General features: G+C 42.6%; 39 protein-coding genes, 1 long non-coding RNA gene and 1 pseudogene across 47 annotated transcripts; 20 read left to right on the top strand and 21 right to left on the bottom strand.

The window, feature by feature from the left end:
- Positions 1-220: 220 nt before the first annotated feature.
- On the bottom strand, positions 221-2,965 carry LOC127762687 (BAG family molecular chaperone regulator 7-like). Its single transcript, XM_052287156.1, has 3 exons — positions 2,116-2,965; positions 1,301-1,576; positions 221-676 (listed from the first exon to the last, which is right to left on the bottom strand). The coding sequence occupies exons 1-3, from the start codon at positions 2,881-2,883 to the stop codon at positions 542-544; spliced, it is 1,179 nt and encodes a 392-aa protein (XP_052143116.1). The 5' UTR covers positions 2,884-2,965; the 3' UTR covers positions 221-541.
- Positions 2,966-3,856: 891 nt separating this feature from the next.
- Positions 3,857-6,399, bottom strand: LOC127764527 (L-lactate dehydrogenase A-like). Its single transcript, XM_052289414.1, has 2 exons — positions 5,503-6,399; positions 3,857-4,546 (listed from the first exon to the last, which is right to left on the bottom strand). Exons 1-2 carry the CDS (start codon positions 6,244-6,246, stop codon positions 4,100-4,102), a joined length of 1,191 nt encoding a protein of 396 aa, XP_052145374.1. The 5' UTR covers positions 6,247-6,399; the 3' UTR covers positions 3,857-4,099.
- A 1,440-nt stretch (positions 6,400-7,839) lies between these two features.
- On the bottom strand, positions 7,840-14,186 carry LOC127763939 (dihydrolipoyllysine-residue acetyltransferase component 2 of pyruvate dehydrogenase complex, mitochondrial-like). Its single transcript, XM_052288747.1, has 19 exons — positions 13,984-14,186; positions 13,665-13,767; positions 12,862-12,935; positions 12,681-12,778; positions 12,363-12,403; positions 11,710-11,765; positions 11,501-11,575; positions 11,276-11,368; positions 10,895-11,143; positions 10,728-10,800; positions 9,963-10,048; positions 9,791-9,876; positions 9,587-9,662; positions 9,382-9,449; positions 9,233-9,299; positions 9,068-9,163; positions 8,890-8,992; positions 8,424-8,519; positions 7,840-8,337 (listed from the first exon to the last, which is right to left on the bottom strand). The coding sequence occupies exons 1-19, from the start codon at positions 14,017-14,019 to the stop codon at positions 8,267-8,269; spliced, it is 1,647 nt and encodes a 548-aa protein (XP_052144707.1). The 5' UTR covers positions 14,020-14,186; the 3' UTR covers positions 7,840-8,266.
- A 1,024-nt stretch (positions 14,187-15,210) lies between these two features.
- LOC127762127 (protein transport protein SEC16B homolog) lies at positions 15,211-22,370 on the bottom strand. The gene is made up of 13 exons (XM_052286498.1): positions 20,045-22,370; positions 19,620-19,943; positions 19,224-19,352; positions 19,019-19,141; positions 18,743-18,898; positions 18,315-18,440; positions 18,104-18,238; positions 17,722-17,849; positions 17,516-17,627; positions 17,117-17,431; positions 16,893-17,009; positions 16,498-16,793; positions 15,211-16,412 (listed from the first exon to the last, which is right to left on the bottom strand). The coding sequence occupies exons 1-13, from the start codon at positions 22,082-22,084 to the stop codon at positions 15,863-15,865; spliced, it is 4,551 nt and encodes a 1,516-aa protein (XP_052142458.1). The 5' UTR covers positions 22,085-22,370; the 3' UTR covers positions 15,211-15,862.
- Positions 22,371-24,391: 2,021 nt separating this feature from the next.
- LOC127761303 (uncharacterized) lies at positions 24,392-27,226 on the bottom strand. The gene is made up of 8 exons (XM_052285576.1): positions 26,890-27,226; positions 26,735-26,818; positions 26,582-26,662; positions 26,147-26,286; positions 25,904-25,997; positions 25,190-25,259; positions 24,807-24,869; positions 24,392-24,717 (listed from the first exon to the last, which is right to left on the bottom strand). Exons 1-8 carry the CDS (start codon positions 26,940-26,942, stop codon positions 24,640-24,642), a joined length of 663 nt encoding a protein of 220 aa, XP_052141536.1. The 5' UTR covers positions 26,943-27,226; the 3' UTR covers positions 24,392-24,639.
- A 5,608-nt stretch (positions 27,227-32,834) lies between these two features.
- LOC127763227 (uncharacterized) lies at positions 32,835-35,886 on the bottom strand. Its single transcript, XM_052287869.1, has 9 exons — positions 35,496-35,886; positions 35,326-35,392; positions 35,067-35,144; positions 34,440-34,492; positions 33,971-34,054; positions 33,819-33,871; positions 33,667-33,731; positions 33,502-33,560; positions 32,835-33,183 (listed from the first exon to the last, which is right to left on the bottom strand). Exons 1-9 carry the CDS (start codon positions 35,790-35,792, stop codon positions 33,094-33,096), a joined length of 846 nt encoding a protein of 281 aa, XP_052143829.1. The 5' UTR covers positions 35,793-35,886; the 3' UTR covers positions 32,835-33,093.
- A 408-nt stretch (positions 35,887-36,294) lies between these two features.
- Positions 36,295-40,317, bottom strand: LOC127763226 (putative nitric oxide synthase). The gene is made up of 13 exons (XM_052287868.1): positions 39,864-40,317; positions 39,578-39,763; positions 39,372-39,458; positions 39,223-39,302; positions 39,044-39,125; positions 38,829-38,849; positions 38,394-38,439; positions 38,160-38,278; positions 37,845-37,958; positions 37,684-37,758; positions 37,482-37,571; positions 36,926-37,035; positions 36,295-36,737 (listed from the first exon to the last, which is right to left on the bottom strand). Exons 1-13 carry the CDS (start codon positions 40,236-40,238, stop codon positions 36,479-36,481), a joined length of 1,644 nt encoding a protein of 547 aa, XP_052143828.1. The 5' UTR covers positions 40,239-40,317; the 3' UTR covers positions 36,295-36,478.
- Positions 40,318-55,076: 14,759 nt separating this feature from the next.
- Positions 55,077-58,628, top strand: LOC127763494 (trihelix transcription factor GTL1-like). Its single transcript, XM_052288219.1, has 2 exons — positions 55,077-56,307; positions 56,938-58,628. Exons 1-2 carry the CDS (start codon positions 55,556-55,558, stop codon positions 58,319-58,321), a joined length of 2,136 nt encoding a protein of 711 aa, XP_052144179.1. The 5' UTR covers positions 55,077-55,555; the 3' UTR covers positions 58,322-58,628.
- Positions 58,629-70,552: 11,924 nt separating this feature from the next.
- LOC127763024 (uncharacterized) lies at positions 70,553-72,582 on the bottom strand. The gene is made up of 2 exons (XM_052287595.1): positions 72,388-72,582; positions 70,553-71,830 (listed from the first exon to the last, which is right to left on the bottom strand). Exon 2 carries the CDS (start codon positions 71,457-71,459, stop codon positions 70,788-70,790), a length of 672 nt encoding a protein of 223 aa, XP_052143555.1. The 5' UTR covers positions 71,460-71,830; positions 72,388-72,582; the 3' UTR covers positions 70,553-70,787.
- Positions 72,583-73,129: 547 nt separating this feature from the next.
- Positions 73,130-78,999, bottom strand: LOC127763023 (MADS-box protein SOC1-like). 2 transcript variants are annotated; one of them, XM_052287593.1, is made up of 7 exons: positions 78,461-78,995; positions 75,112-75,193; positions 74,545-74,606; positions 74,338-74,437; positions 74,087-74,128; positions 73,696-73,737; positions 73,130-73,564 (listed from the first exon to the last, which is right to left on the bottom strand). In XM_052287593.1, the coding sequence occupies exons 1-7, from the start codon at positions 78,766-78,768 to the stop codon at positions 73,385-73,387; spliced, it is 816 nt and encodes a 271-aa protein (XP_052143553.1). In that variant the 5' UTR covers positions 78,769-78,995; the 3' UTR covers positions 73,130-73,384. The 2 variants fall into 2 exon arrangements, with proteins under 2 accessions (XP_052143553.1, XP_052143554.1); XM_052287594.1 differs by lacking the exon at positions 73,696-73,737 and having other exon boundaries at positions 78,461-78,999.
- Positions 79,000-85,198: 6,199 nt separating this feature from the next.
- Positions 85,199-89,814, top strand: LOC127764005 (uncharacterized). The gene is made up of 6 exons (XM_052288809.1): positions 85,199-85,765; positions 87,118-87,774; positions 87,929-88,411; positions 88,688-88,860; positions 89,149-89,332; positions 89,441-89,814. The coding sequence occupies exons 1-6, from the start codon at positions 85,292-85,294 to the stop codon at positions 89,528-89,530; spliced, it is 2,061 nt and encodes a 686-aa protein (XP_052144769.1). The 5' UTR covers positions 85,199-85,291; the 3' UTR covers positions 89,531-89,814.
- A 2,191-nt stretch (positions 89,815-92,005) lies between these two features.
- On the top strand, positions 92,006-93,654 carry LOC127762709 (ferredoxin--NADP reductase, leaf isozyme 2, chloroplastic). The gene is made up of 4 exons (XM_052287182.1): positions 92,006-92,617; positions 92,711-92,789; positions 92,862-93,329; positions 93,412-93,654. The coding sequence occupies exons 1-4, from the start codon at positions 92,132-92,134 to the stop codon at positions 93,477-93,479; spliced, it is 1,101 nt and encodes a 366-aa protein (XP_052143142.1). The 5' UTR covers positions 92,006-92,131; the 3' UTR covers positions 93,480-93,654.
- Positions 93,655-93,873: 219 nt separating this feature from the next.
- On the top strand, positions 93,874-97,019 carry LOC127762710 (60S ribosomal protein L9-like). Its single transcript, XM_052287183.1, has 3 exons — positions 93,874-94,342; positions 94,813-94,935; positions 96,645-97,019. The coding sequence occupies exons 1-3, from the start codon at positions 93,974-93,976 to the stop codon at positions 96,729-96,731; spliced, it is 579 nt and encodes a 192-aa protein (XP_052143143.1). The 5' UTR covers positions 93,874-93,973; the 3' UTR covers positions 96,732-97,019.
- A 112-nt stretch (positions 97,020-97,131) lies between these two features.
- LOC127762714 (WAT1-related protein At3g30340-like) lies at positions 97,132-105,654 on the top strand. The gene is made up of 10 exons (XM_052287187.1): positions 97,132-97,726; positions 97,848-98,368; positions 99,009-99,071; positions 99,206-99,322; positions 99,755-100,166; positions 100,684-100,835; positions 103,791-103,853; positions 103,994-104,534; positions 104,634-104,785; positions 104,896-105,654. The coding sequence occupies exons 2-10, from the start codon at positions 98,187-98,189 to the stop codon at positions 105,086-105,088; spliced, it is 1,875 nt and encodes a 624-aa protein (XP_052143147.1). The 5' UTR covers positions 97,132-97,726; positions 97,848-98,186; the 3' UTR covers positions 105,089-105,654.
- A 2,145-nt stretch (positions 105,655-107,799) lies between these two features.
- Positions 107,800-109,024, top strand: LOC127762711 (putative invertase inhibitor). The gene has a single exon (XM_052287184.1). The coding sequence runs from the start codon at positions 108,033-108,035 to the stop codon at positions 108,648-108,650; it is 618 nt and encodes a 205-aa protein (XP_052143144.1). The 5' UTR covers positions 107,800-108,032; the 3' UTR covers positions 108,651-109,024.
- A 2,084-nt stretch (positions 109,025-111,108) lies between these two features.
- Positions 111,109-111,861, top strand: LOC127762712 (putative invertase inhibitor). Its single transcript, XM_052287185.1, has one exon. It carries the CDS (start codon positions 111,167-111,169, stop codon positions 111,710-111,712), a length of 546 nt encoding a protein of 181 aa, XP_052143145.1. The 5' UTR covers positions 111,109-111,166; the 3' UTR covers positions 111,713-111,861.
- Positions 111,862-112,981: 1,120 nt separating this feature from the next.
- LOC127762713 (uncharacterized) lies at positions 112,982-113,841 on the top strand. Its single transcript, XM_052287186.1, has one exon. It carries the CDS (start codon positions 113,038-113,040, stop codon positions 113,506-113,508), a length of 471 nt encoding a protein of 156 aa, XP_052143146.1. The 5' UTR covers positions 112,982-113,037; the 3' UTR covers positions 113,509-113,841.
- Positions 113,842-113,982: 141 nt separating this feature from the next.
- Positions 113,983-118,750, bottom strand: LOC127762708 (ruBisCO large subunit-binding protein subunit beta, chloroplastic-like). Its single transcript, XM_052287181.1, has 15 exons — positions 118,604-118,750; positions 117,571-117,782; positions 117,355-117,480; positions 117,034-117,171; positions 116,846-116,941; positions 116,172-116,414; positions 115,835-116,069; positions 115,591-115,760; positions 115,320-115,397; positions 115,145-115,216; positions 114,923-115,027; positions 114,725-114,817; positions 114,543-114,635; positions 114,132-114,258; positions 113,983-114,050 (listed from the first exon to the last, which is right to left on the bottom strand). The coding sequence occupies exons 2-15, from the start codon at positions 117,775-117,777 to the stop codon at positions 114,037-114,039; spliced, it is 1,797 nt and encodes a 598-aa protein (XP_052143141.1). The 5' UTR covers positions 117,778-117,782; positions 118,604-118,750; the 3' UTR covers positions 113,983-114,036.
- Positions 118,751-121,260: 2,510 nt separating this feature from the next.
- LOC127761285 (uncharacterized) lies at positions 121,261-125,016 on the bottom strand. Of its 4 annotated transcripts, none has more exons than XR_008015232.1 (5): positions 124,288-125,016; positions 123,722-123,790; positions 123,273-123,379; positions 122,867-123,053; positions 121,261-122,663 (listed from the first exon to the last, which is right to left on the bottom strand). It is a non-coding gene; the product is annotated as an uncharacterized LOC127761285 (long non-coding RNA). The 4 variants fall into 4 exon arrangements; XR_008015231.1 differs by having other exon boundaries at positions 121,265-122,463; positions 122,539-123,053; XR_008015230.1 differs by having other exon boundaries at positions 121,282-121,647; positions 122,255-123,053.
- Positions 125,017-125,337: 321 nt separating this feature from the next.
- Positions 125,338-131,415, bottom strand: LOC127761691 (protein ENHANCED DISEASE RESISTANCE 2-like). Of its 2 annotated transcripts, none has more exons than XM_052286016.1 (20): positions 130,920-131,415; positions 129,845-129,919; positions 129,647-129,700; positions 129,493-129,558; positions 129,045-129,145; positions 128,889-128,944; positions 128,683-128,799; positions 128,554-128,594; positions 128,351-128,451; positions 128,154-128,249; positions 127,910-127,974; positions 127,760-127,831; positions 127,445-127,600; positions 127,107-127,342; positions 126,975-127,005; positions 126,715-126,860; positions 126,515-126,616; positions 126,367-126,411; positions 126,124-126,264; positions 125,338-126,041 (listed from the first exon to the last, which is right to left on the bottom strand). In XM_052286016.1, exons 1-20 carry the CDS (start codon positions 131,241-131,243, stop codon positions 125,664-125,666), a joined length of 2,403 nt encoding a protein of 800 aa, XP_052141976.1. In that variant the 5' UTR covers positions 131,244-131,415; the 3' UTR covers positions 125,338-125,663. The 2 variants fall into 2 exon arrangements, with proteins under 2 accessions (XP_052141976.1, XP_052141977.1); XM_052286017.1 differs by having other exon boundaries at positions 129,045-129,142; positions 130,920-131,414.
- A 1,944-nt stretch (positions 131,416-133,359) lies between these two features.
- On the top strand, positions 133,360-136,139 carry LOC127763251 (small nuclear ribonucleoprotein SmD3b-like). Its single transcript, XM_052287901.1, has 4 exons — positions 133,360-133,687; positions 133,771-133,890; positions 133,967-134,023; positions 135,733-136,139. Exons 1-4 carry the CDS (start codon positions 133,529-133,531, stop codon positions 135,793-135,795), a joined length of 399 nt encoding a protein of 132 aa, XP_052143861.1. The 5' UTR covers positions 133,360-133,528; the 3' UTR covers positions 135,796-136,139.
- A 182-nt stretch (positions 136,140-136,321) lies between these two features.
- On the bottom strand, positions 136,322-138,484 carry LOC127763250 (phytochrome-interacting ankyrin-repeat protein 2). Its single transcript, XM_052287899.1, has 3 exons — positions 137,864-138,484; positions 137,346-137,517; positions 136,322-136,791 (listed from the first exon to the last, which is right to left on the bottom strand). Exons 1-3 carry the CDS (start codon positions 137,978-137,980, stop codon positions 136,580-136,582), a joined length of 501 nt encoding a protein of 166 aa, XP_052143859.1. The 5' UTR covers positions 137,981-138,484; the 3' UTR covers positions 136,322-136,579.
- A 2,793-nt stretch (positions 138,485-141,277) lies between these two features.
- On the top strand, positions 141,278-144,280 carry LOC127763565 (uncharacterized). The gene is made up of 8 exons (XM_052288303.1): positions 141,278-141,828; positions 141,903-142,429; positions 142,548-142,598; positions 142,691-142,798; positions 143,251-143,346; positions 143,441-143,542; positions 143,626-143,685; positions 143,807-144,280. Exons 1-8 carry the CDS (start codon positions 141,333-141,335, stop codon positions 143,870-143,872), a joined length of 1,506 nt encoding a protein of 501 aa, XP_052144263.1. The 5' UTR covers positions 141,278-141,332; the 3' UTR covers positions 143,873-144,280.
- A 28-nt stretch (positions 144,281-144,308) lies between these two features.
- On the bottom strand, positions 144,309-146,798 carry LOC127763567 (thiosulfate sulfurtransferase 18-like). The gene is made up of 6 exons (XM_052288304.1): positions 146,580-146,798; positions 146,345-146,443; positions 146,017-146,094; positions 145,553-145,619; positions 145,382-145,435; positions 144,309-144,628 (listed from the first exon to the last, which is right to left on the bottom strand). The coding sequence occupies exons 1-6, from the start codon at positions 146,600-146,602 to the stop codon at positions 144,536-144,538; spliced, it is 414 nt and encodes a 137-aa protein (XP_052144264.1). The 5' UTR covers positions 146,603-146,798; the 3' UTR covers positions 144,309-144,535.
- Positions 146,799-149,964: 3,166 nt separating this feature from the next.
- LOC127761294 (amino acid permease 3-like) lies at positions 149,965-152,380 on the bottom strand. Its single transcript, XM_052285566.1, has 5 exons — positions 152,276-152,380; positions 151,988-152,092; positions 151,496-151,892; positions 151,296-151,389; positions 149,965-151,210 (listed from the first exon to the last, which is right to left on the bottom strand). Exons 2-5 carry the CDS (start codon positions 152,039-152,041, stop codon positions 150,199-150,201), a joined length of 1,557 nt encoding a protein of 518 aa, XP_052141526.1. The 5' UTR covers positions 152,042-152,092; positions 152,276-152,380; the 3' UTR covers positions 149,965-150,198.
- A 4,885-nt stretch (positions 152,381-157,265) lies between these two features.
- LOC127763998 (uncharacterized protein At3g28850-like) lies at positions 157,266-158,475 on the top strand. The gene has a single exon (XM_052288801.1). It carries the CDS (start codon positions 157,323-157,325, stop codon positions 158,199-158,201), a length of 879 nt encoding a protein of 292 aa, XP_052144761.1. The 5' UTR covers positions 157,266-157,322; the 3' UTR covers positions 158,202-158,475.
- A 141-nt stretch (positions 158,476-158,616) lies between these two features.
- Positions 158,617-160,258, bottom strand: LOC127763859 (uncharacterized). The gene is made up of 3 exons (XM_052288657.1): positions 159,984-160,258; positions 159,195-159,711; positions 158,617-159,116 (listed from the first exon to the last, which is right to left on the bottom strand). The coding sequence occupies exons 1-3, from the start codon at positions 160,165-160,167 to the stop codon at positions 158,750-158,752; spliced, it is 1,068 nt and encodes a 355-aa protein (XP_052144617.1). The 5' UTR covers positions 160,168-160,258; the 3' UTR covers positions 158,617-158,749.
- Positions 160,259-163,055: 2,797 nt separating this feature from the next.
- Positions 163,056-173,172, top strand: LOC127763502 (kinesin-like protein KIN-6). Its single transcript, XM_052288228.1, has 24 exons — positions 163,056-163,520; positions 163,614-163,816; positions 163,990-164,110; positions 164,363-164,457; positions 164,675-164,810; positions 164,944-165,009; positions 165,152-165,214; positions 165,722-165,772; positions 166,375-166,457; positions 167,437-167,536; positions 167,888-167,942; positions 168,177-168,298; positions 168,782-169,018; positions 169,635-169,710; positions 169,793-169,872; positions 170,018-170,083; positions 170,281-170,395; positions 170,621-170,767; positions 170,843-170,928; positions 171,504-171,573; positions 171,706-171,797; positions 172,015-172,106; positions 172,229-172,301; positions 172,524-173,172. The coding sequence occupies exons 1-24, from the start codon at positions 163,092-163,094 to the stop codon at positions 172,623-172,625; spliced, it is 2,760 nt and encodes a 919-aa protein (XP_052144188.1). The 5' UTR covers positions 163,056-163,091; the 3' UTR covers positions 172,626-173,172.
- An 890-nt stretch (positions 173,173-174,062) lies between these two features.
- LOC127761576 (E3 ubiquitin-protein ligase UPL3) lies at positions 174,063-184,184 on the top strand. The gene is made up of 18 exons (XM_052285887.1): positions 174,063-175,020; positions 175,560-175,670; positions 175,795-175,911; positions 175,999-176,166; positions 176,254-176,415; positions 177,218-177,457; positions 177,631-177,752; positions 178,049-179,459; positions 180,184-180,276; positions 180,739-182,271; positions 182,368-182,598; positions 182,699-182,803; positions 182,895-182,975; positions 183,070-183,138; positions 183,218-183,346; positions 183,444-183,563; positions 183,659-183,875; positions 183,963-184,184. The coding sequence occupies exons 1-17, from the start codon at positions 174,274-174,276 to the stop codon at positions 183,722-183,724; spliced, it is 5,505 nt and encodes a 1,834-aa protein (XP_052141847.1). The 5' UTR covers positions 174,063-174,273; the 3' UTR covers positions 183,725-183,875; positions 183,963-184,184.
- Positions 184,185-185,315: 1,131 nt separating this feature from the next.
- On the top strand, positions 185,316-187,961 carry LOC127763077 (SKP1-like protein 1; annotated as a pseudogene).
- An 86-nt stretch (positions 187,962-188,047) lies between these two features.
- On the top strand, positions 188,048-191,223 carry LOC127763075 (glycerate dehydrogenase). The gene is made up of 12 exons (XM_052287661.1): positions 188,048-188,280; positions 188,370-188,453; positions 188,551-188,691; positions 188,774-188,895; positions 188,977-189,058; positions 189,178-189,250; positions 189,679-189,770; positions 189,880-189,954; positions 190,070-190,255; positions 190,455-190,499; positions 190,671-190,785; positions 190,875-191,223. The coding sequence occupies exons 1-12, from the start codon at positions 188,158-188,160 to the stop codon at positions 190,895-190,897; spliced, it is 1,161 nt and encodes a 386-aa protein (XP_052143621.1). The 5' UTR covers positions 188,048-188,157; the 3' UTR covers positions 190,898-191,223.
- Positions 191,224-191,441: 218 nt separating this feature from the next.
- On the bottom strand, positions 191,442-192,861 carry LOC127763076 (GDSL esterase/lipase EXL3-like). Its single transcript, XM_052287662.1, has 2 exons — positions 192,495-192,861; positions 191,442-192,381 (listed from the first exon to the last, which is right to left on the bottom strand). Exons 1-2 carry the CDS (start codon positions 192,748-192,750, stop codon positions 191,558-191,560), a joined length of 1,080 nt encoding a protein of 359 aa, XP_052143622.1. The 5' UTR covers positions 192,751-192,861; the 3' UTR covers positions 191,442-191,557.
- Positions 192,862-201,554: 8,693 nt separating this feature from the next.
- Positions 201,555-206,723, bottom strand: LOC127764599 (translation initiation factor IF3-1, mitochondrial). The gene is made up of 8 exons (XM_052289495.1): positions 206,499-206,723; positions 206,297-206,390; positions 206,158-206,225; positions 205,779-205,877; positions 205,429-205,485; positions 205,012-205,080; positions 202,797-202,865; positions 201,555-202,654 (listed from the first exon to the last, which is right to left on the bottom strand). Exons 1-8 carry the CDS (start codon positions 206,649-206,651, stop codon positions 201,704-201,706), a joined length of 1,560 nt encoding a protein of 519 aa, XP_052145455.1. The 5' UTR covers positions 206,652-206,723; the 3' UTR covers positions 201,555-201,703.
- A 3,171-nt stretch (positions 206,724-209,894) lies between these two features.
- On the top strand, positions 209,895-215,470 carry LOC127763412 (amino acid transporter AVT1C-like). Of its 2 annotated transcripts, XM_052288103.1 has the most exons (13): positions 209,895-210,014; positions 210,101-210,379; positions 210,629-210,972; positions 211,979-212,193; positions 212,303-212,326; positions 212,818-212,998; positions 213,124-213,343; positions 213,438-213,573; positions 214,149-214,172; positions 214,592-214,730; positions 214,809-214,861; positions 214,950-215,012; positions 215,106-215,470. In XM_052288103.1, the coding sequence occupies exons 2-13, from the start codon at positions 210,150-210,152 to the stop codon at positions 215,199-215,201; spliced, it is 1,725 nt and encodes a 574-aa protein (XP_052144063.1). In that variant the 5' UTR covers positions 209,895-210,014; positions 210,101-210,149; the 3' UTR covers positions 215,202-215,470. The 2 variants fall into 2 exon arrangements, with proteins under 2 accessions (XP_052144063.1, XP_052144064.1); XM_052288104.1 differs by lacking the exon at positions 209,895-210,014 and having other exon boundaries at positions 210,023-210,379; positions 214,818-214,861.
- Positions 215,471-216,870: 1,400 nt separating this feature from the next.
- Positions 216,871-217,504, top strand: LOC127764651 (transcriptional regulator SUPERMAN-like). Its single transcript, XM_052289557.1, has one exon. It carries the CDS (start codon positions 216,900-216,902, stop codon positions 217,281-217,283), a length of 384 nt encoding a protein of 127 aa, XP_052145517.1. The 5' UTR covers positions 216,871-216,899; the 3' UTR covers positions 217,284-217,504.
- A 3,993-nt stretch (positions 217,505-221,497) lies between these two features.
- On the top strand, positions 221,498-223,356 carry LOC127762240 (uncharacterized). The gene has a single exon (XM_052286673.1). It carries the CDS (start codon positions 221,838-221,840, stop codon positions 222,942-222,944), a length of 1,107 nt encoding a protein of 368 aa, XP_052142633.1. The 5' UTR covers positions 221,498-221,837; the 3' UTR covers positions 222,945-223,356.
- A 1,316-nt stretch (positions 223,357-224,672) lies between these two features.
- LOC127762239 (uncharacterized) lies at positions 224,673-231,375 on the bottom strand. Its single transcript, XM_052286672.1, has 11 exons — positions 231,173-231,375; positions 230,551-231,093; positions 230,028-230,105; positions 229,756-229,848; positions 229,490-229,585; positions 228,908-228,961; positions 228,612-228,815; positions 226,980-227,111; positions 226,580-226,645; positions 225,503-225,802; positions 224,673-225,355 (listed from the first exon to the last, which is right to left on the bottom strand). Exons 1-11 carry the CDS (start codon positions 231,233-231,235, stop codon positions 224,879-224,881), a joined length of 2,106 nt encoding a protein of 701 aa, XP_052142632.1. The 5' UTR covers positions 231,236-231,375; the 3' UTR covers positions 224,673-224,878.
- Positions 231,376-231,590: 215 nt separating this feature from the next.
- Positions 231,591-232,711, bottom strand: LOC127761918 (NDR1/HIN1-like protein 26). The gene has a single exon (XM_052286249.1). The coding sequence runs from the start codon at positions 232,556-232,558 to the stop codon at positions 231,914-231,916; it is 645 nt and encodes a 214-aa protein (XP_052142209.1). The 5' UTR covers positions 232,559-232,711; the 3' UTR covers positions 231,591-231,913.
- Positions 232,712-254,358: 21,647 nt separating this feature from the next.
- On the bottom strand, positions 254,359-258,767 carry LOC127762380 (FAM10 family protein At4g22670). 2 transcript variants are annotated; one of them, XM_052286881.1, is made up of 10 exons: positions 258,516-258,767; positions 258,279-258,452; positions 258,121-258,208; positions 257,941-258,021; positions 257,784-257,848; positions 257,329-257,469; positions 257,132-257,248; positions 256,589-256,831; positions 256,443-256,500; positions 254,359-254,699 (listed from the first exon to the last, which is right to left on the bottom strand). In XM_052286881.1, exons 1-10 carry the CDS (start codon positions 258,678-258,680, stop codon positions 254,602-254,604), a joined length of 1,230 nt encoding a protein of 409 aa, XP_052142841.1. In that variant the 5' UTR covers positions 258,681-258,767; the 3' UTR covers positions 254,359-254,601. The 2 variants fall into 2 exon arrangements, with proteins under 2 accessions (XP_052142841.1, XP_052142842.1); XM_052286882.1 differs by having other exon boundaries at positions 258,279-258,449; positions 258,516-258,765.
- Positions 258,768-258,876: 109 nt separating this feature from the next.
- On the top strand, positions 258,877-263,518 carry LOC127762378 (uncharacterized). Its single transcript, XM_052286879.1, has 4 exons — positions 258,877-259,995; positions 260,076-261,497; positions 261,629-261,740; positions 263,063-263,518. Exons 1-4 carry the CDS (start codon positions 259,210-259,212, stop codon positions 263,281-263,283), a joined length of 2,541 nt encoding a protein of 846 aa, XP_052142839.1. The 5' UTR covers positions 258,877-259,209; the 3' UTR covers positions 263,284-263,518.
- Positions 263,519-264,506: 988 nt separating this feature from the next.
- LOC127762379 (protein disulfide isomerase-like 1-4) lies at positions 264,507-269,208 on the top strand. The gene is made up of 12 exons (XM_052286880.1): positions 264,507-265,087; positions 265,174-265,303; positions 265,411-265,579; positions 265,678-265,796; positions 265,888-265,968; positions 266,135-266,221; positions 266,347-266,421; positions 266,888-266,956; positions 267,034-267,114; positions 267,194-267,328; positions 267,925-267,981; positions 268,790-269,208. The coding sequence occupies exons 1-12, from the start codon at positions 264,594-264,596 to the stop codon at positions 268,973-268,975; spliced, it is 1,683 nt and encodes a 560-aa protein (XP_052142840.1). The 5' UTR covers positions 264,507-264,593; the 3' UTR covers positions 268,976-269,208.
- Positions 269,209-272,830: the final 3,622 nt, after the last annotated feature.

Raw genomic sequence — 272,830 nt, 5'->3', positions numbered from 1 at the left:
TGCCAGTTGAATTGGAACTTTCTTTGCCTGAGAGGAACGGGATGCTTCACATATTGAACACAACAACGACCCGGAATACCAAAAAATTCCATCATTGCCTCTCCCAATCGGTTAGCATTTTTTTTTTTTTGCAGTTATCCGTATTGGATGTGGCCGGTAACGCGGAGGTTTGGCAACACGCCGCACGGTTAGATGCATCGGTTGAAAAGCACCATGCCAATATGCATACCATATGGTAATGGTCTTATTTATTAGGGGGCACATGCCGCACATCATTTCATGACAAATTATGAAACAGTTTCTACAAGAAGCTTCCTCAAACACCAAGAGGTTATAAAGAAGCTCTAACTAGTCTAGCAACACATAAGTACTAGTTCAAGCAGAAGATAGATCATACAACTAGAGTTACAGACACAACATTCTGTCTAAACCGTAAACACATTCAGAAAGGTAGGTCCCCCATCAAGCATCTTCATACGCCGCACTACGAAATAGAACTGATGGTGCCTTTCACTTGCCCTTGACACCAGTCCTCATATCATTAGATATGGTTCTCAAACTTTCTGCGGCTCAGAGTCCTTGGCTTCCCTAGTGACTGAGGACCTACGATCTCTAGCATCCCCTCCAGCTCCTCGAGCATAGACCTCTTTGCATTGCGAACCATATAGTCTGGTCCCTGTAAGCACAAAACATTCACACATGGCAAAAGATCAAAGCATTTCATGGCACTTAATCTTCCAATTTATAGAGCCCATGATAAAACAATATATATGTACAGTATTCTTTGTTTTTTTATGGCTGTTAGATGCTTTTTCTTTTCTTTTTAAGAAACTACCCTTACGTAGCTATCAACAAATGTGTTATTGTTTAGAGTTTATTCTGATGAAGAATTGGGGGAAGAAGAAAGCTAGAAAATATTTTTCTGGTGTTTTCATCCTTCTTCACTTACACCTAGATTATCTTACATGGAAGTACTGTATGATAGCCATGTTGTTGCAGGTATTGATATCCATAAATTCAGTCAGGACCCTAAACTAGACTATCGGAAGAAAATTGGGTGTGGTTTACTGTCATGTCTACACTGATGATTTCATCAATCAAATAACGTTTGGTAGTAAACAACATTGCTGATAAACGCGTAAATAACAACACATGCATTGGCATGGTTACCAATCGTCACCCATAGTAATAAATAAAAATAACTATATAACAAGAAGAAATTGTCTGGAATGCAAAATTTTTATGGGGGCCACTTGTTAATGAAAAACGGCATGATCAGAAAGGGTGATGAGCTTAATACCTCAAGGGCATCAACAGTGGCGAGCAGGGTAATGATTTTGTCGGCAAACCTCTGACGCTCTTCAGAGTCATGCGAAATGCGGCAGCGGTAAGAGATGTTGTAGAACAAGGACCTAATGTCCTTGAGCTTGGCCTTGGCCACCGCCAGATGACGGAGGCAGCGCAGCACTTGCGAGCGGTTGGCTAGGTGAGCCCGGTAGTTCATCTGGATCAACAATGCAGCATCCTGCGGGGACAGCTGCTTTCTCTTGCCCTTGGCGTAGCTGCTTGCAAACGCCTTGAGAAAAGCAGTGTTGTGTTGTCAGTACAGCGCACACGAAAATTGACGATCTACTATCTGTTACTAGCAATTGCTAATCACATTTATGGGTATGGCTTCCCTTACAAAATGCCATCGAAAATACTCCTCCGTTTCAGTTTATAAGTTGTTTTGATTTTGGTAAAAGTCAAACTATTTAAATTTGATCTAGTTTGTAGAAAAAGGTAGTAACATTTTTAACCCAAAACAAAATTATTATGAAAATATATTCAATTATTGGTTTGATGGAACTAACTTAGTACTGTAAATATTATTATGTTTGTCCATAATCTTAAAGTCAAAACGACGGAGGGAGTAGTAGTTAAGTACTCCGTATATTAGATCTTTGCATATCAGAAACATGACGGATTTGTGCAAATCGGTGCGCAAACCTCACGTCGCAAGCTTGAGATAACAAGCTGCTACTCCTAGATCTGAAACTCTGAATAGGAAAAATCTAGGACCAAGTCCAATTGAATAAATAAATAATGAAATAAATGTAGAGGAGAAGATGTGACCTTGTTGATGGCGACGCATCCGGCAGTGTTGTCGTCGATCTCAACGATCTGAACATTACACTTGTTCGTCTTCTTCTTCTCCTCCTTGGCAGAAGTATCCTTGTTGTGCTGCTTGACCTTGTTTTCTGCTGTCTTGTCTGCCTTGTGGTGGTGGTCGTCGTCCCCGAAGACCTCCTCGACGGAGTAGGCGTGCGACCATGGGTGGAGGAAGCCCTTGCCCTTGACCTCCTTGGCCCACTTGAGCTTGGTGGCGCCGGCGGCGGAGGCCTTGGACTCCCACTTCCACTTGCGGTCGAAGCCATCGTCGTTGGGGGTGTCGATCTGGGCCTCCCACTTGAAGGTCCGGTCGCCGTCGGGCTTGTCGTGGGTGGTCCACTTGATCTTCCTGCCGGCGGATTCGGCCTCGTAGGTGTACTTGCTGCGTGGGGCGGCGAGCTCAAGCGCGGAGACGCGGTGGGCGAGGGAGTGGTGGAGAAGGAAGGGATCGCGGAGGGCGGGGCAGGAGGTGGTTACAGGTGGGGTCGGGGTTGGGAGGAAGAGGTCGAGATGGTGGTGGAAGGCGGCGTCGAGGTCGTAGGAGGAGGTGAAGCCGAGTGGGCAAGACGATGAAGGAGGAGAGGTGAAACCGAGTGGGCATGAGGAGGAGGGAGGGAAGAAAAATGGGTGGGTGTCGTCGAGGAGGAAGGAGGAGGAGGAGGTTGGGAAGGTGGGGAAGAAAGGGTGGTCGTCGGCGGCGAGGAAGCGGAAGAGGTGGTGGCTGCCCCCCATGGCTGATGGCGTTCGTGCAAGTCTTGGCAGTGTGGACTGTGAATGAGGAGGAGCGCAACTATCGCCGCATCTCCATCGATCGATCGATCGTGTGAAGCTGAAGCATGGAAGGGAGTGGGGAGGGCCCACATGTCTGTCTGCCACGTGTAGCACGTAATCAGTCAATGGTCGTTTCCAACCAGCACGCCACGAGCACTCACGCAGAGCACTGCTCCCTCCGTTCCAAAATAAATACTGTTTTAGCTCTATTCATGTTCAACGTTTCACCGTTCGTTTTACTTAAAAAAAGTTTATAATTAGTATTTTTGTTGTTATTAGATGATAAAATATGAATAATACTTTATGTATGACTAATTTTTTTAATATTTTTTAAATAAGATGGATGGTCAAACCACTAAACACAGATATTTATGGCTGTACTTATTTTAGAATGGAGATAGTATACATGAGGGAAAGGATGGAATCCCGATGCGGCGCGGATGTCTTGCGATCCGCCGTCTCCTGTCCTGTGGACTGCACACGATGCCATGCGCATACGCAGACGCAGAGAGCGCACCACGATTTGTTCCTTCCATGCCGCGGTTTCTTCTCTTGGGCGTGTATTGTTGCACGATTCTTCTCCTATGAAGAGTTGCTAGCCATTGGGAGGCCCAGCCCGCTCTATATCATCGCTGCCTTTTCCGGCCCAGCCCATCATAAATAATCCTACCGGCCTGGCCCAACTCCTTTCCTTCCACCGCACTGCACTTGTCATGAAATTTTGGGCCAAAAGATTGACGTCCGCCCCACCAAGTTCGTTCGCCCACTGACAGCCCATTAATTAAGCAAGGAATGCGCGGCTCGTTCGTCCGGATCAACAGCCCATTCAGCTTGCTTGCTTGCTCATCCGCCCCAACAAACTTTGTAAATTATTTACAGCTACCAAAAATTGGTAAGATTGATCAAGGCAATCAATCACAGTGTTGTTCACGAGTGCTCGACAATAAGTACTTGTTTTTTTCTTCTAATCATTAAAAAGTTCCCTGGTTCGAAAAAAATGACAATACTAGTAGTTGTTGATAGACAGCACATTATATTGCACACACATACTACAGTCGAGTCGATCACTCTTGTAGTGATCAATGAATCCTTATTATTGTAGCTAGCTAAGTACGGAGTAGGTACTTTAATTAATTCCGTGACGAGACGACGACGACGATGATAATAATAAGATTTATTAGAGGTCGAGCAGCTGGCAGTTCTCCCAGAGCGTCTTGGCGGAGCGGCGGAGGCGGCGGGCCTCCTCCTCGGTGAGCTCCATCTCGGCGACGCCGAGGACGCCGGCGCGGCCGAGGCGGGCGGGGAGGCTGAGGAAGACCTCGTGGTCTTGGGGGATGCCGTGGAAGCCGGAGGCGAGGACGGAGACGGGGTGGATGCGGTGCTGGTCGCGGAGGAGGGAGGCGGCGAGGCTGGCGACGGAGTAGCCGATGGCCCAGGAGGTGTAGCCCTTGAGGCTGATCACCTCGTACGCGCTGTCCACCACCGCTCGCCGGATTCCCTCCAGGGCCTCCTCGTCGAAGCTCTGGTGGCTCTCCCGCAGCGACTTGAGCACCGGCATCCCGGCCACGCTCATGCTCGACCATATCGCCACCGAGCTGTCCCCGTGCTCTCCCACCATGTACGCCTGCATTTTTTTATTTTTCATTCATTATTTTGTCAATTTCCTCAACTAACATGTCACTAATAATGTCTAGTCAATAATAATTAGCACTATGATTAATTGTTCAATAGAACCCTAATATCACCACTATTTAATTAATCGTGGAGCGATGAAATGTTAGGCCCAATTTAAAATGGACTTTTTCGCCCCGTAACTATTCAGTGTTAATCACTACTGATGCACCTTCACATCTTTCTCTCTGGTTGGTTCAATAATAAAAATGCCGTATTACATCATAATAGATTAGACTGTTCTTTCTGATAGTCATTCTAAGATTTATTCTCTCCATTTGTTTAATGCTGGAGCTGCGTTTCGTTTCTTAAAGAGGGACCAACTCATTTTTAGCTAGTAAATGGTGTATTTGATGCAAAAGTTTCCTATATACAAATTATTTTATATATAAAAAACTAATTTTAAAATTTGTAGTAACTAATATTCGATTAGTCATATGATAATAACTTTGTCTTGTTGGAAATTTTAGCCAAAACGTTCTCCCGTATGCGGATCCTAAGTTGTATTATTCCACATATAGTAGCTAGGAGTATCAACCCAAGGCATTCGATTCTATTCAGTTGAATCTTAATAATATCATATCAGCACTAACTAAGCATCTACTTGTACTACTAATATCTTTGGGCTTTTATCAAGTTGTCAGAAGCATGTGTTCGCTCTTGTCACATGTGTGCAGGAAGCTAGTCATCCATGGAAATAGGATAGAGGCTAAAGGCTGCCATGTCATCACATGTGGGTGGGCAGTGACACCACCACTCAGCCAACCATATGCTTTAGCTAGGCCCCACACCACATGTCACTTTGTCGCAGAGAGAGAGAGAGACAGCAACAATGGCCAATGGACAATGGGCAATGGCAATGGCAGTGGAGGAGAGAGAGAGAGAGAGAGAGAGGGGTAAGGTGTTGACCTGGACATCCTGGGCGTTGACCTGGAGGTGCTCGGCGAGGAGGAAGCGGAACCTGGAGGAGTCGAGGTTGGTGCCGGAGCCGATGACGCGGCTCGCCGGGAACCCCGACAGCTTCCACGCCACGTACGTCAGCACGTCGACGGGGTTGGAGACGATCAGCAGCAGCGCCTCCGGCGAGTGCTCCGCCAGCGCCGGCACGATCTTCCGGAACAGCGCCACGTTCCGCTGCAGCAGGTTCAGGCGGCTCTCCCCGGGGATCTGGCGCGCGCCGGCCGTGACGATGGCCAGGTCGGAGCCGCGCGTGACGGCCAGGTCGGTGTCGGAGACGAGGCGGACGCGGGGGAGGAACGCCGCCGCGTGCTGCAGGTCCAGCATCTCCCCGCGCAGCTTGTCCGGCACCGCGTCCACCAGCGCGATCTCGTCCGCCATGTCCCGGGTCAGGATGGTCTGCGCGATCGCCATCCCCACGTTGCCCGCGCCGATCACCGATATCTTCGTCAGCCGACGCCGGTGCGACGTCGGCGTCGATCCGCCGTCCGCCACCGGACGGAAGAACCCCGACGACGCGCCCTCCGCGTCGAACCCCAGCTCCGACAGAGACGAAGCCTTCTTCATGTCGCGAGACCGAGATCGAGATCGAGATCGAGATCTCCCTCCCTCACTCACTGGATGAAAGGCCAACGGCGATGTGGATCTCTCCTGAAAATGGAAATGGAAATGATCGATGGTGGTTTTGTGGCTCATTCCATGGAAGTTCTCCTCTTTATAGAGAAGAGGTCGCTCTGGAGACAAAACCGCTACACTACAGACGGCGGTTTTCCAAACCGCTCATGCTGATTTGACTCTCAAATATACTCACACAAGATCTAATGATGCTGACAACAATTTCTTCTTCAAAATCAAAAACTAAGGCGTTGATGGTTTTGTTCACCGGCCCTAATTTATAGGGGTGCAAGGTCTAATAATATCATCACATATTTTAAACTGGTATCGAGAATGTCGATACACGCTAACCATATAATTAATTAACTCATACACTGCGTTTGTACATGCTGACGTGTTTGCTCGTCTTGATCCTTTCCGTGTTGTTACACTGTTTAATCACAAACCCAAAAACAATATATAACTCAACACAGCATGAACTGTTGTACCCGCATTCTACTATATCTCTCCCTTGTAAAATTGACGACGGTCTACAAAGGTTGCTAAGTTGATTCCATCAATTTGTGCCCTACTACTACTGCTCTACTGTTCTGTACAGTATTTGTGAAGAAATCTCACTGCCTATCATCATATCGCGTGTTTCTCTATTTAAAAAGATGCCGGCCCGCTTATCGGTCAAAAGTGCGCAAATTAGTACAAACAGATAAAGAAAAACCACTCATCGTGGCACATTGGATATATCTAATGCAGTATACCATTCTGCTCTTTGGATCTCCTAGCTATCCTATCTACCACTAATATATTTTCTCGAAATAGGGTTACATTTCCTTTACCTATACTTAAGCGAAACAGTAGTAGATTAATAGTAGCAGTAAGTCATTAGTACTACTTTCCGCAACGAATGACCGATCCAAATCTGGCACGCTGTCAAAGAAACACTTAATTTGGTACGGATGTTGATGGAAAACTGTGCATCATGCATCTTTCCCGGAAGCAACCCTGTCCTGGAACCGGTGGCCGTTTGCTGGTTTTGCTCTTGCTTCCGGCGTTTCTTGGAGGATAATTATGCTATGCTATCGAAATTATCAAAAGCGGAGCTATGAAAAGCTCAGCTCCTTATGAAATCGGTTCCATTTTTCATCTCCTCCTTTTTCCAAGTTTTTGACCTTCTAGTCTCCCTTCGCTTTCTAGCATTCCGTTCCATTTGACGTTCAGAATTGCGTGTTGGATTTGGGATTACTAGAGCGATTCATTTCCTTTTGATTAGAAGCTTCTTCCATAAGAACGCTGAAATGCATACTGCGAGGGACAAGATTCGTCTTACCTTCTCGGTCCTGCAGCTTCAAAGAATGACAACCAATCAACGCACATAGGAGTAGCTCAAGAAATATGAGACGCACTTGTGCCAACTCACGTGGAAGAAAATAACAATGCACCGACCAAGCAGACAATACACGATCAAACTTCCCATGGGCAGCCAAAAAAGAAAATCAGTGACTTGGAGGAGAAGAACACACAGGCATATTCTTTCTTAACAAGCTTCCTTTGTTTTATTGTACTCCATTAAAGGCCCAAAATTAAACCAGCACATCAAACATGAAAGTGAAAGAAGCAAATGCATGATTTATTATGACCAATAATCTACCTCTCTACACAAAAGCTTAAGAAACAGTATAAGCCAAACTCCCCAAGATTGCCAATTTATTCCGACAGATCCTTCTGCGCCTCTTGGTTTTGCACTATGAAGGGGAAAAAGAAAAGGGACAAATCGTATACAGGCTATACTGCATTGTTTCCCGGGAATTTACTCTCTCCTATTATCACACTTGCCGAGGGTAAACCCACAAAAAGGTGCTAAAAATGCTTGTAAGTTGATCCTCCTAATTCCCAGTATAACTGGAACGAAACAAACAAACAAAAAAAAAAAAGATAAACAGAAAAAGCTTTTAATCCAAAAACCAGGTCATTCTGTCTATGGTTATGTGCTCTTGGTTTTCGGGTCCTCCTTGACAGAACACCGTGCCGGTATTATACAAAATGAGATAGCACCACTCTGCGTTATTCGAGCACATGAGAAGAATAGTTTTGCTGATCTTTAACTTCACAGTAACATTGAGTTTGGATTCTCGATATAGCCCTTGAATGCTTTCAGAAATTCTGCGCCGATAGCACCTAGAGAAAGCACACATGAACAAAGTTATTTTCTAGCCTATGGTCCGTGGAACTATCATGTATTCAGATAAGGCTTAAGAGTATACCATCAATAACCCTGTGATCACAGCTCATTGTTGCCGACATGAAGGAACCAAACTCATACTGGCCGTCTACGCTGCCAGGTATCACCCTCTTCTCAGCTGTCCAAACAAAAAAAAGGCCATTAAGTAAATAATGACACCCTATGTAAGCATCACAAGAACACTGCAACGTGAATGGACCTTCTTAGCAGAAGTTTATCTAGAATGTAGAAACGTAGAATACAGAAGCGAAAGGATACTACTCTACTACACCTTGAATTCTATGCTTAAGCCCTGTTTATAAAAGGCTAAATGCTACTAAGCAGTTGGCACTCTGTAACATCATGCCAAATTTCTGAGTAGAAGCCCGACTTAAAAATAATAGGATGGGGCAACAAAGATAATATGCTTCTCAAAAGATACTAGAAAGAAATGCAGATAATACAGGATGCTACCGTTATTATTACACAAACATATTAGCATGACTTACCAGTACCAATGGCCAAGATTGCTGACTGAGGAGGATTTATGATGGCACAGAATTGTTTGATTCCGAAAGGACCTCCTAGGTTTGATATGGTGAATGTGCCTCCCTGAAAAGCACCAGAATTTTCAAGGAAAAATGATGTTGTCTCATGCTTATATTAGCTACCATGCGATCCATATACCTCATAATCTTCAGGTTTTAAGCTGTTATCCCTTGCTCTTTGAGCCACCTGCTTCACCTCCTCAGCAATTGTACCAAGTCCCTTCTTGTCTGCATCCTGAAACACAGGTACAAGCTAGAAACCAATGTTTTTTTTTTCATAAATAGACAAGTTCAGATTACTAACCCTAATTACTGGAACAAACAACCCATGCTCAGTCTGTACAGCAACATTGATGTTCACGTTGTGGTATCTGCATGAGAAATAAATTTACCATAATCACCTTCTTGTCAACATAATTCTAATCCCAGGATACATGCTCCATGACAACTTACTGGCGGATAAAATCACTCATCCACGAGCTATTACACTGAGGGACCTTTCGAAGAGCCAGAGCTGCAGCCTGCACATCAAATTAAGATCAATTCAGATCTGGAGGTCAGGAGAAAATTAACAGTCTGTGAACTGATATACATCATACACCCAATCTGCGACAACTCAATGGTTGGTAGACATAAGAAACAAGACAACGGCAATTACCTTTATAACAAGATCGTTAATAGATATCTTCTTACCGCCAGATGACTCTTGCAACGGATTCAGTTCCCCTCGCAACCTGGATTAGATTGAAATAAAGAACTATTTTAAAAAGCTACAAAACCAGCAGTATGGAATTGAATCATTACATAGGTTTCCTACGTAATATAGGATTGCTTTAAATTACAAAGCTAGGCTTCAACATACTTGATAAGATTATCAACACGGGCGTCAACTGTCAAGTAATAATGAGGAATAGTTTGTTTAGAGCTTAGCAGGCGGTTTGCAGTAACCTGTGAAGAATAGAAGATAATACACTATCAGACCAATAGCATCGGCTAAAATCAACCTAACAAGATTCTGTATCATTGAAATTTACCTTTCTTATCTGAGTATTAGGAACATCAGTGTAACTTAACACTGGAGCCGCAAGAGCTTCCCTTTTGCCACCCTTTGCTACAGAAGCTTTGTTAATAAAAAATGATAGTTAGATGCTGATTGAATTCTCATACAGAATAAAAGCACAGCAAATCTGACATACATAACAGGCTACTGACAGCCACACATTTAACTTGAACCTTGGCAAGCTCAAGCAAATTACATTAATATTACTTTGGATCAAACTAGTGCTGCTACTAACACAGTGTACACAAATAAGCATAAGTGCAAAACTGAGTCAGATAAATAGCCTCTTTTTTCTTCTGAAAACTTGATATACTGGTCCAGTGGATATTTGAATTAAGTGATCAAATAGTATCTGAATATGGTTATCTTAGAATGGATATGATAGCCAACCACAAAGATATTGAGTGATACAGCTTGTTTTCTTGTGATTGAGCCTTAAAGATTGAACAAGAAGACAGCTGGCAAGGGGAGGACACCCCAATAAAATTCGACATTATGAGTCCACCATTCAGAATTAGCATGAGATGTCCAGGAGCACACATGACTAGCTACAAAATGAGGGCTTCCCCAGCGGTTTCTCTAAAAAAACTAGGAAGTGATATAGTTGAAAATAAATTAATCTATAGTCATTGGTAAATATATAAAACTAGTTAATTGCATTTTTCCACGCAGATTTCATCATTAAGGGAGGAGAAAGAGAGAGAGAAGGGGGGTGGAGGGGACAAGAGAAAGGGCATACCCAAGTAATCTTCAATGTCCGCCTTCAAAATTCGCCCATCAGGACCAGTTCCCATTACGCTTGACAGTGGAACCTGTTTTAGGCAGCAGAGTCTTGTGTTTATTAAGTATGATTCAATAAAATCTACCAATTAATAGCCTAGATAGCTAACACGAAAAAAAAACTACATTGTTATCTTCTGCCAATTTTCTTGCAAGAGGGCTGGAGAATATTCGACCCCCTGGTTGAGAAGCTTCTTCAGTCTTTGGGGCTTTCGGCTCAGGAGTCCTGGAAGGCTCTGTCTCCTTCACCTTTGGCTCTGCAGGCTCAGGCTGAGCCTTCGGTTCAGAAGGGGCTGCAGGTGCAGCTGAAGTTGAAGGTTTATAATCCTTAAACTTCTCGAGGTCACCCTCTTCTTCCACAGTTACAGCAATGATCTAAAAGGAACAGTGGGGCCATAAATCAACCAAGATTACGTCAGAAAAATTTATAGGCAGAGGCAATTGTAATAATCATATTAGTAAAATGAGAGTCATAAATTGGTTGTTCTTTGATCAGTAAATTTTTACCTCACCAACTTTGATCTCTTTGGCACCATCTCCATGAATGATCTTAGCGAGATAGCCCTCTTCCATGCACTCCATCTCTACAGTGGCTTTATCCTAGTCAGCAGGAATGCATTCAAAGGATATTTAGCTTCTACTGCAGCTTAATAGAAGTAACTGGCTAACTGCATAACTAAAAATAAATCTAAACAATATATGGCATGTAGCCTTACATATTAGAAAACTTACCGTCTCCACCTCACAGAGAACTTCACCAGGTGAGACCTTATCTCCTTCCTTCTTCAGCCACCTTGCAATGTTCCCCTACAGACAATACAAGTGTAAGGTGTAATACTTCTGGTGTTAAAGGTGTAACACCGATGGATGCAATTCAAGAAATACAGATAAGGAGCAACGGTTTTTTTTTTTTTTTTTTTTTTTTTTTGCATAACAGATACCTCAGTCATTGTAGGAGAGAGTGATGGCATCCCAATTTCCTGATGTGGTGGCAGGTCTGGAATAAGCAAATTGCGTCAAGAATTAAGAGAGCTAACAGAGGACCTTACTTTACATGCTCTGTAAGGAACCATTGATTGGAGTTACATAGAAAATTTTAACATAGTAACCAAAACAATGGGGAGATGTGGTGTGAGATTGGGATATACTTATTTTGTAGCAAATAACCTAAATGCTTATATAACACATACAAAAAAAAAGTTTTGAAAATTCAACAGAGATACAGATGTGGAGAAAAATATCCAAAAAAAAAGTAGCAGAATAGAGGATCACATGCATGAAACAATTGGTACATGGGAAGATGGGATAAAGTGAAGCAAATAATAGAACAAAAAGAAGGATGGCAAAAAAACAACATTGTAGATAAGTGCAAAAAAGATCAATAAAAAACTGAGGAGCTGCTATGCGATATCCTGTTTTTTTCCCCCAAAAAACGCAGGAGAACTGCGCTTCATTTCATTAAGAAGAGAGAAATATTTATAAAGAAAGGGTCAAGGAACCCCTCCCACCAAGAACACTTCCCAAAAAGCATCACACATAAGTGAGGCCCAACCAACAAACCCACTTAAGACTAACTAACTGCTGGGATAAGTACCTGCACTGCTTGAGAAAGATCTTGCTGAAGACACCTGTCCACTGGGAAAAGAAACAGGAAAAGAGGAATATTACCAAGATGCAATGGAAATTAGAACTGTCATGGGGTCATTTCTTCTGGTAAAAGAGCACTAAAGAGCAGAGAGGCATATCTCAGGGGCCTTACAGAAGATGTCAGTAATTTTTTTATGGTTTGTCTTAGCTCAATGTTCAAGTATTACTAGTTCATATTCTCTTGTTTCAAGGGTGGTTCTCTAATTCAATATATTCCTACACAGCCATATAAGCTAACAATAGCATAGCAGAAAACAAAACATACCATGACAATGAACCGTTGAGACCGGTAATAGTGGTTGGGATACAATTGTTAGGTGCTCTTCTACAAGCATATCTTCCATTTAGTCCTCCTAGTGACACCTGAAAAGATAAAATGACAAACTAGACAATCAGGATATGACAATAGGGATCTCAGAATGCGGATTATTTTTCATGAACATAACCTTGAAGGTCTCAAGCTCTTTCCCAGGCTGCTTGCACTGAGGGAATCTGGCGCCACCAATTCTTTTCTCAACACCTGCAGAAACCAAAAGCACGGGTGACAATGAACAACAGAAACTTCTCTCTGTAAAGATAAGCTGCCACGTGACAAAAATAGCTGCTGTCTGCACTGGAGGATATGAGCGTAGTTAAACTAAGTCAACGGCAAATGACACCTTAATAAATAAAAATGATGATATTGGCTCAGGAAGCCAAAACATGTTTGGTCGAAGGTACGGAAAATAACGGAGTGGAGAGGTAAAAAAGATGAGAAAGCATTGTGCTTGTGTTAAAATAGTTTGTTTGTACAGATTTTAGTGTAAACAATTGATAATTTGCCTATATTAATTAGATTACAGTCCAGAATACATAATTGATGAATGCCCCATATTCTTGTGAAACTGATAATATGTAGGTGCAAAAGAAGAAGCACCTCTGGAGGATCCAGGATAACTGATACAAGATACAAAAGTTGTATTCTGATTAAATTGAAGTGAGAGTGCAAAGCACCACATCAGTTTGAACGATGATGACAATGCAGGACTTATAAGCAGTGACCACAGCCGCAGCAGAATTACATAGATTACAAACAGAAGATACAATTAAACAAGAGAAATAAATAATGAGCACAGAAAATTAGTAATGTGAAAGGGCATCTCCAGATTGGTTGAACAAACAAACAAACAAACAAACAAACAGACTGCATGCATATACTCCAGTAAATCAATTGAGAAAAAGAGAAAAAGGCTACTAGTACAGCACATACCAGCAGCAGCACTTCCCTTTGTGGGAAAGGATGCAGAAGCAGCGGAGAAGTAGCGTACAAGAGCAGACCGATCATAATCTAGAGCATCACGTAGAGTCCGCAGCTGCAGTACAAAAGTGAGAGCAGTAGATTGGAATGTGAGCCATCTGCAGTAGGAATATTAGATTGGGAATCTGAAGGGAATCTGGTGATGTTCCGATCGACCTGGAATGGCACAAGCACGACAGATCGGAACAAGATGCGTTCGGTGTTGGGATGAGAGAATGCTGCGGAGAATTAAACAAGAGATGGAGGAGAGGGGAGAGGGAGAGGAAGGAACCTTGCGGGAGTGGCGGAGGAGGTGCGCCGCAGACATGGCTGGCTGGCGAAGGGGGCAATGGGAGTGGCGCCTGGGTGGCTAGGGTTTGGGTCTCTCCTCCTCGATCGATCGTCCCCACGATCCCCTGCGGCTCGGCGGCGGAGGGCAGCGGGAGAGAAGAGGAAGGTCGGGTCGTCAGGTCGCGACTTGTCTTGTCTTCTCTCGTCGAGGGAGGGGAGGGGACTACTTGTTGGGCCGAATTAGCAGTCGTCATCATCATGTTTTTCGACTTGACTTGCCTACCTCCTCACCTCACCATTTTTTTTCTAATTTTTAATTTCTTTCATTTAATATTTTAAAAATTCGTTTTGTAAATTTACAGATCTAGACGCCTCATGCTCTTTGAGAGGACTTTTTTTTATCTGGCAGATGAGTGTTGGCTCCGTCTAACAGCAGCCTAAAAAAGAGGGTGTTCATATCAGACGGAGCCCTTTTGCCCATTGAAAATGTGTTATTTTTTTTTTACTGAGGAAAGGCTACCCGCAAAATATTGGTATAAGGGTGGCCTAGATTTTTCTATCTTATCAAGCAGATTTACAAGCGTCCTCCTCCTATAAAAAAAAAACCCTTTGGGAGGGCGGGAAAGGAGTAACAACAGTTATATGCCACATCATTCTCTAACAGAATGTTTGATGTTTTTTAAAGCCCGTTTACACTCCCAAATGGCATGAGGCATCCAGATCTATAAATTTTTGAAACAAAAGATTATTTTTAAATATTTTAGTGAAAATAAATAAAAAAATGCCCTCAACTTTTGGTGATTCCTACCAATCTCTCTACTCTAGTAGCCTACTCCCTACATCCTAAAAACTCAACCTAGAATATATTGCAACTAAGATGGGATTGACCCATCCTAAGACTATGAACCTGTATGAACCTGGGCATCATAGTCTATCCTAGGTTGCAATATATTGAGACGGAGGAAGTATCTTAGAATAACCAATTAAAAAAACTTAAAACAATTATCCAGATTCTTTGCCCTCAATTTCTGTTATAGATTTTCTTTGGAATGAAGGAAATAGTGATCTATTCTTCCTCTCCGGCTTTAGAGAGAGCCTTTGGTTACCAACACACAGCACAAATTAAACTACCAGATGAATCACATCAAACCAAACCACCACATGATATTGACCTCTTTCATCACGCATGCTGGGAAACAAAACAAAAAGGATGCTACTTACTCCAGTATTGATTGATCCATCGGTCGACTCCAAAGAATAATATTATCATCATCATGGTATAGGAACATTACAGTAAGTATAACAACACTCTACGCAGTCAAAAGCTTTCTTCTTTCTTACACTAGAATATCCAGACACATCTTGACCTCTCCCTCTCTTCTATCCTTCTCCAAAATTATGAAGAAAAAAAATGATAATAATACAATGACAAAAAAGGATGTGGGGCGGATGAATTCCCAATTCTCTGCGTCTTCAATGAATTATAATATGGGGGCAGGGCTGGGGCTGGGCTGGGGTGGATTATCTGTACAATGGTGTCCACATGCTCTCTGCTTCTCACATGTAAAAAAGGACATCCGACTCTTTATCCCCTTCTCTCTAAACCCATAATAACCAACAATACCTACAAAATCTCCCAAAAAAACAACTGTTTGTACGAGTACAGGGCGGCACACCTTGCTTTACTTCCCCATCCCACAACTTTGTGCAAGACAGGAGATATCCATTTCACTTGTGGCATTCCCTTCATTTACTGTAAAACATTTCCTCTCTTTTTCCCTCCCTCCCTCCCTCCTCTAGGGGGTTTGCTGAGAGGATCAAGGTATTTTACCCAGGTTGTTTCTATAAAATCATGGGTCATACTGAGCAGTCGCAGCATATCAGAGCTCAACCTCATGAAGATCCTCTGTCAAACTGTTGAACTGAACAGATGAGTTGCTGTTGGAACGACTATGTGACTGCTTCCCAGGCATGAGGGGCGATGGCATGGTCTGCTGGTCAGGAGATCTAGCACCTGCCACAGCATTAATTTGTTCAGAGTAAGTTCCACTCCACGATGCTGCTCGTGATCTTGAGAATGAGCTGCTGTTACTTCCCGATGATAATCCGGATCCATTGTTCGGGGTAGTGATGTTATCCATGCTCGGATACCGCTGAATGGTAGGCACCATCAGTGGTGCTGAAAATTGTGTTGCTGGTGGGGGTGAAGAAAATGACGTTTCAGCTGGGGGTGAGGATGAACGCTCATCTGGACGGAAAGTTTCACCATGTGTTTCCGCTGTTTGGTTAGGCATCTGCTCTGCAGCAACAACAGCCGCAGTGGGCACAAAGAATTTGGCACCACTGGGTGGTGTCACAGATGCAACAGCTGGCTTGTTATAGGATGGGACTGCTCCTCCTCCTCCACCCTTGTTGAATGTGTCCACATATCTAAAAATAAACATAACTTTCCTCTGGTCAATATTTTATAGAATATAGAGAAAGACATGAGCAAGTGGCAGAATTATTAGATTACCTGGACCGGACACCCATCCGTCCACGGGCAGAAAACTGGTTCTGGCTTGGCGGAATTGGTGGCATTCCCGAACCATGCTCTGAAGAAGTTGAAGATTTCCCTTCCATGAATCCATTGGGAGTATGACTTGCACTCATGGGGCCATTTAATTTATAGTCTACCACACCATTCTGGAATGAGGGTTTTGATGGAGGTGGAGGGAGAGGAGGCTCCTCGGCAGGAATCTCAGCACCTTCCTCCACCCATCGCTTTAGCTTTTCGTCATAGTAAAACTTGTTTTGTTGCCCTAATTTAGCCTTCAAGACATAGGAAGGATCTCAGTATTAGCTTTACTATATGGAAGAGAAACTGAACAAAAGTGGAGTGGCTCCAATTCAATAGCTCAGTTAAAGTACCTGCCGGTGGGATTTTGAAACAAATCCCATTGTCTTCTGTAGTGTGGAGCCTAACCAACCAAAGCGTGAACTACCAGATCCTGGAGCAGTACTCTGTGTGCTGTCCGATCCAGCACCCTGTTATTTTTCAAACAAACGGAAGAATTAGAATTTTATCACTCGGCATTCACTAATCAGAACCTGCTGTCTTTATAAGTGTCTACCTCAGCCGAGGGCATAATTACCTGTTTCGGGGTTCTGCCGAAGTCCGGTTCAGAAACACTTCTGTTGTGTGCAATCTTCCTGCCACTATCTGACATCTCACTCATAGACTGCACTGATGCAGATGGCATTAACGATGACATGGTCATTACTGATTGGCTATTTGCAAACTTTGTAGCCCCAGGTGCAGTGTAACTCTCCCTATCACTAACAGCACCCTGTGGCAATGGCGGAAGTGGAGCAGAAGGTGTACCCATCATGCGCGATATAGATTTATCGAGTGAGGTGAAAATCTTTCCAACTAATTTTGCAGGGGCAAGGTTTGTGCCATATCCACCCTAAACAATAGCAATCAACACAAGTGCATTAATAGGGAGAGGGAGGAACTCAGCTACATTGCAAAACAAGCTGTAAGGATTTACCTGCTGGTGAGTGCGTATCCTGTCCTCCAGGGTGGAAAATAATTGCTTCCATGCTTCCAATTCTGGGGCACGGCCAGAGGCTTTCAGCACCTTCATAGATGCTTGACAGTACCTTTAAGGAGATTCAAATGGGTCATAATGTGAAAGCAGGAGTTTAGGTATAGCATTGAAATCATTTGCTGGCCATGCACAAATCAACAACATACCTCAAAGAATCAGCAACCCTTCCCACTTCCGCAAGCATGTATGCATATATCAGCTTATATGGCTGAAAGGGTAGCAGGATATATTGAGAATTACCAAGCACCTTCGCATATTCATAAATCTCTGTCCTCTGTTATCGCATTTCAAAATATTAGTTCAGAACAGTGGACAGCAGAGTAAAAAAAAATGAAGCAACAGGTTAGCGGTTACACACAATCTTGCATTTCCAGTCTATGTATCTATGCAATAATTGCTTATAAAACACTGAGACAGTATGCTTGCATTAACTAATCATTAAAAAGCAAAAGATAGAGCTTCGAGGGAAAATTGCACTAAGATTCAATATATTTACAGGTAATGGGTTAATGGCTAGCAGTAATATACCTGAATGGCTTCAGGGCTGGCAAAAGTTCGAGGGCACTTAAGGTGGTCTGCACCAAGGAGACATAACCTTGCACTTTCAGAGTAAGGGTCAATATTTAACTCAGCAACTAAATAGCACGAATGAGCAGCTGCAACCTGTATCAAAAGGCATATAAGGTACTTGACCACAAAAAAGAAAGGGTTTAATTCTGCAAATACATATCATACAGACCTCATTTTTCTCTTTCCAAAGGCAATCTCCAAGATGGGTAATAACTAGGTCGTCACCTTTTGTCCTATTTGCAGTTATGATAGCCAAATTCTCCTCCCAGTCATCCAACATGCCATTAGGACTAGGCTGTGTGACAAAACAATGAATTATAAAGTGAGCCACTATTTAAACAGAAAGCCAATAACGAGGTGGTAGAACAGTAGAATGCATTATCAATGAAGCAAAACATTTTCTTCAAGAAAAAAAAAAAACCAAAGCACCATGACACTGCAGTAACAAAGAAATGAAAAGCCATTATTGTACAACAATATGGGACAGGCAAGTGCTATGAAAAGTTAAGAACAATTATTACTATTACATCTAACTACAGAATAATCCTACGACCAAAGTATCGCGCATCTAGAAAGTGAAAAATAATTATGTATTACCTCCATAGGCTGTTGAGAACCATAATTGCTACTGATGTTGTTGTCTGCATTAAAAACATCTGCAGGTTGTCCAGCAATGAGAAGGCACAATGTTCGCAAAGGTGACCCAGATAGAAAATGGCAGTGGGCCATTTTCTTCACAGTATCGACGTAAAACTGCACCACCGGTGGGGAAAGAAAAGATAAATAAAAAAAAATTAAGGAAAAGAAAACCTCATTGAAAATCAAGCAAACTATTCAAATGCAAACAAGAGAAGGCTATTAAGTCGAACAAACCTTATCACCAAGTTGCAAAGCAAGTATAATTGCAGGCCCCCACAGTTGACCTTCTTGGGCACACTGAAGGGCCTCTTTTCTTCTCCCAGAAACTAGAAGATTTTGGACCTCTTGTGCAACAGCCTACAAGCAAAGTAGCTGCCTCAACTGGGGACATTTAGGATTTAGCTAAATTTCACATCCATATAATATAAATGGCAATCACCTGCATCTGATTTTCAGAGGGAATATTCTTCATGCAACGGACATGGGATCCGAAATCGCCCATTTGAAAGCTACTTCTCTTACAAGATGAAAAGAGCTTAGTTACTGCCATTTCTGGACCGTCTGTGTCCTATTATTGAGAATTCAAATGAGTCAGAGATACAAAGGTGAAAGGACAAACAATGAAACAAGTACCCAAATTATCACACACGATGAGCTAAAAGGTAAACTGCTAATTCAGACATGTTCATCACATTAAAAAGTATTAAAAGCTTGCCCTCTGCGCCGTTATTACAACACTAAGAGTTGATTAACTGGAGCATTCATTATATCAGCCTCTGTTTTGGTAAAATACACTATAGATGCAACAAAAAAGAGCATGAAAGGCAGAAAGTACCTCATGTGATGGGTCAGAAGCAAAAGGTGAACGCAGTTTCCCATAGTGGTGGCATAGTATCTTCAGCAAAGAAATAAGCAACTTGCGAGGATCACCCCTCTGGAATTCACTAGTCGATGATTCATACAGTGCAATCATGTCATCAAGCCATTTGTTCACATCCTTTGATGCAGCGCTTCCCCCAACAAGAGGGCCAGGAACAGGTTGACGACATAAAGCATGGAAATAACTAAGTGCGCTACCGTTACTGGCGCTTAAAGCATCAGCTTTGTCCGTGACCACCTCTGATAAATTAAGAACTGATACTGTGCCACTAGAATTCCCCTTGAATTGCAAAATTAAAATAGAATATTTTAGTTACTTTAACATATACCATAATTTTGTTTGATGACTAAAAATATATCACACAGGAACTCTTAGCATACCTGATTCCCAGAGTCATAGTTTGTGGCCATTGAGTTGGTTTCTTTCATAAGTATAAGCTTGCCTCCAAACCCAAAAGCAACCAAAGCATGTGGTGGACGTCCAGCTGATGACCTCTCTTCATGTGGGGACTGCCCAAATTGCAAGTGTGAAGCATTTGGACCAAGAAATTGTTGCTGAGAGAAATTCTTGGAGTTATCAGCACTGAGATAACTGTTTGACAAAGGCACTTGGGGGTTTGTATGAGCTTGATTATGGCTTCCGTACATGCTCTCCATCGGAGCAAAGCCTTGACTATTTGCAACATTGTTGGCATCACCATAACCCTGGTTTGAAGAAGTCTCAAACCCCATGTAACTAGACTGGTGGCCTGTAGAAGGTAGGGATCCCGTGTAACCAGCCTGTTGACCTGAGTAAGGTTCAAATCCCTTGAAATTAGTTTGAAGGCCTGTAGAAGCTTCAAATCCCTTGTAACCAGGCTGCTGAACTGTGGAAGGACTGAATCCCTTGTAACCATCCTGGTTATGTGTGGATGGCTCAAATGCCTTGTAATCACCCTGGTGATTTGTGGAAGGCTCAAACCCCTTGTGCTGGTGGTGACCAGTGGAAGGTTCAAATGGCTTGTAACTGTTTTGGTTACCTGCTGATGGATCAAATAACTTATGACTTGTCTGGTGGCCTGTAGAAGGTTCAAACCCCTTGTAACCAGCCTGATGACCTGTGAAAGGTTCGAAGCCCTTGTAACCAGTTTGTTGACCACCACTTGCGGTGTAGCCACCCTGAGTACTTGACGAATCTAAGTTCACGTTGCCATAATGGCTTGTAGCGGTTTCAGCGGTGTTAAAACTAACTTGACTATTTGTAGAGGAATTGAAAGATTCAGAAATAGCATGCTGACCAAGGCTCTGGAAACTATCTGGCAGACTAGCTGTTGCACTTTCAGGTTGCATAGAGTTACTAAATGAATTTGTCTGCCACTGGCTCTGATAACTATAGTTATTAGAGAAAGAGTTATGTTGGGCCACCTGATTGTGGGCAGGAAGATCTTCGGTTTGTTTGACGCTATAATTTGTCTCAGCAGAAGAGGCAACGACACCATTGTTTGCTCCATCCTGAACAGCACTAGCTGTCACTGCCTGCTGGTACGACTCAAGCGATTGCCACTGCTGTGTGTTGGTATCAAAGTACCAGCCTGGGTACTCGGCGTAAAATACCATGTTTGGTGGGTACTCCGAGGTGCCACCCTGTCCCCATGTCGATACACTCCCTGTCGTCGTACCCTCCTCCGCAATTGTCTCTAGCGATGACTGTGTCGGATTATGCATGTAAGAAGCGGCAAGCTGCTGCTGCTGGATATTCTCAGTGCTGGTGTCCACCTGGGTGGCGTTACCGTGCGTATCAGTATTGTCAACTTGGTACCACTGCTGTGTCACCTCATCGTATTTCCACCCAGGATAAATGCTCTCCAAATACTTGGGATCTGTGGAGTCGAAAGCACCGCTTCCGCTCTGCTCCAGCTGCTGCTGCTGGGTATCGGTGTTCTGATCGGAGGTACCACCGAAAAAATCCTGATCTGTCACCTCGGCAGTCAAGCTCTGGCTCCCGCCAAAGATCCCGTGAGCTGATGCCCCCACGCTCCCAATGACGGAGGTCTGGAAGCTCTGGTTCCCGGCCATGGTCCCGAGAAATCCGTCATCAGCGGCGCCTCCAGACAGATCACTGAACGGATCAGCCCCATCGTCGGCGGCGCCTCCAAATGAGGCCCACTGGACCTGCTTGACCGTTGTGTGGACGGCGCCCTTCCCCGACTCCGGTGAGGCACCCTCCGGCGGGGCCTCGACGGGAGGAGGAGCCGGGGAAGGGTCTGTGTCATCGTCGGCGAGGCTGAGGTCGGAAAGAGCTGGAAGCAAGGCCGCCTCCGCCGACTGTTGGGCGGGAACAGGGGCAGGGGCAGGGGCGGGGGAGAGGTCGTCGTCGTCGTCGACGAGCTTGTCGAAGAAGTCGGCGTCGGTCTGGTCGTCGGCGACGAAGGGGTCAGCCATGTCGGCGTGGAATCGCGGACGGGATCGAGGAGATCTCGGGGGCGGAGAGGAGGGTGTGGATCTAGGGTTTGGGTGGGGGGAGGAATGGGGGAGGTGGAGGCTTACCGGCGGCGGGGGAGGTGGATCGCGAGGGAGGGCTGCGCTCACGACGACACCCGACGTCGCATCGCCATCGCCATCCTTTTCTCTTCTTCTTCTCTTGTTGTCGGGGGAGATCCTACAGTTTTTTCCCCTCCCTTCCCTTGTTCCTAGCTTGCTTGATGTCTCTCTCTCCTCTCCCTCCCCCTCCCCCTGTTTTCTTTCTTTTCCTCGCTTTCTTTTTCTTTTACTCCTTGAGTTTCTCTTTTATTTACACTAAAAATGCCGGTGAAAGTTACTTTAATCTTGTTATTGTTATACAGTTTAGTTAAGATAAAATTCACTGTAGGAATTTGTTTGGATATATACTTTGGGTCTGTTTGGCACAGCTCCAGCTCCAGCTTCACCCCTCCTGGAGCTGGAGCTCAGCCAATCAGTTTCAGCTCCACCAAAATTGGGAGTGGAGTTGGGTGGAGCTCTCTCACAAAATGTACTAGAGTTGAGGAGCTGGGTTTTGGCAGCTCCACAACTCCACTCCAGACTCAACTCCTGGAGTTATATTTAGGAGTTGGAGCTGTACCAAACAAGCCCTTTTTTAGAAAATCATAAGCTTCAATTATGAATTTAGGATTCCGATCGCCTCAAGTTAGTAAGCGAGTTTTTTTAAGAGATTTCTTATACAACTCATTCTATATTTCCGAAAGCGAATAGACATAAAAACTGACTCAAATACGGATATGTATTTCCAAAATAAAACGAACTTAAAAACCAACTCATATACGGATGACTTACCAAAGCACCGGCAAAAACATCTTCAATTTTTATAATAGTAGAGGTAAAGATATATTTATGCTGGCATTTTATATTCAACTATTTGAAAATTCACCTAATATAAATATTGTCATGGTATGTCTATCACGAAGACTTAATAGTAACCACCTTTCTATTCATGTTAATATTGTGGTAACGGCTTTCCCACGCAAGAATTCCAGACCAGAAAGTTGCCACGTTTATGGTTGTCAGCAACTTTGTACATCGCGAGAGAGATTGTTTTCTATTACTTTGTGCTTTCCGGATTTAATTAATTTCTTTTTACAAGAAGTTGGGCAATGAGGTCGTCCGACTAAAAAAAATTCAGTTGTCATTTTTTTCCTTTATTATGCATTATTCATTTCCCCTTTCCATTTCGTCTCTTCCATCTCTATATATTTCTCCCTCATTTTCCCATTTTGATCTTCCCAGTTGTTTTTAGACCTTGAGAAACGACGCTTACATACTCTATATGTTATAAACTATAGTAACTTCTATCTATATAATTAGAAATTGTTATATTTTGGGACGAAGATAGTAGCATATACATAGGCATCGAAATGTACGGCTCATTATTATATCTATATTTAAATATAATAGCCTATCGAGATCTGATTGTTTGATGTTCAAGGTCCACACATAGAGCAGGTACAATAATAAAGCCAACAGCTAACTATAGTCTAAGTTAGTTTTTTTAGTAGCTAGCATGCACAATAGTTATTTGATACAAATTTATTAGGCCCATCACTATCTATGCTCCATAGCTAATAGAAGCGGACAAGTTATTGTATCTTCTCTTTTTACGTGCTATAGCCTGGTTATAATTCTACAGCCGACTGCACTATCTTTTGTTCTTAATGCTAGTACAACGAATCTGGACAGATCTATCTAGATTCGTTATACTATGTGTCACATTCAGTCCTAGATTTTTCTTTTATAAGATGGAGGGTGTATTGAGTCATCCCTATCGTACTTGCTCTTAGCATAGTACATAGGCATCGGGATCCGACTCGAACTTGAAGTTAGGAAAAGAAAAGGATACGGGTGGTTAGGGAATTTCAAAACTCCGACTAAATTTTGTCCGAGACGTCAACAATTTATGACCGAATAGAGTATATGTAAGCTATCTATTACTCTCTCCGTCCCATAAAAAACCTAGTATTGGATGTGACACATCCTTGTACAATGAATCTAGACATACATACTAAGATGTGCCACATCCAGTCCTAGATTCGTTTTTTTGGTACGGAGGGAGTACATCTGATCAGCAGAGGTCATCTTTTTCTCCTATATCAGACATCATGAAATTTTTCATGCCACAACACAGATGTCACAACCTCATAGGAACCATTTGAGATCCAAATAGAACATAACTGTAGAGATAAATCAGTATACCAACAGAACATGGTGTTTCATATATAAATTGTTCAAAAAAAAGGTGGACTTTTCACGAAGAGAAATGTGCTCATCAAACATGACATTAATCCACGTCAAAACATGATACTAACGTTACTTCCGCAGAAAACCTAAAAGGGGATACTTTTACAACTGAGGGAGAATATAGACAGCATTTAGCATTATAGTACACTATTTTCTGCCAATTATAAAACAAACTACAAGAAAGTAGATGAAGAAAAAAAATGCATGTTCTACTCCATCCCATGATATCAAATTCGTCTACGGTTATCGGTCCTTGGTTTCTTGGGTGCAACTATAGCACTGGAATTGTCGCTGCTGGATTGTATCTGAAATTTTGAAAATGGAACCTTTAACTTATCCACAAATGCACATATTGCAGTGAATATGATAATACACTTAACAAAGATACTCTTACCTTATCAAGCTTCTCCCTGACTAGGTTTACTGTTGCATTCATCGACTCGGATGGAAAATAATCCTACAGAGAAGTATTTTCTCCACAAATTGGTAAGAATACTAAGTTCAATAATATGGCAGGATATACAAAATTCCAAATTATTGCAGAATTTGCCTTTCCAGGTACTATGTATGACTCAATGCATTAATTCCCCTGTTTCTGTTTTTCTTTTTCTGAAAAGAAAGTTGGCTTACACCATTATATGCCCTGCTAATTTAATGCCATATTTTTTCTCAATGAATAACCTCTTGGTTTCTCACCTAGAGTCCAAATTCCAAACATTATATTACTTTGCAGTACCGCATACCTTATTAGAGGATACATACTGTTGTACTGCATACCTTATTGGAGGATACATGAGTGAAACGAGGATCTTCAAATTGAGAAGCATGAAGTGTTTTTGTGTATTCCCTGAAGATGGCAAAATGGAACTTCACTAGATAAGTCATATACAGTGTTTACACTTCTAATCAGAGAAGATCCAGATGGGCTTTTGGGTTACCATCTTAGTTCCACATCATTCAATATTACTTATAAAGTTTGAAAAGATTCCATAAAAGGCGAGTGTATGTAATTGTATCATAATTGAAGTCCATTCCTTAAAATGAACAAACCAAATCCTGGTTGATACTCCTACATGGTAGTGCTGAGTATGAAATATACAAACTGATGCATAAAATCTAAAGAGCAAACCAAACACAAAGCTAGAAGAAGTGTCTCAGTCTTTTGATTAAGGAATAAGGATTGCTGGTTTTTCTTTCAACTTTACTGTGCCAAAGATCTCAGTTTTGTTCGGTAAACCCACAGTAGCTTAGCTGCTAAGCTATTCATAAAGATTGGGTATCCATCTTCAAATATTCAGACCAGATGTCATATATCAATAAAGATGTGGATATGAGGGTAACTTCCAATTCCAAATGGCATGGTTAACAGGGATAGAATTTAGTTGAAGACTGGGACGATCAATGAGTAACTGATGACCAATGTTCTCCTTAGCAATGTTTGCACACACACACACACACACAAAAACTGATAGTAGTACGCAATATGTTAACCTTTTATTAGAGCTCATCTGACGGTGTGAGTTTGCAGCAGATGATCCCTGACCTGGAGAATGATGAGATAACCCTTCAGGTCTTCCAGAAGATGCTGGAGAAATGAAAGCAAACATTTATATATAACTATCCAAGCAAGATAAACTAGCAATGTGTAGTCGTAGAAAGAAAACGGTTACATATTGAAACAACGAAGGCTAAACAGCATAGAGTTAGGGGGAAAAGAAGAACATGGAAGCACACATTTCATTCGGCCAAGAACTTCCTTTCTCCTGACTTCCAGTTTCTCCTCAGTGTCCAGAAGACTCTCAAACTGAGGGGCGTATGACACCTGCAGCCGGTTGCCAAGAAATACAGACTCATCCAATTTCCTCTTTGCAAACCTGCAATTAATGCCGTTTCTTGCTTTCATTGAGAAAATAAACTTGCGATTTGGCAAATAGTAGGTCCAGATTTGTTCCCAATTGCTAACAAACTAAACTAAAGCTGTAATCCTAAGCACAGAGCTCAAAACAGGGATGAGAAGGAGACAAATTTGTCTTAGAAAAGACTACCAAACACAAATTTAATTGTTGGAATTAATGGTGGCTAGTAACATTTTTCACTCATTCTGTGAACGTCGGTTCTTCCTGAACAGGAAAAAGGACTGAAAGAAAAGGTACTATTTTGGTTACTCACCTGGCATTGCTCACCTGCGAGAACTTGATGAAGAAAACGTCGGTGTAGGGGTCACAGTCCTCGGCATCCATGGGCGTGCACCTGAATAAGCAAGCAAATCATTCACACAGGCAGGTGGTGGTATGGTATAGGTGGGAGGAGGAAGAGACAGACTCGTCTACTGGGCCGTAGGTGGCGAAGAGATTGGCGAGGTCATCGCCACAGCCGAGAGACGGGACGTTCCGCACGATGAGGTACCTGAATCATCAAGAGGGATTCAATGCATTGGAAGAGGAGAGGAGAGGTAGGGTTTGTGATGCGACACGCACTTGGACTCGTCGCAGACCGTGTAGACGCGCACGGCGGCCGGCTCCCGCGGCATCCCCCCCACCCCCGACTCCGGCGGCTAACCACGCGATGGCCCGCGGTGGCGCCGATGAAGGCTCGATTGCACTAGGTCTAGCCCCCCGCTCTCACTCTTCGCGGCGCCTTCTCCTTCTCGGCGGCCGCCTCCTGCTTTTAGGGGAGCACGGACGGAGGCTGGGGAGGCGAGCAGCGGAGCGGGGAAAAGGCGGACGTGGCGGCGGTGGCGGCGTGGGTCCCTAGCGCGGCCGAGAGGAAGTCGACCGCGCGTGGACGGGCGACGGCGGCGTTGCCATATTAAATTTCTCCAAACAAGGGAGGGGGAGAGGAGAAGAGCATGACAATTTTTTTAAAAATTTTTTTTCAACAAAATTCTAACTTTTTCGTCACATCGAACTTTCCTCAACACATAAAATTTCAACTTTTCTATCACATCGTTTTAATTTTTTCAAACTTTCAGTTTTAGCGTGGAACTAAACACAGCCGTCATTTGTTGGATCTGCTAACTATATATAGTACTATAATATATCAATTGATGATTAAAAATAGTCGATTGTTAATTTTCGGGAACATTTTTATCGTTTTTCCTGTGGATTTATTAGCACCCTTAAAATTTTATGGTTTTACTGTTTGAAACTGACTCATCTTTGTGCTACTGATGAAATTTACTCAATTCAAATTACAAAATTCTCTCCATCTAACCTGTGGATTCTTTGACTCCAGGTGTTCATGCAAATACAAAATCTGATTGCATACTGTATCTGTTATAGACCGGCGTTATGGAATCAAATACCATAGGAATAGGAATAGGAATAATCAGTAGATATATCTAATTCTAGTTGGTTTAGGATTTTGTTTCCTATTCCTAGTTTGTCTTAGATTTCCTAAATATTAGATTGGCACCTAGTATATAAAGGGGGCCTGCTATTGTATTAAGGACTAAGCAATAAAGATATTAAGGGCCCTGCCCACTAAGTCAATCAGATCAGAGACTCGGTCTTCCGGAGAAGCCGGCGACTTGAGGGCGATCTTCCCTATCAATCCTCTATTTCCAGCCATAATATTTGGTATCAGAGCCCTCATCTAGCGCTTGCTCTGTTGTTGGGTTCCGCTCGACGCAGCACGCCTCACATTCGCGCTGCCTGCGTCACTTCCGCCGCTGCATCTGTTGTGTTCCACCGCCAACCAACCCCAGCCACCACCTATACCTAGCTCTCCACCATGTCGGAAGACAGCACAACCATGGCTGATTTGGCCAAGACACTTGTTCTCTTGATGAAGAAACTTGATAACCTTGAGGCTCGGCAAGATTCATGGGAAAAAGGGAGCAGTGCTGCTAATCTGGATGATGACAAACGTGGTGTTCCCCATTATCACAAGCTGACCTTTCCAATATTTGATGGAGAAGAAGATCCCTTGACCTGGCTTAATCGGTGTGAGCAATTCTTTCAAGGCCAACAGACGCCTGAGGATGAGAAGGTCTGGCTTGCTTCCTATCACATGACGGGTGAGGCGCAACAATGGTATATTTAATTTTCCAGAGATAATGGACTCGTGAAGTGGTCAGTTTTTTAGCACTTTGTTAATATGCGCTTTGGTCCTCCCATCCGTAACAATATTCTTGGTGAATTGTCCGCACTTCGACGAACCAGGACAGTGGCAGAATACCAAAAACAGTTTTTGGCTCTTCTTTGTCATGTTAACCCATCTCTCAATCCGATGCATCAAGTCAATCTTTTCACTGCCGGCCTTGGCAAGCCTTTAAGTATTGATGTTGAGCTTCAAAATCCAGCTGATCTTCAGGCCGCCATGAGCTTGGCACGCTCTTATGAGCAGCGGTTGGGAGATGATGCAGTCGCTGCTCCACGTATCGTGGAGAATAAACAGCATTCTGCACTTTCTTTTCGTTCTGCTCCAGCACCAGTTCCAGCACCTTCCCGTGTGGGCAGTAGCACGTCTTCTTCTGCTGCGATTGTTGCTTCCAATTCACCTACAAGGCCAGGTACTACAGGCACAAGGTTTCGTCGCTTGTCAGCAGCTGAGATGGCTGAGCGTCGTGAAAAGGGGCTTTCCTTCAATTGTCCCGAGAAATTCTCTAAAGATCATCACCGTCAGTGCTCTATGAAAGGTATCTACCTCTTGGAGATGGACGAGGGGGAGGACGATGATAGTATCAATGATGGCACCGTTACCATCTCTCTTCATGCATTGACCGGCATCCGTACTAGCAAGACCATGCGCTTGGCTATTATTATTGGAGGTGTAACCATGTCTGCTTTGGTCGATTCCGGATCTACCCACACTTTTGTGGCTACTGAGGCAGCACGCCGTCTTGGCCTCTCGCCTACCACAAAATTTGGACTAAACGTTATGGTAGCAAATGGTGATCAAGTCACTAGCTCAGGCATCTGCTCAGGTATTCCTATAAAAATTGACTCGGAGGATTTCATCATCGATTGTTATGTTATTCCACTAGAAGGCTATGATGTGGTATTGGGTGTTCAGTGGCTCCATACATTGGGACCCATCTTGTGGGATTTTGATAAGCTCACCATGTCTTTCTGGAGGGACGATCATCAGGTAGCTTGGCATGGTCATGGTGGTGATTCTTTTCCGCCGCAGGCTCATGCTTTGACTGGACGTGACTTATTGCCTGAGTTGCTGCAAGAATTTGATGATCTTTTTAATGAGCCAAGTGGACTACCACCAGAAAGAAGTCATGATCATCGTATTCCTTTGATTTCTGACACAGCAGCGGTGGCTGTTCGTCCTTACCGTTATCCACAACTCCTGAAGGATGAGATTGAACGACAATGTGCTGCAATGTTGGCCCAAGGTATCATCCAGAAAAGTGATTCTGAATTTTCTTCTCCAGTATTACTTGTCAAGAAGCAAGATAAAACTTGGCGTTTTTGTGTGGATTACTGAGCCCTTAATAGCAAAACGATAAAGAACAAATATCCAATTCCGGTGGTGGATGATCTTCTTGATGAGCTCAAAGGGGCTCGCTTCTTCACCAAACTGGATTTGCGTAGTGGTTATCATCAAGTTCGCATGCATCCTGATGATGTCAAAAAAACGGCTTTCCGAACCCACCATGGCCATTATGAATTCTTGGTGATGACCTTTGGATTAACTAACGCTCCAGCAACGTTTCAGGCCTTAATGAATGACATATTGGCTCCCTTCCTACGACGGTTTGTCCTTGTATTTTTTGATGACATTTTGATATATAGTTCTTCTTGGGCAGAACATCTTTAACATGTTAGAGCAGTTTTGTTGGTGTTACAAGAACACCAAATGGTGCTTAAACGATCCAAGTGTCTCTTTGGTGAAGAAAAGGTGACTTATCTCGGACACATTGTTTCTGCAAGTGGGGTGGCCATGGATCCTAGCAAGGTAGAGGCTATTGCGGAGTGGCCTCAACCTCGCACTATGCGCGCTCTTCGTGGATTCTTAGGCCTCACTGGTTACTACCGAAAGTTCATTGATGGCTATGGTGCCATAGCATCTCCTCTTACCAAGCTTCTGAAGAAGGAAGGGTTCACATGGTCCTCTGAGGCCCATGGTGCTTTTCTAGCGCTAAAGAAGGCCTTAGTATCTGCTTCCTTGCTACAACTTCCGGATTTTACTAAACGATTTATTATTGATTGTGATGCCTCTGGTGTGGGTTTTGGTGCTGTTTTACACCAGGGAGCAGGACCAATTGCTTTCTTTAGTTGTGCAGTGGCTCCTCATCATGCGAAGCTTGCAGCTTATGAGAGAGAATTGATTGGACTTGTAAAAGCTGTTCGTCATTGGTGACCTTATGTTTGGGGATGATCCTTTACGATTCGCACAGATCATTATAGCTTGAAATTTCTTCTTGATCAGCGGTTGTCTACTATTCCACAGCATACTTGGGTCAGTAAGTTATTCGGGTATGACTTTGAAGTTGAGTTCCGGCCAGGAAAACACAATGGAGCTGCTGATGCTTTATCTCGTCGTGAAGAATCAGCAGAATTACACGCTATTTCTGGCCCATCTTTTGAAATATTTGATTTATTGCGACAAGAGACCAACACACTGCCAGAACTCATTACCAAAAGGGATCAGATTCAGGCTGGTTTACTTACGACAGCTTGGTCTTTAGTGGATGGTTTGGTCACCTTTGAGGGCAAGATTTATGTTCCTACAGCTTCTGCATGTTGGCCCTTGCTCTTGGCTGATGCGCACGGGATGGGACATGAGGGAATTCAGAAGACTCTCCATCGCCTACGTGCATCATTTTACAATCCTCATGCCAGTTCATTAGTGAAGGATTATGTTAAGAGCTGCTTGGTATGTCAATGAAACAAGACTGAACATCTACATCCTGCAGGCTTACTGCAACCTTTAGCAGTTCCTTCTGCTGTTTGGGAGGATATTTCAATGGATTTCATTGAGGGTCTTCCTTGTGTTCGAGGGAAGTCAGTCATTTTGATGGTGGTTGATTGTTTTTCTAAGTATGCCCACTTTATTGCTTTAGGACATCCATACACGGCTCTCTCAGTCGCAAAGGCATTTTATGATGATATCGTCCGCTTGCACGGTATTCCTTGTTCTATTGTGAGTGATAGAGATTCAGTTTTTACTAGCACATTTTGGAAGGAATTATTTCGCTTCACTAATACAAAGTTAAATATGAGCACAGCCTTCCATCCGCAAACTGATGGTCAATCTGAGGTGGTTAATCGCATCATCACTATGTATCTTCGTTGCCTTTCGGGAGATCATCCAAAGAATTGGTTACAGTGGCTTCCATGGGCTGAGTTTTGCTATAACTCTTCCTATCAAACTTCCCTTCGTGAGACACCTTTCAAGGTTGTGTATGGTCGAGATCCTCCTACTATTTCTGCTTACCAGCCAGGGTCTTCCTGTGTTGTGGCCGTGGACAAATAGATGAGGAGTCGAGATGAATTTTTGGTTGAAATTCGAGAGAGACTTCTTCAAGCTCAGGACTATATGAAGAGTTGGTATGATAAATCTCATCGCGACATTGAATTTGAGGTTGGTGAATGGGCATGGCTACGGTTACACCATCGCATGGCAGCTTGTATTACAGACCAAGCACACTCTAAACTTGCCCCAAGATTTTATGGCCCTTTTTTAATTGAGGAGAGAATTGGTCATGCTGCTTATCGCCTCAAGCTTCCTCCTCGAGCTCGTATTCACAATGTTTTTCATGTGGCTTTACTAAAAAAATTTGAAGGTGTGGCCCTAACAGATATTGTTCAGGTTCCTGACATTGTTCATGGCCGGGTTATCCCTGCACCAGCTGCTGCTATCAAAGCTAGGTGGAATCAAGGAATTCAAGAAGTTATCATACAGTGGGTAGGTTCATCTCCAGAGGAGGCTAGCTGGGAAACGCTGGACCATTTTCACGAAGCTTATCCCAGTTTCCAGCTCGAGGACGAGCTGTTTCATGAGGAGGAGGGAAATGTTATAGACCGGCGTTATGGAATCAAATACCATAGGAATAGGAATAATCAGTAGATATATCTAATTCTAGTTGGTTTAGGATTCTGTTTCCTATTCCTAGTTTGTCTTAGATTTCCTAAATATTAGATTGGCACCTAGTATATATAAAGGGGGCCTGCTATTGTATTAAGGACTAAGCAATAAAGATATTAAGGGCCTTGCCCACTAAGTCAATCAGATCAGAGCCTCGGTCTTCCGGAGAAGCCGGCGACTTGAGGGCGATCTTCCCTATCAATCCTCTATTTCCAGCCATAATAGTATCATAAGCATATCCGTTATACAGTACTGAAGAATTGTAACCACGTCATCAGATTTGATAAAGAAAAAAAGTTTTCTTGAATCTACTTTAACGCTCTGAAGCACATAAAGTCTCGCACCCATCACACTTAAAAAAAAAACATAATTTGATTAATTGCAGGGAAGGTCGACGCAGTATGTCCATTTCACTTCATGGACAATGCAACAGAGAATGCCCATATGATGCAAAACACTACAAAAATGTTATGTTGCTGCTGCAGCACCAGCGGCAAATTTACATCTCGCCAAGACTGATAAAACGTATTATTTCCTTTCCCCTCCGCGGACAAGTAGTATAAAGTAAAAGATTCACCCATGTCTTCAGAATCTCTTCATTGATAAAAACTACAGGAAATGAAGCTGCGTTTCGACAGTCAGATAGGGACACCATAGTTCACAATCTTCGTGAGGGTGTTGTTAAGTACTCTCTTCTCCTTCTTCACCTGAGAGGCTAGGCCAGATATCTGCAATTAAAAAAATAAGCTTGCTATAAATTAACATTACAGAACTCCCATCTTCAAAATACTATCTTATCTTTAGTGTAAAACTGGTTTGTGATAAAATAATGTAATGCTGCAATTATGAGATATGAAACCATGAAAAATAATTTCTGCACACTACTTATAAAATCGATGCCGACATTGACTGAAAAAAACTTGGCAAAGAAATTAGCCAACAGATTTGCACAACATGGGAAAAAAACAAATTGCAGTGACAGCTTCAACATCACCTAATCGTTTCAGTAAACATCATAGTGTTCAGATACCAGAAAATATACTGACCTCTGATCGAAACTCAGATGCATGTGCTCTAGGAAGCTGATTGAGAATGCTCTTGAGACCTATAGGACACAACTCATTATATGTCAAATTCAAGATGAGGCAATTTCCGCTCTAAAATTCAAATTGACATAGGAAAAGGCAATAGCGCAAGAAATTATTACACACCTACTGCTTGCTTCTCAATATCACTTATTTGGTTCAGCTCACTTTGAATGGCACGCCCTTCTTCCCTGAAACAAGTAGACAGCAAATCCAATGCTGTATTAGAGAAGGGAAGACAAAAATAAATGGTAAAAGGCTTTAAAAAATAGGCTTGCCTGAGTGTGTTCCATCCTTTCTGAAATCTTTTTTCAGCAGTTGCTGCTCTATCCTGGAATGCATACACAAAATCAGACATGAAGAATGTTTGAACTTAAATGGCCAATTTGACAACAGATGGTTCAGTTTTCAACAAAATAAAGAAATATACCAGCAACTTTTGGCTTTCATTGGACACAAGATTGACAGTTTGTCTCATGTGATTCACGTCAGCTTGGATGCCAGAAAGTAGGGTCTGCAATTTGGAAACTTATGAAATACAATCAACATAGGTTGTATTCATTCTAAAGAAAATCAACCCTGTATTTTTTTTTCATGAATGTAGGTAGCATGCATGAATTTCATTAAAAAAATGTATGCTAGTTTTAGACGAATTTGTGTTTCGCTCTGTTTCAGAACAAAGAATTGTATCACAACATGTCCATGACAGTAATAATGAGCACTAAAGCATTACATCTGATAGGTTCGAACTGTGAAGCTAGTCAGCAAGTAGTAAGGAGGTGACAATCTGTAAACAAGATGGTGTATGCAACTTTCGAGACATGGAGGTAGGCAGGTAGCAAGTAGCAATGTCAAGAATTCATAGAAATGTTATAGCTAGACAGGCAGTCAGTGCGTACCTCCTTGCTTACAAATATGCGTCGCACCCGTTGGATCAGGTAGCTCCTTGGCCCTGCAACGAATTTAGTCACACTAAAGTTAGTGATATATAAGAAAAGGCCGAACATTTTAGATTCTTGAAACAATCACAGACCAAACTTGCATCAACATCCTTGTCTCATCAGATGCTAGGCAACTAGCTCTGCATGTACAGGCTTATAATTTGAAAGTGAATTTCACAACACTCTTATAGAATTAATGAAATCCAATTAATCAGAATAATGTGATGATTATAATAAGACAGGTTGAACTGAATCTGCTTGTGATTTCTAAGTTGGATCTAATTAATTAGCTCAAGGAGGTCTCAGTACATTTCAATCAACTATAAGTAGCATGATAAGAAATCACTTCCAATAGCGTATCTTTGTTGTTACAAAAAATATTAAGGAACACTTTGCTCCAACATTCTAACTTGTGTTACATAAAAGGATTCAATGTATTTTTAACATATGGTACTGACAGGTACCCTCTTCATATCATCTAAAGTGTATCATGTGTAAAGCATTACAGAAGCAGGTATTCTTTTGTGAATGTAACAAACAAGAAGTAAGCCACCAAAGAAATGACTTTCAGGAGATGGTATTTACTTTTGAAGAGCACAATTCCAGCAATTGCTGTGGAGCCTGCAGCAATTCCCGGATGCTCGATGGCCATGATGGCACCCTCTGCAAACACGGTAACTGAAAGTCAATAATTGATCGAACATCAAAAGAACAGAACCATGTTAGACAACACGATCTATAAGCAATCGAAATTCAATTGTTATACATAATAAAACAGGCCAACAATACAAATCAATCTGTAAATTTCTGGATTTTGAGTTACGGAAGTAACAGGAAAATGCACCTTTGATCTTGCCGAACACCACCTGCTCGTGAACCGTGTACTCCTTCTTTATCCATTCGAACTCCTCCTAACATTAGAGATTAGAGGGGGGAAAAGGCCAAAAGAAATCGAGCTTTAGCAAATTTGCTGAGATCGGAGCGAGTGGGGAATGGGGGGCAAGAAGGTGGCACCTTTGCGATGAGCGTGAGGCTGGGGAAGGCGGCGAGGGCGTCGGCCTTGGCCGAGGAGGCAGCTTCTGCGGCGGCGATGGCGGTTGACTGAGAGTGGGCGATGGCGGTGTCCATGGCAGCCCTAGCTGCGGAGGCCATATCGGCGCCGAAGGCCTCGCCACGGCGAGTGAAATCCGCGGCCGCGGCCGCAGCGGAGGCGGCAGAGGAGGCAACCATGGAGGAGATGGAGCCGCCGCTCTCCGGCGGCGGCGGCGGCGGCGGCGGCGAATCGCCGGTGGTCGAGGGCCCGTCGGTCATGGTGGTGCGTGTGAGTCGGAAGATCCAATGGGCCGAACCAAAATCTACCAAGAACTTTTGCGTAGTGCTTTTAATGCGCTTTCTAACTTTGAAAACGTATTTTGGATACACGTTTTCTGGGTAGGGCTTTTTTCTTCCTTTTTCTTTTCTTTTGCTAAATAAATTCTATATATAGCTCCACAAAGTTGACAGTTGAGTATACACGTTGCGAATGCTAAGCTAGAACATATATAGAAGGCATTGGCCGAATATGAAGGCCCGTTTGGTAGGACTCCAAACTTTAACTCCGGTGGAAGATAGCTCTCGTTGGAGTTGAAGACGCGTTGAAAAGTGTTTGGCTGGTTTTAGATTCAGATCTGAAAAAAAAAATTGTTGCCTCTTAACAATATTCAAGTATTCATTACGGCATTCGCTTTAAGCGTCAGTGCGTCACACATACTGTTGCAAAGGAAAAATGATGTGATGGTATATGTGCTAGGACGAAGATCTTAGAAACAGAGAGTACCCGCAAAAGCTTCACTTGTCGATGTCTTTATCCGAAATTCCTTCCTGAATCATTATTGGAGTAATTTTAATCAGCTGATGCTAAAACTGTCATCCCTATCACATCATCTGAGAACATATATAATTACGTGCTCTATTTGGACTACACGATGCTGTCATCGTAACTAAAATAGCTATAAGCATCAGTAATGCCATTTAGGTCTCAACTCCTCTTCTTCCTCGGTCAACTCCTGGTATCTGTACCATTGCGATGCTGCTTTACCAACAGGCAATGGAGGTCGGACAAAGATCTCAACAGGCTTGGGAACATGTACTCTCAAATGCAGTTCACCACTCTCATTGTCTTCTTCCTCAGCACTCTCATCTGGGTTGCTTGATGGCACACCAAGTGGCTCAACCGCAACCCACCCGAGACCAGAAATTGCAATGTCACAAGCAGGTCTGCACAACAAACATATCCTCAAATGTCAGTAACATATGAAAGCAGATGCTTGGAGAGAACACACACCATATTCTTCATGAAACATGAGATCTGAATTACTCAACCACTAATTGTCTGATCCTAAAGCCCCCTGGTACTGCATGCTAGGTGAATAATTGAAGCCATCTTGCATCTTGCAAGGAGTTACCTATCAGACTCTTCGTATTTTATCTGCAACTCACGAACACCCTGCAGACCAACCCATCCTTCAGCCTTCTCTTTGCCAGCTGGGGGAGTCAATGTAACTCCAACTTCTCTCTGGAAAGGTGAAATAGACAACTCGTTAAATAAAAAAGCCATTTCGAACCCCACCCTGATCAGCAGAACACATACTATTATTATTTACCTGATTCACATAGCACATAGAACAGAAGCTGGTTTAATTAGCGGCTATTTTACATGTTATGGTCTTCAGTTTTCTTAGATGAACAGAAATATAGAAAGCATGAACTATGGCAAATAGATGCAGTTATTATACCATCCATAGAGATTTCAAGTGAGCATCGGTGTGGAAGGCATGGAAGTCATATGAGCATATATATTTAAAGGAAGAGGTATGTATGTGGGTTGCAAATACTAATCTAAATTTGATAGAACTTTGAGAACAAAACAGTATGCCAGTAGCTTGATGCTTTCTAAGTAGCTCAACCTAGCAACAAATGATTAGCTGCATACTGTTGTCTGATTAGCAAACACAGGTGTACCTCATAAAATTCATCTGCTTCTGTGGTTGGGACCATATTAATCTTTAGCTTCTTGGGTCCATAGAACGTCAGTCGTGTGCGTGGAAGAGCCTAGATTGATTGATTGATTGATTGATTAATAATCAGTGGTAAGTACTACAGAATGGAAAAAAATAGAAGTGGTAGAAAATTTTTGGAATTGAAATTGGGCTCAACTAGGCACCTTGACAACATCAATACGGACTAGTCCACCCCAGAATAATGAATTCCCACTCAATCCAACATCTGTATCATTAGCCTGAACACAACATTATATTCTGAAGAAAAGATTAGTGTGCATGTTTTGAGAAAGAAACATGTGTGCCACTGAATACAAATACATACAGGAAAACACCGCGCCCTTAGACGACTTTGTGGTGCAAGAGAAGGCAGATCATCAGCATGGATAACTGCTGCTTGCCGGTGGTGAAGATGGACTCCAGGTGTATCATATAATTTCTGCATGTATTCAAGATTATTATAGTCCTTCATGTGTCAGAGAAGTATAATAATTGGTTGGGCATGTTAGCAATATATAAGACAACATTTAAGTTCATTCTCTAGCTACATAGATAAAGTTGGTACAGCAGGTCAACAAGAAAATTTGGCATATTATATATCTTAAAACTAAAGTGTACAGAGTAAAAGATGGAACCGTACCCCGCCTCCTAAAAATGCTTCAATTTGAATAGGACCAAGGGTCGTTCCAGGAACAGCAGATTGTATCGGCTTGTATTTTTGAGCTGCAGCTGCCACTGGATCCTTATATGCCATCGTCCCTACAAATTATGGTCTCTAACTATTAGTGTAACAAAGAACAGAATGAGCGAACAAAACAAGTAATAGGTTGAAAAAGGGAGACAGCAATAGTAGTCAAGAATGGTAAGAACATACTTAGCATAGCACTTATAAATGCAGATTTCCCAACATTTGCTGAACCCTGTAATGGTGTACTAGATTCATTAGGCATAAATAAATTACTCATGTTATTTGAAGCATTATGAATTGCAAGGTTCAATCGTTCTGTGTAAATAATGAAAAATGAAGGAGAGAACCTGAAGATGGGTCTATGTATGTTAGTTAGTGGGTAACATCCAATTCTGAATCTTTCCATAATATTACTAACATAATGATCAGGTATCAATAGAACATTATAAGCATCAAGCTATCAACATTTGTCGATATATGAATGCAGCTTGTTAGGTTTGTACAAATGGCAGCAAGCTTAGTGTTTTGCCATACAAAAATACAATGGTATGCCTGTAAAATCTGTAGCACAAGAGTTCATAAATAATTGAAAAAAGGAAATGGAGAGTGCTTATTGCTTACCAGTATATATACATCTCGGCCCTAACAAGAAAGGAAGAACAACATTATGATCAGTATTATGAAATCTATAACAGCCAAGGAAGTGAAGAAATAAGTGTACATATGACACAATAAAAACTACCATTCAATTGTGCAAGGCAAGTGTGGGAAAAGGCTTACAGGGGGACAGGTTAGCACAATATAACTGGGAAAACAAATACAGATTGCATGCTGACCTTCTTTTCCTGCTGAATCTCTGATATAACCCCAGTGACGCCAACGAGTGACTTTGAGCTTGTCAAATGGACACTAAGTACGCTACAGATGCCAAGAAGCACGCTTAATTTCCAATTAATGAAATGGAAAACCTGATGCAATAGTTACTGGAACAGAAAGAGGGGCGAAGAAGTTTTACTTGAGCTTCTTCTTGACAACTGCCTCAACAACCCAGTCGCCAATGCAATTCAAATCTGTATCTCTAGGAAGGAGATCAACCTACAATTACAAAAGAATGAGCTTTTAATCCTGAAACACGAATATGCATGCAGTATGTAGAAGAATCACCTTTGTGATGACTAGTATAATAGGATTAGCACCAGCAAAATCGCGCACACGCGCCAGGAAGCTCCCATTGAAGTCAACTATGTCAACCTGCATGTAAACAGCGAGAATGAGCGGCAAGAGGCAGACGCATAGAAGATGTGAAGGATTTGCATCAGCCATTGCGTTTGATTACATTAGAGGGCAGGGCAGGGCATGTTGTGATTTACCAGCTTGATAATCAAAGCTTTCTCATGACGAAGGTAGGAGAGCTTGTCCCTGAGTTGGTCCGCGGAAACGAACTGCTTCCCTCCAGGATAGCCGCCATGGCCACCAACAGCAGTGATCATGTGGCCATGAGACAAGAGCTTGCATCTCCCACATAGCACGGTTCTCAGCTGATGGTGTCTCTTCTTCTGCTCGCATCGCATGCATTCATATGCATATTATTACTTACTACGTAGGAGTAGTAATCATGTCATGGGTGGGTGGAGAAGGAAGAATTAATAGTACTACCAGGTCGTAGGTGGCGGGGTGGACGTAGCCGGGCGCGGCCTCGTCGGCCGTCTGCAGCGGCGCGCCGCAGCCGTAGCAGGCGGCGGCGGAGGGCTTTCGCGCGAGGGCCTTGCGCTTCTCCCGGCGGCGGCGGCGCCTCTCGGCGTCCTCCGGAGCGAGGACGCGGGCGGCGGCCTCGGCCGCGAGCTGGGTGCCGAGGAAGCGGTCCCCGCGGGATGGCGCGGCGGGGCCCGCCCCTTCCGGAGGTGGCGGGGCGGTGGAGGCGGCGCGCGTGGGGGAGAAAGAGGAGGGGTTGGGGGCGAGCTGTGGCTTGGGGAGGGAGAGGGAGAGGAAGAGTAGCCGCTGGCTCAGGCTCAGCAGAGGAGGCGCCGCCATTGCCGCCGCTGCTCTACTAGTACTAGGAGCAGGAGGAGGAGGAGGGAGTTATTGTTTCTCCTCCCTTATCCAATCCACGCCACGCTTCACTCACGTCGTCACGGCTTGTGCATACCAGGTTTCCCAAACCACCGAGCTGGGGTTACCGCGCAGCACGTGATAATCGTGTAAAATTTATCAAAAATTTAAATTATTTTTAAAATTTATTTGAATTAAAGGAGATTACCGCGGTATTTTCTATTACCGTACCCCCATGGTAAGGACGGTAACCGCGCGGTTACCGACGGTAACGTAAACCCTGGTGCATACCCACTCTACATGTGCACTCCCTCCGTTAGCTTTTGTTTTTTTAAGAGGGAGTATAGTATAGGCATATGTATATATATGGTCCGCATAATACGGATTAAGTAGAGTAGTATTATGCGTCATGTTCCAATGGAGTACTCCTACTTACTGTGTTAACAAAATCGGAAAAATGCTTCACATCAGCCGTCCAGGTGGAAGGAAGAAATCGAATGTACACATCAATTGGTGTAAGTGCATCCGTGCATGCACTCAGATTTAGGAAAACTGTTCATAATGGTTGAGAATTCAAATATTTCTTTCCTCCAACTATTTATCCAAACTATGAATAAATTATGTAGTTGGATTCATTATAATCAAATCTTCGAAACAATATCCCACATCATTGTATTCTGATGACCTTTTTGACTCTTTTTAGTGTTGCACACGGTGTTATTGGAATGTTTCAATAAATATTGGTTGATGTTTCAGATAATTTGTAATGTTGCATGTGGTGTTTTTCTATGTTATAGGAAGATCACCGTAATAAGATCTCACATGATCCGATGAAAAAAATTGTGTGTGTGTGTTTTTCAGCAGGTGCAATTAGATTTTCACGTGTGAGAAATAAACGTTTCAAATGGAATTTCACTTTGTATTACAAATTTTAAGTTTACTGTTGCAACAAAATGTCGATCACAGTATTATTTAGATGTTTTAATAGATATTTTCTTATGTTTCACTAATTTTTTGTAACTGTTGCACACAATATACTTGATGAAACATTTAAATAATACGATATGCAACATCCACAAATAAGTAATGAAACATCATAATATATTTATTGATCCCGTGTGCAACAGTAAAACAACATCTATCAGATAAAAAACTTAAAATGTGCAACATAATCAAATTCTAGATGGAACATTTATTTCTAACACGTGAAACATTAAATCTTAATGATTAAAACATATATAATTTTTCAATCAAAATATAACGTTCTGAGATCTTGTTGTAAAGATTTAATTATAACGAATACAGCCATATAATCAAAATGACAATCAAATAAATAAAAATAATTCATCTCAAAGTTTACTAGTATGTGTTAATCAATGCATGTATGTAGTATCATCATGCATGTAGCAGTTATGTGATCAGCTTGCTAATATGGTACTCGGGTAGAGTTCGATATTTTGAGTTACATCGGACGTCCGGGCGGTAATCTCCTCCAGAAAATCGGTTTAAATAAACCATGCATGCATGAATGTTGGTTAATTCCGTCGTACTGAAATAAACAACGTTGGTGGTCGTCGTCGGCAGAGCAGAGGCTGCTAGCTGGTGGCGGTGGCCTTTACACGGACTCGCCGCCGACGGCCGGGATGACACGAAATATTGGATTGATCAGTTTCCAGCTAGCTATATTAATTTCATCTGACCTTATATTATTCAACACAAAATTGGTTTTGGAGCTATGCATGGTCGAATCGATCTACTGCTAACAGCAAGGTGTGTGTTTAATTGCGTCAGTGGGACACATCCGTGCAAACCGTTGCAGCAGTGCTATATAGCTCAAATCAAATTAAATCTATGAAATGGTCGTGGTCGGATTCATCTAGTAATTTAACACACGGGACGGCACTTCCTTCCCCTGTTCAAAATTCACAATTAAATTCAGACCACATTAATCCGAACATTATGCAAGATACTTTGTAGCTACAAACAAAGTACGTACAGGCAAATAAAATTAACAATGCATTTTGTGTGTACATGAAACGCTCAAGCAGTGTCTTGTATGATGCCTTCGCTGCTCACTGATATAATACTCCCTCCGTCCCTAAATATTTCACGCCGTTAACTTTTTTTTTAAATATGTGTGACCATTCGTCTTATTCAAAAACTTTTTTAAAATATGTAAAACTATATGTATATATAAAAATATATTTAACAATAAATCAAATGATAGGAAAAGAATTAATAATTACTTAAATTTTTTGAATAAGACGAACGGTCAAACATGTTTAAAAAAGTCAATGGCGTCAAATATTTAAGGACAAAGCGTACACACGTAATAGCAGACATCATTCGCCTAATTGTACTTTTTTTAAAGAATGCCTAATTGTACTAACTAACCTCGATGGACGCATGGGGCAGCATCATTTTTCTTTAAAACATCTTGCACCATTTAAAACTTTGTTATACGGTTTATACTATATCACAAATAAACTAGTAATCCGCTCCACATCATACCTGAGGGCGACAAACATCAACCTTCACCAGCGCCGCCGCGCCACCCCATCCATCCAGGGGGCCATGGCGTCCGGGTGGTATCTCGTCGTTGCCAGACTAGCTACCATGGCTGCATGGGCACGGGGCAACTTCGACGCGGTTGTGACGATGGGGTGTGTCGGGGATGGCCTCGACAGTGAGCTTCTGCTTCTACGACACCATTGGACCTATGCACCGTCTTCGCCACTGCAACCGCCGGCGGTAGTTGTGATGGGATTTAATTTCTTCTCTGCCCAACACCACGACGTGCCAGATCGACACCAGGTATGGTTTGCAACAAGTTCGGCTAGTTGTATGCCCGTGCTCGCTATGGCTGTCGGATCTTCTCTTCCAACTGGATAAGTGCTTTGTTTAGGTCAACAATTAAGTGAAGCGGAGGCTATCATGTCGATCCAAGCGAGATCAAACAAGGGAGATTTGACCTAGCTAATGAAGTGCGTTGTGGCACCCTCCCATCTAGTTGAGCCAACGAGTTCCATTCTCATAATATATCAGGCAAGACACTGTGATATATTCGTCCGTAGTTTTTCCTTTTTCCAAGATTTCGGCTTGACGATGACTTGACTTCTTCCATTAGCCCGGTGGTGGTGTGTAGAGGAGGCTTGCACTTTGTCCATATTGGCTGCACATCGTAGATCATGCTCATTTCATCCAGACGGTGGCACAAAGTAGTGACAATGACTCCGGGATGAAAACTCTTATCTAGTTTATCTATATTCAATGTCAATGCTTGTTTGTTATTTTCTTATTGAAGGTGTCATCTCGGGCTTTGGATGAAAATCTCGTCTTGTTCCGATGGCAATGGCACACAAATGTTAGGACCTTCTTAGAGGTGTTGTTTTTTTACTAGATGCTTAGGATTCTACCGGTATAAGATAACATAATATGTTTATGTTTGGCTTTGGTTTCTTTTGTCCTTGGTTGTGAGTTTCTCTGGTCGATGTAGAAGTTAGGTGTAATTTCATTTCTAACGAAATTCTTCTCATTATTAAAAAAATATGATGTTGATTTTTAAGGTATTTTTGATCATTAACCTTATTAAAAATATGTAATTGTTACTTATTTTGATACGACTTTACTAATGAATACTTATATATTTGTTCATGTCCGTGGAAAAAAAATAAAATGTTAAATATATGTCAAAAGGTTAACAAAATTATATATTAGAAAATGAAGGTAGAGGTAGTATATGGCACGAAGTACATATATTCGATAGGTGACGTAACTACCACAGTAACGTAATTTCGATAGGTACTGTGTGCACTGAAACTTTTCGAACGCATGTAGAGTAGCTAGTACTATACACTATGCGATGAAGATTTAAAAAACAGTAGATAAAATACTGTGCAAATGGATTTATTAACCTGTACATGTCGGGACGAATGGCAATTAATTAATTAATTAACGGCGTACATATACGAGTATGTAGCAGGGAATTAATCAAAACTAGTGTAAACGAAAAAGAAAAGAAAAACACTAGCTAGCTAGTGATCCAAATCTGCCAATGTACGTGCGTCCATGCGTGCGTAGGGGCCAGCTATGGTTTTTGTTTGGAGACATTTGGCGTACTTTGATTTAAAGGAAACACATAAAAATTTTAGAGAATTTTAATCATATAGAAAAATTTTATATAAATTTTATATGGAATGGACAATACTATAAAGATTTTGAAGAAAATTTAGCAATAGTTTCAACCTTTTGAGAATCTTTCCTTTGAGTCGATCTATCTATCTCATCCGATTCCTACAATTTTTCCCGCGGTCCAATCAAATTCCTATGTTCCCATGCTTTCCACTTACATTACTATTAAAAATCATGTGTTTTTATATTCCTTCCTTTTCTTATTCGTGCGATTCAAAGTAACCCTAAGCTGCAATAGCTAGCTAGCCAACATTGCCTATTGCACGCGACATACTCCTATTTCAAAATAAAAACATTCTTAGTATTCATACAATAATAAATCTCTCTTCGTTTAATTTCTTATCACATTCGATAAAAATCATCTCTTAACTTTTTCATCTACTTTGTTATCTCGAGTGTTTATTTTTCCATATCAGTTGGCTAAAACTTTAAATATATCTATATTTTAAAACGGGAGAAGTAGCTGGGACAGCTAGCAAGAGCATAGAGATAGAGGGGAGGAGGGGACAGCAGTGCAATGTGGCAATGTATTGCTACTGTCCAATGCAGGAGGACAATGGTCGGGGTGGAGCAGCATGTACTCCTACACTTGATTTTATTATTGTCCGGACTCCGGACGGTCCAGCAGGTCCATGCGTGAGCGTCCTCCTCCCCATAGCTTCCTCCGATCCCTTCCTCGCTCGATCGATCCTGAAATATCGGATCACGGGTATATTAATATATCTACTATTTTCATCCATGTATATATGTGTATCGATCCTGACACACATCACTACTACAAAATCGACATTCATTATATTAACTGTTGATATCACACATCACTACTACAAAATCGGTATTCATTAGAGGTAAAAATGGGTTTAAGTTAGCTGGCAATTTGCGGCGCCGTCAGCAACCGAAGACCAGTGAAAATCATTTTATAATTAAGTCGTGTACGTGTGTTACGTATGCATCATGTATCAATTTTTAATTGTCTAAGCTGGTATATATTTTACAAAGGTGCAATAATAAAATTGATGGTCACAAATATAACGCTTAAACTTAAATTAGGTAAACTATATGTGGACACGAGACGCGTCCATGAAAGTGCAGAAAGCAAACAACGTATTACGAAATCTGAATAGAGATAAATAGAACACATTCTACTAATATATGTTTCAAGACGGGGGGATGAGAGTACTGCCTAAGAAACCATCACATGGCTAAAATGTACTAGTGTGATAATTTGAGACGGGCTCCATATACAGTTATACGTAGACGGCTGTATAGCCCATAGTGTCGCGTAGATTAGTCTCGAAGGACAGTATATAACACTTTTTTGTATAATTAACTCTGTTATATGAAATGATAATTGAAAAATAAGCAAGGTCAACATGGGTAGACTTCAATTCAATATATAGCTATACTAATGCGGCTTTAGGATAAACTAATAATCCATCCGACAGCGTAGCTCCAAAAGAAAAAGGCCAGGTTGCCGGCGGGGCGACGTATGATTGTATTGAACGCAAGTTAACTTGCATGGTTTGTGTGATAGTACATAGGAGGGCACAGGCATATGTGAACGAATTACTGTTTTGAAACGAACTAGCTACGCCATTTTGTTTTGAAAACGTATGGAGTAATTATTAATAATTGAAATGGAGTCGAGGCGAAATTTGTATATGACCATCGACATCGATCGAAAATGGATCGAGATCGGGGGTATAGGAATGAGCAAACAAAATGACAATGAACAGTGAATTAGGCTAGCATGCAGTGCAGAGGAGGAGGGATGGGGTGACGTACAGTGGGCCCGGGTGGGGGATTGACAGTAACGGGTCAGGGCTGTCGGTGGGCCTGGGGTGGGCCAAACTCACCTTCAAGCCCACTGGGCCCCACCCACAATAGTATCGATCCTCCTCACTGTAGCAATTTTTGTCACTTGTGCATGCCGTCGTCCTCTCCATCTGCCCCCCACTCCTTCCTTTTCTTTTCCTTTCCATCCATTTCCCCCTCTCTTTTTTTCCAGATACATATACAACACGTATATACATTATTGATATAAATGTGTACGTACACATTTATCTGCATACGGTGCATTTGTACACATTACATACATCATACATGGTATTTGCACACTATACGCTAGCTGTTCGAGAAAACTATACTCATATATATGCATAAAAACTGACTTGCTAATTGTCGTAGCTAATACTTATATTGAATCAATTATGCATCAAGTCCATACATGTATATATATGCATGCATGCATATTTGGTCGGCTCAATTTGCATCATCAGGTGTACTTGCTGCGTACATGCATGTATATAATACTCTATATATAGAGATGACTGATCGACCTGCATTGATCATCAGGCATTTAATTAAATTGTCGAGACAAGCTAGCAAAATTAAGGCAGTGGTTACCAACTACAGTATACTTACGTACTACACGCACACAGAATGCATGCGATATATATATATATACTTATATGCACGACAATGTGCTTTGATTAATTTCTAGAGGCATTAATTACCCATGCATATATAGATGCATGATATATCGTCGAGGCTGCGCAGGCCAGAAAATATATAGTACTACTAAAGAAACAAACACAGATCTATCTAGCTAGATTGAACGCATGCAGCAGTACATGCCCCATCGTGTTCTATCCATGTATTTATATCTAGTACAGTGATATATATCCATCTAGCAACTATAATAGCGTTACATTAATATTCATTAATTAATTCATCCATGTGTTATATACCTGCATGACTTGCAGCTGAATCAACATTTTCCCACCAGTTATTACTTGCAGTTTGCACAATATATAATGAGCTAATTAATCCATCGATCATAGGACAGAGAAACAGAATACGCTGAGATGATATCACTAGCTAGTATGCACTCGCTAGCCAGCTACATACACGTACTGTAAGTCTGTATATGCATTGCTCTTCTTGGACAGTTTTTTTTTTCCACGATGACTGAGAGAGGTAATCCGAATGTTGTTAAGATATAAGATAAAATGTTTATAAAAAAGTTTTTCATCAAAAGTCCGATGTCAACACTGGTGGAGAAAGGGGCTTTACTCCCGGTTGGGAACCCCCCTATAGTCCCGGTAATACAACCGGGACTACGAATCCGGGACTAAAAATACCCATCTTTAGTCCCGGGTGAAATAGCCGGGACTAAAAATCCATTTTTAGTCCCGGTTGGTGTTACCAACCGGGACTAAAGATGGTTGAGCCACGTGACTGATGCAGGCATCTTTAGTCCCGGTTGATCTTACCAACCGGGACTAAAAACTTTTTTTTCCTCCTTCGGTTCTTTCTCTTTTATTTTTTTTTCAGTTTTTTCCTTCGTTCATATCGATTCATTCACAGTAAACATATTCATTCACAACATCACAAATACATTCACACAGATTCATTCACAACATATACATTCACATAAACATTCGCAAACACATTCACAAATCAACATTCAGAAATCAACATCCACAAATCATCAAAAAAGAAAAGAAAAAATCATCCACAGATCTGGGCCCGGGAGGGGAGTGCGAGGCCGGCCTCCATCCTACTGCCCCTTGCCCGGCCGGCCTCCCATCCCGCCGCCACCGGCCGGACTCCATTCCACCGCCCAGCGCCCGGCCGGTGCCGGCCGGCCTCTCATCCCGCCACCTCGCGCCGGGCCGCCACCGGCCGGCCTTCATCCCGCTGCTGCTTCCGTCGCCATCCGCCGGAGGAGAGGATGAGTGGGGGAAAGGAGAGAAGGAGAGGATCCTCGGCGCGTAAGATGGCGAGGAGAAGGGGATCAGAGGAGAGGAGAAGAATAGATAGAGTGTGAGGAGAGGAGGAGATATTTATCTCGATCCGAGTCACGCGTACGCCTCGATCTCTCCGTGCATGCCGATCTTTTTTCCCAGTTGGTGTTACCAACCGGGACTAAAGATATTAGAGGGGTCTGATATCACCTATCCTTTTTTGAACCGGGACTAAAGATCAAAAAGTAGCTCTAACCTTTTCAACTGGGACTAAAGATAATTTTTAGTCCTGGTTTTTATTGCAACCGGGACTATTGTGGAATTTGGTCGACCGACCAAAGATGGTTTCTCCACCAGTGCAAGGAAAGGATGTGCATCAGAGTGCACATCTCAAAACCACATGCCAACCATACACACACAAGCACTAAACCAGCCAATCATCGTCGAGCCTACTACAACAACACCACATAGAGAAGACTCAAAAAAACGATGCCTCCGTGAAGGATGCGATGCCAAAAGATGACATTGTTATCCATTAAAGAAACTGGAGGCCAAGGAGAGCTTGGACTTAGTTGTAAGATCAATGTGTGTTGTGATTCTTATTCTATGATGAACAATTGGCATATGTGATTATTAGTTTTGATATTTGGAATTTATTCACGAAGTAGTTTTGGAGATGATTGGATTTACTGTTATTTTATGTGACCGGTCCGACCGGGCTGTGTATGCCGGTCAGACTGGTGATGATCGAGCGGTCAGACCGGCCGGCCCGCGGTCTGACCGGCCGACGCTGTGTCGGTTTCGGTTTCGGGTTGTTTCTTTGGATATCCGTAATTGTTTCATGGTTATATGGCTTCTAGATGGATACTATACGTATGTAATACTGTTGTTTGCTACTAATGAGTCAAGTTGGGGATAGCTTGGTCTCGGAATATGGTTTCTTTGTTTGTTTCGTGGCTAGAGTTGATGCACGTGGTTGGTGAAGATTCCATATGGCATACGATGGAGGTATTGTGTGCGTATGGGATGCGGAGTCGAATTTGGAAGGAGTCCAAATTTGATATGATTGGTTATGTAAAGTTTGTGTCTTGTACTAGAGGGTTTCCTAAGGTGTTTAGGACTCTTAGTATGAGTTTGGTTCGTGGCTTTAGGCTGCCTACCTCATGTATAAATAGAGGGGGAGCGTGAGGCTTCCCGGTATTGCTTTTGAGAGCAATTGAGTTGCTAGTTTAGTTAGGGTTTCGAGTTTAGTCGAGATTTTTGTAAGGAGTATTGTTGGTGCACTTTGTAAACACAGAGAGAAGCAATAAAGTTGTCATCTAATTTGAGAGTTCTTCGATTTGTGTTTCACCGGGTTTCGGCGGTCAAACCGGCATCCCACCGGCGGTCAGACCGGCAACCAGCGGCGGTCAGACCGACGGCGCAAGGGCGGTTAGACCGGCGGCGCAGACAGGCGGCGGCAAGCAATTTCGGCGGTTCGACCGATCGATTTACATCGGTCAGACCGACGTTCATCAGGCGGTCAGACCAGCGCGTCCACTTCGGTCAGACCGTGATCCGTCGAATTGGAGGGTAACTTTTATTTCCGCTAAAAGTTTTCGGTTTTTGGGTATACCAACCATTCACCCCCTCTGATTAGCTTAGTTCTTGTGTTTCGATCCTACATTAGCATCCTAAGTATTTTCATTTTGTCTAGCCACCGTCTTCATCGTACCGATGAAGCTCCTCTCAAAAGGAGGGAAATCCAATATGCCCAGCCAACATCCACGAAGAAGGCCCACCGTCAAACTCCCAACCAACAGTACTCTTGACTGCTACCTCAGCAACGAGAGAGAGCTTGCTCCGCCTGACAGATCTTCTTCCACGGATCAATACATATCGATCTTGTAATCTTGAGGCAAGCACAAATGATTTTTTTAGGGTAAGAACACATATGAATTTAGATCTAAAAATTTAAAATATGAATGCTACAAACAGAGGTGGATTTAGCTTTAGCTTGGAGGGAGCCTCGTCGTCTTCCTCTCGATCTTCTTCCCCGGCCTCCCTTCTCTCCCCTCTAGATCTGTCTATGGAGGCTGCACGTACAGCTAGCTAGGGGGCCGCCTGATCTGCGTGCACACACACGCACATCCGGTGTGCTCTATGCTTGCGGCAGCTAGCATGCAGCTGGTAAATATGACAGATCATTGTATACTGTACACGTTCAGGACAAATTCTCTGCTCGAGCGCTGCAATATCTAGTATATATATGAAGTATGCTGTCATGCATAAGCACGATAAATATGGACAGAGATCGATCGATCGAGCAGCAAGCAGGCCGGCTACACACATTGACCATGGATGACAATACTGTCTCCAACTCTCGATTGGTAGGTCAGGTCTATACCTCAAATCAGTACCTACACATAGGATATCAATAGTTAATTAACATCGACCCTGCTTTCCATTGTTGCTTCTTTCCCTAATTAGTCCCCAAATGAACACTCCTATGTGTGTGCATGTGCCATATTTTCTTTAGGTGGGGCTAGTAGATGTGTAGGAAAATATAGAATTTTTTTAATAAAAACAAACATATTCAATATTACATCTCAACGATATTAATTTGGTGTTGTATATATGTTGGTAATAAGTTATGATTAAAAAAAATCAAAACGATTTATAATACGAAATGGAGTGAGTTGAATTTGCATGTTCGTAGAGAGATCTATCTCATACTAATTTATCTTACCACTTTTATAAAGAAAAATGCTATATTTATTTAAGTGATAGTACATAAGAAACCAATGCAATGATATTTAGTCGAGCGATTTTTTTCTTCTTGACGAAGATTGATACATGCAAGATTCAAACTTTTTTCTTCAAACTTTCAACTTTTTCGTCATATCAAATATTTGGATATATGCATAGAGCATTAAATGTGGACGAAAAAAACCAATTGCACAGTTTGCATGTAAATTGCGAGACGAATCTTTTGAGCCTAATTACGCCATGATCTGACAATGTGGTGCTACAATAAACATTTGCTAATGATGGATTAATTAGGCATAGTAGATTCATCTCGCAGTTTACATGCGGAATCCGTAATTTGTTTTGTTATTAGTCTACGTTCAATACTTCAAATGTGTGTCTGTATACTTAAAAAATTTAGCACACCAACTAAACACAGCCATGGTGGCACTTTGTCGAAGGATCTATTTTCTTGGATGTTTTTTTTTTTCGCGAACGCGCAGAAGAATTGCACGTCAATATATTAGGAAAAAAGAGTTTTAGTTACACCACGCAATCAGCCAGACTAGCTTATGCTAGGGGAGGGAAGAAATAGCAAAATAAGAAAAAACTTAAGCTTAGAGAAACTACGGCGGCTAAAACAGACTCCAAGCAACAGAATGGGGCTAAGCCACACTAAACTTATTTTCTTGGATGTTGGACCTTTAATTTTGAGCTGAATTTAATTAGCTTGGTAGAGGTTGACTGATGAGTCCTCCTTTCTTGATTTCTACAGGTACGTACGTATACGTAGCCCGTAGGTAGGCGTAGCTTACTTTGTGAGGCACGGAGGCCAAGAGCTCGATCGATCATCAGCTCGTTGTGGCAGCTAGCGTCTCTTGCGCATGCATATATAGCAGCTACTCCTATCTATATAGCCTTTAGTTTTTTTTCTTTTTCCTTTTCGTTGGACTCTAGCTAGCTTTCACTCTACTGTAGTGTGTGTAGAGCATAGATAGCGCCGTGCAGGCTTCTCATCCGTCTTCTTCCTCTATTCGAACGGTTTTGTTGGAGCTGATCATAATCGATCTTCTAGCTAGCTAGAACGTGGAGATACAAATGCAGCAATATGTTTTGAGAAATGGTGCAAATTGGAATTTTAACTTTAATTCCTAGCAGTCTCTAATCATACGTTTGGTTCAAGGGATGGGTTGAGTTGAACCCATTTTCTAGGATGGTTTGCTTTAAGGATATGTAGGAGATGATCCCTGAAAGAGAATATTATCCTAAAATCTGGGTTGAACTGTAATGTTTCACTGATATGTGAGTTATCCCCTGAAAAATAGGACCAATCCATCCCTCACGCCAAACGGATAGATGTGACGATCCCGTCCTAAAAACAAGGATGAGTCCAACCCATCCCGCCTCAGCTCCAAATCAAACACAAACTAAGGGCATTTACAACGTTCTACTCTGATGTGTATCTCACGTTTCGCGTTAACAACGAGCGGAGTATCTTAAAATGTATCAATGTTCCTTGCAAAGAAGATGGGTGGCTTGAGAGTAAAAGCAATGGTCCAGAAGAAATGGATGGTTCTGGAATTGGGGAGAAGGCAACGAATGTGCAAATTGATAAGTCGTCGATCTTTCGTTATAGACACTATTGACTAGGCCGCTATGTCACTAGTTCTCTATTATTAAAACCGTCGTTTCACCAATCCACTTTATCCCCTTTGCCATCGCACTAGTTGGATTTTTCACTTAGTCTATCGCCCAGAGCAAACCAACCATTAAGGTTGTCTAAGATCCGTAAATGGGTGGTGGTGACGATTGTGATGGTTGGAGGTATGGAGGATGATACCGATGGTAAGTGGGAACATTTTGGGTATAACGAGAATGGGCTTATGTAAGTCAAATCCATAGGGAAAGAAAATGGTAGTGCCCGAAGCTCGAGCTACGGGGACATAGGGGCAATGGTGGTCGGACGAGTGAAGGAAGAGCGTTGATTGTCATCCTCATCGGTATCGTCATTAATTAAATAGAGGACAATGAAAGAGAACAAATGTATAAGAAAGATATGCGATGAGATATAAATCCTGTGTGGTGGCTTTAATTTTGTGCCACAGGCACTTTCTATTAAGCATGCATGGACCCCCATATCTCCGACAAGACGCATGTATCCTGTATGTGATGCCACTCTCCCGTTTAATAAAGCCGCTTAGCTCCGATGTGAAAGTATGAGGTCATTCGTAATGCCATCATGTTATAAATATCATTATTAAGTAATAACATTTGTAAAAAAATAAAAGATGTTGGTTCTCCCATGGTATAGGAGAAGGTCGAGCTGTGCGTGGCGGCCAGATGTCATGTCGATTTGACCCACGTAATGTAGCATGTCATGCCACGTAATAGTGGAGGCAGATGACACCGTGTACTACGTACGGACCGGTAGTCAACTGTGTAGCCCAATCACCACTTGACGCCTGTCTTTATCTACTCCGTACTGTGTATCCCACAACGATAATGATCGATCGATTCATCGAGTCGTCATGCATGAGGCCTACCACCAATCTAATTAGTCCGTCACCATTTGGTTGATCTCCTCTAATCTCATGTGTCCGCTGCATCCTCAGTGACAGTGTCCTCCTCTCCAAACTGTTATGCGTAATTCGTTGAATCGTTGAGCCAAAAACCAATTATACGATGATGAAGAGGTGCGTGCATGCAGACAAGCAAGCAGATGATTCAAGAAGATCATTAGAGATGGAAAATCTGGGTTTGGCAGACAGGGATCATCAATTTCTAAGAAGCAGAGCGATTAGTACTAGTAATAAAACTGCAGTGCCCTAGGCATCTCATCATACTCATGCACCAATACATTACCAAATCGTCCTTTGTCTTCACACGTGCATGGCACGTGTGTGGTGCCGGTGGCGCTGACGTCACCTGCTTCCCCTCTGTAGCCTGTACTAAAACCCCCCTTTTTTTTTTCTTCCCTACTTTTATTTCCCTTTTTCCTTTTTATGGACAGGTCTTTTTCACTTTACTCCCCTTGTTCATGCATTATTTAAATATTGCAGTGTTCATAGGACGCTGCTGTTTTTATTTTTTGTGTGGAAATCATCATCTCGATTTGGAATAGTAGTGACACACTGACACTAACATTCAGTTTGAACAAACACAAGAATTACTAGAGGGTCTATTCGGATGGCAGGATTGTAGCAACAAGCAATATAGCCACAACCACACACAATATGCATCGCAGCTGTAGCGCTGCCACAGAAACAGCTACCGAACATACCCATAGTGTATATATTGTAAAGTTGTTAGATACTTACAACTGTATTTTCGTAGTACTATTGTTGTTTTTTTAGGTCGGTGTTCGACGTACAGTGAATGATGCATGAGAGAGTCAACAACATAGCGGCCGACGGGCTCATTGTCAAAGTTGGGCAGACGCAAAAGTCAGAGAGGAGGGGAAGAGCATGAAGGGGTCCTGGAGGAAGCTAGGCGGCGGAAGAAGCCGGACAGCACAATCGACAGCGTGGAGTTGGGCCACGTAGTTGTGGCGTGTTGGGCCACAGTCGGAGGCGATGGCAACGGGACAAAGGTGTGTTGCTCGTCAGCTAGAAAAAGAAGAGTTCGGGGAAAAGTAGAGTTAGATTACTTCTCATTTCCTTATAAATCTTCCTCTATTCTTATCTTCTATTCCAAGTGCTCCCATTATATATAATTCTCTGTTTTTCGATCCTCAATTTTACATTTGAATTCATTTTTTATTCCTATATCTTCCCTAAAGTATGGGGGTGTTTAGTTCGCGCTAAAATAGAAAGTTTGGTTGAAATTGGAACGATGTGATGAAAAAGTTGAAAGTTTGTGTGTGTAGAAAAAATTTAATGTGATGGAAAAGTTAAAAGTTTGAAGAAAAATTTTGGAACTAAACTCGGCCTATGTTTTTTCTATCGTGTGATTCGAATGAGCCCTTGGTACAAACAAATAAAGAAATACTAATAACTGGAGCAGCGTAAAAAATAAAAGAAAGAAGACGATAGTAATAGATAGGAACATAGGAATTGAAAGAGAGAGAGAGAAAAAAAGAGGAGTCGCCCCAAAACCCGGACAGGATTGTTAAAGAAAAAGCGAGGAGGGGTTTCCTGAAAGAGCAACAGTCCATTCAAACCGGGACAAGGACCTGAAGGAGAATAATAATGAGCACCCTGGGCTGGCCTGGATGGGTGGAGATACAAATATGGATATTAGCAGGGTCCCCTTTCGAAAAGAGGCAGGAGATAAAGCCGAGCACCCCACCAGAGATGCAAAATGGAAACCAAACCTGACTACCTTCCCTGTGCCTGTGCTACCCTCTCCCTTCTTCTTCATTCCTCCTCTCTTCCCCCCTGCACTCTGCACTGCCCTGCCTGATCCTCTTCTTCCACCTCCAGCTCCAGCTCCAGCTCAGACCGTTGTGAGGGGTGAGTGAGATTTTTGGCTGGCTGCATTTTCTTCCTTAGCTCAGGTCAAACCTCCTTAATTACCCGACCGGCATGTAAACCACTTGATGCAGCGAACTAGGTGAAGTGAAGGTGAGTGACACTCTCTACTCGGTAGCAAGCTAGGTGAAGATAGTGGAGTAGCAAGCTGCAGGCAGGCGCCATGCAGTCCGGCTACGGCGGCGTCTCCGAGTTCCAGCAGTACATCATGGACCCCGGCGCCTTCGCCATGTCCGCGCCGCCGCAGCCCGCCCAGGCGGCCGCTGCCGCTGCTGCTGCCGCGGCGGCGGCGGCCGGTGGCCAGGAGCTGGGCGCGCCGTTCAGGTACCAGCCGCTGCACCACCACGCCCTGCCTCAGCACCACCACCACCACCACCCGCCGCCTCAGATGCCTCCCCACTTGGCGCACTTCGGCGGCGCTGGTGGGATTCCCTTCACGCAGCAGCTGCTCCACCAGGCGGCCGCCGCAGGCCACCACCCCCACCTCCAGCTCTTCCACGAGCAGCACCACCACCAGAAGCACCAGCAGCAGCCACCGCCCCCGGCTAGGTGGGCCCCGCAGCACCACCACCACCACCACCCGCACCACCATCTCGGCCTCGACGTCGAGGCGGCCGTTCCGGAGAGCTCCGGTGCCGGCGCCGGGAGCGCTGCCTCCGGCGCCGGCGCCCCTCCGGGCGTCCCTCCGTTCCTGGCCGCCGCCATGAGCTTCAAGCTGGGGGTCGACGGCGGCGGCGGCAGCGGCGCCACCGGCGGAACGGACGACGCGCTGAACGACGGGGGCGGCGCGGGCAGCGGCATGATGCTTCATGGAGGAGGAGGAGGAGGTGGTGGCGGGGATGACGAGGCGGCCACGGAGAGCAGGCTCCGGCGGTGGCCGGGGGACGAGGAAACTTCCATCAAAGAACCGACCTGGTACGTACAAGTCATCCTTACTAAGCCTAAAATTGAGTTGAAATTGGAGTGAGTGAGTGCGTGCTTGGAGTGGATTCATGCATCCATCCATGGTGGAGAAGAGAAGAACAGAGAGGAAAAGGAGGAGAGCTTTTTTTGCTTAGGATGCTCTCTTTGCTCGGGAGAGGGGAGCAGAGGACGGCCAATAATAGTGTCATGATTGAGAAAGGGAGCCATCGCTCGCAAGCGCAGGGTCCTCCTCCCTCTCTGATTTATGCACAGCACACAGATGATGATGATGGATGCGTCGCGATTCCTCCTCTCATCTCATCTTCTTCTTCTCCATCAACAGAATTCACAGCCACATCCACAACAACGCAAAGCTATCACCTTTTCGTCTCCCCCTTTTTCGACTTGATGATTACCTCACTCACCAAAAAGCGCCAAGCCAACCCAACCGCCCCCTTCAATTCGCCATTGCATGCACTCATCATTTCTTCTTCTTCTTCCTCGCCGCCCCGCCCCGCCCGCTCGCCATATTCTTCTTGCAAATCAATTAGCAACAGAGCTGCAGCCAAATTGTGCAGATTAATTAGCTGTGGAGTGAGCTGTTGCTGACATTGATTTTGTTTTGTTGGATTTGCTGTGCAGGCGGCCACTCGACATCGACTACATACACAGCAGCAGCAGCAGCAAGAGGGCGCCGCCCAAGGACAAACCCGCCACTCCCGACTCCCCTGCGCCGCCGCCCCCAGCGAATTACTTCAAGAATAAGCCCGACGACAATGCCGCCGCCGCATCCGCCGCCTCCGCTGGCGCCGTCAACTACAAGCTCTTCAGCGAGCTGGAGGCCATCTACAAGCCCGGCAGCGGCGGCGCCCAGACGGGCTCCGGCTCCGGCCTCACCGGGGACGACAATGCCATGCTCGCGCCGCCCATGGCTGACCTCCCCGACGCCGCCGCCGCCGACCCGCCGCACCTCAACACGTCCGAGACGTCTGCCGGGGAGGACGCACACGCCGTGGTGCAGCCGCAGCCGCAGACGCAGCAGCCGTCGGGGGCGGACGCGGCGCGCCGCAAGCGCAAGCGGCGGCGCCAGGAGCAGCTCAGCGCGTCGGCCTCCTTCTTCGAGCGCCTGGTGCAGCGCCTCATGGAGCACCAGGAGAGCCTCCACCGTCAGTTCCTCGACACCATGGAGCGCCGGGAGCGGGAGCGCGCCGCCCGCGACGAGGCGTGGCGCCGCCAGGAGGCCGACAAGTTCGCGCGCGAGGCCGCCGCGCGCGCGCAGGACCGCGCCAGCGCCGCTGCACGCGAGTCCGCCATCATCGCCTACCTGGAAAAGATCTCCGGCGAGACCATCACGCTCCCACCCCCCGCCGCCAACCCCGCTCCGGGCGCCGACGAGCAGGACGGCGTGGGGAAGGAGGTGGTGGCGTACGACGGCGAGGGGTCGCTGCAGCTGAGCTCGTCGCGGTGGCCGAAGCACGAGGTGGAGGCGCTGATCCGGGTGCGGACGGGGCTGGAGGATAGGTTCCAGGAGCCAGGGCTGAAGGGCCCCCTGTGGGAGGAGGTGAGCGCGCGCATGGCGGCGGCGGGCTACCGGCGGAACGCGAAGCGGTGCAAGGAGAAGTGGGAGAACATCAACAAATACTTCCGCAAGGCCAAGGAGAGCGGCAAGAAGCGGCCGGCGCACGCCAAGACGTGCCCCTACTTCGACGAGCTCGACCGCCTCTACTCCCGCTCCGGCTCCGGCGGCGGTGGTGGGTCGTCCTCGGCGGGCGGCAATGGCGGGGAGGAGGCGAAGGGCAGCTCGGAGCTGCTGGACGCGGTGGTGAAGTACCCAGACGTGCGGTGCGCGCCGCCGGGTTTCCCGTTCGACGGGGAGCAGAACGAGGAAGGGAGGACGAAGGACGACGGCGACGAGGCGCACCATGATGGCGACGGCGACGGCGACGAGGAAGACGTTGGCGTTGGCGTTGGGAGGGCGACCGATGATCATGACGACCAAGTGGATGAGAGCCATGACGACCATTAATTAACTAGTTTAGTGCTTATTGCTCTCTCTCCTTCCTTCTCATCATTAGCCATGCAATTAAGCTTCTTCTGCTGCTTAATAGCTCTCTCTCTCGTCTCATCTCCTCTCATTCTCATCTGCACAAAGAGAGAGAGAGAGAGAGATAGTGATAGCTTGGCTGGGCTCACAAGTCACAGCATTTTTCTTCTTTTGTTGCTTCTGTTGGTCTCTCTTAGCTATATCCATTATTCCTTAATCCTTACATGTTAATTAGTGAGTACTGCTTTTTCGCTTATATATGATATGATCATCTACAACAGATTAGCTTATTAATCAGCTCCTACTCATCATCTCTCACTGTTCAAGGAGGAGGATTATTGTGGTTTATAATTTGTCCCTTCAATGCTAGATGTGAATGTGATCAGGAGGCCGTCCAATAGTCAAATGTCAGACGATGTGTCGGTAGATGCATGTTTTAATCATTTTCTTCTCTTTTTTAATTAAAACAAAACAGGTACTCCCTCGGCGTAAAATATAAGTAAAATATAAGTATTTTTAGTACAGTGGTAAGTGAAACATTTTTAACTTTAACTATTAGTATAAAAAAGATCAATCTTGCAAAATTGATATTACTAGATTTATTATTAAATAAACTATTATAATATACAGCTCTTTTTATTTAATGTATCTTATTTTTATAGATATTATTGACCAAAATAACATCTCATAAATCGTGTAAGGATAAAAAAAAAGCTTTTATCTTTTGGAACTTTTGGAATGGAAGGAGTACTAGCTAGTCGTCGTCTTTGACTGTCTGCCTGTGTGCGCGCTCCTCATGGTGGAATTATCACACTCCCTGCTTTGTTCATTATCATAATAATAATTGATACTATCAGCTGAGTTTCATTAACAACATATCATTGATGTTTCAACTGCATTTAACAGATACCCTCGAACAATTCAGCGAGTCAATTCGGTATAGCTATAAAATTCAAAGTAAATTTTCATAGACAAAAAAAAAATCCAACTTTAAAGTAGTAGTAACAATGCACAGAAGAGGGGTGGAAATCCGTGCAAGTTTGTAAGAGAAGAAGATTCAGACGGGGTATCAATGGACAAGGACAGGAGTATAAGCAAAGTTTATCACCATGAGATTATGGAAGTTAGTTAGTTATTTCTTCCGTTGGCCGTGTCAAGATTATGGAAGAAGAAGCCATTTTGGCAGCACAAAATTTAGGCACGTGTGTGGAGTGGAGAGTCTGGTACTTCGTAGAAAGGCTGTCAGTAAGACAGACACATCACTCTGAATGAATGAATGAATATGCAGAGAGTGAGCTCACAGTATCGCCAGCCAGCTGCTAGCCGGTTGTTCCATGGGTACGGTTGGTTTTTCCTAGCACCCACCAGCATACTCCAGGTCCAGGAGGAGAGTATCTTCCTACAGTATACTTCACTCCTACCATGGCAATCCACATCCACAATGCTCGCCTCCTACCTAGCTAGTAGTGGTCTCGGCTCACCACGTAGCTCCACCGTTGGTGCCCATCCCACAGAGCCACCCTTATCTTGCAGAAGGCACGGGTGTCTCAGCTCTACATGTGGTTATCACCAAATACAATAGCACTTGCCGTCCTCTCCCTCCTGCCGGCGGCCACTGTGCACGCGCTCGTCCTCCCGACACCATTGCCGATTGAGCTTACCCCAACATCGATCGTACTCAGGCTTGCCCTCTTATCGCTGTCGAGCTCACCATATATATATTGTTGCCTAATCTACATTAATTGTTACGGACGAGAGGGAGTTTGTGTGGCCGGCCAGATACAAATTTAACTCGTTGTGTCATCATCAACAAGCTAGGACTACTCGAGCTAGATCCGGCGAGCCGGCCGGCCAGAAGGAGGAGGGGCGATGTCCAGATCCGCATGATGCACGTCACGTGATGGTTTGCATTGAGAGGGATAAGCTGGTGGCATCAACTCAACTGACGAACAAGGAGAGGAGGCTTGCTATGCTGGCCAAGGGAGGAGGTGATCGACAGCAATGCCAAGCTGCACCGCCGCCGACAACACCAGCATCGGTTGCGAAGAAAACAAGATGACATTTGGCTGCGCCATCGCATTATTTATATTTAACTTAATTTGATCCTTCATTTTATTAAAAAAAACATCGTAAAGACTTGAAACGATATATACTTATATTATTGGATTGAGTAACATTTACTAGTATGCATCATACGCTAACTATTAAAAATTATTAGCAGTTAAGGTTTAAATGATACTCACTGGTCAATAGTGCCAACAATAAAGTAACGGAGGGAGTGTGCGGTGTTTACATTTTGTAGGAAACAAAATTACGAATAATGCATAAATATTTGTACACAATTAATTAAGCAAAATACGTGCTACGTGTAGCTAGCACTATAGTTTAATCCACCAGTCAGCTGTGGTGCAGTATATTTTAGTGGGGCGATTCCTTTTTGGGAACTTGTGAGTGATCGGAGTAACTAAAATCTTGCGAACAATATACAATTACGTGCATGCGAGCATGTGTAGAGGTACTATAAAATAAGTGTCAGGTGATGGGCCATGCTGATGCTGTCTGTCTCTAATCACACACCACAGGGGTCTGTTATATAAATAAAGGGACTAATTAATTCTGCACTCCGTATTAATCTAAACATATCATAATAATGTTGCCCTGCACACGTATTACTACAACTATTTCGTTTCGTCCCATATCTCGATGAATTTGATTAAGGGATTTGTGCCACATGTTCAGGGAGAGGTCAGCACAGCGTTTTTCCCCCCATTTTTGAGTTCATGCATGGAACTGGAAACTGCAGGTCAGCCAGGTCAGTCAGCGAGGTGGCTAGAGATGCATGCTGGTGCGTGTATTCTCCAGCCCAATTATGTGGGGTTTTTTTTTCAAATAGCTGGATATATATCTAAATTGATTGTGATGTTATACACTACTACTACTATAAAGTCAAAATATGGATTTAAAATGATATTCCAAAAAATATACTCTCTCTATCTTAAAAAAAATACGTTAGATACTTATTTAGGAACATAGTATATATAAAATGTTTTTTTAAAAAAATCACTTATTCTACAAGCACGGGAAGCATGCGCATATATGCATATGATGACAATGTATATAAGAGTATATGCGAGTGCTGGCCTGCTTGATCTCCTTGAGGCATTTCTTTTCATATCTTAAAACATTTCTAGGCGTGTTAAAATTAAAATTAAGGTGTAAACTAGTAGTAGGTGTACATACAAGTGTGTCATGGAATAACCTTGACATGGATGTCGATTTTAGAACGGATGTTGTAGTACCATTTCAGTTATTTCTTGTTCCCTACTGCTATATATATTCACAAAATTCTGCTCCAGGTAGTCCTGAATATGCCGATGTATGTATACGGTATACCGTATAGTACGAGGGTGGGGAGAGAGAGAGAGGGGTGACGTCAGCGAAAGGAAAGGACGGTAGGGGCCCCCAGCGTTGGACATGTCAGGACAGGTACGACAAGGAAGGACCGTCCGTCACCTATCCATCGTCTCCTCTCTCCCTCTGATGAGTCAGTCCGTTCGTCCTCTCCTTTTCTTTCTTTCTTTTATTTTATTTTTCCCTTTTTCTCTTCTTTTCTCCTTCTCTCTCTTCCCTGATGGAGTCACCTCCTGTGACAGTGAATGAATTATTGAAGGAAGCACAAATCAACGCTGGCCTTCTCCATTTTTGGCTCTTCTGTCTCTACTTTTTTTTTCTCTTTTACAATAGAAATATAGTACACTACCACCATTCACGCACATGGAAAAAGAAAAAGGGGAAATTTTATTATTTTTCCATTCTATTTATCCCAAAATATAAGAGATTTTAGTGTGCTACTTGTCGCATCCATCAACTTTAATTTAAATTTTTACTACCTACAGTATATATTTTAACACCAATCTACCCACTCAAGTACAACCAAATCTCATTTAATAGGGTATTCTAGTCTTTCTTGCTATCATTAATCTACTAAAAGGGAATAATCCCTTATATTAGGGTATATACAATGATGTTTAGTATCCGTTGCCATGAAGTAAATTTGATGACGTCGAAGAGAGAAGGGGAAAATGAAATATGGTTGCTCCGCATAACAACAACTCAGAGTTGATTCTTAGCATTTATTAAAGGAAATTTTATTGCATTAGAGATGGAGAAAAGAAAAGAAGGATACTAAAAAATATGTTGGTGCATTAATGGTTACTCATATATATTAGAGAGCTTGTTGTCTGAACAATAAGAGTATATTTCTCTAAGTGATGTGTACTGTATTAACTAAGAGCTCGTATGGGGTGGAGGGAGTACTATCTACTACTTCATACTTGATCCCTCCGTCCCAAATTAGATATCGCTTTCGCTTTTTTACTTGTAACGTTTGATCGTTCGTCTTATTTAAAAATTTAGTGCAAATATAAAAAATGATAAGTCATACTTAAAATATTTTTAGTAATAAAACAAGTCACAAACAAAATTAATTATAATTTCATAATCTTTTGAATAAGACGAATGGTCAAACGTTACAAACAAAAACTTGAAATATCAAATATTTTGGAACTGAGTTAGTATAAAGGATGGGCACACGACTATTGAAGTATATAGGATGCTCCTCTTGCGAAGAACTGTAGTATCCTATCATCAAATCGTGTAGTAATATTTAGAAATAATAAAATAGCACGACTTAATAATTTTGAAATTATAATTACTAATTATCGAGTTGCATTCAAGTTTGCAATTGTACCCTTTATCATGTTTCGATAATTTTAAATTTTGGAACCAGTAAAAACTGAGTTTTGTATTCTTTGTACGTACAGATTAAATGGGATACAGTAAATATTTCCTATAACGTGCAGATTAAATGGGATATTACATGGTCCACGATCATAATACGTTTCATCTCATCAACACCAGTTCTTTCCGATTGACACGAAGCTCTAAAAAAAAATGCTTAATTACTAGTAGAACTATAAATGGACAGTTAATATTGAATCTTGAATCGTCCTAGCTAGTCTACCGTCGTCCTTGTCCTCTCAAATGCACGTAGTACGTACTGTTGCCTGCCGAATATCATCATCGCATCTGTTAATTGCTGGCAATGGTCACCGGAAGCATATATATGCACGATCCAACGAGCACCATTGGAGCGACCCATCGATCGAGATGAATTGAAGAGACTAGAGATGTGATGATGTCTTAGGCGTTGGACCGAAATCCAACACAGCTGTATGTATTTTGGATTAATTTCTCTCGCTCACTTAATGAGAATAGCAAATTAAGCTGACAATCAATTAATTAATGGATTGAAAAACCGATTACTTTACACAAATATATATGCATGCATGGAAGTAGCTAGTACTACTTTATTAATCAAACTTGCTTTGATACGTACTGTACTGTGTACAGTATGTAGATAACGACGCTAGCTTCTAACACAACGTACGTATTGCGCACGATGAATACGTGATTCAATTGATTCATATAGTAGTACGTTCTTCATAGCATAGATAGGATTCGTTGATTGGATTCATTGATGGATGCATGCGTATACATATATGCTACTGTGCGCATGTCGGGATTTAAATTGGGCTTACATGTGCATATATGCATGGCTCGATTTTTTTTCAAACGCGCAAAAGAATTGCATGTCAATATATTAACAGAAAAAAAGCTTTTATTACACAAAGCAATCAGCCAGACTGGTTTATACCTAAAGGAGGAGAGGGGGAGGCAAAATAAAAAAACTTGAAGATAGGAACTACCACGACGGTTAAAAACACAACTCCAAACAGATGTTACGATCGGTGGCTAGGGTTTTAATTTGCTACTCCCTTTCGTTCCAATATATAAGTACAATCTAAAACAGATGTGACGATATATCCAGATTCATAGTTTTAAATATCACATTATACTCGGTTAAATTTATATTGGAATGAAAGGATACTGCACTAGTAGTAGCTATACTTAATTAGAGGTTAATTGTACTATGTATATATGGTTCCAAACTTTCAATCCTGTCCAGATTGACTCCTCCCTCTCTCAATCAGGCAGGACGATCAGCTAGTACTGCTCTCTCCATCCTAATCAAGGAACAGCATCTTACTAATGTTATAATACAATACGCGCATACATACATACATACGTAGATACAATTAGCTAACACATTTTTTTTTCTCTAAATTCGTTTCTTTAATAGAGTGAAGATCTTTAATTTTGTTGGATACTTATATACATTGTGTTTATTGGGATAAAAGAAATGATAAGATAATAATATTATTATTTTATTGATTTTTATGATAGTGGTAGTTGCGTCTTATATTTTATGATAGAGGGTGCAATGACATTTCTATCTTAATCTTCCTAGGGACATAGGATCTCGGGTAAATTATTCAATTCTAACTAATTGATATTAAAATAAATAAATATATCGGTTAATAGTTACTTCTCCCGTTTCACAATGTAAGTCATTCTAGCATTTTCTATATTTATATTGATATTAATGAATCTAGATAGATATATATATCTAGATTCATTAATATCAATATGAATATGAGAAATTATAGAATAACTTACATTATGAAACGGATGGAGTAGATAATAATAAGTACTATATTGAACTTGGATGTTTCTTTGATTGGTCACTGGGAGGAAGTAATATAGAGCTAGGAAGGAGAGAGATAGGCAGTAGTACTACACCTATATGCATATCGATCGGTATCATGGATGGATCGAGATGTGACAATAAGTGCAATGCATGCATTGAATATAATACTATATATAAATAAATGAATATATATGTTGGGGCCGGGATGGTCACGCACAAATTGCCAAAATATTAATGGCTAGCTTAGCTAGCATACAAACCCGGCCAGATTTAAACATGCATGCACGCTCCCTCTCTCTCTCTCTCTCTCTCTCTCTCCTTGCTTGCTTGCGTATATGCATGTATGGTCCATACAGTATGCATGAGAGAGAGCGAGAGCAGAGACACACATGTACACACAGAGGGAGAGGGATATATTGATGCATGTGGCTAAGCTATGCTAATCTCTGTCATATCGATCGATCGATGTACTGTTTATATATATGTTGGTCTAATGGTCTGGTGCTGGGCTCACACCGGCCGGCCGGACGACGCTGCCTGCTGGCCGGCTAGCTACAGTACTACTGGTACCCGACAACGACATATATGAAGTAGTAGACACCCATACTGCACCTATTGTTAGAGTTTGTGTCGAATATATGTATCTAGTCGGTTACAGTTTAGAACTTGGAGTTGTAATAGGTGTTTGGACTAAAGTAACAGTCGGATTCTATTATAGGCTCTCTCATAAATAGAGGAGCGTTCCTGTTGTAACCGCATGGCGACATAACATAACGAGAGGGAGCGGCTGCCAGCGGCGACCGACCGTGAGTCATTGTAACTCTAATATGCTGTAATATGCTGGATCGGGGAGGAGTGCCCTTTATCAATGCCCTGGAGATGTAGGCTACGACTTAACTCCGTTATCAAATATGGTGCCTCGGTGTCGTCATCGTGTTTGGATCTCCTATAGTGTTTTCTTCCGCGTTTTGGTTTCCAATGTGATTTCGAGGCCGGTCTTATAACAAGTGGTATCAGAGCACTTGTTAGAGTGCGCAGCCCGGCCCACACACTGTGGGCCACTCAGGTCTCATTGGGTTTACTCCACCACAGGCCCAACCGAAGTACAACTTTAGATTCTGAGTCTACACAACCTAAAAGATTAATCTGATGGTACGTACCCCATACAACAACGACATATATATGGAGTAGTAGACACCCACACTGCATCCATCCATCCATCCAGCTAGCTATTGTAGCTCCATCGATCAATCGGACGACACTACGCATTCAAAAGATCTCCATTCAAAAACCCGACATGTACGATACGATGCATGGAGTGCGTACATCCCAAACAAATGACATGTCCTTCTCAAACCCCGCCGGCCCCCATTATGTTAATTTCTCTCTTCCATGTCTCACCGCTAGATACATGTATAGATAACCTAGGACATAATACTTCCTCCCTCCCAAAATATAAATAACATTTGTATAGCTTTTTTTCCACGGGAATTAGATAATAGATTATTGTAATTAGTAAGGATGAGTAAGCATAAGTAGCTAGCTAGAGAAATTAAACGACACATGCAGGTCTGATTGCTCAAGATGACAAGAAGCTAGCGGGTGGACAAGTATATATGTTTCATAATAATTTTTGAATGCTGAAATAAAGCTTGTCATATTTTGGGTCCACGGAAAGAGTATATGATAAGTTTAGTCTCTAAACGTGGGCATTTCAGGGCTTTGGCTTATTTAAAAAAACATGTTATTAATGTAAAAAAAGAATAATTTTAGTAAAACTTTTGTACTTCTGTTTTTAACGGAACAAATGTTAAGGTTAAGTGACACAAAACGATTAAAAAAAAACCTAAATTATGTTTCTGAATTTCATAATTGGACATGCCCTTATAAGCTGCAGCTTAAAAATAGAAGAAGAAGCAATACTACATCTGAGAAGATGAATATTAATGGATAGTTTATAGACCACCATAGCGCTTGTTAATTAGAGGTGTGGTGGGTGTTTGCCTGCAGCTTTTATAAGATCAAGTAGCTAGTCGGTCGGAGTAGTAATAAGTTAGTTGTTCGGACAGACAAGAATAATGGATGTTTTCCTCTCTTTTTTCTTTAACTTCTAGGCATCCTATATCGACACTTGCTCTGTTTCTATTTAATCATCATATAATAAATAAATTCTTTCACTAAAGATCAAGGAAGGCTTAACGTCCTTATACACTTAATTTATTATGAGTATATTGTAAAAAAAATATCAAGAAATATATATGCTTAAACTCCTCCACATACACAAGAAACTGCATATCAAGCAAATTAAGGAGCTAGGGTTATGTAATATCAATTCGGAGATTCTAATTTTTGATTATGTGACGGGCTGAAGTAGTTTTAAGTGATAACCTATCCACCGGTAAGAATGTACTCTATCTGTCCTAAAATAACTTTATTTTTTATCCATCCACACATACCAATAAAAAAAAGACTAGAATATTTCTAGTTTATCAGATTTTAATGCAATTATTTTATCTGCTCCAAATGTATTTATCATCTGCTTTCACAAACTCTCATGCAATGATTATTTAAAAATAAAACTATTTTGTGATAAATTAATGGGAGGAGAAAAAAGAACTTATTTTGAATAGAAGGGAGTACTCATGTTCTTAAAGTTAAATATTAATTATTTGTAATTATAATTGAGGAGGCAAAACAAAACCTTGGTGTTACATCTATCTAATGGAGCAGAAGTAGATAGGTATAGGTGGACGGTGGTCCAGTTTGATGCGTGGAAAAGATACGGATGGAAATGAGTGGTTGCCGCCTACAATTGATGATATTTGTTTTGTTTGTTTGCAATTGAATTGAATTGGAAGGGCAGGGTTGGTGGTAATGATAATGACAGTGGCCGGCCGACATGTGGGCCCGTGTAGGATTAGGGTCCCCTATTAATATACTATTGTACGCTGCTGCATTGCGGTGCCCATTCTGGTCGACCGTCTCCTCCTCTTGTGCATATCTATTGTTTTCTTTCTGGTACTGTTGTATGCTAGCTAGGCTAGCTTCTTTCCTTAATCAATTGATTAATTAGATATAATTAATGGCTATCCCCCTAAATTACACAAGAATCCTGCTAAATTCATGAAAGAGCGATGATTGCTAATTCCTTCTAGGATATCCTTTATATTATGGGTACGGGAACGGGATACGGCAAAATTATACGAGCAACCTCCATTTTTTGATTCATTGTAGTACAACCCCTCTGCTTTAGTTCATATGTAAGAATTAGGAAAGTAATTTTGGTGCAAATTGTTTCGAATATAGCATTATAAAAGACTACACTAACTACGACTAACTTTGTGAGCGAGATGACATTTAGTATTTGACAATTTGAACAGTCGGAAAAAACTGGAGTACATTGAGATTGGAGGAGTATATACTTACTTGAGTGTAAATTAAAGCTCGGCCTCAGAGCATTAGACGCAAATGGAGCTGATGCGCGCAGTAATAAAAGGGATGATGCTGCAAAGAGAAAAGAGGCTACTCCAGTAAATGTAGAGTATAACTGAAAATAATTTCCAGGAGAATTGAAGGACAATATATAAAGGTACTTGTAGCTCCAAGAAATGAAGTCAAAATTAAGGGTGAGCAGTGCGTGTTATGCAAATGCATATGCTGCCGATTGATCCATCGATGCGTCTTTATCAGTCATGCACCTGGCTGTATGTAACGTACTACTACTGCTGTGCGTCGCGTCCTCTTTCACAGAGCTGCAACCCCTGCCCTGCCCTGGCCCTGGCAGCTTGCATCGCATTGCCACCACCAGCAAGCTCTCTGCTGCAAAAGGAAGAAGAAACTGCATCCAAAAGGAAGTCTAGACATAGAAAGATCTGGAGAGTAAAAAAGGAAGGAAATTTCTGTACCTTAGCTATTGCTTTGCTATTGTAGATAAAGTAAACCATGCAGCTCATTAAAAATTGAATTAGGAGCTGATAGGAATTGGGAAAAGTTTGTTTTACACTCTCTGAATACCGAACTATTAAAACCATTCACTTCAGTTTGAACCTTAGACCGGGTTTAGATCCCAACTTTTTTTTTTCAAACTTCCAACTTTTCCATTACATCAAAACTTTCCTACACACACAAACTTCCAACTTTTCCGTCACATCATTCCAATTTCAATTAAACTTTCAATTTTGGCGTGAACTAAACACACCCTTAATTTGAATCACATTGGGTAATCTATCAATGACTTGGCAAAGTAGCCAAAGGCAGAAGCCATTTTATTTTATTTTAAAAAAAGTAGTAGAAAGACTTAAAAGACCTACAAGAAATTCCATTTCCACTACCAAGTGCTTATAATGCACGACTGACATAAAACATAGATGGTCTAAAAAAAATATTTACTACTTAAAAAGACCGTAGTGGTGATGGTTGTTCCTACAACAAAAAAAAAAGTTAGAAATGAATACATAAAACTTATTTGTTGGGTAGCCCACTAAACTTTGTTCACTTCCCACAAAATTTATCAAGTTTGGAGTACTCCAACCTTGTGGAATGACAGAAACTTACTGTATCGATATTGCCAATTTCTTTATTTGAATCTTCTGCAACAATTTGTACTGCAGTTGAAGAGTGGAAGCATGCAGCCATGCAGGGGGCATCAGGTCTGTAGGCCAAAAAGGATTGACAACACATACATGTTATTACCGGGTTCCATTATTTGACAATACTGAACGGAACAACGGCCTATGCTGATGCCAGCGTTAAGCAGTGTTAGCAGACACGGTAATACTGTTTAGCTTCACTAAAGTGCTAGCGGAGGCACTGGAGTTAAACAGACTTGGGGTACATGTGTGCTATTCAACCAGGAAAAGCTAGCTAGCAAACAATATTGTTGCAACAGGAAAATTAATAATGCAGTTGAACCCCATAGTACAGCTAGGAGGTCAGCAATTTACTCATGCATGACACGCTTGGCAGACAAGAACTGCAGGTGTTGAGTTTTTTAAAGGGAGGAAAATGTACCTCACAACTCACCAGGGCAGGAGATATCATCATCTACTATGGGCTATGGTTACAAACTTACAATCACCCAAAGTGTCAGTAGGCAGCAACTCCCCTGCAAATCAAAAGGTTGAACAAAATTTGTGCAAGCCAATTATTACAAAACAACCAACTGTAGTAAACAACAATGAATTCCTCCTGCTAGTTAACAATGACGCAAGTTTAAGCTAGGTAAATCACTCCATCTTATGTAGCCCTTTGGCTCTTTGCACGTACCTTGGTGACATTACCATTAGTTGCGACGTTGCTTGGGTTCGCCATTTTGTTTGCTCACCCAAAAGAAGTTTATTTCCTGGCCTGACTATCCAGTTTTAATTACATTCTAGGCAGCTGCCCTTCTCTGTTAAACTGACATGTAACAGTAGCTTCTAACACGAGGCAAGGTTACAGCTGCTACTGTTCTCTGGGCCTTCAGGTCAGCACCTACAGTGCCAATCTGAATCAAAAGTTGATCAACTTTTTATCAAGATCGTACAACCATATAGACAGAAAGCAAAAAGAATGACAACTCAAATTAGATATAGTAATAGTTGTAAAAGAAAGCACAAGAGCACTGTACAGAACATCAAGTCGACACAGGATACATTCCAAGAAAATCAACAGGGAATCAAAACAATATGTTCATTACAATACCAATTTGACTGATATAAGATATCCTTTTAGACTCACAGAAACAGTAAACAAGGTGTTCTATCCAATTCTTCTTTGGTTATGAGATATACTGCAGGCAAAGTAGTCAACACAAGTTTGATGACTATATACAATAATAATATCGTGAAGTGTATGTTTTTATATCTCTCTGTAAAGGTTGAGCCTGTTGGTGGCACCAAGCATCCTATTAACGACAGTCGCTCCTTGGCTTGGAGAGGTAATATCTGACGAATCTCCTCCGATTTGCAAGGAGGAGACCGCTTGAGCTGCTATGAAACCTGGGCATGCAACTGACTGGTGGAACATTCCTTGGTAGCACGGTGCCTGCAACTGCAAGTCCTTCACCTCTCCCCAAGATGGCAATGGCTGGCCAATCCCCCAATCAATACACCTCCCTTTGGGAGCATAAACATGATCAGCGCACTGTATCAGTCCATCAGGAGGATAAATATCAGCGCCTTGTGCATCCACGGCGAAATCAAAACCAGCTGAGTGATCCCAATGGTTGCATCTTCTGTGCTTGTTTAGCATCAAATGGCAGGGTTCATCGGAGTCCTCACCAATGAGGACATGAAGAGCAACTGCTTCAGCTATCGCAGCACCTTCCTCATCCAGCCTTTGCTGTTCTTCCCTCTTCTTCTGCTTCTTCTTTTCCAGCTCAGATATAATGGCAGCGGAGTTTGCAAGCGCTTTCTCCAGCCGCCGTCTCTTCTTCTCAGCCTGCTTCTGGCGATCTAATTCATCCTTGGCTTGTTTCTTCTTACCTTTCTTCAAGACTTTGCCCGCCTGATTGGCCGCGGCCTTTTCCATGACAACTATGTACTATTTTCAGCTAAACTCCACTAGTGACTGTAATTGTAATTACGGGAAAGCAAAAGCTTCAAAGTTCATTGTTTGGAGTGATCCAGGCCAGAAAGCAAAGCACTGGCTAGCGCTAAAAAGAAACAGGCAGTGCAGGATGCTACACCCACTCAGGTCTGAATGAGTATCTTATCTTGCGGAAGATGCAGTCCCAAAAGGAGACGACAGGTGAGAGGAGGAGGGAGAAATGGTAGGCGGTTGCTATTTCATCCGTTGGTAAGAGGGTTGTGAGAGGCTTGTTTGTGGTGAGCTCCTGACCCATCTTAGTAGCACCAGAATTGAGGGAAAACCACAGCCGACCAGCTCATAAGAATCTTATACTGCATCAGGGGGAAATTAAAAGAAAAAGATCAATCAGCTTAGTAAAATTTACAGAGACCGCATGATATCATATCCCTAGTACTCCAGAGTTATGCAAAGCGGTGGTAAGTACGTATGATTTTGCAAATACTAGACATGAGGGTTATGCGAACAGCCTATTGTTGTGTTGACATGTAACAAGTAAAACTATCGTTGTTGCAATGGAAAGTAAACAAGCCCGGCGGTGACTTGGCTCCTAGGCGGTGATAATTTAAAGCAAATCAGGAAATAGAGGTATAATAATAATAACGGAATTGGTGATGACGGGCGGGCACAGAGAAGAATGAATTCGGGGAAATAGAGGCACAGAGATGAGTCAATTGGAGGGAACAACAACAAACTAAGAATTCAATTCATTGAGGTTGAGGGAGTAGGAGATGAGATTCATCAGATCCCTAAGTAACTAGCAGCGGGGGGTGATTAATTCCCGAAGCCTAAGCCGTAATCAAGTGATTTGGGGGTGGAGATGGAAGCAGGTGAGGTGAATTGGGGAAGACGGAAGGGTGAATTGAATTACCTGGCACTGGCCGGCAGGGTAGGATGAAGATCGAAGAGGAGGAGATCGAATTGGGGATCTGCGCCGCCGGCGTCCAACCAATCAATCCAAATCTCCTTCCACTTCGTTCCCCCTTCGCCCTCGCCTCGCCTCAACGGAGAAGCAAATTCCGATCGATTCGATTTGGGGATTTTTTTTTCCTTCTCTCTCTCTCTCTTTTCTCCTCTTCCTTAATTAACACGTAGGAGTACTCCACTAGTCCGCCTGATCTGAACGGAGCACGTGCGCACAACGTGTCGCGTGGGCCGTGGTGGGTTGGGCCGAATCCACTCTTGGCCCGGGATTGGATTCCTCTGCGCTCGCTATCGCGTGTTTTGCACCTTCATAATTTTCTCACAGAAATGCTATGTACTACACTTTGTTTTTCACTACTTTATATCTAAACCCTAGATCTATCCTGTGTTTATGCTCCAGTTTTTGGCAACATACGTACATACATACATACATACGTACGTACATGAATGATATGCATATCCACGACAAGCAAACAACGTACATCGATCACTCGCCTCTCATCTTGATTAATTTTAGCTTACTAATAGCTAGCTAGCTACTTTTCCAGGCGCCCAACATCCAGCTGATTCAGTTTAGTTAATCATATATCTGCACACATACGGATGCAAAGAATCAATAGGATAGGATTTAAAACACAATACAGATACGCATATCGAACGATCGATCGATTTCACTGCATCCATACATATGTATGTTGATACATATATATTCTTCAATCTCAAGATATCAAGTCTTTCAAAAATGCTTATAGAGATACAAAGTGTATGTATGAGTTTATAGAGATGGGTGATTGTTGTATTCTGAGTTCCTGCGTTTGTACTGTATTTCAAAAAAAAAACTATAATTGTTACGTTATTCAGTATTGTAGCTTAGCTGCCAGCCGGACTACATATACAGAGTTTTCTTGATTGGATAGATGAAGTTAGCCAGCGCTGCTCGTTCATCATATCGATCCCGGGCGTCCGATGACCAGATCTGTCTCCACGTCCTCCATCATGCGCCGATCATCGTCGTCGCGTACGCCGCCGCCGGAATAATCCTCATGACGATGAACATCATCATCCGCCTGCTTATTCTTCAGCTCTCCCACAGACGTCGACCATGGCGATGACAGAGCCTTGCACTGCATATATAATTACATATATAATTCATCGCGTGCGTGACTCCATCTGTGTGTACATATATATCTTCGCATTCAATTTGGAGTTTTTCAATCACATCAAAGCATGTAGCCATGTATATATATACGCACACCTGATCACGGAGTACCATATTCTCCTTCAAGAGGTTCATCTCCTGCGTGCATGTTTTGTGTATATGTTTGCAAACAAATTAAACACGCATTAATAAAACACACATGGACATATACAGTATTGATCGATCTGTTCCAAAAACTACAGTCTATATATAATGCGTATGGATGAGTACTACAGTTTCTAGATGAAATTCATGTTTCTTCTCCACTATTAATTCTACTATTCTAGTGTACTTAATTAGGATATATATCAGGTATATATATATATATTCAGATAGTAAAATATGTTTGTGTCAGCTGCTAGGTGGAGATTATCTAATCATTCGATGTAATTAGTAGATAGTAGGGATATATATACAGATTCAGACCGGAATGCATGTATATACGTACCTTCTCCCTGAGCTCCAAAATCTGATCCATCAGCATCTTTTGCTGCTCACAATAATTGTTCCCACATCAAAACAAAATGGATAAGAGATTTCAGAGATTTTTTTTTCTTGATGAAATATAGACTCGGAGATAGATCATGTCCTTATAATCATATATAGCTTGAATCGATACACACACGAGCCAAAAAAGGCAAACTATATGTAAGCAAATAAGCAATCGATCGAGATGAGATCCAACATATATATTTATACCTTCTTTTGCCTGATGCTACATAAGCTCTTCTCCAGCTGCACTTCAAGCTCTTGTAGCTCCTGCACTGAACACGACCCCAGGCCTTCCCCCAACAGCTTACTGTATGCGTTTATGTATGTGCATTAATTCTCAAACTACCCCAATATATAGTTAGATTGATAAATATCTAATATAATTAATCATTTGTACTATATATATTTAGTCACCTCTTGTAGCCCTCAATTGCTTCTATCTTCTTTCCCAGGGTTGTAGCCTCCGATCTCCACTTCTGTGAAAATAACGCGCATACCCAAACACAATTAATAAGTAATTCCAAGTGAAAACTATATATATTATATATGTAATATATACATTTCGTGCATTAACATACTCAGTCATGCATCTTGTGCTAATCGATCATGCATATATAGAATAAGCATGATGTTTCATGCATGATCTTCAGTCAAAAACAGTTCGATCCCATCATATGGTATCCCTCCTAATTAATACTCCGTTTCGAAATGTTTGACGCCGTTGACTTTTTAGCACATGTTTGACCGTTCGTTTTATTCAAAAAAATTAAGTAATTGTTAATTCTTTTCCTATCATTTGATTCATTATTAAATATATTTTCATGTAGGCATATAATTTTACATATTTCACAAAAGTTTTTGAATAAGACGAACGGTCAAACATGTGCTAAAAAGTCAACGGTGTCAAACATTTCGAAACGGAGGGAGTATATGTGCATGCGTGATATTTTAGTACTTAAATAGGACGAATAAAATTTGAACCTGGACGCATGATTCCTCTCCTTCTTCATGTGCAGATGAGTTTTTTGTGTGGTTCAGGTAGCGATCGATTGTCCTCTGCAAGCTGGCGATTGAAAATTATCAGTCAGTTTGGTGAAATGTGTAATAACAGAGACGCATGCATATATAATCTCCTAACATATTACAGCTGATGAAATCAATACCATCATGTAAAATGATGAAGATCACGTTTCAAATAGGAAGCAAATTAACTGCATAAGTACACAGATATAACTATAAGAGCATAAATATAACCCATTGATCATTTGCAAAAAAATAAAAAGCGTCACGTATGTCTTTGTTCAAAAATCCAAAATATGCATGATCTCACATGTTCTGTGATCAAATAATGCACCCAGCAGTTATATATAGCACATTTGTTTTCAATAGTGCATGGAAACAAATGAAGGGATTGCTTAATAAAAAATGTCTTTTATTCACAAACAAATCAGTTTAGAAAAAAAATGATGAAATTAATGACTTGTGCAACCTCAGGATATATATCGGTATATTTATTCATGTTGATCTTCATATATAAATTAGTAATACTCCCTCTAGTTTCAAATATAATTAATAATATTGACTTTCGTTGTTTCATCTTTGACCACTAATTACTCCTGAATATAGTTATTATATGATTAATGAAAGTTTTATGCTTATATTTAGGATATTATATCCTTCGATAATATGGCATATTTTTTAGTATTCGCAAATATGTTATTGGAAAGACGATCGAGTGGTCAAAGTACAAAAATGTATAGTGATTGGAGTATTTAAAAATGGATACATTACCAAGATCCTTAATTAGTTCAAATTGTTCGATCGCAAAAAAATGTTAATTATATATAATGCAAGAGTAAACAGCTCAGTTTTGAATGAATTCAAGAATAAAGAGAATTGATGCGTTATCGATTACACATTTAGTTATAAATAAATAGCATTTAAATTTGTTGATAAATCTTTTTAGGTGTTATACAGTGGTGGAGCCACAGCGGGCCCAGGCCGGCTTACTTGGCTCAATAAGATAAGCTAGGTGACCTTAATGAAGATATTATAAAATGCACTAGATATTTTATATGTTTATTTTATCTATATAATGTCAAGATTAAACCATTAGTATGTCGTTCAAGCTTAATTGATCAGTTTATGCAGATCTCTAGCTATCGATCGAGCGAGGCAAAACTATGAATATACTTTTACTGATTTAGATCGATCTATTTAAAATTATCAAGATTGATATATAAAATTACACTGTAGTATAATTATTAGTATATATATCTTAATGCAAGAATATATAATTAATAGAAGTAGTCGTCCACTGAAGACATGTCCCGTATATATATGGTCCAAGAGAAGTTAAAAGCCAGAAATTAATAAAAGAGGTAGCGTGAGATTATCAAATCACCCTCTAAAGTGAAGATAACTGGAATTTTCCCATCAGTTATTAGTCAAGCTCTCGAATATAGATAATCAAAGGAGAATTATAAATTATATATAGTTATTAGCAGGATATGCAAATCATGTCATCCTACATAGTACTATTCTGGACTAATATCATACACATTTTCTGAATATTAATTGTACACCCTCCGTTCCAAAAATAAACCAACCTAAACAATAATGTGACATATCCACTTCGAGGTTTGTTTATTTTGAGGCGAAGGAAGTATGAGGTAGCTAGTCAATGCAAAAGGGAACAACATAATCAGCATGTACTCCCAGCATACTCACTGTATTTCATGGATTTTTTACATATACTTATTTATGTATGTACTCTCTCTGTCCCTAAATAACTCAAACCCTAACTTTCCAATAAGCTTTTTAAGGAGGGAAACAAAAGACCACAATGCCCTTAATTAATGTGGATGTTGTATTGAATGATGGGTAGGTGAGGGATATTGAAGTAATAAAATTTCTCGTTTTGCGGATAGGTAGTAGGTAAGAAGGTAGAAATTGATTTATTTTGCGACAAATTTAAACTCTAGAAGAAGTTGATTTATTTTGGGATCATCTGCAAAGACAAGTCTCTTTTGTTACTTTCTCGGTTCCAAAATATAAGAAGTTCAATTTATAGGTTCAAATTTTGTATCGCAATTTAAGGATTTCCACACTGATTTTATAACTTCCATCATTTAATGATTACACAGACAGTCATATGGTTTTAAAGGGAATATCTATAAGCTGTTTAAAAATTGACAGCTTAAGTGAATGAAAGAGAATCTTTTGACCTAATATTATTATTTGTTAAACAACTATAAAATATTTATATTTTGGAACGGAATAAGTACTTTAATTTGTTTTTTTACAAAGACAATCGGACTTCTACTTCTAGTTCACTTACTCCCTTTAAACTAATAACAGAGTTCATCTATTATTTGTGTTGGGATGTTAAAACTAATTAATAACACGGAAGTTAAACTGTATGTCGTTTTAATTATGGTTGAGGGTTTGCAGACATTGCTAACAAGTAACCGCACGCCATATATATACGGTTGACACGCCGATGTACGTATAGTTCTACGTATAATACTCCTACATTAATTGGAACAAAATCGCACAGCACATTTTCTTAAAAAATCGTCGTACATGCACTAAGTGAGATTGGAGAGATTTTGAGGGTAGAGGATTTAAAGATAAACAAATTCAGGGGAGGGGATGTGTGCTAGTTAATTGCATGTATATATATATGTGTGTGTTTATATTATGAAATATCTAAGAAAAATATTTGTGATATGTTTGATCTATATATTAGGATCAATGGAGTTAAGGAGTATCAATGAGTGGATTTAAACCAAAATGGAAAGCTAACAGAAGGGACCATTATATACATAAACTTCAATTCATCTCTTTAATTAGTTATTATATATGTGATGGTAATTTCGACCATGACTTAGCCTTTAGTTCATTAGTCTGCATATACATAGATATATATATGTCCACTCCTACTAGTACTAGTTAAAATTAAGAAGTCGTAATACATCTACGTACATGTACGTATAAATAAGTACAATCGATAAGAAGTACATATGTACTGTTTTCCTCCTTTTTCAATATAGATAGAAGAGCTCAAGAAAAGAAAATAAATTTAGGCAGCGAGGGGGCGGCCATTATCGTCTACACAGTACACGAAGAAGTACACGTATGTGTTTGCTATATGAACATATGTACGGGTCAATAAAATCGAAAATACTCCGAATATATTTCATGCTCGCATGCATGCATGTATAGTACTGGAGTATTAATTAGGAGTAGTAATAACAAATTAATTAAGTGGAGTAAATAAAGTAAGTAAGTAATTAGATGGATGTGAAAGAAAGAAAAGGTTAATTACTCGGAGGAGGCAGAAGCGAACTGGTAGAGGCGGCCGCGAGGGGAGAAGACGATGAGAGCAACCTCGGCGTCGCAGAGCACCGACAGCTCGAACGCCTTCTTCAGCAGCCCACTCCGGCGCTTCGAGAACGTCACCTGCCTGCTCGTCGCGTCCTCGATCCGCCGCATCTCCCGCCGCCCGCGCCGCCCTGCAGATCTCACCTCCACCTTCTTCCGACTCGCCTCCGCCGCTACCTGCACCACTGTCGTCGTCGTCTCCTGCTGCTGCACCCCTCCTCCGCCGCCCACGCCTGCAGCCGCCGCCGCCATGAGCTACCTAGCCTCTTGTGCTTCTTCAACTCAACTCTCAGCTACCCAGCTGATGGATGGATCTAGCCTAGCTGCAGCTGGTAGTCCATAGATCGATGAATGGATTTGTGGCCGGGGCAGACAAATCACATCAGCTTAATTTCTCTTCTTATAATTATAATAAAAAAAGGGTACTCTAGATGAGAGCAAGAAAGAAAGAAAGAAAGAAAGAAAGAGGAGAGAGGTTAATTTGTTACTTAGAAAGGAAAGGCTCCAAGGATGACTCGGGACCACAATTATACTGCCAACACCTGGCTGCCATCATCACCCTTCACCCCATATGCCCCTTTCCCATTTTTCCCATTTTTATTTCACCATTTTTGGTTGCGCCTGTACGACCTTTCTTGTGGTACACCGTAAACCGCTAGTTTTTATCGTAAATAAGGCGCCGCAGTTTATGGTTTTCTCTCAAGAGACGCTGTCACAATTTTTATATAGTAGTGGATGATGGCTATAGTCATCCTAATTTTGTAGAGTCATTTTCTTTTTCTCTTAGTTCAGTAAATCCTAGCTTGTAAGGCTTAGAGACGGAAAGATGGTCTGGAAAATACCTTACACATGTATAGAGATAACACTTTGGTGATGAGTTAAAATCAAGTGGAGCGGCGCTACACCATACCAATATACAATACCAAGCAACCTTATTTTATATATGATAATCTTCAACTAATTCATTGTTATTTATTTTGTTTACCACAAAACAAATTTTAAAAGGTTAACTGTTGTGATAATTAATTAAGGCAACTAGACAAGACATGAAGGATGGTAAGTGTAGCGGTCAAGGAGTACATACTGTACGTATGCGCAAAATGAATCGTGTCCTATATAAATGAAATTAAATGCCCATACCATAATATATTTGCTCAGTTCAGGTACATATATGAAAGGTCAAAATAATTAAGTTAAACACTAGGTAAGTTGTAACCAGCCTTTTTAAACTTATTAGTTATTATAGTACGAATTCTTAAATACTAATTGAACTGCTCTATTTTGTTTTTCTTATTTTACATACAAGTTGCCGTGGGACGAGAGCTAGCTTACTTGCCACACCAACACCACTCTTAACTATAACTACTCAGCCGATAGTATTTGTCGACTTGTTGCAATCAAATTAAACAATCTAATTACTAAGATCGAGTGACATATGGAGCATGTATTTATGATAGTGCGCGGAGCCAATTAATCATGTGGTGGATCCCATATACTCCCTCCGTTTCAAAATATTTGACACCGTTGACTTTTTAAGTATATGTTTGACCATTCGTCTTATTCAAAAAATTTAAGCAATTATTTATTGTTATCATATCATTTGATTCATTGTTAAATATACTTTTATATACACATATAGTTTTACATATTTCATAAATTTTTTTTAAATAAGACGAACGGTCAAACATATGTTAAAAAGTCAACAGTGTCAAACATTTTGAAACAGATGGAGTAGCTAGCAAAATATTTATATATATTACTACCTCCATCCCAAAATGTTTGACGCCGTTGACTTTTTTAAAAATGTTTGACCGTTCGTCTTATTCAAAAAATTTAAGTAATTGTTAATTCTTTTTCTATCATTTGATTTATTGTTAAATATACTTTTATGTATACATATAGTTTTACCCATATCACAAAATTTTTTCAATAAAACGAATGGTAAAATATGTTTAAAAAAATTAACGGTGTCAAACATTTAGGGAAGGAGGGAGTAATTGTTTGGTGGATTTTACAGCGGTTTTCACCAACAAACAAGCGTTGGTTACTGTGAGGAAAGGGTTACCGGACCTAGCAGTGACACGGTCACCAGAGTGGTATCACCATTGACACCAACCATGCATGCATGGTAAAACCAAGCGGTACCATTACAAACACAAGCCAATATAATCGAGCTAGCTGTAGGGATCGATGTGTGACGCAACATTGGAAACTGCTCGTCTACTTGTCTGCTAATTGGCGTGTGCAAACCATAGAGACTATCAATGTATATAATGCACAGTAAAATTATAATTCAAGATGGATAACACCAAAAGCGACAATAGCCACCGGCCTTCACTACTACATGAAAGATTTTTCCGTGCGGATAGAATAGATTTTCGCGTGCGGAGCTTCCACCCGTCTGGAAGGGTGCATCTGCGAAAATCCCGATTTTTTCGTGCGGGTGACGCACCCGCACGTGAAAATCGATTTTCGCGTGCAGGCGCTTAGACCGCCCACACGGGAAAATAAAAAAACAAAACAAAACAAAAAAACAAAATCCACCCGCAAACCCTAACCTAGCTGCCGTCAACACCGCCACCGCCGACGCTGCTGCCTTGCTCGAGGCCCGTCGTCGTCGTCGCCGCCACCACCATCCGCGGTCGCCGGCGACGGATCCGGCCTCCCCACCGGCCACAGATCTAGAATGTGGAGGCGTAGGGGAGGAGAGAGTCATATCAGATGTCCGGGTATCGCGTGGTCGCGCAGTGGGCGCAGAGGAACGCCGTCGCCGACGAGGACGTCGTAGGCTGGCCACCGGCGTCGTCGAGTCGTTGTCCCAGCGGTGGTAGGCCGCCGATCCGGCCTCCCCGCGGCGGCCGGCGACGGATCCGCCTCCACGCGGCGGCCAGAGACAGATCCGCTCCGCCGCCACCGCCGCGCTCGCCGATGTCGCGGCTGCCGCGCCCGCCAATGCCGCCGCCGTGGCCACGCCCGCCGATGCCGCCATCTCCGCTGCCCTAACCGAGGGCGCCGCCGTCGCCGAGGAGGGGAGGAAGGATGGGGAGGAGGAGAGGGAGGATGGGAGGATGGACAGGAGGGAGGATGGGAGGAATAATGGTAGCGTACATGATGGGGAGGACGGGAAGGAGGATAAGAGGGAGATGGGAGGTTGGGCAGCGCGTGGGTTGGGCTATTTTCGTGAGTGGATCACTTAATTAGCAAGCCCGCACGCGGCTTATTTTCATGTGCGGGTCTGTTAAGTGACCCGCACGCAAAAATTGATTTTCCTGTGCAAGCGACGGCCCAGGGCTCGTTCCTCATTTTCCTGTACGGTTGCACTTATGGTCCGTTTGGAAACAAAATGGTTTGGTGTCTAGGAAAATCTTGCATGTACTGGTGCTTGAAGAAACAGTATGATCATGATGTGTAGAATTAACATATCATGTGTGACGTCTCAAAAGAAGTACTCCATATACGGTAATGCATGTTAGATGCAGAGATGTGCATCAATGATATATGTAGACAGCCCTGCATAGAAAATGCGTTTGTGCTACACTATAGTTGTACTTATACTAGTTTGGGGGCACCGATCAATGTGCAAGTGAGCTGCTTAATTTGAGTGAGAAATGAAGGGAGCACGACGCTTGTGTTTCTACCACTGGCTCCACGTGTCGACACACTACTTGCTTGCGCTTGCCCGTTCGTACGAGGACCAGGTGGCCTCGTACGGACACATCCACTCATGCGCCGACACGTGGAAGACCTGGGCCCACCGCCATCAAAAGCCGCGGGGGGACCTCCACGTGGACCATCTTGCAGACCGAGCCTCGTACTCCTTCCGTAAAAAAAAAAAAAGTAAACCCTGAATTTTCGTGTCCAACTTTGACTGTCCGTCTTATATAAAATTTTTTTATAATTCGTATTTTCGTTGTTGTTAAATGATAAAACATGATTAATATTTTATGCGTGACTTGTCTTTTTAATTTTTTTCATATTTTTTTCAAATAAGACGGACGGTCAAATATTGGACACGGAAACCAGGGTTTGCCTTTTTTTGGGACGGAGGGCGAGCCAACCAAAATCTGATTTTTCTTTCCCCCTCCTTTTTCATTATTTTTCAAAGAAAAAAGATCACACATCTGCCTGATTTGTCAGATTCCACACCTATCCTACTTCAAACTAGCAATAATATCCATCCTTGTTCTGCTTTCCTGCTTGCAAGTTGATCCTGTTTCAGTTTCCTAGCTTCATAAAAATATAGTGCAAACCAACTCTCATGGTTAGCTTTATCGTTGAATTAATCAAGTAAGGTCTAAACCGAGACTAATGGTTTTGATGAGCGCGCCGTGGCGTCTAAAAGAAGAAATGACGTGTTGAGTATATTAACCATTCATGCTTCCTTGTCCCTTTAGAGAAACAAGGGGCAAGAAGACTAGGGAGATGGGAAAGGGAGGTGTGGCCCTTATCATAAAAAAATCATATTGGAAACTCACCCACCCTAACTAACCTAAGGTAACACAAGTAGGTCTCTTTAAAAGCCGATCACGAGGTTAGAAACTATTTCTTTAAAAAGTAGGGAGGATCCACTTGGTCCAATTGGATCCCTTAACAAAACTATGCTACCAGACAATAAACTTTTGGAGATAAAATACTAGATATATGCACCCAATAACATTACTTCAAGCTTTCAAAGTGCAAGTTTCCTAGATCCCACAAAACCTATTTGATGAATATACAGTGTTTATCTCATACTAACAGTATCCTATAATATACTTCCTCCGTTTCATATTATAAGACTTTCTAGCATTGCTCACATTCATATATATGTTAATGAATATAGACATATATTGTGTCTAGATTCATTAATATCTATATGAATGTGGGCAATGCTAGAAAGTCTTATAACCTGAAACAGAGGTAGTAAGAGATTTTGACTAACAAATGCATCGCCAAATTTCTTATATTGTGGGACAAAAATGGAATGTAGCTAGCATGGATACATATTAGATGTTACACCTAGAGGACACGCATAGAGAGCACACAGATTTGTGGAGGAGTTTTGTAGGATCCAAATTATATAGGACTTTCCTTTTTGGTCATTTGAAACTAATGGATTAGAGCTTTCCAAATGCTATAAAATTCCTAAGAAAGGGCTAAATGCATGTAAGGTTTGGAGAAAAGTTAGAAAGAACTCAAACCCTTTGGAAAGCTTTCTTCGAGCATATCTCTCTCTCCTGGTTTCTTGTGTTTCTCATACGGTTTATTGAAATGACCATTCATGTATTTTTCCATGTTTTGCAATTACAATTCTATCAAGATTTTGTGTTTTTCTTATTCGTTTTGTTTTCTCAATCCAGTGTATAAAACGAGCTCTAAATGTTGTTATAACCATATAAAGTAAGTACCAACAGACTGCACTAATTCGATAAGATAAAATGATTGATTTGTGTGGAAATACCCTGTCCTTATGTATATTTATTTCCTAGACACTTGTAGGCTAGCAATCAATATTTTTTATTTTTCTCCTTATCACTTATATGTGGGCCTCAAGTCTATTTTTTAAAACTTTCTTTTTATACTGGGTTGTCATATGGACATCATGTAATTAAGCCAAAACCACCCTAAAACAGCCATGGATTTGTTTTGTATATAGTTTTTTAATACTTGGGAAAGCGAGCTATAGGGTATCTAGTTTTGCGGAATTGCTCAATCCCGGGCGACCGGCGCGGGGGGAGCCGGATCGGGCGCTCCCCCATGTTCGCTCTCCCCCCACGTGACCCTGTTGGGCCCCACCCACTTCTCCCTCCCCTTTCTCCACAAAAAGATGTTTCACCTAGTGTCCTCACAATGTTTCACTATGTATAGATCTAATGTTGCAGTGAACGAAACATTCCATTGCAACAAAAACCCACATATTTTGGAAACTCTCTATTAAGGGAATTTGGCTTATTTTTTGTTCTACCAAAAATGTTTCACCTAATGTACTCACAATGTTTCACTATGTATAAATCTAATGTTACAGTGAACTGAATTATTCCATTGCAACAAAAAACCCACATATTTTGGAAACCCCCTATTAAGGGAATTCGTTATATTTTTTTGTTCCACCGAAAAATGTTTCACCTAGTGTACTCACATTGTTTCACTATGTATAGATCTAATGTTGCAGTTAACTGAAACATTCTTTCGCTATTTGCTGAAACATTGTTTTTATATAAGGTGAAACAACACCCGATTTAAACGAGTGAAACATTTTCGATCTACTTTGTGAAACAATTCCGATATACCTGGTGGAACATCGTGCAACATTTAAAAATAATTCAATAATAAGCTAATTTTTTTTCGTCGGGATATACCCATGTGTGGTCTTGTTTTGAAGATTTAGTTGCAACGAATTTAATGGTGCAATCGGATCATGATTTGGATAAGTAATTTAAGAGAAAAATCAGTTTAAATTAGTTTTACACGTAAATCGGGCGTTGACGTCAATTTTAACCCGTTTGCATCGGGCGCCCGAGCCGGAGGCGTCACCCTAGTTTTGCGGTGGAGGGGTACGAATTAGACTGGGTCAATAGTTGAGGGAGTTGCAATGACTTCATTCTAACGGGCCTGCACGTACGCTACAGTAGTGCGTAAGGAAGCTACAGTCCAGTTCTGGCCCAGCCCAGCCCATGTAGAAGAATAAAAGGTGACATCTTTCCTTCCTCCCTCGCGGGCGGAGGCGCTCACACGCAAAAACCCTAAAACCCCAGTCTACCCTTCCTTCCCCGCCGCCGGCAGCCGGGACATCACCATGGCGGACGCCGTGCAGTACCGCCTCGAGCGGATGTCCGACGAGCTCGACGACCTCGAGCGCCGGGGCCTCTTCACCCGCGCCGAGCTCGCCGAGGTCGTCCGCCGCCGCCGCGACTTCGAGTTCCGCCTCCGACGCCGCTCCCCGCTCCGCTCCGACTTCCTCGACTACATCGCCTACGAGCTCCGCCTCGACGCCCTCCGCGACCTCCGCAAGCGCGCCATCATACGCGCCACCCCCGACACCACCGACCACGATGCTGACGCCACCGACAACGACAGCAGCAAGAAGAAGAAGAAGAAGAGGAACAAGGGCAAGGCCAAGAAGTGGAAGAAGTCCGTCTCCGACATCGCCGGAGTCCTCCGCGTCCTCGACATCTACAGGATGGCCACCGTCAGGTACAAGGGGGACCTCGACCTCTGGTTCCGTTACCTCGAGTTCTGTCGCGACAAGCGCCATGGTCGGATGAAGCAGGCAAGTCTCCCCCGAACCTTCCCACCTTCCTGTCTCATCCTGCCCATTCTTTCTCCATACTATGTATGATACTGCGGCATTGCCTTGTTCAATCAATTTTGTTAGCTTTTCTACATGCGGCTCTTGATTGATGTAGCAATGGTTTAGTACTGATTACTATATGTCGCCCTTTCATTTCTTGGCCACACCGTAGTGAGTGAGGGACACGGGCAACCAACTTTATTCACTTATTTATGAATGCATAGGTTCATTTCATCTCTTTGTCTCTGTTTGATCAATAAGAATTTTATTACGGTTGAAGCCTTCTTGTGCTCTGAATTTAAGTTTGGCATTGAGTGAAGTCGCATGACTCGCATTGTGATTATCGGGCAGCAAGTTAGGCCATACGTCTTGCTGATAGAAATTTATAGATTACGTTGACAATTTCACATGAACTTCTGGTTGTGCATCAGAAATAATACGCTATAAATAGTTGAATGCTGAAGATAATAAAGTCATGACCCCACTTATCGTTGAAATTTATTTTTTTTCCTGGGCTTTTTACACTGAATAACCATTGTCTGGTTCATGGTAGATTACCGCGCAATCCTGAATATGACATAGGCTGCACTGGTGTCACTGGCTATGCGTCGCGAAAACGGTATGAGATTACACTACAGTGCTGCCACTAAACAGACCCCGCATCCAGCTATCACTGGAGCTGTTGTGTTGTGCACTGTTTGTTAAGGTGGCGGTGGGGACATGGTAAGCCATAGAAAAAAGAAATCGTTCAATGCTCACCAGTCCAGATCCGGTAAACGTTAAATACCAGGCATTAACCTATTGAAGGGTAAGACAGAAAAGCTGTAGTGTAAGCGATTGGTTTTATGTTTCATATGGAATTAGTTGTTTAAGTTTTCACAACATTCGAGCTAAGAAAGAATAAGGACTTCCCCAGTCCAGTGTGTACTTGTTTGAGATCTGATTGTGTTCCGAAGGCTACTCAGTATGCATAGAAATATAGTCATAACTGGCAAAAGGTTGGAGCTTTTGAAGTTTTTGAAATTGTGTTTTTTTTCCTTTTGCAAATATATAATGTGGCCAGAGCTTGAAAGCTATTTAGAGATGAAACTTTTCTTTTCTTTTTTTTTGGTTCTTGGATGTAGATTTCATTTTAAATCTTAGTATGAGTTGATGCCTGTTTGTCCTTCTTTTGTTGTGTATTTATGTGCCCCATTTCATGCCTTTTTTGTTTGAACTTCTCCTCCGATGATATGTAAACATGCGTATATATATTTTTGGAAGGCTAACATTGAATTGATCTCACTATTTACTAAATTTACATATCTCATGTTCATTGTATTATTTTTCAGGCTCTGGCACAAGCTATTCGTTACCACCCCAAGGTTCCTGGGCTCTGGATCTATGCAGCAGCATGGGAATTTGATCAGAACTTAAATGTTGCTGCAGCACGTGCTCTTATGCAGACTGGTCTTAGATCTTGTCCAGAATCAGAGGATATGTGGATTGAGTATCTTCGCATGGAGCTTACCTATCTTAACAAGCTTAAGGCTCGAAAGGTTGCTCTTGGAGAGGATGTGAAGACACTGCAAAAGAAGAATAATGATGCAAGCACTTGGAAAGAGGAAAATAAAGAACTGTTCATGTCACTGAATGAACAAGATGAAGGTCCCGAGGAGTCTGGCTCACAGGGAGTTGCTTTGGAGGGGAAGGAAGACCTATTCTGGCAGCAAGGGCTGCTAATCATTCAAACCATATACCATGGTGCTACAAAAGCTCTTCCTTCAAGCTTAACCTTGCGGAAGAAATTCTTAGAGATATTGAATAGTGTTGACCTAGCACATTCTGACGAACTGAAGGTAGAGGTCATGGATGACCTGAAGAAAGAGTTCTCTGACAGTGAGGACTACTGGGATTGGCTTGCTAGGCTTCAGCTTAGTGACTCAACTAGTTCCAGTAATTTGAATAGAATGGAAGCTTTATCAAATAAACTGAATAAATCAATACAGGTAAAAACTCATTATTTGGTTATTTTTATCTGTCACTCAATCTTGCCTGCTTTCTTTGGGAGAAAAAAAAGGTTGATTAATGCAACCTGCCCTAGACTTACGAATAATCAAACTCAATATTTAAACATTTCAAACTACGTTTTTTGTATTGTAGGTGTATGATGAAGCTGTCAGGAGGTTGCCAACTTCCAGAATGTATTCCCTGTATGCAAAATTTTGGATGGGTGTTCTGTTTGCTGATACAGAAGATTCCATCTCATTGTTTCATGGCGGTGAATTTGATGCTTCAGGGTTCACTTCATGTATACTGAAAGTCTATCTAAATGCCGAATCAAGCGGTTGTCTTACTGAAGATCTTGCTTGCCAATATGTGTCTCTTTATTTGAGACTTGGAGGTTTGGAGGAGGCACCTGGAAGATTAGAGGAAGCTAGGAATCTTGCCAAAAAGCTCTGCAATGGTCCTCTTTCACATGCTGCGGATTTGTGGAACCTGAGAGCATCTATTGAGATGAAGTCACTTGCTACTTCTACTGGCATTTCTTCGTTCAGCAAGGAGAACTTGAGTTCTCTATTTGATCTATTTAATGTTGCACTTCCAAAGTTACCCATACCTGAGGCTGAGGAATTGTGGCACACGGTATAGACCCTTCTCGATCTCTTTTACTCTCATGTGTTATCTCTGAACTTGTTTCACAAAGTTTTATTCTGCTCCTCTATTTTCACTGTGATTATGGTTCATCTTTTCTTTTGTTGATTTGTTTCTTTTACCTTTAACGATGCAATGTATTTATATAATAGTTCCATGGATGTATTAATGTGTTTGACTGCTTGTACTAATTTCTAATATCTGTAATGGGCACAATGCATTACTTCGTTGCATATTTGTTCAAAAGCTTGCTGTAATTCATTTCAGGCCATGAAATTGTTTTCTCATGAGAAGGTTTATTTCGAAAAGCTGGTGAAATGTGCAATGTTATCATTAAGTTCTGCTGGTGGGAATGATTCTGGAGCTTCGGTTTCTTCTGCTATTGTTGGATGGATTTTACAAAGAGATGGTATCAAGCAAGCTAGAAAGATGTATAAGAGGTATGAACTTTATGGTCCTTGAATGAAATATCACTGTAATATTGTTCATTGCATGAATTGAATTTGCTTTGCTGCAAGATTTGGAGTTTTTGTCTATTAGGCAAGTAGTGTTGTCTTTGAAACTGAGCGAAGCGTGCTATGAATTTTCATTGCACATTCCATGTTTCAGATTCTGCCTTTTGTGTATGAACTATAAGTGCACATAGATTCTTCTAGAAACATGTGCGGGAATCAATTCATATGTATTGTTTGAGTAAGCATGTTTCTGACACCTCTGCATCGATGCAGATTTCTGGCTTTACCACGTCCAAGCTTCAAGTTCTTCCAGTACTGCATAGAGTTGGAAACAAACCTTGCATCAATCGGAAACCAAGACAGCCTTGTGAATGCTCGTAAGCTGTATGATGCAGCGCTCGATCTCTATCCCCAGGAAAGAGAACTTTGGAGGAACTACTACAACATGGAGCTGAAGGTGAGATCCATATCGCTTGTTTCCTCATCCGATTGTTCTTTTAATCGTGATTAAGTTCCTTATCTGTATTTTATTTGCTGACATTACATTGAAAATGCACATGGGCAGTTGGGAACATCAGAAACAGCAAATGCTATATACTGGCGCGCTCGTAAGGTGCTCGGTGATTCCAGTGCCCTGGACATTCCCCACAGCTAGCAATGTGTGACTTGTGTATCATGCAATATCATTTTTGATCTGATTTGATTACTTTGTTGTTTAAGCGTATCAAGTCAAGTAGCGCGGTGGAAGAAAATTTTGGCTAGTCTGTCTGTTGGATTTGTGTTATGAGCCCCTAACTAGGGTTAAAATTTGCATGCTCTGTATGATTGCCGATTAAAAGCTTGTACAGATACGGCGATAGTGGCCGATCCCCGAAACATACTACTAGCTATTGGTGTTTGTGTCAATTTAGTTTGTGCCAAGCTTGCCTTGACAAAGAATTTATCATCTACTAGTCCAGTTGAATGGTTAAGAGCTGACGTAGTGATGATGACGGAATGCATACTGCTGTGTTGGTCTGGAAATGCTCCAGCTTGTCAGGCAGAAAAGCAAAGTATCCAGCTGCACGGGGCGCCGCCACGTACGTGGGTGGCGAAGGGCACCCGTCCATGCCGCCGGGGGCCAGACACGACGGCGATGGCGGCTCCTAGTGTGCTCTGCAGCCACCCCACCATCACCGTGAAGCTCCTCCGGCGAGGACACAACATCGGATGAGTTTGTGCACAAGCGTCTACCATGCATGTTTAAACAATAATAATTCTGCACGATTATGATAATTCGATCCAACTAACCAATCGTCAAATCTTTCTAATTATTAACACGAGGTCAGCTTCTTTAGTTAGTAGACTTGTAGGTACATAAATGTTTACAAGTTGCTAAAACTAAAAAAGAAATCATACATGTAATGTAGAGTTGTTCTCTCAGTTAAAGTGAAATCTTAGTAATTTGGCGGTGCCGTAATAATGTAGTGTAGTTTTCAACAACCAAAAAAATCGTCTAACCAAATACATGTCATCCTCTTGTCTTCTAAAGGGCTGTATCTTTGATGCTTTCATACGAAAGGAGCATGATTTTATACGTAGTAGTGCTACACTCTTAAATTCATAGGAATTCTAAGGGCCCCTTTGAATCGTAGGAATAAAAAAACAGATGAATAGAAAAACACAATATTCTAACAGGAATACAATTGTAAAACAGAGGATTGCAAAACACAGGAAAAACACAGGAATGACCATTTGATTGGACCACAGGAAAAACGCAGGAATCAGATGAGAGAGATAGACTCAGAGGAAATGTTCCAAGCGGTTAGACCTCTTGCTAACTTTTCTCCAAAATGTGCATAGGATTACACATTCCATAGGAATTTTAAAGGATTAGATAGGATTCAATCCTTTGTTTCAAAGGCCTTCATAGGATTTTTTTTCCATAGGATTGAAATCCTCCAAAATTCCTACATTTTTCCTACAAATCAAAGGGGCCTTTAAAATCAGTAGCTAGAGATGTTATATTCTACTTTTGAATGGTGTAGTTCATATAGACATTAATTAATTACATACTAGTTCATATAGATGTTTGTATTTGATACGGAGTACTTTAGTTGGATATGGTTAAGAGGGAGATAGAGACTTGTCCTGTAACCGTGAGTCTTTCTCTGTTTAAATTTCAAAACTTATCGGTTGCTTGCCTATTGGTAGATGTTTTACTATTATACTCTCTCCGTACTTTAATATATGACGCCGTTGACTTTTTTGACAAATGTTTAACCTTTCGTCTTATTCAAAAAATTTATGTAATTATAATTTATTTTATTGTGATTTGATTTATCATCAAGTGAAGTTTAAGCATGACATAAGTATTTTTATATTTGCATAAAAAATTTGAATAAGACGAGTGGTCAAACGTTGGTTAAAAAGTCAACGGCGTCATACATTAAAATACGGAGGGTAGTATTTATTAACATTTTTTTAAAAAAAATAAAATCGTAATGGACTGAATATGTAACTTCATCTGCTTAGAATATTCATCAGAATGGAAGTAGACAGAATAAGAGAAAAGGCCCATAAACAAAAGGCCGGCCCTATCACCTATGCGCCGAGAGGTGGAGCTCGCCGCAGGCGGTGGCTGTCGTGTCGCCTGCCGCCACCGCCGGACCTCCCTGTGACCTCGTGAGCCGTGGCGCCTGGAGGCTGGAGAGAGGAGGGGAGAGAGATGGAGAGAGGGGAGATGGAAAGGGAGGAGGAAGAAGATGAGGGAGGGAGTGTGACATGTGGGGCCCACGTGGGTCCCACTTTTATTTTTTATTATTTGATGTGTGAAAATGACATGTGGGTCCCACGTGCTTTATTATTTTTCCGGATCGAATTGCCGCGTAAGCGCTACGTCAGATGAATACGAGTTAAATTAGCCACGTAGGTGCCACGTCAGCCAAAACCGCCGAGGGACCTTGTTTGCCCGGTTTTCGTAAGTTGGGGGACGGGTCGTATCCGGTTTTGCGGTCAAGGGACGAAAATCGGACTGTGCGACAAAAAGAGAGACCCAAAGTGAACTTATTGCTAGGCTAAAATTGGGTGGCCCATGATCGAAAAGTACTACTACTAAGTAGATGGAGGGAGGGAGGGAGGGAGGCGCGCACGGGCACCACAAGCTCGTCACCTGCTTTCTCTTCCACTCAATCCAATCCTCTCTCTCTCTTTTCCAATCTCAATTACTACAATCCTCTCCTCTCCTTCCTTTGTCGCGAGTCACAGGCACACAGACATGGCCGCCGTGAACACAGTGTCGTCGCTGCCCTGCAGCAAAGCTGGCGCCGCCGTAGCCGGAGGAGCTCCGAGGCCGTCGACCTGCTCCGTATTCTACCCTCCTCGTTGCTGGTCCAAGCGAAGCAGCGGTAATGGCGTGCGGGCGCAGGCGTCGACGACGGAGACGACCGCAGCGCCGGCTGCGGAGGTGACTACTAAGGTGGAGAAGGTGTCGAAGAAGCAGGTGGATGGCGTGGTTACGAACAAGTACAGGCCCAAGGAGCCGTACACGGGGCGGTGCCTCCTGAACACGAGGATCACCGGCGACGACGCCCCCGGTGAGACGTGGCACATGGTGTTCAGCACCGACGGCGAGATCCCCTACCGCGAGGGGCAGTCCATCGGCGTCATCCCCGACGGCATCGACAAGAACGGCAAGCCCCACAAGCTCCGCCTCTACTCCATCGCCAGCAGCGCCATCGGGGACTTCGCCGACTCCAAGACGGTAACTAGCTAGTAGTGTTTTTCTTGCTCCATCGATCTCAACCACAAGACATGAGCTAACTAACATCGACATCGTCCCTGATCGATCGATCAGGTATCGCTGTGCGTGAAGAGGCTGGTGTACACCAACGATCAGGGAGAGATCGTCAAAGGAGTCTGCTCCAACTTCCTCTGTAAGCTAGGAGTCTGATCATGTAATAGCAGTTAGATTGTACTTGTGTGCTAATTAATGGAGTATAATTTAGGTGACCTGAAGCCTGGTTCGGACGTGAAGATCACGGGGCCAGTGGGGAAGGAGATGCTGATGCCCAAGGACCCCAACGCCACCATCATCATGCTGGGCACCGGCACCGGCATCGCGCCCTTCAGGTCCTTCCTGTGGAAGATGTTCTTCGAGGAGCACGACGACTACAAGTTCAACGGCCTGGCGTGGCTCTTCCTCGGGGTGCCCACCAGCAGCACGCTGCTGTACAGGGAGGAGTTCGAGCGGATGAAGGAGATCGCGCCGGAGAGGTTCCGGCTGGACTTCGCGGTGAGCCGGGAGCAGACGAACGCGGCGGGGGAGAAGATGTACATCCAGACGCGGATGGCGGAGTACAAGGACGAGCTGTGGGAGCTGCTCAAGAAGGACAACACCTACGTCTACATGTGCGGCCTCAAGGGCATGGAGAAAGGCATCGACGACATCATGATCGACCTCGCTGCAAAAGACGGTACTGTACTAGTACTTCTTTTAATCTCCATCTCTATTCGATTCCTAATTACTTTCTTTCTTGCATTATATACTGTATGTAGGCATCGACTGGCTTGACTACAAGAAGCAGCTGAAGAAGTCGGAGCAATGGAATGTGGAAGTCTACTGATGGACGCGCGCTGTTAATAATTAATTAATCCCTTTTTATCTCGATTTTCATGCATGCATGCGCAACCTGCATACGCCATCTTGTTGTACTCGATCTGATCTCATCTGATGAGATGCATGTAGATATTATACTGACGATTCGTCGACTATAAAGTGGTTTCCCATTTTCTGCTGTATTTTGACAACTTTAGTGTCCCATTTATTTATTATATATGCGCATGTGAATTAAAATAACTGGGCTGCTGCATTACAATCTACAAGTCGCGAGCGTGTTGATTGGGCCCATCCATCATCATTGAACGGCCCACCAGAAAGCCTAGGCCCAATATGGCAAAAACCCTAAGGCCGTGTGCGTCACCCACCTATATAAAGCGGAAAACGCCACTCGTCTCCTTCTTCCTTCTTCTTCCACGCCCCGCATCGCCGCCGCCGCCGCCGCCGCCGGAGAGGGAGAGAGAGAGAGAGAGAGAGAGAGAGAGAGATCGAGAGCAAGAGATGAAGACGATCTTGGCTTCGGAGACGATGGAGATCCCGTCGGGGGTGACGGTGCACGTGGCGGCGAAGGTGGTGACGGTGGAGGGTCCCCGTGGGAAGCTGACGCGCAACTTCAAGCACCTGAACCTGGACTTCCAGCTGCTGGAGGTGGAGGGGGTGAGGAAGCTGCAGGTGGACGCGTGGTTCGGCACCCGCCGCACCATGGCCGCCATCCGCACCGCCATCTCCCACGTCCAGAACCTCATCACCGGCGTCACCAAGGGCTACCGCTACAAGATGCGCTTCGTCTATGCCCATTTCCCCATCAACGCCTCCATCACCAACTCCAACACCGCCATCGAGATCAGGAACTTCCTCGGCGAGAAGAAGGTCCCCCCCATTACCCCTTTCCCTTTCTTTCTATTACCATCTACCAGCACGTACATGATTTCATCCTACGCGCAATGTATTTTCTCCACTCCACGATTACACGCCTCTATTGATTCATCTCAACTAGTAGCTGCAAATATTTAATTTATGCCTCACAGATTGCCTGTTTAGCCTACATTCAGCTTCGGATTGCTGCTCTAGTTAGTCTTGCAACACAAAATGCTGATTCTTCTGTTAAAAACACATTATTAGGGATCACTTGCACATACATAATTTCTGCCATGCTTCAATATTTCTCATATTTGTTCTACACAACATAGACATGTGGTTTAGACTCTAGAAAAGCAAATCATTCTCTGGCCTTCAACATTGTTTTTTTCCCAATCTGCTGTCACATTCATTCAGTATATAGCTTGGAAACCACAGATAATAAAAAATGTTATGACATCCTTCGTTTCCTTCAATAATAGGTGAGGAAAGTGGACATGCTTGAGGGTGTGACAATTTTGCGTTCTGAGAAGGTCAAGGATGAGCTGGTCCTTGATGGCAATGATATCGAGCTTGTCTCCCGTTCTGCGGCACTGATCAACCAGGTTAGATTTCTTGCACCCCTGTCTCTCTTAGCTCTGTGATGTGTGCTATGATGATCCTGTAAATCACAATGCTTCGTTATGTCAGACTGTTACTACTTTAATTTGCTGCTGTATAATGGAGTAGGTGTTCTGTGTGCATATGCTTTAAGATTCTGTATATTTCTTAGAGTTTGTTCATGCTTCCCAAATCTATCTATTATATAATTAAAGGAATAGAAAAAGAAGCTTCCACGTGCGCTCTCATGGCTTAGAAATTCTCACATTAATCGGAGAAAAAGAAAAAGCAGAGTCCATATAGAAATACAATTTAGAAATAGCTGAAATTCGGAATTAAAAAATAAGGAATATTAGAAGAGGAGACTAGGGTCCATATAGAAATACAATTAGGAAATAACTGAAATTCGGAATTAAAAAATAAGGAATATTAGAAGAAGAGACTAGAGTCCATATAGAAATACAATTAGAAAATAACTGAAATTCGGAATTAAAAATAAGGAATATTAGAAGTAGAGTATAGAGTCCATATAGAAATACAATTAGGAAATAACTGAAATTCGGAATTAAAAATAAGAAATATTAGAAGTAGAGTATAGAGTCCATATAGAAATACAATTAGGAAATAATAGAAATTTGAAATTAAAAATAAGGAATATTAGAAGTAGAGGATAGAGTCCATATAGAAATACAATTAAGAAAAAAAATAGAAATTCGGAATTTAAAAAAGAAATACTAGAAGTAGAGTATAGAGTCCATATAGGAATTTAAAACTAACTAAAATTTGGAATAAACATAATAAAATTAAAAGTAGAGTCTAGAGTCTGTATAAAAATACAATTTACAAATAACTAAAATTCGAAATTAAGAAAAATATGGGAAGAAGAGTTTAAGGTCAATATAAGAATACAATTTATTAGTAACTGAAATTCGAAATTAAAAATTAAAGAATATTGAAAGATGAGTTTAGAGTCCACATAGAAATACAATTAGAAATAATAAAAATTCAGAAATAAAAATAAATAATATTGAAAAAAAAGCATAGTCTATATAGAAATACAATTTACAAAAAATTCGGAATTTAAAAAAGAAATATTAAAAGACGAGTCTAGAGTCCATATAGGAATATATATAATTTACAAATAACTAAAATTTGATATTAATAACTAACACATATAAAATATAATATGAAAATTCAGAAATAAAAATAAATAATATTGGAAGAAGAGCATAGAGTCTATATAGAAATACAATTTACAGAAAATTCGGAATTTAAAAAAGGAAATATTAAAAGACGAGTCTAGAGTCCATATAGGAATATATATAATTTACAAATAACTAAAATTTGATATTAAAAATAATTAATAACTAACATGTATATAAAATATAATATGAATATTACACATATTGCAAAATTTAAAATTATGTTGTCATTTTAATATATTTGAATAATATAATGAGAAAACATATATGCTATTATATGATAGAAAATATAATGATGCTAGCCGGCGCAATCTGCGCGGGCTACCATGCTAGTTGGATGTATAACAACAGTGTTAAGATTCTGCTCCTACTTGACTTAAATCACCAATAGGTGGGGTGATATCTTTGCTACTCTGTGCTGCACGAGTCTCATCTTGTTAGGTGTCTTTACTACCTGATGCTTCGTTGATCTCTGTCCTAAACCATGTCTATTTCCTTTTTGCTCCCAACAGAAATGCCACGTCAAGAACAAGGATATCAGGAAGTTCCTGGATGGCATCTATGTCAGTGACAAGGGCACCATCACTGAGGACCAGTGAGCTGCGTTTCCTTACTAGCTGTAGCAAAACCTGTCCTAGAGAGAGTGCACAAGAACCTTTTACTGCTCTGTTTTTGAGTCAAATTACAAGGTCATTCGAGAATGAAATTTTGTACTACTGGGTTAGGATGTTATTATGTAATTGGAGCACGTGCTCCTATGGTATCCGTATTGTTTGTGAGAATGTTTCTGTGCTTATTTCTCTTGAGGGATCTTATTTACACCGTTGAAAGAACCTCCAACTTGGGTTATTATTATCTCGCCCTCGTTGGTTCTGCTGCAGCCTGAATTCCTAATGTTCCATGGTTTGCCTTGCCAGTGCTGTGATCAAGTTAGCTGTAAAATCGTTTGTTTTAAATAGTATTCTCTCGGTCTAGATTCGTAGCTCTAAGATATATCGCATATGCATGTTGCATTTATATTGGATATTGGGATGGAGGTAGTAGCACTTTTAAGTGTGCAGCTTGAACAAGAGCAGCGCTTGCTGGGACTCTTGTGGTCGACACCTGGCAACATATTTGATACTTTGCCTGAGATATACTACTAGTGTACGTGCATGAGGAAGAAATATGCAAAGGAAATCCATGAGATCACATGTACTCCGTGATCGTCATGTCAAGACGCAAAATAAAGAGCAATTCGACAATCTCAACCTGAGATTGCGGAATCATCAGTGCTATATGTTGTGCAGAATTGGATGGACGAACGGAATGCTGCTGGTACATCAGTGTGAGAAAAGTACACGATACGTAGCAGCATAGGACAAAATATATAGGTAGATATATGGTCTGATACTGGCATGTATTCCCTTGTCTGGAAAACATATACAAAATCAAGTACTTATTCTTGACTAGATCGCTGGCATCTCTATCACTAACACTCTTCTTCTTCCCTTGGCGGCAGGACAAAAAGAGAGCGTACCTGACGATGTCAATGGACTGACTTGATTGAGTAGCTGCTATGCTAGGCCGTGTAATGCTTCAGCAATGGCTACAGGTTAGCATCTAATGCTCATGCTCTCAAGGAACAATTCATCGCCCTTTGTTCTTACCCCAACATCAGCTGAATGACACTAGAACCAGTCAGTATTCATGCACTTTGTACCAATATTCCTCAGGTCACGCAATCCGATCATGCATATATAGCTTGCTTGTTCGGTTGTTCCACTGTTCCGTGAGGAGGCTTCTGTTGCTGCATCAACAAAGCGGTGCTCTGCTTGCCAACCTATTGCATTGCTACCTCATCCATGTACAAATGTTTGTATATGAACTAGTTACCTAATGACCTGAGACCGAATCAAAATGTTCCATTCAAGATAGCTACATGTGTGGCATTGCCTTGTTCCACCTGCAGCCAAACTGTGTAATATAAGCAAGCTTGCTATAGGGGGACTAGGCACTCTAGGCTTACCTAATCCACCCCTTCAGGCTTCAGCTGTTCAGTGCAGACACAGAGAATGAATTGGGTGGAGTTTCTGAAGCCCGTAGTCGCAATGCTGGTGTTTGACACGCTCTTTGCGCTGATGACAGCATTGGTCAAGAAGGCTTTGGCTGATGGGTTAAACCACGTTGTCTTTATCACCCTACGCCAGTTTGTAGCGGCAGTCCTGCTCGCTCCGATTGCTTATTTCAAAGAAAGGTTTGTGACAGGTAGTCTGATCTCAAGTGTCTTATCAGGTTCTGAATTTCTTGTGCAAAGTTTGTTTATGATGATGTTTAGTACCTGGTAACAATGTGCATGCAAGCGCATGAAAGATGAGAGATACCTCTTGTTATATCATTCGCATTTCTAGTAGTTACTAGTCCAAAGTATTTGAAACTCCGATGGTGATACATCGTTCAATGATCTTTCAGTAACTCTTCAATTTTTATCGAGAGCTGTTGCCAATCCAATGTGGGGTTACGTGTGATATTTTCGAACTTCAAAACTATCTCTTTCTTCATGTTTCAAATGGCTTGTTATATAGGGTGTTACAGTAGTTCTTAAGGTATGAAGCTTGGAGGTTGTGTGATTGGTTGTTATGGAGCTGAGCTGCATCTCAGCTATTTTTTCCTGGTATACAGGTCTAGTTGGCTGGACCACTAGTGCGCTCGTAGTCTTCAAAATGTCTAGCCGGACCTTAGCTTTTAGTACGAATCCTTTGCATTTTTCTAAGTGAAAAATGTGAAATTGGAGCCCTCTGATGCCTTTTATATAAATGTAAGGAACTGTTCCAATACCTGCAAAGATGTCACTCTAAGTTCTCTTGCATAATTTTTTTTTCTATAAATGATTCCAGGAATACAAGACCAAGATTTACAACAGAGATCTTTGCCTACATGTTCATGAGCGCATTGCTTGGGTAAACTTGCTCTCTTTGTTTTTCCCCTGTAATATCGTGTTCTCTTGCCCAGTGCAATGAAAATAAAAAACTGAAAAAAAACGAGTTGAAAGGTTATATGATTATGCTCTTTTGTCTTATCATGTTGTATATAGGGGATTATGTGCTCAGTATCTGTTCTTTCTGGGGTTGAGCTACACTACAGCAACACTGACTGCAACATTCTCCAACATGACTCCGGTTTTCACCTTTTTGATTGCTATCCCTCTCCAGTAAGTTCTTCTATCCCCCACTTCTTTATTTCCTTCTTCCTTACAATCTATTAACAAGACTGAAACTATTGTCAGAGTACAGAGAACCACAACAGTTAAATAAAGATTTTATCAAAACAAAAGAAAGATTGTCAAAATAAGGGCAAGAAGTAAATACCCCTTTAGTAGGGGAAATAAGTTTACAAATGTGACTGTAGTTGTAAGGAAACTTGGTCAAACCAAACGCATAATAGATCATCAAACCAAACGTGGGGCTTAGTTTGTGAAGCCGTGCCCCCAAATCCAGTCAAATCAGTGTATGAAGCAGACTGACACCATTTTCAGAGCTTTGTTTACATTCTTTTTACCAATAAAGAGGAATTGCAATGCATTCACAGTGCAAAATTTTGTACTTAATCAAAACACTATCCAGAAAAATTTTCCACTATGCAGACTGGAAACAGTTGATGTGAGGAGCAAGGCGGGGCTGGCAAAAGTCATAGGAACGCTCATGTCTGTTGGTGGCGCGACGCTATTGGGCCTGTACAAGGGAGCTGCCTTGACTCACACAACATCGTCAGTCCAAGAGCACGGTGCAAAGGGTATTACCTCCAACAGCAGCAGCATCAGCAAGGAGCGATGGATGCTAGGCTCGGTCTTGCTGGTTTTAAACTGCATCAGCTTCTCGTTATGGATGCTTCTGCAGGGGAAGCTCACCAAGAAATACCCTGCAGTCTTCTCCAGCACTGCATTCATGACCTCGTTCAGCTCAATGCAAGCAGGAGTTGTTGCACTCACAACACAAAGGCGCCTTTCGGTGTGGTTGATTCGAGGAAACATACAGATCATTGCTGTTGTTTTTGCAGTAAGATAACTCTCCCTATCACCAATCTTTCCGTCTGTCTTTTATTAATCGCGGTTATAATGCCATGGACTTGCTGCAAAATTTTATTCTAAACATCAACCAAAATGTTTTGGCACAAACATGTTACCTGATTGTGCTAACTTAATCATGCTCACAATAAAAAACTAAATCCTATATATATCACTGAATTTGGGATGCAAAAGAATCTGATTCTGGTAAAAGAAAATGGTAAAGAGGGTATTCTTCGACACAGTAAAACAGTACATGCCATTGCTGGAGCACACGAATTAACTTTTGTGGAAATTAATTCAAAGATAGTTGTGACGCGCAAGTAACAGAGCAGACACTACACTAGTACAAGATAGGATTACTAGATATATGGGCCCGGGCAAAGAATTTCTGAATTCAGGAAGGGACAGGACAGTTCCCAAGTGGGAGTGATTCAGATTCAGTGCAAAGTGTCCTGGTGTTCCACTGAGAAAAAAACCTTGCACTTTTTATTGGTGTGCACTTGCAGGGAGTGGGGGTATCAGGGATAGGGTATGTGCTGATGACCTGGTGCATCGAGAAGAAGGGCCCAGTTTTCACTGCAGGCTTCATGCCTCTCATCCAGATCATGGCTGCACTCATTGATCTCTTCTTCCTTCATGAGCAGATTTTCCTTGGAAGGTACTACTCTCGGCCTTTTCCTTGATCTCTTCTTCCTTCATGAAAAGGATAAACCTTCACATGAATAAGCACAAGTACTAGGTATATAATTTTGGAACTTGACAACTGCACTCGGACTAGTTTATGATAGCACATGGTTTGAAAGCTCATGCTTGACGCTTGCAAATAAATTTAGTGATTACTAGTTCTTTGAAAGGATCTAGAATTGATATCATTGTGCTATCAACTAGCATCACTTAAACTATTGACGTGTTGCTAAAAAGTTACAAATTGAAGGAACTATCGGCCAAAAGACAACTTTATTACGCAGATGGACACATCAAAAGTCGCACTTTTGTTTTTCTTTTTGTCTTTGCAGTGCGATAGGTGCTGCTCTTGTGATTGGAGGCCTCTATCTTCTCCTCTGGGGTAAGAGCAAGGAAGCATCAGCTACTGCTTTATTGGCAAAAGCAGTGGAACAAGACGGGGAGAAAAAGGAAATTTTGGAAGCATAAAATGGGCAATTGTAGTAGTTAGTCTTTGTGGTGTAAAAGATCATCCTAAATAACTCATTGTAGTTTTTTTTTTCTTTTTTGGCAGTGCTCCCGTATGCACATGTGCAGTGATTTGCACCAAGCACTTTTCTTCTAGATTTTGTACAACCTAAACCGAAATGGTAAATAATCGTGATTTGCCACTGAAAATGACACTTGAGGAGCACATTAACTAGTCTGAAATCTTACTGCTGAAACGTGAAAAGAGGTCTTTTTACTTAGCTAGCAGCAGCAGAGACCCGTTCATCATGGATAGCGTCGATTGTGAGTTCTAGCTAGTTTCATAGGAACAGATGGATGCATATATATGGTTGCAATATAATGTACAATGAAGAATCGGTAGTGGTGGGTGAGGGTGAATATATAGAGCTGTCACACACAAAAGGTGAGCACTCCTTTCATAGCATTCCTCAACTCCAGCATTATGAACTAACTTCGAACATACCATATGTGCTCACATGCTCAACTTTCACTAAAAACAAAGTAGCATTGCCAAGCCAATAATAGAATAGCACACAACTTTCACACTTGAAACTCATGCAAGAGACATGTGGAGAGCATTAGAGCAATTAGCACGAAGGTTATGATCCAGATTAACTAGATGACATCCCGCGCTTTGCTATAGAATACATAGATAAAAATATCCTAAATGTTGTATAAACGATGGAGGGATATATGTGTTAAATGTTGAAAAAAAAATTGATAGATGGATTTAAGTTAAAATATTGTGAAAATGATATGAGAAATGATTATTTGGTATGTTTATATGTTGAGTTTTAGGATGTGACGTGCCTCTATATAAGCTTTATGATGTACTAATTACTATGCTTGCATATATAATTGCTATGTTTGAATGTAGAGTTTTAGGTGTTTAATTAGGTAGTAACTATATAGAAGCTTATAGAATACATAAATTGGTCCTCAATGAAAGGGTTAAAAAAGGACTTGGCAAAAAAGATTTACAATGCCAAGGATAACATTGCAGACTATTTCCCTCTCTAAGAAGAATTAACTTGATCTTGCAAATGACTGAATATATAGCAATCACTCAATCAGGTTGATTTCAGCAGTAAGACTTGTCTTTCAGATTTTCTACAACCTAAACCCAAATGGTAAATAATCGTGATTTGCCACTGTACATGTGCACATTTTACTAGTCTGAAATCTTACTGCTGAAACATGAAATATGTCTTTCCCTGTCCACGGTCAGTAGCGGGCTACAACTATAAGTAGAGACCTGTTCATCATGGACAGGCAGGCAGATCCAACTGGCTTTTGCCGGTTCTTTTGGCCCTTGCGCACTCCTGAACCGCAGATTTCTATATGGTCATGTCTAATCAAAGCGACGCATGCATGCATATATGCATACGCAGTGACCATCCATCGTGAACTCTATTTTCGTAGGCACGGATTGATGCATTAATTTGGTTGCAATGTAGATGTGAGACTTGGAGTTGAAGAACAGGTAGCGCTGCGTGAGGGTGAAGAGAGCTGTCACCCACGACCACAAGGTGAGAACTCCTTTTCCTTGGCTCGATCCTTTCATAGTATTCCTGACTCTGATAATAAGTTAATGTATTTAGTCCACGATTAATCCACGTACATACCAGGTGATTGTGCAAAAAGGAGGTGACTTTATCAAGAGTTTTGTAAGTAGAGTGCTCTCTCACCTTTTCTTCACTTTATGGGCATCATTTTCAGATCGATGTTTGGGCACCCAAAATTGAATCAGGATATTTTACTTTCGCCTTTGCTCTGAAAATTATATTCTGAGTGTCCCCCTCAGATGTCATTTGTCGGATAAAATATATACTCTAATTTTTCAGCAGTAACATTCCACTAGATCGAGGAGCAATTAGGTATGCAGATAGCATTAGCATTCCCCCCCGGGATGAACGAGAGCCATCGCTTTTTTCATTTTTTTTTTTGGAGGAATATCAATAAGTGGAGGGACAGGGCTATCTATGCAGCAGCATGCGTGTGTGTGGGTATATATAGTCCATGAGCAGAGTGTGTTTACTGTCTTACAGCAAGAAGCTAGCACATCACATACATACATATATTGTTGAGACTTGAGAGAATCACATATATCGTTAATTAGAGAAGTAGCTAGCTGCTAAACACTAACAGGCTAGCTAGGATGATGTTGCAGGCTGAGGAGTGTAGGACGGTGATGACAATGCTGGTGTTCGACCTCATCTCTGCGGTGATGACAGCGCTAGTGAAGAAGGCGCTGGAACAAGGTCTGAATCGCCTTGTCCTCATCACACTCCGGCAGCTGGTGGCCACTCTCTTCCTATCTCCGATTGCCTATTTCAAAGAACGGTATATATATATACATGAACAATTAATTGCATGTTTCTCTCTCAGAGAATTAATTCATTATTGTACTAATAGGAGTATGTTTAATTAATTGAGGCAGGAACACAAGGCCTAAGATGACATGGGAGATATTTGTGTACCTCTTCTTCAGTGCATTGCTTGGGTAATCATCTACTGTGTTTGTTCTTTCAATTCTAAGTTCAAATGCATGCAATAGTTTATTAATTTGTTGATGAAGTATGGTAATTAAATTAAAGTGATAATAATTCAGAGCTAGGGATGTATGGCTATATGTATATGCAGTGCTGGTCTGTCGCAGTACAGCTTCTTCTACGGGTTGCAGTACACGACGGCGACGTACGCGATAACATTCGCCAACTTGTCTCCTGTGCTCACCTTCCTCATCGCCATTGCGCTAGGGGTGGAATCCCTCAACATGAAGAGCATGGCAGGAGGTGCCAAGGTCCTTGGTACGCTCACGTCCATGGCAGGTGTGCTGTTGCTGAGCCTCTACAAGGGCGTGGCACTCACAAACCACCCATCAGCTGCTGCTGCCATGGATGCTTCTGCAGGAGGAGGACATGGTGGGTCAGTGATGGTGAAGAACAATAAGCAATGGACGCTGGGGACGGTGATGCTGCTGGGGAACTGCCTGTGCTTCTCGCTGTGGCTGCTGCTGCAGGGGAAGCTGACCAAGAAATACCCGGCGATCTACTCCTGCACGGCCATCATGTTCTTCATCAGCACGCTGCAGGGTGGGGCGCTCACACTGGCCACCGAGAGGCTCACAGCCTCCGCCTGGACTCTCACCAACAAAGTGGAGATCGTCACTGTCATCTACTCGGTAATTAATCAATTAATTATATATGCCTTGCTAATAGTACATCTATCACCATGCACATATATACAGATGAATTAATTGTGTGGGGGCGCATGCATGCAGGGGGTGATGGCGTCTGGAGTAGGGTACCTGATAATGACATGGTGTGTGGGGAAGAGGGGCCCTGTGTTCACGGCAGCCTTCATCCCGGTCATCCAGATCATGGTTGCCTTCATCGACTTCTTCTTCCTCCATGAGCAGCTCCACCTCGGCAGGTATATATGTATATAGTACTATGCATTGACGACGATATATATATATGTATATGCATGCATGATATATAATTAATTGATTTCATCCTTGCATATATGATGATATATGGCAGCGTGCTAGGATCAGTGTTGATGATCCTAGGTCTGTACCTTCTGCTGTGGGGGAAGAAGAAGGACGCTGCAGCTGCCTCCTCGGTGGTGGTGGTGGTTTGTTGTCCTGAACCCAAGCACCTGCCTGTTGATGATGAAGAGGCGCCCAACACCATCAAAGCCCAACAGCAACCACCTTCACCACTCAAATTATAATTGACCATAAATTAATATAAGTATATAGTTTGTTCTAACCAATACTATTATTATATTTTAGCAAAGACCAAGAGCAATTAGCTAAAATATCTATAGAATGTTTCCTTGTTTTCTTAGTGTCACCTAAACGGTTATAAAATATTTTGAGAAAAAGGCAAGATAAATTAGTATGTGATATATCACTCCGTAAATATGTAATTTTAAATTTAACCTATATAAATTAGAAAAAGAACAAATATGACCATAAATAGTACATGTACTAGTTAGAGTCAGATTTGTTCTTTTATTATAACTTATAGAGGTTGAATTAATTGCATGTTTATAGAGTAACGGTGATATACCTCATATTTATCTACTTTGTTAATTATTTTTTTCTACTTTTTTCATAGCTATTTAGACAACACGTAACGACATAGAAGAAATGAGGGGACATCTTTTGGGACAAAAATCTATCTCCGATCAATTAGTATATATATAGCATCCCAATGCATGGTTCATCTGCTGTACTGTAAGTGGACAATGAAAAGAAGATAAGAGTGATTATATACTATATTGGTCGTGGGATATATCACAACCAACCGATGATGGATGCTCGCATTTGCCAAAACTGCAACTAAAGTGAAGTGATTGAGAGTAAACATATATAGCTTTATTCCACGCCATTATCACGCAATTACTTTTTAAACTGTAAGATAGTAGTATAAGACAAGAACAATAATATTTGCACTCGCTCATGCATGCACTGAGATTCGCTTGATTAGTTCTCTTGGCGTCGTCTTAATTTATACTATCGTCTATGGACGTCACCACGAATCTGGACCAATTGATTTGTGCATCTGGCAGCTTAGCTTGCAATTATATACCTTATTAATCGCTGGCTCCGGCCATTCCTACTGGGCTTACCTCAAAACCATGTCGGCCCTCTTCTGGTCGGACTAGTGGATACATGGCCGCTCTGTGGCCTTTATGGCGCCGGACCTTCTCCTTGTAGTGCCCCCACGTCTCAGGGCATCGCGCAATGTGGCCTTCGCCCTCGCTGGCAACTCCTGGGTAAGGGATATCCGTGGCGTCCTCACTGTCCCGGTCATATCCCAATTCCTGATGGTCTGGAATGCAGTGTGTCCTATCCAACTCTCTCCGAGCACTGGAGACCGTCTGGTATGGCGTTGGACGGGGGACCAGTGCTACTCGGCCCGCTCGGCCTACCATGCCTTCTTCCTAGGGCAACTTCCCTTTCCTTGCACCGACTTACCGTGGCAGGCCAAGGGCCTTGCCAAGTGCAAGTAGTTCCTTTGGTTTGCACTCTAGCAATGTTGTTGGACTGCTGAGCTTTTGCAAAAGTACGACATTGACAACCACTCGGTCTATCCCTTTTGCGCGCAAGGAGCTTGAAATGGCAAACCACATCCTACTCGACTGTGTGTTCGCTCGCTAAATCTGGCACAACATCCTGTCCCCTCCTGGCTGGACTGGGCTTGTCCCTTCTCGTGGTGACACTTTTCAGGACTGGTGGCCGTTTGCGATCTGCTAGGGCCGTTTCCCAGAGCACCTTCACAAGGCCTTCGACTTTCTGGTCCTCCTTGTATCCTGGCAGCTTTGGAAGGAGCGGAGTGTTAGGGTTTTCAAGTCTTTCCTCTTGCCAGTCTTGGAGGTGTCAGTTTCCATCCTCCAAGAGGGTCGCCTCTGGTCCTTAGCTAGTGCCGCTTTGTTTGGGGATCTTTTGGGAGGATAGGGTTTTTCTTTCGCTTTTCTCCCTCTGTTTAGGAGCAACAATTTTAGTTTAATCTCCTTCTCTTTTAACCCCTCTCTTCCCCGTATCTTTGCAAGGGCTAGTCCATGCCGTTGTGTTGTGTAACTAAAACTCTATTTCTTCTAATATATTGACGTGCAATTTTTTGTGCGTTCGCGAAAAAAATATACCTTATTAATGTATTCGTTCCACATATATCCATAAATGATTTTTTTTCAATAACATAGTCAAGGATGAATTTTTAAAGACCAACCCTTCTTTAATTAAAGAAAGGAGGAAAGTAAGAAAGGATGAGTGTGCATGCCTAGCTTGCGTAATTGACTAATATGAAGGATAGTTTTCATTACTTAGGAGATATTGTTTTGTTTCTTGCATGTCTAAATAGTTAAAAGAATGATAAGATAGATTAACATAAAATATATTACTCTACAAATTAATATACACGTTCAAATTCAACCGCTATAAATTGTAAATAAAAACAATAAATAAATATAATTATGCAGGTATGTTAACTAGTTTTAGTTGTAGTTTTATTTGATCTTTTTGTTACAGCCTATACAAGTCGAATTAGTTAATATGATAAGATGATATATCTTATAGTAATTAATTTATCTTGTCAAATTTTTAAAATGTTTTTTTGTAAGTATTTAGATGATATATATGCAGGTGTAGATGTCAATTGAGAGATGAAAATCCATGTATGAGTAGTAAATCTGTACATATATACGTGACGGATGCATATTAATGGATGAACGGCAAGCAGGCATGCAGATAGAGAGTTGAAGTATTCAAGTCGATAAGCAATTAATGGACGTGAAGAAAGCGCGCGAATTGAACGAGCGAGCGCCCGTCCCGGACTCCCGTTGGTCCACCGTCTCCGGCAGCCCGCACTCTGCGCTAGCTGCCGCATGCATCTATCCATCGATCGATACATGCATCAATGTGTTTATAAATATATATTCCATCTAGCCTACCATAGCCAGCTAATTACATGATCCATCCATTTGCATCATCGTCGTCGTCTTCTTCGATCGATCGGCTGATCCAGTAATTCCTCGATCGGTGGACGTACGCCACGCTACTAGCATCATATCAATCCCCGATCGACAGGTTAACATCGATCGATCATCCAAGCCAGCCATCGATCCATCAGAATAAGCAGCTAGCTTGGAGACCGATCGATCGATCGATCATATGTCGATTCGATTCGATCCGATGGAGAGCAGAAGCAGCAGAAGCGTGGTGATGATGTGCTGCGTGCTGATGTTGATGATTGCGGCGGCGGCGCATGCGGGCGAGCAGGAGGCGGAGGAGTGCGCTAGCCCGATGAGCATCGAGGAGGCGTGCCGGGGGGCATCGGAGACGCACCACGCGGTGGCCTACGACCACTGCGTAGCGTCGCTGACGGCGGACCCGCGCAGCAGCAGCAGCGAGGCCCGCAGCCTGCACGGGCTCGCCATGCTCGCCACCCGGATGGCCATCGACCACGCCACCAGCACCGTCTGCAAGATGGACGACCTCGCGGAGCTGGAGCCCGAGGATTCTTCGTCGCCGTCGGACGCGCGCGCACGGTTCGAGCACTGCCTTGAGCAGTACGGCGGCGCCGCCGACCTCCTCCGCGACGCCCTGGACAACCTCAAGGTCCGCATCTACGGGACGGCCATGGAGCAGCTGTCCGCCGCGCTGGGCGCCGCCGAGAGCTGCGAGGACGCGTGGAAGGGCGACGAGGGCAACATCCCCATCGCCGCCCACGACAGGGAGTACGGCAGGATGGCCCACATCGCCATCGGCTTCACCCACGCCGCCGCCTAATCTTCCTCCATTTCTTCCTTACTTCCATCTATCGCCTGCCTGCCTCTGCCTAATTTTATTTCTACTACTCCTTATTAATTTGCATTGCTCATCGATCGATCATCCGCTGGAATTTCTTCTTCTTTTACTTAAATTGTTATTATTATTATTATTAATTGCTGATTGAATTGAATATGTACTGTAGGATTTAATTGTTCATCAGATGAAAGACGAATGAATAATAACACGATTAATTTACTGTGTACTTTTTATTTTCCTCAGTCCTGTTGATTTGGTACATATGTTCACATGTGCATGGTTTCGATCTCAATGATCAAATGTAAAAATATTGCTCATCGATCTAAGAAATTCAGATCAACAAGAAAAAGGAAATCGAACGATCTCTATGAGCCAATGCTACTACTAGCTAGTGCAAGGAAATTTTATAGATTACAAGCATGTCGTCATACTAAATGAAGTGAATAACCTGTTGTCATAATCTCTGGATTATCTTCTTTTTTTTGCTAAAGAAAACAATATCTGGATTTGAGATATACTGCAGGAGTCTGTTCGATCGGTTCCAAATGCAATATTTATTTGCCATGCAATTAATTGAGAAACTGAACTTGTATCAATGTCGACAAAACGCTGTCTAGTACTAGTACTGTACACATCATTACAATTAACTAATGCGAGAGTATAAGTGATCACATTGATCAAACACAAGCGGAGATTATCGTACATCCATGTCGAGGAATCCAAAATTTTGGACCCAATATATAAATATTCAAGGAAAGCATCCTTCCATTTTAAAAGTTAAAGGGGATGCATTTGGCTAAACAAGGACAATTAAGAGATCACAACTAAGAAGCTAGAGCTATAGATGGAATACTATTTAGTTGAGAGCAGAGCAAAGTTGTTCAGGTTTCGGTTGCAACATAACTGCTAACCACTTGCAGAACGAACGGCTTGAGTAGTGTATACTACTAGTCTTAGAATTAACACATGTGCTCATATTTACGATAAATAATTTTTTAATGTTAGGTGATGTACGCGTCAAAAGTGATGCGTTAATTTTTTAGATAATGATCAGTGATGCGTCAATGATGATTTTAGCAATATCAAGATATATCAGTGATAGGTGACGTACACATCGACAGTGATGTGACAATGATAACTTTGTCAATATCAAGGTAACATATATATGCTCATTGACAGTGAGATATTTATAATGACTTCGTCTCAGGATATATATATACCGGTTCAATCTATCAGAGATACTTATATAATAGGTGTACATGTGTGTTGATAAGAATAAGTGTAGCATGTGTACGGCGTCGCTCTCCCTAGGGGCGGCTCGGGAGGCGACGACCCGGCCGCCCCTCTCCCCCACCCCCACCCCCTTCTCCGCCTCGCCATCGTCCGAGCGACCGCCGGCGAAGCCACGCGGCCGCAAGGACGGTGGCGGCGGGGCGCTCCTCGTCTCCTCGCGCTCGGGCGGCCTGGGGAGCTGCCCGGAATGGCGACGGCGATGTCCGCCAGATCCGCGCCGTTCCGGCCGGATCTGGCGGGATGGGCTGGCGGTGGGAAAGGCGTCGGCGGCGGGGACGACGGCGGCGGCGGGGATGGGCGACGGTGGCGGTCGAGGTGAGTTGCGCCGGGTGGTGTTGTGGGTGACGGCGGCGGGGATGGCGATGGCGTTGGGGTGGCGATGGTGGAGACCGCGGATCCGGCGGTGGCGCACCCAGATCCGGCGGCGGCGCGGCGGCCGGCAGAGGCAAGAGCACGCAGGCACCCCACGGCTGCCACTGGCGTCGGCTGGCGTTGGTGGAGAGGAAGACGGCCGGATCTGGCTCCTTGCCCAGATCCAACGCGTCCTCGGGTGGGAACGGGGTGGTTGGAGTCCGGCGTCGTGCAGGTGGTGTGAATATCGCAGGTATCCTCGGTGTGCAGGTGACATTTGGTGGCTCCCGTCGTGGATGCTATGGTTGATGGGTGCTCCAAGGCGAAAGTCTTGCTCCGCTCTCGGTGCTAGCAACGGCGACGCCCTTGGGCGCCGTTCACCTTCTTGAAGGCGTTGCTACTGGAGCCCTCGTTCAACTCCACTTCAAGAGTTTTCTCCGGGTGAAAATCTAGATTCGTTAGGATCGGACGATGTCGCCGTGCTGTCGGCGTAACCTTTTTGAAGGCTTCGCTTTAGGAGTTTATCTCTTGTTGGACGGCTGTACTTAGGTTTAGTTTGTCGATGTCGGGGGTTTTGCCAGTTTTCCTTTAATTAACCGTGCTGTTGTAAGGTTTTTGGGTCCGGTTTCCCTTATAAACTGGATCAACTCTCTTCTTCTATAGTGAATCGCAGGAGCTCCCTGCCTGTCCCCTCGAAAAAAAAAAGTGTAGCATGTGTACTATTCGTACTGTGTACTATCTAGAAGACGTTGATTAGTAACTAATCCCACAAGCATGCATATATACACTAGCTAGCTTGTACGCAGTGGTAGTACGTCGACGTTGCTAACCATAAGGTCGGTCGGTCGATCGACATGGCCACTCTCTGCGGCAGCGTCTGCTTCTTGTTTGTAATAATGGTCATTGCGTCGTCGCCGGCGGCAGTGGCGGCGGCGGGCGAGGATATAGTGGAGGAGACGTGCGGGCAATGCAGCAGGAGCAACCCCAACGTGAACTACACCCTGTGCGTGTCGTCCCTGTCGGGGTACCCAGGCGCCGACCTCCATGGCCTCGCCCTCTTCTCCACCATGCCGCTCCGCTCCGCCCTGGCCACCATCGCCTCCGAGGCCAGGGTGCTCCGCGACAGGGCGCCGCCGGGGTCGCCGCCGAGGTCCTGCCTCGACTCGTGCCTGGAGGTGTTCCGCGACGCCGCCTACAACCTCGGCAACGCCGTGGCGGCGATCGAGTCGTGGAGGTACGGCGACGCCAAGACGGCGATGAGCGCCACCACCGACGCGCCGGTGACCTGCGAGGACGAGTTCAAGGGGCAGGGCATGGCCACGCCGCCGGCCATCAAGGCCAGGACCAAGCCCCTCTTCCAGCACGGCGTCATCTCCCTCGCCATCATCTCCTTGCTCTAGCCATATTGCTACCAGCTACTACTACCAATTAATTCGATATCCAAATATCACTAGCTAGTACAATCATGCATGCATGTCTGTGTAGTGTGTACGATCGATGATCCATTAATCAATGCATACTTACTGCATGATGATATATGCAGAACTAATATCTTTGCAGCAAGCCTGCACATGCATACATAAATGCAAAAGATGCCTAGAATCGGGCGCCCACGTGGGGAGTAAAATCGGGCGCCCCCATGTCGCGCCCTGCCCGCCACGTGTATGACTAAGGCTACGTTCGTTCCACGAGGTTCCCAACCTATCTCTCTTGTTCTCCGTGCGCATACTTTTCAAACTGCTAAATAGTGTATTTTTATAAAAAGTTTCTATATGAAAGTTGCTTTAAAAAAATCAAATTAATCTATTTTTTTTAAAAAAATAGCTAATACTTAATTAATCGCGCGCTAATGGACTGCTCCGTTTTCCGTACAGTAGAGTTGGGTTCCCAACCCCAAGTATCAAATTACAGCCTAAGTGTAAAATACCTTGAACATCCTAGTTTTGTACAACAAATGCAAAGATGAAACTAAGTCACAACAAATTCATCATAATTTCCGCCGCAAATGTCACACATGAATCACAATTCTCGCCAACAACCTCCGCATTCCCCTGCGTACTTTGGTGATCTTGGTATCCTAGAAAATATGGTGTGAGTGAAATGAATGAATTTTTCGAAACACTGCATCGCCACCGGCATCCATCCTCGCCAAGATAAAAGAGGAAGGTCAGGCATGAGTCAAAGCAGGAGCCTCTAAGCTTCAAGAGTTCGGAATCTTGAGAGATATCACTTAACCATCACCTTTTGCGGGCTTAGTTCTTTTTTAGACTAGCCATGTACATAATTCTATCGTCCTGTATTTTCTCCATCTCTATCAATATACGAGGCAAAGCTTTTGCCCTCCTTTCAAAAAAAACAAACACATGAATCACAATACAATTTTGAACAGAATGATTTTCTCAATTGTACATGAGAGTATAAAAAACATGTGGTTACTTGTGATAAAAAGAAAGAACAAGATGTGTATCTAGTGGACTACATGCGGATGCTCAAATTAGCTGGGCTAATATTATTAGTGTTTTGACGCATGCATGCCGTTGGTCATCAGTTAATCAGTTAATTAGCTAATTTGGGTGAATCCATCCATCCATCCAAAAATTAGCCGGGCGGCCGCTCAAAATTAGGACGGTGAGCGAGCTATAAAATTATATATATATAGCCTTGGGAAAAAGAGAGAGAGAGATTGTGATAGTAGATGATCAAGTGAGGAGCTATAGAGATCGAGATGAGCCTTTCGTCGTACCTGACGTGCAACCTGGTGACCCGGCAACGGCAACGAGGTGGCGTGGAAGAAGACGAGTACGATGGGCGGCGTCAGCCGCAGACGGCCACCTGCTGCACCGCCCTGCAACGAGGTGTCACCGCTGACGGACTCCTCGCGCAGCCGCGCTACGCCCCGGTCAGGACGCCCCAATCCGCATTGCTGCTGCTCGATCCACCACCACCGGCGCCCATGACGCCCACGTCGTCGTCCAGCAACAGCAACCACGACGACGACGACGAAAAGAAGAAGAAGCAGCCGATGCTGCAGCAGCAGAAGCAGGTGCGCAAGTGCAAATCGACGGTGGAGGAGGCGTCGGCGTCGCAGCTGATGGAATGTAAAGGCGGCGGCCCTCCTCCTCGTCTCCGTCGCAGCGGCGGCGTCCGCCGTGACTGGAGCTTCGAGGACCTCCGCGCCAACAACACCGCCGCCTAATAATAATAATAATTCAATCCCCCCACCCTCCTGCTGCCCTGCCTGTAACTAACAACCCACTGCTTGCTAAATACATATATATACTCCTCCTTAGGCCCTATATAAACACGATCACTGCTAACTCGATTATCATGTAAATAATTTATTTATTATTGTAATCTGCCAATGCCCCCTTAATTAATTAATTATATGTTTGTAACTCGATCTAACTAGCTAGTAAAATCATCATCTACTCCAACGACAACACAATCCTCTCCCGGTTATTACCAACTACTTCAGCTTGCATAATTCTCAACCTTAAAAACATTATGTTGCACTGTTTCAGCTCTTCTGTAAGGTCGAGCAACAATAAACTGTCATAATGCTGGCCATTCATAACCTACTACTCCTCTCATCTGCCACATTGACGTACGCAACAATTACACACAGGAAAAGAAAAAACGTCTCAGATGCAACTGTGAAATTCTGCCTGCCTCCAGTGTAAAAATGGTTGCCAACTGCCAAAAAGGGTACTCCTCTTCTTCTAAACTAAAATCCAAAACCTGAACAAAAAACAATTAGCAAACTCTGTTCAAGCATACAATATATACTACTGTTTGATCATGATGAGCAGGTCCGTGTACCTGATCCACCCATTGGGTTCCCAGCAGCAGCTGCTTTCTCAGGCTCCTTGATGTCTACCACAACAGCATCTGATGTGATGAATGTTTTCGCCACCGACGCAGCATGCTCCAAGCAACATCTCACCACCTGTTTCACACAACGTTAGCTTTATGGACTCAAAATACTAATATAAAAAATAGGGTGGAAAACATCCTTGTTTGATTGCAAGGTAAGGAAAGAAAATCCATATCCCAGAGGTTCATCTTCATGCAGCTGATCACTTCTATCGGTTCAACATGGTTAATCGGTTATATTAATTTTACAGCACAACACAAAGGCACACGTGCATTTCAATATATATTCTAATAATGAAAGAATTACTTCTGATGTGACTACGAATAAGAAAGCGCATTGATTCGGCAGAAAATTACCTTGGTGGGATCAATAATACCAGCAGCCATCAAATCCTCATATTTTCCTGTAGCGGCATTGTAACCATACCTGAAGTTATCATTGGCAAGGACCTGAAATCATACATGTTCAAAAATTCGTTACACACAAGCTGCAGAATTGCATATTCATCGTACTTAAGAACAAATGTCAGAGTACAAACCTTCTCAGTAACAACACTGCCGTTAACACCAGCATTTTTTGCTATTAATTTAAGTGGGTAGCTCAAGGACTTCCTTACGATTTCAGCCCCAACCTTGAAGCCAAAAGGAAATTTTAATTATTGACAATAGAAAACAAATGCCTTGAACCTAGGATGAAATGAAACAATAACCAAAGATTATTTCATTTGTTTTCCTACCTTCTGTTCATCATTCTCAAGTGTTTCTATAATGGCATCAACTTTTGATGCAAGCCGCAAAAGCGTACAGCCACCTCCAACAACAATACCTTCCTCAACAGCCGCCTGCCACAGAGCAAACTATTAAGTAACAAACAACAAACCCATATACTCTATGTGCATCAGAAGGCTCTCTGAATGCAATCCCAAAATTAAATTATATTAACAAAGAGAAGTATTCACCTTGGTTGCATTCAGTGCATCTTCAACCCTCAGTTTCTTTTCCTTAAGCTCAGTTTCTGTCTGTGCTCCTACCTACATAACAAGTAGCGTCATTTCACAACAATTATCTTCTGCAAATGCAGCCTAGTAGTACATTAACAAGTGCATTGGTTCAATTGCAGAACATCGAGATCACCTGGATGACAGCAACACCACCAGAGAGCTTAGCTATTCTCTCATTCAGTTTTTCTTTCTCATATTCCTGTTCAGCAGCCTGAAGAAAAAATAACTTGTATAAAAATCCACAAAAAAATACTGAGACATGTGAATCCAAAAGATCTGCCCTGTAAATTCATGTAAGCAAAGAAACCCCCAAAAAAGAGCAGGGTCAGGAGAAAATGAATACAGGAGTGGTTTGACGAGAAGTACAGGAACACATAGAATTTTTAATTTTAAATAATACAGACCTCAATCTGGTTCTTGATTTGTGTCACCCTTTTGTTTACTTCGTCCTGGGTAGTACCATCCCCAACTATTGTTGTTGAATCCTTGGTAACTACAACCTTGGCGGCCGTTCCTAGAACATCTCTATCAGCTTTGTCTAGGGACAAGCCAACTTCTTCCCTGATGACAGTACCTGAAAGAAGAACGATATATAAGCGCACATGTGGCTTAGAGTGTTGACAACTTATGTCAAAAGCTGAATATCACCTCCAGTAAGAGTAGCAATATCATCAAGGTATTGACTCTTGCGTTCTCCAAAACCAGGAGCTTTAATAGCAGCAATCTTCAATGCACCCCTAAGCCTGTTGACCACAAGAGTTGCAAGAGCTTCCTGCTCAATATCCTCCGTAACTATTAGGATTGGGTACCCACCCCTAATAGCATCCTCCAGAATTGTTATAAGATCTCTGGCATTGTTGATTTTCTTGTCCACAAGGAGCAGCTGGGTGATAGAATCAACATTAGCATCAAATGCATAGAGCCCACAAATGAGTATCTGGTTAATGCACAGTTTAAGTACACCGAATTCTAGAATGCATCAAACCTTGCAATTCTCATACTCCACTGACATTTTTTCACTGTCAGTTACAAAGTAGGGAGAAATATAGCCGCGATCAAATTGCATTCCCTCAACAACATAGAGATTATTTTCAGCACTCTTTCCTTCTTCAAGTGTGACCACCCCCTGTCGGCCAACCTTGTTCATAGCTTCAGCTATCATGTTGCCAATTTCGTAGTTATTTCCAGCACTTACCGCAGCAACATCAGCAAGTTCGCTGTCTTCAACCTGCAAAGTTGCATGCAATATGATAGATTCAAATTTCAAGCAAAAATAGTGCTGTAGCGGATGAGTACGATTCAAACTGGCAGCCAATGCTCCTGAATTCAAATGGGTGTTACTTAAATATCAGCACAGAAGATTCCCAGCACTCATGTTTAGTATTACCGAAAAAGAAACATGAAACATGGCACACTATACACCACTCATATCAAAATCATTAGACTTAGCTACGTATATACAAATCCAGTTGATTTACAAATTTACAAATGGGCAAGTGAGAACCACGTTAACTTTTTCATAGAGTTGTATATTGTATGTAGGACTATAGAAGTATCTCATGTATGGCACACCCTATTTTGGCTGCATTACATGACTAGCGGAGTATAGTGATTTGTTGCAGAAAAGAATAAGATCTTAAACAGAAGTCCATAACTTACCTCCTTGGACATTTTTTGGAGTTCACTCACAAGTGCTTTGGCCGTTTTCTCTATACCACGGGTAATCTGTACTGGATTAGCACCAGCAGCCACAACCTGGGAAAGTAAACAGATCCACGATTGTTCCCAGAACCAAGTAAAATATTTATGCTGTAAAATTAAGATACAAGGCTTTTATATTGGTGTACCTTAACACCCTCTGTGATCATCCCTTGAGCAAGGACAACAGAAGTCGTTGTCCCATCACCAGCCAAATCATTTGTCTTGGCTGCAGCTTGCCGGACTAATTTGGCTCCAATATTTTCAACAGGGTCCTCCAGCTCAACCTGGTGCATGCCAAATGTTCACTCATTTTTCAGAAAACTCTGAATTTAAGCTATGATAGGATTGCATCATAAGAAAACAAACAGTTTATGCCAAATGTTCAGTCATTTTTCAGAAAACTCTGAATTTAAGCAATGATAGGATTGCATCATAAGAACACGAACAGTTTACTATACGTGGCATACCTCCTTTGCAACGGTAACACCATCATTGACAATTTTAGGTGATCCATACTTGCTCTCAAGGACAACATTCCGTCCTTTTGGACCAAGGGTGACTCCAACGAGATCAGCAAGCTTATTGACTCCATTCTGTCATAGAAAATAGAAGTCACAACTCAGAAGTTGATGTTATAGATGATAGCATCATGCTAGTAGAAATGATTAGAATGTACAACTCACTTGCAGCTTCTTGATAGCCAACCCATCCTTGTTGAAATATAACTCTTTGGCAGCATTTACTCTGAAATTACACTTCCTCTGAGGCCTATTTTTCCGGGGAAGTGAAACGACTGGGGGTGGAACCAGGCAAAGATGTTTCTTGGTGGCAAAAGCGGTAGGAGTGATCTTGATGCCACATGCTGAGGTGCTCCCGAATGCTGAGGCCATATTGTCTGTTGCAGAGAAGTTGCCAGACTACATCAGCATGAGTGAACACAAGAAGGGAGAAAACAGAGGAAGAAGAAACTCTGATTTTTAAAAAAAAAAATGCTTGAAAGAGACCTTTGGCAAACTAAGCAGACAGAAAAGAAGTTTCTAGTTGCTAGAACAGGTTACAATTACTTTGCAAGGAAAAGCAGTTATACTAGTACAGGCATATATAGGGAAAAATAGATGGTTGAAAAGTTGAAGTAATTTGTTTCAAGTGTTGTGGCATATATATATGTAGTGATTAATTTGAGTTTGACCGAGACTGGTCAATAGCATTCGCATCCATCCATGATCTGTAAGATTGGCCCTAACAGAGTAGCACCAGGGCTCTACACTGCTTGTCTACAAGAAAATAAAAGGGAGATGATTTTTTTTTTTAAAAAAAAACAAGTTCTGCAAGGAGAGGAGAGGAGAGGGGAGGGGAATAGCGGCAAAAAGAGGAAGCAGGGAAAATCAGGGAGATGAGGAAGTAGGTAGGTAAAGGAGGATGTTTTAGAAGAGAAGTTGAGCGATCAAATCTGTGAGACAAGATGAAAAGTGCAAAACTTGGCCTTGAACGCCAGATCGAATGAAGATGACCACCAAAATACTCGAGGGGAAAAAATCGATGGATTGAATTTGATTGATCCATCGCGGTCAATCGCAGCTAATCTATATTCCTCTTATTCGATCCATCCATCATTGACATTGTTTTAACTAACATTCTTGATGGAATGTCGTCCAATCTAACCTGTATAAGAGAGAGAGGGAGAGAGGTGAGGGGAAGATGGATTGGATGGGATACCTGCACCCGCCGTAAGCGAAGAAGAAGATCTCCCCCCTCTCCTCTCTCAAAGGCAGCGTCTGAGATTAGGGTTTAAGCAAAGATCGCCGCCGCCGGCTGCTCAATCAATGGAGTAATAAACTGATGAACATGCTTTTATTATAATAAACCGGCGTGGCCGTGGCGAGGCGATCATCCTGACATGTAGGCCCCACCTCACTCCAAAGAAGCATCTAGAAGGAAGCTTTTCTTCTTCTTTTTTCTTTTTCTTTTTCTTTTTCTTTTTCTTTCTAGATTGAAACCGTCCGGCCTGCTTTACTTCCGAAACGAGCAAAGCTGCCAAAGCATCACCGCGTGATTTTTTTTTTTGGAACGGTTTTCTTCTCTTTTTTTTTTCTGTTTTTCTTTCCGTACGTAGTTTGTTTTCTTTCCGTAGTTCACGGTTTCCTTTTTTTTTTCTTTCCGTATCTTACGATTTCCTTTTTCTTATTTTCTGTTTTTTCTTTACGTATTATTTTTCGTTTTATAATATATATATATACATATATATATATATATGCACTTTATATATGTACAAATACAAACTTTGCATACACGTACGTATACAAACTTTGTATGCACATATACAAAGTTTGTATAAGTGTATTTTTGGGGTTTTTATACGTGTGTACACAAACTTGGTAAACATGTATACAAAGTTTATATATGTATATTTTTTTCGTTTCTTATACGTACACACAAACTTTTTATACGTGTGTATATTTTTTATACAATAAAGTGTATGCATATAAAAAATTATATATAAATTTTGTACATATACACACACGTATAAATTTTGTATACATAAATATAAAATTTATACATATGTATATATATAAGTATATAATACGTATATACTATGAGTAGAGACTAGAGAGACTAGAGGGGGGCGCTGATCATTAGAAAAACTAATTAAGATCACGAACTCGGACTAGCTATTTGCGCCAAATAAATTAGGAATAAGTCTGTTTCATGTCCCTCAGTTGTTCCTCTCGATTGAGTCTTCCCTATCTTAAAAACCAATGTAAATCAACTTCTTTTATGGTTTGGGAAGCAGTTTGTGCTGATGCTGACGGCAAGCTGACAAACTGAGTTATTAGGTGAGTTCTACATGCCAAGGCTTTTATTTTCTAGTACATCCATCCCATAATATAAAAACTTTTAAGGTTGGACACAAGTATAAAGAAAGTAGATAGAATCAACTAGGAGAATATTGTGATTGGTTGAGAAGTGAAGATATGTGAGGAAATTGAATGACGAAGGGTTGTGGTTGGTTGGGAGAGAGAATGTTGATGTGGTTATATTTTGGAACACATTCTAATGGCGAAAAGTTGTTATATCTTGAGATGGCGTGAGTACTAAGTAAATCGGGCACTCTTTGTTTAAGCTTATAAGGGAGCTTATCAGCCAAGAAAAATTTAAATCTAAACAAATAAATATTTTTTTTGTCTTTTAAAAGCTATAAGCCACCTTTACACTATTAAGCTAAAAGCTAAATAAGAGATTCTTTTTTTAAAAAATATGTGAGATAGATGTATGACTTCATTATTAAACTTAGGATTTTAAATGCATTGGCTTATAAAATAATACTACATTTGTTTTTTAACAAATAATGCTATTGACTTTTTGTCATACGTTTGATCATTTGTCTTATTTTAAAATTATGTAATTATAATTTATTTTGTTGTGAGTTGTTTCACCACTCAAAATACTTTAAGCATGATTTATAACTTATATATATATCTACTATTATAAAAATTTAAGATGTTTTTGTCGGTACTTTGGTACGTCATCCGTGTATGAATCGGTTTATAAATTTGTTCGCTTTTGAAAATATATATCCTTTGAGTTGGCTTTTAAGTTCGTCCGCTTTTAGAAATATAGGAGTCGTACCGCAGCTCATGATTTTCTAGAAATACTAGTAAGGTGCCCGTGCGTTGCAACGGGAAATGCTATATATCAATTTCAAATTATATTAAGTGAAAAGATATTAAATAATCATTGAGTGAAAATTTATTGAACATGGAAAAAAAAATCCGGCAATCCAAAAAAACTACAAATCATTATTGTTCTATAGATTACTTTCAAAGCAAGAAATATGTTATCATTATAGAAGTATAGTGCAAACTTTCTGCCACATATATAAAACAATGTAATGGCGTTTATTAAATTATAAAAAGACAACATAGATAGAAGACTTTCTTATTGATGATCACCTCAAAATTAAATTACTACATATAGGTAAATAACTATTCTAATGTTGTGCACTTGCGATACACTTAAAAAATCTCGTGCACCGCTAGGGTGTTGCTTTCACACTCATTTTGTTGGTACATCAGTAGATTTAGCAAAAAAAAATTGCCTTAGCTCGTCACCATCCTGGACATGTTAAATATTTATAATTATAAAATATAGTTACAAGCTCGCGCTAACGCTATGGTGACGATTTATATCGTAAATGAAACAATCATAAGATTGGCTATTAAGTATAGATTCAAGACATTAATTAAGACTTAAGTATCAGATAGTTCAAGCAGGCAGGTTTAATGAGCTGAGTACAGAAGCTCTTTGTCAAAATATAATATAATACGCAATTCTTTTAAAGAATAGACCACGCTAAACTTATTGCAATAAGTTTCGGTCCATTTTTGCAATAAGATTTTAGCACGATCTATTCTTCAAATAAAATTTTCAAAATGGTCAAATTGTCAAAATTTCAGAAAATACTCTTTGTCACAATATAATGCAATATGCAATTCTTTATACCATAAATACTGCTTAAACAGACAAAACGCTAATTTTAGCAAAGTTACATTAAGAAGGTTTTCACTTCACGTCAGACCAGCACAAATAGCCTATTACAAGGTCCTTAGTTTTACTATAGTGTAATAAACCAGCAGCCAAAGAAACTACATCCAGGACAAGGTCCATGATTCAGTCGACGATGTTTTATCAACTCCATGTTATGCTTGATGTCTTCAGCGTCTTTCTCCCACGTCTCACGCCAGTAACCAAAGAACGAAAGTCTGAACCGATTTCAGGACACATCCAATCAATTTGTTCGAATACATAATTCATGGCTTTTCAACGTTAATTAAAGCATCACATTCATATATCAGTACATGACATGGCAAACCACAAAGCCAAGGTTGCCATAATCTAAGCTACGACCAAATTACAGAAATCTTTGCATTTGCGAATAAATGCCTAAGAGAGAATAGATTAAATCGCATGCACTATTTCAGACACGTTTGGTATTCACTTCCAAATATGAGAGTATGTACTAAACCTTAGGAGATATATGATTGCGTCCATATTCTAATACAGAAGTATATGATACTTGCTTCAGATAAAATCTGACAAGGAGAACAAAAGTTCAAACTCGTTATAAAAAAACGTGTGCGTGTTGAGAAGTAAAATTATAAAGGTACCATTTTGCCATCGTTCTGAAGGAGCTAACTCTGTTATTGAATATCTGATCCTTTTTTTTTCATAAACTCACTAATACGTATGAGCTAGCTTTGATTGATCATCATCAGCTAGAAGTGAAATTGTAAGTCAATAGTGAAGATAAATGATGGTTTAAAGAGAGAGAGAGAGAGAGGGTGGGGTGGGGAAGGGGGATGAACTCACCAAAATATCCCAACTGCATACAACCATCAAAGGGTCACGCATTCGTGTGTGATAGAGAGCTAGCTAAAGGGCTGGCACAGGCAACAAAATCAAGGCAGCAAGTGCCAGAATAATGGGACATGATCACATTCAACGACAAGAAATATATAGTATTTTCCAAGAATTGCCCATCCTCTGCTAGAAAAATTCCCATGTTGAGCTATTGTGATCTGAATCCAAAGAAACTATTAATCAAAAGAGAAGGTGCAGATTTGCAGTTCACTGGGTACAAAAGTTAGATGCACCTCTTTAACATTTAGCAGATTGCTCTCGACATATGACAACAACTTCCCAGTCAATTGAGCTATTGTCCTTTAGACCCTCAAACAGCTCCTCCTTTTGTGTATATATGCCTTCATTACATATATGTCTGAAAAAAACCAAACAAAAGGGGGAAATTTATGAACATCCCTGCTAGTTGGTTATTTTACAAGGCATTGGAAAAAAATAAGAAAAAAAAAATGATCTACTCCATAGTAATGACACCCTGAAACAAAACAGATACAAGAACACCAATAGCCGAGCACATGGGAAATCCTAATAATTAAATTGACAACACAAAAAAGAAACTACCAAGACCACAGGCAGCAAGCATGACTTGGAGTGAAGAAAGCTGCTAACAACATAGGGCAGGCTCCCATCTGCCACCAGCCGGCTCAGATTGCACCAGCAGCAAGCATGTTGGAGTTTGCAACAACAATCATGAAGCAGGATAGGCTTAGTTGGTGATCTTGGGGTTGGTGTGGTTGTTCATCTTGAGCTGAAACAATACAACCATAAAATGTTAGTCCTACTGCTAGGTATGAAAACTCAGTTCAAATTTTTAAGAAGGTATCAGATCTATCACAACTGAGGGTTATTAATAGTAGAAAATGTAAGCAGTGTCAACTGTAGAGCAGATTTACAACATATTAATTCTTGGGCTAGCTTTAACATATGTTATGCAGATTTACAGAGATGTAGTTCACTAATTAATAACCTGCAAATTTTTGTATTTGTGCAATGGCCGAATTTCAGGATCGATATATCACGAACATTGCTTACATAATCTTCACTGCATCGTTCCATTTTTTATTTTCATCCGCTCTGAAACAATCAAGGACCAGATTAGTTTTGAGACTGCAAGATCCAAATTAGTTTGCTCCAACATATAATTTGAATCTTTCTGCTTGGTAGCAACACTCTCAACTTCCCAGCAGTTCATAGCTCTAGAGTCTATACATAGTAATTGGATATTTCATTACATTAGCATAAATAACAACAGAGAGAATCCTGCAATCATTAGTATAAATAACAACATAGGGGACATGACAATATGACATTCTCACTTACAGAGAAATCAATTTCTGGTAATACATTGGCTAAGCAGCATTTCGTTGAACACCTTTTGGGCAAAAAAGAGCATTAGTGGAATCTGAAGAAGCTTACCAGATTCAGAAGCCATGTCAAGGAACGCTTGAAGCTTCAAAGCTCTCCTATAGTACATCATGCCTCTAACTATTCACAGAAAAAGAAAACACATATAACAGGGAGTTAGCCAAATTATCCTTATTTGATAAGATAAGGCAGATGGTGCCATGTACAGAAGAGGAAGTCCAAGAACTTCTTCAACGATTTCAGAATACGGCCGCCAGTGACTTTCTTATTGCTAGGTATGGTATTGGCTCGAGTCAACTGCACAGCATAAATCTCTCTTTGATGACGAACGATACAACACAAGTTGCTAGCATTGAGTTTGTATACCTATCAACTCACTCTCCTACTCTTGTCAACGAACTCATTGAACTACTCCTTTCTCACTCCGCACTCTAAAACGGTTCACTCACTACTTCCTTGTTTGTTGGAAACGAACGCATTTCTCCACTAGCTGTCAGCTCTCCTACTGTTGGAAATTAACTCATTGATCAGATTGATCCTGTAATCTGTAATAACCCTCGGCACTCACAATGATGATTCTTGACAAATGAATGGATTGCAACGTAAAGAGAACGAACCAATTAACCATGCGTCCCTTCTCCGGCAGAAGTTCTGCCGGAGGGATCGTGCTCGGATGGTATCCGGGGGCATGGAGCGCTGGAGGCGGGCACAGGTGTCACCTCTCCCATGGAGCGGGCGAGGCGGCTGGGAAGCAGATTGGCGAACCTCGCCCTTGGCACCGACCTGGGCGAGGGGCGAGTGAGGGATCGGCGGCGGCGTTGATCTGGGCAAGGACGAACAACCCCGTCGCACCTCGCACTGCATTCTCTCCCTCAACGCCTGGTAGTGTCACCGCGCGCAGCCGTCGTTGGAGTGAGGTCTTCAACATCTCCCATCTGTCGGCTGTTGTGGCGTCGATGCAGGGTCAGCGTCCGGTCCCCAATCGGCGGGGTGTCGGGCGACGAGCGGCGGCGATGAGCGTGCGACCTTGAGAGGCGGAGGCGTGCGATGGCGATCTGCAGTGGATGGATGGAAGCGGGGGTGCGGCCGGCGGCGAGACGCGGCGGATGGATGGAGGCGGTGCCGGGGGGGGGGGGGTGTTGGGGCGATGGGGCGGGAGGGACCGGGAGAGCAGGCGGCGGAGGAGGAATGGATCGGTGATGCGACCGGCGGCGAGACTCGGCGGATGGATGGAGGCAGGGCCGGCGGGGAGGAGCGCGATAGGAGGAGCGGCGATGTCGACCCGCGACGGCGGCGGCGTCGATTCGGGCGAGCAGGAGTGGCGGTCGGTGAAGGCGTGGTGGGGGCGCGGCGAAGGATGAGGGGAGCGGCGTCAACGGTTGGATAGCGAGCGCGAAGTGTGATTCGCGGAGGGGAGGAGCGCGTGCGATGGGATCCTCAGCACCGTCCGATCTGCCAATCCCACGGTTAATAAGTCGCGTGTCTGAGTCACCGCCACCACTAAAGAATTTTATAGATCCAAGCGAATTCTCACAGTAAATTTCATTATAACTAAACCATATAACAATAATAAGATTAAAATAGTTGTCGCCCATTGCAATGCACGGGCCTTTCTACAATTTGTATAAAATTTTTGAATAAGGCGAATGGTCAAACATGTGTTCAAAAGTCAATGGCGTCATCAATTAAAAAAAAATAGAGGGAGTGTAAGTTAATTAAAAGTCTGACTTAAAGCCAAAGACAGCAAATCTAAGCCTAAACAAAATATCTCAGTCTATAATATTAGGTTCCAACGAAATACTGTCACTAGCTAGATTTATCTTTGTTCCTACGTAGAAGAAAACCAGCTGTACTTTGCAAACAACTTAACGAGATAAAAAAAAAGATGAAAAGAAAAAAAACAAAGCTTGCTATGAGCCTCGGAAATAATTAGAAATTACAAGAAGATAAATGATTGATAAGTTGCAGTGCGTGCGTTGAGAGAGGTGCTAGCTTAGTTGGTTTTCTTGGACAAATGATCATCCTCGGAGGAAGAAGCAGCGGCGTTGTCGTCGTCGGCAAGGGCAGGAGGAGGGGGAGTAAGGTCCTGGGGGACGATAGCGGCGGCGGGTTCGACGTGAGCGAGACGGGCGGCGCCGATGACCTGCTCGGGGAGCTCCTCGTAGGTGTTGGCCTGTATTAGGAACGCCATATCCACCACCAGCGTCGTCACCACACCAAACACCAAACCCAGCACCCCGTTGGCCACCGCCGACGACCCAATGTCGACGTCCACCTCCAGGTATCCGGCTCCACGCACGTAGCTGCAATCCACCGCCTTCCCCAGCAAGCACGGCGTGCTCCCTACACTCTGCCGCACTATCCATGATCCCTGCGGGCACACCCCACCCCACCACCTGAGACCAACAGTTCAGTTCAGTTCACTACCTGAGACCAACAGCTGGACTACCTACCTTGGGTACAGAGGGTATCAGCTTCAGCCTGCTATTGCGGAACTCATCATCCCCATCGAAGAATCGCTGCAGCAGTGATCCCTTCTTCAGCGACTTTGTCACGAAGTACATCACCAAGCTGTAATGAGTTGATCCAGGGATCTACAACACAATATATATATATACACACCCATAACTATAACTTTGATTGCCAATGTTTCCTCCTAGCTAGCTAGCTAGCTCTGAATCTGCAAACATACATACCTGTATGTTGGCAACAAATGTATGCATCCCTTTCTCAGCAGCTACCTACAAAACAAACATCGACCAAGCCGCCAAGTTCTGTGATGATACTACTTGATAACTTCAGATAGGATAAGCCATCATCGATCACAAGATTTATTATGTTTACCTGGGCTACACAGCCTTTCTGCCTGCCTACGTTATCCATACGCTTGCTGTCCTTAAACCAGTCAATGGCCGCAAGCTCCATCAGGTAACTCGCTGCAGGTATCTGTAATTTCAATGTGAGCAGTGTGCTCAGCTTCTTCATATAATCTCACTCACTGGATTCAATTCCAAAGAAACAAATTAAGCAATAAAAGCTTGGACCTTTGATTTATCATGCGGGAAGTTCTTGCTACGGACTTTAAACAGCTTGCTGTCAGGTACTGTCCAACAGTTTCGGCTTTTCTCATCCGCATCGCAACGAAGAATGCCCGAAAAGCATGATAGATCAATCTTTTCTGGTGGTTCGTCTGCCATAATCACAAGGCAAACCGTGTCATTGTTACAGGGGAAGAATATATGATTGCCTATGGAACTTACCAGATTAATACCAAAATAAATTGCAGAAAAAAAAAGAATCATACCTGCACGCTTAGCATCTTTGTTAGGATCTTCCTGCACATTAATTAATTTTGATCACAGTTTAGTTAGAATGAGGAAACACATAAAACTCATTCACTGTTCATATGTAATGTTATATATTGGCCATGAAGCACCTCTATGTTAGCTTCAGGAACCTGATAGTCCTCATCCTCGTCTGTTTCTTCATCAATGATTCCCATGTTTTTACTGTCCGCTTGTCCTCGATCTGGTGTTTTAGTCTTGGAGTCTACTTCTTCGGTACTCTTCTTGTCATCTTTCTGTACTGCAGATGTGTCAACCATGTTTTCCATCACAGGAATCCTTGGAGTTATATGTGTTTCGTCTGTTTGGGAGAAGTATTCTCGTAGGCCTTGAAGTAAGTAGAGTTAATTAGGATAACAGTGAAGTAGTAAGATGATGGCACTAATTCATTTGAGCAAACTAAGTTTCGAGCAGTGGCAGTAGTTAGTACCGGCTACACAGTTTTGTATCTGCAGCAAAGAATGATACTGAAAGGAAGGAGAGTAGTTGAGGAGCCATCCCCTGAGATCAATCTGCATTAGGTGTTGAACTTGAGTGCGGGGTCTTCCGTTGCGACACTTGAGAGGAGAAATCTTGAAACCTCCACCTGAACTAGTAGGAATTTCAGAAAAGAAAAGGAACTTCATTTGACATTTATTTCTGTCTGTTTTCTATGGAACTAGTATACTGTCTCTCCTCCTCCTGTCCTGATCGATCTCAGCAGGTAAATTAATGCAGGATTTCAGATGCTCAGAGAGAAGCTTACTTTCAATAAAAGCCCTCACATATCCTTTTTGACGTCCACAGTTTGGATGCTCTGTAGATCGAAACAGCACAACTGCGTCCAAACAAACAATCAGAAATTAATTGCTCTACAAAACAGCAAATTCCATGGAAAAGATTTGAATATTTTTACCGTAACTTCCATCGTCATTACGCCGCCAATAGCGAACATAACATAGGTCTCGAGGCCATACTAACCTGCATGTTCATGTAGAATGGAAGAATGTGTAAGTTTCAATCTGATAGATAATCCGAAATATTAGTACTACCATTTAGTTGTGCACTCAAAAATAAGAGGAAATTTCTCCAAAAAAAAAAGAAGAAGAGGAGGAGGAGGATGTTTGAAAATGCTACGGACAAGAAAGAAGACTAGTTACATTGGGCACCAGTGCAACTGCAACTTATGATACAGTATAGCGGTGTGGCCGTCAACCTCTTCAACTAAACTACCATAGCGAAAGCTGCAGTCCCACCTATACGTGATGATCAATAATTAAACATCAGTACGTAATCTCAAGATTAATATGTAACTGTAGTAGGAATATATATAGGTGATAGTAGTAAATATGCTTACTCATATCTTGTTACATCCATGCTCATCACCAGCCCAAAAATGGCTTCGCATGTGGCTTCCACAACACCAACAGCTCGCATAGCTCTGCTACAGCTTCTTGCCTACACAGGACAAGTGAAAAATCATCAAGAATTTCAGAAGATGCATAGTATCTAATCAATTAACTGTCTAGCAGTAGTCGAGAGTGAGTAGACTGGACATACAAGATAATCGAATTCCAGAAGTTCTTCAAAGATGCGTAGTCCTGCGAATGACAAGGAAGTAAGCAACAAGTAGACAAGTATTGACTGATAACCTAAGGAGGAGGAGGAGGAGGAGTCTTGTGTGCTTGCCATTTTGGCATCTAAGTAGGCGCCAATTCTTCTTGGAGCTAACTTGAATGGGGTCAATCTGATTGGGTGGACCGATATCATGCTCTTTGGTCCAGTCATGTATTGATTCAGGGGGACCTAGCACACCAGAAATGAGGTGGTGAATTTCTGTAGCATATCGATCCACAAACGGAAATTAAGAACAAAACTTGCAGATAACTTGTTACCATTCCCTATAGTTGTCCTGCGAATCAACATAGGTCGTTCCTCTTCATCTTCAGCTCTGCATATATTCGTAGTGAAATTATATTTCAGCTTATTTCAGATCTTGTTTGTTTGTCGTTTGTAAGATAATCTAAGAGAGAAGATGGGATGTCACTTACGCGCTGTCATGGTCTGAGAATATAAACTGCCCTCCTAGTTCCGTATCAAAGTCCATTGAAGCAAAGGCCTTGCGGTTTTTGGAGGTCATATTTTCTTGCTGCTGCAACAATGTGAAGATGTGATACTTCACAAAACAACATGGAGCATCCATATTGTTTTGCAGCTTAATTTACTACATATATCCGTAAAGAGTACACCTAAAGTTCTGCCAGCCCAAATTAACTACCCTTTAAACAGTACGTACAAAGGTCCTTGTTCGGTTTAATTCATTAGAAAATCCTGAATAAGGCAGCTGGACGGTCTAAGAGTCACATATTTTGGGTATTAGATGATTCGACATGAAAATGGATTTTCATTGAAATTTGAGAATTATCCAGTACTCCAAAATTACTTGTTGTGTTTACATATGCAAAGTCAAAACTGTAAGATGAAGAAAAATTACTGCACCTGATCGATAATGAGTTCTATATTCTTTTTCCAGGCCAGAGCATCCTCAATATCATACGCGCCCATCTGCGAATTAAATCTAGTCATATATATACTGATATAACGCTGAATGAAAGAGATCGAGAACATGCAGTCAGGTTTAGTTAGAACAAACCGTGATCTGATGCTCCTTTTCTTTCTTATTATAAACGCACAGGACATAGACCATCTGAAAATTAAGGATCATTATGATACATCGTCAATTGAGAAGGACGGGGGCAATGTCAGGTGTAAAAGCCAGCTGGTTGATACAGTATATCATGAGAAGAAGGATGGTACGGAAAGGAGATAAATTAGAAGAAATAATGGATACTTGTCCATGATGTGTTTTGAGTCCTCTATCCTCCACCCTGCAATTCCCGTCTATCAGCAGCGATTTTAGTGGCACCTGCATGGATATATGCATGTACAACATTATTATATATAACTAGTGCATATCCCGCGCATTGCAGCGGAAAATTTAAAAATACTTTATAGAAAATTAAAAGAAAGCAATATGTAAATCAAGTACTCATAATATGTAAATAGAGAATATTTGCTCAATAGTAGTTGATTATAAATTTCAATTTTACATGACAGCTGGGATAGTTATATACTCCCTCCATATCTAAATATTTGACAATGTTGACTTTTTTAAACATGTTTGACCGTTCGTCTTATTTAAAAAATTTAAGTAATTATTAATTCTTTTCCTATCATTTAATTTATTGTTAAATATACTTTTATGTATATATAGAGTTTTACATATTTCACAAAAGATTTTGAATAAGACGAACGGTTAGACATGTTTAAAAAGAAAAGTCAACGGCGTCAAATATTTAGGGATGGAGGGAGTATCAAATATGAGAGAGATCCAATGACTATTAGTTTTGTAGATGTTATGGTTTAATGCACATTGAATTTTATACTAAAAACTATGTATTTAGTGGGTTGTAAATGCATATGTAAATGGATGGTTGAGATCAAAGCATAAGAAGGATCCAAAGGCTACTATATTCTAGATGATGTGACTCAATTAATGCATATTTAATTTTTGGTGCCAAATATATATATATATATATATATATATATATATATATATATATATATATATATATATATATATATATATATATATATATATATATATAGTGTGTGTGTGTGTGTGTGTTTGAATTTACTATGAGTAGTAGTGCAAATGTGTAATAGTAAGAGTGTTTTTTTTCGCGAACGCATTAATTTATTAGAATGAAAAGAGTTTTTTTTTGTTACACAATGTAATTGGCCAGACAAGCGTATGCCAGGGGAAGGAAAATTAAAACAAGGCAGTGATAGTAAGAGTGTTTGAAATTAGTACGAGTAGTAATAATTGATTGATTAATGAATGATGATGGAGTTAGGGCGGGTACCATGTTGTCTTTGGGTTTCTTCTTGTAGTAGGCGAGGAGCCTGCTGTCGAGGACGAAGTAGCGGGTGTGGAAGAAGGACCTGCCGATCTTCCTGCGGCCGTAGCGCACCATCCATCCTTCGTGGTGTACCGCCGCCGCCGCCGCCATGGTTCCTGCCCTCGGCAGCAATTCGCTGCTCTTGGAAATCCCGCCCGAGCCCGAGCCCGACGACTCCCGTATGGCCACGCTGGCCACCTTGGACAGGGACAGCTCGCCGCTCTTGGTGCTGGAGGCGGCGCCGCCGCCGCCGGCCTCCCGCCTCGATGCCGACGAGCTCAGCATCATATATATTATTATATGATGATGGAATTAATTCGAATTGAATAATGTCGTTATGGGCCTGCAGGGTAGCTAGCTAGCATGCAAGATGGTGGATGGATGGCCACATGAATGAATGAATGAATGAATGGGAGATGGATGGATCCAAGTCCGTCCGCAGCTAGGGAGGAGAGAACATCGATCGATCAATGCATTTTGCAGAATTGGTTGGCTGAGGCTGAGAGTAGCATGCGTTGTGGTCGACCAAGAGCGCGCGGTTGGCGGACCGAAACTCACGCTTAATTGCCACACCTACAAACTATTCATTATATATTTAACTCTTAATTTCTTTTTCCCCTTCTCTTCTTAATTTCCTTCATTATATTGTTCCTTTTGCTCTATTTGCTAAATAAATAATTTCCCACGCAATTAATTATGAAAGGAAAAACATTCCTTTTTTTTATTATACTTACATGAAAGACAGAAACGACACTAATTCATTCAGTCTAACTATATGGAAGTTATAAATCTAGTTTTGCAAACACTCACTCTATACATAAAAGTTACATATATTACTTTTGTCACCAAGACTAAAGAGAAATTAAATTATCTTAGATGCTACAAAATTAAGGAGTGAATACAAGCATGCAACCAATGAGTATTTATTAGATGACTCTTTGGGTTCTAATCAAATATTTAATTTATCTATTTATTTAAGTCTTAAATGCATAAAGACTACAAATAGAAACAGCTTATTTGGAAAAACTCAAATGTGAAATATGTCTAACTTTTGTGGATGGAAGAAGTATTTTTTTTTACTCATAGCCTTTTCGGAAAAGTTAACACAGTACTATTCTCTAGTTGTTGTGTCTTTTTTTTTATTTTGAGGTTGTATTTTTCATCTCGCCTTATTTTCAACATTTGTGAAATTCTCAAATTGTACAAAACTTATTTGTCCAAATAAACAATACTCCATTGTTTTTACATATGTGAACTACAAACCAATATATATTTTTTATCTGGAGTGGAGATTAGAAAGAAGGCATTTTTTTAAGGAAATTTCGACTATGTAGTTTTATCTTCTGGACATGACAAAAGTCAAACTTTAGAGAAAACATTCCCAAAGTATAGATATTTTCTGCTCAGCTTATATGAACTATGAACCAAGACATTTTTTTATTTGGATTTGATATTAGAAAGAAATGAGCATAGTCCATTTTATATGTTAAATTATAAGAAAAAAAATTATGCATCATCTCTAGAGTGTGTGTTTGGATAATAGAAAATGGGGGTGGGATTGGGATTGAGAAATGGATGAAGGGTTATGATTAAATGAAAGAGAGAATGAATGGTTAGGATTTAAAATGTCTTTTGGTGGGTGGGAAATCATTTCACCATCCCATTAGCCAAACAAGTCTAGAGTGTAAATAAGCCACTCGTTCTTTTCGCAAAGCCCTTACAACGTACAGTCCTCCTCCTCTATCTCTACTGTATTCACCAGAGGTGAGCAGAAAGGGGACCCGTTTCTCATTGGTTTACATTAGGTATTTAAAGGGCTTTTCTAAAAAAGTCTTTAGAAGTTTAGATTGTTGTATGGGGTTTTGTCTTTCCATAACAATTAAGGAGTTAGATTTGTCTAGAGTCTTTTGCTTTTTCTATTTCGTTATGGGTGGCTTCTTGGTTCGAGAAGTTCTCGACGAAGAATTGTGAAGTTACAGTTGTCGGGTTATCAATTATCATATCGGCAGTACCAACTTTAGAGTGCAAGTGACAGGCTTGTTCACAGTTTATTGTTGTATATATATGAGGAACAAATATGGTGACCGATACTCTTTCACATGCTTTTGGAGTTAACTAGGCTTGTTTGCTTGTATATCTTATATGACACTTTAAGATACGAAGTCTCGGAGATTTGTCATTTCTATTCCTTTTAACAAGGGGGTTTAATCTTGTGTATTATTTAATACATTCTACATTGTTAACAAAAGGCATAAATAAGCCATATTACAACGTTAAATACGATTTTTTTTTATTGAAACGTGGAGAAGCTCTGTTGTGTTTAGGCCCAAATTCTGAAGGTTTGGCAGAGACAAGTTTGGGCCTTTCATATTGATGGTATTGGGCTTGGGCCCATCGAAGTCGCCCCCTCGCCTCCATCTCTCTCATCTGCCCTCCTCGACTCGACTCGACTCCCCTCCGCCGCCGCCGCCGCCATCTTCCTCCTCCACCAGACCACCACCACCACCAACAACAACTCATCTTCGCGACTGCCTAGCTAGGGTTTCCCTTCTCTACCCAACCCTAGGAGGAAGATGAGCCGCAGCCTTGGTATCCCAGTGAAGCTGCTGCACGAGGCGGCGGGGCACGTGGTGACCGTGGAGCTCAAGACCGGCGAGGTGTACCGCGGCTCCATGGTCGAGTGCGAGGACAACTGGAACTGCCAGCTCGACAACATCACCTTCACCGCCAAGGTACCCTTCCATCCTTCCTTCGAATCATGCGCCTCTTCTTCTTAGATTCTTGATTCTTTCTGTGCACATATATATATGTATAGGACGGCAAGGTCTCCCAGCTGGAGCACGTCTTCATCAGAGGAAGCAGGGTCAGGTTCATGATCATACCCGACATGCTCAAGAACGCCCCCATGTTCAAGCGCCTCGAGGCTAGGATTAGGGTATTTCTTTTCACCCACTCTCTTTTCTCCTCCTCCTCTTGGAATTGGATTGTGACATGCCTCTCGCCTCCTGCAGGGTAAAGGCTCAGCTATTGGTGTTGGCCGTGGCCGTGCCGTTGCTATGCGTGCTCGGGTAATCATCTGCTCTGCTTGCTTTCTCCATGATAGTTTCACTTCTAACCTCCTAGCGTTCGATTCATTACTACTGCTTGCTCTAAATTCGATTAGAGAAAACAAATAGCACTGGTATTTTCAGGGAGTTCATGCAAAAATTGATAATGGTCCTTATCCTTTGTTCTGATGAAAATCATCCTTTTTCAAAATCATCATATTGCCGTCTGACCATGTCATAGACAGATAAATCTTCAGATAGGACAGTTTGGACCTAGTTTTCGTGCAACTAATCTTGCACTAGCACCATAAGGCAAATTGAAACTGAGCCACGCATATCAATTTGTCAATGGGGTCTTTACCTCATCTTTTTGCATGACAATCAGCAGGTCCTCTTAGAAATAACCATTGGGTAATCAACTGCTTGCTTTCAACATGAAGATTTCACATCTAACCTCCTAGTGCTTGATTCATCAGTATTGCTTGGCCAAAATTCGATTAGAGAAAGCAAATAGCACTGGATTTCTATTTTCAGGGAGCTCATGCTGGTCAGTGTAGTACATGCAAATAATTTTAAGCCTTTGCATTTAAAACTGTTATGGTCCTTGTTTGTTGTTCTGATGAAAAGCATCTCACTCTTTTTTTTCTTTTTCTTTTTTTTTTCAAAATCACATTGCCGGCTGATGGCTAACCATGACATAGACAGATAAATCTTCAGATAGGAGAGTTATGAGCTAGTGTTTGTGCAACTAAATCTTGCCCTAGCACCATAATGCAAACCGAAACTGAGCCACACCTATCAATTCATCAATGGAGTCTTTGCCTCATCTTTTTGCATGACAATCTGCAGCTGCTCTAAGAAATAACCATTGTAGGCAGGAGTCATGTTACCTTTAAGGAAAGGAAGTTTCTATCCAGTCATTAGTATGCTTGGTATTATGTGGTTACTTTTCTTATTTTGCCACAATTCCCTAGTGCCATATTCAAAATTGCTCATGTCTCAGTGTTCCAAAAAATGGTTCTACTATATCATTCTTGCCTCATATACATGAAGTGGGTATCCGTATATTTTGGTGAATTGCCTGTTTGCTCACGTGGTTGGCTGTCCAGTGCCCAGTTAGACCATATAACCTACTAGATGGGTGACTCCATGACTGAATGAATCCATTTACCTTTTCCTATAACCATACTCTGCTTTTCATTCTTTCAGTAACATTTGCCCAACATATAATGCAGAATATTTAATTGTGAATGTGTTTACAACCATGTGATGGTCCATCATATTGCTATCAACTCAAGGACCATTAACTTTATGCACTCTGTTTTAACTCCATTAAGGAACAAGGACAGTATCCCATCGTGCAGTGATTCTGAAATGATATAGGCTGGTGAATCTTAACTACTACTATTATATAATCAGTGCTTGCAAATCCATTGATTTCATGCATTGAGTTTCAAACCTACTAAAGACAATATAAATTGCGGTTATGCCGTGATTCTGAAATTAAGCTGACAAATATTATGTCAACTGTTAACAAGTACAAAGTTAATCTTCTCTCTGTTAATACTTTCCCTTCATCTATCACCTTGAAGCATCTATATTTAAATTACACAAACCTTTAAGTATTTAGCGTAAGGTTATGCACATGTACTAACTGGCCTTCAAGGCTGTTTTTTGATGTGTGCTCTGTTTGTCGCAACATTTAATCTTTTGACCTCCAATTGATGCAGGCTGCTGCTGGTCGTGGTGGTGGTCCAGTTGGACGGGGTGGTGCACCTCCTGTGAGGCGGTAGATTTACGGGCAGCTCATTGTATGCTGTTATGATATGGAGGAAGTCCAGGGAGTCTTTGTGTTCATCATCCAAAACGTTGGTTCAGCAGCCAGAGTGCATGTGAGCTAAGCTTATGTACCTCCATCCAGTTTAGTTTGCCTGTGTGCAGAATGGATGGATGCATGCCGGTGGTGTTAACTCGTAAGCATGATGTATTGCAGCGAACTTTAGTAGCTCGGCTCAAGTTTTCATAGGTGGGGCAGCGTTTTCATGTATGTAGACTAGTGACTCTTGACTTGTTTCGTTATTAATCCACTGTACCCTGCTGCCCGTTGATATGAATGAATATTGCTGCTGCTGTGCTATTGCTGATTTTTTTTTTCTTTTTTAATGATGATGAATTGACGATGAGCGTAAATTCGTATCGTATGTGGCTCCATCGACCTTGCAGCCAAAGTAGTAGAACCTCCGGTGATAAGCGTCAACACATCCTATTTCTTAGTAAGAGCAACAACATCAAAAAAGAAACACATTGCATACTGTCATAGGACGCAAACCGGATATTGATTCTGATATTAAGAATGTGTAGCAGAATACATGCTACCAGTGTAGTAAGAACACAATGCAATTATCGAAAACACAAGTAACCCCACAACAACATCGCAATGCATGCTAGTACCATGTCGCATGTAGGATTCACATGGTAATTCGTTCCAATTTCACAAAGTAAACGTGACCCTTGATGTTTACAAACTCTGTTGATCCAAGATTGACCTCTTTGCCAGACTGAGGAGATTGCTTTCCTCTAGCTCTCCGAGCTCAGAGAAGTTTCACCGGTCGAATCACTTTCGTCTTGCATGCGCTTCATCTCATATGCCCATTCCAATCCAGAGCAGTAATGGAGAGGAGGATTGAACCTGTGGTCATTCATGTCAGGTGGCAAGAATGCACCATTCTCAATCAGAAACCTGACAGCTCTTTTGTTCCTTTCCTTAGCAGCAATATGTAGAGGGGTCCCTGATTCCACCAAACGAGGAAAATGTAAGATTCCGGAGGTAAAGTGACCTCCTCTTTGAGTGTACAAGGTGTTTTAATAAATTTAAAACCACTGGAGAAGTTGGGAACAGAATACTGAGCAAATAAATAATTTCATCCAGAACATTACGGTATTTGCAATTTGCATAGTACAACATTGCAGGTATTAAATGAAGACATACACCATTCATGAAAAAGTTACTTGTACGTTTAGATCTAATGAGCAAGACATCAGAAACTTCTGAGTATATGAAACATGGAGTAGCTTTCATTCAAGGATATGGTCTCCTATAATGATTGAATAAAAACAAGTCAATCCACTAAACTAGATGGGGTGTGCAATCAAGCAGCAGTAGTGAATATAGAAGTAATCTGCTCAACAGAGGACTGAAAACAAAGGGGGGCATGAAACCTTCTTTATATGTAATAATAATAAATAGAAACTGCTCTCAGACCAATCGTAAATAAAAGAGAATATGCAAGCTCTAGAAGCATGAAAATGCATGCAATGACTGGGAAGAAACATTTGAGCTTACATCCACAAGCTCCTTTTGTGCGAGCATCAATATTTGCACCCCGCTCCAGTAGCTCGTCCATGATTTTAACATGTCCACCCTGAGCAGCCAAATGCAGGGGAGTAGCGCCAGGTGATTTTGGCCCCCATGCAGGTGCATTGACATCCATGCCATCATCCAGGAGACGCCTCACCTTAGGAAGAAAAAAAAGAAAAATCAAATTTATTGTTTCAATGGTGATGACATGAAGGCTAATTTATTTGGCGACTAATGGTAATTTACTACTCGTAGTATTTATCCTTTATTACTATTTGCAGAGATGGTTACATTCCTTGTTGTTTGATTCAAATTATGAGTTGTTGTTAACCCTCCTCTATAATCATTCAGTACTGTTATAATCTATGTAGTAGAAGAGTATGCGTTATCTTTAAAGAAGCATTACGATGGTGGTGCTGCTGCGTGGAGAAAATAAGCCAATGCATAATATAATTATAATAGAGCAGTTAGTAAAACGTAAGAGATGACAACGTGAGGATTACCTGGTTGAGGTCGCCCTTGCGGGAGGCGACGTGGAGCTGGTTCCAGCCGCGGTCGTCGCCATCGCCGTGGCGGGTCCGTGCCCGGCTCATGCTGAGAGAGCTGCGGAATTGCACCATCCGGAGGCAGGCAATCGAGCGGAGGGGAGGGGGCGGCTAGAATAAGGCCGCGACGACGGAGGGAGAATCGAAATTGAAACCGAGTCCGAAAGCGAACCGAACCGAATCGAATCGAATCGGGAAGGGGATTAATTGTTTGAGAAGGGGGGAGGTGGGGGAAGATGGATCGAGCGAGGAGAAATATATTAGCGAGAGGAGGAATAGTAGTTACCCATGCCGAAGGGAGCAAAGGGATTCAAGCCTGGACCGAGCGCGCGGAGCTTCTTGGGGAGCATCGGCGGTGGAGACGGCGATGGGGTGAGCACCATAGTATGTGCGGAGCGATCTATCTATCTATCTTCCTTCTCCTCTCGCGCGCGGCTGGGTGAAAGTGTTGGAGAATTCGCTCGAAATACTAGAGGGAGGAGGAGTTGGGGATCATCGCAAACCCTAGAACTTACGAACCCTAGCTAGAAGACGACGAGACGAGACGATCCTCTTTCTCTTTCCTCTCCGCCTCCCCTTCCTTCCTTCTCTTTTGTAGACACTAATCTCCTCCTCCTCCTCGCTATCTGTCGGACTCTCTTAGGCTGGGCCCCAATCATATTCTATATGTGATACATAGATGAAATAAGTTCATTATAGGTCCCTTAACTTGACAACGAGTCTGATGTCATCCTTTAACAGAAAAAAAAACAGATATAACGGATCCCTCAACCGTCAGAACCGGTGTAATATTGTTGACGAAAAAATCGAACACACCGGCCTGGGAGATCTGCTTAGCTCTTGTGCAGGTCCAAAGATTGGTGAGATGCGAGCGTGCCAGTCAGTTTGATCCTGCAACTGACAAGATATGCAAATAGTAGATCAAAACAGCCGATCGGCTGACAAGCCGATGGAGTAGTTCCAGCCGATAGACGATAATAGCCGATGCCTATACCAGCCGATAGAGATAGGGTTTAAGCAATCGGCTATATGTCCAATGTAGATGATGATATAAAGGCAATCGGCTGATGATGATGTAATAAAATAACAATATAATCTAGTATAAACCAATCGGCAAATAATGATATGATAAATAGGCATCGATCCGAAGGTTAAAGCACACATCGGCTGGAGGTCCGATGTCATGAAATCCACAATATTAGATTAAACAGTGAAACATTTGTTGTCATCAGCTAAATCCAACTTATATGTATATGCAATCCTTATGAGTCGATGCAACGCCTAGATAACTCATCGGCTGAAACCCCGATGAAATCCTTATTGGCAGTCAAAGGCATGCTAGAGATTATGGTTCTAAGCACGACTTAGTAGATCAAACTTAACTGATGCAGCACTAAGTATGAAAAGAAACACAATATCTAGACAATCAAACCGTCGACTGAATTTTCAGGGTGGTAGATGTCTAAGTTAATCTAATCTAGCAACGCGATTTAGCCGATACCGGCAGAAACCCTAAAACGAGAAGCAGCCGATAGAGCTAAATTGATATGCTAAGACTAGATTAACAGAGACATATGATAAATAGGTAGGCAAATATATCATCCAAACCAGAGCAATCCAAGAGGTCGAATGTACTAATGCAGCCTTGAACGACGCCGATGTAGATGAGACAATTGCCTGGGCCGACGGAACATTGGACTTACCCCTTCGCCGGAGATCGAACACCGATGCAGCCCAGAGTCAGGTGCCAAGTCCCGCCGGACGATAAAATAAAGTAGAAAAGGTAAAAGGTAGCGATGCGCCGAATTGTATTGATCGTGAAGATAAATTACATAGACCCCGGGTGTACATATTTATACCCATGGGTTGATACAAGTCCTTGTCGGATAAGAAAGAAACTTTCCTAAAGATAAAAGGAAAAGATAAAGTCCTTATAGGACACTAAACACACTTTCCTAAAGATAAAAGGAAACTAACAAACTATTCCTAATTAATAGATAACTTGTCATACCGTATTCTCTTTGAACTCGGTCTCTTCTGGATAAGCTTCCTTTAGTAGATCAATTTCCTTAACCGAATATAGCAAGAATTCGACAACTGACGACTTGGCAACTCTCATCGGCTAATCTCAGGACTTCGAAGCCGATGCCGACTCTAAGCCGATGATTACTCCGGGCTTACCAAATTTCACTGTTAACAAATATACATCCCACGACAGTATAATTGATGGTTTTGTCTGACGTGACAATTTAACCTGAGTCAACAGCGTGTGAGTCAGTGTGGGACCCGCATTCAGGGCTCTCTTCACCTCTCTCTCTCTCTTCCTCCCCTTGTTCACATCTCATTGGCCAGCACGGTCCAGTTGTTGGGGGGACTTGGAGCTGGAGGAGGCCGACTATGACGTCAAGGGTGGTGATGGTAGGCTCACATGTGACGGGCAGAGGGGGTGGCATGTTCATCGGTAGAGGTGGGGATGGCAGCACCAGCGTTAGGGTTAGCATCGGTGGAGGTGGTGAAAGCGTCACTAGAGAAGACCAATGGTGAGGAGGACGATGATTGACATCCATGGACCGTTGCGCCCTGTCCCGACGCCCGCTGCCACCACTGCTTGCCTACTAGGTCACCTCGCTCCAGGCCTCCAGCAGCTCCTCCTTCGCCCGTCCTCATTCTCGCTGCTCCTCATCGCTGGTGAGCTCCCTTCATCCTCCTCCTTCGTGTGGCTAACGTAACGGCGATGCGAATATGGGGTTGCACCATTGCGTCGGAGGGAGATGGTGACAAGACGAGCCAACGACGACAATGTCAGTTGCAAGAAAGATGTCGACACCACTGTCGCGGGCCTTGGTCTCCCTTTGCTCCTCATCGGCTATCACTACTACCACCTCGTCGTGTCCCGCCTCTACCACCGCTAGCTACCTCTATCCTACAGCCGTTGGAAACGAAAGATAGGGAAGAGGGGCTGTGCCAATGCCGATGTTCATCCCCCACCCTCCCAACAGGTATCCTTAACCCTGCTCCATCATTGATGGTATTGGAGTATTGGACTAGGAAAAGGAAGGGGGAAAGGGTAGAGAGAAAGAGAGAATAACGGGTGAGGAGAGCCCTGATATGTTGGGCGCACGCTAACTTAGATTGCAACGGTGGACAAAACCACCCGATATACTGTCGTGGGACCTATATTGTACTGATTTTGATAATTGAGGGACCCGTTGTATCTGATTTTTTTTTTGTTCAAGGATAAAATCGAACGCGCTGTCAAGTTAAAGGATCTTAAATGAACTTATTCGTAGATAGATAGATAGATAGATAGATGGGCCGCTAAGAAATGTAGATGGGGGCAGGCCGACACACAAGTCAGTATAGTCCGGAAGGTCCAGTAGTCACTTGGCTACCAAAACCCTTCTCCTCCTCCGCCGCCGGGAGGTTCATGGCCTCCTCCGCCGCCGCCCGGTCCCGCGCCGCCGCCTCCGCCGCGTGGGCGCGCCTCCTCTCCCTGCGCCCCAGCCCTCCCGTATCCTCCACCCACCATCTAACCCTGCGGATCGCCTCCCCTCGCCGCCACTTCGCCTTCTCCGCCAACGCCTCCTCCGGCAGCTCTAGGCTCAAGCAGATCCAGAGCGAGCGGGTCATCCACGACCTCTTCGCCGAGCTCCAGCGAGAGCGCCAGCGGGACCGCCAGGAGGAGGATGAGGATGAGGGTGAGGATGAGGACTACCTGGGCGTCAAGCCGCTCATCGAGAAGCTCGAGCGCCGCAGGGCCAAGGAGGAGGCCGCGCCGGACGATTCCTTCTGGGAGCCCACCGACTCCGACAGTGACGAGGAGGACGAGCGCTACACCCCTGACGCCATCAAGCGCCGCGTCGACGAGTTCGAGCGCAAGTGCAACCGCCACTCCGAACTCCTACGCTCCTTCGCCGAAGCCGGTAAAGCCCATTCCCCTCTTCCTTCCTTCCTTCCTTCGCCAATGCCCACTTCAAACACCTCCCGCTGTTGCCAGAAACCCTTGACGATGCCCACAAATGGATGACCAAGATCGACAGATTCGAGGAGCGCCATTTGAAGCTTCCACTGGAGTACAGAGTCATCGGCGACATGATGAACCGCCTCAAAGATGCCACCGGCAAGGACCGCTTTCTTCTCCTCCAGAAGCTTAACCGAGCTGTTAGAATCATGGAATGCAGGGAAGCATACGATCCCAGCAACCCCTCCAATTTCGGGGTCATCCAACACCAGCAGGTCGGCTCTCCGGAGGATCTTGTGCTCAATGCTGGCTTTGACAGGGAGAAGCAGATGATCCAAGGGGCTGGTGACGACGACGACGACGAGGAATTCAATGAAGACAAGGAGAAGGATGATCTGCTCATAGAGAAGTTGAATTCTATCGAAAAGAAGATCGAGGAGAAATTAGCTGAGTTAGATCATACGTTTGGTAAGAAGGGCAGAGTTCTAGAGGAGGAAATTAAGAATCTTGTTGAAGAGCGCAACTCCCTCACGGAGCATAAGAGGAGACCTATGTACAGGAAAGTAAGTGATGTTCATCTCCGAGCTTTCATTGGATTGGCCAGCACCCTATCCTGTGGTTGCATTGCTTTCACTTGTTGTTATTGGTATTACCTAGTTACAAATCTTGTGCACTTTACAGGGTTTTGACGTCAAGGTCATTGATGTTAATCGGACGTGTAAAGTCACAAAGGTGAATTCTCTTAGTTCGAATTCAAATGATCACGCCTACTAGTAATACCCTTTTGTCTGACCCATTACCTAATTATGCATTTCACGTCTCAGGGAGGCCAAATAGCAAAATTCACAGCATTGTTAGCGACTGGAAACTACCATGGTGTTGTAGGATTTGCAAAAGCTAGAGGTCCGACAGCCAAGATTGCAATTCAAAGGGTATGGATCTTTCTTATTCAACTTACGTTTCAGTGCCACGTCTACAACTTGTTTGGTAGAGCCTTTTCTTGTAGTCGGTGCGACTTTATGATTGCCTTCTCATTCAGCGCGCAAAGAATAGTCGCTGATGTGTTATCCATTTCATTGTTGGCTTGTTCACCTTTTCTTTTGGGATGTTTGTGCAGTGATTGTGGTGCTAACCTATGTGCACTGCATATGCCTTTTTTCTCATTTCAGAACCTTTTTCATTTATATCCTTGTTAATGCAGGATTTATTACTAGATGCAGTAGAGTTTTTTTTTCTTATGGCCCTATACCAGTAGCTTCCTCTTATATATTGTCGTCGAGGATCCTCAATTGCGGGTTTGGACATCTGATTAGACTAATACCTGAGCTAATTTATGCCTCTTGCTGGCATCCAATACCTTTATTGATTTTTTTTTCGTTTGCAGGCTTATGAGAAATGCTTCCAGGACCTCCATTACATGGAGCGATATGAGGACCACACAATTGCTCATGCAATTCAGGCCAAATATGAGAAGACAAAGGTAAAAACACATCTGTGTATCTTAGCGCTCTTCTTATTTATCTGTGGTTTTGCTGCAACTTATGTGGACATGGTTGCTGCTTGTGTATGTTAAGATATACCTCTGGCCTGGACCAATGAGAAGTGGAATGTCTGCTGCTGGTAGGACGGTTGAAACAGTACTGTATTTAGCTGGTTTCAGCAACGTCAAGTCAAAGGTGCACTTCTTCTAGATAGGCAACCAGTTATCACTCCATCCGTGCTTGAAAGATAGTAGTAATTTTCTGTCTTTTACTTGCAGATTATTGGTTCAAGGAACCCCCTGAATGTTATCAAAGCTCTCTTCATAGCATTAAACGCCGTGAGTGCCCGTTACTCGAAATATATTTAGCTTCTCATTGCAACATTTGGGCAATATTTATTTCTTCCTTTATTTTTTTTTTCAAGTAGAGAAATGATTTGTCATGTTGCTTTGTTTGCAGATTGAAACGCCAAAGGATGTTGAGCAGAAGTTTGGGCGGACCGTGGTTGAGTCATACTTATTGTAGTCATCAATTTGTTTGTCCTGTGGAGCTCGTCATCTGGCTGTGGCGATGGACGTCCAAAGAAAGAGCTAATTGCACATCTAACCGTGTGATGTGTGGTCTTCATTTGTTTGGATGTTGGTTTCTCTACACTTTGCCCTGCAACCGGCAGTCTGAGATGTGAGACTGTAATTTTTGAGGTGATCGATCAATCAATGCTTTAGTGCCAACGGCGCAGCACATAGCAGATGGCAAGAGAAGCGAACGTTTGATTGATGATTCTTGCATAAGGTGGCCTGCCCCTTTGGTATGAGTCGTTCGTTTGGATTTGTAACCAGAGGCTCTGCCTCACGCCTACTGTTATGGTGGATTGGCAAACCGGCCACAATATGCTGATTTAGAGATAATAAAGTCCTTGAACATGTGTAGCTACTTGGTTGATTGATGTCATCCCGGAGAGTTGCAGACGCATCGTGCATTGCATGCATGATGATCAATTTTATTCAATTGGCTGCCTCCATAATACCAGTAGTAACAAACAGGAAAACAGGACGCACATACATATACATGGCAGGGCACACGAAGCAGCGGCTAGCAGGCAGATGAGAAGAGGGGTTGGAATGAGATACAGTAGATACAGTAGAGTCCGTGTTTATCACTCGCTCATCTCATCGGTGCTGCAAAGCGTTAATACATTGTATGAGGAGGAGTGTTTATGGGGAATCCATTGTCGAGCCACGCTGCGTAGCCTCCTCCCATGTTCTTCACGTTCTTGAACCCCTGTTGCAGATACATATATACTGTATGTCAGTCATGTTACAACTCACTTGTACTCCCTCCGTTCCATAAAAAACCAATCTATTCCATAAAAAACCAATCTAGAACTAGATGTGAAACATTTTAATATTATAATCTAGAACTGGATGTGAAACATTTTAATATTATGAATCTGAATATATCGTTGTTCAGATTCGTTATACTACAATATTACATCCAGTTATATATTCGTTTTTTTAGACGTGGAGTATGAATCATGACCTGTCCCGTCTTCCTTTACTTTCTTTATTTCACTGTATGTATATTAAGGGAGTGTTTAGATTTAGATGTATAAAGTTTTGGCGTGTCACATCGGGTATTATAAAAGGTATCACATAGGTGTTTGGGCACTAATAAAAAAACTAATTATAGAATCCGTCAGTAAACCGCTAGACGAATTTAGCCTATTTAATTCGTCATTAGCAAATGTTTATTGTAGTACACATTGTGAAATCATGGAGCAATTAAGCTTAAAAGATTTGTCTCGCAAATTAGTCGCAATCTGTGTAATTAGTTTTTTTTAAGTCTATATTTAATCATGTATGTATGTGTTCAAATGTTCTATGTGACATGGTGTAATTTTTTTTTGTGTGTGGGAAGTAAACAGGGAACAAGAGACAGAGCCATCAACAAGGCAATGAGAAACGTAGAGAGAGATGATGATCGATCAAGTACAAGTGCAACTAGTACGTGTTTGATTAAAAACATCAAACTTACTGCTTCAAGGAGATCAACGCATGCTAGCTCCGACCTCTTCCCGCTTTGGCACCCCTAATAGTTGGATTGTTTATTTTTATTACAAGGTTCGTCAATTAGATCGAGCACATATATTATTTCTTGTCAAATAAATATTTTTTTGGGGAATTTTAATTTTAATTCGTATCGTACCACAACCACATGCTCCTCTTTGCTCACCAGCGACGAGAACTGCTCCACAAACAGAGGATTCTTTTCCCTCCCTGCAACATGGATGATAATAACGCTCATAAATATAATCACGCTTGTTAATTACTCCCCCCGTATGTACCTGGACGAGTACACGTCCACGTTCATAAATCAGATGCTCAACATGCCCAGGTACAGACACAACCCAACAACCAGAAGCATCATGCATATAGTAGTATATCGTTTTGTAGTGGGAAATTACTATTCATGAAAATGATAGGAGTGGATGGATATGTTTGAGCGAGAACGAGATCGATATGTGTAGACAGAATTTCTTGTTCCAAATTCTTAAAGTACTAGTATTGAATCATAAGAGTATATATATTGATTACGCTAGTTATTTGGACGACGAGGAAAAATGGTGTAAAAATCTGGACAGATTAAAGTGAATTAATCGGCTGGCTGACTTGCCTTGCGGCGTGACGAACATGAAGGGCACGTTGAGGGAGTTGCGTAGATGGCCCTTGTTCATTTCCTCCTCTGTCCTGCATAATCATGTTTAATTGCTCTATCAATCAGACGAAGATACCAGCACACATAGTCATGCATGTGCTGTAATTTCATTTCTCCAACAAATTAATTAGGAGGTATATATATATACTCTCGTTGCTCATGCATGAAGAAATTAATTAAGGATGGATCATATATATCCTGATATTCATATACTCCTACATGATATCGATAGATATAGCTAGGGGAGGATGCAAAGACAGACAGACAGATAGGTAGTAGTACCTGACGTCGACGTAACGGTGGCCGGCCGAGGTGATAAGGTCGCTCGCCGCCGCCACATCCACCGTTACCACCGGCACCGGCGATTCAGAGCCGGCGGCGCTGCATGCATTAAGGCAGATACATATATACCGAGATTTCAATTTCTTCATATATATAGATTATAACTCTTTTACTATCTAGTTGCTAGCAGGTCATGAATTAGTACATAAATATATATAATTCTGATCTGACTGACCTGGTTTCATAGGGAGGCGCCATTGCAATTGCTAGCCTAGCCCTGCTCTCTACTAGTAGATTATGTATGCACACACAACTTAGAGGAAGAAGGAGGAGGAGGAGGTGTATATATGATGAATGTATGTGTTAGTTGGGCACGTGCAGTGCTAGCCTAGAAGAAGAAGAAGAAGAAGAGAGGAGGTTAGCTAGGTTAGGTAGCGAGATGCACGGAGATGAGGCCTTCCCCCTCCTTCGATTTATAAGCTATCAATCGCGCGCCTATCAGTTCCAGCTGCACTAATTAAGCTAAGCTGCCAGGTCATCAATTATTTTATTGATAGATAGCTCATTGCTCTTCTCATCTCTTATCCTTGTCTTCTCCACTTGTTCTTACCTCCTGATTAACCCGCCCCTCTATGTTTGGCTCTCTCCCTCTGTCCATCTGATCCTTTTAATTATCTGATTATATTATCGTGGATTATTTGTTTCGTCCTTCAATATATGATCAATTTTATAGCGTTCTCTTAAAAAGAAAAAAAAAGGCAGCTACTTGAGATCGTCCCCTCCTGATAAAGATCCTTTATTGAGGAAGTCACTCTAATTTAATTAAAGTTTAATAGAAATGGATTACATCTCTGGTTCTACCAATGGGTACATAGTAAAAAAATCTTAAAGTAAGAAGAAAGACATAAAAAAAATAAGGTGATGGGGCATATCCCCAACTCCCGCTAATAAATAGATGAATTGAAATGTCATTTCTAAAATCACATAGATTTTAGCATAAATTATGTAGGTACTACGCCACCCAAACCGGTATAAAAGACATGTTGTTTATGTGATAGCATCATACATTAAGAGTTGGAACACATGAAAATATTGATAATTTTTACTGTCCAGCAGGTACCTTGGTACCTACCGGTACATGCAATTTGAGCCATCGATTTCGTTTGATCCAACGGGTGAAAAAGAGTTGTACCTAGTAGTACTGTTCACGTGATTTTACAGAGCATAGAGAGGTACTAAAGAAGCAAGGGTAATTAAGTAATTTCGCATGTATCTTCTTCATCTTCCTCCTGTCTTTTCTCTCTCCAAAAGATGCTGCATGCCTGCATTGATCGATGGCTCCAGGGATGGACAGGCTAACCGGAGTGGAGGTGGAGGGGGCCGACGAGCCTCCGTGCATCACTTCCCCCAAGCTCACCGGTGACATACGCCAACCGCGGCCCTTCCCCTATCGCTACTGGATTCGAGCACATCGACAACTGACGCAGGTCCTCGTCGCCTCCGCCGCCACGTAGCAGCCTCTGACGCAGGCGCCGCCGTCCAACACCACCGGCGCCGACCACCCCTCCTGCTCCTCGTTACCTCGCCACCGTGCAGACACCGCCGGCGCCCAACGCGCCGCCGTCCAACACCCCGCCGCCGACGCCTCCGGCACCACCGGCGCCGACCACCCCTCGTCCCGCTCCCACCACGCCCTTGCTCTTGGTTTGGACTTGCTCAGTTGCTCTTGGAGTCTTCGTTGACACAATCACTCAGTCAGAGAGAAGGAGCATCATGAGCTGCTTAGCGTGTGATATTTTTTATCTTACCCTCCGTGAATGAACGGCCAGATTTAAATTGGTACCTCGAGGTATAATATGCTGGACTGGAGCAATGCTCGAAAATATTATGTATAATGTTAGACAATTTAATCAAACTTGTTTCCTGGATTATGTAGTTGAAAGGATAGTTTATGCTGTAAATGTATCAGGAAATAACCTTTGATTGCAAGGAACATTACTTTTGTCTGTCCTTCCAGTATCATGTATAAACTATATCAAAGTGCACCTTAATTAAGGGTTGTCATGAGGGGGACAAGCAAAGTCTTAATTTTCTTTTTTGGCAATTTGTCTTAATTGGCTTAAGCAACATGCATGGATCGATTGACACATCAACAGAGAACGTTTTGTTCTCTGTTAGTAGTTGACACACAAGGGATAATATTTTCCTTATTGGTGCTTGTCTTACCTTTAGGCGTGCTCAATTAGGCATCGATCGACGGACGACGTACGTACGGAGACCGATTTTTAATTTAAAATTGCGTCTCTAGAAAGAAAGAGATGAGGGCACTAATTAAGTGTGATTGAAGATGAATGCATGATGCAATGGATGATATCATCCACGTATAGCTAGCTAATTAAGCTAGCGCTGATTTTCTGTGCTGGCTGCGGGCAAGCTAGGAGCACTCGATCGATCGATCATCTCTGTTGAGAGATGTGACTTCATTATCTCATATCATGGCAGGCAGGAAGTTCATCGTCTTTTATTTTCTAATAACGGAGAATTTCCACGCATTTAATTATGTGTAAAATTAAAGAACCTGATCTTGTATTACGTACAGCATACTTTTCTTGCATATCCATGGCATTTCGGAAGATATTTGACAACATATTGTCGACAATTAGAATTGGCAATAGGACAAATTTATTTATTTATGTCAAAATTTCTATCTCTAGCTACTATTACCTCCATATTTTAATGTATAACGATGTTGACCTTTTATCTAACGTTTGAACAATCGTCTTATTCAAAAAATTTATGTAATTATTATTTATTTTATTGTGATTTGATTCGTCATCAAATGTTCTTTAAGCATGACATAAATATTTTCATATTTGCACAAAATTTTTGAATAAAACGAGTGATTAAATGTTGGTCGAGTCATACATTAAAATACGGAGGGAGGGAGTAGTTAAGTTTCCTCGTCCGCCAATCCTAGCACGCGTCAATCAGTCTTCATGATCCTATATATATATATATATATATATATATATATATATATATATATATATATATATATATATATATATATATATATATATATATATATATATATATATATATATATATATATATATATATATATATATATATGTATGTATGTATGTATGTTTCGCGTCGTGCATTGCATCATCCCGCGTCCCGCCGCTCGATCGTGTAGCCGGAAGTGTATGTGCCTTCTCCGATCGAGTTTGGGCCACCGTACCTTTCATTATGTACTCCATGTCCCACGCACTCCCATGGGCCATGGCCTGATCCCGAACGTACGGGATGTGTGCATACTACTGGCGTGGAGCCATAGACTAATATATGCCGCGCCCCGCGAACCCATCGATCTTCCCAAGTCAAACACTTGATCGATCTGTTTTTGACTTTTCATGTAGTCCAATTCTACATTTTAACCTAGTTTCTACTTATATAAATCGTATGTCCTTATTGTGAATCCCTTTTAGGTTTGTTCTATAAATCTTCTCATAAGACGACGAGTGTTCACCTCAAATTCATCGTATAAGTCGTAATCATCCGATCCACGTATTCCGCAGTAAAATATGAGGTTTCAAATAGTAGTATGTTTTGTTGATGTGATGCATTGTCGTGTAAAAAAAGCAAGCGACTTTCAATAAGAAAATAAGAATACTTAGTAATTGAAAGCTAGTATATGTGGATGAACCGTGTCTAGCCCAACCTTATAATTGAAACCATCGTTGCATCTTGTGGGTTGAGGCCTTATTAATATTGCATTGTTATGGCCAGCCCAAGCTCATGATACATTGGATACCTATTTCCTTTCTAGTAGCACAACCATCGATCGTTAATTAGTAGGTGGAGCGGAATGGACGGTAGGACTTGAGGTCGAGCAGGACGCCGGCGATGGAGCCGACGGCGGCGGCGAGCGAGACGAGAAGGCAGGCGAGGCTGAGCGCCTGCAGGCCGACCCAGGTGGTTGTCCACCTCCGGATGCGGCGGTGGGCGATGTACATCTCGACGGGGAAGTAGACGGTGAGCGGCCAGAAGCCGAGCGCCCCCAGGATGCCCACCACGTCGTTGAAGAAGGGCAGCAGCATCGCCACCACCGTCGTCACCGCCACGAAGCACGTCCGCCACGCCAACCTGAACACGCTCACCTTTATCCACCCCAGGTCGTAGTCGCCGCCGGGGAGGCCGTTGGGCCACCGCCGCTCCGCCCTCCTCTCCACGAAGGCGAAGAGCGGCTGGCAGTACACCTGGTACGCCCCCACCAGGTGTACCACGATCGCCATGTTGGCCACGTCCAGCAGCCAGTAGGGCTTGTAGAAGCCGAAGCCGGTGAGGAGGTTCCCCGGCGCGTCATCGCCGAACGCCGCGTACCCCATGCATCCGCACAGCAGGTAGAACACGCTCGTCACCACCACGCTGATCCCCGTCGCCTTCCGCATCGTCCTCGCCTCCGCCGGCGGCGACCGCAGCGTGTCCTGGATCTCGATGAGGATGATGGAGTAGGAGTAGGCGAAGGCGATGTCCCCCAGCGCCTGCAGGTTGCGCCACACCTTCTGCGCGGGGGTGACGACGTCGCCGGTCTTGGTGACGAAGCCCACGGCGACGCCCATGGCGCTGCCGGCGAACGTGCGGTTCTGGGCGACCTGGGCGGCGCCGAGGGCGAGGCCGACAGCGGAGTAGGTGAAGGACATGACGGCGGCGAGGATGGAGAGCCACCAGACTTGGTCGAAGTCGGGGATCTGGGAGAAGAACACCTGGACGATGCCGAACATGATCATGTACACGTTGCTGGAGGCGTGGCAAGGATCCTGCTCTCCTCTCGCGTGGAAGCAGTTGGAACGCTGGATCGCCCTGCATATTTATACCATGCATTTCTTCCATTAATTATTATTACTCTCTCTCTCTTTCTCCCAAAATATAACAACTACGCACATACATCATGCTAATGGAGGCGGCGATGGTGTAACCGATGGCCACTCCCAAAAGGTTGAGGTACTGAATGCATCCGCAAACCTTCACCTTGGCACCGCCTGCACATCGATATATATATATATATATATTGATGGATCAGATATCTCGATCTGTGTAGTGTATATACTAGCACTATGCAAGATCCAAGGAGCTAGATCGACCGACCGAGGTTGGCCTTGACGGCGTCCATGTAGGTGTAGTTCCTTCTGCCGGTGGCGGGGTCGCCGGTGCGGTAGCAGTCGGCGAGGAGGTTGGAGGTGAAGTAGATGACGGCAGCAAAGAGGAGCATGACGGTGGGGCCCACCACCCAGCCCAGCTGCGCGATCGCCCACGCCAGCGACAGCACACCTGACCCGATCACCGCCGTGATGATGTGCGACGCCGCCGTCCACACCGTCCCCCTCCGCTTCGCCCGACCGTCGTCGTCCACCTCTTCATCTTCTTCATCAATCTTCTTCGTCGTCATCGTCTCCACCTGATGATCCTGCTGCCTCTTGGTCGTCGTCATCTCCATCTCCACCTGCTGCGGCAGCTGCTGGTACCTCCTCACATCGCGTTCTACCTGCAGCATCCATCATATCATATATCGATCACCCATGCAGCTAGCATCTATCAATATGCTCCATTACCAACACTGCAACATCTGTGCTTGCTTACCACCACGACGCCATCATGAATCCTTGGCGGGAGCGTTCGGCTTCTCGGCAACATCGTCTCCACTCGATCGATCGATCTATCTATTATTAATTTGCTATATATACCCTGCAACACAATCTCTTCTATATATTACTATTATGCATATACCAGCCAGAAAAAATATTTAACCCGCTTAATTCTTCTCCTATTTATTTTAATTACATATACTACATAAGAAAAACATATATAGCATATACAACGGGGATGAAACAAATTAGTAATATAAAGACGTACGTTTCAATAACTAACCTTGAGACGACCAACACACACGTACGCGCGTGTGGAAGAAGATCGATAGATAGATAGTACTCCCCCACTAGGATGATACTTATTTAAGAGGCTAGCTACTTGCTCTCTCCGTCCCATATATAAACACAATATTATATATATTATATATATAGCACCGTTTTTGCTTTTTCTCACTATGTTTCTTAAATTTCTTGTAATGGACTCAACTAAATATCTCATATATGCCTTAGATATAATTATTCGCTATTACCTCATTTGGCTGGTTTATAAATATTTTAACGTTTAACACAAGATTCTGTCAAAAATTTATAATTAATTCCAACTAACAAATTTTTATATTACTATTATACAAATTTAACACAAGTTTATCTTGTTTATTTTTAAATTAGACATTTGATAATTTATTGACGGTTAAGGATAATTTTATCTTACAGTAAAAACATAAAATGTTTTGAGGATGTAATTATTGAACTTACCACTTACATATCTAACCATTCACCATGTACATGCATATACTCTATGCAGTAGTTATTTTTCAAAAAAAAAAAATCTTACAAATAATACAAACACACATATACATTTTTGCGGTCATATATACTCCCTCCGTTTCTAAATATTTGACACCGTTTACTTTTTAGCACATGTTTGACCGTTTGTCTTATTCAAAAACTTTTGTGAAATATATAAAACTATATGTATACATATAAGTATATTTAACAATGAATCAAATGATAGGAGAAGAATTAATAATTACTTAAATCAAATGATATGAGAAGAATTAATAATTACTTAATTTTTTTGAATAAGACGAACGGTCAAACATATTTTAAAAAATCGAAGGCATCAAATATTTAGAAACGGAGGGAGTATATATAGAACATTTGCAGTAGTAGGGAAGATTGTACATGTACATGTACAGTTAATTGTGATCCTAAAAAAGCATGATTTACTCCTCAACTACTACATTAACACCAGACATTTAACACTTGTGAATTTTTGAAACCGTATGAACTACTCTCATATCTTAACTCTTAATAAGTACATGGCGGTTTCGGTCTGAAGTGGCACATACATGAAAACAAAATGGACAACAGGCGGTTATGGTCTGAAGTGGCACATACATGAAAACAAAATGGACAACATGGTGTTAGGCCCCACATGCGGCAATCCCTTCTTCCTCCCCCACCCCCACCCCCGAAAACAATACCCTCCTGTTTCAGGTTGTACGACGTTTTGACTTTGGTCAAAGTCAAACTGTTTTAAGTTTGACTAAGTTTATAAACAAATATAGTAATATTTATAATACTAAATTAGTTTCATCAAATCAGTAATTGAATATATTTTCATAATAAATTTGTCTTCGGTTGTAAATGTTACTATTCTACAAATTTGTTAAACTTAAAGCAATTTGACTTTGACCAAAATCAAAAATATTTTATAACCTGAAATACCAAATACTACTCATATTTGCAACGTTGTGCCATGCATCGATCATGCATGTCCAGGCCTGGTCGTAGGCTAGTTATGCAGCTCATCGAGACTAATGATAATTACCTTGCAATTGGCTATTAATGGAACCTGTGAGAGCAGGTACAATAGCAGACTATTAGCCAGCTATAAACATATTTTAATAAGATAAAAGATGAGAGAGAAGAGCAGCAGGCTACAGATCTGTAGCCAGCTGCAGCACGAACTCCAAAACGCAGTGTGTGTATAATAGGTGGGACCATATATTTATAGTATAGTAATCAAATATTGTATAAATTAGCTATAGATGGATTGAAGTTAGTAGTGGACTATACTATTAACCTTGCTCTGAAACACTGCACCTGTAGCCTTAGTAGCTAGAGGCCGGGGGATTAATTTGATCCATTTCACCCTACTATATAGACATTTCATAGTATCCACTTAGAGATTCCATCTTTACTTGTAATCACTTTAGACGACATGCACGAAAGAGACATGCATCTCATCAGCATCTATCTGTTGCATATATAGTTACAAATAATTAATGATCGTACATTATATTGTGTGGTAATAGTAGTGCACACATACATACCGGTAGGGAGAAAGGTAGTGAGACCGGCAAAATCCACCAATTTAAGACTTAGTGATGTCGTTGTCGCACTAAATTAATTAAAGAGAAAAGCAAAATAAACTTTAAGTTGGATATGATGGCTATATCGTCGTATCCAGCATGTGCATTATTGACTGTAGTCCGGGGCAGATCCAGGGTCCCATGCATACCCACACTGAATATCACCATATATAGAGAACAAGGAGAGAGAGAGGAAAGAGGAAGATGAGGGAGAGAAAGAAGAATAGGCCAGGGACCGGAGGAGGAAGGCAAGCCCAAAGTAAGATATCGCCCTGCATATCTGTTAAAAAAACGATTGTTTTTACGGGAATATCAGTTAACTAACAAATAATCTAAAAAATGTGAAGTGTTCCATTGATATATCGATATTTTTTTATGGGAGTTGCATATATCTTCTTTTTTTCAATTACGTGGCGGATGTTGCGCACACACCACTATACACACAATACCACATTCACACACCCACGAGTATACCCTCTAACACATGTTTAAAAGAAACAAAAATTAGCGGCACATCACTGATCTCACTAAATTTTCATTGAAAACCCACTTGCGTATAAGCAATATTCGTGGGCATCAGAATATCGATTTTTTTTTAACTTGCATGTATGATTGGTTGGAGTGTGATATGTGTTACACGATGAAGCTATAGCAGTTCATTTGTGTTAATGCAAGTATAGTTATTACTCCACTTAGGCTGAACATGGATGGATGGATGATGTGAACAAGGGAAAGTAGTAGGAGTAGCTGCCTGCATGGTGCGCTTCTCGTCAGATAGGTAGCACACCTGAACCTGAACGGAGTCATAACCTCCTGGTGGGGGTTGGGTTTGGTGCGTACTGTGGATAGATCGCTTTCTTGGGCTGCAATCATGGATCAATTTACTACTCGATCATGGAAGGCCGGGTGAGCCAATCAGCAAATCACTCAATGGGATGATGCAAAAATTAAAGGTAAGGCAGGCATGCATCCATCCATCCATCGTTTCATCGTATCAATAATAAGGCAGGCAGGCATGCGCCGTTGATATTTTTATTATTCAATTTTTTTTCAAATATGAAAATATTATGTCATGCTTAAAGAATATTTGATGATAAATTAAGTCGCAATAATTACATAAAATTTTTAAATAAGACGAATGATCAAACGTTGATAAAAAAGTCAACAACGTCATACATTAAAATACGGATGGATTACTTTACCTCTTCCTATCTCTCTATCTTAAAAAAAACCAATCTAATATTAGATAAAATATTTTCTAATATACAATGTATTTAGATATGCTTATATCTAAATTTGTTATACTATAAAATATTAATCATATCTAATAATTAAGTCGATTTATTTTGGGATGGGGAGTAGTAATCATCACTTTGCCTTAATGGGAAGGAAATTAATGGGCCGGATGGAGCTACCGGATGGATGGATCGTGAATAAATTGATAGGAAAAAGTCCATTTGACCCCTAGCAATTGAATAGCTGGATTTGGGACCCTCTTTATTGGACTCAAATAAGTTGCTTTTTTTGTTTTTTAAAAGTCATAAGACATTTTTACACTATTAAGTAAACAAAATAAGCTGCTTTTTTGTTGTTTTTTGAAAAGTCATAAGACACTTTTACACTGTTAAGTAAAAAAACTAGCTTGGACCAGTTCTTTTTTCCCCTTACGTGTAATGAGGCAAGGGACTACTACTCCGTATTAGATTATGGCTTAGATAATCCACTACTCCAATATCTATATACCTAATTAAAAGATTCGTATTTTTCCTTTAGTCACACTTTTTTCCATCCATACGGTCCCGATTCCCTCCTATCTCAGCGCGTGAGTGCGTGGTTTTTGAAGAGAAACGGAATCGGACTACAAAACTATGGTTTCTCTTCCGACATCTATACGACATTGGTTTTGCTTTGATTATTGGAAAAACGGAAAGAAGAGAAGATAAGGATCAAAACCCTCAGTCAATTTTGAATTATCTCCAAAGATACGAACGGATTTTACGGAGGCGGCGGCTTCTGATGGTGTCGGGCAATTGCAGGCTAGGACGGAGGTAGGAGACGACACTGTGCACTGGGATCCACGCGACAGTGAGAGGAAGAGCAAGGGGACGCCGATTAGACTTTTGGTTGTTAGATGGGTCGGATGCGCTTGCAGGCCAAGGTGGAAGGAAGGAAAAAGGGCCGGCTCGGCTGCAGGCTAAGGAAATAAATGGGCTAAAAATGGCCCAGAGAGAAAGTATGGTTTTCATTTAGATTTTCATTTAAATAAAAACTAAAATGATGTTTGTATTGTTAAAATTAGTAATGGAGCTCAGAAAATTCCGAAAAATAAAATCAGATAATGTAATTAATCATGGAGAATTTAATAAAAATTAGTTCCAATATTTGGGAAATTTTATTACCCACATTTACCTTGATTTTCATGATCCTTTATTTTCTTCAACATCGTATACATGTATAATTGTGATTTCATATGTAACGGGAATGAAATAAAAATAGGAATAGAAATATATATTCTTTATATGAAGGATGGTGAAATTTGTATTTTAATTAATTACATAATGTAAATCTTTCTCGACTTTTTCTTAATTTTATCGTGTTTTATTCCTGTTGCAACGCACGGGCATTTTTTCCAGTAAGCTAAAAGATCGGTTTAAAAGCTTAAAATAAAGAGGATTTAAATGATTACTTCTGGTAACTTAACTGGTGGTACAATCTTAAAGCATGGTAAGTTAGGCCCATACATGGTCATGCAGGAGTAGCCCAAGCCCAACGACCAGAGAGGCAGGCCCAATAGAGTAATGTAGGAGTAGTACAGTACAGTGCCATCCAATGGCATGGCGGTTTCAAGTTTTGAAATTTGAATGCATTCCTTTCTTCTTCACTTCTCTCCTTTCTCCTTAATCATCCTCGAATCGAATCCTTCCTTCCTACCATACCAATACCAATACCATGGGTTGCGCTGCCTCCGCGTTCGTGGACGACGACGACGACGATGACCGCCGCCGGCGCATCATCGGCGTCTCCGCCTCCCACATCGTCTCCCTCACCTCCTCCACTTACGGCATCCTCGACAACATTCTAGTATCATCAGCTCAATCCCAATCCCAATCCCCTACTAGGATTCCTCCTCCGCCCACGCCGCCTCCCCGACCCACCACCACCACCAACCCACCATGTGCAGCCCCGCCGGAGAAGCATCTGAAGAAGCAGGGCGAGGCGGAGGTCATCAACTCGTGGGAGCTCATGGCCGGTCTCCTCGACCCCGCCACCCCACAGAAACCACGGAGGCCCACGCACCACTCTCCTCCTCCTGCTCCTCCTGCTGGGGTTCTGCTCTACACCACCACGCTTCGCGGCGTGCGCGCCACCTTCGAGGCCTGCAACGCCGTCCGCGCCGCGCTCCACTCGCACGGCGTCGCCTTCCGGGAGCGCGACATCTCCATGGACCGCGGCTTCCGGGAGGAGTTGCGCCACCGCATCTCCCTCGACCACCACGACCGCGGGCCCCTGGTGCCACGGCTGTTCGTCCGGGGCAACCACGTCGGCGGCGCCGCGGAGGTGGCGCGCCTGGAGGAGGAGGGCAAGCTTGCGGCGCTGCTGGAGGGCCTGCCGAGGGCGCGCCCAGGTGGTGGCTGCTGCGACGGATGCGGCGGCATGCGATTCCTGCCCTGCTTCGACTGCAACGGCAGCCGCAAGCTCTGCTTCTCCCTCCCCACGCCGGTGCCGGCGGCGGCGGCTGCAAGGAGCAACAAGACGCGGGCGGTGGTGGTGGTGCGCTGCGGCGAGTGTAACGAGAACGGCCTCGTGCTTTGCCCAATCTGCTCCTAATTCTTTCTTTTCTTTTCGTTTTTTTTCTTCTTTTACTTACTACTCCACCTACCTCTAATTAATGATGAATTTGGATGTCTAGTTTTTGAATCCAACCCTTGATGGAATGAATAATCCAAGGATCTACTCAAGTAATTGGAATTGGAATGTACTACTCTACTACTAGTGGTAATTCCTCTACTTCTAGTGGAGTAGTCTGTAGTAGTAGCTCCCTGTTTAAATTAGTTTGAACAGCAAACGTTTTCTCTGCTCTGCTCTGCTTTTGTCGTATTGACTTGGTTTGACCGCGCGAGTGGAGTATAATAAATTGGCTGGTCAAGGGATGATGCTTCCAGTACATACGGTATGCATGTTCTGCTACTATTAGTTAATTAAGTAATAATAAAATTGAATCGATTGTAGTATAGTAGTAGTGTAGTATTAAAATCCATCCACCAATTAAGTATTGAGTCGAGACACTAGTAATACATTAGCGTAGCGAGTAATAAAATGAAAAACGAGTGCATTAGCGATCGAGTAAGCAAGCAGGTACTATATAGGAGTAGTAATTAGTTGCAGGGGGTGAGGTGGCAGGGCAGGTTGGAGTCGGAGTTGGCGCGGCGGAAGCGCGCACCCTCGAGGAGAAGCTTGTGGAGCGTGGGGGTGAGGAGGGCGGCGTTGATGTGGTCGATGACGCTGGCGGTGGTGGGGTACAGGAAGCCGGAGCCACTGGGGTTGTAGTAGGCATTGAGGAGCGCCGCCGTGGCCTCCCGCAGCAGCGTCCGGTACATGTCTCCCCTCCCGTCCAGCGCCTCCCGCAGCGTCATGTCGGGGCCGTACCTCTGCGCCGCGGCGGGGCCGAACGCCATGGCCACCGTCGTGTTGGGCGTCACCACCTTCCAGTTGCACCCGTGCAATCCAACGTCCGCCCACTTGCTGACGATCCATTTCATTTCATTAATCATCTATATGTTGTTCAAATTATTAAGGAAGGACTAGTAGATAGATACGTACTCGAAGGTGCAGGCGGAGCCCTGCGGCTGCGGTGGCGGTGGCGGCGGCGGCGGCGGCATGGTGTCAACGGGTAGCGAGGGTGGGGTCGGGCGCCAGATGGGCGGCAGGCGGCGAGGCCTGCGGCGCCAGAGGGGCGGGAGAGGGGGAGCCGGCGAGGACACGGGGGGCGGCGCGATGATTGGAGTCGGAATCGGAGAGGGGGCGAGCGCGAGGGCGGGAGGAGATGGAGATGTTAATGGAGATGGGCAGAAGTCCATGGGACGGAGCGGCTGGGAGAGGAGTGGGGGGACGGTGTAGAGGGCGAGGCCGAGCATGCGGAAGGCGAGGGTGAGGTCGCGAGGGGCGGTGGGGATGGCGGCGCCGCAGTGGCCGGTGGCCTGGACGACGCGCGCTGTGCAGCGGTTCATCTCGGGCGTGCCCTCCATGCGGACGGAGAATCCCCCGAACCAGTTGGTGTTGCACTCCCGCACCGTCACCGGGCTCTCCCCTCCGCCGCACTCGATCGCCACCCGCGCACCTGCACCCACCACAAATGCATTCCTTCCATTTTACAGCATATCCAAATTAACCACAAATTTCTGAAGGAAAGAATAATAAAGGAAGTAAAGTACTAATTGATCAGGTTAGGTAGGCAAGGACAATAGCATGCACTGCACACAGTAGAGTAGATGACAGACAGGTAGCTTGCTCAAGCCTCAAGCACGCCGCCGCCCCCATGATCATCGATCATCATGGATTATTGCAATCAAATTGTAGTATCTTTATATGCAAATGCAAAAGCAATCCAACCGTAGAGCGGGTAGTCGAAGAGGCCTCTGGCGCCGTCCTTGCACTGGTCGCAGAACACCATCCCGGCCACCACCGTGCTGCTGCTCCTGCTCCTCGTCGTCGTCGGCGGCGCCGCAGACCCTGCCGCCGCCTTCAGCACCACCAGCAGCGCCACCGCCTGCACATACCACCGATGCCTCGCCATCGTCCACGCTAGATATGATCTATCCGCGCGCGCTACCTGATGATGATGGAATACAACACACGCATCATCCTATATATGCTATGCGTCTGTGTGCGCGCCAGCTTTGTGTGAAGCCTGCCGCCCCCCCTTCCTTTTTATTTACTTACACTCCATTATTTAACACCAAAATGGCCTTTGCATGTCCTCCTTTTAACTATATACTACTACTACTAGTATTAACCTCTACTAGCTTTTTTTTCTTCTTCTCTACTCGATCTTCAGCCATAATACCAGTGCTATATATACATACAAATTATAAACTGCGGATATCACTTCCATTCATACAAAGGCCAGGTCACACAAACACACACACATAAGTGATGTCCGCAGTTTACGGGAGCGTATCCTATGCACACAGGCCCTCGTGTGTGCCTACCGTGTACACCAACTAAAAATTATCATAAAAAATTCTTAAAAAAATCACACATGTACTTCCAATAGTATTACATTTACGTGCAAAGTTGCATTTTAAAATTCATTATACATAGAGTAAAAAAAAGATAAAATTCTGACAGAATTACAATCTTAAAACTATCAGATATTTTTTTGTTACGGCTAAAATATAATAAATTAGTGGTTAAGATTTTATCTTTAAGTATAATACTATAAAATAGACCAAGAAACTCTGCTTCCTCACGAGTCCAAAGATCCTCGCTTCCGCATGATTTTCAAATTGATTGGTACAACTTCATGTTTATGGCAAGATCGAATCTTATGAAGTGGGTTGACTTTTTTCGCGAACGCGCAAAATGATTGCACGTAAATATATTAAAAGAAATTAAGTATGAAGTGGGACTGGGAGTATATGAACAAGGAGCAAACTTATGCCTCCAATGATGTTATTTAAGCTAGTTTGTATCAACAAGGATCTTGACCACAGTTTAAGTCTTGGGTGTATTTTGGTGTGAGGACGTGATGGGGCAGTTCGATGCGCACTATATACTTTGGGCAGGCTGGAAGTGGAGAACTTCAATTGAAGTGGATGACTCAAGGACAACAATACAAAGTCACTGTATCTCGCTTTGCTGGCCTTGATCCAGATGATCTCAACCGTACCAACATTCACAATGAGAAGCCCATATCCATTAACGGCACCATGTTCATGTATGCATTAGGCTTACCAATATTTGACAATTTATTAACAGTGAAATTTGGTAAGTCCGGAGTAGTCATCGGCTTAGAGTCAGCATCGGCTTTGAAGTCCTGAGATTAGTCGATGAGAGTTGTTAAGTCGTCAGTTGTCGGATTCTTGCTATATTCGGTTAAGGAAATTGATCTACTAAAGGAAGCTTATCCAGAAGAGACCGAGTTCAAAGAGAATGCGGCATGACAAGTTATCTATTAATTAGAAATAGTTTGTTAGTTTCCTTTAGGAAAGTGTGTTTAGTGTCCTATAAGGACTTTATCTTTTCCTTTTATCTTTAGGAAAGTTTCTTTCTTGTCCGACAAGGACTTGTATCAACACATGGGTATAAATATGTACACCCAGGGCCTATGTAATCTATACACACGTTCAATACAATTTCGGCGCATCGCCACCCTTTTGCTTTACTTTTGTTTTTACGTTCCGGCGGAACTTGGCACCCGACGCGGGGCTGCATCGTCTTCGATCTCCGGCGAAGGGATAAGTCCAATGTTCCACCGGTCCAGGCAATTGTATCGTCTACGTCGGCGTCGTTCAAGGCTGCATCATTACATTCGACCTCTTGGATTACTCTGGTTTGGATAATATATTTGCCTGGCTATTTATCATATGTCTATGTTAATCTAGTCTTAGCATCTCAATTTAGCTCTATCGGCTGCTTCTCGCTTTAGGGTTTATGCCGGTATCGGCTAAATCGTCATGCTAGATTAGATTAGCTTATACATCTACCACCCTGAAAACTCAGTCAACGGCTTGATTGTCTAGATATTATGTTTCTTTTTCATACTTAGTGCTGCATCAGTTAAGTTTGATCTACTAAGTCGTGCTTAGAACCATAATCTCTAGCCTGCTTCTTGAATGCCAATAAGGGTTTCATCGGGGTTTCAGCCGGTGAGTTATCTGGACGTTGCATCGGCTCATAAGGATTGCATATATATATATATATATATATAAGTTGGATTTAGCAGATGACAACAAAGGTTTCACTGTTTAATCTAATCTTTGTGGATTTCATGACATCGTACCTCCAGCCGATGTGTGCTTTAACTTTCGGATCGATGCTTATTTATCATATCATTTTTTACCGATTGGTTTATACTGGATTATATTGTTATTTTATTACATCATCATCAGCTGATTGCCTTTATATCATCATTTACATTGGACATATAGCCGATTGCTTAAACCGTATCGCTATCGGCTGGTATCGGCATCGGCTATTATCGGCTATCGGTTGGAACTACTCCATCGGCTTGTCAGCCGATCGCCTGTTTTGATCTACTATTTGCATATCTTGTCAGTTGCAGGATCAAACTAACTAGCACGCCCTCATATCACCAACCTTTGGACCTGCACAGGAGCTAAGCAGATCTCCCAGTCCTCGTGTTTTACGTCAACACAATTTTAATAGTGTTTAGTGTCTATTTGGTTTGAAACCAAATTTTAGCATGTCTAAGAAAATGGGCATTCCAATAGTGAACTTATGCTATTTTGGCTTCAATCCAAACACAACTTTGCCTTACTAAAATTAGTCATACCAAAACTTACAAAAATTTGGCATTAAAAAAAATTTAGTAATGCCTATATAGAACACCAACCAAACCAACCCTAATTCTCAAATCCTCCAATCAAACCGAGATAAAAAATGTTCAAATATTTTAAACTTTCATTTCTTCCCTCAGACTCCCCCGAAACAAAAGAAAAGTGTAGTTTGAGCGGAGGGAGTTGGCTTCAAAATGGAATGGTGAGGCTGAGCACCAAACCCCCAAACCCCAAAGTCGAGATGAATTTGAAGGAGCCCCCCATCACCGGCGCCGGCGCTGGCGCGGCGGCTTCTCCGCCTGCTCCGAGCACCCTCCGGCGGAACCCTCCACGCAGCGCGAGGCCTCCCCCCACCCCTCTCCCCAATTCCAAACCCTCCCAAATCTCTCGCTTGCTCGAGGAGGCGGCGGAGCGGCTCAAGGTGTTCCTCCGCATCCGCCCCCTCCCGCTCCCGGAGCGCAAGGGCAAGGCCAAGTCCCCAACTAATCCCAAGCAAGTGTGCCTCGTCGCCAACTCCCCCAACTCCGTCGCGCTCACCGTCCCGCATTCCAAGCTCCTCGACCCCAAGCGCGGCCGCACCGAGGTCTTCGACGGCTTCTCCTCCGTCTTCTCACCCGATTCCTCACAGGTGAGGTTTTCGTTGCGTTCTGACTGCATCCATCCATCGTGTTAAGTTTGTAGATGATCTTCTACTATATATCTAGTACTCCAATATATGCAGCATGATGTATTTAGTCAAGTGATGAATCCGCTGGTGGATGACTTCTTGTTGGGAGGAAAGAGTGGCCTTCTGGTTGCAATGGGTCCCACTGGCTCTGGAAAGACCCATACTGTCTTTGGCTCCCCAAGGAATCCTGGACTTGTACCACTCACGCTACGCCGCATCTTCTCTCCAACAACACATGAACCCTTCAGCAAACTACGGTATTACACTCTTTTTAAGCCAAAACCTACATTGTCATTCAACATAATTCCAATAACAAATGCTTTCATCATTTTAATATTTCTCTTAACCATGTTCATATCTAAATTCTAACACTACCATGGAGGACGGAAGCCTTTTAAATTCCATATCACATCTCTTCTCATAACTACAGATCATTTTGCTTCTCAATGTTCGAGATACTTTCTGAGGGAAAAGGAGAGCGGATTCTTGACCTACTGTCTGATGCGACCGACCTTGTTCTCCAGCAGTCAACAATTAAAGGTCTTAAAGAGGTATGTTGGAAACATTAACCTAGGATGTGCACCTCATCTTTTCGGTCATTTCAAATGGTCTGGCTGTGACTTCCTGTTAATTATTCCGATTGGATGAAAACTTCCTAATCCAACTCATGTCAGGAGTTTACTCTGCTTTCTGTGATTCCGGAGCACAAACCATAGTCAGGGGGAAGGCCCATTCCATTTGAACTACATTAGTGCTGATACCAATGTGCTTGGTACCATGCAATAAGTTCATTTGTTCTGCAGGTATCCGTTGAAAATTTTGCGGATGCTGAGGCCTTACTTTTATCTGGGATGCTGAAGCGTACCACAGCTGCAACAAATGCTAACAGCAAGTCAAGGCATGTTTTCCTTATAAATTTCTTCATATGATCTTCACTAACCAAAAAACTTTATCCTGGATATATCTATTTTACTTTCAAGGTTTTCTTTTCCTAATGATGGTAGAGATGCTGTGTTTTCTTTCCTTTTTCTTTCTACCATATAGTTCTTTGCTTTCTATTTTGAGCATTTGTTCTAATTTTTGATCTACTAATTTACGCTTATGTTGTCTTGCAGTCGATCGCAGTGCATTATCACTATACGTGCTGTTCATAAAAGCTCTGATGCAGAAAGTGAGAATTCGCTTAATAATGCTGTCCTGACCATAGCAGACCTTGCGGGGGCAGAGCGGGAAAGGAGAACTGGAAATCAAGTTTGTTTCTTGATCAATGGTCCCTCCCCCTATAATATAGATTAGTAGATAGAACATATGAAGCATGCACAACACCTTTTCTTTTATGGGATGCCATCTTTTGTGTACATTTCTCTTACTCTTTCATTTACAGGGTACACGATTGCTAGAGAGTAATTTCATCAACAATACATCCATGGTTTTTGGTCTCTGTTTGAGGGTATGGCCAAATGGATTTTCTTTAGTAGCTCCTTTTTCCATCTGGAGGTGGTTGCAGAAATACTAAGTTATGTTTTGCATACTCAGATCAGTAAGTCATGCTTGCTAATGCATGCTTTTTTAAATATCTTTTGGAACTGCAGTCTTTGTTAGAGCATCAGAAAAACAAGAAGAAACCCTTGGAGAAGCACTTCAAGAACTCAATGGTATGTCTGCTGACACAACATATTCTTTTGAGACAAGCAAAACATGGATTTGAATCTTGCCTCTTTCTATCCTTTTTTGCCCTTTGGTGTGTAATCACCATTTCTTTCCCTAATTATGGTCATCAAATGATGTTTTACATAGATCCTCTATTTGTAGTGAGGAATCTGAAGAACAGATCTAAAGGTCAACAAGGCAATTTACAATTGATAAATCTTGCTTAGCACTTTTTTCGGTGGTCTCACATCAATTGATTTTCTATATTTTGTTATATAACTAATGACATTGGTTCCATGTATAGTGAGCTAGTTTGTTGATGAAATGCAAAAACTAATTTTCACATTCTATTCCTGATGACTTATTTTTCTGCTCTCAAAACTTTTTTATGCAATAAGTTTAAAGTTCAAACAACATTTTATGATTCACCAGTTGTAGCAATTGAAGATTAATTTGAAACGGAATTTTATTTTTATTTCTTCTAAATCTTTTGTAATTTTGATTTTTGATAGTTGACAAGGTACTTGAGAGACTACCTGGAAGGAAGGAAGAAAATGACTCTGGTATGTTATTTGCACCTAAATTAATTGTCCATTCTTATTGAAATCTCCTGAAATGATGCGCTTCACCTTCACTTATAGGCTACATTTTTTAAAAAATGTTTTGATGTGCTTTATACTTTATCCGTCACAAATTAAGCAATGCATTGGACCTGACACAGTTCCCAAAGCTCTTTGATCCCAAATTTTGTAGCGATATATTTATCAAATCAAGGAAATGTTGGTTTACTGACATCTAAAAAATTCGAGTTTACCCTCCTTTTTTTTGTGGTGGTGGTGGTTGGGGTTATGGTTAGTGAAAGTACAAAAGTTTGATCCTAGAACACCACTTATTTTTGTGTAGAGGAAGTACTATCTTTGAAGGAACAAGTTCATCACTCAAAAGATAACATAATAAGATAGATCCAAATTGAAGCGAGCACTTATTTGTGATTATTCGTAGTGCCTCCTAATGTAAGGATGGTTGGCTGCATCCATAACAGTGCCTATGCTCATTTATGTGCTGCAATGACATTTGCAGCCTGCTATGTTATTTATTTATCACTTTTGCTGTGTGGTCTATGTGTCGAGTTTTTTTTTTAATCGTGATTTTTCTTATTTTTCAGATTTTGAATGTGAAACCAGGAGATGATGATTATTTGGATACATCTTTTTTGCTAAGACAAGCATCTCCGTACATGAAAATAAAGTACTCCCCTTACAATCATTGACAGAATTGTCTTATGAGAGTAAAAAATATTTTGTAAGCTGCATCTTATTTAACCAGATAGGATTCTAGTGCAGTTGATTCTTTTTAAAAAACCGCTCTAAGCCTATTCTCTATTTGTTATGTTGGTCATAACAGCAGTTACTCATTATTTTGAGGAATTAGACACATGAAGGGAGATAAACTTGAATACATACATAATCTTGACTTTAGGGAAGTAGGAAACAATTTTACATTTGCTCTACATATGACCTATGGTATGAATGCTGGAAAATGCAAAAGGAATTGCAAGTGAAATACTGAAATTATATGGTGCATGTAAAAATTGCCTAATAAATTACACAAAGCTTCTTGGTGGTGTTTCCTCTGTTTGTTTTCCAATACTGTTAGGGTGAGCATTTCTAGTTGAAAGGGTCATATTTTAAGATATCAGCAGTTAGGAACTTTAGATCATGGGACGTAACCCTAGAATGGAGGAAATGCATTGAGGGAAGCGATATATGACTAATTTAATCCACATCTTTTCAATAATGTGTTTGTACTAAAACAAAATCTCAGTAGCAAGTACTTCATTTATACATGTTCTTTTGAAGGTATTCATTATTTATTTTCTATTTGATATCCAACATCAGAAAATATTGCCAGGTTTCAATTTCCTAAGGAATTTTTCCTATGGAGCCCTTTGATTCGTAGGAAAGGATAGGACATTTTCCATAGGATTGCATTCCTATGGTTCAATTTCATAGGAAAATAAGCAAGAGGTCCAACCTCTTGGAAACTTTCCTTTGCTTTGTTAGTTTCCTGTGATGCTATCAAAGGGCTCCATCTTCATCTTTCCTGTGTTTTCCATTCCTGTAGGATTGGAGAAACATGCAACTTCAATTCTTGCGTTTTTCCTATTCCTGTGTTATTCCTATCCTGTGTTTCAAAGGGGCCCTGGTTTTATTTTGCTATCTTTCAGGTATACCAACCTTGAGGACTCTTCTGAATTGGTTTCCCAAAAGAGAAGCAGTGCTTCCCTGATTTGCCAAGAGAACACGAAAAAGAGGAAGATTCATAAGGTTGAAGTTTTTGCAGTATGGATGTAATTTTTACTAAGCTTTCCACTTGTTCATTTTGGCCCATCTAACTTATTAATTCTCCATAGTGCTTCAAACAAGCTGATCAATTTAAAACCTTGAAGTCCTGATTTATCATTGACCCAATTTTTAGTGTTTAATTACAATCCTGTACCATAAGTACTAAAGGACCACATAGTCTTGAGTCTTGACTGCCCTCACATCACTCAAACCTCATCATGTTCTGATCCATATTTCCCTCAAACAAGTTCTTATATAATTATGTCTGCTATAGTTATTTCATATCTTAGTCAGAACTCAGAAGGCACTATAATCTATGCTATATTTATGCAGGTCGCAGGAAAGGATGACATTGATAAGGATGATGGTGTTACAATTTCTGAAAAAGGTTCTATTCACCTATATTAATATTTCATTTGTTTCAATATCACATGTTTTTTTTGGCACAGTTCATTTTCGGTCTCAGTAGTCAGTACTATTATTGACTCTTACTTGTCTGTAGTCATAGTTCTGACCCTTTGCTTTGCATAACTCGTAATAAATATTTCTCTTATCTTCAGTGTAATAAAGTAAGAGAATAACAACATTCACCTCATACTGTTTATTTCATATATTTGCGCAGATGAGTCACAGTACAAGCTTCTTAATTCAGAATTGCGAAGAGTTTCGAGAAATGAAGAAATAATGACAAACTTTGCCAGGGCTTTATGGACTGTTTTAAAGCAGTATAAACAAAAACTTTTGGTAATTTCCTGCCTTTATATTGCTTATCTCTGTTTAATTGACCAGAATGTGGAATATTGATGTCTGTCTTCAATGTGGTAAGTTCTAAGGATGGGTAGTGAAGTCAAGTAAGGAACATAACATGCTTGAAGTGGGATTTATTGTTGTATATCTAGTGCTCTTGAAATTTCACTGTTTTTAGTTGTTAATGAAACTAGATATAAACCTTGTGTGTCGCCATGTGAAATTAGCGTGACAAAATGGTTAACATGAGGTCCGAGGTGGATTTGAATTATAGCTAGACGGCTTGGCTTTGTGGTACAATCTACACCCTACTACCCTAGATCAATTATCAAAATGCTAGAAAATTATGATGATGTGCTTTTGTGAGAAAAGTAGAAATGCCATAATTTCACTTAGTAGGTTTATATTGTATGGGATATATAGATCAATAAATTCACCATATATTTTTTTTCCTTTTTTAATTCACATGTTTGCCTGTAGGAGTCTGAGAATGCTGTTGAGAGCACAAGAGAATTGCTTAGATCTAAAGACATCAAAATTATGGAGCTGGAGAAGAAGTTGAAGGTTCTAAGTTGTTCATGCAAGAAATTTCCAGCTGTTGAAAATACCTTTGTTGAGCAAAACAATGATGTGTCTTCTGGTCAAGTGGCTCAAAGTTTTGTTTCTCTATCAAGTCAAACTGATCTTGTATCTATTGACTCTGCTCTAAACAAATCTGTAAGTTAAAGAAACTTCAAACAGGAAAACCTCACATTTGGTTTTTTACTTAGATTTTCATTGAGTGCCTTTTAACTAAAGTAATGTTTGAATAAGTATGTCTTGGATCTAAAGCTCTACAAGCAAACAGAGTGCTTAACACTCCTTGTATCTTTTATTCCATCAAACTCTGTAGATATGCTGTTAGGCTTTAGAAGGGCTGTCACAATGTTTACGTCAGATTAAACTTACTGTAATGAGTTGATACCTGGTGCAGTTGAGCATGCTTAAAACTTCAATGTCATAAAATCTCATGCTCTGGTTGCATCGAACAGCAGCCTGTTCCTAACCCTTCATTTCCTTTGATAGTTACGATCTTCTGCCCTTTGGATTGTTTTTTACATAGCGCACCATTTTTTTTCTTTATGTACTACTTGTGCCTAATGGGAAGCATAATATCTCCCCTTTTATGCCTGCACGCCAATAGTCTATATTCAATAAGATGCAGTTTCTTAATTTTTAGGGCATGTTATATGCAAAGTTCAAATGCAGATATAAATGAGGTTGGAGCTTTCTTGATAATATTCTTTTGCATGTTATACAGCATAGCACTAAGCGAACTTCTTTTTTCCTACAGTTAGCAGTAGAAGAGGTCTCAGAAGAATCTACAGGTCATGGCCCTGAAAGGTCTTCAGATTATGATGACAAGACAGGTTACATTTCCATGGTGTACATGTTCAGGACAATATCATCATATGGTTCTCATAGGCCTGAGAATCCATTTTTCTATAACAGGGACAGGGGGATCTGATGTTTGTGATACTTCTATTATTAAGCTGATAGCGGAAGAAGAATTGTGCTCCGGAGATTGTAAGGTATGATACTTACTGGTTTGGACCTTTGGACCCTCATGGAGAAATGCTCATGTAGTTCTTTTTCAAAAAGATGTCATGATGTTGATACTCGAGGAACATTGCTGCATCTTTTACTGACATATGGACCATCATCCTGTTCTTTTAGCCAGAGAAAGCAAGTAGTTCCGATGCTTTTATTCCTGAGCATGATGTGGAAAAAGAAAACATTGGGGTAATATGTACTCTATCTCTCTCCCTCTTTCTCACACATGCGTAGAAGAATCTTGTTTTACCTTGGATTTTCAAGTACCACTCAGTCTCTTATTAAGGTTTTTTAGAGATGTTTACTGGAACACTTGAAAAAAGAGAGTATAATCTATCTTGACTGTACAAGTGGATAAACCATATCTTACTTTTCTCTTTTTTTAGATAGTGGTACAGGTGCTTGATAAGAAGTTGGATAGGTCTGAAAGTTGCTCTGATGGTGGTGGTGTCACACATTCATCCAGTAGTTTGGATCATCCATCTGATCAAAGCTTTACAGGTTCTTAAAGTTTCTATGTTTTTCTTCCTGCTGAATAATTTAACATGGTAACACTCACACAATAGAATAAAATTAGGAAACATATTTCTTCTGATGTGGAAATTAGAGTTCCATTTAAAGATCGTGGTACCATTTTTGCAAGGGAAGTCCTTTCTGTGTGACTTCTAAAAATAAAAATATTGTGTAGACAATAAGGTCAACTGACACAAAAGGTCACTTGTGCAGATACATGCCTACAGAATGAAAGCGCAAACCTGTCTCCACAATTTATTGGTGCTAGCAAGAAATCTCCCATAGAGCAAAGTGAAGAAGAAAGGGAAGAGATACACAATATAACAACGGAGGGGATTCAACAGAATGTTCACACAAGAGGTTAACAAGTTCCATGTTGCAATATTTTGCTCATGATGCACCATTTTATCACAATTTTGTTGGATCTTTTGACAGGGGTGAAACATCATAGTACTCCAAGTTGTTCCCAAGAAGTGAACTCTGGCTCATTACATGTTAGCTCCAGTCAGTTGCAAGGGATGGTATGGAACAATTTAATATTTTAATTCTTTTTGTATCTTTGTACGTATCTTTGTATTGTTCTTAGCACAATCAAGCAGTTTGTTGCATCAAACAGTTATCCATTTGTACATTTGAGTTTTCCACCTTTGATTTGTTCGTTGGGTTTTTCTATTATGGGAGTTTGGGGAGGGTAGTGAACTGGTGATGGCTGCCATTGGGGGTTTAGAAGGGGATGTTTCTTGCTAGGCTGGGAAGAGAGCTCTTGGGAAGAAAGAAGAGATTGATTCTTTAGAGCTATGGAAGTATGGGGATGTGGAGCGTAATGCATATTCTATTTTCACTGTGGTACTGAGCTCCTTCAAAGTTCCAAAAATAACACAATAATATCCTAGTCAAGTTGTAGAACACTGTCCATAATCCCTTTGTGCACTGAAAATATTTCCTTACATAATCAAGGTTAGCTGCTATTCTTATTCTTTTAATCTATTTCTCAGGATGAAATATGATTGCATGCAAGTGGCGCTTCTTCTTTCTATGCTAAATCGTTGTTGCCTTGTTGGAAAGTCTAAGACATATGTTTGTGCCTTTTCTTTAGGGTGCTCTTCAGCAGGATCCTCAGTCAGAAAGATGCAAGCCAACAGTAGAAATAACCATTGTGGAATATGGTATGTAATGTGTAATATCTCATAAAACAAAAGCATTGGTCGTGCTTAATTTGGTGTGGGCATGTTGTATATGATTGTCTATATCCTTCTGAAATGTTGTATTACATTATCAATGGAACACAATTTTTGTAGGCTGTGCTCAACCTCCACATGTAGTGGATGATCATGGAGGCATGTATCCATGTACTCTAAATGGAAAATCTTCCCCAAGGAAAGCTCCAATAGTAAGATCATTACTGTCTAGTCTGGGGCGGATGGCACTTCTTTGCTTGTTGCATTATGATGAAAAATATAATGCCAAGTCTATAAACACTTGGAGATATTCTACTGGAATATTGTTAGTTAAGAAGTAAAAAGAAAAACGACATGCTCTGTTAGGCTAGTTTCTTTTTATTGTCGCCCTTTCTAATAGTCATATTTTGTTATGGTTATCGTTCGAAGTCTCCAACCAAGGACAATCAGGCTGAAAAACTGACAGATAAAATAGAGGATCTCTCTGCTTCTAAGCCTTGCAATAGAAAGAACACTAGAAGGTGAGTACTTCAGAAATGTTTTTTCTTGCATAATTACTGCTTAAGAGTCTTGCTTTTTGTGTCCCGCAAAAAAAAGCATGCTTGTCATGGAATTAAAGTTTACCTTTCATTCCCTCGACCAGGAGATTGCAGCCTGTGTCAGCTATGATGCTCAAAGAATTCACAGGTCCTGATATATTTGTGGATACCAGAAAGGTACGTCTCTTTGAAACCTCAGCAACAATTGGAACCACATCCAAGTGTTTCACAATAATGGGGCGGCTAAATCTAAGCTCTGGTTGATCGCTGATGCAGATGGCTTGTTAAGCGCTGATTCATGACATTATTTATAGCTAGCGGCAAAACCACTGTCTGTTTGATGCACAATTGGTTTGATTTGGATTAGCTGCTGACAAAGTGTAGGCGTGGTTGGTGCAGGAAGAAAAAGTGAAATCGTCAAGAGATGCAATGGGGAGATCCGACAAGCTTATTCGACTGTTGACAGACCACCCACCCCGTGCCCGTGGACGAGCCCAGTAGTAGCTTCTTTCTTCTCTTTTGGTCGTGGAGGTGTCCTGAGCTGCCTCTCTACTTTCTTTCTTTCTTGTTTACAAGGTCGATCGGAAGATGTTATTTCGTAGGATGTTCACTCATTTTGCGGTACCAATCACGTACTACTACTTCCACGGTTGTCTTTTGCAGTACCTGCTTGTTCATCTTTTATCGACCTTTTGACGTGTGGGTACATGCGCCTGTGCTCATGCGAATATACATTTCTATGTAAATATGCACTCGTTGCGTATGCGCAATGCAGTTCAAATGTAAATAGGGAGGCAATTCTCGTCATTGTACATCTGTTTAATCCTTACTTCGCTTTATAAACTGCTATACCTTGCTTATAGTGCTCCTAACCTTAATAACCCAGGGAAGATAAGTTAGACAGTGGAATCCCTTGGTTGGTTTTATACTTCAGAATGGTAATAATAATATAGGTCAACAAAGATTTTAAGGGGATGGGTAACCGTTTTCATGTTATGAAAACATTCGTAAATAATAACCAAAGACTCGAGCTGGTAGGGGTTGCAAGTTAACCTTGCAAGTTATCCCAAGTATACATGTTGTCATAATACTGTACAGATGGTAAGATTTTACAAATTGTTGCTGTGGAATATTGAGGCTAAGTTATATTTTCAAGACATTTGTAATGGAATAACAAGTATTTGATATCAAAGTTTTAAACGTCTTACTAAATATTGTCCTCAACTTTCAATAAAAAAAATATTGTCCTCAACGCTAGGAGGACCCTATAAGTATAGATATAGATGGCAACAGTGAATTATCTTTGTTACAATACTAGCAAAATACCCATGCTTTGCTATGGGTAAAATGTCCATACTTATACCTATGCTTTGATATGGTAAAATGTCCATACTTATTCGAATGTACCTAGAAACGCTTTCTAAGATCATGAACATAGATATTTACCGCTAAAAATAAAACTCTTCTTACGTGGGATACATATAAATATGTAAGACCTAGTTTATTAGATATTGTTGTATATGGGACTGAAACATTATTTGCAATCTTGATTGGCTAGTGCAAGTTTTGAGCCATGTCTGGACGTTGATTTTTAATTAGTTATGAAAACGGATTTTGATATATGTTGAATGATATTCTACAATTTTTGAAGAAATCCGTTTGAGATGCACCGTTTGAGCTAGCTCAAGATGTTTGAATTTTGTTAAGATTGTGATCCCTCCCATAACCTAAAACTTATAGTTTTGTGATAACTCAAGCATAAAATTGGAAGTTTTCCAATATATAAACTTATTATATCTACAGTTTGTGATAATTTAGTTAAAAAAATATGTAGTCTTGTTATAATAAAATTAAGTAAAATAAAAATAAAATGGGAGGTTGATTTTAGGAGAAGCATTCCATTCCGTTTGGTTGAAGAGCGGCTATAGGAGGGGGGGAACCAAAGCCAAGCCACGTCCACCGCACCGTCTTAAGCCCCAAAATCCCCAAATCCCTCGCCCCCCTCGATCCATCCTCTCCTCTCCGGCGAGCGAATCCGATCCGCCGCAGATCGAGTCGAGCTCCGATCGATCGATCGATGCGCCCGCCGCCGGTCGCCGCCTAGGCACGGCTGCGAGCCACCCCCTCCCCCCCGCCCGTCACCGCTTGTATGGAAACGCGCAGCCGCAAGCGCGCCGCCGCCGCAGCCGCAGCAGCAGCCGCCTCCTCCTCCTCCTCAGCCTCTGCTCCCAAGCGCACCCGCCGCTCCTCCGCTGCCTCCTCCTCCTCCGCCGCCGCTCCCCCTCCTGCGCCTGCGCCTGCACCTGCGATGGACCCCTCCCCTTCCTCCCGCCGCCGGGCTCGCGCCTCCGCCTCCGACAAGGGCAAGGACCCCGACCCCTCCTCCGATCCCTCCCCTCCCTCCGCCCCCGACGACGACGACGCCGTCGCCCCCTTCCCGCACTCCTTCACCTCCGCCAGCACCGCCCTCCAGGGCCTCCTCCGCAGGCTCGGCGCCGGCCTCGACGACCTCCTCCCCTCCTCCGCCGCCGCCGCCTCCTCCTCCTCCACCTCCGCCCAGCTCAAGCGGATCCTCTCCGGCCTCCAGTCCGATGGCGACGAGTCGCGCCAGCTCCAGTCTCTCATGCAGCTCTGCGAGATGCTCTCCATCGGCACCGAGGAGTCGCTCGCTGCCTTCCCCGTCGATGCCTTCGTGCCCATCCTCGTTGGCCTTCTCGGCCCCGGGGAGGATGGTGCAGGCGGCGCCAGCCCCGATGTCATGCTGCTCGCCGCCCGTGCCCTCGCCAATCTCGTCGACGTCCTCCCCTCCTCTTGCTCTGCCGTCGTGCACTATGGGGCTATACCCTGTTTCTGTGCTCGCCTGCTCACCATCGAGTACATGGACCTCGCCGAGCAGGTATACTCACCCCGCCCCTTGTCTCATTACTCATTACTCTCATCTCATTCTTCATATTATTATTATTGCTTTGTTATGCTTTCTGCTACCATCGATTCATTCATCTACTCGTGTATGTACACCACTGAATTAATAAAATTGTTCATATGACCTAGTTGAATATTTTTACCTGAATACTCTCATCTTGCTCTGCTGTTGTTAAGCCACCACAACGACGACTCAGTAGCCATTGTCTTTGATAGGTCCAGTATAGCTATACGCTCTAGTACCATTGATGCATGAACTCTACTCATGTGGTTATTAGGTCGTCTCGTTATATTCCATACCCAACTGAATAACTACACCACTGATGAATAAATAAAATTATTCATATGATTAGTAAAGTGCATAACTATAAGCTGTGGTGTCATAAATAAATGATGAATCTAACCATTTGCCGTCATGAGGTAGGCTAGCTAGATTCACTCGGAACACCTGTTCTTTGCCCCTTCAAGCATGTGTTTACTGAGATGCTAACATCCACTTCTTGATGTTCTTAGTCGCTACAAGCCCTCAAGAAGATCTCCCAGGAGCATCCAACTGCCTGTTTACGAGCTGGTGCGCTAATGGCTGTCCTGTCATATCTGGACTTCTTCTCTACTGGTGTTCAGGTATGCTATTAATCAATTCACCACTCCGGATATCTCAAATCTTCAAACCCACTTAAATTTAATTTCCTCTGGTTCTGCGTGCTCTATTAACTTACTATCTGTTTCCTCTTGGACATGCTTCTAGAGAGTTGCGTTGTCTACTGCTGCTAATATATGCAGGAAGCTGCCATCTGATGCGTCCGAGTTTGTCATGGAAGCTGTTCCGTTGCTCACGAATCTCTTGAACCACCATGATTCTAAGGTATTTTTCATTTCCAAACATCGCATTGGTGATCTGGCTTCACCTTTATAACATGCGGTTTTAACTTTCTGTTTATGCTCATTCCAGGTGCTCGAACATGCTTCTGTTTGTTTGACACGCGTTGCAGAGGCTTTTGCTTCTTATCCAGAGAAATTGGATGATTTGTGCAATCATGGGTTGGTTGCTCAGGCTGCTAGCCTGGTATCAATCAGCAACTCCGCAGGCCAGGCCTCGTTGAGTACATCAACATATACGGTACATGCAAATATGTTCTGTCATTCTTTCGAGTTGTTTCCTATCTTTTCTGTACTCTTGCTAAGGATAGACTGGAACTTTTTTCAGGGATTAATTCGTCTTCTCTCAACATGTGCGAGTGGGTCGCTTTTAGCAGCCAAAACACTTCTTCTTCTTGGAATCAGTGGTACTCTTAAAGATATTCTTTCAGGTTCTGGTTTGGTTGCTGGAGCATCAGTCTCCCCAGCTTTGTCAAGGCCTGCTGAACAGGTGATTGCCTGTGTCACTGAATTTACTTAATCTGAAGCTTTATGGCATTTTTATCATCTATCTCAGATGAAGTGACATGCGGGTAGCTGAGACTCAGTTCTTATGTATTTCTGAAACTTGCTTTAGCAGACCATGTTTTCTAAACTTGTGTCTTCTGCGCCTATCTCCATGGCTTACCACAACTTCCTAAAAGTTAAGGCTATGCGCCTATGCCACATGTACAATTTTCCATACCAGTGGGCAGTTCCCTATGGTAATATTCTTGAGGATTGAAGGTAGGACTGTTATTTAGTAAACAAAAACTAGTCCGTTGACGTTTTAATGAACCACGCAGAAAGGGAACATGTTATCGGTGGATCTCTGTTCATGTTCAGTGCCATTGTTTCAAATGCTGTACAACAGTCCTTGAGACACTATTCTCAAATAACGCGTCCTGCATTAAGTTAATTTCTTTGGGATAGTGTTTTAAGGAGACATAAAGGAACACAATATTCAGTATCTAATTTGAAGTGTGATTGATCCAAAGCTACCAACGCTTACCAGTAGTAACTAATTGCTGAGTTACATTTTTTTGGTCTTATTTCTTATATCATACATATGCCAATAAACATATTTGCTGAGATTCAAAATATCTGACATTTGTGAGCATTGTTAACGCATGATGTTATCAGTAGCTGCTGCTTGTTATCTCACTTACGCACCCTTATGTTGATTGTTGGCACCTATGTTTGATTGAGGGGGTGATACATGCTTGTTAATTTCTTTATGTGTGATGTTTACATATTTACTCTTACCTCTGCAGATGTTTGAGATAGTGAGCCTTGCTGATGATTTGCTTCCACATTTGCCTTCGGGAATCATTTCTTTACCAGCATACTTCCATGTGCTTGTTAAAGGCTCTTCTTCAAAGAAATCAGCTTCCACCAAACAAGATGGGACAAGTTCAACAGAAAATGAAAGGTCAGGACATGAGAGACTATTACGTGAGCACCCTGAGCTTCTAAAGCAGTTCGGTATGGACTTATTACCCATAATGACGCAGGTTTGTGCCCAGATCCTCTTTCTTGTCAGTGCACATAACTACTACCTTCCAAAATAGAGCAACTTTGTCCAGGTGCATAGCCAGATGTTGCTATATTTTGGGGCAGATGGAGTACTACTACTTTTGGGAATATGTCAGGGTTTCTGTACTTAATGGCATCTGTTCTTGGACAGGTGTATGGCTCAAGTGTAAATGCACCGATACGCCACAAATGCTTATCAATCATTGGAAAACTAATGTACTACAGCTCTGCTGAAATGATCCAGTCCCTCCTTGGCACAACAAACATATCCAGGTGCTAATACAAGATTCTGCTTCAGTCTTATTCTTTTCTTGTATTTATGTTGGAAGTTTTTATTGATAAGCATATTTATGTTGGAAGAATAAGACTGCTGAAAACTAATGCTTATCAATCACTGGAAAACTGGAAAACTAATGTGCTACAGCCCTGCTGAAATGATCCAGTCACTCCTTGGCACAACCTAATGATTTACTGGCATATGTATATTGGAAGCTTTTATTTCTTGTATTGTGCAAGTAGACACACCTTCATTTCTGATCCTTGCTAAGCTACATAATTTCCATTTGCAGCTTCCTAGCAGGCATTCTTGCGTGGAAAGATCCGCAAGTGTTGATTCCTGCTCTTCAAATAGCAGAAATTATGATGGAAAAACTTCCTGAGACATTCTCTAAGTTGTTTGTGAGGGAAGGTGTCGTTCATGCTGTGGAGTCGCTTATATGTCCAGAATCCTCTGATATGGTGCCTTCTCAGGTATTGCCACATGATAAAGACAATGAATCTGTGATGCCCTCGCGTTCTAGACGCCAGCGCCGGCGTGGTGCTGCTGCACCAACAGAAAACAGCTCATTAGATGAATCAAACACTTCCAATCCTGGGATTGCCAGCTCAACACCATGCTCTACAGAAGTTCAAAACACCAGTCTTCGATTTGCAGTTAGTGATCGTGCAAAGTTGTTCAAAGATAAATACTTCCCTTCTGACCATGAATCAAGAGATCTTGGAGTTACTGACGATCTTCTTAAACTGAGAACACTCTGTGCAAAGTTAAATTCTGCAAGTGAGAATGTCGTGACAAAAGCCAAAGGGAAATCAAAAGCGTTAAGTTCCACTCATTTTGACATCTCACATGATGTGGAGGCACAATTTGAGCTGATAATAACACAAATACTTACTGAGCTTAGCAAAACTAACGGCGTATCAACATTTGAGTTCATTAGAAGCGGAGTTGTTGCAGCATTGCTTGACTATTTGTCCTGTGGGACATTTGGAAAGGAGAGGGTATCTGAGGCAAACCTGCCAAAGCTTCGTCAGCAGGCGCTTAGGCGATACAAGTCTTTTATATCTGTTGCCCTTTCTATTGACCATGAAAGGAATGAGACTCCTATGGCTTTTTTGGTCCAAAAACTGCAAAGTGCTTTGTGTTCATTGGAGCGCTTCCCTGTTGTGCTCAGCCAGTCCAGCAGAATAGGTATTGGAGGCTCCCGTTTGACTTCAGGTTTGAGTGCTCTAGCTCAGCCCTTCAAGTTGCGCCTTTGTCGAGCTCAGGGTGAAAAATCACTTCGGGATTATTCGTCAAATATTGTGCTTATTGATCCCTTTGCGAGTCTAGCAGCTGTTGAAGAGTTTCTTTGGCCCAGAGTTCAGCGTAGTGAGGCTGCTTCGAAGCCTACAGTTCCATCAGGAAATAATTCTGAATCTGGCATACCTGGCACCGCAGCTGGTGCGTCATCCACAGCTGCACCAGCTCCATCTGGCAGGCGTCCAACAACAAGATCAAAATCATCTGCTGCAAGTAGTGGTGCATCTAAGAAGGATTCTCAGGAGGAAAGCACAAACACTGCCAAGGGAAAGGGGAAGGCTGTTGCAAAACCAAACTCAGAAGAACCAAAAGGACCTAATACACGGAATGCTACTCGCAGAAAAGCTGCTTCAGAGAAAGATCTGGAAATGAAGCGAGCACATGGTGACAGCAGCTCTGAGGTATTTCTTTCATTTCTCTAAATGAACATGAAAAATTCTAATAGAGATTACGAATGCAGTTGTCAGTTTTATTTAGCTCTGTACAAGATTCTAGTGCATGTTAATTCTATGTTGAGAGGCATATAGACATAATAATTGTCCAACAAGTATTAAATTAAAAATAATGTACAATCTCCTTTTTGTATACCAAGATTTGACCTCAGCGCCTTATAAACTACTTCCTCCGTTTCACAATGTAAGACTTTCTAGCATTGCCCACATTCATATAGATGTTAATGAATCTAGACATATCTATATGAATGTGAACAATGCTAGAAAGTCTTACAATATGAAACGGAGGGAGTACATTTTCATTTTTCTTTTATAATATTTCATGTTGGTTTCATAGCAAACCTATGTGGTTTTCCACCTAGCTATTAGTTTGCGCTAGATGTGGCCATTTAATTTATAGAGTAAACAAATCATAACAATTCTGTATCTGATACCCATGTTCGACATAGAGTTCAGTCTCCGATTGCCATTCCCAACAGAGTTGTATGTGAAACAAGGTATATTATATTTTACTGATGAGGACAATTATTGTTAAAAAGGATGACTTGAAGTTCCAATGCATTTTTATATGAGAAACTAGCTGTGTGTATGCATACTATCTGCTAAGTATTGGATATGACTTGCATGGACTGGGAGCAATGCAAGTAGTAAATTTGTGTTTTTGTGCATGCAGGATGAGGAGCTTGACACATCTCCTATTGAAATTGATGACGCTTTAATGATTGATGATGATGACATGTCAGAGGATGAAGAAGATGATCATGAGGTAATGTTTACCACTTTCCAAAAATTATTGTGCTTCTAATTTTGTATTGTTGCAACCTGCACTAATTTGTAGGTTTATATATAAGTTTGTTCACATGGCATTTTAGAGCTAGCTTGACCTTATTTAAGTTTCGGCATACACCAATGATAAGCATAAGTTTGGTCTAACCAGCTATCGAGTCTTTTCGGCTTGATATTCAAATATAAGCTTTTCTTCCACAGAGAAGATGTATTATAAATGAAGTGGGGTGGTGCGCTTATGCTAGGGCTCACAAGTCACAATGGGATTTTATGCAAACAACATGTTGTGCTTGTTGATATATAAGCTGTAAGCTTTTATTTGATAGGCCTGCCTGTAAGATCAGCATATTATATCATATGCCAATAAAGCTCTTAGTTTTTCATTATTACAGATATTATTTGCTCTGGTCTGTAAATAAATAACTGTACTACTATTTATCAGGTTCTCCAAGATGGCTCTCTTCCTATTTGTGTTCAAGATGGGGTGCATGACGTGAAATTGGGTGACACTGATGACTCTAACATTGGTTCAGCAAGTGATAGCCAAGTGCAGCCCTCATCTGGTTCCAGCACTAGGAACATCATGAGCAGGGGAGTAGATCCAAATACCTTTGGTTCACGAGGTGCAATGTCATTTGTTGCTGCGACAATGGCTGGGCTGGCTTCTGTTGGTGGTCGGGGGGTTAGAGGTAGTCGCGATCGACGTGGCCTGTCACTTGGAGGTAGCATAAATGAGCACAATAAACTGATATTTATGGCTGGGGGGAAGCAGCTCAGCAAACATCTGACTGTGTATCAAGCTCTCCAACGTCAGCTGATGTTTGAAGAGGATGATGATGAGAAGTTTAATGGATCTGATTTGTCAAATGATGGAAATCGATTTTGGGGTGATGTGTTCACGATAACATACCAGAAGGCTGATAGCCAGGCTGAGAAGGTATCCCAAGGTGGTTCCACCTCGTTGAACTCAAAATCAGATCCTTCAAGATCTATATCTGAATTGAAAGGTGTTTCTCTCCTTGATAGCATCTTACAGGCAGAACTCCCATGTGATCTAGAGAGAACAAACTCAACTTACAACATTTTAGCACTATTGCGTGTATTAGAGGGGCTCAATCAGTTGTCCCCTCGTTTAAGAGTACATGCTGCTTCTGATGATTTTGCTGAGGGAAAAATCACCATACTGGATGAGCTATATAGAACTGGAGCCAAGGTACCGTCAGAAGAGTTTGTTAATAGTAAGTTGACACCAAAGCTTGCTCGGCAAATGCAGGATGTTCTTGCCCTCTGTAGTGGCAGTTTACCTTCTTGGTGTTACCAGATGACCAAAGCCTGCCCTTTCTTGTTTCCCTTTGAAACAAGGAGACAGTACTTTTACTCCACAGCATTTGGGTTGTCCCGTGCTTTGAATCGACTTCAGCAACAACAGGGTGACAACCAAAATGCTGGTGGCGAAAGGGAGATCCGATTTGGAAGGCTACAACGTCAAAAAGTTCGTGTTTCCCGTAACCGTATTCTGGATTCTGCTGCTAAAGTTATGGAGATGTTCTCCAGTCAGAGAGCTGTTCTTGAGGTAGAATACTTTGGTGAAGTTGGAACAGGGCTTGGGCCCACTTTGGAGTTCTATACTCTCTTAAGCCATGAACTCCAGAGTGTTCGCCTTGGATTATGGAGATCTAGTTCTCCATCTGATACGGGAATGCAAATTGATAGGAGCGCAAGTCCCGACGATGACTTGGCAGCCAAAGAACTCAGCTCAGATTTACCTGACAATGGCAGCCACTTGATACAAGCTCCCTTTGGATTGTTTCCTCGGCCTTGGCCACTTACCGTTGATGCTTCAGAAGGCAGTAGATTTTCTAAGGTCATCGAACATTTCCGCTTGGTTGGGCGAGTGATGGCAAAAGTTTTGCAAGATGGAAGACTTTTAGATTTGCCTCTATCAACAGCACTTTATAAGCTTATACTTGGACAAGTAAGTGATATACTCTTACTGGATTAATATCAGTTTTTCCTTTTGTTACATTTGTTTTATTGAAGTTAGTCTGAACAAATGAACTGTATGTGCCAGGAGCTGGACTTATTTGACATAATCTCATTTGATGCTGAATTCGGAAAGACATTGCAAGAACTGCAAATTCTTGTTGAACGGAAGAGGTTCCTTGAATCCACTTATGGCATGAATCAGCTAGAAGTCACGGACTTGCGTTTCCGTGGCACTCCTATCGAAGATTTGTGTTTAGATTTTACTCTTCCAGGTTATCCTGATTATATTCTTAAAGAAGGCGAGGAAAACACAATTGTAAGTGATGAAACCCATCTTAGTTTTGTGTTTGTCCCAGTGACTAGTGTCTGCATTTGCTCCTTTTTGTGGTAATAAATAGTATTACTCTGTTTTGCAGGTAAATATTTACAACTTGGAAGAGTATGTTACTTTGGTAGTGGATGCTACAGTTAAATCAGGGATAATGAGGCAAGTCGAAGCATTTAGATCAGGATTTAACCAGGTGCAACGTCATTTTCTCTCTCTTGTAATCATTTTATTAGCTGTTTTTTTTTGTTTTACTGTAATTGTTCATGTTTACCTTTCTGTTTTAGGTCTTTGACATCTCATCCCTGAAAATATTTTCACCTGAAGAGCTTGACTATCTAATATGTGGTCGCCGAGAAATTTGGGAGGTAATGCTCTCTCTCTCTCTCTCTCTCTCACACACACACACACACGCACACAGTTTTAGTTTGTTACATTTCACTGAATAAACCTGTGCTGCAGCCTGATTCATTGGTGGATAATATAAAATTTGATCATGGGTATACTGCTAAAAGTCCTGCAATTGTAAATGTAAGTGCGCTATATGCATTTCAATACCTGAATTGGCCTTCTGTAAGTTTAGTTACTTAATTGCTCTACATGTTTGTAGCTACTCGAGATCATGGCTGAATTCACCCCAGAGCAACAACATGCATTCTGCCAGTTTGTAACTGGTGCTCCTCGGCTTCCGCCTGGTGGTTTAGCTGCCCTTAATCCCAAGCTTACTATAGTTAGGAAGGTAACATTCTTGGTATATCTTATTAGCATGTTATAACGTATGAATATTGTCGCCTCATTTTGGGTGATATAACTTTGTTGTTGCTTTTGATCATTAGCACCCCTCAAGTGCGGTGAATACTTCAAATATCGCTGGAGTTACAGAGTCTGCAGATGATGATCTGCCAAGTGTTATGACATGTGCTAATTATCTTAAATTGCCTCCATACTCCACAAAAGTACGGTTTCTTTCTCTGGTACATGGTGAATTTTTCGTTTTCTCTTGTACATGTGCTAATTATCTTAACTGGCTTTATGCTTTTGCTTTTTGCAGGAAGTGATGCGCAAGAAATTGCTTTATGCGATCCTAGAAGGCCGTGGATCATTTGATCTATCATGAGTTGATGATAACTAACATACAGGGCTCACCATTGAATGCCCTATCAATTTTATCCAGAATTAGTTTCTTTGTTGCCCGTGTGACATAATAGGTTGAGGCTACCAGCCGCTGTGGACAAAGCTTGAAGGACAGAGTCTCCCTTCAGACACAGGTGCTGAACTGGAGTATTTCTCATGTTAAATACTCCCATATATATAAGCTGATACATAAATAGATAATGTAGTATTGGTTTTTGCAGTGAAATCAAGTTCCATATATGTGGCGTGGGCAGCCTCGCGAGCACCGAGAAGAGGAGCTCTATCCTTTGCCGTACATGTAAATAAAGAAAAAAAAAGAAGGGGCAATAGTAGTTTACATATTTGTCGAAAGAAGGATTGATTCGTTGGTGAAACCCTTTGCTGTGTATCTGGAATGTTATTACTTTGCTATTATTATGTTGTTAACCATCATGTGTACATGTGTGATTGATAATATCGTACTGTTTTTGTACTAATAAATGTGGTGTAGTGCTAGTACATAGACGGTATTGTCTTGCCTCCCCCCCCCCCCCCCCCCCCCCCCAAGGAGCGAAAAGCAAAGATTTTGCTCAAAGACGACATCAGTTAGCTCCAAATCATTCATATAGCTCCGAATCATTTAGCCAAATCATTTATATGGCTCCGAATCATTTATAGTAAATCTAATAGACAATTCATATGTATATGTATAATAGTTAACTTATGTACTACATCATTAATAATTAGTTCTATTATACACATATAATGGGCTTGTTTGGTTTAATACCATCTTATTGCCTTATCCAATAGTACCCAATGTTAGTCACTACTAAAATTTTGGTAGGGCAAAAATTGGTTCCGAACCAAACAAGCCCAATGTTTCCTTTCTTATCTACACAAATTTGTAGATCGTTCTCTTCTCTCTTATCTACTTCTCAAAAGCCATAATTTACTTTGCAAGAACTACCTCCCCAGTATGTGGCATGTGAAATGTTTAAATCAGTTTCAACTCTATTTGCTACTACAGTAGTATCTTGCAACACATTCCTACTAGTGTATTTATTTTCGTTTATAGTTTCCAGAAGCTATGTCCTCTTTGATTCAAAGGAAAGTTAAAGTAATTTTTGGAGGAATTCATTCCTATGAGATTTTCCCCCCTAGATGATCCTTTTTCAAAGGAATGAATAAAATTGAATCCTATGAAATCTTATGGAATACTCATGCCATACAAGTTTTTGAGGAAATTTAACATGAGGTAAAACCTCATGTAAACTTTCCTTTGAATCTTTTTCTCTTCTGTAATTCTTGTATTTTTTTCTACGGTCGAAACAAACGGTCGTTCCTATGTTTTGTAATCCTACGATTTAAAGAGGTCCTAAAAAGAAAGTTATCTAAAAAAAAGTTAAAAAGCAAGTCGTGTTGGTGTGTGTGAGAGAGAGAGAGAAGCCAACCAAATGTAAGCCCACCATCTAGATAGAGGGAAGACCAACCAAAGAGAATAATAATAAATAAATAAATAGTCTCAGTCCACCGTCGTCGTCGTCTAGGGTTTCCTCCTCCTTCCCAGCGGAGATCAAGAATCAGAAGCAACAGCTATGGCGGCGGCGGCGGAGGGTGAAAAGAAGATGATAACGCTGAAGAGCTCGGATGGAGAGGAATTCGAGGTGGAGGCGGTGGGCATGGAGTCTCAGACCATCCGGCACATGATCGAGGATAAATGCGCCGACAATGGGATCCCCCTCCCCAACGTGAATTCCAAGATCCTCTCCAAGGTTATCGAGTACTGCAACAAGCACGTTCACGCCTCCGCCGACGACTCAACCTCCTCTGCCGACCTCAAGAACTGGACGCCGACTTCGTCAAGGTCGACCAGGCCACCCTCTTCGACCTCATCTTGGTAACCCATTCCCTCTCCACTCCCCGCTCTCCTCTCCTCTCCTCTCCGATTATTTTTTTTATTTACATACAACGCGTGAGTTCGTCCAGATCTATCTAGGTTGCACTCTTCTCCCTACCCTAGGTCTTGGCTTTACCAATATACTCCAGTAGTAGTATATTTCTAGATTGGTACTACTCCACTACGTCTTAAATAAGTACTACTCCCTCCGTCCCAAAATAAGTGCAGCCATGGTTTTCCGCGCCGAACTTTGACCGTTCGTCTTATTTGATTTTTTTAAAAAAAATTAAAAACATAAGTCACGAGTAAAGTACTATTCATGTTTTATCATCTCATAGCAATAAAAATGCTAATTATAAAAAAAATTTAAATAAGACGGACGACCAAAGTTGGGCGCGGAAACTCATGACTGCGCTTATTTTGGGACGGAGGTAGTAGATGATTTATTATGCCTATGTGAATCTGGTTGCGTGTTGTTAGCACAGCTTATCTGATGATTATTGCGTGTCCTTGTTTTATCTCCCAAATCAAACCCATTGTGTACAACTCTAGGGGCTGCCATGCTTTTTATTTCCATTTATTTCAACTAGTGCTCTTCTTTTCTTGTGCTTGGGGACAATGTTGATGGGTGGTGGGTTTATTACTCTTCTACCAGTAACGCTGTCAGTTTGTGTCAATTGATACTGTCTTCACTTTTAACATCCATAAATGCATTGGCTTGCGAAGCCTTAGGTTGTGTTTAGTTCCTTTCAAAGTTGGAAGTTTGGGTTGAAATTGGTACGATGTGACTGAAAAGTTGTGTATGTATGACAGGTTGATGTGATGGAAAAAATTAGAAGTTCGGATCTACAGTCTTTGTGGCTCAAATCTATTGTATGCTTCCTTGTCTCTCTCCCCCCCCCCCTCCCAAAATGAACCCTTCTAGGTTTTCCTAATGCATTATATGTTTTTGTTACTGTTGCAACATACTTGGCAGTACAATTGATGCTCGGACTTATATTTATTGTGCTAGCCTTTAAATTTATAATCATGGTACCCTTTTTAAACATGTGGATATATTGATGTTCAATTCATTTAGGCAATGTGGTTAAGTGATCCTTCTGTCATTAATTGTCTACTTGTCTGTTGTGACAGCTTAGTGCTTTTTTAGAAACCAACAATTAACTGTGACTAGTGGGCTAACGTTACCTAATAATTGGTTCCATACTTGTTACTTTCCTCTTACCTCCTATTTACCTGTATTTTCTCTAGGGATAGTGCACATGTATCCATGTTTAATTGGTGGATTTGCTGCTCTTTAAAAGGACAATAGATGTTTGATAGTATTTAACTACCGAGTCCCTTGACATGTTAGTGGCTTCCTGTATTAGTCTGTCTCAATGGATTTTCCACATATATACATAATAAATAGTGGAAAAATATGTTGCCCTTGAAGAAGCAAAGAGCTGTTTGGTATGTAATTGTGAAGCATGTGTTGATAAAATGTTTAGTTTTATTGTTGTTAACCTGAGATATATAGATCTGACTTGTGAAGTACTTGCCTAACACACGGATGAATTGGTCCACCTGATTTGCTCTTTGGAAACATAATGTATGCCTGCTTACCTGCCTTTGTTATTCTGTTCCAGTTTTAACTCAAGTGTGCCTAGATGTGTTGATTATTTTCTGTATGTAGAAAGGAAGAAAGAAATTGATTGTCCACCTCTTGCAGGCTGCAAACTATCTCAACATCAAGGGATGGGATTGCTGGATCTGACTTGCGCAGACCGTTGCAGACATGATCAAGGGCAAGACTCCGGAGGAAATCCGCAAGACCTTCAACATCAAGAAGGACTTGGCCCCTGAGGAGGAAGAGGAGATCCGCAGGGAGAACCAGTGGGCGTTTGAGTAGAGATGCAGCAGCTGCTACATGTGGTCGGTCGGTTGCAATGGTTGTAATTATTTTGGAGTGAGAATGAATGGTGGGGTGGGGGGTGTGTGGTTAGTGAAGGAAGGATGAAATGAAATGGGGGTTAGGTTAGCTAGCTGGTTTATGAAGTATGGGTATGGAAGGGAAAACAAAAACTGAAGATTGTTACTATAAGGATGTTATGTGCGGCTGCCTAGACTGCAGTTGATATCGTCTGGTGGATGGATGATTTATTACTGGGATTATAAAGTCATCTGATTGTCGTCCATTGTCTCAGTGTCTGTCTGTCTATCTATCTAATCTGTGCCGCAGTAGTGTTGGAGGACGTGCCAGGTGGTGAGGCAGCAGCGAGTCCAAGCCAAGCCTTGGCCTGGAGGAAAGAAAGAAAGAAAGATGATAAGGCGGCTGGGTGTGTCTGGTCTCTCCTGGTGTTGGTTGCCACACGTATATTTGGGCCCCTTATCCATCCATGATTTTGTTTTGTTTTGCGAATAATTTTGGCGCCTCAAGTTAGCCGATAAAGTTGGGAGTAGTACACTAGTAGTATACTAGTAGTAGAGTGAGCTCAAGACAAGAAGCAGTAGCGAGTCCAAGGCAAGGCAAGGCAAGGCAGGCGAAAGCAAAACAAGAAATGGCGAAGCCGATATCGATCGAGGTGTGGAATCCGAGCGGAAAGTATCGCGTGGTGAGCACCAAGTCCATGCCCGGCACCCGCTGGATCCGCCTCCTCGCCGACAACGACTGCCGCCTCGAGGTAATCCTTTCCTTTCCTTCTTAGGCAGCGATTACTTATTGCATTACAATTACACTAGTAGTGGAGAGTCAATTCATTCCTTGCTTCAGATCTGCACGGAGACGAAGACCATCCTCTCTGTCGACGACATCCTCGCCCTCATTGGCGATCGCTGCGATGGTGTCATCGGCCAGGCAAGCAAAGCAATTGCAATCCATTTGACCGACTTTTATTACTAGCTAGTTAATAATTTTGATTGATTTCTTCTTGTTGATAACAAACTAAGTGCAGCTGACGGAGGAGTGGGGAGAGGTGCTGTTCTCGGCGCTGAAGCGCGCCGGCGGGACAGCCTTCAGCAACATGGCCGTCGGGTACAACAACGTCGACGTGGAGGCCGCCAATAGGAACGGCATCGCCGTCGGCAACACGCCTGTCAGTTCTGCCGCCCTCTGCTTCTTGATTTCTAGACTATATTACTGGATGGTAATTTACTTACATACGTACACATGTACAGGGCGTTCTGACGGAGACGACGGCGGAGCTGGCCGCGTCTCTGTCGCTGGCGGCGGCGCGGAGGATCGTGGAGGCAGATCAGTTCATGAGGGCTGGCCTCTACGACGGATGGCTCCCGCACCTGTCTCTCTCTCTCTCTCTCTCTCTACTTTTACTACTGCTGCTAGTTGATAGATACTCATATATGTATATATGTGCATGCAGGTTCGTGGGGAACTTGCTCAAGGGTCAGACTGTGGGAGTCATCGGAGCTGGTCGAATCGGCTCAGCTTACGCAAGAATGATGGTTAGTTCAGTTGGTACCTTACTACCTAGGACTATTATTATTATAGTAGGAGTAATTATTTGTTCAATTTCGCAATTGCACCACAAAATTACTCATGTAAACATTTCCTTTTACCACAGATCGAGGGCTTCAAGATGAACTTGATCTACTACGACCTGTATCAGTCCACGCGCCTTGAGAAATTCGTCACAGGTATGCATGCATCCAATTTTATAGTACTGGCTAGTTAATTTGTACTCCCTCCATTCTAAATTGATGTATATCTTTCATAGGTACACCAAGACCAATAAAAGCTAATAACTTTCTTATACTATATTTACTCTAGCAACAAACTCAATACATGCACCATCCCCAATATTTCCTAGCCAATAGCAAATTAAAATATTGCATGTGGGTTATAAATACTTATGTGCATGGATGCATGCATCAATGTCCATTTACTTCAATGTACAAATAACGAATAGACTTTAATAAATGAATACAAATGTGTAGATCATTTAGGAATAACTAAAAAACTATATGTAGATTAATTTGGAATGGAGGAGTACTACATTAAGATAGATAGATTAGATTAGATTAATTAATGACCTGCACATTGATTTGAATGCATATGCATGTAGCTTACGGGCAGTTCCTGAAAGCAAACGGAGAGCAGCCTGTGACATGGAAGAGAGCCGCCACCATGGAGGATGTCCTCAGGGAGGCCGACGTGGTCAGCCATCTCTCTCATCGTCTCTTCTTTCTTTCTTCATTCTAATTATTAAGATGTTGATTAATTATGCAAATAAATGCTTGTGCATATATATATATGTATGTGGCAGATTAGTCTGCACCCTGTGTTGGACAAGACCACTTACCATCTGATAAACCCGGAAAGGCTGGCCATCATGAAGAAGGTGCCTGCCTCTCTGCCTCTGTTAATTTCTTCTCTCGGTCCTCTTGATACTGTAGTACTATGCAGTGGGTAATTAACAGAGCATGTATACAAATAATCTAAATATAAAAATACAGGAAGCGGTTCTTGTGAATGCAAGTCGAGGACCGGTGATTGATGAGGTAGCACTGGTGGAGCACCTCAAGGCCAACCCCATGTTCCGCGTCGGTCTTGATGTGTTTGAGGATGAGCCTTACATGAAGCCCGGCCTCGCTGACATGAAGAATGCCGTCGTCGTACCTCACATCGCATCTGCCTCCAAGGTCCACTACCTGCCTGCTGCATCTGCTTATATATATATATGCCTAGCTAGCTTGTTTTATTTTCTTTCTTTCTTTCTTTCTTCCCATAAAAATATCCATCCATCTTTACGTACTACTACTCCTACAACTACTAGTAATATGAATCAAAAAGGTACTGACTAATATAGTATATAATTTGCATCATTCTCCAATTCTCCAGTGGACGCGCGAAGGAATGGCAACACTTGCTGCTCTAAACGTTCTTGTAAGTACTCCTTCCATATGCATGCTTAATTAGCCTCAGCCCAAATATTATACTATTGATGATGAATGGAACACACACTGTGTGAGTGGGTCTGTCTGTCTGTGCATGTTTGTATTTGCACTAGATCGATTATATAAACCTGCTGATACAGTAATAATAATAATAATGCAGGGCAAGATCAAGGGTTATCCGGTTTGGGGGAACCCGAATCTAGTGGAGCCATTTCTCAAGGAGGATGCAACGCCGCCAGCTGCTTGCCCCAGCATTGTTAATGCCAAACAACTCGGTCGGTACTACTACGTACCGTTAGTTAATTCCTATTCATTGCCTAGTTAAAATTAACTTTAACTGCATGCGAATATATATGCGATGCAGGCCTGCCATCGTCAAAGCTCTAAGAACTGGAGCTCGGTCCATCATATTATATCTGTCGGTTCAAGATCATACTCCACTACATGAAGTCTAGATCGAGGTGCATATGCTTGCTGTTCTAGCGGAGCGGGCAACAAGCTGTCAGCCAGACTTTTGATATCTAATTTCACACACACACACACACACACACACACACACATATATATAATATATATACTAGCTAGCTTCAATTCCTTGTTATTATACCACTAGTACGACTGTAATTTTGTGAGTCTTAAAACATGCGAGCTACATGTATGTTATTACACCCGTACTAGCTACTACTGTAGATTAATTACTGTTACGAAATGAAGATACCCTAGCTGCCTGTTTGGGAAACGTACGATTAATCATCAATGACAAAGATTTACAGGGCCCTAGCTAGCTAGCACTAGCAGCCTGCGGAGAGAGAGAGGAATTAATTGATATTAGTAATAACTAGCACATACATATGCATCCTTGCGTATAGTAAGTGGAGTAAGTTTATAAGGGAAGAAATAATTAAGGGAAAACCTGGCTTAGCTGAAGAAGAGCAAGCAATACTATTATATTATATAATCCAATAAAAGTTGAAACAAAAAAGAGGGAGCAAATTAAAGCAGAAGCTAGATATATATAATATAATAATGATGGATAGAGATATATAGTTAGTCGAGGAGGAGTTTCTTGACGTAATTATCGTAGACGAAGTCGGTGAGGATGCTGTAAGCTTTCTCGGTGGGGTGGTAGCTGTCCCAGAAGAGGTAGTCGGAGACGGGGGTGCAGACGGAGGAGGTGAGGGCGTTGCAGAGGACGGAAACCTCCAGGAGGCCAGTGCCGCAGCAACCCATTGTGGAGTCGCTGAAGCCGTACGCCCGTGGACGCATCATCATGTCCATCAGGAAGCCGTAGATGTCCATGAAAACAAGCTTGGTCTTGGTGCTCTTCTTCTTGGCCTGCATCTCCTCCATCCTCCTCTTCATCCCGGCGTTGTACGCCACCGCGATCTGGTTGTGCCCCTCCGAGCAGCGCCTCTCCATGCCCCCCGACATGGTCCTCTGCGACGGCACGCACCCGATGGGCGGCATCCCGATGATGGCCACCTTCCTCGCCCCGGCCTTCACCAGCTCGTCCACGAACGCCGCCGCGTGGTGCACCAGCAGCGCCGCGTACGAGGCGTGGTCGTAGCCGGGCCTCGCCCGCATGGTGAAGTAGGTGTTGGCCACGTCGTCGCTGCCGGCGCAGATGGCGAAGATGCCCCTGGTCATCATGTCCGCCACCCGCGCGTCCCCGGCGGCGCCGCGCACCCGCTCCTTGTACTGCTGGAACAGCAGCAGCTGGTCGGGCATGGAGATGACGGAGGCCAGGCGAGGCGTCAGCGGGTCGAAGCCGGTGCCCCCCGACGCGAAGCTGACGCCGGTGAGGAGCTCCTCAGTCGACAGCTCCGGCGACAGGTACGGCGGGAGAAGCTCCTTCAGACCAAGACGGGAAGCTGCATATGCATTCCGATCGATCCGTTGTTAGTTGTTAGTTGTTGTTGTGCATGCATGTACTCCTATGAGAAATGAGAATTGACAAGAGAAAGAAAAGCATGTTGCTAGTTACCGATGAAGTCGGTTGGTATGCGTCCGTTGCAGAATCTGCCGGTGGGGGTGTGGTTGTGGAAGTCATGGCCGTAGGGAGGGAAGTTGGCCTTGATGATGGTGTTGATGCCGTTGTTGTTCCCCGGGTCCACGATCGAGTCCCCAAACACGATCAGCGCCGGCGATGACGCCGCCTGCACCACCACCACCGGCACCGCCGCCCACAACACCATCACCACCAATGCCGCCGCCGCGCTACTGCCTCCTCCCATTCTCATTCTATCTCTACACGCACTACGTACTGCCAGCGAATTGAATCTAAGCACAGCACCGCGCACTCTCAGTAAAATTAAAGTAGCACCAGGCAGCTAGCTATGTTTGTCTAGTATTTATAGACCACCAAATTCAAGCATGATTTATCGTTGGCGTGCACTGCACTTAACACCGCCGCTCGCAACATATATTTGCAATTTGCATCAACCTAGCTACTATTATTACGTACCCCGTACTAGATAGAGTTGGCAACCTACGTACGTACTGTACCAGTACAACCCATACTAGATACTCCATCCGTTTCAAAAATATTTGACACCGTTGACTTTTTAGCACATGTTTGACCGTTCGTCTTATTAAAAAAATTTATGAAATATATAAAACTATATGTGTACATGAAAGTATATTTTAAATGAATCAAATGATATAAAAAGAATAAATAATTACTTAAATTTTTTGAATAAGACGAATGGTCAAACACGTACTAAAAAGTTAACGGTGTCAAATATTTTGAAACGGAGAGAGTATATAGTACTATTATCACTAGGAGTTGTTTTCTTGCACATCATCTAAATAGTTATTATTTTTTATATACACGACTTCAGATATAATTGTAAACGTGCGTTGACTAGTTTCAGTTAACTTTGTTTTTAAAAGGCCGAACTTTATTTTATATGTTTGTGAAGTGACATGGAGTATCTTTTATTATTCTATCTTACTATTTTTTTTCCTCAAAAAAGATCTTGATAGTCATTTAAGACATTTAAGAAATAAGAGTATATCCCTAAAGGATGAAAACATTTTTCCGATTAGTATATCCACTCCACTCCAGGACCAGACCAGCTAGGTCTAGGATGGATATGCCCACCATTCGTTGGCACCGCAACATTACGCACTGACTTTCTAGCCTTGGAATCGAACACGGCTTGCATATATAGATACCGGCCGGTGATTAGCTCAAACCAACCAGGCAACAGAAAGTCAATATTTAGGAAAACATATAATATAACACTATACGAGATTATGTTTAAAACGTCAATAATTTTAAACTGGAGGGAGGATTACTCACAGAATATCACAAATTGCTACTACGACTAACGAGCTAATTAGTGGATACTTAGTACCCCTGGTATCTAGATTCGACAACACATAGTAGCGGATAGGGAATGAATTCTAATGAGAATGTTCTGTTATGTATTTTTTTAAAAAAACTCAATAATAATACAAATAGTTGTTAAAAGTTCCAAAAAAAATAATGTAGAGTACGGTGACATCTATCAGGAAAAAAAAATTAGTCCAATCTACACATCTCTACTATTATAAAAATTGAAGATGTTTTTTTCCGATACTTTGGTACGTCACCTATGTATGAGTCGGTTTTTTTACGTTCGTTCACTTTTGGAAATACAAATCCGTATGTGAGTCGGTTTTTAAATTCGTTCGCTTTTGGAAATATAGAAGAAATCGTATAAGAAATAATGATCGGGCTCCTAATTGCAGCTTATAATTTTCTAACAATATATATATCCAAGTGAATTTCACCTTAACTAACCCATATAACAATAATAAATAAAATAGCTTTCACCAGTTGCAACTCACGGGTATTTATAAAAATTGAAGATGTTTTTGCCGGTAGTTTGGTACGTCATCCATGTATGAGTTAGTTTTTAAGTTCGTTCGCTTTTGGAAATACAAAATGAATTGTATATGAAATTTGTTTAAAAAAATTGGCATGCTAACTTGAGATGATCGGACTCCTAATTACAGCTCATGATTTTCTAATAAAATATATATCCGAGCAAATTTAACAGTGAATTTCATCTTAAATAAACCATATAACAATAATAAGATTAAAATAGCCTTCACCCATTGCAACACACGAGCATTTTTTCTAGTTGAAATAAAAATTCAGATACGAACAATGCGCTATTATTCATACATTTCGATGTGTGAGTTGACTTTGGATCTCAGACTTTATAATGTGGTATACGTGTGTATGTCATGGAGTGTTATCAAGTGTTATGAGATTTTTTTTTCCATAACTATTTAAATAAATTTTAAACAAACAAGGAGACATCCTCTCCTGGATAAAAGTAGTTGCCCTAGTACATACTACTTGATGGATAGAAACCAGCAAATAAACAGTGCACATGGGCGAGTAAATGGCTGCCTGTCTGCCGTTGATCCAGTACCGCATTCAATTCAATCGTCTGCTCTCCTCTTCTCCCATTGGCATTCAATTCATCTTCACTAGTGGGTGTGGGTGTGTGTGTTGGGGGGGGGGGGGGGGGGGGGGGGAGTATAGCAGGACAATTTCTTTTGGACCAGGCCAGCAAGTTTAATAGTATAGCTAACTACGGGCTCCAATTCTTCTATAGCCAATCTAATAGCTTATTTATACAATAAGAATACTACACTACTAATATATGGTCCTACCTTTTATATACACACAACGTATTAGAGTCCGTGCTACAGCTGACTATAAATCTGTAGCCCGCTTTACTTCTCTCTCTTCTTTTCTCTCCTCTACATGTGTATACAGCTGACTTGTAACCTGCTACTGTACTCGCTCTAAAGTAAACTGTGACTGAGCCAGTATGCCATTGATAGATCTGCCATAGATTTGCATGCATATTTGAGCAAATACTCGTAGAAATCACTGGGTCTGGGTGACTGGGCCTGTGGGCTCCCACACCAGCTATCCAAGCATTCCAAGTACTAGTGTTACTGTACTCCTACATACTACGCCGGCGTCCGGACGGACAGTATAGCTGTGTTTAGATGGTGGAAAAGGTGGGAAATTAGAAGAAAGTTGATAGTTTGAAGCAAAAGTTGTTAGTTTATGTGTGTAGAAAAGTTTTCGATATGATGTGATATGATGGAAAGTTGGGAATACGTACCAACTCGATCGATCAATCGATAGACGTGTATTAAGTACTACGAACAATACGTACCTCCAACACAGGGTGGGTCTGCATAAAGTACTACGTACCTCTCCATCACATTTTAGTGTAACTGTGGATTTCTGTGTTCAATATTTGACCATTTATCTTATTTAAAAATTAATAATTTTTTTAAAATAATAATCACACATAAAATAGTATTCATATTTTATCATCTAATAATAAAAAATACTAATCATAGAACTTTTTTAAATAAGACAAACGATTAAATATTTGACATAAACAATGTAAAACCATGATGTTTCTGCTACGGAGATAGTAGTACTACGGTATGCATTGACACACAGACCCCATCGACCACCACGAACGGTATTGATAGTAGATGCACCAATGTAGCAAACACGGCAGCTAATTCACCTTGGGATACTGTCCTGGTGATTGGAGTAGTCGTTGGTTTGACCCATCGTTGCTGCATATGCCTGCGTAATTGGGTCCACAACAACTGCTCGCTTCTACGTACTTCTACGTACTCGCTCTGCCAAAAAAAAACATAAAGGATTTTAGATAGATGTGATATATCATATACTCCCTTCGTCTCACAAAAAGTCAACCTAATATTTGATGGGATGTTTTTTAGACTAATGAATATTCTGGATATGAGTCTGTCTAGATTCGTTGGACTAGAAAACATCACATCCAATACTAGGTTAGCTTTTTATGGGATGGAGGGAGTACGTTTATCGAAATTTATTATACTAAGATATGTCACATCCACCCAAAATCTCTTATATTATAGGACGGAGGGAGTAGTAGGGCCTGCTGCTGTGATATTCAGCTTAGTGGCCGAGGGATCTAGTTGGTAGAGAAGATGAACAGGAGAGACAGAGAAAAAAAGGAAGAAGGATAATTTGGTGTAAAAATTCTAGAAATTATATTGAAGAGGTAAGTAGTGGCATATTTCAAATAACAGTAAAATTGTAATGGTATTACTTCAGATAAATGAATAGTAATGATATATTTTAAAACCGTAAAAGTTACACTGACATACTCCCTCCGTAAAAAAAAAAGCCAATCTTAGCATCTCAAGACAAAAATAGTGGAGATGAAGAATGACTAAAATGTTAGGTAAATGGTATTGAAGTGATAAAATTTAAACTCTAGAAGTTAAAGCTTTTTTTTAAGATAGAGGGAGTAGATCTAATTAAGCCTATAATATACTGGTCATTGTTGTTAATCTTCCGACCATAATAACAATATAAAAGGTCGTTCCAGCTAGCTAGCCAGCCAGCGATCAGTCAGATCGACTCCAGAGCAGAGCCATTGGACGATATCGATGGACCTGACCTGCAGGCTGCAGCATCTGCGTGCATGTGTTGCATCTATCTACATCTGCACGCATCACATAAATTGATCATAAATTCCATCTATGGACCTTAATTGCTTTCACCCTCACCAAGCTTCTGTATGATATGACTACTGATCTATACTCGCTCCGTAAGGGTATCTCCAACAGAATGGCCAAATAGCTATTTAAGTCAAAATTTAGCTAACTTAGACAAAAAAAAAAATATATGCTCCAACAGACTTACTAATTGGATGGCTAAATTATTTGGTTGGCTAAATTCCTCACTACCCTAGCCAAAGTTGGCCAGCCAGGAGGGCTTGCCATCGGTGTGGGTCCCACACCCTCTCTCCTTTCTCTCTCCCTCTTTCCCCATCCCGTCTGCTGCTCCCTCCCTGCTCGCCGCGCCATCCGCCCGGTGCCGCCGTCGCCGTCCTCCCGGCGCCGCAGTCGTCGTCCTCCCGGCGCCGCCGCCGTCATCCTCCGGCGCTGCCGTCGTCCATGGAGCCGAGTGAGAGGCGGCGCAGGGAGAAGATGCCCGTGGGGTCGAGCTGCACGGTTTGGTGGACCATGATGTAGCGCAGCTCCTCATCGAGAAGCACCATGGCGAGCTGCACGGCGACCCCGGTGGAGGAGGAGGACTCCGCGCCGCCGCCGCCGCCGCTGCCGCGCGCGAGGAGCTCGACGGCCGGTGCTTTCTCTGAGCTAAGCCATGGCAAGAAAGGCACGAGAGGAAGAGGAAGAAGAAAAAGAAGAGGAAGGAGAAGAGCAGTCAGGGCACGGGGATCAGTGGCAAGCCAATGGGGGCAGCTTCTTCTTCGATGCAGCATCTGTTCTTGCTCTGCCGCCTCCTCGGCTTCTGCTTTGCGTTCACGGCGAGCCAGCAGCAGCAGTCGGACTCGTGTAGCAGCGCCGGCGTCGCGGTCGCGCATCTCGCCTTCTGCTGCCTGACCGTCTGGAAGCAGGAGGACTTCGTCCTGCGGGTGTGTATGCTACTGAATTTTGCAGTCCTACCAGTTATTGGAATTTTACTGCGTACCAATTTCATCTCGGTGATTTTTTTTTTATTTTGGATGTCATTGCCAATGCACGCCTGCAGAGTGCAAATTAACAGGCTTGGTAGTTAAATTGATTAGAGTTGAGTAATTAACAGGCTCGCGCGAGGTACCGCGCCGTCGACTCGCGCGGGAGAAAGAGGAGGTAGGGGAGAGGAGGAAGAAGAAGAAGCAATTGACGTGTGGGGACCCAGCGTCATAGAATTAAAATAGAATGGGTAGATAGGGAGGCTGTTAGAGCGAGTAACTAGTTTGACTAGTCAAATCAGATAAAGAGTTGGCTATATAGGTGTTTGAGTTGGCTATATAGGTGTTTGGAGAGTCCGATTTGGATAGGCTGTTGGTGATGCTTAAAAAAGAAAAAACCAACCTAAAGGAAGATGTGACCCTTCCTTACAAGGAATCTGAACATATTCCTTTTAGTACAGCCGTTTTAGTAGGAGAGGTCACATCCTCTCTTAGATTTATTTTTTTTAACGAAGGAAGTACTCCGCATTAGTATTAACCCAAGTGAAGTGTAGCTAACAAAAGAAAAAAGTACATTAAATTAATCAGAAAAGCTGTTGAAAGTTGTCATTATGTACTACTGTCGAACGATTTTTTTTCTGAGATTACCCAGCAAACACACATCCACACACCACTATACACGCAACACCAATCACTGTTAATGAAAAGACACGACGGCCTGAGAGATCTGCTTAGCTCCAGTGCAGATCCAAAATACTGACAAGATACAGGCATGCTAGTCAATTTAATCCTGTAACTGACAAGATGTACAAATTGGAGATCAATGAGTCGATTGTCCAATAAGCCGATATAGCATGCTAGCTGATGCTTATACCAGGCGATGTCAATAAAGTTTTGAGCAATCGGCTATATTTCTAATGTAAATTCTGACACTTGAGTAAATAATCTATCGATGAAACAATTTAACTGACACCAATAAAACCCTAAAAAAGATCTAGTCGATACATGTAAATTGAGACTTCGACTTAGATTAACTAAGATATATGATAAATAGGTGTTTACATCAACAATATTAGAGTGTCGAGGCTCTAGCCCTTCCGATACAAATAGCTATAACAAGTCTTACCCCTCGTTGGAGATCGAAGCCGATGCAGCCCAACTCAAAACAAGACCTCGTCGAGAAAGACGAAAATAAAAAGGATGGCGATGCGCCGAAGTTGTATTGACCGATAGATAGATTACAAGGATCTCGGGTGTACATATTTATACCCATGAGCGGATACTAATCCTGAGCGGACACTAAACAAACTTTCCTAAAGATAAAAGAAAAAACATAAAATACTCATCAGACATGACTCATACTTTCCTAAATACAAAACTTGCCTAACTAATAGATAAACTAAACTGCCATGACATGGTTTCCATGGTTTCTTCTTAAACTCGGACTCTTCTAGATAAGCTTTCCATAGGCTCATTGTGCTCTTTCCTTAACCGAATCCATTAAAAAATCTTACCAAATTTTGGCGTTAACACACACTTACACCCCCCGCGAATGCGCCCTTAACACCAATTGCATATTCCTGATCTCACTAAAGTCATGTTGAAATTTCATTTGCTTGTACATAATATTTATAGGCACCAGGATTTGAACCCAGTGAAGTCATGCACCCACAACTTCACCATCACACCACTTGTATTTCCAGAACGAGCGATTTGGTATCACAGCACAGCGATAATATTTTGTGTGCGAGTGTGTGTACTCCCTCCGTGAAAAAAAAAGCTCAACCTTGGTGAGGATGAGATAACCTAAGACAACGAATCTTGACAGTTCTCTGTTCAGATTCGTTGTACTAGGTGATGTCCAACCTTAATATCATCCTTACTTAAAGTTAGGTGATGTCCAACCTTAATATCATCCTTACTTAAAGTTGGGGACGGAGGGAGTAAGATCCATCGGGCTGGTCTGTTGTCTTACATGGCGTTGGCGATCAATCATGGCCATGGAATGAAATGGCACAGATGGCGTCTCGAGCTCGTGCCGTAGGCGTAGGGTTTACACCTACAAGATATATATCACTATCATATTTTGTCACACATAAAGTACTATTCATACTTTATCATCTAATAACAATAAAAATACAAATTATAAAAATATTTAAATAATACGAACGGTTAAACGTTGGATACAATCAATGCAAAACTACCCTTATTTTAAGATGGATAGAAAGTTATGTATATATATACAGTACGACGACACGTACGCATTCCTGAGTCAGAACTGTATATGATGATGATGATCAGTCAGCGGTCATATATCATATTTCTATTATTCATATATACATATTATTAATCATGTATATATTATTATATTTAAAGACGGCGTCGTCGAATTATTATGGGTTAATTTGATCTATACCACTACAAATTTTGCTATTTAAAAAAATACTATTACAATTCGTTTATTCGTAACCATGCCACTGCCGTTAGGTTTCCACCCATTTCCTTCCTTCTCTGTCTTCTTCCTTCTCTCTTCCGTCTTCTTCCCGGTGATGGTGGCGGCGAGGCCTTGTCCCGGCGGCGAGCCGTCTCCCACGCGGGAGAGACGGTGCGGCGGCGCCCGCGCGCCACGAGGTGAAGCAACACGGCGGTGCTCGCGCGAGTCTGTCGTGGCGGCATGGTGGTTCTGGCGCGGAGGCGGCGAGGCGGCTGCTCCCAAATGAGACAGATCGTGAGCGCATTATAACAAAGACCAAGCGTCCATGCTGCATCCTACTGTACTGTATCACTCCCTCCATTTTGATTGAATGGGACCTATTATATTACCAATCTAAGGAGGTGTTTATCAGGGGGTGTAAAGTTTTAGTGTGTCATATCAGGTATTATATAGGGTGTTGTATGGGGTGTTTACGCACTAATAAAAAAAATAAGTAGCCAAATTAATATGTCATTAGCTCATGTTTATTGTAGCACTACATTGCCAAATCATGGAGCAATTAGGCTTAAAAATTCGTCTCGCAAAGTAGTCACAATTTGTGCAGTTAGTATTTTTTAAGCATATATTTAATACTTCATACATGTGCTCAAACGTTCCATGTGACATGGTGTAAAATTTTTGGGTGGGATCTAAACAGGCCCTAAACAAAAAAAACTAGGATACATTGTATTTAACTAAAATCTATTATATTTTAAAACGGAAGATATAGAGGCTATTTAGATTGTAACCAAAATAAATCTTACTAGCGTCCAAATTTCGATAAACTGACAATATTATCGTTTATCAAAATTTTTATAAGATTTTTTATCTATTTACCTAAATTTGACGAGAAACTAAATACATACACATCTTTGATAATTTTAGTAAAAAGTAATATGGTTTAAATTTTAAAATGATATCAATCTGAATAGCGCATAGTATTCACTGTTGAGGGTACGAGCTGAATTGAATGGCTCCATTGTACTAGTACTGAAACGACTGATCCAGTAGTCATTGTAGCAACAGTACTGTAGAAGGTAGGACTGACGGACTGTGGTGGAAGTGAGGCTGAATGAATAATAGTCAATGATCAACAAAAACTGAAACATGAGACCCACATGCTGATCCTTACATTTCGAGGCTTATTGTGCCAATTCCAAATACGACAAACTTTGATGTAGAACTGCTGTTTATAGGCTTATCTGCTGATAGTTTCATTCATGAGCTTTTATCACCAGATTCCCTTCTAGGAGAACTAAAGATTCCATAGCTTTTAGGTACATCAGAATTAGCAGTCCTACTAGCACCATTTGTTTTCCCCAACTCAGACGTGGCAGGTTTTCTGGTACTGAAAACTCCAAAACTCTTGGCCGTTGGAGTAGGATAGCCTGCACCATTACCCGCTGATTCAGCAGGATGATTCATTTGCTGAAATTGGCCTTGTTTGTTATTCAACGGAATATGGCCTCCCCTTTCATTTCTTCTTGGTTCTTGTGGTAATCTACCATCGTTGAACCTTGGTGATTGTCGGTTGTTCTGCTGCAGAGGTCTTTGGTAGTCATTGACCGGATAGCGAACTTCATTTTCATTCCTTCTATGACCTTGCGGGGATCTATCTTGGCTCAAACCCTGGTTATCTCCTCTTATCTGCTGTCTTCGGCTGGCGTATCTGTTGGTTTCTGCAGGTACCACATCTTCATTAGCCTTTTCTTGCTTTTCCATACCAGATTTTACATTATTGGAACCAAACCCACCCTCTGAGGTTTGTGCTGCCCGCTGACTAGAGCTAATTCTGTGTGCCCCAGCATCAACATTTTGCATGTTTTCACCGTAGTTGCCCGGGTTCGATTTCGACCAACTCAACTCCCTTCTAGAGCCTCTATCATGTGCATCTTTCTGCATGGAAAATTCATTGGAGACGTAAGCAGGAGCGTTGTCCATTTGATCTGAGATGGCCCCATTTCCACAATCAGTTGTCTCATCTCCACTATCGGCAGTAACAGTTGACAATTCAGAGGCATTCTTGCGGGCACCTTTGCCTACATCTTCTATGGCCTTGCTAGCTTTCTTTCCAGCTTTCTTTGTTGCAAACTTCACATGCCTAACAATAACGTATGCATGCTTCGAGTCCAAATGTGGGCCACTTTCCACTATGCAGACATCTTGTATCTGTTCAATTTACGACATCATATAAAAAGATCATTTTACGGACAGCTCCGAAAATGTAACCAGGACATCAAACAGTTGTCAAACAGAATTTGCTGACATTGGTTGCAAGCAACATGAAAATAATAAGGAGCAGAGCACTCACAAGTCCTAACAACCGAGATAGTGGCCCTCCTAAATCTTCTTCTTCATTACCTGAGGGCATCGCCATGCACTGCCAAATAGGAACACATTTAAAATAATTTTAGAGTTTGTATTCAAGACCTTATAACAAATAAATGCATATGCATATGAACATTCACAAAAATTACAATAAAAGACAGCTGAAATTAACTGATTCAGAACTGAAGTTCAAGTTAAAATTGGATATATGAATGTTGGTGACAGTTGCACAGAATGCGCTAATATAGTAAATCAGGCAAAAATTAGACCAAAATCCTTCAGGTTCTCATTGCTTGAAATAGAGACCAAAGAAAAAAACTTTCTTATAATTCTCCATGTTCAGTTCAATTCCAACTGCTATTGTTCTTGATCAAACTAGACAAGAGACAGCAGGGCCTTTTCCTAAGAAGAGGAAGAAAGTTCTCCTGAATTTGTAGTTCTTGTGCCTGTTACTGGTTTATACAAGAAAAAGAAAGAACATACAGAAAATACTGTTACATGCAAACACAGTATCATCCAAATAGAAAAGTAAATAAAATTTATATCTGGATTCCTAGAACCATTGCATAACATGAATACATGACCATCACACCATCAATAACAGTCCGGTTAGGAATTTGATCTACACTCAACAAAGACATAAGTTCTACTCCAAAACAAATCATGCATCTATTACTGAAACAGGTAAAAGTCTGCAAACGACATAACTTCTACAGCTGCCATCTTCTCAACCTGGATGATCTCTACCACCTGGTACGACCTCTTCACCCAAACCCAAACCATTGATTTTTCATGTGAGATTTACAGCTTGTGCATTTTGCACCACCTACCACATTCCTGGTGGCAATATCTAAGCAAACATGACCAGTGGAGCAACTCTCTAGTGTCAAAATGCAATAGTGTGACATATTAGATGGAGAACAATGTACTTAAGAATCGCTACTCTTCAGCAAAGCTCCCTCATCATTTCCCATCATTTGGCATATTTTTCTCAGATAATCGTCTACTGAAAATTACAAAGCAATATTTGACTAGAAAACCAACGGCTGTTGCCTCTGATGACAAAAAGTAATTATATACTCCCTCCTTCCCAAAATGATCATCATACTCCCTCCATCCCATAATATAAGGTGTGCACGTATTTCAAGATTCAACCTTTAAAACATTTGACCAACATTTAATATAATATGAAATGAATTTTATTTGTTAAAAATTATATCATTAGATTGACATTTAAATTTACTTTCATATGATTATAATTTTGTTGCTACAAACCTTATAGCATATGAGAAATTATAAGTTAAAGATTAGTTTTGGAGACCGTGTAACTTTTACCATGCGTTATATTATGGGATGGAGGGAGTATATGTTTATGCACCAAGACCAAAGATAATTTAAATCACATCAATCAAGACAACCATGCACACATTCTCCCACAATGCATGCATCGATCAAAACACCATGCCAATTACACCTTAGCATGCACACATTCTCTCATGCTGCATTAATTGTATTATGATGAAATCCATGTCCATGCGGTTATATGATGATCAATTTGAGAAATTTTGAAGTCCATTAGATGATGATCAATTTGGGAAGGAGGGAGTAAATGATAGTAAAAAAAGACAAAGCAAAGCATAAGATGATGCTAACAGAAACTGCATGAATTGTCACTAAATATTGGCAGAGCTGTACAAACCAGTGTTGTATAAGTCTGGATACGCGTATCGGATGGACAAGGTACCATCAAGTGATAAGTCGGAATACAGATGACTATTCAGAATTATATGGATAATTTAATGTTCATGCTAATGAATCTATATACTTGGTGCTTGTTTGCTCTTAGAGACATTTGAACACATTCAATTGTAATTATTAAAAAGCATATTTGTACTACTCATGTGGTTACCCTCATAAGATGATGGAAGCAGTGTAGATATTATATACGGATTATCCTAGTTGGGCTGCTAGGCTCAATATGAGAATTAAGCATCTTAACTCTGTGATTATATGGCAATCGGCCACTTGATCAGGCTAGCAGGCCATTTCAACATTTCACACACCTAAAATCCGTCATGATTCACTTATTCGGGTTGCTTTACTACTCACATACGTGCAACCAGTCGGTTACGTGCCTGTACAAAGTGACCTTTTCTACAGTGGTACAAGCAAGAAAGGGAAATGGAATGTAAGCTGACCTTCACCCTGTAACCTCGCTCCATTAATCTGGTGATTCCATCTGCTTTCACCTTCAAGTCTTTTAGTTCCTACATGTAACAATTTATGTTCATCAGCAACCTTCCAAGTTAGGCCTTCATACCAACAATTTCTCAACCGTAACTGCAAAAGAAACTTTGAAATAATTTGGACTCTTTGATACTTCCATAGAAAGGTTCAATAATTTAAACAGAAAGACTAGAGAAGTCCAAACAAACTAGGCACTGTTCATATGGATCCAAACAAACTGAAAAAAAAATGCCTTGGACAAAACCAAGTATGATAGGCCAACTAGATACTCCATACGACCATATCATACCAGTTACCAGATCAGCAATCTATTGCAGCCAAGATGATAGGCTGCAATAAACAAACTAAAGCAAGAAAAAACCACTTACTGTTTTACCCTTAAACCGCACTTCTTTGTTCTCCCCACCGCGTAAGACAATAGCAGACTGCACAAAACCAGAACAACACAAGGAGATATATGTTATAGCCTGTCAGATCCAAACACAAGCAGGGAGATATGGTTAACAGTCTTTCCCAATGGTCGGATGATTAAATTAACCAGGAGCATCAATATTGAGCAGTATGTTGGGCATTTGATCCATACAGCTACATAACATAACACAGGTCTTTTAAACCACCATCACCTTCTCACAAGAAGGCAAACCTTGTACGTTGATCGCCTTGGTCGAATGAGTGATCAATGGATAGTTAAGAAAACTGAGCCAGGAAGTAAGTATACCTTAGTTTTTAGGCGTTCTTTCTCCTTAACGTCTTTCTTATACTTCTCTTTGTGAAAATCCATGATTTTACAGACAGGAGGGTCTGATTTTCTGTGGACCTGAATAAAAGAGAAACGGTAATGAACATTGGGCAAATCTCAAGAAATGTGGCAAATGGTCAGATATGTTGTAGAGGGAAATACAAGTGAATCGGTTTGGTTGTTTATATCCACTGTCAGTATCATCCATGAACATCTTAAATCGTGTAAAAAGGAATGATGAAAGAGTCACAGATAGATAAACAAAGAAATGGATTTGACATGGTGATGGCAATTGAAATACTAGTATGTTTAGGTTGGTTTGGTTACAAGAAGAAAGCAGATAGAGGGCAGTAAGTACCTCGACCAAGTCCAAGTCCATCCTGGCCGCAAGCTGAAGAGCTTCGTGCCTGGGGACAACACTATGGCCTGCAAAAATGAGCAAAAAGTGAGAGAGCATGCGGTGAGGACAAGGGTAGACGGGAGAGGGGGTACCGTACCTTGGTCAGTGACGAGTCGAACAAAGGGAGAGGTGATGTCGTTGTTGATCCGAGGGCCATCGTCGTCGTCGTCCTTGGTGCTCCTCTTCATCACCTTGTAATACAACAAGAAGATACTTAGTAGTTAGGGAGTATAGTAGTACACTACACTAGACTAGACTAGTTAAGATTCGAGGGTGAAGGGGATCCATTGATACGATACCTGGGGCGGGGCGGCGAAGGTTCGGGCGGCAGGCGGTGGAGGGACGAGGGGATGGGGCCGCGCCGGCGAGGGGGAGGCGCGGCGGAGGTAGGCGGCAGAGCGGAGGGCGGCGGCGGAGCCAATTCCGACGGCGCGGCGGAGAGCCATCATCATTCTCCACTCTCACCCGCCGCCGCCGACCCAACAAAACAATACTGGAGTACATTCCAGATCCAGGTTGTGGGCTTTCATTTGGGCTTTGCGCGCTCTGACCTGACCACATCACTCAAATTTCTAGGGGACACTGCTCTTTTCTTTCTTAAGAAAGTTGTTTTCGAAATAGATCTCGATAAAAACAAACTCTAACAAAAACAAAATGGACATATACCTCAACACAGAAAGATCTGGCATTGACATCCAATACCTCATTGCCAATGTTATCGCGTTGTTTCGTATTCCTGACCACGAAGCACCAAGAATGCCAGTCAATGTTATTTGAGTAAATTGTACTTTGGACTATAACTAAAATCTTATCGTGTACCAAGTCATACGTAATATTTTCACTTTAAACTATGATCTTTTACCTTATGTTGAACATTGGGCGACCTTCTGCCCTTCCTCTTGACCTACTCGTTTGATACCCACTCCCCATATTAAACCTTTGTACGCAGTGGCCATCAGTGCTTCCTTGCCATCCTTCCTTAGTTCCTTCTCATTGTTGGTGTCCATTCCTACCATGTAGACAAGGCGCCAAAGGCGGCACCACAGTAATGTCGTAGCATCTTCAAGCAGGAGCACCCGATGCCTAGTAGACCAGTACACGAGATATTTAATTGTGTTGCTTAGATCCGATCTCGTCCCAGCTAAAGGCCGAGGATACAAAAGGGTTACACACACGTGCCCCTGAAGCCGAGGAAAGTAGCTTTCAACGCGTCGATGTTGTCGAAGCCAGAGGTAGGTGCGGCCAGCCAACAGTGGTGTTAACGGTGAAATTTGGCCATTTTCGTTAGCCAATACTGAATCAAAATAGAGAATTAACACCATGATTTTCGTAGATTTGGTTGGTAAATTTATCTCGTTCCGTTATAAGGAACGTTTATTTTGGTTTCTATTTTCTATGGACAGAGTTATGAGCTGATGGACTCGTGTTGGATTCGGACTTAGCTAGTTTGCCGATCAGAGTCGTGTCTGAGTCGGAGTTGTATCATGTAGTTTCCTTATTTGGGATAGAGTCCTAAGCTGATCTAACTGTAGTAGAATTGGACTTGATCTAACCTATGGGTATAAATATGTACACCTAAGGTCCTTTTAATTTAACAACGGTTCAATATACAACTTTCTAGTTTCGATGAGTTCTTGTTTTCAAGTTTGGGCTGCATTAGTTTTGATCTCCAGCGAGAAAGTAAGTATCATCAACTTCGCTTGTATTGGCGGAATTAGTACTTTCTCGGTTAAGTGCGATATACTAGTTAAGCTTTTACTTGTGTTGCCTATCTGATCTATCGATTCTTTCTTAGATTGCTTTGTTGTCTTAGTTAGATTCAATATATCAATCACACTGAGTATTACCAATTGGTTGGTTTAAATCTATCAAGCTCACCATTAATTTTGAACTGCCTTGGTTAAGTTCAATCTTCTAGGTTATAATTTGCTGGTTAGATTTGCTCAAGCCAATAGATTTTTAATCATTTTTCCATCGGAGTTTTAGCTGATGAATTATCAGCTTATCATAATTTAATCTGCCATAATGGTTGATCCACAAGATTTAGTATAATTGGCTAGCTGATGTTTTATTATCTTCAATCTTATATTGTCACAGTTGGGTACGATCTATCTAGATTTTGGTTAATAACCCTAAATTGTTGGTGATTATATTTTAACTTGTCATATCCGATGTTAGTTTATTTTCTTTAGATAGAGCAATGATAAGTCTTAATTGATTATTGGCACATCGGCATGCATCTCGAAGATATATATATTTTTTAGATTCAATTTTGTTACTTTCAATCTTATATTGTGTCGGTTTGGTCCGGTCTATTAAGATTGGCTATAATAAAGTTAGATGATTTACAAATATATTATATCTAAGTTTCGGTCGATGTTGTTATAGCGATCGATCCAAAATTCCATCGGCATCGGTTGGGCTTACGATAATATATTGGCCCTATGGTCAATTGGCCCCACGATCTAATCTTTTATTTTCTATCTTATTAGTTATAGGATCAAATTAACTAGCATGCCCTAAACCCGATTTGATAGGACTTGTACTAAATCTAAGCATACATCTCAGGCCTTCGTGTGTGTGGTGAGTTTTGGTCAACAGATGGGTGAAGAGAAGGGTAGCCCAGTAAGCAATAGAATCATGGTAAAAAAAAAGAAAACATTAAGTGTAGATTGGTTTAGGATAAAACTTGATAATAATAGCTCGTCCAATGTGCAATTTAATCTTAATATTTTAATTAATAGGCCTAAAACATAAGAAAGTGAATGTAGTGCTGTGTATCCTCCCCCCAGGAGATAAAAAAACGAATGAAAAAGAAAGGGGACGAGGGCTTGAACACAAATCTTGCAGAGTCGCTGAATCTCTTGATATTCTTTTTGTTAGATGTAGGCCCATCAAAAACTTATAAACACGCATTTCCTTCATCCTAAAATAAATAAATCTACTTAGTACGCGACGTGACATATTCTAATATTACGAATCTAGAATGTGTCACATCCCGTATTACATTAGTTTGTTTTGGGACAAAGGGTCCTGGCAATGAGGTGAGGGTTAGTTTTCGTCAAATATGAAATTAGTTTTGTATGAAAGAGTGAGAGTGTCAAATTTGAGTCCTCATCAGTGCTCATCAATAAGTTATTCTCTCTCTCTCAAACAGAAAAAGAGAACCAGGCCGTGTTTAGTTTTCCAAACTTTTTCTTGGAATTTCCAACTTTTCCATCACATTAAAACTTTCCTACACACAAACTTTTAACTTTTCCGTCACATCGTTCTAATTTCAACCAAACTTTTAATTTTAGCGTGAACTAAACACACCCCTAGTATAGTACTACAGTTTTGAATCTTTGGTTGAAAACGGCATCAGATCCGATCCGGATCCGATGGTGATGTGATCCCGGGAACATGGCGCATCCAATGATATGGTTTTGGAATTAGGAGAAAAGCAGCAGTAAAAATTGCTTGTTGCGGCAACCATATGCAGCAAAATTTGACATGTAAGCTGCTAGGACTAGTAGTAATGTCTTGTGTTTATTTAAAGTTGAATTGGAGAATGAAGGGGAATATGGTTATGAATAATAGAAAGGGAATCATCGTCATAGAGGCGAAGGAGAGTAATGTGTGAGGGAATCATGACGTTGATGACGGACGGCATCAATTTATTTAATCATGCACTTGTTGTCTACTCCAATCGTATAGTATGCATGTGTGGAGTCATCCAATGGTTCCTTCTCCCTTGCATCAGCTGGGGCTAAAAGTGTGTGCGCGACAGTGAGAGAGAGAGAGAGAGAGAGGAGAACTAATTTAATCCTAATCAGGTCTTGGCATTATCTCTAACATTGATCAGTACACACAGCTCTTGTTCTTGTACTACTACTAATCTTGTATAGGAGGAGGACTGCAGTTGCAGACTTGCAGAGCCCAAGAGAGGAGAGGAGATTCCAAGAGAAGAGATGAGATCCCACGAGATGAACAACTCTTCTTCTCGTTATGCGTCAGAGGAGGAGCGCGGCAGCAACAGCTTCCTCATCGAGAGCGAGGAGGAGGACGAGGAAGCCCACCCCCACTCCTCCATCCTCCTCAAGGATGCCGACTCCGACTCCGACTCCGACTCCGACGACTCCTCCTGCGCTACCCCGCGCCCAAGCTCCTACGCCACCCACCAATGGCCGCAAAGCTACAGGTCCCTTCCCCTCCCTTCCTGCCAAAATTCAGATTTGTTTCTTCTCTTTTTATCCTCCCATCAATTAATCTGTATCTGTTTCTGTATCCTCATTCTTCCAATTTAAATAAGTTCATCTAAAAGAGAAACAGTCCACATACTATAGGACTACTAGATGCCAACCTCCCTTGCTCATCTCATCTTATTCAAACTAAACTAAACTAAAAATAAAAATGGAGTAACTCTTCTCTCTTACTTCTATGTTAACAGGCAATCAATCGACATTTATAGTAGCGTGCAGTCTCCCAACCTGAGCTTTTTGGGAACTCCAACTCTAAGCAGGCTCTCCAACTCATTCCTCACCAACTCTTTTCGTGGCAAAACCCCTGAAATTCTCTCTAATCTTGTCAAGCCACTTCTACGCCCATCATCTTCAAGCGACGACCAGCAGCAGCAGCAGCAGCATGACGATGATACCCGTAAGAGTTCCCAGTACCTGCTTCCCTCAAGAAAACCGTCTTTGCAACAGATCCCGGAGGATCAAAAACCATTGGTGCCGGCTCATGAGGTGCCGGCTTATCAACAATGCTCCTACACCCAGGCAGTGATGAATGGTACGCATGTCTACCAATTTTAATTAATGATGATATCATTTCTTTTTTTTTTCCTTTATGGAAGGGAAATACTAGAATGTTATTTATCCTGCAATGATTGATACTAGATATATATGTTGCTTCTCGTAAACCAATTTATAGATCCAACCATAATTTGCTTGCATATGACCTTCTGGAAGTCGTTTTGCTTCTACTGTGAAGTAGAACATGAGAAATAGGACCCCCTCACTTATTGGCACCACAGAATATCCTTGTCATATGGAGTACGTAGCATTGATGAATACACAATCAGATTTGGTGAACCTGGACACGCTCCCACAGACCAGCATGTCCAAGTTCAGTGTATTGATGCTCAGACCAGTCCAAACAATCAGAGCATGAATTTCTAAGGATCTGGATTGAGAATTTGAGATCACACTGTTTTGAACTAGTAGTTATACTAGCTTTACATGCTGTTTCATTTTATTTGATATACCAGCATTGATAGAAGACCCAAACCTTTAGTTTTTTTTTAGCGAAATGCAAAACATTAGTTAGTTCAGCAAACATCTGGAGCCCAGATTAGCCCAGCGGTTATCAGTTTAAGTGCAAACATCAAGTACATCAAATGGTCAATCATGTTGTCCTGAAAATGGTCTATTCTCTTTGTTGATACGCCGCATCACAGGTCCACCAGTTCAACTTTTCTTCTTGTTCTTGGCATCAATAGGGACATCACATGGTTGAGTCACCCCACCATGTGACAGTTGTCACAAACAGCAAGTAGATAGATCTGCAGGCTGTACTTTTGCTTCAAGACAAACCCATATAATTATTATCAAATTATATGCAGAAATACTTCATCCAAAATAAAATGTACAAGTACCAATCTCTCTATTTTTATCTAATTCTTCTTAACCCAAGAAATTGATCTGTTTGCTTTACTCAGGACAAATAACTTAACTTTTTTTTTTCCAAATACCTACGTATTATTACTTAGTCTAGGGGATTTTTTCCTATTATGCAGGAATAAATGTTCTGTGTGGTGTGGGGATCCTATCGACTCCATATGCCATTAAACAGGGAGGCTGGCTTGGACTGGTGATACTTTGCTTATTTGCTGTGCTCGCTTGGTACACCGGAGTGCTCCTTCGACGTTGTCTGGACAGCAAGGAGGGTCTTGAGACATACCCTGATATTGGTCATGCCGCCTTTGGCACCACTGGACGTATAGCAATCTCGGTAAAATCTCTTGTAGATGATGATATTTCAACTGTATGCTTCAGGTTATGCAAAAATGACTGCTCTTGTGCTAACCCTTTTTCCTTGTATGTGGCTCCACTATCTACAGATAATCCTGTACGTCGAACTGTATGTAAGTACTTATTACTAATAAGCCATTTTCAATCGAAATTGCTACGTGCTAGTCCCCAGGGAATGAATTCATACAATTGACACACATCAACTTCATATCCGGGACAAAACACATAGTCACACACGTGCCTCTGATAAGTACAAGGCCACCAGCCCACCACACTATTAGATTATTTGCAACTCTGATATGACCTCTCATGCATTCAAGCTCATTGATAATAGTGTCACATGCTTCAATAATAATTTATTTCAGTTGAAATTTCTATGCTTTAAAACAGAACCAAAATAATACCTACCTTTAGTTACTTAGATCTTGAGATTATAATGCAATACATTTACCTAACTTAACCATGCAATACGTATGAGTTAGCTCAGTTTAGGTTGTGAAGAGTTGCCACGGAAACATAATATATTTTTTTATTTCCTTCTGAATAGTAATACTATTTAAAGCATTTTCACAACATGTTAATTGACCCTGATGTACTGTTTCAGGCCTGTTGCATTGAGTATTTGATATTGGAGAGCGACAATTTGTCAAAGTTATTCCCCAATGCACATCTAACCATTGGGAGCATGACACTAAACTCTCATGTGTTCTTCGCAATCTTGACCACCCTCATAGTCATGCCAACCACTTGGCTCCGCGACCTTAGCTGTCTGAGTTATCTTTCAGGTCTGCATTTCCTTGCTTCTTCTGTTCATCTTACTGGGTCTAGAGTTGTTTAAATAACATGCACGTTATTTGTTGTGCCTTATGTATGTACTGCACATCGTCTCATGATGTTGTTGTGTTTGTAGCTGGGGGTGTCATTGCATCAATCCTTGTAGTTGTCTGCCTATGCTGGGTTGGGGTTGTTGACCATGTTGGTTTTGAGAACAAAGGGACTGCACTGAATCTCCCAGGAATTCCCATCGCAATTGGACTGTATGGTTATTGCTACTCAGGACATGGTGTGTTCCCGAACATCTATTCTTCTCTGAAGAATCGCAACCAGTTTCCTTCTATTCTTTTCACTTGGTAATTAACTAACTTGGAACAATCGATACAGTCCATATTCCATAATTTCGATTACAAATGCAGTACTCAAGATTTGGCTTCTGTTTCTTATCAGTATTGGGTTGTCCTCAATTTTGTTTGCCGGTGCTGCTGTGATGGGATATAAGATGTTTGGTGAGTCCACTGAATCTCAGTTCACGCTGAACTTACCAGAGAATTTGGTGGTTTCAAAGGTTGCTGTCTGGACCACGGTAATGCCAAAACTCTTTCAAACATTTCCTTTAATTACTATGCTATAACCATACAAATGGGTCAGAAACTTATGTTTGCTTATTACCTGGGATAATCATGCCATGAATAAATGGAGCACGGTTCTGTTCCTGTCTATGTAAACAATCACGATACTGTGCATATACAATACTATATAGTTATATCACCATAATGATTAGCTAAAAAGATATTTTTTCTATCTTTCATCTAATTGAAACAGTTACTACCTCCGCTCTTCTCTAGATCCCATTCAGGACATTGAAACATTCTCCAATGCACATGTTTGGTCATTACTTCTTGCACTCACATATTCGTAAAAGTTAATAAAAAATATAACTACATGGAAGTATTTTTCATGACAGATATACTAAAGTCATTTTCACATATAAAGTCTTAATATTTTTTTCACTATTTGGTGAGTTAAGATTTCAAGGGTTGACTGTACGCATATCTAGAACATCATCTACTTGAAAACAGATGGAGTATCTTTTATAGATAGATACCTGCCTTTATGCTCAATCCTGTTGCTAATAGTAAGTTCTTGACTTTGTTGCAGGTGGCGAATCCAATAACCAAATATCCTTGGTGCATCAGATTTCTTTAATGAGATCTAATATCAAAACAAATTAACCTAGAATAGTTATATTTCTGTAGCTATTTGTGCAAATGAAATACACACTTTATAGCAGCTATAATTTTCAGGATACTAGAAATTGGCCTAATTACTAAGCACCCTCTAGCTTGCAATATGCATGGTTTCAGTTAAATATTTGATGACAAGAGGTATTATGCTGCATCTAAACAATATCAATGTTGGTGTGTTACTATAATTAAATTGATCACCGTCGAATAAGTTAGGATCCTGCTTGACCTCTATGGTCTTATATCGTGCTTTACGAAATTCTCAAACTACAATTATTCATATCATACTTTACATGACTGAAACTATTGTGGATATGGCTCTTCGATCTGGGATACCCTTAACAAATAATCACATATGCATTGACCATAACCCCATTGGCTATGAGTTTGGAAGAATTGCTGCCTCCAAATCAGCAGAAGTATGCGAACATAATCATGCTTAGATCCTCCCTGGTGGTCTCAACCCTCCTCATTGCTCTATCTGTCCCCTTCTTTGGTATGTTCATTCTTTTTTTTTTCCTGTTGGTTACCAGTCGTTGACAAATTGAATAGCGGCATAACATCTGTTCTTAAGCTTTGACAGGGCTAGTTATGGCGTTGGTTGGTTCTTTACTCACCATGCTTGTGGTAAGTTTTTACGGTTTACCACAGATGATATACGAGAGTTTGTTTTTACGGTTTAATTGGTGAGGCTAAAACATGTTTTCGGTTGTAGACCTACATCCTTCCATGCGCCTGTTTCTTGGCCATCCTTAAGAGAAAAGTGACTTGGCATCAGGTACAAAAATATGGAAATGAAAATGTGTAATAATAGGGAGAAATGAGCGATGTATTAATTCACTGTACATTATATTGTGGCTTTGATTTACAGATTGCAGCTTGCTCATTCATCATCGTGGTAGGGGTTTGCTGCGCTTGCGTGGGGACATACTCATCCCTCTCCAAGATTATCCATAACTACACCTGACCTGAGTGGCCAGCTGAGGAACGGAGCACTAGCTGCTTATGTAGTAATAAGAAAATAATTAATCATCCTTCTATAGCCCTGCACATACCAGAACAAAGTTTTGCCCGGGAACTGGAGTCGACTTGATCAATTATATATGTATAATATAATTAGTTTGGATCGTTTGTTTAATTTGTGGCAACTCCAGGCATGTTAATGTATAATTAACGATAAAAACACCACAGTACCACATAGTGGAGTTTTGTTAATGATAAAAATAAATAATGCTATACATGGTGTATGATCGATATTACAGACCAATATAAATCGAGTTGTTGCCATTCGTGTGTATGCAGAAATCTATCCATTGATGAAACAAGTCATAGGTGCCAAGGAGCAAGGGAAAATTAGTCTTTCTCCTCCATCCCAACTCACGGAACTGAACGTGGCTGTGACGGGAGCACTACAGATCGAGGAAAAACAACTCTCTTATTAGTGTAAAAATTAGTATTTCTTCAACCCTACTCTCTTTTCCGTGCCACCGGTTTTTCTTCAAGAATTAATACAAATTAAACTAATTTTGGCTAACTCTTTTTTCTCGGCTAAAATTAGGTGGTGATGAATGGCCACTCGAGCGAGCGTCACTTCCCCTCTAGTGGACGACGGCGGCAGTGCTCCGTCGCTTCTCTCCTTGGAGACTCGTCTAGACAACCCCTTGTCAAAACCTCCCAAACAACTAAAGCAAGCTTGCTCTAGATTCACGTCATCTTGTGTCAGCGTCCTAGTTTCGACAAGTTGGCCACATCGGAGGGCCTAGGAGGAGAGCGGTTCCATTCTTCTCTCTTACCCCCCTCTCTCTCTCTCAATCCCAAAGATGTGGATAGAGCAGGGTTTCATGTCGGTTTTAAGGATTGAGTTTTGGGCGATCTCGACTGTAGTTCCTTTGTTGGCCTAGCGGCGGTTGGTCACGTTTAGCGGCGGCCGGTCCGGTGCTAGCCTTCTCATGGGTCTGTATGTCAGAGCTGTCGGTGTGTGGGTGGTGGTATTATTTTTTTCCTTTTCCCTGGTTACGACATTCCAGGATTATAATTTTGTTCCTTTTTATTGCTCTATATATCAATATAAACTTCACACTGCCTAGTGCGAGTAGTTCAAGAAAAAAAAAGATGGTCATGGACGGGAAGCCTGCAGTTTGTTGGAGTATACAAGGAAAGATTTCACTGCACAAGGTTTGACAAAGTAAAGTGCGTGCATGCATGGCGATCGAGACGCACATTACCGAGGCGATCCATGGTGGATCGGAAGAATTGAAGCGAGCAAGAGCGAACCAGTAGTAGCACAAGAATGGGCCGGTCAAGGCATGCATATCCAGCACAAAAACAGTGCAATTCAACTACTAGTAGTAGCACCTGTTCTGTTAGCTACAGTAGTTAGGGCATGATGTACAGTGGTGCGTGCTGTTCATCTGTGTCAGTCAGCTCAGCTGTGTGCATTTCCGTGCTAGAGCTATACGAATACGAGAGAGAGAGAGAGAGAGAGAGAGAGAGAGAGCTAGTTAGTCATAGAGAAGGAATTAGGAGATCGATCGATCGACCGATGGTGTTGTCTGCCTGACTGCATATATATATAAGCTAGCTAGCAGCAGCGAGTTGTAGGCCTCTACGTAGTAGCTATTGATATCCAGAGCGAGAGCGAGAGAGAGAGAGAGAGAGAGAGGGGATGAATAACAGCAGCGGCAGTAGTAGGAGGGAGGAGGCATGGAGGCAGCAGCAGCTGATCCTGCAGGCGAAGAAGGCGAGGTCGTACCCTTGCGGCTTCTGCAGGAGGGAGTTCCGGTCGGCGCAGGCCCTCGGCGGCCACATGAACGTCCATCGGAGGGACAGAGCCAGGCTCAGGCTCACCCATCAGCCTGATGCAGCTCTGATCGCCTCCCCCTCCACCAAGTCGACGCCGCCTCTTCTTCCCAACCTCAACTACCCTCCTCCTCCTCCACACGACGGTGCCAGCAGCAGCTCACCACCGCACTTGCCCCGCCCTCCAGCTGACGCCGACGCCGACGCCGACGCCGGTCTCGACCTTGAGCTTAGGCTCGCCTTCTGCTAATTAATTAATCTAGCTGCTACTACTGTCTACTTGCATTGCTATCTCCCACCTATAGCTTAATTATATACTACCAATTTAGCTAGCATTACCAATTTAGCATGCTAGTAATTCCCTATGTATATATATGTGTATGTGTTCAATTCAGTCGCAAGACCGACCTCTGCTTGCTACCTACTATACTTCATTCCATCGATGACTATATGTATATAGCTCAAGCTTAATTGGGCGGGCCTCTAATTAATTTGTTGCTCTCTAGGAGTAGCTAAGTACCGTACCCACATCCATCGGTACGGTACATGCATGTATGCATGTGTTGTGTATCAAATGGTGTTCGGTTTTGCTAAATTTATGTCGACATATATTTGCCCTGGTTACAGTCGATTTTTAAGCCACTTGATTCTCTGTGAGATCCGTATAGGAGCAGCGCAAATACGAACCGATTGTGCTGGAACACTGGCAATTAAAACCAACGACGCTAGCCAACTAGTCACCCGTGTTTTTCTGTTTGCAACCAATGCGTTTGTATATGTATCTTGTCTATTTGGCCTCCAATTCATGGAGCGCGCGATCCAACAATTTATCCCCCGGATCGGAGGAAGGGGCTAATTAATTAATTATTACCATAAACATTCATTAATCTTTGCAGTTTGTTCTCTTGTATAATTATAAGCTATTCCCGCCGTCCCAAAATATAATCATTTTTAGAATAGTAGCAAGTCAAACTATCTAAATTTTAACTATTAATAGTAAAAATTTTAAAAATATTAATCATGTAAATTTGATGTCACTATATCTATCATTAAACGAACTATCATAATATGTAACTCTTTTTATTTAAAATTTCCTACATTTATAGATATTGTTGGTCAAAGTAGCATTTCGAAAACCGTATCAAGACCTAAAAATGCTTATATTTTGAGACGGAGGGGTTTTCATCCCCTGCATTTTTTTAAAAGAAAAAATCATGGAGTGAGCAATGCAAAATATACATGTTGGGTTTTGTTCTCTCATGAGTTCAATTAACTCCATATCCATCTATCTCTGCAGATATATCTGACATGCATGTGTAATAGCATCAACCATACATACATATCAACCTATATTTTCATCGGTAGGGCAATGAACTATTTTTGAAAGTCACGGCGGTTTTGCCTTGCAATAAATTAGATATTTGAATAAGGCCACATAAGCAACACGTACGGTCGACACTAATTAGATTGACTATTAATTACTCACAAAAAACCAATAAAAATATAACAAAGTTGTAATATAATGAAACTTGTTTTTAAGACAAATCTAAACATTCACTTACAAAAGTGAATCGAAATATTTAAAAGAGAAATCGATTGTTAGTGTTTCAATATATATATGATTGCATGTATATATCTTCAAACATTACTTAATTATTTGTGATTGGGAGTACATTAATTATGAAAAAAAATTAAAAACCTAAACACAACGAGTTCGCAACCTAAATAACAACATTAACCACTAGCTACCGCAATATTTTGTTTTCTAAAGAAAGTTGCTTTAAAAAACCAAATAAATTTATTTTAAAAAATTTAATAATTAGTGCTTAATTAATGGACACTAACAACGCGTGCTAGCGCAATAGCGCTAACCAGCTATACACTTCTTTTCAAAAAAAAAAAAAAACAGGTGTGGTCCTTCCCTCAAGTGAGTGTGTCTTGCTTAAAAAAAGAAATGTGCAAATACACTTATTAGTACTAAGCAAAACCCATGTTATTTACCAAAAATAGGATCGTCACTACCAGAAACTAGATTACTTATGACGGCTAAAAACCGTCAGGATAAAACAAAAACACGTTAGGAAAATTGTTCGTGACGTGTCAACGTCAGGAAAATTCCGTCAGGACTAGCTTGTCAGAGAAAAATAAATTTGGGTGACGGAGGCGCGTCAGGATTAATTTTCCTGACGTGTACTCACGTCAGGGATAGTTTTCCCGATGTTGATGTGAGCAGTCAGTGATATTCATCTATCGCTGATGGTCTCCCCTATCACAGTTTTGCTGTGGTTTTTTTCTGATGGTTATGACCGTCAGGAAAATATATTTCCCTGACAATTAGACAACTAGCCACAAATCATCAGGAGAAAACCTACCAGAACATAGGCATGAATCAAATATACACACCACATTAGCAAAAATACTCATTTCCAGTATTCATCATGGATCACATACACACCTCCAGTTCAAGTTCAATATTTCATTAACTTATGGATCAAGTGCTACACATAGATCCCTCGTAACAGTATAATGTAGTTCCAGTTCACTATTTGAACATAACACAAAAGTATTAATTTGTGGAGTTTGCATGGCCAAGAGACTAGGTAAGAAACTTAGTACTAATTTTGGAGTCTCGCACTCAATCGAGGTCAAGAAAATTAGTTTTTTCACGATAGAAACCATTGTACACGTCAGTAAAATAATTGGCCGTCAGGCCTAATCCGATTTCTGGTAGTGGTATGTACCCCCCTCTCTCTCCCACGTACATCCTTCTAAATTCTAATAGAAGGCATTCATGCACCATTGCATTATAATACAAGAAACTAATTAGTATTCTTTTTATAAAACCACTTATTTTTTTAAAACCATATATTATTTTAAAGATCCATTTGAACCATCGTACTTTACTCGAAATATGTGACAAAACAAGTCAAATATTTAATATATTCAAAATTATTTTGAATTTCTATTTTTGTTCTTAACTTATGTAACAACATAGTTATTTCAAATACCGTGAAGAATTATTTTTCTATAGCAATATAGTTACTTCCCTATAACAATATACTTTTAATATACCGTAAAGAGTTATTTACATGTAGCAAAGTAGTTACTTCTAATATCACGAAGAAATTACTTCTATATATTTTTATGAGTTACTTTTCTAGTAGTCTAGTCGTCTCTTACACCGTTAAGAGTTACTTCTATTTTTTCATAGGTATTTCCCTAAAACAGTTTAGTTACTTCTAATATCGTGAAGAATTACTTCTTATATGAAACAAAAATAACATAACGATTACCGCAAAAAAAAGAAAACAATATATTGTATTCCGTAGGTTTGTTTCCTGTAGTATCTCCACGTCTGTACTTATCCGGTTGCAGGCTTTATCTTTACCTGTGTCCATATCCATATGTGTAATAATCACACGATTTGTGACGGCCCACCAACACGTCACTAGTTAACTCTGTTAGATTTTGCGTTAATTAATTATACGATAATCATATTATTTTTTTTGTTTTGTGCGCGGCTAATACTAGTAAGTTGTTTTTTCAACCGAACGTGGGGCTCCTTAGTATTTTCGGGCTTGAAGCTGAGTTTTATTATAAAAAAGAAAAAGTACGAATTACCCGTCTGAAGTATAGCGGTCATTCGAATTACATCCCTGAACCACAAAACCGAACATTCTTTACCCCCAACCATGCAAACCGGACGAATTACCCCTCTCAACCCAATCCGCGGTGGTTTTGGTCTACGTGGCAGTCCAATCAGCAATTTATTTATTAAAAAAATAGGTGGGCCCCACCTGTCAGTTTCTCTCTCTCTTCTATCTCTCTCTCTCCTCCTTTAGACGGCGACAGCGGAGGTAGTGAGCGTGGCGAGGCGAGGCGGCGGCGGCGGCGGAGGAGGAGGCTAGTGCGGCACGGCAGCGGAGAGGCGAGCGTGGTGGATAGGCGAGCGGCGGGGGCAGAGGAGGCGAGGCGGCGGCGGAGAGGGGAGCGCGGCGGCGAGGTGAGTGGTGGGGGCGGAGGAGGCGAGGCGGCGACGAAGGAGGAGGCAGGGTGGCGCAGGGGCAGGCACGAGTGGCGGCGAGGCAGGGCGGCGCAGGGACGGGTGCAAGCGGCGGCGGCTTCTCTCCCCTCTCCCACCCGGGTGCCGAGGAGGCCATCCTCCTCCACCGCTGCTCTGCTCCTGTCTTACGACCATGTTGTCTGCAACGTTGTCAACACGTGCTTCCGGGTGTTGCGGCATGCCGCCAGCGGCCGTGGCAGCGAGCTCCTCCAGCGCACGGCATGGCACTACATGCACAAGATCCTCCAATTGGAGCACCAGCCTGACGGGGACGGAGACCTTGGGAATGGCGAAGTCCGCGACGGTGATGGCGTAGTTGGCGCCGGTGAGGAAACCTTCGGAGGCGGCGGGGAAGCGAAGGGGGATGTGGGCACAAAAGGTCGTGGGCACCCAGCCGCTACCGCCTCGCCTCCTCCGCCCCCGCCGCCACCGCTCGGCACCCAGCCGCCGCTCGTGCCTGCCCCTGCGCCGCCCTGCCTCCTCCTCCGCCCCCGCCGCTCACCTCGCCGCGCTTGCTGCCTCCGCTGTCGCCGTCTGAAGGAGGAGAGAGAGAGTGAGAGAGATAGAAGAGAGAGAGAAACTGATAGATGGGACCTACCTATTTTTCAATAAAAAAAATTGCTGACTACACTGCCACGTAGATCAAAACCACCACGGATTGGGTTGAGGGGGATAATTCATCCGGTTTACATAGTTGGGGGTGAAGAATGTCCGGTTTTATGATTTAGGGGTGTAATTCGGATGACCACTATACTTCGGGGGGTAATTCGTAATTTTTCCTTAAAAAAATGGGAGGGAGAAAGAAAAAGAGAGGTGGGGTCCAGGTGGCGGTGTCTTGTAGGAGTACTCAATCAAAGGCAGAAAAGACAAAGAGACCCACGAAGGCAGGCAACGGCTCTCTGGGTGGGGTGGGGTCGTCTTCCTCCTCCTCTTCCTCTAGTCTTCCCCAAATCAAGAGAAGTTGGTCAAAACCCTAGTCAAACCTCACCGCAGATCCCCCACCCTACCTACGCCTACGGCTTGGAGTCGATGAATCACAATGGCGATGTGCCGTCGAGCCGGTGCCCGAAGCACCCGTCGCAGCCCCCCTTCACGGGATTCTGCTCCGCCTGCCTGCTCGAGAGGCTCTCCACTGCGCCTGCGCGCTGCTTCCCCTCCCCGTCCCCAGTAGCCGCAGCCGCAGAGATCTCCACCGAAATCCCTCAGCCCAGGGTTCGGACTACGCTCCTCTACCTCTTCCAGCTCGACGACGACCAGGAAGACCAAGGGCAGCAAGTCCGGGTGGACCAGGAAGACGAGCAAGGTCGCCAGCTGCAGCGCAAGCGCTCCCTCCGTCAATCCTGCGAGTGGATCGTCTGCTGCGACGCCACTGCCGACTCCCGCCAGTCATGGGACGGCTCAGCCGATGCCCCCCCGCCCAATTCCAACCCCATCATCAGGGCCAGGGGCTTCGTCACCAGGCCTGCCCAGATGCTCAGGAGATCCCTATCCGAGTCTTGGAGGCACGCCCGCTCTCGCCCCGCCGTCCCAACCAACGCCGCCTCCGTCTCTTCTGCCGGAATGGACTCCGAGATATCCTTGGGGGGGGATTCTTCTTCTATCCATGCTGCTGCTGCTGCCCCACGTCAGTCCTCTTTGTTCAAGAGACTCTACCGCCTCGGCCGCAGTCGCAGTGTTCACTGCTCCTCGCCTCAGATTAGGAGCCTCGATACAGGCACGCTCCGATTCCATCTCACTCCTCTCACAAGAAACAGCAGCACCAGCACCAGGCTGAGCATTGCAAACAAGATCCAAGGGAGGCGCCTCAACCTCTTCGACTTCTTTGCTAACCAAAGACAACAACTATAGTACGTCTTACTCCATATATTCTACACCCATCGAGCTCTGCCTACTTGCTGGAGGACATACGTTTCAGTATGTCCCAACCCTGTACATGGTTCACACAGCCTCACTTCTCATGCGCGCTACCTGGATCTGTCAATCACCCTGTACTAAGTTGCTAAAAGCCGCTGGACATGTTTATATCATCGTCGTCGTCATCGTCAACTGTGAGTCCCTGTCCCTCTATATTTCACCGTTGATGACAATGTTCGAGTTACCATGTTTGACAACACCAGCTACACAGTTTGCATTCGGTTCAGTAATTATTGGAAATTGTAAAGTAGCATGTTCCTTGATAACTGATAGCGCTAATGATTTGTCTCATTTTTTTTGTACTATGTATGCTATTATTATTGTTATTACAGAATAAGTTCCTCAACTTCGATATCAAAATTACTAAAATAGCAGCTATGACTAGCTGACTATGTTCATTCTTCTCTGTGACAACTCAAAATAAACTCAGTTATGTGGTTGGAATGTACCAAGTGATTATCCCTTCTCGTCTATCAGTTGATTATGGATGGTGTTTCCAAGCTGCCTGACATTCATGCTATCTGTGCCAGCTTTATCTTGGAGTTCACTCTCCTGAGATTTCAGCTAACTTTCCGTTGAAAAATATCAAACCTTGATGCATTCGAATCACGCATGATCTTTGGAGTTACGACTTGTAACCAACAATTCTAGAACGGCTTTTCCATTTTAATTATGTTTACTTTGGTTAGAATTGATGATTTAGAAATTTGGTCGAGTTTCAGTTCATTATGAACTTCAGTGTCTCCGAACAATTCACTGTGATTAATTTTATGGCTGTGAGCAGATTCCATAGTAACCCAGTGAATATTTTTGTTCCTTCATGCTGTTGCTCATATATCTTTGGTTTCGTGTGATTATACTATGAGGTATTAAATTTGTTAGTTTGATATTCCCTGAGACTAGTTCATCAGCATGAGCCCAATTTGCAAAAGCTATTCTTGTTCCAGTCGATCATGGTCCTCTTGAACAGGCATGTGCTGGAATTTTTTTTTACCTTATTATGCTTTTATTGGCACTGGATACATAGCTACTCCCTCCATTACATAATATAAGGCACAACCACTTTTTTTAGATGTTCCATAATAGTATAAGGCATGCATGTATGTAGGCAATTAACTATGACCCCTTTCTCCATTAAATTATTACCTTTTTAAATCATCCACTCTCATGTTCTCTAATTCTTCTCTAATTCTATTGGATGTATGCATTGTATTTATTAGGATGATCCAAACTACAAGATGATAATTATTTCTTGGTCTTTGGGTTATGGGTGGTTATGCATTGTATTTTGGAATTGAGGGAGTACTTCGTAGTACGTATTATGTAGCTGACTTGCCATAGCCATGATTCATTCATGTTGATGGAGCCAGCATCAACATAGTCACAAAACGGAATTGATGAACGCAGCTAATGGAACCTTCATGGATCAAATTAACCCTTCTTTTTTCATGGTTAGCGTTCTCACGTGTATCCAGCACACGAGTGATGGGAAGAATTAATGAATAAAAAGCTCATAGCTTCCATTAGAAAAATCTTAACTCGTTCCATCTGCTACTTGGTTTCAGGATAACTACAACCACACTAATAATATAACCACCAAACATAGTATCCAAAACCACACGAAAAATCACTGATTATTGTCCTAGGGATCAGAGCACGATATGTCATGGTGGCAAGTGCCTATTCCTCTTTAAATATGAGCTAAGCCAGAAATACATCCCAAATCATACAACATGTTACGCCAAAAATGCATTCGCCGCACAAGTTTACATAACCCAGTTGGCAGTTGATTATATGAAAAATCTAAATCAAATGCTATAACAACACCTCAATATTGACAAGGAATTCTGTCGACTGACATAATGTCGTCACCTATAGTCGGTTGAAGCCCTAGGTTTACCGCTGTTCGAGGAGTTGAGGTGCAGTGAAACAAATATCACTCCGATAACAACTATCAAGCAACCCACAAGCGTGCTGAAGAAAAGAGCCCCAGGATGTCTTGTCTGCACAAACCCATAGACTCCCCCCGATGTTACCAGAATAATATCAGTTAAACCATCACCATTGAAATCTTCAAGTACCAGCGCATGGGTTGGAGGTGCAGGGAGTTCAATGGATGCCAATAAACCACCAGAAGGAGAAATCACCACAGCCTCCAGATCACCACCCGCGATGATTACCTGTTTTGGGTCATAGGCTCGCAGAGAGAAAGCCTTCAAAGTTGGAACTACAATGTTTTCCATCATCCCTGATGGAGACGGAAGGTTGGACCATGTTGCACCTGTTGACAGTTGCCATCTCCATATTGCATCATGACCAAGTAGACCTGGAGAGTACGAGGTCACCTACGATAATAAAGAAAGTCAATGTATTGCAGATTACAAGAGGGAGGTATGGAAAGTTGAAAAGAAATGCACATGTGGAACAAGGACAACAATGTATAATTATCATTAATGATAGGAATTTCCAAGGAAAAACAGTGATGTGCTGACCTCCCCACGACTCGTAAGAAAGATGATATCCCCGTGGCTTCCTCTCCTGTGTTTATGACCATCATCTCTCTGGAGCAGAATAGGAGTCGCCACCTCTAAGCCAGTTGTATCAAATGTCCTCCCAAAACTTCTTGAAAAGTCACCATGATGAAACAAATTGAAATTGTTGTAATGGCAGATAGAAACATTAAAAAGTTGCTCCCGCACTGGCACACCAGATGTAGCTACTGCCCAACAAGGTTTCAGCACTTCCATTGAACCACTAACAACTGTTTGCTCGATGCCATTTGCACCAACAACCTACAGAAGACATTATCACTCAGTTTTACACTGGAAGATAACAATAACAAGTAGGGCACAAGTGAAGCTACTAAAGAAAACAACTACAATAAATTTGAATGCACATTGAAAGCAAAGAAATATGATTATGGACTTGGGTACCTGTATATCTAATTCAGTACACATCCTGTGGTAAACATGAAAATAGATTATTTATTGCAAAGTGACAAGGGGGTGTTCTTGTTCACATTTTTGTTTGGACATTGCATACCTTTTTTTTTGCAGTCATTTATGAGAAAAGGCATACATATAACATAACTAACACTTTATTAAAAAGTATATACTAGTGTGAAAAGATAGCAAAACTAGTGAGAGAAAAAAAGAACATTTCAGTGTCACTAAAGGTCATATTGATTAATTGAACTAAGTGAAAATCCTGAAACATTTATTTTTTGGGGCATTTGCAAATTTGCCACCAGTTTTTTCAATTTTGTAAGGATGCCACTTGAATGACAGTTCTAGTGGCATTTTTGCAATTTTCTAGTGGCAGCCTTGCAATAATGATTCAAAGCAGTGGTAAATTTGCAATTGCCCCTTATTTTTTTCATTGACTTTATAAGATGTAAAGTACACCATAACACCTCATGACTCAAGCAGCTAACTCGCTTAATGGACTAATCCACACTTCCACAGTTCTCCTTGAAGTTGCAGACAAAATATAGTGGCATGAAGACTTGTATTCTAAAAAAATGCAAATGAAAAGTGTAAATTGCTCTCTAATCTCAACGCTCAACACACCTGAACATGGTCTAGAACCCCATCTCCATTAATATCTGCATGAAGGCCTCCTTCTGTTAAATGAAGCTGGAAATGGAAAATAAAAATCAGAAAACAAAGACAGAAAAGTTGTATGATGGGATTACAGACATGTAAATTATGCGCACACGTGAATTATGATTTCCTTAGAAGGAAAATGATTGCTAAAAAATATATGCATAATGTGTACATATGCAAGTGCAAACATAGATTGATTTTAGTGACCATTCAGGTAGTATTCAACACTATTTGTAGCTTGATGTCAGCCAGTGGACCAGGCAATGCAAATTCTATAAACAAATAAATAATTTACAATGAACTAATTAGACAAGCTTTGGCAGGGACGTGAAAACACAAATATCACTGAGATATATCTTGCAACCTTGCAGATTGTACGTCCAGAAGCTAGATGAACAGCCTCTATCCCTTCTTTTTCGTGGGCAACAACAACATTAGGAACCCACCAAACTTGAGTATAGTTGGTGATTGTCGGAACATAAAGCGTCCTTTGTGACTGCAGTAGAGGAAAGATGTTACATTTCATGATAAAGTAACACGATATATGTAAATAAAATTTTGGTGTGAGACCACTGTGATTGTATTGGGGGAAAAAGAATTATGATGCAGCAAAGAAACAACATGCAATTTATGTAAGAATCGCCTGAATAATTGAAGGAGGACTGCACTATGCACATAAAAGATATCAGATGTATCTTAATGAATTACCGAGTGAGTCTTTAGATTGTTATGCATTAGATCACTAATCAGAGGCAACGATTTTAATAGTAAGGGCCAAACTCACATAGGCATGAAGTACACTAACATGGAATGCCATAAACAAAGTACATCCAACATCAAGCTATTAACATCACCTACCTACCTTACACCTCTGAACCAGGAAAGACATACACTAATCAAAAAATGAACCAGGAAAGACGTACCAATCAAAAAAAGCTAGAGATACTACTTAAGTACTAGAGATCACAGATCATTGATGAAAGTAAATCCAATCACCAATCTAATCTTATCTTATATCTTATACACTTCAAAATAGGGAATTGGGGGCGATGGCATATTCTCCACCCACTCCCACTCACGATATTTTGAGTGCAAATACATGGACACGTGTGTTAGTCGTTGATTTCTATAGAAAAATAATGCATCTGTTCTCATGAGTATATATAGTGTGCGTCCTAAACAGCTAATGTGAGGTATGGATTATTCATACCAGGCTTCCAGCAAAGTATGATTTCTCCCAAAACTTTCTACATCAGCATTGCTTAGGTAACTTTTTCTAAGCTACTTCCAAAAATGAGCATTTTTTTCTATCCGTAATCTATACAATCAACCAGTTAGGACGTGCCCATAGTCTCATAATCATGCAGATAAGTAGATCTGAGGACGAGCCATGAACTTGTTAGGTAAGTATGTTTGGTTCAAAGTTTGACTGTTCTTACTTATTTAGAATATAGTTCCAGGGATACAATTTAACACTAATTTTGAGAGTACAGTAAATGGATCGGAAAGTATACAGTATCTTCAAGACGAACACACTTGCAGATAAATTGAGAGGATACATTTTGAAATGAGAGTAAGGGAGGCCCTACTGGGCAAATCTTCACCCATTTCCTACTGGGTGAACACCAAATCCACTCTTAAGAACCCTCGACTGCCCCTGCCATCTTCTCTTTTTCCTTCTACCCGACCACCTACAATGTCATCTTGGCCCAGTAACTGCCAGCACCACTGCCTCCACTGATCTGCCTCATTTCAAATCCTATCCTCTCCCCTCCCCACGCCACTATCCTCTCCATCTTGAGTAGCTCTGTGCGCCGTGCAATCACGAGTGCTCCTGCTCCTGGTGCCTACGTTGGCCCATGCACGTTACCACTACTGCGTCCATGCAACTCCCCCTCCCCCCTCCCCCCTCCCCAAAACACCAAACACAAAAAGAACAACACAGTCAACATGCTAGTGCGTAAGAACTATGTGTTTGTGTCTGCATGCATTATACCTTCTTGATTTTATTTGAATTAGCCATATCTGCAGCTTTCCCAATCACATTTGCTAACCTATTGGAAACATCCTTTCCAGGTGGATTATGTTCACTGGGCTTGTGCACGTTATTTACAACAGCTTTTCCAGGTGTTTTCTTCAGTGCTTTCCTTTTATGCCTCCTAAAATGGGCAAGTTGCAGAAAAGTATCCTCTCTCCTATCCTGAAAAGGAAAAAAAATCAATCTGAGTTGATCATCACAAAAAATTAAATTAGAGAAATATGATATAGTAGTTATCTAATATCTATTCTTACCCAATGATGAGGCATGACCCCAAGAACTGATTCTCTAAATTCCCGACATTCGAACTGAAACCATATATGCCATGTTAGCTTGTAATGAGATCATATTTACTACAAGAACCAACTGTGTAGCATCTTGTGGTAAAATAACAGCACATTTGACATTGAAATCCAAATCAAAAGCAACATGGCAGCAGAATTTGATATTTACCAATCCACTAAATTTTGTTCAAAGATGTTCAGGCTATTGGTTCATCAATCAGAAAAAATTAGCAGCAGCAACATGCAGAGAATGAGTAAGGAATTGAAGGAAACGTGGCTAAAGATGCTAATAAAGAACAAATGGATTTGAAAGTACATTCCTGTAGAACACACGCAAATCATTCTGGTGTACATAAGTGGAAATGCTGAATATGCTAAAGAGTCAAGACAGCCACCTATACTGGCTGAAGATGATCGACATCATGATAATTAAACCAAGCTAACAAAGAACAAATATCAACAGCAACATAACACTTGCTCAGATTTAAGTATGTAACTGTGACTTCTGTTGGCAAATATACCATTATCAAGAGTGCTAGGCACAATTCTCACCTGACCAGGATGACGACTATTAAGGGCATGAGCATCAAGCTTGTAATTGTGTTGTGGTATCAGCACTGAAGCATCGGATGGTTGCGATGGGATATTCTGTTTTGTCAAAACAGAAACACATGAATAATGTATGGCAAGCTTTCCAAGCTATTCATGTCCTGTGCATGCTAACGCATGACACAAAATGCACAGAAGTGGCAACATCCTTGAAATAAATAGTAGTATAAACTATAAAGTAAAAGTCATGGACTACAGGATGGGTGCACCTCATTCTTTCGGCTCCATCTTAATTCACCAGTGCGGCCAGCAAAAGCATAAAGGGCAAAATGACGCAGGTCTGTGTTGCCTGTCTCAGAAGCCTGCATGACATCAAAGCGCAATACCAGCACAGGTTAGGCCTTCATCAGGTGAAGGAGCAAGGATACAACAACGTACTCTGGTTGTTGTTTCCTCGATATAAAATATTGCCCACAGTTTTATTTTTTCATGGGGCACACAGAATATAAACTAACTGATAAGCTTACAAATACAAGATAACCTGCTTCTCACTGGCGCTTCTACGGTGCTCTTCCCTGTTGTGTTCTGACACCATAAATTCATCGAAAAGCTCTGCTGACTGACAAACAAGTAACTACCGTAAGTTAACATATTCAAGCCAAAAGAGAAAGTTTGAAAATAAGATGTTATTATCAGTAAGGATTCAACAAGATGGTCAAGCATTATATGATAGAATTAGAACTTTGAAGTATCTAAAATTAATTTTGTAGAAATGTAGCAAAAAAAATAAAGGCATCCACACATAACAGCAAATTCTATAAAAGAATAAATCCTACTGCAAAGGAGGAAAACGATTTTTGCGTAGCCTTGCCTGAATTACAAACGAGGGATGGTTCTATGCTGGTGGCCCTGAGTTATTCTGGAATGCAACTTGAATTACAAACTAGTAATATGGTTATTATTTTCGAATCATTTGGGCACATGTAAAAAAAGAAGTATGATGTGTGTTTTACAACATGTAGATGAGCAGCAGTGGTATAAAGAGGAAAAGTAAGCATAATTACATGATGTTGCATTTCCATCCTTCCTCCGACGATGACCAAACCTGCATCCCCATGCTTGAGAGTGTAGTTGGTAATGGAAATGGCAACCTCGCGATGGTGGGCGGCGTGGGGGAAATCGTCCTGGAGATTAGCCTCCCAGAGCTTTTTGAGGTTGTGGTCGAAGCACATGACGGACCATCCGGAGGTGACGACGACGAGGAGCTGCTTGGAGGGGGAGGGGGCGTGGGCGTAGTGGCGGTCGACGGTGCCAACGGCCATGGCGACGGGGCGCCTCCCGGAGGAGAGGCGAACGTTGGAGGGGAGGAGGGAGACATCAGCCATGAGGCGGGCGTCGTGGAAGGAGGCATCGTCGGGGGAGGGCCTGGGGTGGGGCTGGAGGACCTGGATCTTGGCGTCGTGGGTGGGGATGAGGACCTCGGGTTTGCCGTCGCCGTTGAGGTCGGCGACTAGGGGAGAGGGGAGGCGGTCGGCGTCGTGCTTGATGGGGTAGTCGGCATCGGAGAGGTGGTACCAGGCCTCGCGGAAGGAGAGGTCGCCGTCGTGCTGTGGCCATGGATCAATTCAAGCGGGTTAGGGTTAGGGTTAGGGTTTGGTACCAAGGAAGGAAGAAGCTAGGACTGACCTGGAGCGAGAAGAAGACGGCGAAGGCGGCGAGGAGGAGGATGCCTAGATCCCGCTTCCGCATCTCGCCGCTCTCTCTCTCTCTTTCTCTTTCTCTCTCAAAGCCGGCGGAGACGGTGGTCTCCCTCCCTCGTTGGAGCCTGGAGCGGAGGAGGAAGCTACACGCGCCGGCGCTCTACGGGACCGGACTGGACCGTCCTGGACTGGACTGGACTGGACTGGCCTAGACACTGATATGGCCTATGGATGGGCCATATGTATGGGCCGAAATTTCCTTTGCGCCGTTCCTTATGACGACGAAAATCGGCCGCCCTTAAGTGTACTCCAGGAAATTTCATAAGCACATAGTCACATACACAACACAGGCAGATTCACATTCACACACCGAATGAACTGGAGTAATAATAAAAAATCGATTTAATTAGAGTGAGTGAGAGTGACCAGACCAGACCTGTGGTGAACAAAAGAAATTAAAACCAAAATGCAAGTACGGCACTCCTACTTTTGGGACACAGAGCACCACGGCTGAAAGCCAAAAAAATCAAAGCAAACACATGAAATACGTTGTACGATTCAGATTGCTTTGATTTATTACTTGTTTACCGCGCGCGGTACAGGACAATATACATACATAACGCGAGAGAGAATACATGTACATGTACAAGAACTAGGACTGTTCCTCCATGCATCCATCGATCAGTTTGCATGGTTTGTGGTGTTGGTTTTGATGGATATTATATTATTAGGCGACGGTGGTGGAGCAGCGGGAGCCGGCCTGATCTTGGGGCTGGAGGACGCCGACGATCGCGCTCGGCGACGGCGTCGGCGTCGGCTGCAGCTCCACAACGGCGATGCAGTCGACGGTGAGCGCGTGGCGTCCGGTGACCCACGCCGCCACCTTCCAGCGGAGCTGCCCCTCCACGCGCAGCCTCAGCAGCGCCCGCCCTCCCGCCACAGCAGCCGCTGCCGGTGGCGACGTGAGCGACGCGGAGAGCATGGCGTCGCCCTGGCCCTGCTGCGGCAAGAAGGGCGGGATCAGCGGCGAGGGGGCGGTGAGAGGGAGCCCGGCGTAGGAGGCGCTAGCCTGGAGGCGGTCGTAGAGAACGGCGGCGTGGGAGTTGGGGTTGCGGGCGGCGAAGGCGGCGTTGATGGCGACGACAGAGGCAGAGTCGTTGGCGGTGGTGGTGGCGGCGAGCAGCGAGAAGCGCGGGGGGGATGGGCGGAGGACGAGCCACAGGATGAGCGACAGCGACGCCAGAGACACCACCGCTGAGGACGCCACCACCAGAGCGCGGCGGCTAATTCGGCGACCATGGATGGCGCGATGATGATGCTGATGCTTGTAGGAGGAGCAATCCCTAGGAGACTCATCCGTGATGAGAGACATTGGATCGGATCGAGTAGCTACACTCTCTTGCTTGCAGGCTAGCTAGGTTGGATATTCTGAGAGCAGATCCAAGCACGATAAGAATATAGGAGGATATCCAACCACCTTAAATAAGTAATTATTGCTTTCTTGCTGCTGCACCAAGCTAGCTTGCTTAGCCATGCCATATTGCCAATTTGCCATCCATCCGTTTCGATTTCGAGCAGGCAGACAGGCACCATCATAAGATGCTAAAGTTAATTACGACGTTGCCAACAATAGGAGACGCAGACAGTATATGCAAAAAGATGCAGCTAGCTTAGCTTAGCTTAGCTTTAGCGGGAGTTATTAGCACTCAGTAGTGGGAATTAATTAGCTAGAGCCACTAACACTCTCAAGAGACACGGGTAATAAAACGTCTTGAACGAAGCAATCATTCATACTTGAATGGAACTAACAGAAAGAAAGAAAGAAAGGAAGGAAAAAATGAAAGCAAGAAAGCGATCGATCCCCTCTTCCTTTTTCATAAAGCAGTAACAGCTGATCGATCATGCTTCTGGATTCTTTGCATTGGTTGTCAAATGGAGGGAGCATCAGTAGTGACTGTGACGCAGACAGCCACTGATCGATCATCATGAACAAACACAACAACAACAACAAAAAAAGAGGCAAGCCGCCAACATGCATATCGTCCACCATCGCATGCAGGAGATCATCTAGCTAAGTGATCAAACTGCACATCGATTTTTCTTTTTCTTTATTTCTTTTATATGAATCAGCTGCACGCACTGTTGTGCTAGTACGTCAATTACTGTTAGGATGAGATGAACTAGCTAGCTAGCTAGTAGCAGTACATAAACCAAAATTCCAAAGCATCATATCCACGGTAAGTCTAGAAAATTTATGCTGGCTGCATCCACGGAAAGGGGTGGATTAATGGTTGCAAAAAAACTGGAAATTTGGTCTTCACTTTCTGTCCAAATTAAGCTGGTATTGTATAAATATACATATACTAGTAGAAGATGATGGTCAACTTGTGAATCTTCATTGCCAACTTTATCTCAGGGGTTGCTGAAAAGTTCTGCCAAACTCTATGGTGGGCTCAGAAAGTTTTGGCAAAAGGAGCACAGGTAGTCCTTTCTATAGGAAAACTAGATGGAACACGATTCCCTCACATTGGGTCGCGGTACGTGTTAAATAGGGTAGAAACAGCCTCTACCGTGGCGATTACAAAGGGATAACAACATATGGTTACAAGAGATAAGAATAAAGAGATAACAACACAAACGGGATAACTAAACTTATCTATATTTCAACACCCCACCTCAATCACAACTTAGCCCAAGTTGAGATTGTGTCTAAACTGTGCTAAACTCGGCGCCGGCAGGGATTTAGTGAAACCATCAGCTAGCTGATCTATTGTAGATATAAATCGTATATCAAGTAGCTTCTTCGCAACTTGCTCTCTCACAAAATGATAATCAATCTCAATGTGCTTTGTCCTTGCATGAAAGACTGGATTAGCTGATAAATAAGTAGCTCCCAAATTATCACACCACAATTGTGCTACCGAAGGTCTTGCAATTCTCAATTCATCCAAAATTTTCCTTACCCACATAACTTCTGCCGTAGCATTAGCTAAGGCCTTATACTCTGCTTCAGTACTAGATCTAGAAACCGTAGCCTGTTTTCTAGCACTCCAAGAAATTAACTTAGGACCCAAGAAAACTGCAAAACATCCTGTAGATCTTCTATCATCAGAACAACCAGCCCAGTCAGCATCAGGAAAAGCACTAATAAGCATAGAATCAGACTTACCAAATCTAAGTCCAAATTCCACAGTCCCTTTTATATACCTTAAAATTCGTTTTACTGCTAACCAATGCACTGTAGTAGGACTATGTAGAAATTGACAGACCTTGTTTACTGAGAATGATAAATCTGGTCTAGTCAGAGTGAGATACTGCAAAGCCCCTACAATGCTTCTATAATGACTAGCATCATTTTGTCCCAAGAAATCTCCATCTTCAATAGACAATTTTTCAGTAGTAGATAAAGGTGTACTAGCTGGTTTGCAAATAGACATTCCAGCTCTCTTGAGAATATCAGAAGCGTACCTGGCTTGTGATAGCACAAGTCCCTGACTCACTTTCTTGACCTCAATTCCAAGAAAGTAGTGTAGATCTCCAAGATCTTTCAATAGATTTCTTGACCTACATAGAGAGACCAGTAAAAATCCTGGACACCATGGAGCACAGGACCAGGAACCGGGTAATCCGTTTTTGTAAGGTCCAATGGAGCAACCACGCCGAGGAAGAAGCTACTTGGGAGCGTGAAGACGAGCTGAAGGCAGCCCATCCTGATCTCTTCGCCAGTTCTTCCGAATCTCGGGGTCGAGATTCCGTTTAAGGGGGTAGGTTTGTCACGTCCCAAAACGACTATAAAATACATCCCCTAAATTATGCCTAGAATAATTAAAATCCGTGTGAAAGCCTCCAACAATTAAAATGTGCAAAGTTAAAAGTCAAATAAGGCTTAGAGGATTTTTGTATATTTCCTAAAAGCCTAAAATGTGTAAATAAATTTTAGTGGAATTTTCAGAGCACAAATAATAATTATTAAGAAATGAACAAAGTTAAAATGATTTTATAAAAAGAAAACCCTAAAATCCCTCCTTCTCTCTAATGGGCCGAATTCGGCCCATCTCCCTCCCCCTCTCTCTCCTCTCCCCGCGGCCCACTTGGCCTCTCCCCGCGCGCGCCGCTGATGGGCGGGCCCGCCCGCCACCCTCGCTGACGGGTGGGGCCCACCCGTCATCGCCTTCCTCCCGCCGCTCCCGCCGCCTCCCCCGCGCCCTAGCGCCGCCGCCGCCGCGAATCCCGCCGCCTCCCGCCGTCCCCGCGTGCAATAAAGTGGGGGGAATCACTCCCCGTGATCCCCTCTCCCTTTCCCCCCATTTAGAGTAAAAGCCTTTTCTTTTCCGTTGGTCGTGTAGACGCTGCAGCTTCGGAAGATCCGCTCTTCGTGGAGGTTGAAGCCGACGTTTGGGAAAGCGAGCAAGGCAAGTCACATCATCCTTGAACATATTGAATCCTAGTTTATAAAATTATTTTGATTTAAATTATTGCATTATCGTTTTATTTAAATTCCCGCGTTATCACTGTTTTATCTAGCCATGCCTATTTACCTTTGTTATGACCTTATTATTATTGTTATTGTTATTATTACTTTGTTCACCCTAGAATAAACAAAACCTCAACTAGTGGGCACTTTATTCATGGTTCCACTAGTATGAATTTAGGTAGATGCTTCGCTGATTAATAGGACAACATTAGGTCTAGACTTTGGGAATATTCATATCACTTGGACACTATGGAATGGTTGGATTATTGTGGAATTGGATTCACACCCCCCCCTCTATTCAAAACCCTCAAAATGGTTTTAGGCTGGGCTCGGGGTGCATGGTTTTGATAGTAGCACCTCGGCCATATAAGGACCGGTCTTCGGGCCTCTGTTGCAAAGCACTACCGTACTTCCACATGTCTAGTGGGTAAGGCTTAGTTTGTGGCTCAGTCTGGTTATAAACAAAAGTACACGGATGGAGATGGACGAAGTCGGGGGGTCGATGGACATCTCTAGGGCAAATGAAGGCTACACGAGCTGCGGCCCGGTAGTCGAGATGTCATGGCACAGGGCCGGTGTCCTGCTACTAGGGGCTCAGTCCTGCCTACCTGTCCCGGGGGTTCCGGCCGTAGGTGGGGTTGGGTCGGTACTTTTGTCTATGGCTAGGATGGGTTGGAAACTATGTCACGTCTTCCGTCCGTATACCGTGGTGGTATGTGGCACGTGGTTACACGTGAGGAAGATATGTCTTGTGGGTAAAGATGTACACCTCTGATCAGAGTATAATCTATTCGAATAGCCGCGCCCTTAGTTATGGGCAAGCCGAGCAATGTACCCAAGTTAGTGTTTTAATTCTTAAAACCTGCTTAACAACTAAAATGTGGAATGATTGGCCTGGGTTGGCTTGGGACGAGCTGGGACCCAGGGTCGGGTTGCCAGTTTGGTCTGAATCATCGTAGGCCTTGGGTTAAGGCAGGTTCGTGTGGGTTCACGGCCTTGATTAATAATATTGTACAGCTCTAGAATCGTGTTTACAAAATAGCTTTGAACAACTAAGTGTCTTTTAATGCTGTTTACTGCAAACCCTAACCCTTTATATTATAAACCCCTTGTACTCCCTTGCATTTATTCTGCACTTATGGGTGTGTCTTGTTGAGTACGGTGGTTGTACTCAGTCTTGCTCAATTTTTCCCAAACCCAGAAGAGGAGCCCCTGGAAGATGAAGGCTTTGGTGTCTAGCTCGTGCCTGTCGTCAAGCGCCTGGGGTCGTCGCCCTAGTCTTCCGCTGTTTTTCGTTTGTCTTCTTGTGTGCTGGGTCTTCGCCGCCCATGTAATAAATTAATTAATTACGCTTCCGCTTTTTAAACTCTGAATTGTATCAACTTTTGGTGTACCTTGCCTCCTGGGACAAAGAATAATGCACGCACGTAAGGAACGCCCGTTGGGTTATTTCCGGTCGTGACAAGTTGGTATCAGAGCCCCCTTGACCCTAGGACGAGCCTTAGATCCCAAGCCTTAGCAATATTTTCGAAATAAAAATCCTTTCTTATTTGTGAAAATCCTCTAGTCTCTCGCTCTGTCCTGCTGCTTCATTTATCGTCAAAATCTGACCTTTAAAATGTTGCTTTTCTCTTTTGTTTTTGTTTGTAGATGGCCGGCAGCATCAACCGTCGTGGTCTGGACCTGACTGGTTTCGTTTTGGAGCTGCGGGGCATGTGCGTTGTCCTGGGGTATCCGCATGGAGTGGACTACCAGGGCAAGCAGCTCCCGGAGCAGGAGGGTGACGATGCAGAGCCCCACGCTGGCTCACTGCAGTGATCCTCACTGGCTCACCCGAGAGGACTTCGTTGACAGTCACCGTGGGTGGAGATTCCTTCTCCGCCGCTTGCCAGAACGCCGCACTCCTCGCCATCGGCACTCTTCACCAGCGCTACCCGGACGAGTTGCAGCACTCGCCCTACCGCTACCACCCTCGTCGCGGAGGAGCCCGCGACTACGCCACCTTCCGGGATGCTAGCTTGGAGGATGACGCTACCATCATGCACCTGGCGCGCATGGTGGAGGCGTACGACGCGGCCCGTATCGACTTCCACCAGATGGTGCGCCGTGGGTTGGTCGAGAACAACATGAAGATTCTGGAGCTGCGTCAGGAGAATCTGCAGCTGAAAAAGGACCTAGACGCAGTGGAGGCACAGCTGTGTCAGCTCAAGATCGCCCAGGGAGAGGTCTGTCGCCCCAAGCGCCGCCGCGTCTGCCGCAGCCTGAAGATCACCGCCCGCAAGAGCACCTCCAGGCCTGAGCTTGTTCGTCAGTCCCTGGCGTGGACCTGCTTCGTCGAGACCCCTCGTGCCGAGCCCACGCCCGTGGTTCCTCACGAGGAGGGAGCCTCTGGCGTTGGTAGCACGGAGAATGCGCCGCTGCTCACCTTCCGCCCTGGCCCGTCGCAGAAGTAGACGAGCAGTTAGTAGGCTTGCGCGTGTGTTCTTCTCGTTTGTTTTTCTGCTAGAGTCGTGTGGGGCATGGTTATACCGGTGTGTGGTATGACTGTGTCAGAGCCTATCTTTATTTTATTTGCTTAAGCAACTTGAACCTTAATGAACCCATTTTATATCAGTAATAAGTTCAATAATTTTGGTAGTCGTGGGTGGTTAGCTTTAATAGTCTGTTATCTCTCTTGGCTGGTTCTGTATGGGATATTTCAGATGGTGACAACCAGGAGAAGTGCTGCTACCGGTGATGGCAACCAACCCGAAGGTAGCAACCCCAACATCCAAGGCGGCCCACCTCCACCTCCTCCCCTGCCTCCACCACCACCACCAGACACCAACTCCATCCTCACCCAAATCCTCGCCCCAGCAGGCCAACATGATGGCTGCTTTCCTCCACCACATCCAAAATCCGCCACAGCATAATGCTGCACCTCCACCACCACCCCCACAACACTCTAAACTCGCCGAGTTCCTATGCATCCGTCCGCCTACCTTCTCTAGCTCCAATAACCCCGTGGATGCTTTGGATTGGTTGCATGCCGTGGAGAAAAAGTTAGACACCGTGCAGTGCAACGATGAGGAGAAAGTCATATTTGCCGCTCATCAACTGCAGGGGCCCGCATCTCTATGGTGGGACCACTTCCAGGCTACGCAGCCAGAGGGGCAGCCTATTACTTGGGCCCGCTTCACCGCCGCTTTCCGGAGGACCCATGTGCCCGCCGGAGTCATGGCCCTTAAGAAGAGGGAATTCCGAGAGTTGAAGCAAGGCAACCGCTCTGTGATGGAGTATTTGCATGAGTTTAACAACCTGCCCCGGTACGCCCCGGAGGATGTTCGTGAAGATGAGGAGAAGCAAGAGAAGTTCTTGGCAGGAATGGACCCTGAGCTGTCCGTGCGTCTGGTCTCCGGGGATTATCCAGATTTCCAGCGTTTGGTGGACAAGAGCATCCACTTGGAAGCCAAGCACAAGGAACTGGAGTCGCACAAGCGTCGCTTGGCGAATTTCCGCAATCAACAGGGGGCTAACCAAAGGGTCCGCTACACCAATCCCTACCCAGGGGGATCCTCCTCGCAGCCGCAGCAGCAGCAGCAACCTCGCTCCGCGCCCCGACCTCAATTCGTGGTGCGTGTCCCACAGCCGCAACAACAGCAGAATCAGCAAGGGACCCGTGCACCCCGTCCTCCTACGCCAGCTGTGCAGCCTGGTCAAGGCCGCAGGGACGCTCAAGGTAAGCAGCGTCTGTGCTTCAACTGCTTCGAGCCCGGGCACTTTGCGGATAAATGCCCAAAGCCGAGGCGCCAGCAAGGCCAAGCGCCTCCCCGCCCCAACAACGGTGGTAAGGATGTCATTCGGGGTCGTGTGAACCACGTGACTGCCGAGGATGTGCTGACGACTCCGGACGTCATCGTTAGTACGTTCCTCATTCATTCCATCCCTGCTACCATTTTGTTCGACTCTGGAGCTTCCCACTCGTTTATATCTGTGCCATTCGTGGGGAGAAATCAGTTGGGGGTAGAAAGGCTTAGGAACCCTCTGCTCATCACCACCCCTGGAGGGGTTATGACAGCAAAGTATTATAGCCCTGCCGTTCCTATAGAAATCTAGGGAATTCCTTTTCCCTCGGATCTGATTCTTCTAGACACCAAGAACTTGGATGTGATCCTTGGGATGAATTGGTTGGCTCAATTCCAAGGAGTAGTGGATTGCGCAAGACGCACTGTCACTCTGTACCGAGGGCCGGAACAACCGGTTGTTTTCTTTGCACCCCCAACCTCTGTCGGCAGTTCCGAACTTCATCAGATAGGACTGTCGGAAACCCCCATCGTCAGAGAGTTCGGAGATGTGTTTCCGGAAGAACTACCCGGTATGCCGCCCAAGCGAGAGATTGAGTTCCGGATAGATCTTGCTCCAGGAACCACTCCTCTGTACAAGCGACCCTACCGTATGGCAGCAAATGAACTGGCCGAAGTCAAGAAGCAGTTGGAAGAGTTGAAAGAAAAAGGGTATATACGGCCGAGCACTTCCCCCTGGGGTGCTCCCGTGATTTTTGTGGAGAAGAAAGACAAGACAAAGAGGATGTGCGTTGACTACAGAGCTCGCAATGAAGTTACTATAAAAAACAAGTACCCTCTTCCCCGGATCGACGATCTGTTCGATCAGCTTAAAGGTGCCACTGTATTCTCCAAGATTGATCTTCGCTCCGGATATCACCAATTGCGTATCCGTGAAGAAGATATCCCGAAGACCGCATTCACCACGCGATATGGGCTGTATGAATTCACAGTGATGTCGTTCGGTCTGACCAATGCTCCTGCCTTCTTCATGAACTTAATGAACAAAGTGTTCATGGAATACTTGGATAAGTTTGTTGTGGTCTTCATCGACGACATCCTGGTGTACTCACAATCAGAGGAAGACCATCAACAGCATCTCCGTTTGGTGTTGGGAAAGTTGCGGGAACATCAATTGTATGCCAAGCTTAGCAAGTGTGAGTTCTGGTTGCCCGAAGTCAAATTCTTAGGGCACGTGATATCTGCTAAAGGAGTTGCTGTGGACCCCGAAACAGTGACCGCCGTCACTGATTGGAAGCAACCCAAGACGGTCACCCAAGTCCGCAGCTTTTTGGGGTTGGCAGGATACTACCGGAGGTTCATCGAGAACTTCTCCAAAATCGCTCGACCCATGACACAGTTGTTGAAGAAAGAAGAAAAATTTGTGTGGAGCCCGCAATGCGAGAAGGCGTTCCAAACTCTCAAGGAAAAGCTGGTTTCCTCGCCAGTTTTAATCTTACCAGATACTCGCAAGGACTTCATGGTGTACTGTGACGCTTCGCGCCAAGGATTGGGGTGCGTGCTCATGCAGGAAGGTCATGTGGTAGCCTATGCCTCACGCCAGCTACGGCCCCATGAAGGCAACTACCCTACCCATGATTTGGAGTTAGCCGCTGTGGTTCATGCTCTAAAGATCTGACGGCACTATCTCATTGGGAATCGTTGTGAAATATATACTGATCATAAGAGTTTGAAATACATCTTCACCCAGTCGGATCTGAATCTTCGGCAGAGAAGATGGTTAGAGCTCATCAAGGATTATGATGTAGGAATCCACTATCACCCTGGTAAGGCCAACGTGGTCGCAGACGCGCTGAGTCGAAAAAGCCGTTGCAACACTCTTGGCGTTCGTGGCATTCCGCCGGAACTTCATCAACAGATGGAAGCCCTGAACCTAAGCATAGTTGGTCGTGGATTCTTGCCTACGCTGGAAGCCAAGCCTACCTTGCTCGATCAAATCCGCGAGGCTCAAAAGAATGACCCGGATATGCATGGGCTCCTCAAGAATATGAAACAGGGTAAAGCCGCTGATTTCACAGAAGATGAACATGGAACCCTATGGAACGGAAATCGTGTATGCGTTCCGGATGACAAGGAACTTAAACAGCTGATACTTCAGGAAGCTCACGAAAGTCCTTATTCCATCCACCCTGGCAGTACGAAGATGTACTTAGACTTGAAAGAGAAATACTGGTGGGTTAGTATGAAGCGGGAAATTGCAGAGTTCGTGGCCCTTTGTGATGTGTGCCAGCGTGTCAAAGCCGAGCACCAACGACCGGCCGGACTTCTCCAACCTCTACAAGTACCAGAATGGAAATGGGATGAAATTGGGATGGATTTTATCACTGGACTTCCAAAAACCCAAGGCGGATATGATTCTATATGGGTAGTCGTGGATCGACTAACCAAGGTAGCACGGTTCGTTCCCGTAAAAACCACCTATGGAGGGAACAAACTAGCTGAGCTCTACTTCGCTAGGATCGTAAGTCTTCATGGCGTTCCTAAGAAAATTGTATCTGATCGGGGAAGCCAGTTCACCTCTCATTTCTGGAAGAAACTCCAAGAAGAGTTGGGTACCCGGTTAAATTTCAGCACCGCGTACCACCCGCAGACAGATGGACAGACCGAGCGTCTGAACCAGATCCTAGAAGATATGCTCCGTGCCTGTGTTCTAGATTTTGGGAAGACCTGGGATAAGAGTCTCCCCTATGCCGAGTTCTCCTACAATAACAGCTACCAAGCCAGCATACAAATGGCACTGTACGAAGCGTTGTATGGCCGCAAATGCCGGACACCACTATTGTGGGACCAAGTTGGGGAAAGCCAAGAGTTCGGGACCGATATCTTGAGAGAAGCTGAAGCGAAGGTCAGGACCATTCGGGAGAATCTAAAGGTGGCCGAGTCTCGGCAGAAGAGTTATGCAGACAACCGACGCCGTGACCTGGAATTCGCTGTGGATGACTTTGTGTATCTCCGGGTCACGCCGTTGCGGGGCGTACACCGGTTTCAGACGAAAGGGAAGCTCGCACCTCGGTTTGTGGGTCCTTTCCGTATCATTGCTCGACGCGGAGAAGTCGCTTACCAGTTGGAGCTACCCGCCTCCTTGGGCAACGTGCATGATGTGTTCCATGTGTCGCAACTCAAGAAATGCCTTCGAGTGCCGTCCGAGCAGGCCGACTCAGAGCAGATTGAAGTTCGCGAAGACTTGACCTACGTAGAGAGACCAGTGAAAATCCTGGACACCATGGAGCGCAGGACCAGGAACCGGGTAATCCGTTTTTGTAAGGTCCAATGGAGCAACCACGCCGAGGAAGAAGCTACTTAGGAGCGTGAAGACGAGCTGAAGGCAGCCCATCCCGATCTCTTCGCTAGTTCTTCCGAATCTCGGGGTCGAGATTCCGTTTAAGAGGGGTAGATTTGTCACGTCCCAAAACGATTATAAAATACATCCCCTAAATTATGCCTAGAATAATTAAAATCCGTGTGAAAGCCTCCAACAATTAAAATGTGCAAAGTTAAAAGTCAAATAAGGCTTAGAGGATTTTTGTATATTTCCTAAAAGCCTAAAATGTGTAAATAAATTTTAGTGGAATTTTCAGAGCACAAATAATAATTATTAAGAAATGAACAAAGTTAAAATGATTTTATAAAAAGAAAAACCCTAAAATCCCTCCTTCTCTCTAATGGGCCGAATTCGGCCCATCTCCCTCCTCCTCTCTCTCCTCTCCCCGCGGCCCACTCGGCCTCTCCCCGCGCGCGCGCCGCTGACGGGCGGGCCCGCCCGCCACCCTCGCTGACGGGTGGGGCCCACCCGTCATCGCCTTCCTCCCGCCGCTCCCGCCGCCTCCCCCGCGCCCTAGCGCTGCCGCCGCCGCGAATCCCGCCGCCTCCCGCCGTCCCCGCGTGCAATAAAGTGGGGGGGAATCACTCCCCGTGATCCCCTCTCCATTTGCCCCCATTTTTCCCTGTCTCTCTCGCGTTCAAACGGGCGGATTTGCCCCCGAAAATCTCGCTGGCGCCATTGATGGCGGCCGGACCTCCCGCGCCGGTTTCCTTCCCCTCCGGCCGCTTTCTCCCCCTTCCAACCCTATTTAAACCCTCCCCGCGCCTCCCTCGCCCGTTTCCGCCCCTTGCCGCACCGTCTCACTGCCGGAATCGAGCTCGCGCCGACGCCCTCTCTCTCCTCCGTCGCCGACGACCTCTGGCCGGCCTTCTCCGCTCGCCGGGATCGTCTCCCGCCCCGGCGTCGCCTCCTCCGGCTTCGCCGCACTGCCGTCGACCCCGTCCACCCCCTCGCCGAGTCCGCCGACCGCCGGAACACCGTCGACCCCGTCGACCCGAGCCGCGCCGCCGCCTTCCTCCGCTCCGGCCGCCTTTTTCGTCGTCGCCGGCGACCATAGGGGCACGGGCGCCGCCTCCCGCCGGCCGTGCCGAGTGGCCACCCTCGGGCGCGCCGAGTGGCTGCCGCGTGGGGCTCGGCCGTCAGCCGCCCGCGCCTTTGGGTGCGGCTGACGCGTGGGACCCACGGCGCCGGCCGGTGCGAGCCCGGGTGCGCCCGGTCCACCGTGGACCGTGAGGCTGCCGCGTGGGCCCCACTCCCGTGGACCCGGTCCGCGCCCCCCCTCCCCTCGGCTGACGCAATAAACCCTTTTTAAATTAAATTTTAAATGAAGAAATTCATAAATATTCATTTAAAGAGCATATAAACTTCAAATGGCCATAACTTGGCCATTTGAACTCGAAATTGGACCGTTCAAGTCTCTAGTTTTTCCTTAAGAAGTCAAGAACCCATTTTTGTGCTTTGTTCCTGCTTGTTATATGGAGTTTATTAGAGTAAAAGCCTTTTCTTTTCCGTTGGTCATGTAGACGCTGCAGCTTCGGAAGATCCGCTCTTCGTGGAGGTTGAAGCCGACGTTTGGGAAAGCGAGCAAGGCAAGTCACATCATCCTTGAACATATTGAATCCCAGTTTATAAAATTATTTTGATTTAAATTATTGCATTATCGTTTTATTTAAATTCCCGCGTTATCACTGTTTTATCTAGCCATGCCTATTTACCTTTGTTATGACCTTATTATTATTGTTATTGTTATTATTACTTTGTTCACCCTAGAATAAACAAAACCTCAACTAGTGGGCACTTTATTCATGGTTCCACTAGTATGAATTTAGGTAGATGCTTCGCTGATTAATAGGACAACATTAGGTCTAGACTTTGGGAATATTCATATCACTTGGACACTATGGAATGGTTGGATTATTGTGGAATTGGATTCACACCCCCCCTCTATTCAAAACCCTCAAAATGGTTTTAGGCTGGGCTCGGGGTGCATGGTTTTGATAGTAGCACCTCGGCCATATAAGGACCGGTCTTCGGGCCTCTGTTGCAAAGTACTACCGTACTTCCACATGTCTAGTGGGTAAGGCTTAGTTTGTGGCTCAGTCTGGTTATAAACAAAAGTACACGGATGGAGATGGACGAAGTCGGGGGTCGATGGACATCTCTAGGGCAAATGAAGGCTACACGAGCTGCGGCCCGGTAGTCGAGATGTCATGGCACAGGGCCGGTGTCCTGCTGCTAGGGGCTCAGTCCTGCCTACCTGTCCCGGGGGTTCCGGCCGTAGGTGGGGTTGGGTCGGTATTTTTGTCTATTGTACAGCTCTAGAATCGTGTTTACAAAATAGCTTTGAACAACTAAGTGTCTTTTAATGCTGTTTACTGCAAACCCTAACCCTTTATATTATAACCCCCTTGTACTCCCTTGCATTTATTCTGCACTTATGGGTGTGTCTTGTTGAGTACGGTGGTTGTACTCAGTCTTGCTCAATTTTTCCCAAACCCAAAAGAGGAGCCCCTGGAAGATGAAGGCTTTGGTGTCTAGCTCGTGCCTGCCGTCAAGCGCTTGTGGTCGTCGCCCTAGTCTTCCGCTGTTTTTCGTTTGTCTTCTTGTGTGCTGGGTCTTCGCCGCCCATGCAATAAATTAATTAATTACGCTTCCGCTTGTTAAACTCTGAATTGTATCAACTTTTGGTGTACCTTGCCTCCTGGGACAAGGAATAATGCACGCACGTAAGGAACGCCCGTTGGGTTATTTCCGGTCGTGACACTTTTCCAGCAGATGCCATCTCGTCTGCAAGCCCTTTTATCTTTCCAACATACTCGGCAATACTACGGTTACCTTTCACAGTAGATGACAGAGCCATGCGCGTGTTGATGATACGCGCACGGGGCTGCGAGTTGAAGATCTCCTCGATGGCATCCCAAACGTCTGCTGCGTTGGTGAAGGTTGGCACCTGAGCGAGGATGTCCCTTGACAGAGACGTCAGCAAGTAGCTGAGAACTTGCTGTTCTTGCGCCTGCCATTGGAGAAGCGCCGGATTTGCCACCTTCTCGGTGGTCTCCTTCCCGTCCTTGTCCTTGGTGGCAAGGATGATTATTGTTGGTGGTGGTTGGATCGAGCGATCCAGGAACCCCGCCATCTGCGCTCCTCGCAGGGTGGCGAGAACTTGCGCCTTCCAAAGAACATGGTTGGCCTTGGTCAGCTTCTCAGTCACTGCCTGACCATGGAGAGAGGGAGCCGCCAAGGACGACGTCGCCATGATGAGATGAGCTAGATTGATCTGGAGGGAGAGGGCTCTGATACCATATAGGAAAACTAGATGGAACGCGATTCCCTCACGCTGGGTCACGGTACGTGTTAAATAGGGTAGAAACAGCCTCTACCGTGGCGATTACAAAAGGATAACAACATATGGTTACAAGAGATAAGGATAAAGAGATAACAACAGAAACATGATAACTAAACTTATCTATATTTCAACACTATCTATCTCCTTGTCTGCAAGTTGATGGGGGCAGGTAACTTGGAATTCTAGTGCCAAAGACTTTATTTGCTTCTGTAATTATCCCTGTAACTGTGAATGATAGTGTTCTCCTCTCATTGAAATATCATAGCATATTTTCTTACACAAACATACAACTATATATATATCTTTGTTCGAATGACCCGATCAGCCTTCGTGAGTGCTGCCTCTGTTCGCTGCTTGCACTGATCCGGCTACCACTAGAGAGTGTGCCTATAGATGGCCATATGGCCCGCAACCCAACGGCCCGGCCCAAGGCACGGGCGTTTGGCCCGGCCCAAGCACGGCCCGGCCCGTCAATGTTCGTGCCCGTGCCGGCCCGGCCCGACAGCCGGGCCGTGCCTAGGCTCCCTCAGCAGCACGCTGGGCCGGCATGGCACGACGGGGCCGGCACGGCCCAGGCCTATATAACGGTAGGCACGGCCCGACGAGGCCCATCGGGAGCCGCCGCCACGCCGCATATATAAAGGCCGCTGCGTCCTCTCACCTCCGTCAGTCCGCCTCCCTCCAACGCCACAACCCTAACCCTAACCCTAGCCGCCTCCGCTTCTTCTCGCCTCCGCCGATCCACATATGCCTCAACCTCCGCCTCCACCTTGACCGCTCCGCCTCCACTTCCGCCTCCGTCGATCCGTGCCTCCACCTCCACGCGACCATGCCTCTATCTCTCCATCCCTCTCCGTTGCCGTCTCCGATGAACGCCTCGCCGGATCTACCACCGAGGGTCGCCGCCTCGCTGGATCCGTGACCTTGTCTCGTCTCCGCCTCTCCGGTCTTCGGATCGTCGGCCATGCTCTCGATTTCCTCTTTCTTTTTCATTTTTTTTGCCACTCTCGCCCGCTCGCCATTTCTCCATGAGCTCTTTGTCAGATCACTCCCCAAACCCAGTCTCTGCTCTCTTCTTCTCATAGATCTGCCGATCTCTATCATCAACGGCAACTCTGGTGCTCCGGATGCGCAGGTACACCGTACACACCTATCTCTGCTCCTCTCTCCTCTCTTGGTTTTCTACTTCTCTCCAGTCCCTAACTGCTCTCTTCTCTCATTTTGTGTCTTGTAGGTCGCTGAGCGGTAGCCGCCGTTGAGGAACCGGAGTGCCGACGATGGACGATCCATCCTCTTGCAACCACGAGTTGAGGTTGATGGGGATGCGGGGTGATGACGAAGATGACTTGGAGGAGGAACACGTGCATGTGTTCGGCAAAACTTCGTCACCTCCTCATTTCGATGGGTCGCAGCCAGAGACGGAGCCGGACGTGGACGATACCGGTGACGGTGATGGTGGCACTGGCACGTCGTCCGGCACCGACTCCAGTGCTACCAACAAGCGGCCAAGATCATCCAAGGTAATGGGATGACTTCGAAGAACTCTTTGAATCATGCAATGGCATGCAGGTTCGCGTTTCTGCTAAATGCAATCACTGCAAAAAAAAAACTTTGTCTGCTCGTTCATCTGGTGGCACTGGTCATTTGCTTAGGCATCTTAAGTCATGCAAACCTAGAACTATTAATAATTTGTCTCAGTCTATGCTTAAGTTCAATGCTGATGGTACTGTTCGTCCATGGGAATATGATCCTGATTATGCTAGAACTGAGTTGGTTAATTTGATTGCTGTAGAGTATCTGCCACTTAATTTTGGTCAATCTCCTGCTTTTGAGGAGTACATTCAGAATGCTCATAACCCTAGATTCCATGCTGTCTCTAGGCAAACTATTAGTAGAGATGTTTTTAAGTACTTTGACAAGATTCGTGCTATGCTTATTTAGAGGTTCAAGTATGTTAACTATGTTGCTTTGACATCTGATATATGGTCTGGTAATGCTAAGGAGGATTATTTAAGTGTTGTTGCTCATTTCGTTAATTCTGATTAGCAATTAGAGAAAAGGATTTTGGGTCTGGTGCTGATTGATGTGAAGCACACTGCTGAGAATATTTCTGAACGTGTGCTTTCTGTTGTTGAAGAATATGGTTTGACTGATAAGGTTTTTTCTATTACTCTAGACAATGCCTCTTCTAATACTAAGGCAATGGATTTTCTAAAACCTAAGCAGTCTACTTATGTTGGTGATTTATATTTGCACCAGCGCTGTGCATGTCATATAATCAACTTGATTGTTAAGGCTGGTCTAGAAGTTTTCAAACCCATGCTTCAAGATTTTAGAACAGCCATCTCATTTGTGAATGCATCTAATCAGCGCATTGCTTTATACAAAAACTGGTGTATTGCTAAGGGTGTTCGACCTCATAAGTTTGGTTTGGACATGGATGTTAGATGGAATGCAACTTATCTAATGCTTAAGCATCTCTTCCCACATAAGGAGCTTTTTTCATTGTTTATTGCAACTCATTATCCTAGGGAAAATGGTAGACAATTGCTTACTGATTTGCACTGGACAATTGCTGAAACTGTGCTTTTATTCCTTGAACAATTTTATGATTCAACTGTTATTTTGTCTGGTGTTTATTATCCAACATCTCCATTAATTATGCATCACATTCTTGAGATTGCTGGACATCTTAACACTTATGAGAATGATATTGACCTTAGAAATGTTGTTGTTCCCATGAAAAGTAAGTTCTTGGCATACTAGTTTGAGATTTCATTTCTATATTCATTTGCTTTTATCTTGGATCCTAGGGCTAAGATCAGAGGTTTTAGCAATGTTCTACAAATTATGTCACAAATTATGACCTTTGATTACTCTACTTATTTAACTGAGGTTAGGGCTGCATTGTCTGACATTTTTTCTAAGTATGAAAGTAAGTTTGGTGCTGTGAGATTACAAAGAACAACCCCAGGCAGTACTACTAGTAAGAAAAAGACAGCTTGGGGAAAGATTTTTGGTGCCAGTGATGCACTTGGACTTGGTGCTGGTGCCAGTCCAGGTTCTGGACTTGGTACTGGTTCATTTTCCATGAGAACTTTTGCTACTACTTTGATTCAGGCTGTTTCTTTTAATGCTAACTTGAATGTCTCTGAGTTGTCTGCCTATCTTGATAGTGACACTGTCAACCAATTCGACGATGACTTCAATATCCTAAACTGGTGACATGAGCACAAACACACATATCCTATTCTGTCCATATTAGCTAGAGATGTCTTGACTGTTCCTGTTTCTACTATATCGTCGGAGTCTGCTTTTAGCTTAACTGGCAGGATCATTGAGGAGCGACGACGGCGTCTAGGTCCTGACATGGTGCAAGCTTTGGCATTGATCAAGAACTGGGTGCAGGCAGACAAGAAGTTGCAGCATACCATGGAGAATGTAGAGCTTATAAAATCATTTGAGGAACTGGATGACTATACTGGACTTGGACTTTAATATGATAATTAGATGAAAGTTGTGGGCTACACTCTTTTTTCCTTTCTAGGGTTTTCTCACGAGGTGTGAGTTTTTACCTAGAAAGGTTTTTAATGAGGCAGCCATTGCACTACATAGTTACTATTATTTTTGAAAGTGTTTGTGACTTGAATTGTGAACTGTGATTTGTAATCTGTGAGATTTGTGATATTGTGATCTGTTAACTTGTGATGCACTGATTTTGTGCATGGTTTTTGTGATGGACTTTGTATTTGATTTGTGATATTGTGATATGTTAACTTGTGATGCACTGATTTTGTGCATGGTTTTTGTGATGGACTTTGTATTTTCAAACTGTACGTGCAAAATTGAAGTGTACAAGTGGCAAATGTCTTAGGCGTGCCTGGGCTGGCCCGGGCACGGTGGGCTCGTCGTGCCGTCAGGCCGGCACGGCACGACTGCTGTAGGGCCGTGCCTGGGCCTGAGGTCCAGCCCGTGGGTAGGCACGGCCGTGCTGGCCCGATCGCCTCGGGCCGTGCCTGGGCCGGGCCGTGCCGGGCGGGCCATATGGCCATCTATAAGTGTGCCAGCGTGCGCGATTCTTACCGACGAGCAAACATTGAACAATGGATAGCATCTGAAGAGTCTGGCGTGGATGAAAGAACCTGGGCCGCTCCATAGCCTTCATCGGAAATTCAGCATCGATTCATCACGGTTGCGTGGCTGCAAGTCCCGTGCCTCTGCAGCTACTACGGCAACGCTGGGCGTACACATGCCTACACAATATTTTTTTCTGATCTATTTTGGGTTTTGATGTGAAGAAAGATGTTGATTGCGTACCAGTCTCTACACTAGGACAAGAGGAGATAATCGGAGAGGTCGTCTAATCCATATGATCCTCTAATTTCCTAAGTAATCTTTGGTGTATACCAGTTTCCAAGTTAGTGTAAGCATGGGGTGCACTATTCATCATCGAGGTTTAGTTCCATTTGCTTCCATATTCATCTGCTGGTGAGATATTTTTACAACCTCTGTAGCTAAGTAGGAGGCAAGAATAATTCGTTACGTCTAGAATTATATCAACAAGTAAAGGTTATTGGCTGAGAATCAGAGATGATTTATCTCTCCCTTTCAATAATGTATATGCAGTTCCACAAGAATGAATTGTTCTCTCTTCGAGCTATTTGGTTACTGCAAGAATCTGTTTGAGGTATGATCCAATAATCTCAGTCAGTCTTTCTTTGATTACATATGTTCAACTGTATGTAGTAAAAAAAAATCAAACATCAAGAGAATATTTTGTTTTTTTAGAATGATTTTGTTTTGTTCATTCATTGAATATCAACTAGGAGAATTTTTTCAAGACATTGAACTCAAAGAAACACATTCACACTGCCTCTCTTCTAAATTGATAAATATAATATTAATAAACTACCCTGTTTCACGATAGCAATAAAGTTCCATGTATTCTTAATATTTTTCTAATAATTTTCATACCACTTCACTTTACCAAATGCAACTACCAATCTCAACAAAATATCCCACTGAAGCACGGGTTTCTATTAATACCCAAATTTGGCTCCGATATAGGGTACTCCCTCTGTTTCATATTATAAGACTTTCTAGCATCGCCTATATTCATATAGATGTATGTATATGAATGTGAGCGAGGTTAGAAAGTTTTATAATATGAAACGGATGGAGTATAAAAGATAGAAAAGTATAGCCAAATTTGGAAAGAACACGACTTACCACGCGAGGCCGGGTCTCGGGTTGTGAAAACCGATCGGTATTAGCTGGTTTTCATGCTGTGTTGACTGAAATTCTTCAGTTTTTACTAGTTTTTGATCAGATTTTGGTAAACCGCTGAAGAGCCGTTTTTACTTCGAACTCAAAAGGGTAAAACCCTGGTTAATATAGTCCACACACCTTTACGTTCCAAAGGGAAAACAAACGCATATTTACCAAACGAATGTCTTTTAGCGATGAGACAAGTCAGCCGAACCGACGAGCATGTAAATCAAGAGTCTTGTCTGAAACATGAATATGGCCATTTCCTAATAACGTCGGAGTACTCTCTTCGTCTAATAAAAAGAATACAATAACGACAGTATATAGGCATATAGCAGGCCGCGAAATATTATTTAGAGTAAATTGCATATTGGTCCATGTTTTTTAACCATAGTTTCACATTAGACCACCATTAACTAAATGCTTTCACTTTACACCAGATTTTATTACCAAAATGTATCACTTTAGACCAGTGGCCCACTTGCCAGTGTGGCTGAGGGAAAAAAAAAGGAAACTTCTCGGTTGGGAAGGAACCAGCGAGTCCGCTGACTCATCTCCTACCACACCGTCGATCTCTTTCCAACTTCACCCAACCATCTCATGGCGGTGTGGGCAGAGATCACGCTAAAGCCTTGGGGGCAACATGGGGAGCTTGGGACTGGAAAGACTCGTGTGGAGGTCGATGTTAGGCGACGTGAGCAAAGAGGAGCTCGTGTACGTCCAGGTACAGCAGAAGTCGAGTCACGGAGGCGACGGCGGTGGAGAGGAGGTTGAGCTCCGGGATGGCGCGCAGGCATCGGAGTAGCCATGGAGATCGAGGTTGAGCCGGGACGGTAGAGAGGAGCTTGAGCCCAAGTACGACGTGCTAGTGCTACTGAATATCGAGGTCAAGCGAGGTGCGACGACGGCAGAGAGGAGCTCTAGCTCGGGGACGACGTGCGGGCGTAGGTGAAGAACGAAGTCAAGCTAGCGAGGGCCGACGGCGGCGGAGAAGAGCTCGAGCTTGAGGACGGCACGCTGGGGCGACGGAGCCTCGTAGGTCAAGCTAAGGTGGTGGATAGGAGCTCGAGCTCAAGGACAGCGTGTGGGTGCTGCTGCCTGCTGGTGCATGGAGGTCGACGTCGAGCGGGGAGAGACACGGCAGAGGTCAAGGCCGGGGGTGGCGCGCCAGCATGGGACTATGGGAGAGTTTGAGGTCAAGACGGGGCATGACGACAACGGAGATTGAAATCGAGATTGGGAAATGCGTGCGTGCGGGAACAGGCGGAAGTCGAGGTCGAGCCGGCGGACGACATCGGCGGAGATTGAAATCAAGCCAGGGAATGGCGTGCGAGTGCGGGCGGAAGTCGAGATCAAGCCACCGGACATTGAGCTTGAGCCTGAGACCGGCCGGCACGACGGGAACAAAAGTCGAGCTAGCGTGACGCCGTGTTAGCGGAGGTTGACCCCGTGCTGGCTGGACTACGAGCTTGAGATGCGCGGGCGTCAGCTCTGTTATATATGCTCGAGCTCTCTTAGGCGTCGTGGTCTTTGTGGTCTACAGCCATCGATGAAAATAGTTGGAGATGATCAGATAGGGATGAGAGATTGGCTCTGAGAGACTGACTATGGGCCATACGCCCAAAGTGAAAGGTTTTGGTATAAAATCTGGCCTAAGGTGAAAACATTATATTAAGGGTAGCCCAAAGTGAAACCGTGGTAAAAAAAATATAGTCCAACATGTAATTTACTCTATTATTTAAACCCAAAACATCGAGTTCATTGCCTCTAAATCTATATCTATACCTAATAAAAAATACGTAAGGATTCCGGTATTCATTGTATTGCAAAACCGCAGTTGATATAATATATGTATCTTCCATGTAATCACATAACACAAGTGATTATTTGCTTGCTTGGTTAATGTGGAAATTCTTCACTTCGTCCACCAGGGTTCAACTCCCACCTTCCCTCTCTTTTTACACCTATTATTACTTGCTCTGTATGCCCTATTATTACTTGCTTTGCATGTGGTCTCTCCTGTAATAAGTACTTTCGCTCCCTCATACTGCATCGGGCCTCTCCTGTAATAAGTCTACATTCGCTCCCTCGTTTACTGTGTCTATAGACCTCCTTGCTTAACGGGTCGGTCCGGCGCGCGTTGTTTTGGCCCTTATTTCTTTTTCCCTTATTTTTTCACCCAAAAATCATTAAATTTTTACATAAAAAAATTTTAATCACTTTGAACCATCATTTTAAGATATAAAATTGCTGTAAATTTTGCATGTGCGTTTTAATTTATTTCTAACTAAATGAAAGAAAAAAATAGTAAGTCTTCGAGTAAAGTTTTTTTCATCGTCCATCACACGCGAAATCACTTTCGTATATTTCGGTGTTTTTTTATAATGAAGGTTTGTTTAGATTGTAGCCAAAATAAACCTTACAAAATTTATATATTTATTAGAGTTTGATAAAAAACTAAATGGATGCACATATTTGGTAACTTTACTAAAATTTGATAAGGTTTATTTAAACTACAATCTGAACAGGCCCTGACAAGGCCCTGACATCAGTTTCCTAATCTGCAGATGCGATATAAAATTTCAAGATTTGGAAGGCATGTACAAATTTGAAATTTTGTACACATGTATCATACAAGTACACAAGCAATATTAGCAATCCATATTTGTTTGATATTCACCCGTTGCAGCATATTTACTAGTCTAAAAATAAGTACATATCGGGCTAGTTATTACTCCCTCAGTTCTATAGTAATACAACTAAGGAAAGAAAAATTTTCTTTGTTTTCCTATACTTGCACCCTATGAACCGAATAGTACTAATAAAAAAATCCTTTGGTTTTCCTACAAACCGAAGCCCTAAACACAACACAAGTAGAGCTATCCACCCAACACAATGCACAAACAGATAGATGAATGAATGCGACAACTGTCAACAAATCATATCTCCAAATCCTCATTGTCGCATCTCTAAAAGAAGTAATATAGAGTTAGCAGCCCGATGAAAAGTATTTCTGCATATACATCCACCGTTTAATACCACATTCACAAAAAAGAGTAGCACCTAACAAGAGACCGTCCAACGTGCTTTTGCTCATCACAAAACACTTGACACCATATTGCCAAATAACAATTTACTCATACCATCAGCTCACTCAAATAGTTTACTGGGACCCATTGAATTTCGCCATCATCTTTGCAATGATGGGGCCCACCTTGGGGTTGGCTTGGTGCCTCGCAAAGCTGGCAGGATTGTTCATCACTGAAAAAAAAATTAAACAGACGGTTAAACAACTGAAATTGTATGCTTGGGTGCAGAACACAGCTCTACGGTCCCTTTTAACCTAGCAAGTATGTATTGATAAAACTAACAGCAGCGTGGTTCTAAACTTCTAATGCCTTCATGACTTGATAACTCAACAATGTCTAGGGTGCCTTTTTTGTGTCATGCATGTTTTCCTTGGCTTGTGCAGGTACCCAGATGCAAGGATAACATGCTCAACATATTTGACTACACAATACTGCCTGGAATGCCTAAACTGTTATAATTGCTTACTAATATCGGATACCATTGAACATAAGTACAGTGCAGTGACTCTGGTGAACAGGAATACTGCCTCCAGTCACCAAAAAATGTGGTTATGGGAACCTTGCAGTAAACACAAGTTAATCTTGAGTATAATTATTGTTTGAAACATAAGTCTTGCACATAAAAATAGAGTAAATTTTAGAAAACCCAACGTTTTATGGTCAAAATTGCACAAAAAAAAACCGCGTGTTATGGCTCGTGGCTCATAACCACAGTTTTTATGGTCTAAAATGTTACATAAAACCCCACATTTATTCAAATCTTGATTAATTTCAGCATATTCGAAATAATATCTTTCAAAGCAGTGAAGAGTTAAACTATCAACCTTACACTGTGTTCTTCCCCCTACTTTCCCAACTTCTACACTCTCATTTTTTGCATGCACACTTCCCAAACTGCAAAACAGTGTGTTTTTTGCAAAAATTTTCTACAGAAAAGTTGCTTTAAAAAAATCATATTAATCCATTTTCAAGTTTTATTAGCTAATACTTAATTAATCGTGCGTTAATCCATCGCTTGGTTTAGCATGCTAGGTTGGAAGCCCAACCTTCCCACCAAACACAGCCTTAGTCAAGAACCCAATAATAAAGAAATCCATACTCTATGCTAAATTTTAAGTAAATTCATACTTAACATGCACAGGGACAGGGGTTTTGTGAAATTTTAGAATCATAATACCTAGTGTTATAAGCCACCAGTCAAAATACCTATGGTGTTATGCAACTTTGACCATAAAACATGGATTTTGTGAAATTTACTCCAAAAATATATAGCCAAGTTGTCATAAAAATGCTTTCAAAATATCACTTGTGTAACTTTTTCCGTATTTATACAAAAGACACACCAAGACAAAGTTGTATATAGTTGACTTTGCAAAGTACAAAACAACATTATTTTTTACTAGAGGGATAAACCAAACTCGCAAATTGCAAAGTTCTGTGTTGCAATGCTGTCATGGGCTGAAATCTATACAACATAACGAATAAGGGTAACATTAAACATAGAAAATCCAATAGCCTCTAGTGAACAGAATTTTCAAACTCAGGAAACTTGAGAATTCAATTTAGGGTGGCAATACTGTTTATGAGAAAACAAAAAATATATGAACTATGCTCCTTTAATATCTTCAGATGTACTAATGCACGCCCTTCATAACTCCTGATAAGCCACAAAAAAACCAATTTACCTACCGTTGATTTATATCCACATATTTCTTAGGACCACTTCCCTTGCAGACTACAGAAGGAAATGTTAAAGTACATATAAACACCCACTCAATGGGAATTGGACAACCATTCAGTACTTCTTTGCCATCAGGTTTTTTAATAAAAAAGATTGATGTTATCCAGAAACAGTACTACATAGGGACTGGAACTTGAACAAGTAAATCACAAATATGCCAATGTTAAAGCATACCATCTTGAAGAGCTGCCATAACCTCAGGGTCACCAAATGCTGCCATCAGATCAGGGTCCTGTTGAAGAGGGAAAAACATACATGTGTAGTGACTGTCATCTCAAGGAATGAAAACCAATGAGGGTAGCTAATTCTAAATCACTTACATTCAGAATTTTACTCATATCAACATTCCCAGGAACACCTCCAGGCATAGCACCCCCAGGGAAGCCACCAGGCATCCCACCTGGGAAACCTCCACCAGGCATACCACCTGGGAAACCTCCACCAGGCATTCCTCCTGGGAAACCTCCACCAGGCATCCCTCCTGGGAAGCCCCCCCTGGGAGATGCACCTCCCGATGAGCGACTTGATGATTGCTCCTTCCGCTTGGCCTTGTCATAAGCAGCCTGTAGAAAAACAAAACATAATCATGAGCAGTATCATTTGGGCCCATTTGGTCTAAACCTGAAAAAGGGAACATGAGAGCCAAGAGAAAAATTGGCATAGCATATTTGGGGCAATCAAATTGACTGGCCAAGTTTTGGCCATCTTTTGCTCTGAAAGCGAACTAGTGCCATATGTGGTGGTTGCCTAACCAAAATTTGAGATCAAACCAAAGGTTGAAGAGGAAAATTTTGGTGAAAGCAGACCAATTTTGTTAAGGTGGATGGCATGGGCTGATGGGCATCAAACTAAACAGGAAGTACCTGTGCTTCTGCACGTCGACGGAATCGGTCACGCTCAGCTCTCTTTTCTTCCCTCTCTTTTCGCAGCCGTTCATATTTCCTGCGATGTTCCATTATCTTGTGTGCATTAGGCTCCACCTGCAAGATTATCAGTGTCACTTAGATTACATGAGCTTATTCATATGCAGAGGAAGAGAGCGTCCAAATAAAAAATCGACCTTCTTGAGCACAGCATTGATCTCATCATCATAATCCATGTTCGATGCTGTGTGAAGATCATGGGCAGCTTCCTCCCATTTTCCAAGCATAGCATAAGCCATTCCACGAGTTTTGTAGCCTTTTGCAGAGTCTGGGTTAATCTACATAATAATGGCAGGTTATGCAAAGCGCACCTAGGTGGCATAATCAATACTCCTAATAATTAATAATATAACCGCACTGTCAAGTGTTAACCCTAGGGTAAGCGCATAATGAATAATATAACCGCACTGCTAAGTGTTAACCTTAGGTGGCCACCTAGCTCACCTAGGCTGTGCTGTACCATGCCTCAGCAAACACAGACTATCAATCAACCTTGTAATAAGAGCAATTCTGCATATTGACTTCACATATAGTACATGCAAAAGTTCCACTTGAGCAAGAAAAAAAAATAGAGAAGAGCAGAGCTTTTCACCTCTAGAGCAGCATTTGCATCACGGATGGCAGCAACAGGTTTCTTCATTTTGATAAACACAGAAGCTGCACAAGCATACGAATTCCACAACTTGGTCAGTGCTTATGCATGATATACGGTAAAGATGGATGGTATAGAGCATTGAGAGGCGACCTACCTCTAGTACCATACATGATAGCTGAGAGTGGATTGAGCAGTATTGCCTTTGTAAGATGGTCAATAGCTTCTTCCAGTTTCCCTGACAAGCAATGCCACATGTAATGGGGAATCAGATTGAAGGCAAGCCAAGTAGAAAAAGAAAAAAAAAGGCCAGAGGGGTGGGGGGAAAAAAGAGCACCTTCTGACATTGCTTCCATGGCCTTGCTTTTGGCCTCCTGTGAGGCATCACGATTTTCCTCGGTGACATCAATAGAAGGATCTCCCATCTGGCATAAACAATGGTATGATTAGTGGGGCTGGAGATGGGAGATGCAAGGGTAATATTATTAGTATTACCTTTTGCGGAGGGTCCTGATGGTCAGATTCGACAATGTCTCCTTCAAGTTCAAGATCGGACTCGACGATGTCCTGGTCAAGCTCGTCCGGCTCCGGAGTGGCATCCCTCATGTTGAGATCGTCGTCGTCGTCGTCGTCGTATTCGTCGTCGATGTCATCCATGGAGGACGGCTGCTGCAGGGATGACTGTTACGATATGATGGAAGAAATGGGGGCAAAAGAGAAGAGATCGGAGACCTTGGGCTTGGGGGTGGCCTTGGTGAAGGCGGCGGCGGGGAGGTGGGCGCCCAGGCTCTCGAGGTAGTCGCGGAAGAAGGCGAGGTTGGGGTCGGCGAGGAGGGAGGGGTCCTTCTTGCAGGCCTCCACGAAAGTGCGGAGCTCGCCAACGCGAGAAGCATCCATGGCGTCCGCTCCTCTTCTCCCTTGCCTTTGGGTTAGGGTTTTGCGCGGTGCGATGGGATGGGATGGGATGGGATGCGAGTGAGATTTGTAGCGGGGGGAAGGAAGAAGGAAGGGGCTTTGGCTTCCAGAGCCTTCTCTTGGCACTGTCCCCACAAGTCAGTCACATACCGTCCGATGCGCATCCAACGGCTAATCGCAGTCAGTGCGCATCCTCCTCCCGACTCGCGTCGTCTCGTCTCGTCTCTCTCCTCACCCGCAACCCCAACGGAGGAGGAAGGGAAGAAGGGAGGAAACCCTAAAATTCCTCTTCTCCTTCTGCTCTCGATTCGATTCGATCTCGTCGCCACGCCCCCGCCCCCGCCCCCGGCCCGCCCCGCCCCGCAAGCCGCCGATCTGTTGCGCCTCGTCAAGACCCCCCCAGCCCAAGATCTGATTCGTTTCGATTCCGAGCTGAGCAGCAGCAGGAGCAGGAGGAGGAGGAGGAGCTCATCGATTTGGTGGTTGCTGATGGGCGGCGCATCCATGTTGGATGAGGAAGCGCACTGCATCTGATCGCATTCGGGTCCCCTCCAGCAACCCCGCGCCATCGCCGTCGCCGCCGCCGCCGCCGGAGGAACCTGCCGTGCCCATGCCGCATGTTGGGGCCCGCCGCTCCACGCGCGTCTTCGTGCCCAAGACGCCCAGGCCGCCTCAGCCTTCTGATCCTGCCAGGGTCCTCCGCTCCGGCAAGCGCCTCGCCTTCTCCGAATCCCCCGCCGACGCCCACTGGTTCCAGTGCAAGCCCAACAACTGCTTCCACGTCCATGACCACCAACGCCAACTTCACGACGACCCCAAGCCACCGCCGCCGCCTCTGCCGCGCACAAGGTCCTTCGGGATCGTCTACAGCAGGAAGCGCCGCCGCCGCCTCCCCGAACCCAAGGAGGACACCAGGTTTGCCATTGTCTTCACTAGGAAGAGACCCAAGGTCGCCCCTTTTCAGCACCACGCCCCGAACGACCTTGCCACCATCCCATGCTCCTCTTCCAGGGAGTTTGCCTCCAGGACTGGCTTCTTTGATTCCCATTTCTTGACCCTGGTGGATTGTATTCCCACTAATAAAGCTGACGCTGCCATGCTTATTGTCCTTGTGGATTCATCTTGCTCTGGGAGCTCTCAGCACTTCTTGCGCCTCCTCCTCTCTGTGCTGCGCTGGATGCGTAGCTGCCGACGGGGCAAGGTCCGAAACCTTGCCTCCTTTCTCTCGTCCGATGCTGTCGCCACTGCGCTTGCATTGCGGGGATTGCATTTTGTCCAGCTTCAATGCCGGAGAGACGTAAGCCTTCTACAGACTTTAAAAGTGTGCCAGTTTTAGTTCCTTGTACACCTGGTTAATGTGTATGCCTTTTCTTGCAGTGTGCATTGTCACAGAGGGCTTTGGTGCAATGTGGCTGGTGTGAGCTTCGTGGTGCCAAGGATTCTGAACCATTGTTGTCTGTCAATTTCTTGGCAGTCCCTTCTTACTTCCAGATTTTGCACTTGTTAATAGCACTCGAGTCAATGTATCTTCCAGCTGTGATTCGTACGAGAATGCATTTGGTTGGTGGAGCTGAAGAAATTTATCCTCGCACCCTATTGGAGGAGGATTCTGAATCTCTGAGCACCGGGGATACTGATCCTGCTGTTGACCTGTGTAGCAACAAACTTTGCAGTGTGGCTCAAGATTATGTGCCCCTTGAAGAGATTGCAGGAGTGGTGGTCCATGGTCTGAGGCTAAAGAAGCATCAAAGGAAGAGAAGCTCTATGCGGCATCCCCTCAGTCGACAGCGTCTTGCTGCAAGATTTCCCGACAAGGTAGTTGCAACAAACCAGACCGATGTGGCTAGACAGACAGAAGCGGATGCGCCACCCTCAGTTAGTCCGGAGCTTCCACTGGAGCCTGTCAAACCTAAAGCAGCACTGGAAATCTCTCTTGATTTGCTTGAAAACATGGATGACAGTGATGTTTCAACTCCTATAGGATCAAATGGGAAGCAAAAGAGGTCTTCTTTGAAAAGTCCCATTGAGCGCATGAATGAAAGGTTGGCTTTGGCTGAGGTTAGACAGAATATAGATTCTGTTCACTGCAGAGCAAACCTTTTAATTATTCAACCTGATAGGTGCTGGAGGGAAGAAGGCGCTGAAGTTATGCTGGAACCATCGGAATCAAATGAGTGGTGTATAGCTGTGAAGATACATGGTGTCAATAGAATATCTCTGAAGCCTTCGGAGCAGAGGTTTTATGTTGTTAACCGGTTCACCCATGCCTATATTTTGGCAGTTGATGATGGATTGAAGATTGAGTTCTCTGATAAATGGGACTGGCTTTTGTTTAAGGAGTTGCAAATTGAGGGTCGGGAGCGCAATTCCCAGGGAAAGATGATACCAATTCCTGGTGTAAATGAGGTTTCTGATGACATGGGAGTGATTGGAACATATCCTTTTTCACGCCCTGTGCCAGACTATATCAGAATGGCGGATGATGAGGTTGGGCGAGCTCTCTCAAGGGACTCTGTATATGATCTGGATTCTGAGGATGAACAGTGGCTCACCCAGTTGAATCATTCAGATTCTGACAGAAAAAGCGCACATCTTAATCATATTTCTTATGAAGATTTTGAAAAGATGATTACCACGTTTGAAAAGGATGCTTTCAACAACCCTGAAGGAACTAGTGATTTGGATCAGATTCTTTCCAGATACCCTACTTTGGAAAAGGACCATAATGTCCTTGCTGTGCATGAATATTGGATAAACAAGAGATATAAGAAAGGTGTACCACTGCTAAGGATATTGCAGGTATTTTTTGACTTTATCCCTTCCCCAAATATTAATACAAAGCTGGAACCTTCACAAAGATTACCCTCTATTGTCTGCATATCTTGAACTTCTGGTTATATTTTCTAAATGTTAACCTTCTTGATCATTAGGGTGCAACACTAAGACGAGGACAACTGTCACAAAGATCTATTAAGAAAAAAAGATCTTTCAAGAGACAAAGAAGCCAAGCTGGCCGTGGAAAGCCTGACATATGCTTGCAAGGTACTGATGTTTTCTCCTTGATGTCTATCTTACTAGAGAATTGGGACCGCCATTGGCGTGGCCCTTCACTTAGTTGAAGCAAGAAAGCATCATAAAAGATACAAGAAGCTTCTTTATCCATTTGTCCGAAGAGTGACCTCAATTGATTTCGGAAGCCATGTGAATCTTTTTTTCTTTCACATAAGAAACCACATCCTTCTATGCCTGAAATATCAAGCACTCCTAATATTATATCTAATCCTACATTTTAGCATCTGTAAGGTTACAGTGTTAGTTTCCCTGCCTCTGGTGTATTACCAATTTTCCATATCAAGGTGCACAAAGTTGCTAAGTAGATGGCCATGGTATTTTAGCTACATTCGTTCCAGTTGGAAATAGTTGGGTGTAAACATGTGTATATATAATTACTTTGATAAGAATGGTTACAGAAAAATGCATGCATAATTTGTAGTAATCGGCAAACTAACAAATCTATTGGAAATGATAACTTCTAACTCCATCCCAAAATTTATCCAGAAGTTGCTATATTTTGGGGAGGAGGTGGTAATAAATTTCTACTTGCCACCCTTAGTAGATACTACACAGTTAATAAAATAGCACTAATTGTGGCATATATAAATATGAACCTTGGATATAACGTAGAATACTTGTTGTGTAATGTTATGTAAGGAACTCTACTAAAATATGAAGCATGTTATATGTTCTATCATATTTTTGGTGAATGAACCACTAGTAATTTTGGGCCTATGTATTCACAAACGAAACAACTCTCCTATGAGGCCTAACAATAGAATGCTTGCTCCTTGTGAGGAGAGAGTCCTCGGTGAATTACTTTGGGACAGGTTACAGTTAGCTATTCAGCCAGTGTCTCAAACCCTTAATAAATGCTAATGTTTAGGGCAAATAGCACTTATCATCAAAACTATGATTCAGATGAGATCCATCATCGCAGCTTGTCGCCAAGACCACCTTGTTCACTTGTAGCTTTTTCATCCTTTTCCAATAATAGTTGCAGATTTATTCTTCACCTTGTCCCTCTCATCTGCTAGGTGATTCAACTCCTGTAGCAGCAGATCTGTGCAATCCTAGTTCACAAACAATACAAACTGCAAAACAATCCAGATCATGCTTGATGAAAGCATGCTCCCTGTAATTATGAAGAAACTAATTACTAGTAACATTTATGACCATTGTTCCACTGGTACATGCATGCAAGTTTGTGTACCATAACGTAGCGTTTTTTTATCCCGATGTTGCAGACTAAGTTCCTACTGAGGGGAAATAATCTTGTGTTGTCTTTTACTCGACATGTTGATGGACAGATGCTAATGGTGCTGAAGAGGAGGCTTTGCGGAGAGTTGTGGAAGCCGAACGTGCTGCAACACAGGCAGGAGAAACAGCTGTTCGTCTGCGCAGTAGAGCTCAGCGTCTCATGGCAAAGGCTGAGCTGGTGGCATACAAATCTGTTATGGCCCTCAGGATTGCTGAGGCTGCTAGGATATCTGACTCGTCACGGGATCTTGTTTTGACGACCCTCGACTAGTGAAGAATGTGAGTGAGATGTTCATTGATTTGTGTGAAGAGCATAGTAGCCAATAGTTTGTTTTCCTCTTTTTTGCCGCATCATTTCAATGCTACGTGGTATTTGGCTTTCGGGTAAGCTGTGGGCTGTGGGTCTCTTTTTTCCTCCCCACCTGTTTTAACTTTGTGAAGCCAATCTTTGTAGCGGATGCTTGAACTCAACTGTAATCTCTTGTGTAAATGATAGTGGTTAGTTAGATTGTGTGTATCTTTTCTGTAGCCATGTTTTGAAAAAGATGAACAAATTAAAAGCAAAATGAAAATCAGGAGGAGGCTAGGTAAAACGAGTCAACTAAATGTATAGTGGTTTTCATCCTGAAGGGTTTTCAGATGAAAGTTACTTTCGTTATGTCTACCTATTTCATTACACAAGGAAATAAGTCTATTTCACCTCCCTTGATATCTAGCTGATGATTGAATCGTCTTCCTCAACCGTAAAACCGGGTATAACACCTCCCTCTCTTTGAAAACAGGTGCAAGTTGACTCCTTAAGTGGTTTTGGAAGCGGTATCTATTGATGTGGCAGTTCGACCATGATTGACTTGCGGAGTCAGCAGGTAGAACCCACATGTCAGTGACTTACTACTCACCTCATCTTCTTCCTCACCTTTCCCCTTCCCTCTTCTCTCTCTGCCTCCTCTTTCTCGCCCTTCCGGCGGCTCTCACCGCCCTGTTTCTACCTTCCTCACTGCTGGCGCGCATGGCATCCTCTCCGCCACCATCTGCGTGCACTTCGACTCCGCCTAGCCGCTACGGCACCACAGCCACATCCTTATGATCATTGGCAGGGTGTTCCTCCGACTGTTCATTGTCGTCGTCTCCAAGGGCAGTGGGCCGGCGGCTTCTTGTTGGTGACGCCGCACGGCATGGTTGATTCCGCCTGTCCTGGAAGGGATAGATGAACGCCAACACCGATACTGTCCACAAACTCAACCGTAGAACCAGATATAACTCATATTCGAAGACGGAGAAAGCATCTCAAATATGGAATGGGCTTGGGCCTGCAGTCGGAAAGAAAGAAACTGGGCCAGATCCGGTCCAAAAGTGGCGGCTCACGCGGACGGCACCGCACACCACGCGCTCCGAGCTCCGGGGTCCGGCTGTGTGAGTCGCAAGCGACTTTTTTTCTCTTTTCAAACAGAAAGCTCTGGCTCTTATCGAAAATTAAAAAAAGAGAGAGAAATAAAAGGGGATCGATCCGCTCTTGTAGTTGTAGAGCGTTCCATTCCACTTCCACAGCAGTGGACTCAGTGAGCAACGGAGGAACCAACGATGCGCTCCCGATCTCTCCTCCTCGTCGCCCTCGCCACCCTTCTTCTCCACGCCTCCGCCTCCGCCTCCGACGACGACCTCGACTACCTCATCGACAACGCCGACGACATCCCCGCCAACGACCCCGACGGCTGGCTCCAGGAGGGCTCCCCCGACGACGACGACCTCTTCCACCATGGCCAGGCCCAGGACCATCCCATAGATGAGACCCACGTCTTCCTCCTCTCCGCCGCCAACTTCTCCGACTTCCTCGCCTCCCACCGCCATGTCATGGTCGAGTTCTACGCCCCCTGGTGCGCCCATTGCCAGGCGCTCGCCCCAGACTACGCCGCCGCCGCCGCCGACCTCTCCCCTCTTGCCCATCAAGTCGCCCTCGCCAAGGTCGACGCCACCGAGGACACTGATCTCGCCCAGAAGTACGACGTCCAGGGCTTCCCCACCATCCTCTTCTTCATCGACGGCGTTCCCAAGGACTACAACGGCGCAAGAACCAAGTGCGTGTCCCCCCCTCCCCCCAGATCCCATCTCATCTCGTCTCTTGGCTTCAATTTCTTTGACTTGTCTCTTGCCTTGGCTCCAGGGAAGCCATCGTGTCGTGGGTCAACAAGAAGCTAGCTCCCGGGGTGCAAAACATCACCACCGTCGACGAGGCGGAGAAGATACTCACCGGGGAGGACAAGGCCATTCTTGCCGTCCTCGACTCCCTATCGGTACCTTCTCTTCTCTTCTACTCAAGTCAACCCCGATGCTCTTTCTAAATTCTTACCGCACACACACTATTATTATTAATCTTCTTTTCAAACCCTACTACTTACAGGGTGCTCACAGTGATGAGATTGCTGCTGCTTCGAGGCTGGAAGATGCTATCAACTTTTACCAGACTTCCAATCCTGATGTTGCCAAGCTTTTTCACCTTGACCCAGCGGCCAAGCGCCCGTCCTTAGTCCTGCTCAAGAAACAAGAGGAGGAGAAGTTGACCTTCTATGGTACCCTTCTCTCTAAGTCACTTTAAGCATCAATCCCCTCATTTCTATTTTCCATGCGGGGCTTGGTTGTTGGATAATATACTCCACCTATCATGCAGATGGGCCATTCAAAGCATCTGCAATTGCCGATTTTGTATCTGCAAACAAGCTTCCGTTGGTCAACACCCTCACACAGGAAACTGCTCCTTCCATTTTTGACAATCCAATCAAGAAGCAGGCATGTCTAATTGATATTGCTTCTGTACATTTCTCACTTTTTTGGTCCATTTATACATTACTGGGCTGCTAACTTTTATTTTTCAAACCAGATTTTACTATTTGTTGTTGCAAACGAATCGTCGAAATTTCTGCCCATCTTTAAGGAAGCATCAAAATCATTCAAGGGGAAGGTAGTTTTTTTTCTTTTGATCCGTCAAGTTATCAGCAAACTTACTTCCGTTGCTTCACATGCTTTACTCAAATTTGGTGCTATGCAACACCACTTATCACTTTCCCATTCTATTTATTTACTGATGTGTTCGTTTACCACTGATGAGGTGTGTGGCCAAAATGCAGCTTTTGTTTGTCTTTGTGGAGCGTGACAATGAGGAAGTAGGTGAACCAGTTGCCAACTACTTTGGTATTACTGGACAAGAGACCACAGTAATGACTTGTGTTCTTTGTTACCTTTATCTGTACTGTTGTTTCTTGCATCGAAATTGGATGCTGCAATTTAGCCTCCATTTAATGTGTTTGTGTTATTTTTTTGTTTGTCCCTATGACTGTAGGTTCTTGCTTACACTGGGAATGAAGATGCTAGGAAATTTTTCCTTGATGGTGAAATATCGGTAGAGAATATTAAGGTAATTGTTGACACAGGTCCATGCACAGTGCCTTATTAGATGTAAAAATAGCATAGGAGTGTGCTCAAGTAGTTCGAACAAATTGTTCATTATGTTACCAAGTTTCAAGCTAGCATGTAATCACCAATCATTTGAGTTTTTTTGGCAAATGCATTTTCTATTTGTACTGTATTAATTTAACCTGAGAATCTTGCATGTATTTGTGGTTTGTGCATTATCAATTAATATTGCATTTTGTAGTGAACAAATGCAATGTGCATCTTTTTGCAATTTATGCACCATGCCGTTTGGTGTAGAAGTTGTCCTTTTAACTAGGGTACTTATTACTTTTCTTGGACACTGTTGATATTGAGTTCTGCCACTGCTAGTGAGGAAGGAGTCGACTATCATTCTCCAAGAATTTTTCTTATTCCTTGAAGGCTTGGTTATTGGACACCTTTATTGTTTTTATCCTTTTTACATGCAGAGATTTGCTGAGGATTTCTTAGAGGAAAAGCTCACACCGTTCTACAAGTCTGAACCTGTACCTGAATCTGTGAGTCTCTATAATTATATGATGGGTTCTTTCTCCACTTATTGTACCATAATGAGACATTCTGTGTTCCCATACAGAATGAAGGAGATGTCAAAATTGTTGTTGGAAAAAACCTAGATCAGATTGTTTTGGATGAATCAAAAGATGCCCTTTTGGAGGTATGTTCTTCCTGGAAGGTAAATTATGAGAAAAATGGTATTTATGTGTGGTCCATAATCGTTGTTGCTGTTGTTGCAGATATATGCACCATGGTGTGGGCATTGTCAGGAACTGGAGCCTACCTACAACAAGCTAGGAAAGCATCTCCGTGGCATTGACTCTCTTGTAATAGCTAAAATGGATGGCACTGCCAATGAGCATCCACGTGCAAAGGTCTGTTCTGCTTCCTGTTGGTTTTGGCAGTTTCACTTCACTTTTCTTTGAACTGGATATTAGAAAGTAAAATTTGGAGGCACGAAATGAAGAGTTTAATTTCCTGTGCTATTGTGGCCAAAAGATCTTGTGCATGTATGATATGAAACACCGCTAGTTATGAAAAATGTGAGGGTTGCTCAACTGCTTTGTTATTCGAAATCGCACTTTTGCACACTGCACAAAAAAGGTACATATCCATCCATCATCTAATACTACATACATTTCAATGTTGATTTACTTCTCATCCATGTATATGTATTCACGCACTACGATCTCACGAGTATGCATCAGTGGTACAGTATTTTGAGGCAGTAGTGACCACTGTAGCATGTGAAATTTGACTTGTAGTTGGAACAATTCATTTCCCCTCCAATCTCCATGCAATCTGAACCTTCAAGATTGGCTCATAGTTTGCTAGTACTATTCTTTTATGTGATTATCTTCCTTAAATTTTCAATGCATGCATGCATGCATGCTTAGTCTTGTTTATTTTTCCATTTTATTATGTTGTAAACTTTCCATATTACAGAATTAACACTTGCTTCTTGTCACAGCCTGATGGATTCCCAACGATCCTCTTTTATCCAGCAGGAAAGAAAAGTTTTGAGCCTGTAAGTGCCCAAATATGTGTCATGTCTTATTGAGGGGTGCATTTGTTACTGTATGTAATCTGTCTCTCAGTAGGTTTGTTACCTCTCTCTTCGGTAGAATTGCCTAGATTTCTTATAATGTGCTAAAACCGAAATATATCTGTCTCTCTCTGTAGAAATCTTGAATCACCTCTCTACTATATGTTACCGCACTATTCAAACTGCATGCGTGTCCTTGGTTTCTTGCTAAAAAAAAAATCCAACCTGCACGGCTGCACCTATGGCATTGAAGTCATTCTGCGCTATAACATTTGTTGAGGTCTTTCCCTTAAAACAACATTTGTTGAGGTCGGAATTCAAGATACGTTAGGCGTATATCTGACAAGTTATGTTTATGAGATTTTGAGATCCTGAAAGGGTCCGTATATAACAGTATTTACCAGAAGTCTGATTTAGGGAGTGTTTAGATCCAGGGGTGTAAAGTTTTGGCGTGTCACATCGGGTATATAGGGTGTCGCATAGGGTGTTTGCGCACTAATAAAAAAACTAATTACAGAATCCGTCAGTAAACCACGAGATGAATTTATTAAGCCTAATTAATCTATCATTAGTAAATGTTTACTGTAGCACCATATTGTCAAATCATGGGGCAATTAGGCTTAAAAATCCATCTCGCAAATTAGTCGCAATCTGTGCAATTAGTTATTTTTTTAGTCTATATTTAATATTTTATATAGTTGTTCAAACGTTCGATGTGATAGGGTGTAAAATTTTTGTGTGGGAACTAAACAAGGCCTTATTTAATTTGGCTGTGCGTTATTGTGTGCAGATTACTTTTGAGGGGGACCGTACGGTGGTGGAGATGTACAAGTTTATCAAGAAGCACGCTAGCATCCCTTTCAAACTGAAGCGGCCGGATTCGTCAGCAACGAAAACAGAGAAGGATCAGAGCACAGCTTCAACTAATTTGAGGGGGGAGAGGAGTTCCGGTACAAATTTCAAGGATGAGTTGTAGTCTTGTAGAGCGGCATTGGTGCAACCTTTGAACAAGGCAACGACGCTCTCTAGAAAAGGCTGTTTCTTTTTATGTATGCGAGGGCCTGAGGGGCAGCAGAAAGGAATCCAAAGTTGGTTTCTACTTTCTAGAGAGAGTATTCCGGTAAGGAGTTAGCTTGGACGATGTGCATGTTGAGATGAACGAATTGAATCGAATCGAATGGAATAAAAGCAAACGAAACGGCTTCGATATTTGTTTTTTTTTCTTTTTGAAACAACTTCGATATTTGTTGATTGTACTGGACTACTGGTTGTCCCATATCAGGGCATAATCTCAGTAAAAAGGCAAAACGATCGATTTGAGATGGTCTAGACTAGATTGCATGGTGTTGTGAGGCCCATTTGGCCCAACTAGCGGGACCGAATTTGATTCGTATCCCTAAACTACAATAACGGACATCTCGATCCTCTAACTATTAAAATCGGTGCAATTTGACTCCCTCCACGGTTTTGGAGGATGGTTTTGCTGACGTGGCGCTTCGTGGCGTTAGAATTAAAAAATACGTGTGGGACCTATCTATCATTCACACAAAATATGGGACCCACTGATATGTTAGGCCCACATGTTATCCTCTCTTCTTCGCTCTTCGCTTCTTCCTCCTTGCTCTCCCTTATCTATCTCTCCTTTAGGAGGAATTGTTATGGTATATAGCGACTTGAAGTTAGCTATGCCAAAGCAGACGCATTCTGTCGTCCTGGATGGATGATGGTAGCTATGTTTATAGTGCCTTTTTTGGTTGTGATTTTGTGAAGTGTAGCCGGCTAGTTTTATATTTGGCCGGCTATCCTTGTTTTGTTTTGTACAGGATAGAGGAGCGATGTTGGTGGGAACTTCCTGCTCTGAACGCTTATTTTCTATTTTCTATCTTCTATCTTCATGTGTCTGTATTGTTGTTTGTCCTTGCTTGAATTTCCAGTGGTGCTGCCAGCTGTGAATGAGCCAGTTTTAGTTTTCAAATATCCTTTAGCACTTGTCTCTTGCTTTCATAATTACTAGCTGGGTGCCCATGCGTTGCAATTGGAAATAATTAGAGCAACTTTAAATCTTAATGGGTGGGATGATAAAAAATGAACCCCCGTTGCAAACATAAACATCATTGTTAACACAGACAATAGCTACATTCCATTTCTATGGTTTTCACATATTAGTAACATGAACGGTGGAAAAACATAATATAAAAGAAATAGAATGGCACACAATTATTACGGAGTGATCAACATGTCAAAGTTTAAGTCTATTGAGGGCATATATATCACCAAAATAAAAATATACAATCGTGAATTTTGATATTACAGAAGCACAATGCATTGCATGTAGCATCCGAAATCAGTTAAAAATCAGGTATCTTCACCAAATTCTAAAATCATATTCAAATTTACCAAATAACTTTGCCCCAGATGCACAAAAGGATTAAAAAAAAATCAAGATTGTCAACAATGCACTGGTTGTAATTAGACAACTCTTAATCAGCCACCTCATCTTTGCTGAACATACAACTCTGATAGAGTCTCCATTTCTCTATCTGGTTGTCTGGCCCTCCATGCACCAAGAAAGAAGTATATTGTTTCGAAAGATAAATGGACACATTTGCTTCTTTTGCTTTCTTTAAACCTTTTTGTTCGGTTTTAAAGCAATCAAAGAGATATATAGAGAAATGGAGGACTCCTACTGGATTACCTCCACTTGCTGGAGGGCTGATCTTACGAAACAGAAAGCAACTTCAGTTAAAAGACACAGAAGTATAGCTTAAGGAAAAAGGTCCAATGAGCATGTCAGCCAAATATCATTATATATCTCAGAACTTAACTGCAAGTGTGCAAAATAGCAAAATGGATGCTCAAATATTTTTATTAAACACGTGGATGCAATTTAAATTATAATTAAAGATGGTAAATTTTGGAGAGTTAAAAATTATACCATACGAACATATGTGTTTTGATATGATAAAATAGTTTCGATGTTTCTAGAGCACATATACTGTTTTTGAGTCTATAAACAACTGGATTATCTTAACCTCAAAATGTATTCCAGAATTTATTAAAAATGGACTGTATTGACATAGCAAATTCAAATGACTGAAATAAGTCAGTACGCAAATCAGATTTTAGTATCATTCCTGAGGGATATAGAGAAGGAAAATTCAGAACCAATTTTTCAGATAAGTGATGCACTGCCTATGTTTTTTTTATCACTCTGACAAGGCCACACAAAAGTTCGGCCCTAATTGCGCTCATGAGAAAAGGCCAGGGTAACCAAATCTAGAACCACTAACAAACAATATCCTTATTTGTTAAAAGATCAAAAGTAAATTATACTCACAATAAAAGTTCAGTTCTTCAGTAATTTATCTCCAAGATTCAGTCTCACTGCATTTCACAATGTTGTTAAGGCTTAATTTCTTTAGACCCTGAGGTCAAGTATAATTAATTTCTTAGATCATACCAATTTACAAAAATTGTCTGCAAAGCAGACATGGATCAAAATGTCAGTATTACTTAGATCTTGTAGTGATATGCCAGAATAATAAATTTGTAAAATAGGCCAACATTGATTATATTTGAGTGCAATGAAATAAAATATTCAATGTACTACAGTCATATTATATATAGCACATTGAAGCATCATAGCCCCCGTTGTTAATTTTGGTAGTTAATGACAAGCTCTAATTGTGGACTAACTATTCTATTTAAGCGATATATTTGAGTTAGGACCACATGATGTACATGCCATGGATGATCACCGCGGATTAAAATTAATGGCACAAAGCAATGGAACAAAGATGGTAAATCTAGCGTTTTGTTTTAAATTGATTGAAGTGTTAGGTGATCAAATTTTGCTAGGTTTATTTCTAGCTTTGCCGTACTATCAAGAGAGGTAATGACCTAGGTAAAGAGTTGATCAAAATGCCACATTAGGTCACTTGCATTGTCACTTGGTTCGAGTTCATTTCATACATCATTTTCTGCTTGAGGCCGGTCTGACCGAGGGCTTCATGCCGGCCTGACTGGCATTTCTTGGCTGGTCTGACCGGGCGGTTGGTGAGCCGGGATGTGTGCCTTGGCTTGACGATCTAGAGCCGCTAGAGCCGACGCCGGTCTGACCGGGCCGCCGACGGTTTGACTGGAGCCGATGGCGATCTGACTGGCTAGCTGCTGCCCGTGCATTAAGTGCACAGTAAAGGCTAGTTTCTAGCCTTGGGCGATCTGACTGGCAGGCAACTAAGGTTGGCGATTTCGACCCCAACGACTAGTTTTGGTGGGTGGGGGTATAAATACTCCCCAACGAGTAGGAAGGGGATCCTCTTGGCACTTGCTTCACTTGCATACACCCCTTGCATCCACTCTCACACCACTTGAGCTTTTGTTCATCCATTGTTGGTGTCGGGAGGGTTGATTGAGCCAAGACAAGTGCATTGCTTCATTGTTACGAGTTAGTGTGGCACTTGTTCATCTCCTACCAGGGTGGTTACTTGTTACTCTTTTACGTTGACGCCTCCTAGATGGCTTGGAGGAGTTGCCCGGTGATCTCTTCGAGAAGATTGTGGAGAAGGCCTTCAGAGTGAACGAAGAACTACCCTACTGATCGAGGCTTGTGTAGTCCACCCGGCTCCCACCTTGCCCACCCCTAGACGAAGGAGACTCGGTGGCTTTATGGTTTGAGCGGTGAAGTTGGGCTCGCCTCAACGGGGATTAGGAAACCAGTGAGTTTTCGAACCTTGGTGAGAAATTCCTTGTCTCTTGTCTAATTTACTTTTGTGCAATTTACTTTCATAGAGACATACTTAAGCCCTTTATCACCCTAGGCTTGCAAAAC

This window comes from Oryza glaberrima, chromosome 2 (genome assembly GCF_000147395.1).
Source record: "Oryza glaberrima chromosome 2, OglaRS2, whole genome shotgun sequence".
In the NCBI taxonomy this organism is placed as follows: domain Eukaryota; kingdom Viridiplantae; phylum Streptophyta; class Magnoliopsida; order Poales; family Poaceae; genus Oryza; species Oryza glaberrima.
This window is presented reverse-complemented; position numbering and strand designations above follow the sequence as displayed.

What these genes read in the sequence shown, in the direction of transcription:
- LOC127763023 (XM_052287593.1), bottom strand. Translation starts at nt 78,768, where the DNA reads ATGGCGGCGGCGGCTGCAGGCGTGGGCGGCGGAGGAGGGGTGCAGCAG. An exon ending in TTCGCTTCTGCCTCCTCCGA is followed by an intron (nt 75,194 to 78,460) that starts GTAATTAACCTT and finishes TTCAATCGCCAG; the next exon opens with CTTGCAGAGGACAATCGATC. An exon ending in ATATGGTACTCCGTGATCAG is followed by an intron (nt 73,565 to 73,695) that starts GTGTGCGTATAT and finishes TTATATATGCAG; the next exon opens with TGCAAGGCTCTGTCATCGCC.
- LOC127762687 (XM_052287156.1), bottom strand. Translation starts at nt 2,883, where the DNA reads ATGGGGGGCAGCCACCACCTCTTCCGCTTCCTCGCCGCCGACGACCAC. An exon ending in GATGCGTCGCCATCAACAAG is followed by an intron (nt 1,577 to 2,115) that starts GTCACATCTTCT and finishes GCTTTTCTCAAG; the next exon opens with GCGTTTGCAAGCAGCTACGC. An exon ending in CCACTGTTGATGCCCTTGAG is followed by an intron (nt 677 to 1,300) that starts GTATTAAGCTCA and finishes TTGTGCTTACAG; the next exon opens with GGACCAGACTATATGGTTCG.
- LOC127762708 (XM_052287181.1), bottom strand. Translation starts at nt 117,777, where the DNA reads ATGGCCTCAGCATTCGGGAGCACCTCAGCATGTGGCATCAAGATCACT. An exon ending in TGGCTATCAAGAAGCTGCAA is followed by an intron (nt 117,481 to 117,570) that starts GTGAGTTGTACA and finishes TTTCTATGACAG; the next exon opens with AATGGAGTCAATAAGCTTGC. An exon ending in TTGAGAATGATGAACAGAAG is followed by an intron (nt 114,818 to 114,922) that starts GTAGGAAAACAA and finishes TTTGGCTTCAAG; the next exon opens with GTTGGGGCTGAAATCGTAAG.
- LOC127762127 (XM_052286498.1), bottom strand. Translation starts at nt 22,084, where the DNA reads ATGGCTGACCCCTTCGTCGCCGACGACCAGACCGACGCCGACTTCTTC. An exon ending in TTTGGAAAGAGAAAAATGAG is followed by an intron (nt 18,239 to 18,314) that starts GTCTGTATGATA and finishes CTTTTGATACAG; the next exon opens with GTTGCAGCTGCTCATTCGTG. An exon ending in CCAGCCCTGAAGCCATTCAG is followed by an intron (nt 17,850 to 18,103) that starts GTATATTACTGC and finishes ATGCGATAACAG; the next exon opens with AGGACAGAGATTTATGAATA.
- LOC127763075 (XM_052287661.1), top strand. Translation starts at nt 188,158, where the DNA reads ATGGCGAAGCCGATATCGATCGAGGTGTGGAATCCGAGCGGAAAGTAT. An exon ending in TCCTCAGGGAGGCCGACGTG is followed by an intron (nt 189,771 to 189,879) that starts GTCAGCCATCTC and finishes TGTATGTGGCAG; the next exon opens with ATTAGTCTGCACCCTGTGTT. An exon ending in GGCTGGCCATCATGAAGAAG is followed by an intron (nt 189,955 to 190,069) that starts GTGCCTGCCTCT and finishes ATAAAAATACAG; the next exon opens with GAAGCGGTTCTTGTGAATGC.
- LOC127762239 (XM_052286672.1), bottom strand. Translation starts at nt 231,235, where the DNA reads ATGCGGAAGCGGGATCTAGGCATCCTCCTCCTCGCCGCCTTCGCCGTC. An exon ending in ATAGTCGTCATCCTGGTCAG is followed by an intron (nt 228,962 to 229,489) that starts GTGAGAATTGTG and finishes ATATGGTTTCAG; the next exon opens with TTCGAATGTCGGGAATTTAG. An exon ending in CTGGACGTACAATCTGCAAG is followed by an intron (nt 226,646 to 226,979) that starts GTTGCAAGATAT and finishes TTCCATTTCCAG; the next exon opens with CTTCATTTAACAGAAGGAGG.
- LOC127763412 (XM_052288103.1), top strand. Translation starts at nt 210,150, where the DNA reads ATGAGATCCCACGAGATGAACAACTCTTCTTCTCGTTATGCGTCAGAG. An exon ending in CCTTCTATTCTTTTCACTTG is followed by an intron (nt 213,344 to 213,437) that starts GTAATTAACTAA and finishes GTTTCTTATCAG; the next exon opens with TATTGGGTTGTCCTCAATTT. An exon ending in CTTTACTCACCATGCTTGTG is followed by an intron (nt 214,862 to 214,949) that starts GTAAGTTTTTAC and finishes TTTCGGTTGTAG; the next exon opens with ACCTACATCCTTCCATGCGC.
- LOC127762378 (XM_052286879.1), top strand. Translation starts at nt 259,210, where the DNA reads ATGAGGAAGCGCACTGCATCTGATCGCATTCGGGTCCCCTCCAGCAAC. An exon ending in AGCTTCAATGCCGGAGAGAC is followed by an intron (nt 259,996 to 260,075) that starts GTAAGCCTTCTA and finishes CTTTTCTTGCAG; the next exon opens with TGTGCATTGTCACAGAGGGC. An exon ending in CACTGCTAAGGATATTGCAG is followed by an intron (nt 261,498 to 261,628) that starts GTATTTTTTGAC and finishes CTTGATCATTAG; the next exon opens with GGTGCAACACTAAGACGAGG.
- LOC127763502 (XM_052288228.1), top strand. Translation starts at nt 163,092, where the DNA reads ATGGTGAGGCTGAGCACCAAACCCCCAAACCCCAAAGTCGAGATGAAT. An exon ending in AATGCTAACAGCAAGTCAAG is followed by an intron (nt 164,458 to 164,674) that starts GCATGTTTTCCT and finishes GTTGTCTTGCAG; the next exon opens with TCGATCGCAGTGCATTATCA. An exon ending in TTTTTGGTCTCTGTTTGAGG is followed by an intron (nt 165,010 to 165,151) that starts GTATGGCCAAAT and finishes TTGGAACTGCAG; the next exon opens with TCTTTGTTAGAGCATCAGAA.
- LOC127763024 (XM_052287595.1), bottom strand. Translation starts at nt 71,459, where the DNA reads ATGGAAAAGGCCGCGGCCAATCAGGCGGGCAAAGTCTTGAAGAAAGGT.
- LOC127762380 (XM_052286881.1), bottom strand. Translation starts at nt 258,680, where the DNA reads ATGGATGCTTCTCGCGTTGGCGAGCTCCGCACTTTCGTGGAGGCCTGC. An exon ending in ATCAGGACCCTCCGCAAAAG is followed by an intron (nt 258,209 to 258,278) that starts GTAATACTAATA and finishes TGTTTATGCCAG; the next exon opens with ATGGGAGATCCTTCTATTGA. An exon ending in TATCATGTATGGTACTAGAG is followed by an intron (nt 257,849 to 257,940) that starts GTAGGTCGCCTC and finishes ATGCTTGTGCAG; the next exon opens with CTTCTGTGTTTATCAAAATG.
- LOC127764599 (XM_052289495.1), bottom strand. Translation starts at nt 206,651, where the DNA reads ATGATGATGGCTCTCCGCCGCGCCGTCGGAATTGGCTCCGCCGCCGCC. An exon ending in TGCGGTTTAAGGGTAAAACA is followed by an intron (nt 205,081 to 205,428) that starts GTAAGTGGTTTT and finishes TGTTACATGTAG; the next exon opens with GAACTAAAAGACTTGAAGGT. An exon ending in TATCTCGGTTGTTAGGACTT is followed by an intron (nt 202,655 to 202,796) that starts GTGAGTGCTCTG and finishes TAAATTGAACAG; the next exon opens with ATACAAGATGTCTGCATAGT.
- LOC127762714 (XM_052287187.1), top strand. Translation starts at nt 98,187, where the DNA reads ATGAATTGGGTGGAGTTTCTGAAGCCCGTAGTCGCAATGCTGGTGTTT. An exon ending in ATTGCTTATTTCAAAGAAAG is followed by an intron (nt 98,369 to 99,008) that starts GTTTGTGACAGG and finishes AAATGATTCCAG; the next exon opens with GAATACAAGACCAAGATTTA. An exon ending in TTCTTCAGTGCATTGCTTGG is followed by an intron (nt 103,854 to 103,993) that starts GTAATCATCTAC and finishes ATGTATATGCAG; the next exon opens with TGCTGGTCTGTCGCAGTACA.
- LOC127764527 (XM_052289414.1), bottom strand. Translation starts at nt 6,246, where the DNA reads ATGAGCCACAAAACCACCATCGATCATTTCCATTTCCATTTTCAGGAG. An exon ending in TCAACGCCCAGGATGTCCAG is followed by an intron (nt 4,547 to 5,502) that starts GTCAACACCTTA and finishes AAAAAAATGCAG; the next exon opens with GCGTACATGGTGGGAGAGCA.
- LOC127762710 (XM_052287183.1), top strand. Translation starts at nt 93,974, where the DNA reads ATGAAGACGATCTTGGCTTCGGAGACGATGGAGATCCCGTCGGGGGTG. An exon ending in ACTTCCTCGGCGAGAAGAAG is followed by an intron (nt 94,343 to 94,812) that starts GTCCCCCCCATT and finishes CTTCAATAATAG; the next exon opens with GTGAGGAAAGTGGACATGCT. An exon ending in CTGCGGCACTGATCAACCAG is followed by an intron (nt 94,936 to 96,644) that starts GTTAGATTTCTT and finishes TGCTCCCAACAG; the next exon opens with AAATGCCACGTCAAGAACAA.
- LOC127762712 (XM_052287185.1), top strand. Translation starts at nt 111,167, where the DNA reads ATGGCCACTCTCTGCGGCAGCGTCTGCTTCTTGTTTGTAATAATGGTC.
- LOC127761294 (XM_052285566.1), bottom strand. Translation starts at nt 152,041, where the DNA reads ATGTTGCCGAGAAGCCGAACGCTCCCGCCAAGGATTCATGATGGCGTC. An exon ending in CGCCGTCAAGGCCAACCTCG is followed by an intron (nt 151,390 to 151,495) that starts GTCGGTCGATCT and finishes ATCGATGTGCAG; the next exon opens with GCGGTGCCAAGGTGAAGGTT. An exon ending in GCCGCCTCCATTAGCATGAT is followed by an intron (nt 151,211 to 151,295) that starts GTATGTGCGTAG and finishes ATAAATATGCAG; the next exon opens with GGCGATCCAGCGTTCCAACT.
- LOC127763227 (XM_052287869.1), bottom strand. Translation starts at nt 35,792, where the DNA reads ATGACCGACGGGCCCTCGACCACCGGCGATTCGCCGCCGCCGCCGCCG. An exon ending in AAAGGATGGAACACACTCAG is followed by an intron (nt 33,732 to 33,818) that starts GCAAGCCTATTT and finishes TACTTGTTTCAG; the next exon opens with GGAAGAAGGGCGTGCCATTC. An exon ending in TATTGAGAAGCAAGCAGTAG is followed by an intron (nt 33,561 to 33,666) that starts GTGTGTAATAAT and finishes TGTGTCCTATAG; the next exon opens with GTCTCAAGAGCATTCTCAAT.
- LOC127763859 (XM_052288657.1), bottom strand. Translation starts at nt 160,167, where the DNA reads ATGGCGAGGCATCGGTGGTATGTGCAGGCGGTGGCGCTGCTGGTGGTG. An exon ending in CTTCGACTACCCGCTCTACG is followed by an intron (nt 159,712 to 159,983) that starts GTTGGATTGCTT and finishes TGGTGGGTGCAG; the next exon opens with GTGCGCGGGTGGCGATCGAG. An exon ending in GGCTCCGCCTGCACCTTCGA is followed by an intron (nt 159,117 to 159,194) that starts GTACGTATCTAT and finishes ATGGATCGTCAG; the next exon opens with CAAGTGGGCGGACGTTGGAT.
- LOC127763226 (XM_052287868.1), bottom strand. Translation starts at nt 40,238, where the DNA reads ATGGCGGCGCCTCCTCTGCTGAGCCTGAGCCAGCGGCTACTCTTCCTC. An exon ending in GTTGTCAAGAAGAAGCTCAA is followed by an intron (nt 39,126 to 39,222) that starts GTAAAACTTCTT and finishes TGGCATCTGTAG; the next exon opens with CGTACTTAGTGTCCATTTGA. An exon ending in AAATACGAAGAGTCTGATAG is followed by an intron (nt 36,738 to 36,925) that starts GTAACTCCTTGC and finishes TTTGTTGTGCAG; the next exon opens with ACCTGCTTGTGACATTGCAA.
- LOC127761918 (XM_052286249.1), bottom strand. Translation starts at nt 232,558, where the DNA reads ATGTCTCTCATCACGGATGAGTCTCCTAGGGATTGCTCCTCCTACAAG.
- LOC127764005 (XM_052288809.1), top strand. Translation starts at nt 85,292, where the DNA reads ATGGCGGACGCCGTGCAGTACCGCCTCGAGCGGATGTCCGACGAGCTC. An exon ending in GCCATGGTCGGATGAAGCAG is followed by an intron (nt 85,766 to 87,117) that starts GCAAGTCTCCCC and finishes ATTATTTTTCAG; the next exon opens with GCTCTGGCACAAGCTATTCG. An exon ending in CTGAGGAATTGTGGCACACG is followed by an intron (nt 88,412 to 88,687) that starts GTATAGACCCTT and finishes AATTCATTTCAG; the next exon opens with GCCATGAAATTGTTTTCTCA.
- LOC127762713 (XM_052287186.1), top strand. Translation starts at nt 113,038, where the DNA reads ATGAGCCTTTCGTCGTACCTGACGTGCAACCTGGTGACCCGGCAACGG.
- LOC127762379 (XM_052286880.1), top strand. Translation starts at nt 264,594, where the DNA reads ATGCGCTCCCGATCTCTCCTCCTCGTCGCCCTCGCCACCCTTCTTCTC. An exon ending in ATGAGCATCCACGTGCAAAG is followed by an intron (nt 267,329 to 267,924) that starts GTCTGTTCTGCT and finishes TTCTTGTCACAG; the next exon opens with CCTGATGGATTCCCAACGAT. An exon ending in GAAAGAAAAGTTTTGAGCCT is followed by an intron (nt 267,982 to 268,789) that starts GTAAGTGCCCAA and finishes TATTGTGTGCAG; the next exon opens with ATTACTTTTGAGGGGGACCG.
- LOC127763939 (XM_052288747.1), bottom strand. Translation starts at nt 14,019, where the DNA reads ATGTCTGCGGCGCACCTCCTCCGCCACTCCCGCAAG. An exon ending in TTCTCTGTGAGGTGGAGACG is followed by an intron (nt 11,369 to 11,500) that starts GTAAGTTTTCTA and finishes CCTGCTGACTAG; the next exon opens with GATAAAGCCACTGTAGAGAT. An exon ending in CGTGTTGATAATCTTATCAA is followed by an intron (nt 9,663 to 9,790) that starts GTATGTTGAAGC and finishes AATCTAATCCAG; the next exon opens with GTTGCGAGGGGAACTGAATC.
- LOC127763076 (XM_052287662.1), bottom strand. Translation starts at nt 192,750, where the DNA reads ATGAGAATGGGAGGAGGCAGTAGCGCGGCGGCGGCATTGGTGGTGATG. An exon ending in CATACCAACCGACTTCATCG is followed by an intron (nt 192,382 to 192,494) that starts GTAACTAGCAAC and finishes ATGCATATGCAG; the next exon opens with CTTCCCGTCTTGGTCTGAAG.
- LOC127763998 (XM_052288801.1), top strand. Translation starts at nt 157,323, where the DNA reads ATGGGTTGCGCTGCCTCCGCGTTCGTGGACGACGACGACGACGATGAC.
- LOC127761576 (XM_052285887.1), top strand. Translation starts at nt 174,274, where the DNA reads ATGGAAACGCGCAGCCGCAAGCGCGCCGCCGCCGCAGCCGCAGCAGCA. An exon ending in GTCGCCGAGAAATTTGGGAG is followed by an intron (nt 182,976 to 183,069) that starts GTAATGCTCTCT and finishes CCTGTGCTGCAG; the next exon opens with CCTGATTCATTGGTGGATAA. An exon ending in AAAGTCCTGCAATTGTAAAT is followed by an intron (nt 183,139 to 183,217) that starts GTAAGTGCGCTA and finishes ACATGTTTGTAG; the next exon opens with CTACTCGAGATCATGGCTGA.
- LOC127761691 (XM_052286016.1), bottom strand. Translation starts at nt 131,243, where the DNA reads ATGATGCTGAGCTCGTCGGCATCGAGGCGGGAGGCCGGCGGCGGCGGC. An exon ending in TAGAACTCATTATCGATCAG is followed by an intron (nt 129,146 to 129,492) that starts GTGCAGTAATTT and finishes ACATTGTTGCAG; the next exon opens with CAGCAAGAAAATATGACCTC. An exon ending in TGATACCCTCTGTACCCAAG is followed by an intron (nt 126,042 to 126,123) that starts GTAGGTAGTCCA and finishes GTGTGCCCGCAG; the next exon opens with GGATCATGGATAGTGCGGCA.
- LOC127762240 (XM_052286673.1), top strand. Translation starts at nt 221,838, where the DNA reads ATGACCACTATACTTCGGGGGGTAATTCGTAATTTTTCCTTAAAAAAA.
- LOC127762709 (XM_052287182.1), top strand. Translation starts at nt 92,132, where the DNA reads ATGGCCGCCGTGAACACAGTGTCGTCGCTGCCCTGCAGCAAAGCTGGC. An exon ending in ACTTCGCCGACTCCAAGACG is followed by an intron (nt 92,618 to 92,710) that starts GTAACTAGCTAG and finishes TCGATCGATCAG; the next exon opens with GTATCGCTGTGCGTGAAGAG. An exon ending in AGTCTGCTCCAACTTCCTCT is followed by an intron (nt 92,790 to 92,861) that starts GTAAGCTAGGAG and finishes AGTATAATTTAG; the next exon opens with GTGACCTGAAGCCTGGTTCG.
- LOC127763567 (XM_052288304.1), bottom strand. Translation starts at nt 146,602, where the DNA reads ATGGCGCCTCCCTATGAAACCAG. An exon ending in TTCGTCACGCCGCAAGGCAA is followed by an intron (nt 145,620 to 146,016) that starts GTCAGCCAGCCG and finishes TGTTGCAGGGAG; the next exon opens with GGAAAAGAATCCTCTGTTTG. An exon ending in GCGTTGATCTCCTTGAAGCA is followed by an intron (nt 144,629 to 145,381) that starts GTAAGTTTGATG and finishes TATCTGCAACAG; the next exon opens with GGGTTCAAGAACGTGAAGAA.
- LOC127763494 (XM_052288219.1), top strand. Translation starts at nt 55,556, where the DNA reads ATGCAGTCCGGCTACGGCGGCGTCTCCGAGTTCCAGCAGTACATCATG. An exon ending in TCCATCAAAGAACCGACCTG is followed by an intron (nt 56,308 to 56,937) that starts GTACGTACAAGT and finishes TTTGCTGTGCAG; the next exon opens with GCGGCCACTCGACATCGACT.
- LOC127762711 (XM_052287184.1), top strand. Translation starts at nt 108,033, where the DNA reads ATGTCGATTCGATTCGATCCGATGGAGAGCAGAAGCAGCAGAAGCGTG.
- LOC127763251 (XM_052287901.1), top strand. Translation starts at nt 133,529, where the DNA reads ATGAGCCGCAGCCTTGGTATCCCAGTGAAGCTGCTGCACGAGGCGGCG. An exon ending in ACATCACCTTCACCGCCAAG is followed by an intron (nt 133,688 to 133,770) that starts GTACCCTTCCAT and finishes ATATATGTATAG; the next exon opens with GACGGCAAGGTCTCCCAGCT. An exon ending in GCCTCGAGGCTAGGATTAGG is followed by an intron (nt 133,891 to 133,966) that starts GTATTTCTTTTC and finishes CGCCTCCTGCAG; the next exon opens with GGTAAAGGCTCAGCTATTGG.
- LOC127761303 (XM_052285576.1), bottom strand. Translation starts at nt 26,942, where the DNA reads ATGCCGCGGGAGCCGGCCGCCGTGCGCGTCTACACGGTCTGCGACGAG. An exon ending in AGTTCTTGGCCGAATGAAAT is followed by an intron (nt 25,998 to 26,146) that starts GTGTGCTTCCAT and finishes TCATTTCTCCAG; the next exon opens with CATCTTCTGGAAGACCTGAA. An exon ending in CAGATGAGCTCTAATAAAAG is followed by an intron (nt 25,260 to 25,903) that starts GTTAACATATTG and finishes TGCCATCTTCAG; the next exon opens with GGAATACACAAAAACACTTC.
- LOC127763250 (XM_052287899.1), bottom strand. Translation starts at nt 137,980, where the DNA reads ATGGTGCAATTCCGCAGCTCTCTCAGCATGAGCCGGGCACGGACCCGC. An exon ending in GCAAGGGCGACCTCAACCAG is followed by an intron (nt 137,518 to 137,863) that starts GTAATCCTCACG and finishes TTTCTTCCTAAG; the next exon opens with GTGAGGCGTCTCCTGGATGA. An exon ending in CACAAAAGGAGCTTGTGGAT is followed by an intron (nt 136,792 to 137,345) that starts GTAAGCTCAAAT and finishes TGGTGGAATCAG; the next exon opens with GGACCCCTCTACATATTGCT.
- LOC127763565 (XM_052288303.1), top strand. Translation starts at nt 141,333, where the DNA reads ATGGCCTCCTCCGCCGCCGCCCGGTCCCGCGCCGCCGCCTCCGCCGCG. An exon ending in GGACGTGTAAAGTCACAAAG is followed by an intron (nt 142,599 to 142,690) that starts GTGAATTCTCTT and finishes TTCACGTCTCAG; the next exon opens with GGAGGCCAAATAGCAAAATT. An exon ending in CCAAATATGAGAAGACAAAG is followed by an intron (nt 143,347 to 143,440) that starts GTAAAAACACAT and finishes GTGTATGTTAAG; the next exon opens with ATATACCTCTGGCCTGGACC.
- LOC127764651 (XM_052289557.1), top strand. Translation starts at nt 216,900, where the DNA reads ATGAATAACAGCAGCGGCAGTAGTAGGAGGGAGGAGGCATGGAGGCAG.